We start from the raw sequence: 288,358 nt of genomic DNA, 5'->3' as shown, positions 1-288,358 counted from the left end.
CTTTAACAAACCTTTCATAAAATGTGTGTGTCAGGGAATCCAGCTGGAGGAAGGGGAATACACAATTTGTTGTGCTTAGAGGGGAGATGCTGAAATCAGCAAAATCCTTCTGCTTCAGAAGAGCGTTGTTGCTTTCTCTGCACATTCCTGTTGTAGCAGCTGAGAGAGACGCACGCAGGCAGGCCGCCGTAATTGGTTCTCCTCACCTGCTGATACCTCCACTTCCACCCGTGACAGGTAAACAAAAGTGTCAAGATGACGGGAGGAGCCTGTTTACGCCGTCAGCTGACTCCTGAAGCTGCAGAGCCAAAAATTGGAGCAAGATTCACACACCAGACAGAGCAGTTGAGGGAATATGTATATCCTGTTCTTGTTAGACACATTCACAGCATTCAACACCTGAAGTTCCTCTATGGACTGCTAGGGTCCAGATTCAGACCTGCGGTTCCTCTACCGACCGCTGGGTTACCGACCTGTGGTTCCTTTACTGAGCATTATGGTCCAGATCCATTGACCTCCATGTTCATTTTACAGCAGAAATAAAAAAATGTTAAAGTCTGGTACAAAAAGCTTTTTGGTCTCTGTGTTTAGTTTTCACATCCATGACAACTGGACGGAGGATTCTATGCAGCTTTTCAGGTAAAATCGCAATAAATTACTTATTATAACTGGGGTGTGGTCTTTTGATTGACAGCTGGCACAGTCGATGGCTACCAATCATCCCTTTAGCTGCTTAGCACTGAAGTGTCCTCAGTGAATGAATTTTACCTCAGCACTAAATGATGCAGCATCACATTTATCTGGAAAGGGTTGCAGATTTAAGATACAAAAACAAATTTATATCAACAAATGAAATTAAACTGAAAAGGCAAAACAGGATGTGTTCTTACTGCCTGCACAACCATAACGTTATGAATTTAGGAATGGGTTGGGATTTTGAAGATGAGGAAACTGTGCAAAAACATGTTTAGAGTTAACCTTATTAAAAAGATTAAAGTCTCTGGCATCCCTAAATGAGGAGGTTTTACTCTCTCACAAAATACCTCACAAAGGTTGACATGCAAGAACTCAGAAGTCTGGAGGGGACTGCAGATACAAAGGATCAGAGGACCTAGAGCCAAAACCACAGCAGCCTCATAGGATCCAATAAAAAGCAGGGTGTCCAAAAATATTTAAAACATCCGCTGTTTTTAACTCATCTGTTTGTTGACTTTCCTTATTCCCTAAACATAAATGCACTCCAGCATTTGCAGGAATGGAGGTGTTCCTGATGGCAAAAACAGTTCATTTGCAGTAGTTTATCTTTAAATATATAGTTCCAGAAGTTTTAGTGGATTTTCAGAATCAAAAATAAGTCTCAAACATCTTTCGACAAGATACACACAGTCACCACCATATAACTAAATAACGCTACAAAAACACTGTAAACACTGAGATACAACACTGATGCTGTTTATTAGAAAGGACAAGGCAGACTTTACTTGTTCAGGAAGATTAGGTCAAGTGTTGTGGGGAGTTCAGTCACATCTGCAGACATCTGTTAGGGAGTAGCATCAGAAACAGGGACTTAAAGAAACTGAACAAACTGATAAAGAAGTCTGGTTCTGTTCTGGACCCTCTGGAGATGATTGTGTGATGGAGGATACTTCATAAAATGGAGATCATGGACAACCCTGAACATCCTTTTCACAACACAGTGATTCATCAACAGAATGTCTTCAGGTAGAGGTTTTTCAGATCTGCTGTAACAAAGACCGCTACAGGAGACCCTTCAGACCACTACAAGAGATCCTTCAGACCTCTACTGGAGATCCTACAGACCTCTACAAAAGATCCTTCAGACCCCTACAAGAGATCCTTCAGACTACTACAGGAGATCCTACAGACTGATACAGGAGATTCTTCAGACATCTGCAAACTGCAAATGCTAATTTCCTTTCGGGGATGAAAGTATTTTTGAATTTGAATTTAATTTTGAATAGAAACAATGCTTATAGTCTAAGTTGGCAACAGTAACTAAGGAGGCGGCCGCGGCACTACACACGGTATACTGTAGTATGTGCAGTGTGTAGATCTACACCTGTCCGATTTACAATATAGTTTTCGCAAATATATTATACTACATAAGTAAAGACAAGAAACTCTACATGTAGAATAAGCATTGTACAATGTAAATAATACAATCATTTTTGTGGAGATTCAGACTTCATTCTGGGTTCCTTCTCTCTTTAAACCTGGTGGTTACCAGCCTTCATCCTGATTTTGTCAGTTGTTTTCTTGCAGTTTGCTGCTTTCAGTAAACAAATAAGCGTAGAAATAAACATTACATGCTTGTAAGCAGTTCATGATCGTAGCATCCAAAACATGAAGAACGAGACACTCGCATCTGTGTGGAGGAACCCTCATTATTAGAGCTTAATGTGGGACTCACTGGAGCAATAATAAACCAAGGCTTATATTAACAGACGCTCTGGTGTCTTTTCAGGTTATTAAAAACCTTTTAAGATGTGTTCAGCTTCAACTTGCACTTCCTGTGTTTGCGTTTGTCATCATCATCATCATCAAACATCTGGCCACAGAGGAGCTGACGTGGTACTAATATAAGAACCCCAGTGCTCTCATGGAGAAGGGTTTTTAAGCCAAGGGTTGTGGGTTCAAGTCCCAGTTGAGGTGTATAAGAAAATGGCTCATCAGCCTCAACGCAGCATAAAGTCTCAGAGGACAAGTTCGACATTGATAAAACACTTCATTTAACTCTGATAATTCAAGAGCTCCAAAAAGAATGTCGGACCTGCAGGGAAGGAACATGCTGGAGCCCAGATGGCCTCCCGAAGTGGTCTGAGATAAAGGCAGACATTTGCATTTATGATTAGTTTACTTTGATCAGTGAAATCAGATACAGAGCGTATTTTGTTTCACTTAACTCTGCAAAAAAAAAAAAAAAAAAAAAAAACCTTCAGCACAATTTAGTACAATAAAGTACTGGGACACTATGCAATGCCGCAAAGGGGGTGCTGGTTCAGTTATTAAAGAGTTATTAATACTTGTCTTATGATAGTTATTAATAATTAATAAAGAAGATGACTTATCAAAATGAATGATCAAAATGAATCAATCAAAATGGGGCACCACCTAACTTATCAGGAAAATAATAACTGAACTGCAAAATCAGTCTCAAGGTAACTGTTATTCCCTATGTGCCAACCTGTTGCCAGGGGGGCCGTTTCAGAATAAGAGTCAAGGAAGGAGTCCGAGCAAAGACCTTTGCAACCAGCAGCTGTGACAAATAGGTATAAAATAAACACCAACAACCTCTCTCATTCAAATGAATCAGAATTTATTCATACAAGTGTTAAAAGGAACCCTGGCTATTAAGACATGTAGGTCTTAAAAGATAAACGTTGGTATCAATTATAACAATGTGATATAAAAAACCTTGCTGATGTCTTCGTTTTTATAAAATTTGAAAATATAATTTAACTCGTAGGTCGCCATTGTTGTTTACATTCTGGGTAGTGACGTCAGACGGTGGCTCCTGCTGGCCCCCGTCCACTGTTTTGACACCCAGAAACAGATGAAAACACAGCTAAACAGGTGACGGCGCACCAGAAACACTGATCAAAACACAGCTAAACATTAAGGTGACGGCGCACCTACAAAAAAGTAAAAAAAAAAAAAAAAAAAAAAGTACCGCACCATAAAGCATGAACTATAAAAACACCATAAAACTCAGACAGACTAACAGACCACACGTGTCAACTAGCAGATAGCCGATGCTACAATAAAAACCCCAGCCAGATCTGGCGTCATTAAATTAAATAAAGATGTTCTTGCCTATTTGACGCGAAGTCTGCGCCTCCCGTTTCGTCAAAGTCCCGGGCCAGTCCCCTCAGCCTCTGGTCTGTCATCATCTGGACCCAGCCCCGAGGCCGGTTTTAGGGGGGGAGAGGGGTGGGCTATGCCCACCCAAACGTGCATCCTGCCCCCGGCGTCTCCATCCCGGCGGCGGCGAGAGCGGATGGCGGAGCGCTGCAGGCTCTAGAGCCACGGCTACGCTGTCTACGCCGTAGGCTACGGCGTATCCTACGGCGTATCCTACGGCGTGCATCTGCCGGGGGCAGGATGCACATTTGGGTGGGCATAGCCCACCCCTCTCCCCCCCTAAAACCGGTGTGTGTGTGTGTGTCACAATGGTTGTTCATACATGTGGTGTGGCAAAAGAAAAGATGGCTGACAAAGTCACGTGATGACTGAGTCTCACGTGATTAAAAATGGCGGACGAGATTTCGTCTCATCCAGTGAAAAAAAAACTTGGAGGCTTTATGGCCAAGATAAGAGTGTGCATGTGTGTGTGGGGGTTAGTAGGAGAGGATGAGAGGAGAAAAGTAAAACCCAAGACACTAGAATAACTCACTACTCGAAAACCAAGTTCTCCTGATGTTTCCCACACAGAGACGCACCAGTGTGAAACTGAGCAGTAGACAAATAATAAAATAGACAAACACACTTAAACTAATAAACACAGATGTGACGGGATCAGCAGTCCGGCCCACAACGCAAAACTAAGGTAGTTAAATGTGTTATCTATGTTTCTCTGCCCAGAAACAAAAAAGCCTTTACGTGGATCTTTTTGTTGAAGAAAAAGGTGATTTGGTCTGGCCAGTCAGCGTTCCTTGGTGAACAGCTGGGTGGTTACGCTCCGCAGGTGATCCTGATAAAAAAAGGCTCATTCTCTCTCCTGACTCCTCATCTCAGTGTGGATGAGGGGAATGCATGGGCAATGCAGCTGGGCCTCCTTCAGCTCCAGGTTGGTCCAAAGGCGTTCACGTCGAGGCATGTAAGGGTCCCTCGTTTGGCTCATCTGCGGCTCAGAACGTTTGCAGGTCACTTGTTGCTATGCTATGCTTGTTGCTAATTCAAGGCAACCAGACACTTCTTCAGGCACGATAGAAGGCCGGCCCATCATGTTAAAATAGGAACTGTGGTCTTCTTCATTGCTCACCGAGAACTCCATGGAACCATGGACAGGTCTGAAGTAGAAGAGATCTTGGGAGCAAGAGAGGAGGAAAGAGAGGAGGAAAGAGAAGAGAAAGAGGGGATCCTGCTCTTCATAGCCGGATCCAGGCTGCCGTAAATCAGCAAGCGGCCCCTCCTGCATTTTGGGGTCAATGCCCAATGAGGGTTCTATTCCTTGTCACCGAAGGGCCGTACAGTAAATGCAAAGCCTGCTGGGGCTTTGAGTCATTATGGAGGTTCCTTTGTTTCAAACCATGCGGTTAGCTGTAAGAAATCAAGGCTGGTCTCAGAGTAATGCCTCAGAGTGAGGCCTTAAAGTTGAAATTAAGGCTTCCCATGTTCACATAGGACTGTGGCCCAATGAAAGCTATGGATAGATATTGAGATCTCTCTCTCTCTCTCTCTCTCTCTCTCTCTCTCTCTCTCTCTCTCTCTCTCTCTCTCTCTCTCTCTCTCTCTCTCTGAGTGGATGGTGAGCGTGCGGAGTGAGTGGAGGAGCGTTCGTGGAGTGAGTGAGTTTTCTCTCTCATCTCTTTCTTTCTAAACTTTTTTTTATGTTTGTTTGTTTTGTGTAAGTGTTGTGTGTCTAGTGCATGAGTTGTTAGTCGGGGGGGATTGTTTGTTTGGGAGTCGCCGGTGTTTCGCTGCGGCGTGCCGGCGGCATGGCGGATGATTTTAGGAAACTGAGCAGGAAACACGGCATCAAAGTCAACGCCGGGTTTCCCTGCTCAGTGGAAGATGTCAGTCTGGCCGTGGGGAAGGTTGTGGGGTACCACAGTGTCAAGTCTGCCGCGCGGATGAACAGCGCGGTGGTGATATTTGTGGACGAAGTAGAAAAAGTGAATCAGCTGGTTGAAAGTGGCGTCACCATTAAAGATCTGTACGTGTCTGTCATGCCGCTGTCACAGCCGGCTACGCGGGTCTCTCTCTCCAATGTGCCACCGTTCATCTCCGACTCTTTCCTGGAGAAAGAGTTGTCGAGACATGGGAAGATCGTTTCTCCAATAAAAAAAGTCCTGACGGGCTGTAAGTCTCCTCTCCTCAGGCATGTTGTCTCACACAGGCGAACACTGTTCATGATCCTCAATAATAGACATGAGGAGCTTAACATCAGATTTCATGTAAAAATTGACGATTATGAATATGTGCTTTATGCAACCTCAGCTAACATGAAATGCTTCAGGTGCGGAGAGGAGGGTCACTTGATTAGAGCTTGTCCCAGTAAGAGAGCTCAGGAGGCTGAGGAGGACGCTGGTGAGGGACCCAGTGGACTGAGACAGGCTGGAGGAGACGGAGGGACAGACAACACAGCTGGACAGACAGCTGGAGCACAGAGCACTGAGGTGGGTGAAGCAGGTGAGGGGGGCAGTGTACAGGTGGGTGATGAGGAGGAGGCACACACAGTGACAGGTGAAGCAGGCAGTGGGGGTCACAGGAATGAAGAAGACACACACACAGAGACAGGTGAGGGAATTCAGGTGAATGAGGAAGAGGGGGGAGAGGCAGGTGAAGGCATGCAGGTGAATGAGGAAGAGGAGGAGGGTAAGGCAGCGGGCAGTGTTCAGGTGAATGAGAAGAATGAGGAAGAGGAGGAGAGTGAGGCAGTGGGCAGTGTTCAGGTGAATGAGGAAGAGGAGGGGGGTGAGGCAGGTGAAGGCTTTCAGGTGAATGAGGAAGAGGAGGTGGAAGGTGGTGTGTGTGAGGAGGACATGCAGGTGGAGAGTGTGTGTGCATTGGAGAGGGGGGGTGTGTCCCTGGCTGTGGGAGGGGCTGGCAGCAGTGACAGTGACGACTCTGACATCAGTGAGTTAATGGAGGACAGGCTGACTGTCAGTCAGGAGAGGACGATCTGCTCTGTAAAAAATATTAAAACCTTCCTAAAGGAAACTAAGAATATGAAGGGAGTCAGGGTGGAGAAACACTTCCCAGACATAGGGGACTTCTGCTCTTCAGTCAAGAATCATTTAAGAAACAGAGAGTTCACAACCCAAGAGGGCTACAGACTGAAAAAGCTAGTGGTTAAATTGAGACGTCAAAACAAACATGATGATGACCATGACAGTGATTTTTAACTTATTTATTATCTGTGTTTTAATAGTTTGCTCTCTTCCCTTTCTTATGGAGACTTTTAAAATTGGCACTTTAAATATGAACGGTGCGAGGGAGGTGAGGAAGCGTGCAGCCGTGTTTGAGCTAAGCCGAGTAAAAAACATAGATGTGCTGTTCCTACAGGAGACACACAGCGACACACAAAATCAAACTGACTGGCAGACAGAGTGGGCGGGGCAGGTGGTTTTAAGCCATCATACTACGACCAGCAGTGGAGTAGGGTTTTTATTTTCTAGGCGTTTCACTCCTCTATCCTTTGACATAGAGCATATTGTAGATGGCAGGTTTCTGGTGGTGACAGCTCATTTTGATAAATTCTGTGTGATTTTTATGAACATCTATGCTCCATGTTCAGGGGCCCACAGGAAGCTGTTCTTAAACACTGTCAGTAAGAGACTGGCTGAGGTCAAACCTGAAGAGTTTTTATTTGTGGGGGGGGATTTTAATTGTACAGAGAATGACAGACTGGACCGCAACCATGATGAGCCTCATCCTGCATCCCAGAGTGTGCTGAGGCAGCTGGTCCACTCAAACGACCTGGTGGATGTGTGGAGGAGGCTCCATGGGACAGAGCGGCAGTACACCTGGGCTCACTGTAGGGACAACATTGTCTCTCTGGCCAGATTAGACCGGTTTTATTGTTTTAAGCAACATTGTAATGTAGTCCGGGGTTGTGCAATAATACCTGTGGGTTTTACTGATCATTCGCTGGTTATGTGCACTGTTTTTATAAGGAACATTTTACCCAAGAGCGCCTACTGGCATTTTAACACTGCATTGCTGCTGGATGAACATTTTAAAGAGTCTTTTATTTTTTTTTGGAAAACTTTTAAAGAAACCAAGAGTGATTTTACATCACTGAGGCAGTGGTGGGACTGTGGGAAGGTGGAGGTGAAGCAGCTCTGTCAGCAGTACACTCTCAATGTGTCTCGTGACATCACCAGGTCTATGAAGGAACTGGAGATAGATATAGTGGAGCTGCAGGGTTCTGCAGAGTCCACAGGAGATCGAGGCTGTATTGAGAGCCTCAAGTCAAAAAAAGCCGCTTTGGCAGACCTGCTGGGCTCTAGGGCACAGGGGGCGCTGGTCCGGTCACGTTTTCAGTGCGCAGCACTGATGGACTCACCATCAAAATATTTCTTTAGTCTGGAAAAGAGGAACGGACAGAGCAGGTTCATTCACGCTCTGCACTCCAGCACAGGCCAGCTCCTGACTGAGGCCGGAGACATCAGGCAAAGGGCAGTTGATTTTTATGCCGAGCTGTACAGGAGTGAGTATGTGGAGGATAAGGAAGTGTTTGACTCCTTCTGCAGCGGGCTGCCCAGGGTCTCAGAAGAGGCCAACAGGGAGCTGGAGGGTCCGCTGACTGCGGAGGAGCTGGACAGGGCACTGCAGAGTATGCAGGGGGGCAAGGCCCCCGGGATCGACGGGCTACCAGCAGAGTTTTTTAAGGCGTTCTGGGCTGAACTGAAGGACGACATGCTGGAAGTCTTTCAGGAAAGCTTTGAGGACTTGGCTCTGCCCCGGAGCTGCAGGAGAGCGGTGCTGACTCTCCTGCCAAAAAAAGGGGACCTACAGAATATAAAGAACTGGCGCCCGGTCTCCCTGCTCTGTACCGATTATAAAATCCTCTCCAAGGTGCTGTCAAACAGGCTGAAGAAAGTAATGGACCAGGTTGTGCACCGGACACAGACCTACTGTGTGCCCGGCAGGTCCATAGTTGACAATGTGTCACTAATTCGGGACTTTTTGGAAGTCTCCGGTCCATTGGGTTTTGATGCTGGTCTGGTTTCTTTGGACCAGGAAAAGGCGTTTGACCGAGTTGAGCACTGTTACCTGTGGAAAGTCTTACACAGGTTCGGCCTCAACTCAGGTTTCATTGCCAAGACAATGGTTTTGTACGAGGGCATTGAGAGTGTGCTGAAGATAAACGGGGGTCTGTGTAGACCTTTTGAAGTGGGGAGGGGGGTCAGACAGGGCTGCTCCATGTCCGGCATGTTGTATGCACTCGCTATTGAACCCATGCTGCACAATGTACGCTCTTTTATTGATGGATTGTTTTTACCTGGTTTTAACTCTCGGTTTAACCTGTCAGCATACGCAGATGACATTGTTGTTATTGTCAAACATCAGAAGGATGTGAAGGTGCTGGGGGGTATCGTTGATACTTATGGTAAGATCTCAGCTGCTAGGGTGAACTGGGAAAAAAGTGAGGCCTTAGCAGTAGGGAGGTGGGCTGCAGGTCTTCCCCAGCTGCCAGGAGGCTTAAGTTGGAGAAGGGGTGTTTTGAAGTACCTGGGGGTGTATTTGGGGGACAGCACCACAGAACTGAAAAACTGGGAGGGAGTACTGGAGAAGGTGGAGGGGAGGCTGAGGAAGTGGAGGTGGTTGCTACCACACATGTCATACAGAGGGAGGGTGCTCATTATTAACAACCTGGTGGCATCCTCCCTCTGGCACAAGTTTAAATGTGTGGAGCCTCCGGCTGCCCTCTTAGAGGACATTCAGAGGGTCCTACTGAATTTTTTCTGGGACAACCTACACTGGGTCCCACAGAGTATACTGTACCTACCAAAAGAGGAGGGGGGCCAGGGTTTGATCCACTTGAAGAGCAGAATGGCAGCTTTCAGGCTACTGATGGTACAGAGGTACCTGACTGGTCAGGATGTGGTCTGGAGCCCGGTGATGACCATTATATTGAGGAGAGTGGCAGGTCTAGGGTTAGACATGGGGTTGTTTTTAACTGATTGTGTTTTTAACAGTGCACATAACCTGCCGGGTTTTTATCAGGGACTGTTCAGAGCATGGACTCTTTTTAAATGGACTAGACTGCAGCCTGCGGCCTCTTTGTTCTGGCTGCTGGAGGAGCCTCTGGTCCACGGGGCTCGGTTGGACCTTCAGGGCGGCGGCAGACCAGGTCTCAGCCAGCGGCTGGTTTCAGCCGGAGTGGTGAAGCTGAGACAGGTGGTGGAGGCTGCAGGTCCAGGACTTCATGACACAGAGACGGCAGCTTCACTGCTGGGGCTGAGGTCACAGCGGCACACCAGGGACATTTTAAACTTGTGGATGTGCAGGCTGACCACTGAGGAACAGGATATTCTTCGGGACTATTTCGCAGGCACAGAGACCCCTGATGACGGAGACCCCTTTCCGGAGTTGGGTCTGTCTATTGACTATCAGGGACTGACGGGGCCGTGTTTGGGATATAAAGACGCTGACCCTGTGGACCTGTACATGGTGACAGGGAAGACGCTGTACAGGTACTGTGTTCATGCCATGCACAAGAGACAGCTCAGTGGGAGAGTGGACACTGTGTGGAGGGGCAGGTTGCAAGTAACTGTGGATTGCAAACCTGTGTGGAGGCTGTTGTATAAGCCTCCCCTCAACAAAAGGTCGGGTGACCTGCAGTGGAGGATCTTGCAGGGGGCGCTCGCGGTAAACAACTTCACCTGCAAACTGAACCCCACTGTGTCTATGGGCTGTCCTTTCTGTCAGGAGACGGAGACAGTGTTCCACTGCTTCCTGGACTGTCTGAGGCTGGAGCCTCTTTTTACCTTGTTGCAGGCTGTGTTTCTGGCCTGTGGAGAGGGCTGGAGTGGGACTGCCTTCATCTTTGGTGCTGGTTACACCAGGAAGGACGCACAGAAGTGGCAGCTGCTGAACTTTGTGGTGGGACAGGCTAAGCTGTCCATTTACCTCAGCAGGAAACACCAGATGAACAATGACTCTAACACAGACTTGGTGACTATGTTCAAGGCTCTGGTGAAGGCCAGAGTCAGAGTGGATTTTAAATTCCACTCTCTGATGGGACACATGAGTGATTTTATCCATCAATGGTGTTTTAATGCTGCTGTCTGTTCTGTAGTTGAAGAGAAGCTGTGCTTCAACCCCACTTTTGCATAACTTATTTTAATGTTTTTTATTTTTTAAACTTTGGCTGACTATGTCATGATGATGTGATTGGACTTTATTTATTGAAAAATAAAGGTGCCTTAAAAATCAAAATCTCTCTCTCTCTCTCTCTCTCTCTCTCTCTCTCTCTCTCTCTCTCTCTCTCTCTCTCTCTCTCTCTCTCTCTCTCTCTCTGTGTATATATATATATATATAAATATATATATATATATATATATATATATATATATATTGTTAGAGTAATTGAACATAGAGTATAATGCACCATGACTTACCCACACCCACAAACCTACACACACACACACACACACACACACACACACACACACACACACACACACACACACACTCATGCTTGGACATTGCCTCAGTTCTTGGTTGAGTTTATTCCAAACGTTCACACCACTCACTGAACTGCACATTCTCTTTGTGGTTGTTCGAACAATCCTGGTTCTGAAGTTAAGGCTTTCCCTGTAATCATAACCCCCCTCTCTATCAGTAAAGCGTTTCTGTATATTATCTGGTAGTTGTTTGTTCCTGGCTTTATACATCAGCTGAGGTGTTTGGAATTCTACCAGATCTGGGAGTTTCAGTAGGCAGGAGTTTATAAATAACTCATTAGTGTGGTCCTGGAAACCTGCCTTATGAACTGTTCTGACTGCTCTTTTCTGGAGTGAGCACAACGGTTGGAGTGAGGATTTGTAGGCATTGCCCCAAACTTCCACACAATAATTAAAATATGGCAAAATAAGTAAGAAATTTACAATATGTAATGCTTTGTTATTCATTACATATTTTATTTAACTGAGGAGTGAAATACGTCTGGATATTTTAGCTTGAATCCGAGTTTTCCAGCAGATCTTCACACCCAGAAATGTAAATTCAAAAACTCTATCCATCTAAAATTACAGTTTCCCTTAAGATTTCCAAACAACATTAACTTTGTTTTGTCCAAATTTAATGATAGTTTATTTATATCAAACCACTTTTTTAATTGGTTCAGTTCTGAAATGATTTCCTCCATAAGCTGCGGTTAATTGTCCCCTTCACAGAAAATATTTGTATCATCAGCAAACAGAACATTGTGGTACTTTTGAGACTTTGCATATGTTATTCAGGTCAGTTGTGATCTGATGGTTGAGTTCACCAGCAGACTTTCATATAACTGTGACAGCCCTCTGAAACCACATGAATGTTTATTAGATATCAGCAAACACTTTTATGTCCAAAAACAATCAAAAAAGTGATATTTATGAAACCATGTTTAAGCAGCAGATGAGACTGAGGCAGGATCCAGAAGGAAGTTCAGAGGATGTTGATACTTTGGTCCAGAAATTCGAAAAATCTCCCCAGATTTATTTACGAAGATTCAAAAAGATTGAATTAACTCTTTCTATTTGTATTCCATCACATAGATGGAATACAAATAGAAAGAGTTAAAAAGATAAAATTTCTGGGTGTGATCATAGAAGAAAAAATTAGCTGGAAGCCTCACATCCAACATGTTCAAAACAAACTGTCAAAAAGTATTTCATTATTAGCAAAGGCAAAACATTTCTTGAACTATAAATCACTACTCATTCTCTATAACTCATTGATCCTACCCTATTTAAATTACTGTTCGGAGGTTTGGGGGAACACTTACAGAAGCTCACTTCACTCCTTGTGCATATTACAGAAAAGAGCTGTGAGAATAATATACAATGCAGGTTACCGGGACCACACAAATGAATTATTTTTACAATCTAAATTACTAAAATTTATAGATCTAGTTAATTGCAATACAGCAAAACTAATGTTTAGAGCCAAGAATAACTTATTACCAGGACATATACAGGGGATATTCTTTGAAAGGGAGGGAGGTTATAACCTCAGGGGCCAACTTAATTTCAAAATTATCAATAGACGCACAACACTGAAGAGCTTCTGTCTGTCTACCTATGGTGTAAAACTGTGGAACAGCCTGAGCATAGATCTAAAACAAAGTAAAAACACATCACAATTTAAAAAAAGATATAAAGAAACTTTTTTCTCAAAATACAGGGGCGAATAAAAATGTAGATATATATATATATATATATATATATATATAGTTATTTAATATGTGTAGATATATAGATTAATATTATGGAAACATGTTATATATATGTATATGTATGTATATGGATATATAGTGATATATTATACATACAGTATTTATGTATGGATATATCTCTGTTAATATATATGGATATATAGTTATATGTAGATATGTTGGTAAATGGATGTATAGTTATGTTGATATATAGACTTATATTATGTTTTTTTTTGTGTTCTATAAGTAAGCTCATTGATTCTCTTGCTATTTTGGAAAAATGAATATAAGATTTGGGGGTAGGACCTGATAAGTATATACTTCAATCCTACTCCCTTTCGAATATGCTGGTGGATCTGCGAGGTCTGCCTTGTCTTTTTTTGTTTTTTTTTTACTTTTTAGTATTGTTCTTTCTAATTTGCATATTCGAAATAAAGCTCAATAAAAAAAAAAAAATTTTGCCACAGACAAAGATTGGGCTTCCCGTGGGAATGTGCGCTAAAGAAAATTAAAAGTGCTGGACTATAAAGAGCTTCAGAGCTTCATGGAACCGGCAGCGACGCCTAACGAACGTTCACAGCAGCGCTCAACGCCAACTCTGGTTTCATCCTTCATACATATTCCATCCATCCTCTGCACCCGCCTCTTCCTCTACACCACTTCATCCTCTACACCCATCTCATTCTCTACATCTGCTTCCTCCTTTACACCCGCTTCCTCCTCTACACCCATTTCCCCTACACCCGCTTCCTCCTCTACACCTGCTTCCTCCTTTACACCCGCTTCCTCTACACCGACTTTGTCCTCTACACCCACTTTATCCTCTACACCCGCTTCATCCTATACAATCGCTTCCTCTACACCTTCATCCTCTCTACACTTGCTTGATTTACACCCACTTCATTCTCTACACCTGCTTTCTCCTCTTCACCGGCTTCCTCTACACCTGCTTCATCCTCTACACGTGCTACGTGCTTTCTCCCCTACACCTGCTTCCTCCTCTACACCCGCTTCCTACTCTGCACCTGCTTCCCCCTCTACATCTGCTTCCTCCTCTACACCCGCTTCATCCTCTAGACCTGCTTCCTTTACACCTGCTTCATCCGCTACACCTGCTTCCTCCTTTACACCCACTTTCTCTACACCCACTTCATCCTCTACACCCGCTTTCTCCTTTACACCCTCTTTCTGTACACCAGCTTCATCCTCTACATCTGCTTCCTCCATTACACCCGCTTCCTCTACACCGACTTTGTCCTCTACACCCACTTTATCCTCTACACCCGCTTCATCCTCTTCACCCACTTTCTCTACACCCACTTCATTCTCTACACCTGCTTCCTCCTTTACACCCACTTTCTGTACACCCACTTCATCCTCTACACCTGCTTCCTCCTTTACACCCACTTTCTCTACACCCACTTCATCTTCAACACCCGCTTCCTCTATACCTACTTCCTCCTCTACACCTGTTTCCTGCTCTTCACCTGCCTTATCCTCTACACCCGCTTTCCCTCTACACCTGCTTCTTCTACACCTGCTTCCTCTACACCTACTTCTTCTACATCCGCTTCCTCCTTTACAGGGTCACGGATTCAGATTTATTTCTGCAAAATCATAATATTCTAAAACATAATTCCCAAATGTAACAACAGGTACAGTAAATCAATGAGAGCAAACACAGACCCTGCAAGGACTGAGAAGGCTTTCTTTCTAACAAAATCAGAGGATTTTCATTTGTGACTCTGGCAGAAACAAACACGTGACGTCACATGACATCATGTGACATTACCTCAGGCTTACACAACTTAACATTCCTCTTCTTCTATTGTGCATTACAGGTTAATATTTAATCATCAGAGGACGTCCCGGCTGCTTTCTGAATCTTTTATCACGTCATTCATAATCCATAACCTGATCAATAAACCATAACAGTTTTATATAAATCAAACCGACCGTGTATTCACGGCGGAGCAACCAAATTATGACTGATAGGCTGGAAAATACCGGCACACACTCGCACAGCTGCATAGATGTGTCTGTTTGTGTGTGTGTGTGTGTGTCTGGTTCAGGGGGGGGGGGGGGGGGGCATTAATAATTTAAATCTGGTGTAAAAATTGCAACAAGGTAAAGTTACTTGGAGGTGCGCACACACACACACACACACACACACACACACACACACACACACACACACACACACACACACACACACACACACACACACACACACACACATACACACACACACAAAGACACGTGTTAATGCATTTACATTTGTACACTTTAATGATTTATACAACATTAATCACAAAAATGTGAACAGGCACACACACTTCAGAAAAACACTCATACATAAATGGATGTGGACACACACACACACACACACACACACACACACACACACACACACACACACACACACACACACACACACACACACACTGATGGAGGTTGTGGGAAATATAACACACTTTCTTTGATGTTTGGTGTTTAAGCTGCTGCATTGTTTCTTTTCCTGTAAATCAGACGACTGATGCAGCGCTTGCTTCACGTCTGCACCTCTGCACTCACCGTCCTGCTGATTCCCACGTCCCTCCTCCATCACACCGCATACCTGCAGCTTCCACACAGGGCCTTTTGTCGCTTCAGTCGAGAAATCTGGAAGAATGTCCATGCTCAGGTCCAGACTCAGGTCCACAGGTCTGGATCCTGACCTTGGTGGTCAGTAGAGGAATCGCAGGTCTTCATCCATGGCCTTGTGGCCAGTAGAGGGACTGCAGGTTTTCTCACTTCTTTTTTTATTACAACCAGAAAAAGTTGCTTTTGATGTTGCTTTTTATAAAAAGCACTTTTCATATACAGGATAGTTTGAAACTGTGCTGGCTGTTTTCACTGTTCATTGTTATAAATGTACAACGACAATGAACAATAATCATTTCTATTGAAGATGTGACACAATCTATCCAGAAGGTTTTCTCAATTCAACATGTCTCCAAGAACCAAGAAAAGGATGACAACAGCTGATGAAATCCATCCTCATAGTAAAATACTGCCCCAGTTGTTAATGTTTTCACTGCAAATTAGAAGTGGCATGAATTCCTCTGAACATCGGGGAGAAGATTCCCCTCTCGACTTCATACATTTGCACAATGGCGTGGTATTCTGCTGAAACATTCATGAACGGCTCCTAATTGTCAGCTGTCTTGTTTTTCCTGCGCTTTCACCAGTCCTTAATGCAAGACACGCAACTCCAGCAAATAAGCCACTATCACTGTCCTCATTTATAATTTAAGGTACAAATGATTCCCTCTGCACATGCAAAAAGCCCGCAGTTGGAATGGGACTACAAAGAGTGGCCACAGCGGAAAGGAACCGCCATCTCGTCTGGTAGATATTTTCAGGTGTCCATGAAGAACCAGATGTCACCGGCGTAAATGAAAACAGTTTCAGGCAGAAGCTCTGAACTGGTTCAGAACTGGTCAAATGTTCCATGTTTATTTGGTATTAAATATAGTCTGTGATGAAAATAAATGCCTTTTGTTCCTCTAACGTGTGAAAATGTTGTTGACGACAGCTGGTGGAGCCAACCTGTGGTTCGGTACCGGTGTGAGGAAGTTTAAAGTAGGACAGCTCAAAGGCAGAACAAAGAAACCCTGACCAACCCTTCCTTTAAAAATACATGAAGCAGAAGCCACCACTCCCCACCTATCAAACATTAAGAAGCAGCGGAAAACTCCTTAAACACATTCATGCACACACACACACACACACACATACATGAGCAGCAGAGATGCATTATTGTAAACACAAATGTCTGTCAAACACACTCACACAGACCTGGAAACAGCTTTTATTGTCAAACATACAGCCACAGAAGCTCAACTTAACTTTAAAAGTGTTTTGAACACACAGGAACGTGTGTCAGCACTGGAAGCATTGTCGCCGGCTGTCAGCTGCCTAATCACCCCGAAGCAGGAAAAATGACTTGTGTTACACTTGGGAATCGATGTCATGTCAAGCTCCACTCCGAGGTTAATCCTCCATATCTCTCAGCTGCTGCTGTTTGTCTGTAAAAAGGTACGATTTTCACCCCAAAACATTTACTTCAAAAGCTGCGCATGACGAAGAAGGTTGCTTCTGTGGTTTTTCAGAGCCGACTACACTAGCTGACAAAACCAACTACAAATATAAGGATGGGACAATTTCATACATTATGCACCATTTGCTGCTTGTAAATACACCTTAAAAACAAGATTTTACAATTCAGAGAGTTTATAATTGATCAGTGAGCCCCGCCCCCCCCTTAGTTACTGTTGCTAATGGGGACTTACAGTAAATATGTCCTGGAGGGATATGTGGAAAATCTAAAAATACAGATCTTACAGATCCTCCGGTCAAACCCAATCGATGCAGCATGGCAGGAAAAAATGGGAACTGAGTCACATGTGGAGTAAATGTAGTCCATGTGGAGTTGGGACTTTTGGCAACGTTGGTGCTCAGCTGCAGCGACAGAATCAATGAAGCACAAACCATCCCTTCCCCATGGACCAAAATAATCTCCATCCGGAATTTACTACCTTCAAATGCTATATATTTGTTTGTTTTATTTGTGCAACATCAGTATCCTGTATATACATTAATATGCATTGTCCCGTCTAAATAAACTTTGAAATGAAATACAAAACCTGTTGACACAACCAACTGGGGGAGTAAACTGTGGAGGAAATCCAGAAGATGAGGACTTTTATTAAATGCAAATGTAACTATATCCATAAAAGATTGTTTAGATGAAAAAAAGACAGTGTACCAAAACCCTTTAGAAGACCAACTGTGATAAATGAAATTATGTCAATGAAATAAATGACCAAAGAGAGAAAATAACTGGGGTAAATCTAAAGACAGAAACGTGAAATTATCAAAAACTGTTTAAAAAGAAGATAAAAAGGTCACAAATAATGCAAAGGTGCTCAAAAAGATGCAAAATCTCTTTTGGAGCTCTGATGTCAAACACAGAAGCAAAGAAAAAGATGAACAAGTGACATTAAACGTCACCTTTTTTGCTTTACCATGGAACTGATTTAAGATGAGCCACAGAAAACACAGAAAAAATCATGTAAAATGACTTTAAAGCCACAAAGGGACACCATGTTTCTACTACGACATTACAAAGCCATGCAAAATGACTAAAAATACTGATGTGAGATGTTGACAGAGACATAGAAACCACAGAGAAATTAAGGATCACACAGATGAGCAAAATGAGAACAAAGTCAGTAAACTGATCACCAACGCCACTAGTTATTCCTCATCCCCACAGGGTTGTAAAACATCACTAGTGTCCATGCAACCCACACAATGCAGAATCCCCAGTGAGGTCAAGAAGAACCCATGAGGAAGCAGAAGGTTTGAAGACATCACTGAAGCTAGAAACAAGGCAGGATGTCCATAGAAGAAGACCAGGAAGGAAGCTTAAAACATTAATATTACTGCATGGCTGAAAACCGACAAAGAGCATCTTGGAAATCTCTGATTTTACTGCGAAAATGTTTGGGGAAAAGTGGGATTGGTCAGCAGTATGTAGGTACCAACATCAAAGCATCAACCCAACAACAACACACGGTGAAGAGGGCATCATTATTTGGGCTTACCTGAACCACTGAATTCCCAAGTTTACAAAAATGTCCTCCAGGAGAATGTCAGGGCATGTGTCCAGCAGCAGAAGCTCAGTAGGCGTTGGGTGATGCAGCAGGACAATGAACCAGAACATGGAAGTAAAACCTCCACAGAATGATTTCAGAAAGACAAAAAAAGAATTTTGTCCGTCCATCTGTGGCCCTGCAATGGACTGGTGACCAGGCCAGGTGTTCTTCTGGCTTTAACCCAAAGAGAGCTGGGATAAAATCCAGCAGAGTCCAGACCTCAACCCCGTAGATATGTTGTGAAATGAGCTCCAGAGAGCTGTTTTCACCACAAACGCGTCTGAGCTGAAGCACATCTGGGAAGAGGACCGGTTCAGAGAAGATCCGAGCCTCTGCAGGGCTGTACGCTTACTTTTTTGAATGGTAGCACTGGTGCTAGCAAGTTAAAAATTTTAGTAGCACAAATACAAATTTACTAGCACACCCGGGTGGACAGTTAGTAGGGGTGTAACGATACACTAATCTCACGATACGGTACGATACACGATATTGAGGTCACGATAACGATACGATATTATAGCAGTATTTTTTTAACAACCTTGAATGAGGAACATATGACTGGAAAAAATTGTCTTTTATTTGAAAGACACAAAATACAAAACAATACTGTGCGTTTGCCCTATTGTTACAGTTTGTAATGCTTTATAACTGTTTAAGTTTTAAAGAGAAAGCCAGGCCAACCATTTTCCACAAACTGAACTAAAAGTAAATGTCAGGTTTGCATTATGCATCTTCAGTTTCATACAATAAAAATATTTTGCCACAAACTGAATAGTTTCTCTCATGTATGATTTGACTTTTTTATTTTCCAGAAATTTAACAACTAAAATTAAATAAATAAATAAAAGTAAATAAATACATACAATTTTACATCATAAAAAAGATTGATTTATGCTCACCTTATAAGTGTAAGAGGAAATTTATTTTTCTTAAGGTTATTTTGGTAATTCAGGGTTCATTATTTTATAAATATATTCTTTATATTCTGATGTAAATCAGGGACTATAATGACACTAGTCAGTTTATCTGTAATGGTTAGTATGTTTTAGATTGGGCGGAGTGATACAGCACTAGGTGCTGTGTTGATGTTCTAAAATCCTACACTGTTGAGCGGACAGTAAAGTACTCTCAAACTCAGCAGAAGTTGTCCTCTGTTTATCCTACTCACGACCCGAAAAAGGTTTAATTTAATAAGGTAAGGCATAACTCTACACCAGACTTAAAAGTTCAGAGCTCAAAACCCTGCTAGAGTCCCGTGATCGGGACCGCAAAAAGGTACTACTTTCTTCTGAGCGGAGTAAGATTTTGGTCCGCGTGTCGAGGCGCAGTCGCCACGCGCGGTCGGATCATGGATGTATTAATAGTATTAATAGCCTTTCCACACGGCGCCCCGGCCGTATGGTCGCGAAAATACGGTATTTATATATGAAATGTCAGAATAGGTATTTTTTTTGACGACACCCCGGTTGACAAAGGCTGATGTAGGTCAAGAGACTTTCATATTGATTTTCACACTTTTTTTAACATGACCCCAGCGCAACTCACTCGCACAAATGCGAGTGGATACATATTTCTCTTCGCACCGGATGATTTTTTTTCGCAAATGCGATGAAAACTGTCGCACTGTACAGCCCTGCTCTGAAAGGTCTTGTTGTAGTCACTGCTACCAAAGGAGGTCCAATCGGCTCATCATTTACTTGTCCATCCAGCTTCATGAATGTTTAACGCAGGAATTTTGATAAACACAAGAGATGATAACAGTTTAGTTGTGACTTTGAGCACATGGTATTTCTCTGTTATTTTCACTTAGATCAGGTAATCAACGCAGAAACATGGTTACCTGCAAAACCTGCAAGTTTCTCTAAAAAGACCGGATCTCACTTGAAAAAAAAAGTCTGAACTGACTGCATGTTTGTGATCTACAGTAATCTCATCCAGTCAAAAATGCCCAAATTAGTATTCTGCCAAGAATCTGACCTAAGTTTACCAAGTGTGTGCTGCAGGCTGTAGTTGTGAATTTTGTAGCGATCCAGCTCGTCTCCAGCTGTCTGCAGAAACCCTCTCACACACTTCCGACTCTGGCGTCCCTCCTGTAATTACCGGAGTGCTGCTGCTCTGTGGCAGCCGGCTGACAGGGACATTTGGACACCTGGTTGCACACACACACACACACACACACACACACACACACACACACACACACACACACACACACACACACACACACACACACACACACACACACACACACAAACAGGCACGTGTGTGCCAATTGCAGATGTAAAAGCTAGGTAATTTGTGACATCCACTCTGAATGAGAAACATTGTTCAGCTGTTTTTCCTGATCTACAGGTATCTGGCTCAACAACACACACAAAAACGATAAGTGAATATAATAAATTAACAAGTTTTGTTCCTATTACACTGACAGAGTGCAGGTTTATTTGTAGTTGCTAAAATATCCAACTGTAGATTTGGAGGACGAGACTTTTGAGCGAACGTGAGTTAAGGAGGCTGACACCACCTCCACTTTTAAAACCAAACTTAAAACATTTGTGTTTAGTAAAGCCTCTAGTTAGTGTAAACTCTAGTGTGTTAGACCCAGTAGTCATAGCTAGATATACTACTGCCTTCCATCCCAGATACAGACCGTGCACTACTTGTCCTAGGAGACATGAAGATCCACCTAGACAAACCTTACACTGAGGAGTTTCTGGCCCTCCAGACTTCATTTACCCTTGAATTGACCCCCCCTGGTGTCGGCACCAGTAGTCTTATTCCACTACAACCATGGAAACCTACTTCGCCTCCGTTGTTACCGCCAACTTGCCTCCTCTTAGAACATTCTCCTCCTTTGAGGTCGATGCCGCTACAGAGAACTTCTAAAGAGACCTGCTAAATGTAACATAAAATATGTTCATGTACGCCGTTGGACATTGTAACATGGGGCTTCCTTGTGGTCATTAAAGGAACTGCATTTTCTGCAGTTTTATAACACAGCTTCAATATTTTTTCTTAAATATAGAATTTGTTTCTCTTTGAACTCAACTTAAAATATTAAAACTGCACTTTGGGATAGTTTTTATTTTTTTTATTTTTCACATCCCATCTCTTTCAGTGACCTGTGTAATTATTAACAGAAACCTGAACACTTCATGTTGATTTGATTTTTAATCCTCAGGAAGAAGTCAAGAAGAAATGAAGAAGACTTTCACTGGCAGAAGCAGGAGGGCTGAAAGTAGCTTCTCCACTTTTGCATCTTTGTGGTGAATAATTTCCATCCTGAGAACCCAAACACGAAGAGGGGAAAGTAAATATAGCGCACTAAATTGAGACTGACAACCGCTTAGTGTAGTTTTTCTGTATACTGTATATGTGTGTGTGTGTGTGTGTGTGTGTGTGTGTGTGTGTGTGTGTGTGTGTGTGTGTGTGTGTGTCCATAAATGCCTGCACAGCCACTCCTCGTCATCTTTGATGCTTGTTACCATGGTTACAGCTCTTGCTGGTGTGGTGAAATCCTACATTTTTCTCCTACCTCAACACTTCCTGCGACCTGGTTGTGGCTGGAGAGTGATTAGGATGACCTCGTCCTCTCTAATCGCAGAGAGGATTGAACCCTGCAGATGTGTGAAGCTCTCACGCTGAATGAAAACACGCTGAACAGCTTCCCTGCAGTCAGCATGGACAAGACATGAAAACTCTTGATGACAACACTGAAGAGGAAACGATAATTCCCAGAGTCTAGCTGCAGCTAAGTGTAACAGCAAATAATCACCACTATCAGGAAAAAAGATTGATTTTCACACATTTACCTTAAATGTATAGTTCATAAGACTTGAACAGAGTAAACACTCTTAATAATAAGCATCTTTGGGACTTTGTGGTGGTTAGATCAGAGCTGGCTGATAAAAGAAACGAACAGGACAGCATGCAAGATGTTCAAAGTTATTTATTCCAGAACTTTAATTCCTCTCTGACTTTCACCTGTTTTCTGTTTGCCCAAAACTGGCTCTAATTGTAACACGGGGAAAAGTCACACTTTAACAATACCACCCCAGACCATGTATCCACTGTATCATCGCTGGACAAACGTAAAAGGAACCAACTGGTCTGGAAGCCGATTGGAACATTCCTTCCTCATGTAAATAAAAGTTGGATATTTTAGCTTGGGTTACTTAGAATAGAATAGAATAGAAAGCCTTTATTATCATTATACTTCTACAATGAAATTAGGCAGCAGCTCCGTCAAAGTGCAAAACAAATGCAAGACTATATAAGCAAGTAAACTGTACACAACAAAAATGAACAAAAAAAGTAAACATAAATATATATATATATATATATACAGTACACTATAAGAAAAGAGTGAATGGGAGAATAAAATAAAAATGTACATGAATGGGTGGAAGAATATTGCACTGAAAGGATGGAAGAGTATTGCACATAGATAGGTAAGGAATATTGGGACATTATGGACAGGAAATAGAAATATTGCACAGTGTGAGGTAGCTTATGAGTTCAAAAAGTTCACAGCTTTGGGGAAGAAGCTGTCCCTGAGTCTGTTGGTTCGGGATCGTAAGGACCTGAAGCGCCTCCCAGAGGGCAACAGGTCAAAAAGGTGGAAACCGGGGTGGGTGTTGTCCTTTACAATGTTCCTTGCCCTGTTGAGGCAGCGGGAGCTGTAGATGTCAGACAGGGAGGGCAGAGGTGAGAGCTGATTTCCTGGTAACAGTTCCACTAGTCCTGATTTCAATTCAATTCAGTTTTATTTATACAGCATCTATTACAATACAAGTTGTGTCCAGGATGTTTCCAGAGACCAGAAGATGACCTTCGATCAATTATTACCTAAACGACAGCAAGCAAAAACTCCCCTTTAAGAGGGAAGAAACATGGATCAGGACCTGGATCAGGACCTGGATCATAGGAGGGACCATCCTGCTGAAGACCAGCTGGGTAGAGCAGGAAAAGAGAGATGGAAAGAGAGTATGAAGAACAGAGGAGAGACACAGATATATTGTCAAAAGGAACAAAAGACAATGTATATTACTGTAGTTATAATTATCCGTTAACTGGAGAACTAGGAGTTCTATGTACATATGACTGATACGTGGTTAGATGGTGGGCTACAGAGACCACTATATAATGAGGGGGCAGACCAACACAACAGTTCTTCTGGTTTCAGCTCTGCTTGGGTTTCTTCTGCTCAGTGCGACATCAGGCCGTTCCTTCCTCTGTCATTGGCTCGATGACTATGACAAACTAACAGAGTGGTTTGAATTTTTAATCTGTAAATTATAGACTTTTCAGACACTAAAAATATATGATCTAAATCACAGAAAAATCTGATGATAATTAAAGTGGAAAAATCCTAAAAGATCTTTAAAACATGACCCATTTAAGGTCTTTGTTCCTAATCCCTTATTATACACCCCCAGTTTTTACCAGAAAAAAAATAAATAAAAATGAATGGCTGAACAAACAAATGAGTATGCAATGAATACATGAATAAATACAATATTTGGAAGTGTTTTTGTTCAATAAATGCTTAAGCCAGTGTGCATCAACACATAAAAAAATGAACGTGTCCATGTCTCCATGCTGGTCTTAACGCATGTGTTTCATAATAATGTCAGGAACCATTGCTGCTGTTTGTTTAAATGGTTTAAACACTTTATAATTACTTTGACTGACAGATGGAAAAAGATTAAAACAATAAAGGTTACAATTTATAATATAACTGCTTTCAGCAACCAGTGCCATCATAGGTGGGAGAACAAGTGGACAAGGGGACAATTGAAATAGTGGACTTGTGGAATAATGGACTCGTGGACAAGTGGATAAGTGGACTAGGGGACAAGTGGATAAGTGGACTAGTGGACTAGTGGACAAATGAAACCCAGAACCACTAACTACAAAACAAAGAAAATAAGGAAGTAAAACACATCACAAGATTTTAAATGCAGTTGACATCAGGACAGACGGTAATGAGAACACAAGCATGAACCATCAGCAGAACCCAATGGTCTAAATTATCCAGATCTCTAGCAGATATGAACAAAAGAAAACAAGCATTAACATAAGCATGTCCATAAATCATATTAAAAAAAAGATACTCCAAAATCGGAAACTCAAAGAAACTGTCATAAAATAAACACAAACAAGACTCACAGGAACATTAATAGTCAGTTTCCCTGAACCATTTATAGGACAGTAAATAAAATACCTGAAATATATCTTGAAATTGGAACTCTAGGGTGTAGCGTGGGTGGAGCACTTCAAGATGCAAGATTTTTATATGCCATTTCTACAAAGAGATTTCTTGATGTAAAGCTTTGCAGTAGAGTAGACACCTAACAACATGGGGCACAAACACATAAGACAGACATACATCGTAACCACGACAACCCCGAAGAGTATGTTAAAAAAAAAAAAAAAAAAATGTATATATATATAGATAGATAGATAGATAGATAGATAGATAGATAGATAGATAGATAGATAGATAGATAGATAGATAGATAGATAGATAGATAGATAGATAGATAGATAGATAGATAGATAGATAGATAGATAGATAGATAGATAGACGCAAAGATGTACAAATACTGTATGGTCAGTATTGCACAGTTGGAGGATATTGCACAAACATCACAAATTGAGGTTGGGAGAGGTGATGAGTGGTTCACGTTTTTTTGTTTGTTTTTGTTTTCGTCATCAGTTTCACTGTGGCAGCAAACAAACTATCATGGAAGCGTGTTCTGTGTGTGATAATACTGTCTGCTTGACTGTGTCGAAGGTTGTGGGTGCAGTGTTTGTGTCTGAGCAGACGGTGAGTGAAGTGGAGAGAGTCTCTGATGATGTTCTCTGCTCTTTTTCAGCAGCGGAGAGTAAATGGAGTCCATGAATGGAGGTTCAATCCCAATAGTCCTCTCTACAGTCTTTACGACTCTTTGAAGAGCCTTCCTCTCTGTCTGTGTGGTATTCTCATACGAGACAGTGATCCCACAAGTGAGGATGCTCTCGATCAGTCCTCTGTAAGCCTGGGTGAGCGGGGGGCCTTTCAGGACTACTTTCCTGAAGAGCCTGATGAAGTATAGGAGCTGCTGGGCTTTCTTCACTGTGGCAACAGTGTTTGTAGTCCAGCTCAGGTCAGATCTTACCTGCAGGCCCAGAAGCTTGCAGCTGCCATCTCCACCTCACTCTCTAGGATTGTGAGTGGCTGAAGGGGGAGGGTTCTTCCTGAACTCCGTGATGATTCCCTTTGTCATGTTTACGTTGACAAATTAGGTAATTCTCCTCACCGTAACAAGGACGTTGTTGACCGCTGTCCTGTAGCCCACCCGGTGGGTGTGAGGAAGTTTATTAAACTATATATATATATATATATATATATATATATATATATATATATATATATATATATATAGTAATATTTTGTGTTATGTGCACCTTATAACTTACACTTGCTAATAATGATGATTCTGATTTTATGTTTATGTCTTTTAGATTCTCATTTTAATTTGCATTAATCTACTCTCTTTTCACTGCTACACCATGTTAAATTCCTATATTTTAATCCATTTGGAAATGCATGCTTATTGCTTGGATGCAGTTGGAGCCCTGCTGCTGTCACAGAAAATACACATTGGTGTATAATATATAAAGTCGATTTCTAAATAAATTGATGCATAGCTCAACATTTCTTCCCTTACACAGGTCTACTCGCACAAGTTCAGCTAATAAAGTTAACAGTGCTTTCTCTTACATTTATAATTTTATTCTTCTGTATTGTCCTTCTTGTCTGGGAATGTGAAGACATATTCTTTTTAACATAAAATAAAACTGTATTAATTCCCTGAGGGATAGTCTGTGCGCATGACATGAGGAAAATCAAAACTTTCCCATAGAGCTAAACCAAATAAATCATTGGAAAGGTATTGACTTGGAGAGTAACATTGTTCAATATGAAGATTTTACATGGCTTCTGCTTTGACATACTGACATTTGAACCTTAACCCTAGTGCATGTTTGAAGGCTTCAGCAACAAAAGGGGCTACAGACATGAGACCAAGAGTTATAGAAAGCTCTTGACCTCAGCTATCATATGTCACCTAGAGAGGTGTTCCAGGTATGTCCCACCGACACACACACACACACACACACACACACACACACACACACACACACACACACACACACACACACACACACACACACGCACACACGCACACACGCACACACACACACACACACACACACACACACACACACACACACACACACAGTCTGTAAAGTGTTCAGCAGCATATTGTGTGTTAAATAAAGTGTTGAATCAATAATCTTCTGGCTTCTTTTATGTTGCTTGATTTGGGTTTTCTGGTTGCATATATATATATATATATATATATATATATATATATATATATATATATATATATATATATATATATATATATATATATATATATATATATATATATATATATATATATATATATATATATATATATATATTTCTCTTTCTCTTATATATAGTTCAATGTGTATATCACACATATATATAGTCGGTTTTTCCACAGTGCTACCACAGTTCCCCATAGGCCACTCCGGGGTGGGGGGGGGGGGGGGTCCACCAAGCCCCCGCCGCTATCAGAGCCCCCAGTGTGGAGCGGGAGATGGTACATCAGTCCTCCATTCACACCCCAGACAAAGAACATAGAAACCTGGCTGCCGCGCCCATCTGGGTTTCATTCTGAAACAAGGCATCTACCTGATCTGGGCTACGTCCCGCCTCCCGGGACATGAAGACGTTTGACCCTGCTAAAGACAACAGTCATCACAGCACACAAGTTCTTTCATGTTTCTGCAGTTATGATGAAGAAAAACAGAAAATTGGACTTTGGTATTTCTCATGGTCCCGCCCACCAAAAAAAAAGCAGCAATATTTTATTTTCCAACAAAAATAGAGCAAACAAAGAAAACCCAACAAGCAGAACAGAAAGCTGCAGAGGAATGAACAATGAAATGGAGCCGCTGGAGATGTTGGGGGGGTGGGTTTCCTGTTGGCAAGTTTTAGAGGTTTGCATATACTGTAGCTTATCCAACAATAACCTAATTTACGTGGAGCAGAAACGCTGATAGTGCAGGATCATTAAACTCTGATTGATTACAGTGGCGACAGACAGGGAGCAACATACTGTATCTAGCTTCAGCAGAGCCCAGATGGAGCGACGGACAGGAAAACAGAGATGGAAAACCAGCCTTTTAAAAAAACTGTTTTTCTCTTTACAGGTTTAAAACTGTCATACATCAGGTGCGTCAGGTGCAACCTTCACCTAAAGAGTGACCTGTCATACTGACTCAGTCAACAACATGAACATAAACCTGGAATTATTCACCTGAGGCTGCAAACCCACCAACGCACACGTACCAGCGTTCCTGTTTTCATTTTCAAATCCACTTTTAAAACCCATCTCTTCCACTCGGCGTGATGTGGATTTTAATGGTTTAACTGATGCTTTTAGCTGTGTCTTGTACTTTTTACTCTTTTTATTTTGTTTTAATGAATTTTATCCCTATGTTCAGCACTTCCACAAATATTTAAAGTGCTTCATAAATAAAATTGGCACAGCTTTTATCCACACACAAAAAAGAAAGTAAGAGAGGCGGAGCTAACTTTTGCTCGTGACTATTACCGATTATGTTAAAGGGATTTTTTTTTTGCCAGGTTTTAAAAACAAAGCTGGCAGAAACAAGCTTTAAATGAGTTAATTGAAAAAATAAAAAACAGCAGGAACATGATTGATTGTGTGATTTAATCTTGTGTTTACAGAGAAATGAAAGAAAGTAAAGAAGTTTATGGTGAGCACTGATAAGATCTGGAGCTGCTGGACCACTGAGCTGCATCTGCTCATCCCTCTAACAAGTTTAGCAAAAATTACCTGCCCTTCTCTGAGAAACCAGACACAGTTCAATCATGTCGCAGCGATGAAGCACGCTGGGAAATAATAATGTTTTAACCTGCTTATTAGAAATCCTCCTATTTCTGAGTCACGAAGAAAATAAATGAGAAGCAAAAAGAAGCAGTGGCCGCTTTTCAAAGAGCAGCCTGACATTAGATAACATCCGTCTCAGTAAAACAGAATTTAAAGCAAGTGTTCACGCAAATGACAGTAACACAAAGACACTCTGTAATGACTCATTCTAATATTCAAGTCTTACTCTGTTTTTTCATCTGTTGCATTTTTAGTTTTAAACGTCTTTTCTGCTCTCTTCTGCTCCCAAATTACATTAATGTTAATGTTTATCAGCAGTTAAACCAGTCGCAATGTTATCTTTTACATGATGAATTCAAGTGAAGCATTTTGAGATTTTACCCTGAAGGACAATCCAAGTCCAGAATTGTAACTATCTAGAACAGCACTTTTCCAATCCTTGAGAAGTCCAAGCACAACATCCAAAGCAAGCCTCACAGTCTCCATCTGCATGCAAGCCCTGAATCAGTCCTGGAAGCTACTACATATGCATGGAACTGCACCACAGAGCAACTATGCTCACATTTACATTTAAAGCTACTCAGGGGGGATATTTTAAAGGTGATCTCTCTCTTGGGATGCAGGCGTCTGATTTTAAGCAATTAAGTGGATACACTGGGAGCTACAAGACTGCAGCAGAGCGTTGGTTCCTCTTTGTAGTAAAAAAGTGCAAAATGCACAAGTTTAACTTTCGGCCGCTTCATTAGTGCCATGGATGAGAAAAGCTGTTACTGTCATTCGGAGTGCGGCTGAGGGAGAGGAGGGCGAGGAGGACATGGTGGAGGAAGATGAAGGCTCTGCAATAATGAGGCCAAGTGAGCAAACACAACTTCAGCCAGAATATGTCTGTATCATCATGTCTTATTAAAGCTTGCTGCAGGGAAACAGAGGAAAGTCGAGGTCTGCAAACTACAAAGGAAGGGCAGCAAAAAGGGATGAGATAAAGGAAAGGAAGGGATGAGTGAGGAGGTGAGTGGACAGAGGAGTCTCCAAATGTCTTCCGGCAGCTCAATTTCATCCTCGCCTCCTAACATTTGAAGAGGGACAGCCATAAAAACAGGAAAAAAAGGTTCTGGACACATTTTGTGAGGTCGAGGGAAAACTGGACTCAATTGAACTTTGTGCAAAAAGGTGCAGCACCTGCTTGTTCCTCTGATACTTTACATACAAAAGTAAATCTGTTTGGATTAATCAGTTACTGATCCTCTCTGATCACTGGAGTTCAGAAGTTCAGTTCCTCTAGTTCTGGTTTCCGTTCATCCAGTCCTGCTTCTTTTCCTAGATCTGGTTTCATTACCTAGTTCTGGTTTCAGACAGCATGGTGGCTTAGTGGTTAGCACTGTTGCCTCACAGCAAGAAGGTCCCTGATTCAACTCCCTGTCCTGGTAGGAGTCTTTCTGTGTGAAGCTCTCCCTGTGCTTGCATAGGTTCCAACCAGGTACTCTGGGTTCCTCCCACATACCAAAAACATGCCTGCTAGGTTAATTGATTATTCTAAATTGCCTGTGAGTGTACATGGTTGTGTGTCTATATATGTGGAACTGCGATAGACAAGCGACCTGTGACATTTTAAGACAGATTTCTAAGAGAAATCTAAAATAACTACCTGTCAACCACTTATAAACTACAATATCTAACACTATGTAATTCCTATAATAGAGCCTAAATCAAAACACAAAAGGGAATAAAGCTGCAAGCAGCGATGAATGGGCCCTCGTGCGTGCAATTTGCACCAATTAAGGTCAAGGACTCAAAACCGAGTCCGATGACACCACCCACGACTCTTTATGTCAAACCATTCAAAAGTTATGGCAGAGAAAAGTTTTCTTGGGGGCTCTGTTGAGCCATCTTGCCACACCCATTAATGCAAACCATGAAATATCAAATTTATCACCAGGCCTGGCTTGCGTGCAAAATGTGGTGACTTTTGGGGAACTATCAAATATGGACCAATCAGATGAAGGGGGTGGGCACGCTTTTTGACGTCTAGCATCGCCACGGTAACGCTTTTGAAAGAGAAAAGTAATGCCCGTCGTCGCAGGATCTAGACGCACATTTTGATGTATAACACACCTGGGTGCACGTTACGGTTCGGGCCATATTAACTGCCGAAGGAATGGCATAAATTGCAGCAAAATTACACAATTAATTCAAAATCGCCGACTTCCTGTTCGGTTTCGGCCATGGTGCCAAGAGACTTTTCTTTAAGTTGCGACATGATACAGGTGTGTACCAATTGTCGTGCATGTTCATCAAACCATATTGTGGGGCTTGAGGCACGAAGTTTTCTAGGGGGCGCTGTTAAGCCATTAGGCCACGCCCATTAATGCAAAACATTAAATATCACATTTTTCGCCAGGCCTGGCTTGCGTGCAAAATTTGGTGACTTTTGGGGCATGTTTAGGGGGGCAAAAAGGCCCTCATTTCGTCGGAAGAAGGAGGAAATAAAAAAGTCCTACAGATAGAATAGGGCCTTCGCACTGTCAGCGCTCGGGCCCTAATTAAAGCATATTTATTTATTTTAAATATTTTCAGTTTATATACACATTGATTGTCTTCAAGTGAAATATTTACATTTTCTTTTAATTTGTCATTTTCACTAATGTGGCTCTCTGGCACAGCGCTGGTGAGAGACACTAAAATCGCAGTGTTGTGGAAATTTATAAATTGCACAAAGTAAAGTACAGATCCTTAACAAACTACAACATCGGTGAGCTTGAGATTACCAAAGTTTATTCGAGTCGACGTGCAGCACGCAGCCTGTACAGTCGAGTCTGAGGGCAACATGGGAATGGGTAAGACCTGCAGACCATTGAAACAATGGTCATTCAATGGAAATAGTGGCCCCCTGCATGAAAGACACATAGGTGCTAGTTCTCTTAGAGAAAGGCATACAGTACAAAATAGATAACACCAACACCTTTCATCTGCATCCACATCCTCCATATCCCCCCACTATCAGTTCCCCTCTCGCAGCTGGCCCCCGTTAGTATTTTGCATTAAAAACAGCTGTTGATCTTTTGTTAGAAAGTATATAATGTTTGAATTTTTTCATGACAGCAGTTACACATCTTTCAGAATGTGTAATTGAGCCCCATCCTGCTCCTTGTTAGGAAAGTAAATTTGGTTTCCCATTTTTAGAGATATTTACACAAAGTCTTCGCTTTCTAGCAGCAATGCCTCCTCTCTCTTTACATCCATCCATCTCTGATGTTGTTGCCACTAGCCTCGCGAGAACTGCCACTCAGGCTACAGCAGGTGGTAGTTCTTGGGAGGCTAGTGACAATTCAGCTTGCTGTTTAAAAATTATTATAAAACGGGAAATTTACGGGAAAATAGTAATACGGGAGGACGCGAGAAAGAGGGGTAAAATACGGCAGATTCCTGTTCAAAACGGGAGACATGACAGGTATGCCAGTGTGTAACTCTGCCTCTCACCTGTAATAAGCTGTGATAGGCTCCAGTAGACCGCTGTGACCCTGTACAGGATAAAGCGGGTATAGAAAATGGATGGATAGTTCTGGTTTCAGTTCCTCTGATTCTGGTTTCAGTCCCTCTAGTCCTGGTTTCAGTTACTCTAGTAGGCTACTGGTTTAAGTTCCTAGTCATGTTTCCAGTTCCTAGTTCTGATTTCACTTCTTCTAGTCCTGGTTTTAGTTCCTGTAGTCTGGTTTCAGTTATGGCAGCTGTCATTTCAGATGTTGTTTTATTAGGGACAATTGAAATAGGAACGTTTGCACAGATTTGATCAGACTGAACGGAAAATCATTTATATTAGCATAGGTTAGCATAAGCTAAGGCTGTCAAGCTAATATAGCTAAGTGTGATTGGCAGGTGGCTGTCGTGTTCTGCAGGCATTGAAGTAGTAATAACCTCCAGACCAACTGTGCAGTACGAACTCTCTTTATTCTTCCTCTCGGCCAACCCACATAACATACCGCCTGACACCACAGCGCCCCAACATGGTAACATGAGTCACCAACTCCCATAGCAATAAACCATAGTATGAATCAACATACAATAATACCACAATGGCCATGTTACAGGTGTTTGTTCAAATCATTATCAGTAGCCTATAGCAAATGGACTTGTTCATATTGTTTTGCATCAAATTATAATTTTAAACATGAGCTAAGATCAAAAACACAGATTTATGCAGTTTTGTTATGTTTTACAGTCAAAAAAAATGTTTGACTCTGGTTTGTACAACTTAGTTCTTCTTGTTATCTACGGTACTTCTGGGTGTATGTGGGATCTAATCCAGCTGCAGTCTTAAACACTCGTGATGGTTCTGGAGAACTTTCCATGCAAACAAAAACCCATTTAAGGTTTAGAAAAATATCTTATTGACTCGCATGTATCTGTGAGAACAGGATTGTTGTTGGTGGGGAAATGTTTAAAAACAAAGCTGGAATCCTGCTTCATCAGGAAAACCGGATAATCACTGATCACACTGGAACTTAACCAGTGGACACTCACTGTCAAACTGTGCGACAGGTTCATTGTTTGTCTGCAAAAATCAGTTTATTTCTGTAAATCCCCTCCTCTTTAGCTCTCCCTACCGCCACCTCCTTTATTCCTGACATTGTAAGTTAACAGCGAAGCTGACAGGCGTGTGAGGATTTTCCATGGCCGTGTCTTCGTGGATGACAGGCGTTATTAGGCGTTGAAGTCAGAACGGTGCTTAATATAGCTGCCGTCTCACGTGTCACTGTCACATCTGCAGGAGGACGATGCAAAGGAAGGAGTGAGGGAAGAAGAAGAGGAGATGATGTGACAGGAAACAGAAAAAGTCAGGAGAAAGGAGGAGAGAGAGGAGTTTGAATTTGTTGGTTTCAGTTCACGTCAAAGAGGTCACTTTTAAACTATTGAAACAAAACAAACCCATCTGTGGACATGTCAAATCAACAGTTCAGCGCCTTCGGGAAGTCAACAAGTCAAACTGCAGCAATAACAATAAAAGAACTGGACGTCCTCAGAAGACGTCAGCGGTGGACAAGCTCAGGATTATTTCTGTGGTGAAGAAAACACGACAACATCCAGCTGGAAACTGTTGAAGATGAAGACGTGCAAGTTTATTGTTAAAGGTGCCACATGTAAAAATGACACGTAGAAATGGTTAAAATCAAACAAATATATATGCTGTTACATAAATCTGGTTGATTTAGTGGACACAGTGAATTTATGTGTTAAACATGGCTATATTAAATATAAAACCGTAGTTTTCGGGCACTGCCACTGTTACAAATTAACGTTACAAATTACAAAGAAATAAAAACACTGTCCTTTTCTTTACTTGAACATTTTTGTTCCAAACTATCACTCGACCACTAATTAGTTTATATGACGGGGTTTAATTTTCTGACAATGACATCCAGCGGGTTGATGGCACCACGATGTAGCGAGCAGAATCAGGATGAATTGTGGGACATGTAGTTATGGTCCATGTCCAGCACATTTATAAGACAATATATAATCATATTACACATTAAATATTTCTGGGTTTTGCACATTCTCAGATGAAATGAGAACTTTTGAACAGTTATGTCAGAAGCTGCCGTGGACTTGTGTGATTATGTAAAAAAATGACCGTTCCATTAAAACTCATCTTAAAAACACATATGCTATCACTGCTTGTTGTCCAAGAACGTATATCAACTTGTTGTAAACATTATCAATCTTGAACTTGTATTTGCATGCCTCATCGATCTGAGCTTATAAATAACATGTGCTGCTGTATGAATAGAGGGATGTGCAATAATGATTATGCTGCTATATGTGTAGAGGGAAGTGCAATAATGCTGCTGTAGCAAGGTATTTTCTTGTGTAGAGGTGTTTTTTTCAGGACATTGCGAGGGGGCATGCAAAGAGCGGGGGGATATGACGATGTGTTTTTGCTTATTGTGATTTTATATGTTTTTTGTTATATATGTGGTGCCTGGAGTCTCTAGTTTGTCCAAGACAAATTTCTCTCAAGAGAGACAATAAAGATTATCCTTATCCTTATCCTTATCCTTATACATCTTGAATTTGAGTTAAAAAAAAAATGATTTCAGGATAATTTTGAATTTAGGAAATAATCAGATGACACAGTATTCTGTTTATCACGGACAACTTTGGATCAAATTTATCAAAGTCCCTTGTTTTGAAACCATTTCAAATTTTTATACAGAAAGATGAAGTCGTTAAGGCACTTTTCAACGTCTTTTATGATGACCAGCTGATTCAAAAGCCCAGGTGATACAACAACAAGCTTGTCAATGTCTGCTAGATTTGTTTCAAGATCTGTAACCTGGGTTACCTCCTTCCAGTTGTCTGTAGATCTGTTTCTCCTCCTGGTTGGTCATGTTTATCACCAGGATTTGATGTAATCAGAGCAGGATGTGGCATATTTGGTAAGTCCTGGGGTCATCCTGGTGACATTGAATCACCAGTGGGGATGAAGACCAGGATAACATCTGTGACGTGATTATGACAGAAGTCTCGGCAAGGCCATCCTTCAGCAATAGACTCCTGAACGTTCAAGTATTTAGATCTGGATTATATTTGGTGTTGTATTCAGCTTCTGACACGTCGTCATCTAATCCAACCTCACTGTCCGTTTCCTGTCCTCACTAGTGTGGTGATCAGATGTGTACTCTAAACAATAGCCTAGCTTATGGTACAGGATCTGCCAAGATGCTGCCACACAATGAACTGTGAGCAAGGCCTAAAAACACAATTTTATACCAAAGCTAGGAGAAAATTAATATATAAATACATAGTACATTGAATTTTTGACCGAAAATCTGACCGAAACAGCTCGTTTCCGACCGCTCCATCCAGCCGTGCTTCATTATGACGGCCTAAATTAAAAACTATTGGAATGAAGAAGCTGTAAGTGCTAAACTCTTCCTCATCTTTGGAAATAAAAGCTCAAACTAAACCCAGAATTAAAGCTGAGAGTTTACACGTTACTACAAACATTACTATATAACTGTCTTGAAATGAGAAAGAAATGTTTCAGAGTTTGATCATATGCTGGCCTGATGTTACACACAGTGAACATCCATCCATCCATTTTCTTAATCCTGTGCAGGGTCACAGGGGTCTGCTGGAGCCTAGCCCATCTTATAACAGACAGAGGCTGGGGTACACTCTGGACAGATTGCCAGTCCATCTCAATAAAAATATGAAATAAAAACTCTTATTTAACATCTTAACCATTTTCTCAGAGCTGTTGACGGTTCAAGAATCAACAGATTTGAAGATTTTCCAACCTGATCAGAATTAATTAAAGTTATCTCTCATTAAGAAGTTTTCCCTCACAAACGTGGACCAAATATCCTCAGCTCATTAGAAAAGTCAGGAAATGAGGTGGTGAAAACTCGAGGGTCAGTGAGAGAACAGCCAGGTGAGGAAGAAACCCGAAGAAACAGACGGAGCAGGACAACCTGGATGTTCAGGAGGGAAAAATGCAGACAACAGAGAAGCACAATGGAGAGAGATAAACAAAGGAATAATAGGAGGAATGAAAAATGGAGCAGGAAGAGGATCAATGCAGAGGCCATGAGATAGAAGTGTAAGAAATGAGAATAGAGACAGAAAACACACCAGTATGAATTTGTGTCCAATCCTGGGTCCCAGAAAAGAAAGACAACTGCACTTTCCCTGCGTCTATGATCCATCTGAACTACTGTTGTAATATGTTGTTAGAGTCCAAACATCAACGGAACTCTAACCTTCTCAACTTCTACAAACAAGCAGTGAACCCCTGGTGGAGCCCTGAGTTCCTAGAGACTCTGGAGGCTTTGGGACTGTCGTGGTTTATGCCTTTCTGCAACATCACTAGGACATCGGGGACCGTCAGTCTTGACTGACAGACCGGGGTGTTCCCCCTCTCATGAAAGATCTAGGTAGTTCTGTTGAAAAAGAGAGTTCAGTTGATGATCAGCCTTAGATTCAGGAGAATCCATTTGGGTTCTGTCTTAATCCTGGAAAATTGACCCAGCTTCTATAGCCTCACCGGGGTCCTGAAGGAATTATGGAAGTTTGCCCAACTGCTGTTCAAGGACTCAAAACCGAGTCCGATGACACCACCCACGACTCTTTATATCAAACCATTTAAAAGTTATGGCAGAAAGTAGGAACTATCAAATACGGACCAATCAGATGAAGGGGGGGGGGCGCGGTAATGGTAAACGGTAAACGGTAAACTGTAAACTGTAAACGGTAACGCTTTTGACTGAGAAAAGTAATGCGCGTTATCGCAGGATCAAGACGGACATTTTGATGTATAACCATACCTGCCAACACTCCCGATTTAAGCGGGAGTCTCCCGATTTTCAACCATTTCTCCCGCCCTGCTCCCGATTTGTAATTTCTCCCGCTTATCTCCCGATTTTAAAGTGAAATGAGTCAATGGTGTTTCACGTGTCGGGGTTCCTGCATGGATGTATTATATTAACGGGTTCCTGACAAACCTGGCAACCCAACCCAAAAGCACTGCCTACGTCCAAGCTCCGCCCCATGGAGCTGCTGCGATACGTCAACGTCGCCGCCATATTGGATGTGGCAAGACTGCGCTGTAAACTAATACAAGTAAATGGATTTATTTTCATAAAGCGCCTTTCTACAAAGAAATGTACGTTTTACGTCTCATTTATTCATTCACACACGCACTAATATACTTGGGAAACAGTTAGGCACCAAATATAATATATTTAATTTTATCAGATGGCAAAAATAAGAACTTTATTGATCCCACAGTAATTCATGTTATACCAGCTATAGAGAACAAGGTAGTGCCGAAAAACAATATATATCCCCCCTCACAAAAAATAATAAAAATAGAGAAATATATTCTCTCATCAGCAAAGCATTACATAAACATATTTTAAAAATGTCAAGTTACAAAATAACATATTTGAACCATTTTTCAGATTTTTTCAGTTATTTTATTGTTTGGAAAATGATTAAAATATGTTATTTTGTTATTTGAAAATTTGAAAATTTGTTTTGTTTGAGAAAATGCTTTGAAAAAAAGCTGAGGGAAGAGTTGGTGGAGAATCAAGTCATAGCAAGCAAGGGTCTCCCACAGGAAGAGAGAGTTGAAGGTTCTGGGTTCTTCTAGGGAAAGAGGAGAGCTTTACAAATCTGGCATCACTGATGAAGGCAATGCTCTGCATCCCTCACAGCAATGAAGCTCAGAGAGCTCATTCAGCATGGTGAAAAAGATCCTCACAGAAAACACAATGAGTATGGATAATTCTACTCTTTGCACACTCCTTTCTTGCAAGATAAACCGTACCAGCCCTGGCCACAAGTATGTACCCTCCACGAAAGTGATTGAAGCTGCAAAGTCTGACACCTACAATTACAACAGGTTCTTGGGTGACAAAGGGAACCTGGAAAATTCTACAAATATTGTATTTTATTGTTATTAATACTAAACTTATTTGGCTCCAAGAAGGCTGTAGAATCATTTTGGGAGGTACATTTTAGCACATTTCATTGTAGCTATGGATTTAAAGCTCATTAAAAGTCGCCTTGTTTATATCAGGGCGGGGATGTTGTGAGTGGAGCATTCCAACCGCTACCCCAGAAAATCTCCCTCTTTTTCACAGCCCAATGTTGGCAGGTATGTGTATAACACACCTGGGTGCATGTTCGGGCCGCATTAACTTCCGAAGGAATGGCATAAATTTTGCCAAAATTAGAAAAAAATAAAAATAAAAACGAGGAAAAAAAAAATTCCTACAGATACAATAGGGCCTTCGCACTGTCAGTGCTCGGGCCCTAAAAACAAAACCTTCCATTGTGGATTCAGCTCAGATTACGTGATCAAAAAATCCCTCCACGACCCGCAACCCTGCATTAGTTATGTTTGCACTAGATCTGACCCGCGATTAAGACCGCACTCTGAGGTTAGTTATTGGCGGGGCCAGCTTGACACGTCCACCCCGCGCCGGTCAGTGTAAAAAGGAGAGGCGACACGCTAGATTCATGTGTCAAACGTGGGGCTTTAGATCAGAGGAGAAGTTCAGTCATCCAGGAGAGACTCAGAGTAGAGTCAGTCAGTACGTGCACATGCAGCGATTCAAGCTGGTTGGAGATCATTTGCACACATCGTACTGACTTTTAAACTGCATGTGAACACCTTAAGCCAGTCAAGTCAATCTGATCAAACCGGATTCATCAACCGCTTGCAGCACCTAGATAAGCCAGTCGCAACCGCATTGTTAATGCCATGTGTACGGAGACATGGATATTACAGTCTGCGCATGCTCGAGATTTTCCCCCTGGTGGGGTTTTCCCCCGGGGGAGGGGATTCACCCGGAAGTGAAAGGAGACGACGCGACGCTGCTCAGTATTAGCACCCTGGGGTGTCGTGTGACTGCTTCAGGGGTGTCGTCAAAATATTTCCTATTCTGACATTTCATATATAAATACTGTATTTTCGCGACCATACGGGCGCCGTGTGGAAAGGCATAGCCTCAGTCTTGTGTCATTTCTGTATTTAAAACACACACGGCGCACCGACCGAAAAGGCACACACACAAGAACACACACACACACACACAAGCACAGGAGTGTGCGTATTTAAAAATACAGCGGGAGCAAAACTTTGTTTGATTGTAGGCTACTTTATTTCAGTTTTTACATTAATCAAACCCATTAAGTCCTCATCCTCTGTTTCTGCATTAAAGAGCTCCGCTAAATCAGCTGTGCCAGTCCGGATTCCTCGCTGTCAGAGTCACGTTCCGTGCCGCGCGGCGCCTCGAAATGCACGCTTTTGCAAAAGCTCGCAAAATAATCCCAGCAGACACCTTAGCCCACGCATCAACAATCCATCTGCAAACTGTGGCATAACTGCCTTCCACTCCTGGAGAAACTCTTCTCCCTCTCAGTCATCCGTCGCTCTCACGCCGCTGCAGCCTTAAGTCTGATTTATGGTTCTGCGTTAACCAACGCAGAGATTACGCCGTAGGTTATGCGGCGACGCACACGTACGGTGCGCTTCGCCGCGTACGTTACGGCGTAGGCTCTGCGTCGATTTAACGCGGAGCCATAAATCAGGCTTCACTTTGAACGGCCGGTGTGAAAAGCTGGAAAAGCCGGCTGGAAAAGTCTCTTTAGGCAAAGTCTTTCTTTTAAAAATCACCATAGTTTCTGTCCATCAGCGTGGCAACTAAGCACAACAGTGAACGATGACTTCTACTCTGGTGCAGTTAACGTGTTCAAGTTATTGCTACAAAATAAACCGGACTTATGCATTCACAGTCAAAGCGATGCAGTGCGGTTTTTACTTATATTTTACTCTGGGGTGTCGTGAGATTTTATTCACTTTTGAAAGGTGTCATGACTGAAAAAAGGTTGAGAAAGGCTGTTTTAGACAGATTATTAATAGGAAAGCAGTTAGAATGCACTTTTTCCTTTCCTTGTTGTTAAGCGGAGGTCAACCGGAAGTGGCTCTTTGTTGAAATGGTTACCATGGTTACCTCGGGTACAGCGCCACCTAGCGTCACGGAGTCAGCCATGCTCTGGTTACAGTGGCTTATTCAATCTGATTCAGTCTGATCTCAGAACAGCATGTGTGATCAGACAAGTTGATCCAATCTTCTGCATGTCATTATCTGATTAGATCTGCAACCATGTTGAATCGCTGCATGTGTACGTACTGACTGTTCCTCCAAACCCATAGAAGACAGTTGAGGTGATTCATCTGGTGAGGACGTCTCCTGGACGCCTCTCTGGGGAGGAGTTTCCTTTCAACCAGACAGAGGTCCCAAGGCAGACCCAGGACACATTATATCTCTCAGTTGGTGGTGGTGGAGAGGGAGTTCTGGACTTCTCTGAAGCTGAATCGTTGGACAGATGGTTGGAGGGACTGATGGAGTAAAGCTGTGTTTCGTGTTTCACACACTGTTTCTGCATTTCTCTTCTCCATGTTTTTGTTAAATAAATGATGAAACAGTTTAATCTCTTTCCGTTATTGTTCTTGTTAAACTGAAAAACTGGGACACACAACCCAATTCATGTCATGTTATTAATCATATAAACTGAATTTAATTTCTTTTGAATCAGCCGCTCTCATATTTCAGGCCTACCAACGAAACATTTCCATGAGGGCATCATTGTCCATGTTCATACTGTCTGGCATTTCGCAGTTTGAAGTTACAGTTACTAACATGAAAATGGCCTCTTAACTCTGGAAATTGCTCATTTAATCTGCTCTTTTCTGTCCTTTTAAAAGCTGTCATTGCCAATGAACTCCATTAACGTCTATTTTGGAGTTTGCATTAGTTCACGTGTCAGTTTTGAGGTCTTATTTGAGATTTCCCTGTGTATTTCTCTCTGGTCGGGGGCCAAGACACGGTTAAACCTCGTTAGACTCCGAAACACACTCTTGACAGTCAGTCCAACTGGGTGCCTCTTTAGCCCTATTAACCCTCATTAGCCATTTCTCTCTAATTTTAATGAGATGATCTCATGCCTAGCGCTCCCTGCTGAGCGTGCTCAGTGAGTAATATGGGTCTGTGTGAGAGTAGAGGAAGCAGGGAGGTCGGCGATGAGGAGAGAACAAACAGATGGAAAATCTTGGACTGGACGGGCAGAAAAAATGAAACGGAGCTGAATGTGAGTCAGAGCTCTGAATAAGAACATCACTTCTTACAGTTCACTGACTCTCAAGAGTTTAAAATCTGATTTGGTTCAGAAAATTGTGAAAGTAGTAGTCACAAGGACTTTTCAGATGTTTTTTCTACAATTCAAAATCAGAAAAAAGTTGGAATGACATGGAAATTAACTTTTAACTTTTCTTTTATCTGTGGACTTTTTCATGTTTTTTTTTTCTTAATTTTAGAACAATTTATTAATATACATCGATTTTTACAAACATTCCAAAAAATAAGCTGGGACATCAAAGTGTTATGTAACGTTTCCTCCTGCAATGAGCAGAGCTCATTAACATTTAAAGGGAAATGCACCAAAATGGGTTGATTTACGAGGAGCTGAGGTAAAAAAGTTGTTTTTTTATCACTGTCAGTAGGACTTTTTAATGAAAGGATATTAGTGACTTTTCATTAAGACCCTAAAGGATATTATGGTAAATGGGCATCCGATGACCCCTTGAATTGGCAGTTTAATCTAAAACAGACATTTAACTCTGTTCAGTTTAGATGTAGAAAATGAAATAAAATAAATTCCATCCTCTCTCGATGCCTGTAATCAGTATTACAATAACTAAGCTGGATACAAGGACACACTATTTGAAACCTTTTATCATAAACTCCATAAACAAATGAGAATTCAGTGTTTTTCTGTGGAGCTGAAAACTACAGATGTCTGATACTACAGACACTCAACAACTATTGGTTCATCTGTGTTCGAAGGGCGGGGCTTACGGACAGGTCAATTTATCAAATCAAATTTCATTTATACAGAACTTTTCACACTCAGTAGCACAAAATGCTTAATAATAATAAAATCAACACCAACGTATAAAAACTGACACACTCATGGTTAAAAACACACATCAGGTCATTTAAAAAAAAAAACATCCTCACATCAATACCCACACAAAACTAAATAGAATTCAGCCATAAGCTAAACTAAAAAGAAAGTGCTTGAGCCTCTTTTTAAAAATGTCAACAGTCTCTGTGGCCCTGAGGTTCTCGGGTAGGCTGTTACACAGGTGAGGACCATAGTAGCGGAACAAGGTCTTGCCAAAATGTTTTGTTCTAACTCTAAGGACAATCAAAAGGCCGGTACCAGAGGACCACAGGGTCCGCGAGGCCTCATAATTTAAAAGCAGATCAGATAAATGAGAAGGCCCAAGACCAGTAAGAAATGTATAAACTAATAAAAGAACCTTGAAATCAATCCTGAAATGCACGGGAAGCTAATGCAGCGATTTTAAAACTGGTGTAATGTGGCCCCGCCCTCTGGTCCTCGTCAGCACACGTGTGGCTGAATTCTGTAGCTGTAAACTTGAAATACTCTTTTTAGGAAGACCAGAGAGCAGGGCCTTACACTAGTCTATTCTAAAAAAAAGGAGGACGAAAACCTTCAGTGCTGGTAAGAGAGAGAAATGGGCAGACTCTGTTGATGTTTTTAAGATGATAAAATCTTGTCTTTCTTAAATTTCTAATATGAGGAACCAAGTCTAGCTCAGAGTCAAAAAGGACACCCGGAACATTTTTTAGTTTTGGTAAAATGATCTCTCTCCCGTTTTCAGGACCCATAGTTAAAACTTCAGTTTTGTCCTGGTTAAGCTGTAAGAGGTTATCTGCCATGCATGACTTAATATCTAAAATACTGTTTAAAAGAAGGTTAACTGATTCTATGTCATCAGGAGACACAGCATAGCAGTGAAAACCAAAGTTGTTTCTCCTGATAACATCCCAAGGGTCTTTTCCTGACCCTGCACCCCAACCTGGGACTTGCTGATTGGGCCGGAGCTTCGGGAGCTGTGTGCTGGCCTGCGGTCCCCACCCCCGGTCATCCCGTTGCTGCTTCCACCTGCCTGCTGTGCTGTTGCCGTCCCTGACCCACCAGTCTGGCCCTCGGCAGGAGGGTCCCCCCTGATGAGCCTGGTCCTGCTCAAGGTTTCTTCCCTCCTAAAGGGGAGTTTTTCCTTGCCACTGTTTGGCTTAAGGTTTTTCTCCCACTAGGGGAGTTTTTACCTGCCATTGTTTATGTAATAACTGCTCGGGGGTCATGTTCTGGGTATGGGTCTCTGTAAAGCGTCTAGAGACAACTCTGTTGTATTAGACGCTATATAAATAAAATTGAATTGAATTGAAAATTGAAAAAAAAAAATGTATAAATTAATAGGTAGTGGGCCTAAAATTGATCCTTGGGGAACCCCATAATTAATTTTGTGAAATCTTGAGGAGCATGTATCCATACTTTAATCAGTGATAATAGGAGTAAAACAATTCTAAAACAGTACCAGACACCCACCAGACTCGGATGGATGGATGGATGGATGGATGGATGGATGGATGGATGGATGGATGGATGGATGGATGGATGGATGGATGGATGGATGGATGGATGGATGGATGGATGGATGGATGGATGGATGGATGGATGGATGGATGGATGGATGGATGGATGGTCCAGTTGAGCCAGAGAAGAGCCAATCTGTTCCACCAGGGACCACCACTACTGCTTATCTAGGGCCAGTTGCTCAGTTTCTTCCATGGCGATTTCCAGTATCTCAAGGCTGTGACATTTAACCAGTGGGAGCATGTCTGCCACAAGTTCATCTCCATCTGGTGGCACTGGAGTTGAACAAGAGAATTTCGCTTATCGCTTGGTCAGGCAGAGGATGTGGCCAAACCAGTGGCCAAACATGGCCCTCTCAGAATCATCTTTTTTCTCAATACTTGCTGTGTCACTTGTCGAAACATAACTTTGAAATATGAGCCACATCTGGCTTATATCGGTGGATGTTTTGCCCATACAGCCTTTTTCAGTGCCATAACTGAGCCAAATGTGCCAAAAGTAGTCCGGATCAGGCCCAAATATGTTTGCCGTCTGGGAAGAGTTTTGGTTAGGTTGCAGCAAATTAATGAAGTTCAGTGTAATGTCTTATTAAAAGGTAGCTGAGCCCAGGGCAGTTGCTAGGATTTCTGGGCCCCCTTAAAGAATATTGCCATGGGCCCTTTTTTTTTATTGCTGTAACAACAACAAATCTAACAAAACTTTTTTTGTTGTTTTTGGCTACTCAAATGTCGCACTAACACATCTTTACAAGACCACATTGAACACATCATGATAACGTAACAGACGTTCGTTTGATGCTCATAATTACTGATTAGGCTAAGAAAAAAAAAAAAAAGACTGATTAGGCTTGAATGCGTCATAATACAATCCACTGCAGACAGAGACAGTCACTGTAGTAGCAACGTTATTAGTATCATTCAGTTAGCGACTTTTTTTTATTCATGACTGGTCCAGTCCTGAGTGTAGCCCAGCCGGATGACAGCTAAGCTGCAGCTGCGGCTCATCAAGGTAAGATAATAGTTTCAACTGCATTGCACACTCTAGCCCACTTTTACTCTCACCATTCTTGGAGAAGAACAGTTTTATGTCCTGGGCCCCTGCTCTGCTGCTCTTATTTCGGGCCTCCTTTTCTAACCTTTTCTGGTGCCCGGATTTGTGCGTTTTGGGGGGCATGATAGCTTTCCACCATCTAGTCCAGCTGTGCTCTCATATTCGCGCAGCGCGCTGCTCACTCGCACAGAGCTGGGTGGACCAAACCATTTTTAAGAAGGGAAGGGGCAAAGGGAATTATCGAAGTGATTTAAATTAGAGAATATTGTGTGACTGGTGGCTCTGTTTGAATTTGGATTCATTAGTATGAGTATATATTGTGTATTATGTATGCATAATCATTTTTTCATATGTTACTGGGGGGGCCATGTGTGGGCTTTGGGCCCTTATAATTGTCACCACCTCCCCCCTATACGACGGCGCTGACTGAGCCTAGAACTGAGCCTAGAACTAGAGTGTTGCTAGAGACATAGATTGTTGCGAGGGACATAGATCGTTGCTAGGGACATAGATTGACCATTTACTGGTGGATCTATGTTCCTGCCCTCACCTATGGCCACCAGCTGTGGGTAGTGACTGAAGAACCAGATGGAGAAGGCTGAAATGAACGCCCTCTGCAGGGTTTCTGGACTCTCCTTTAGAGAAAGGAGAAGTTCAGTTGATGAATAGATGTATGGAGGTCGGCATTTCAAAAAACGATTCACCTTTCTGTGGCTGAATTGACTGTTGGAAACAAAGAACAGTTTGAAAAGCAGCTGACAAACAGGAGAGATGCTGGGTTCAACCTCTCTGTGTCTTGCTGCTGCAGCACTCTTCTCTGAAAAACTTTTTTTCTTGTACTGACTAGCTCTTGGCTGTCAGTCAGAAAGTGTTTCCACAGTTCATAACAGCAGAATCTCAGGAAACATTCTGCTGATAGATGACAGACTGAGCAGGAAACCTGCAACGCTGAACAAATGAAATGTGAACCTGACACCTGTCCGACATGATGGCAGGGAGGTAGGAACCAAGACAGACGGATGTGCACTTTTAAGGGTAATCGGGGAGCTGAAGTATTTGCCTGAAGAAGATGAATTTCTCACTGCAGGTTAGTGTGAATCTTGGAGCAGTTCAGCGAATGCTGGTGTCATTAAAGCTTTTTGTAACACTGACTGTCAGATCAAACACAAATTTAGTGTGATAAGGTCCACGAAAATATTCCTGGTCACTGAACTCACTTCACCTCCAATAAAGAGCCTTTAAGAGCAGCAAGTCAACATCCAGCCAAGATACTGAAGGGGCAGATGTGTAAGAAAAACAACTTCAAATGACTAATCTGATCTAATCTGTCTTCAAGCCCCCTCTTGCTTTCGCAGGTCCTCCACCTCCCTCCACCTCCTCAACTCTGGAACATATGTGATAGTGTCGAGTGATAGAGTGTAATGATGCACTAACACTGAACATAAATATTCACAAACCCATACAAACACAATATAACCACAAATCTTCACGGAACTAAACAAAAAGCAAGGAACAATGATACCCATAATGCAACGCAGTCAGCACAACCACAGCACGCTACTCTGTTGTCTTTTACTGCCTGAATCGGAGGAAATGCTGCCAAATAAATTATTTTTCCAGGACTCAACTTCTGACAGGATTGTCTCCTGCTCACAGTCAATGTTTTTTTTTTTTCACTTCTTTTGCAAGTTTGGGTGTACGGTTTTTCATGGATATTTATCCCCATCATCATATTCAAACTGATCCACTTCAGGACGGAGTGTCGTGCTCCCGCATCCACATTCAATTTCACGTTGGTTGTGATGTTCAAATGAAACTTGCTTGTATTTAGGCACAGCTTTGAACATCAGAATTATTTTTGCGTTGGCAAAATTTCTGTGCAAGGATCCCCGATGAAATCCACACACTCTTTGAGGCCCCAGGTGAGGTGCACCACTTTTGGCAAGTGGACAGTAAAATGTGATTGTTGGTTCTCACAGAGACGTGGACTTGAGCGTCTCAACTAAGAATAGAAGGGGACTGTTGCCTCATGACACTTGTGTGAAGTAGTGTTTATTTAATTATGTGCATTAAAACAGAACAAATTATTTTTTTATATTTTCACACAGATGATGAAGATCTTTGCTGTCACGTGTGAAGCTCACCACTAAACTGAGACATCCGGAGTAGAAACAAGTGATGAACACGTGCTTGTGACCGAAGTTCAGAAAGTCACAGAATTTCAAACTGAGGGACTAATCTGACTCCTCCTGGTGCTAAATGTTCTGCTGGGTTCCTCAGCTCATCTCCAACATGCCTGTGGGCCTCAAAGTGCAGGAACTTCACTTTAACACAAAAACAGATGTGTTGCAGCTGAAATGACATTATTACAGCAAATAGAGATCTTTCTGTCCATAAGAGGGTTCCTCACAGCTTTCATGCAAACACTGATTAATTAAAAGTTGGAATAACACACATATGTTGACTTTGGTTAATGAGGCAGCTGTTCCACTTGTAAAGACGCTGGGGAAGACCACCGGCTTTCTGCTGTTAACAAGCCCGTTCAGCGTGGATTTCCCACCAGCAGAACAAGTGCATCCCTGGTGGAGGGGCGCCAGTCCCTGTGGATGCTTGGAGTCTCATAGGGCTCAGAGCTAATGTCTGGGGTGAACAGGAACCGGCCTGAAGGCTGTCAGAGCAGCGGGATGACCAGGCTTGAAGTCCAGGTCAGCGCATCCATCTACAATTGCTGACAACTGTAGCAGTGTGAGTGCCACGGGGGCCCGACCGACAGGATGGAGAGGACACAGAGTTTAGTGCAGACCCTTTTTATTATCGCAAAACACCCAGGACACAGTGCACAAGCACCTCACGCCAGCAGCACCTCCACCGAACCCCTTGCTGCTGTCCAGCTCTGCCTTATAAGGCAGGCAGGGTGGAGGCGCGGCAGCCACTCAGGCGGATGGGACACAGGTGCGTGTGTCCCATCAACCTCTCCACCCTGCCACAACAACGTTCCATAATCTCTTCACATTCCTGTTTTCCTGAGGGAGAACCCTTCAGCTACTTCCTTCACCCCGCAACCCCCGCTGTGAAGAAACTTATCCTGGCAAAAGTCCACCGTGGCTATCATAACCACTGACTGCTAAACTGTAATATTCATGTCAGTTTTTGCAGGTCTGAGTTTTAAATCTCGAGAAAAAAAAAAGGGCAACAGCGACAATAAAGAAGCGAAAGAAGAAAGAAAACAAAGACAAACCGTGGGCACCTTGTATGTCTGAAGAGATGGAGATGAACGAGAGGAGACGACCAATACTGGACATGGCCGGGCCGCATCCGTACGGGACACGTACGGGACACAGCTGGAATGTGTCCAGTATGGGCCCAGTCCGGTCCAGCTGTGTCCCGTACGGACGCGGTCCAGTGTGTTTGTGTGTGATTGTCTGTGTTTTATTGTGTGATTGTGCGTGAGTTAGTGTGTGACTGACTGCCAGATCAGTGTGTGTGTGTGTGTGTGTGTGTGTGTGTGTGTGTGTGTGTGTGTGTGTGTGTGTGTGTGTGTGTGTGTGTGTGTGTGTGTGTGTGTGTGTGTGTGTGTGTGTGTGTGTGTGTGTGTGTGTGTTGGCAAGCAATGCTTGGGTGTAGAGGTGTGTGTGTGTGATGCAGACCAGATGGAGGATTAGACGATCAGATGTTTATTCTGCCGACTCCTCAGTTTTCATAATGACCAGACCTGGAACAGCTTCGCGTTTATTCTCGTTAGTTATGTTTCAATCCATTTTTTTTGCGTGAAACATAAGTTACAACAAACAAAACAATCTTCTGATTTTTGTGGGTGTCAGCGGTAGACAAATACAAGCCCAGACGAGCAGCAACATATAACTTTTAGTCAAAATGGGAAGAAAAAAAGATGCATGTGTAATAAGTACCCCTTACTGCTTACACAGGATTTAAAAGCAGTAAAAGCAGGCACTATGACTGTTCCCTGGCATGGAGCGTTCATGTGTTGGCACAAGAGGGAAAAACAGGACAGCCATTGCTGCACATCAACCTGGAAACGTGTTGAAAACAAAGCCATTTCAAAAGGGTTTGTAATCCAACCTTCTACACTGAGAAAGATTATGGACGAGTAGAAAGCATTTAAAATAGCTGGCAATCTTCCCAGGACCAGACATCCCAGCAGATTTACCCCCAGAATCAACATGTACAAGCTCAATTTTTGCTAAAAAAAACCCAAGAGTTCCATCTCTGAGGCTATGCACCTCACTGAGACGTTAGATGTTAAAGTCTATGACAGAAGACTGAACCAGGACAATTTGTTTTGGAAAAGTCTCCAGGAGAAAACACCTTCTGTACAAACAGATCATGGAAGAACCACTGAGGTTTACAAACCTGCGTCTGAACAAATCAGCACACGTCTGGAACAATGTCCCCTGGACAGATGAGACCAAAGTGGAGATGATTGGTCTTCATGTCCAGAAACATGTTTAGAGAAAACCAGCAGAAACAAGTCAGACGACGAGTGTATCTGTATATATATATATATATATATATATATATATATACACATATATACATACATATAAATATGTATATATATATATATATATATATATATATATATATATATATATATATATATATATATATATATATATATATATATATATATACATACATACATACATACATATGTATGTACTGTATGTATTTTACATTCATGTATAAATATAGCTACCTATACTAGTGTATACTACCCAGATAGCAAAATACCTGAAACCCGCCCACCTGATGTCAATCACAGTTAGCTATTTTATCTTGGCTGACTTAGCTTATACCTACCCTTTGATCCTTATTAATATTATTTTACATTCATTCTGATCAAATCTGTCCAAAAATCCTCATTTCAAGTGTTGCCACTGAAACAACATCTGAAATGAGGACTAGCTGAGCTGCATTGATCAGACTGCAGTGTTAAAGCACACACACCACCTCCCACTGGAGGAGCTGCAGAACTTTACCAGTGGAACCACTTGTTTCAAATATCATTCCAGCAGCAAAATCAGAAATCCCCTCTGTGTTTAGCTGACGAGCAGTTAACACAAGCTGATGACCCACGACCAATAACGGTGGTCCGATGGTAAAATGAAAAAGCTAAAACATAATATTTTTAAAATATGACTGGCTTTGTTCAGTAAGGTAATCGTGACAATTTGGAAATAAAGACAGAACTCTGTACCCACAACGTTCGAGACCCTAGTGGTCAGTAGAGGAACTGCAGGCCTGGATCCACATTGTCACGTTGTCAGAAGAAAACCGTAAGTCTGAATCAAGAACCTAGTGGTCGGTAGAAGACCTACAGGTCTGGATAGAGATCCGAGTGATCAGTAGAGAACCTGCAGATCTAGATCCGGACCCTAGTGGTCAGTAGGGAACCGCAGGTCTGGATCCAAACCCTAGTGGTCACTAGAGGACCTAGAGGTCTTGATATAGACCCTAGTGGTCAGTAGGGACCAGCAGGTCTAGATCCAGACCCTAGTGGCCAGTAGAACAACTGCGAGTCTCGATCCAGACTGTAGTGGTCAGTAGAGAACCGCATGTCTGGATCTAGTGGCGGTAGAAGACCTGCAGGTCTGGATCCAGACCCTAGTGGTCCGTAAAGGAACCATCAGCTGTTCTGTCCATCAGAAGTTTATTTCATGATGAAAAACGGTTGCATGTTTATCATTGGAGGATGTATTTTTGTAATACTAAGACCCAGTAAGATCATATGGTATTAATTCTTCGTTTTTATCCACAAAGAATCATAGCTGTAATGGAGCAGGTATTTATTTTTGCATAGTAAGTGTTCTTGAACTCTCAGATGTATGATGTCGTCAAAGTTTATTTTTTAACTACTCATAAGCTTGTGTCTCCCTCTTCAGGTGTTTTAAATGTCTCCCAAAATAGAATATCCTGATCTATTTTAAGGGAAGCACTTCTCTTCAATGGAGGTGAAAAGGAACCATTAAACAGTCAGCTGTTCTCCAACGGCCGTCTCGTTTCCAGTCCTTCTTTTTCCCTCAGTGTTTGAATCTGGGCTTGATTTAGAAATCTCAAAACGTCCTCCTTGTGAGAGTGTGAAGCAACTGTCTGTCAAAGATGATTTCATCTAAAATAGGAGAATGATGGCGTATCCTGTGTGTGCATGTCCTCCTGTCTGATGAATGCGGTCCCACCAAAGACAACAGAGCCTCCTCAGCAACGTTTGAAGGCTGTTTTGAGACACAAAACTGTCCTGCAGTACACAGCACTCATAATTACCGATGGCAGGATGCTTTTCAACAAGAAGAGAACTGCTGTGGTCTGCATCATCAAACATTGTGCTAGATCACTAAAAAATAACCAGAATACATAATGGTTGGTATGGAAATTGAAGGGGGAATATTATGAATCAAAATCCCCTTTTCTGTGCATAGGATCATGTATGTGTCTGAAGAACGGCCAGTTCAAACACTAACAAGACAAGCCTGTCACTGTGTCTGGCACTGCGTCATGGTTTAATTAAAGCAGTCATAGCAGTTAAACAGTCAGTTAAATAATCTAATATTCTGTAATGATCCAGTATTTTGGTTGGTTTGGGTTTATTTCATTGTTTCCACCCTCTTTTTTTAAGCTCTACATCAAGCTCCAACATTCCAGGTTCTGGGTTGAGTCTAACAAGGAAACAGAAGAAGTTGCAGTTCTTCTACTGACCACTAGAGTCCAGAACCAGACCTGCAGTTCCTCTGCCGGCCATTAGGATCTTGATCCGGACTTGTCTGAAGGATCTCCATAGGGGTCTGAAGGATCTCCTGTAGAGGTCTGTGTTGCAGTGGATCTGAAAAATTTCTGACTGAAGACATTCTGTTGCTGAATCACTGTGTTGTGAAGAGGATGTTCAGGGTTGTCCATGATCTTCGAAGTATCCTTTTTTTACGAAGTATCCACACAATCATATCCAGAGGGTCCAGAACCGAACCAGCCTTCTTTATCAGTTTGTTCAGTTTCTTTAAGTCCCTGGTTCTGATGCTGGTCCTCAACAGATGACTTCAGATGTGACTGAACTCCCCACTACAGACTTATTGTCAGAAGATATTCAACATCTTGCTGCAAACGCTGAAGGACCTAATCTTCAACGGGATGATCAAAGGAGGAGGGGGGGGGGACTGGCTAGGCCACTCCAGGACCTGAAATGTTTCTTACGAAGTCACTCCTTCGTTGATGTGTTCGGGATCATTGTCATGCTGAAAGACCCAGCCATGTTTCACCTTCAATGCCCTTGTTGATGGAAGGAGGTTTTCACTCAAAATCTCATGATATATGGCCCCATTCATTCTTTCCCTTACACGGATCAGTCGTCCTGGTCCCTTTTCAGAAAAACATCCCGAAAGTATGATGTTTCCACCCCCATGCTTCACAGTAGGTTTGGTGTTTTTTGGATGCAACTTTCTGTCTCCTCCAAATACAAAAAGTTGTGTTCCTACCAAAAAGTTCTATTTTGGTTTCATCTGAGCATATAACATTCTCCCAATCCTCTTCTGCATCATCCAAATGTTCTCTAGCAAACTTCAGACGGGCCTGGACATGTACTGGCTTAAGCAAGGGGAACGTCTGGCCCTGCAGGATCTGACTCGCTGGCAGCGTAGTGTGTTACTGATGGTACCTTTGTTACTTTGGTCCCAGCTCTCTGCAGGTCATTCACTAGGTCCCCCGTGTGGTTCTGGGATTTTTACTCACCGTTCTTGTGATCATTTTTACCACGGGGTGAGATCTTGCTTGGAGCCCCAGATCGAGGGAGATTATCAGTGGTCTTGTATATCTTCCATTTTCTAATAATCGCTCCCACAGTTGATATATTCACACCAAGCTGCTTATCTTTTGCTTATTCTCCCCAGCCTGGTGCAGGTCTCCAATTTTGTTTCTCACGTCCTTTGACAGCTCTTTGGTCTTGGCCATAGTGGAGTTTGGAGTGTGACTGTGGTGTCTTTTATACTGATAACCAGTTAAAACAGGTGCCATTAATACAGGTAATGAGTGGAGGACAGAGGAGCCTCTTAAAGAAGAAGTTACAGTTCTGTGAACGCCAGAAATCATGCTTGTTTGTAGGTGATCAAATACTTTTTTTACCGAGGAATTTACCAATTACCTAAGTAAAAATCCTACAATGTGATTTCCTGGATTATTTCCCCCCATTCTATCTCTCATAGTTGAAATGTACCTATGATGAAAATTACAGGCCCCTCACACATTTTCAAGTGGGAGAACTTGCACAATTGTTGGCTGATTAAATACTTTCTTGCCACACTTTATGTGTGAATTCTCTTCCATCATTGATCTGCTCCAACCATGAAATGACCAAGTCAATATTTGATGAACGGAAAACTGCTGTTAATGGCTGTCAGACTGCAGCTCCCACTCAGCGGAGAGAGATGAAGAAGAATCAGAGAAAACAGCTGAAAGAAACAACTAGAACTCAGAACTGTCTGGAAAAACATCACACAGAGGAGCAAGTCAGAAGGACAGAGTGGAAGTTTAAATTGAAACAAAAAGAAGTTGGTATTCAAGAGATTCAAGGACTGTGATAGGAGAAGGATGCAGTCCTCAGAGCTGCACTTTTCTTTCTGATCACAGCCTTTAAACAAAAACAGAAAACAGTCCAAAAATGAGAAACAGAACAAAAAGGAGGTAGACAGATGGGAGGCTGAAGTCCAAACAAAAAACTTTAGGAACAAAGTCAGATAGGAAAGAGAGAGCGAACGAACGGAGAGGAAGGAGACGGCAGCAGGAGGTGTCGGCGAACAGTTTGAAACAGGTTAATGAGCCAACATAAAACAGAATTACAGAGCGAGGACGTAATTAACACCGATACAGGCTGACCTGGGAGCTGCAGGTGGAGACGCATATATATATATATATATATATATATATATATATATATATATATATATATATATATACATACATACATACAGTATAAAACTATCATGCACACAGAGGGTAGTAGTATATTGGAGGTTTAAAGTTTGTCCTCAGCCGTCCTGATGATGACGTCTTTGTAGTCCATAAAAGAAGTTTGCTTCTTGTTTTGTGTTTGTGTGACAGACAACGTTTTATTAAAGATAACGCTGTTTGTGTAACTGAAGTTTAATTTTAGCATCATCATCTGAGTTCAGAGGCATAATTTCTCTCAGCTTTATTTATTACTTGTTAAACTTTCAGGAGCTTCACAAAACAGTGAGAACTCTTTGTAATTGAGCTTAGCATCATATCTTTAACTGAAGAGCAGCATCTATCTTCTTCGTGCTGACATCTCCTTTGCACTGTTGACGCGGCAACTTAAACAGATGTCCTGACAGTATAAATGGATGTTTCCATCTACACTTACTTACTAAGTGCCTGACAGCCTCAGAGGCCAGAGTCATGCCTTTCACCCAGAGAGAGCTGGAGGGCTTTGCAACAACAAGAAAGCGAGTGATTATGTACATTCACTGAGTGAATATTATGAAAGTAAAATATATATTTCTCGCTAGAAATGTAATCAAAACGCATTTTTATGCAGAAACTAACTAAAAATATTGATTTTTTTCACAGCACCGTCCAGCAACCAAAACGTTGCGATTTCACATTATTCAAACGTTGCGGTTTCACATTATTCTGGCGAGATCTGAAACAACTTCGCAAACAACGAGCAAGCGAATGATTATGTACATTCACTGAGTGAATATTATGAAGGTAAAGAATATATATTTCTCGCTAGAAATGTAATCAAAATGCATTTTTATGCAGAAACTAACTCAAAATATTGATTTGTTTCACTCAGTGGTGTAAAGTAACGAACTACAAGTACTTCGTTATTTTACTTAAGTAAGATTTTTGAGAATTTGTACTGTTGTTGATACTTTCATTTTTCTGTACTTTTACTTTTACTTCGTTACATTTTCAAGGAAATAATCGTACTTTTAATCCGCTACATTTAAAATTGGACACGTCGTTACTCGCTACAAATTAAAGAACAGCACAACGGGGGCTGATTTATGGTTCCGCGTTACACCGGCGCAGAGCTACAGCGTAGGGTACGCGGCGACGCACTGTCTACGCCGTAGCCTACGGCGTAAGGTGTGATTCGATTTAACGCGGAACCATGAGGCGGACGGGAAGGAAGGGGGGCGCGTGAATATACCGAGAAGGAGCCGCAGCTCCCGGGAGAGTTGCGCCGCAGAGGCGGGCCGGAAGGCCGGAGGAACCGCCGTCGCGTCGAGTACCGAGGAGGACTGAAGCCTGAATTATGGTCCCGCGTTAAATCGACGCAGAGCCTCGCCGTAGGGTACGTTGGTGTAACGCGGAACCATAAATCAGCCTTGAGCGGCAGCCGACGCCTGTCCATGCGCATCATTCTTTGATTCCACCCCTTCTAAGGTGGTTTTGGCATTTAAAAGTTCAAAAGTCTCATCCTTTATCAGCTGGGGTTGCTTAATGTTGTCACTGCATACTACAGGCTGGGGGTGCACCTGTCAGCGGGGCCAATGGGGTACAGCAGCAGTGATGAGCAAAGGGAGAAATTAAAATGGGGTAATGGAACGCTAAAGGGGTCAGAATAATATCACCATTATTTAGAGTTGTAAGCAAATTCTTGGATTTTTCATTTCTTTGCAATCCTTTTGAAAATAATTTTGTACTTTGAATTTTGTACTTTGTACTTTTTACTTTTGTACTTAAGTACATTTTAACCCATGTACTTTTTGTACTTTATTATATTTAAGTTGAGGTACTTTTATACTTTTACTTAAGTAATTTTCTTAATGGGTACTTTTTACTTTTACTTAAGTAATTTTCAAGCAGAAAATTTGTACTTTTACTTAAGTACAATATTTTTGTACTTTTTCCACCTCTGGTTTCACTAAAAAATGAAACATTTCTGCCATGTTTTTGGTGTCACGGCCAGAATCTTGAAAGTCACGTGACTTGGACACAAAACGAATAGTCAGAAAAATGTAACAGTTGTAACCTCTCTACGTTTTTGCACTTTGGACCAACATAGGCAGGGTCCGTTTTTATGTGAGACTGGGTTGTCACTGAACATCATTACATTTATTTCTAGTCACATATCCTCACAGAAGCCAGACGGCAGCAGGATCATGTTAGCGTCAACATATCCTAGTGACCTAAACTCTCACACTCATCAAAGCACAAAGTCGAGTAGGAACTGCAGCAGTCTGCTAGCCAGCTCTTCACGCAGCCTTAACTATGGCCATTTCAGTTTCTGAAGTACACCTTCTTACTCCCAGAGAATGGATATGGAAATCCCAGAACTCAGGTTTCTTTGTTGTTTTGTGGTGTATGGGTCATACAGTACTTATTCTGAGTTTGTCTGTGAATTCAGATTTTTTTGTTTGCTGGCCATAATAACTCATTATCATGGGAGACATTTAATACATTCAGAAAGTGATTTCTTGAATGTTCCATTTAGTTTTTTTTTACTCTTTTTACTCCTTTTTTACTCTAATGGCTTTTATCAAAATGTGCATCTTATTCCTACATATGGCATAAAAAGTGAACAATGAAATCATTCCCACATCTAACAGTTATCTGATCATCTTTTAATTACCTTTCCACAGACAATAATTGATGACACAGTCATTTTAACGTAGTGGGTGTTTATCAGAGACTACGTTTAAGGAAACAGCTCCCTTGTGTTCTTGTGTCGGTGCACCAGTGCAGTCCAGGTCCTGCATCAGTAAAGCGGCGGAGAACATGACACTTCCACCTCCATGCTTCAGGATGTGATCAAGTTTTCTCCTCAGAACATCAGTTATCTATTTCTGCTTGTATGCATGGAGGAGGTGGAGGGGAGTGAAGCTAGGTAAAGGCAAAAGTGTTTTAAAGAGGAAACTTCTGAAAGATGGTGTTAAATGTAAGTGAGTTTTGTGTCAGTTTGAATCCTGCTTTTGTTTTGGGAATCACATCATCCTCAAAACAACACTGGACACCAAGGGGCCTCATGAGCATGCATAACTGCATAAACTAAACTTCACACAGCTTAATTTCTGCTCTGAAGAGGACAGAAAGTCCCGCTGAAGACTAGTACTGACTTGTGAGTCACCTGTGAGTCACAGCTTCCCAGCATATGTTTAGTTTTGGGATCCTGGAGGAGAATCTCTTCTTATTTCAGCTCAATGTTTCGTGTGAATTTTTGGCTTCTTTCAAGATCAGAGTGATAGTAGCAGAGCCTTTCTCACGCCACAGACCACTAGAGCTGTTTGAAGCAGAAAGAGTGAATCGCTGCTTTGGTTCCTGCTGTGATGCACGCTGTTTTAAAAAAGTGTGAGGCTTCGTGTCCAAAAGGCAGGGAACTGATACATCTTAAAAATCTTGTAACAAGGTGCCCAAATGTGCGAAGATGAACAGAAAAAAAGAGCAGGGGATCAGCTTTATACCTGATACAAGGGATGAAAATGATGAACACCGTAGGGAAAGAAAAAGGAACTGAAAACAATTTCAGATTTCAGAATAAGGAAGAAAAACTGTTTTAAAAGCAGCTCAGGAAGATGAAGACAAAAAGGCTGTAGTGTACAAAGTCAGCTGTGAGAACGACAAAATGACAAAAAGTAGACGAAAAAGAGCAAAGGTTGACTCGTCCGAAGAGCCTGATGAACGTCTCTGCAACTGTACTTTATTTTTGAGCAGCGATAGATCAGAAGACAGTGATGTCCTTCAGTCTGATCGAAGATGATTTGGAAATGTTTTGCTTTGGACATGTACAGAGTCTGAAATCATCCTGGTTCAGAAGAACTTTAATCAGTCTGACAAGCCTTCAGACATAAAACAGCTGCTATCAGATCTCAGAGTACAATGTTGTCAAATAATTAAGATGAAAGGCAAAAACAGGATCCATTTTCTTGGACTTGAGTTAATTTAGATCAAATCTGATCTTAAACTCTGATTACAAACGAGCTCCTCACATCTTCACATCCTACAAACCACCACATATAGCGTCTTCGCTGGAGTTTGTTCCCTGTTTGTCTTCGTTTCATCTCCTTCAGCTCTGGCCGTCGTTCTGTGAGCGGAGGCCTTTTGTCTGACGGTCTCCCATCGTTACAGTGTTGCCTCGTGATTTGCATGATTTTAACCCTCCCCCATGTTAGACTGTAATTCAATCTGTCAAGCTGCAGCGTTTTGTGCAAAGTGCACCCAAAGCCACAATAGCAGATTCCTTCCAGTTTTTCTACTTCTGCAATCCAATTTGATGTCCTAATGATCCCCCCCGTTTCCATGCTGGATGCTGGAGGGGAACGCAGCTCGCCTGCCATGAGCCCAATTTCCAGGTGCTGCCACGCTGTGATGAATCTCCGTGTTGTGAGTCAGATGTATCTGAGTACCAGGCCCTGGCTGGGTTTCTAAACTCATTTCCTTCTTCCAAGCTGTGTGGCGGCGAACCACAAATGCAGAATTACTGCCTTTTGTTGCTCTGTTTGATTGCATTTGCTACGAAATCACACTCGGAGAACCGCCAGAGGGGCAGACCGACTTGGAGCAGTTGAGTATGTTTCTGAGTGGTTTCTCTGATGATGTTTTCACACACTGCGGAAACGAAACGTGTCGGATTTTTCTTGCTGAGACTCAGATGAGTTCTGTAGATTGATACTGCTGGGGTGTTTGAATGCGAGGATGGATGGATGCTGTGGTGTTTGAATGCTAAATGTGAAGCCAGACAGTTAAAAGACTACAGGAAGCGCCGACTGACTCGGTCTAGAGGGAACAATCAAGCTTTTAACCTGCAGTTTCAAAGTTTGTCTCTGAAAAAATGTCACCAAAGAGTGGAGAGCCAGGACTTTGTAAAGGGGGACAGGACTGCCAATGTGGTGGCGCCCTCACAGCACAATTAATTAATGCTTCATTCATGAAAGTAAATCAATTCATGACAACTGTCTCCTGTAGACCTGAATGTGTTGGGTATGTGATGTAAAAATAAGTAAAAGGGTTAAAAAAAAAAAAAAAGGATTCATGGATATCTCACACTTCAGGAAAATTCACACATAGTCGAGTCAACCTTGTTCTATTGATCGGCATGCTTTCAGTTCTGTTTTATTGTACGTAAGTTCTGCAAAAACTGTGACTACATTTACATGCAGTCAATAACCCTTTTCTAACCGGAATATTAGCAATAACCTGGTTGCGCACAGCCATGTAAACACCAATAACCCCTTTGATTAACCGGAATTTGCTCATATTTTTTTTTTTTTTAAAACCCGAATATGACCCCTAGGTTACTCCTTTTCTAACTCGAATATTTGGTCATGTATACGCCTAACGGGATATCCCCATCAAAAGGAACATGAATTTGTTTTCTGCGCATGTTCTTTTCGCAAGGAATCTTGCTCTTTTGAGTCCACGAAGAAACGCAAGACCACGCCACACTTTTGGAGTGAGGAGGAGACTAATCACTTCATAAATGTAATGAAAGATATGAACATTTTGGCATTTGTAGACGGTAAAAAGTACCGGGATAGCGAGATTTACAAAAAGGTGAGCGAAAAGTTGCGCGAAGCAGGATTTGCACGAACGCCAGACCAGATCAAGCACCGCTGGAAGACGCGGAAAAAGGCGTACTACAGGGCAGAGAAACAAAACGCCTTCTACTGGGATGTTCATTATTCGCAGTGCTGCTGTTATTGTTGTTGTTTTGGATTTGGATACATGAAGTGGAAATGACGGGAATTGCATCAGGACGTTCTCCATGCATCGCTGTTTTGATCGAGATATCCCAAATGATTAATTACCATGTATACAGGGATAACCCTGTTTGCTCACGCATGTAAACAGATTATTCCGAATGTTTCAGTAAATGGAATATTGACCTTAACCCGAATTTTGACTGCATGTAAACGTAGACTGTGGCTCCTTCTTTTTGTAAGAACAACCCCAGTTTCCATGGTAACGGCATAAAACAAAGACAAAAACTGAAGAATGAAAAATGAAAAATGAAGGGGCACAGTGGCACAGTTGGTAGTGCATTTGTCTCACAGTTAGACGGTCCTGGGTTCAATTCTGTGGGTGCTGTGTGGAGTTTGCATGTTCTCCCCGTGTCCCCTTGGGTAGCAATGTGAGCTACCCTCACAAAAACATGCACACAGTCCTGGGCTATACACTGCCCCCTCTGGCTAAAAATTAAAAAAAAAAGAAAAGATGTGATAGATCAAAGAGACCATGAAGGTAGTTGGTTTGAGAGAAGAGGAAGAAGAAGATAAAGTTAGATGGATGATTCGCTGTGATGAGCTCTGAAGGGAACAATTGAACAGAGAAGAAACCGGAGGCCAACATCAGCATCTGATTTCCAGATATTTTCTCTGTGAACCAGTTGAACCCGCGGTGGCTGCAATCATGTTCAATTTCAAGTATTCCATCTTGAACTGGTTAGCATGTGGCTAACTTGGCTGCTGTTTAACACAGTACTAACTAAACTGCAGCATTTTGAGTTCAACCCTACTGACTTGAATGTGAGTGCTGTGACACATACATCATGGGTTCTGTTGGATTGCAGCTAAAGCACGAGGAAATACGTCCCCTCTTACATCAGTCTCTGGTTGCCTCTACCATCTATGGGCAGAAATATGTGCCACTAGAAACTGAATTTGAATCATTTATATTTGAATTTGAATTGCTCAACTTGAATAATTTCATCAAAAAACTGAATCTGAATCACATAATTTGAATTTGTATTGTTTAATTTGAATCCTTGCATTGAAAAACTGAATCTACATTCCGAAAAACTGAATCTACATTCAGCTCTCACAATTCAAATTCAGTTCTTGCAATTCAATTTCAATTTCACTGTGCCAGACATCCGGGTCTTCCGCAGGAACAGCAATCGAGTGCAGATACATCGAACTCCTTTTCACGTAGCCTACTAATACAAATTCAAATTATGTGATTCATATTCAGTTTTTTTATGCAATTATTCAAGTTGAGCAATTCAAATTCAAATATAAATGATTCAAATTCAGTTTCTAGTGGCACATATTTCTGCCCATAACCATCATCTCCACTGCACTGAGCTGTAAAGCGGAGTGAGATGAGCTCATGTAAAGGAATTAAACTTTCCCTCAAATGAAACTGAAACAGTTTAACCATGTTGGGTGTTTTGGTTTTCTGCAACTGGGTTTTCCTTAGTCTTGTATTTTTGACTTGTTTCCTGTTTAAGTTTTGGAAGTTAGTTCTCATTTGACTTCTTTGTATCCAGTGTTCACCGATCGTCCACACCTGTCCATTCACTCAACCAGCTGATTCTAATCAGCACAGCTCTTCAGCCAGGTAGATGAGCTAATTAGTGAACTCACCTGGTTTTAGTGAATGGACAGAACAAATATATGGCAGGACTTTTACTTTCTGAAGCCGGATTTGCCACCTCTGCCTGCGCCCCGTTAATGAGAGTTTTGATAATAGTAACTGGGTTTGGACTGGTTTCCAGATAGTCAGTCAGAACTGTCAGGGGATGATAAAGGAGAAGGAGAGCATCACCAATTCTGAATAAAAACCTCTTGAAACGGTGCTGTATGAGGCTAATGAGGCCTGACACGTAAAACAAATGTAGTGTCAATCATGTGACTGGAACTCATTTTTAATTACAGTAAGTTGATGTGGATGAGTGATACTTAGAATGCAGAATATATTTCTTATTGTTATATTGGGTATTTGTACTACAGAAACCACACAATTAAGCTAATACTATTTTGGTAACTCCATTAACAACATTGGCAACACTATTAACTGTCATGGTTTGGGTCTGGGATCTGGATATTGTTTAGTGTTGGTGTTCTTGGCTTTTTTCTTGTGTTTTTGTCTCTGTCCTCCTCTGCCTTTGTTAACCTGCATCTCTTCAGTCCCCTTGCTAGTCAGCCCCTGTATCTCGTCACACCCTTACGAGTGTATTCAGTGTATTCAGCTTTACTTCTTCCCTACGACTCCGATTGTATTCCCGGTTTGTCTCCCTGGCTGTGTTTCCTGAGTCTGTTTTTCCTGAGTTCCAGAAGTGAAGGATTTAAATAAAGGGCTTTGTTTGACATTCCTTCCACCTCCATTGTTCTGCATTTGGTTCCACCTGAACAAGCCAATTGTGACAATCAGCAGGATGTTATAAATACATAACCAAATAACTTTGGGAACAGATGGTCGGAACATTCATCCAACATTGCAACGATTAATAACGTGTGGCTTTTCCAAAACGTTCTCATATTATGCAAATTAACATTTAAACTGGAAATTAGCTAACTTTGCACATCTCACCAGGACCTAACTTGTTTGAAGGCACTTAACTGCAGACCTACCAGAGAGAAAACATACACACACCTCCAACTGTCCACCACTACAGAACCCTGCAGCGCTCATGACGACCGTGAACAACTTGGTGGAAGTGCAGCAATCTGATTGGTAAGTTCACCTGTCACTCACCAGACCTTCTGGCTGTATCTTGTCTCTTGTTTTCCTTCCTCGCTACTTGTGTGTTTCATCCATCTCTCTTTCATTCTACCACCTCATCATTTAGGGTTTTCTTTTTGTTTTCTGTGCAGATCTTGGGGATTTCCTTTTGGATTCTTGCCCATGCAGTGTTTTTTGTTAAATTAAGGACTTTTCAAGGCTTCAGATGATCTCATAGTCTCCCACATTTGGGTTCTCTGTGCTCACCTCAGGACACGTTTGGACATGAATGAAATTACTTTTTCCCGTTTCAAGATGAAGCATTTTCAGTTGTTCAAAGTTGGACCAAGATCAACTTTTTCATAGGCTGCCTTGCCTTCCCAAGATGCTTTGCTTGAGGGTTGACCACGCCTCTTTGGCTTGCATAGAAAATTAATGGTATCCATGTATTGTGATGAATCAGTCATGTATGGGGGATACCAGCTGTTAACTGATGATGATACAAATTTAGAATAGTTCCGTCTGAAAACATTCATTTAAAAACAAAGACACACAGACAGTAAATAAACTGACTGCATTTGTCTTTTGAAACAACGTCAGATGGAACTGCTTTTATCTTCTTTCTTTACAGTTAGAAAGTTTCGTTCAAAGCGGCCAGTCAGGATCGAAGGTCTCCTAAAGATCACCGGATGGCCAGAGTTTGTTAAAGAAATAAAAGTCTTGGCAGCTTTTATGGGTGGATTTTTAAGTTTGATAAAGTGATATTTTTTTAATTTTAATTAGGCACTGTTAGAAGTGGTTGGAATAGGTTGATCAATGGACTGGTGACAGTGGAGTCAAATCTGCAACTTCTCTCTCAGCTGGTGCGTTGTTGTCCTGCAAAGCTCCACCCTCAGCAAGGACAAGCAAGTTTTCCCACTGATCAGTTGATTAAAACCCTCCTCCCTGGTGCTGCCTGCCACTTCTGAGCAACCATCCCAGTCTGAACACCATTCTGTGTGCGCGCAAGTGTGTTTGTGTGTGTGTGCGCATGAGCGTTGATACGCTGCTCTCTGTATTTATCTGTGACCACACAAATCTGTGAATCATCATGGCTACACTTAAGCCGTAAAACATGCAGTCAGTCGCAGAGCCCTGAAGGAGTCTGAAAACCATCAAATTGCTTTAAGAGTGTCGCAGTTTCCATGACAACCATCATCAGAAGCAGTTAGAGGGTGATTTAAAAGCTGATTGGCTGCTAATGGTTTGACAAGAGGGAACAGTTAACAGCTGGTTCAGAGGGATGTAGAAGATAACGAGTGCATAAAGGGGTGTTTCAGCAACTGGCTTTCCTCACATCCAGCTCCCCAGCTCCAGCCAATGTGGAAATGAGGGCTCTTTATATCAGAACTATGAAAAAAATGCTCAAAACCATGGATGCATGCAATAAAATAAAAAAAGACTTAGCTGTTCTCGACGCGGGTCCTGGGAGTTTCCTAGTTACCACTGGCAGAGGTGTTTCCACCATTTTCCACATCTGTTTCCACTCCCACACACTGGTACATTTCCAGCCTCTCAAGTTGTATCTCCTTGATATCATGTCAGTTCACATTTGGACAACCAGACATCTTGGTCTGGAAGTCTCCGACGATGAAGCTCAGCTAGGAGCCGGCAGCCTTTGCTCAACGTGCTAGGTTACCATAAACCAAACCATCCAAGCTAAAATAGTTAACTGTGATTGACAGGTGGGCGTGTTCCAGCAGGCCCTCAGGTCTGTTCGTTCTGTACATCTGCAATATGGCGCCTAGTACGAGGAAAAATAGTCCTCAGAAGCAGTCTTCAGAAACCTGTGGATGACATCACAGGAGGAATTGACCAGTGATCGGTTACAGTGATCAAGCTCCCCAGACCTCCATCTTAAAAATGTTCAACTTTTTTGCACTTTTTAACGCGGAGGAGAATCTTTATGTAGCCTACCACATTAAACCTCACTGGAGATTTTAAAATGGAGGTCAATGGAGATTCACTCACTTTTGGGTCCAAGCTCTAGTGGCGAGTAGAGGAAGTTTGCTGCTCTTCTGCTGCTGTATTTATCCTTTCAGAATGTCACCAGTCCTTGTCTTTACACTGCAACCAGGGCTGAACAAAAACGTGGTTCTCAATCTATTAGGTAATTTACGTGCAGCGCAAGTTCTCATGTAAGACTGATTGATCCAAGACTCAACCTGATCACAAGCTAAAGCATATCTGTGTTTTAACTCTAAACATGTACTAGCTGCTCTTTCTCTCTCTCACACACACACAGAGGACGTTCCCTCATCTAGTAAGAACATGTTCCTTCACACATGATTAAATGCCGCCAAGTAAAGCATGAACATAATACAGAAAAGGATACAAGAGATAAATATACGCATGATGTGTGTTTGTGTGTGTGTGTGTGTGTGTGTGTGTGTGTGTGTGTGTGTGTGTGTGTGTGTGTGTGGCGACCCAGAAGTGTTGGGTGTCTCATGAAGCTGAAATAGTGTCAAAGACATGTTTCTTCCCCTGAATAGCCTAAAGAAGTCGTTCTATGATCCAGCCTCCATCAACCGCCACTTTTTTTTTATTTCGGTCTGAGTATTAGGCAAAAACAACCTCAGGTGAACAACTACACATGACTTTTTTTCATTATAACATGTTTTATTTAACAAAACTGAAATGTATATATTATATATTTATATTTATATTTAAAATGAATTATGTGGGGGGTCCCAAGTACTCTTTTATTTATCTGCTTGCAGATTTTGTGTCAATAAATTGAAGTTACTTCCTGTCTGACTTTTTTGTGTCTTTCATGGTTGTGGAGGAACTTTGGTTTGCTCCTCTTTACAACATTGCTTCAGTTCAATGTTCACGTCTGCTCAGCTCTCTGAAGGTCCACCGCAGCTCCTGAGCCAGGTTCAGGTCTGGACTTCATCATCACCCTGATGTGGATCTGCTTCTGTGTTTGGGATCATTTCCTGTCACATGACCCAGTTTCAGCCAACATTTATCAGTCAGACAGATGTCCTCACATGTGTCTCTAGAAGACTGTCGGTCTACAGAGGAGTTCATGGTCCACTCAATGACTGACAGGTGTCCAGGTCCAGACCATCATCCCTCCATCTGTGATCTCCTAGGATGTCCTCTCCTAAGAAGACTGACAACTGTCTCGAATATTCTCATCTTGTGAACAGTCTCCCTCACTGTGGAACTTCATTTATATTGGAAATGGGTTTATAACTCTTTCATAAACATCTTTTAGCATTGTGTTACCACACACCTGAACGCTCCAGACCAGATCAGTTCATCGATCATTGATGGTTAGTACTACGAATCATCAGTGGTGATGATTAGTAGTACTTGGTTGTTACTCTCTTAAAACTTATAGAAGCAATAATAATATTACTTGGTATTGTGCAGGTTTATGGCATTGTTCTTGTTAAATACATAATGTTACAGTTACATTTTAAAGAAGATTTACAGACTTTATGCACACAGTGCACAACATTTCTGTTCTTTGTTTCTCATCAACAAGGCATCTATTTTCATACAAGCTAGCACACAGGGTCAGCAGTCCGGCAGCTGCAAACGGGTATTTGTTCACAAACCAACACCACAAAGCAGGTGGATTTCCTGTCCACTGACCTACAAACGTTATCGGTGCACATCCTGCAGAGTCAGTCACGCCTCAGTCTCTCGTGTAATCGGTCCTTTCTCAGCCTACCTCAGCGTGCAGTCCTGCCCCTGCATCCTGTTACCATGGAAACACATTAAATTACAGAAGAAAAGAAGCCAAAGCCACATGGCGTTTCAGGATATAAGAAGAGAACAGCGAGTAAACATGGAAAGTGCTTTAAACTCTTTGTCTGATGAAAAACTTCCCATTTCGTCAGACTCCTCTGACCTCTTGGAACTTGAACGTCCTTCCATGACACCCTGCTGAACGTCATGGAAGAGAACGTTTTCCTTTCCTAGTTTCCTGTAGGAAGGAAACAATGAAAGAAATCATGGGGGAGGAAGATGGAAAGATGGAAAATTGATTTTGAAAATGAGGTTAAGTGGCCGCAATCAAAACTGTGCTGTAGGTCTCTGTTCCTGAACTGATCGTAGGTTTAATCTAAGGTTTGATATCAGGTTGAATTCAGCTTTGATCTCAGGTTTTATCACAGGTTTGATCGCGACTAGATCTCAAGTTTGAGTTCAGGTTTGATCTCAGGTTAGATCTAGGGTTCGAATTGAGGTTAGATCTCAGGTTTAATCTCATGTTCGATCTCATGTTAGATCTCAGGTTTGAGTTCAGGTTTGATTTCAGGTTAGATCTCATGTTAGATCTCAGGTTTGGATTCAGGTTTGAGGTCAGGTTTAATCTCAGGTTTGATCTCAGCAGACTCAGCAGAATCTTTTTGTTCCTAGTTGAAGGAAGCTCTGATAATTCTTTTTGGTTTACACTCAAAATTTTTTTTGTGATATGCTTCATTTCATTTGCTAATTAGGGCCCGAGCACTGACAGTGCGAAGGCCCTATTGTATCTGTAGGAATTTTTCTTTCTTTCTTTCTTTCTTTCTTTCTTTCTTTCTTTCTTTCTTTCTTTCTTTCTTTCTTTCTTTCTTTCTTTCTTTCTTTCTTTCTTTCTTTTTCTCGTTTTTCTTCCGACGAAATGAGGGCCTTTTTGTCACGTGCCCCAAAAGTCACCAAATTTTGCACGCAAGCCAGGCCTGGTGAAAAAGCGCGCCCCCGTTTCATCTGATTGTTCCATATTTAAGTAGTCCACTTTCTGCCATAACTTTGATTGGTTTGATATACAGAGTCATGGGTGGTGTCATCGGACTCGGTTTTGAGCCCTTGACTTTTATTGGTGAAAATTGCACACGCGAGGGCCCGTTCATCGCTATTATCACCTAAAGAACATATCGAGAAATAAATGATTGATGTCTCAGCAGGACTTAGAAAAACTTGTCCCCGCTTTTATCATCAGTAGTCTGAACTACTGTAACGCTGGTTTCGCGAGTCTCCCTAAAACATCCATCAGCTGCAATTGGTCCAGAACGCTGCTGCCTGAGTCCTCACCAATACCAAGAGACCCAAGTCTTCACTAAGACCAAAAGACCCAGGACCATATAACTCCAGTTCTTACATATTTACACTGGCTTCCTGTCCGTCATAGATTTTAAAATTATGCTGTGGGTTTATAAATCTCTGAATCGTCTCGAACCAAAACACATCTCTGATCTCATGGCCCAATATGAACCAACCAAAACCCTCAGGTCGTCAGGGTCGCGCCTACTTTCTGTACCCAGAGTTAGAACCAAACACGGTGAGGCAGCGTTCAGCTTTTTTGCACCTCCTGTGGAACAAACTCCCAGAATGCATCAGGGCTGCTGAAACTCTCAGTTGCTTTAAGTCAAGGTTGAAAAACGTTGTATTTACTGTTGCATTTCTGTAATCTCCCACAATGCACTGCAATGTTTATTTTTTGAATCACCTTTGTTTTATTTTATTTTTTTACTTATGTCTGTCTTTCTTTAATTTTTGATTTTAAACTCTTTTATTCTTTAATGCATTTAACATATATATTTTTTGAAAAGCACTTTGAATTGTCTTGTACATGAAATGTGTTTATACAAATAAAGTTGCCTTGCCATGAAGGTGAAGATGTTGCTCTGAAACTGAATTAATGCTTTCATCACAGAATTGGACAAAATGTTTACCAAGGACACTCATAGAATCCCAGACCATCACAGATCCTGGATTCTGGACTGGTTAACGATCTGGATTCTATGTTTCCTCTTTGATCTGGAGCCAGCAGCACACATTTCTTGTGAAAAGAGCTGGGGCCTCATTTATAAAAGATTGCGTAGGATTTATACTAAAAGTGCACGTGGCCCAAAAGCCAAAAATGGCGTGCGCACGAAAAAATCCTGATTTATAGAACCGTGTGCACGCACATCTGCACACAATGCTCCCTTTATAAATCACAGTCCAGCTGGGGCCTGTACTACGAAGCGGGATTTGGGGTTAGCGAGGTAACTTCAGGTTTAACCCTGGGTTTTCAGGACTACGACGGTGGTTCACTTCTTACCGGGGTACATCGCCATGGTAACTTATGCTGAACAGCTAACCTGCTCCGGAGCAGGTTATGTTCGAGATACAGATTGCCGGGTATAAAAGCACCGCCCACTGACCAATCAGCTCTCTTGGAAAATGGCATGCCCTTTCGAAGAGAATCCAGTGGAGCTCGGTGCGCGGATCGTGAGAGGATCCCTCCGAAGAGAACGCGTATTCAGGGACCGCCAAAACCCCTTTGCTTTCCCTGATGAGTACCTGTATGAACGATCCAAAAAAAAAGGAAAAAAAGAAAAAAGAGGTGGAGGAGAAAATAAAAAATAAATCAATCAATGAATAAATAAATAAAACAAATCATCACCCAAAATCCGATGTACAGTCAATCCAAAACTAATACCAATTAAATAAATAAATCAAGAAGAAATCAAAAAGAAGATGCATTTGTAAGGGGATAGCAAAAAAGGGATTTTCAATTTCGTCGCTCGAATATTCTGAGAAGTCACTTTAAAATACTAAATACCCCCCTCCTGAAAAAATAAAAAATTAAATAAAATAAATAAAAAAACCCAATTCTTTGGTACAGCATCAGCACAAGTTATCGGTCAACAACAATAGTTATAGAACCAATATATACAGGACTGTCTCAGAAAATTTGAATATTGTGATTTTCTGTAATGCAAACACAAAAACAAAAAAATGTCATACATTCTGGATTCATTACAAATCAACTGAAATATTGCAAGCCTTTTATTATTTTAATATTGCTGATCATGGTTTACAGTTTAAGATTAAGATTCCCAGAATATTCAAATATATGTTTGTATCCCTATGAACATACGCAGCGATCTTTTGCCAGCTGTCTTTCCTGCATTTTGCAGCTGCAACTGTGTTGCTTTTTGCCTGTATTATATGCCTATACTCATCATATTTCAGTAAAATTATTGTTTGCTCTTCGCTACTGAAATAAGCGGCTCTGACAGCCGACTTCTCCATGCTTGCGATTGGTCATGCGCTGAAAACACTGCCCCTTTTATGTGCACGCGCTCATATCCAGATTGGAGAAACCTGGGTTGATATACCGAGTTGATAACCACCGTCGTGTGACCGCTTAGCGTGATTGCAATTGTCCGGGTTAGTGAATCTGGATAAGGAAAAGATATCCTGGGTATGTTGAACTTGCTTCGTAGTACAGGCCCCTGGAAGGTTGCGCACATGAATTTGCCTCATATCCCGCCCTCTACACGCCCACTTCATACCATTAATGGGCAATGCAAACTACATGATGATTGTATTTGCATTTAAATGAGCCTGCGAGCATGCGCAGCGGCTTCCTGCAGCCTGTTTCTGCTGTGCATCAGGATGAATGAGACGTGTCGAGCCACCGTGCCACTAAATTTCACGGAGACTGAGATCGAGATAGATAATTATAATAATTATAATAATAAAAATTAATTTTATTTAAAGAGCGCTTTTAAAAGATCAGCCGTTCTTACAGAACATAAACATTGCTTTTAGTGCAGCATATCAACTCAGGATATCAATGCCACTAATCAGGTGCAGCTTGACTAATGGTGGATTAACACAACTTTATTTTTACTTTTACTACTTGGTGGAGTGTTTAAGAAAGTGGACACTTGAAGACCAGATGAGCAAGAATGCAGTAATCCTGAGTAATTTTAAATGTACAAGGGGTAAAAAAGTAGGCAAAACGGAATAAAAAAGGAAGAAGGTTGTTGGGATGCATGAGGTAAAATATAAGAAATGGCCAAGAGAACCAATGCAAGGAAGAGAGAGATGATAATTTTTAAGTTTATGTCCTTTCCAGCTCCAGACCCTCCTCTGCAGCGACATCTTCTGTACTCATTTAGCAGTAATGTGTTCTAAGTAAATGCAGCAGGTTATTTCAAGCCCTCAGTGCTCCACAAAGTGCTCCAAACCTTAAGTGCTTTTGTTAAAGCTGCTCTTGTAAACATCTCAGGCAGCAGTGAACAGAAGCAGGTTGGCCCAACTGGGCATGAGTTTGAACATATGACCTGGAAACGAGCAGTGCTACGGCCGACTGATGTTTTCTGACAGCTTTAATCTGTACAAAGCTCATAAATAAAACAGTCTAAGGCTGCCAAGTTCCTGCTTTCCTCAGGTGTTTGGATGTTAGTTAAATGAGAAGCTGACACAAATAGAAACATGTGTCTTCTACATGTGTCTTTAAAGCCTGTGACCGTCTCAACCTTATGTCAGATTTATTTATTTTTTTATTGTTTTCTATTTGTCTGCATATATATTAATGGTTAATACCAACTTTGGTAAAACCTAAATGCCACATAAATATGGATTTTAATCTTGGAACAGAGGGGTTTTTGTTTGCGTGCATGGGTGTGTGGGAGTGTGTTTATTTCACCAGCCCTCTTTACAGTCTACTATATGTTATTGATCCGTAGAAGAAGAAAAAGGATAAAAAATCCTGCCAGAAGGAGACCTGAGCTCAGTGTAGGGCCCTCCCGGGGTTGGTAGAGGGTGGGTAATGCCCATGACTGTCACTTAGGTAGGAGCACTGGGTGATAAAATAGGGAAAAAAATCATGATAAAAACATTAGAAAAAAAAAATCCTGCCAGGATGAAGATCACTGATGGTGGGACGTGAAAGACTAGGAAAGAAAAGACAAGACAGTGATGGATGCAGTTTGGTGACTCTGTGATGTGTTGTAGTGTGTTTGAATGAGTGTCCAACGTGTTGTGTTGGAATAAAACGAGACATTTAAATATATATATATATATATATATATATATATATATATATATATATATATATATATATATATACACATAGAATCATACAAGTGTTAACATTGTTATGCTCTATACAATAGCTTTGACATGTCTAGAATTAATTAATAAACGAATGAATAAATGTAACAATGGTGGTTATTATAATCATTGGTTACTACCACCAACATCCTCATTAAATGAGACTGTCCCAGGTCCTCTGGAGCAACACCACTGCCAAACAGAGACCCAGCAAGACCCAAGAGATAAGGGTGATGGGGCCACCCCACACACAGGCCCCCCAACCCCTCTATCCAAAGCAACCGCACAACCTAGGGCGGCACCACCAATCCTGCGCCCAACTGCCACCATTCAGGCAGAGGGAGAGAAAGGCAGTGAAGAAGGAGTGAGAGAGGATGGAGAGACCAGAGCAATGCGACCCCAGAAGGACCGGGACGGCCACTGCTCCTGGCCTGCCATCTGGACGCAGCTTGACATCAGCGGCACAAGGGGTGGGACAGCCGACACAAGGAGGCGCCACATGGCCATACAGAACCGACAACACATCAAGAGCACGCCCAGCCAGTGATTCACCAGACTACCCCCTTCTCCTTTCTTTTTTATGTTGTCCTAAACGTTGTAGTGGGATGATGTCCTCAACGTTCTGGTGAGAACAACAATCTGTAGCCTCCAAACACCCCTGCAGAGAAAGGAAATTGCTCAAACAGCACAGCATTCAAACCAGAATGAAACAAAAAAAATAGAAAAACAAGATCAATGAAGAGATTTTGTTGAACAGCAAGATGCACCATGAGTGGCGCTATTCTTTAAGAGTCTAGACTGTAACTTAACGTGCAGCTGCTCACCATCTCTACTGCGTTTACTCTAGTTTACTGTGGCTTGATTGCTTCTCCTCAGTTGTAAGATGCTCAGAATAAAAGCTTCTGCTGAATGTAATATCCTTTTCCTGAACAAAATCCAAAATGCTTCCAACTCCCGACAACTGTTCATGGCGTTTAACTCTCTTCTCTCTCCACCACCTGCCCAACCTCCTACCTGGTTGTCTGCAGAAAAGTTTGCGTCCTACTTTACTGAATAGCTTGCTACTATCAGTAACCAATTCTCTGAGCCTGCCCATCTCAGCCCACTCCAACCGGCTACTGTTGCCTCTCTCTGCTCTTTCCCGTCTCTAAATGAGAAGTCTCTAAACTTCTAGTCGGATCAAAACCAACGACCTGTCCTCTTGATCCTGTCCCTACCCCGACATCCTGCAGAGCATTTTACCGACATTCAAACTGGCAATAACCCACATTATTAACTCCTCTCTTAAATCTGGCATCTTTCCCTCTGCCTTCAAACAAGCTCGGGTCACCCCACTGCTGAAAAAACCCACACTCATCAATCTGATTATGGAGAGACTGTACATATAATCATTTCTACTATAAAATTGGACATTTTATCTTGGATCCTATTCCCAAGTTTGATGTTCAGTGGTGGACAGCAATGTCCCCTTGAATGGTTGTTCTAAGCCGTTATTTGGGGTGGGGTGTGCGGGGGTGGGGGCTTTGGCAGCTGTTGTTATGCACAGAAATGTGAAAGTTCCACATATTTTCTTAGCTTGAGCAGCTTTGCAACATGAATGTTCATGTTCAGGGTTGGGTGGGCACACAAAGCTGCAGCATTTATGGGAGCACATACTTTTCTTCCACATCTATGAGTTTACACTCACAGATGGGAAATAAGAGCACTGAGCATTAGCATCCAGCTTTCACACACATTACAGAACGTACACTCTGCATGGCTAAAACACTGCTGGTTGGGCACAATGAACTTATCATTTATTCATCCTTCCATCCTCGTTTTTGGAAAACTGCACGAGTGTCATTCTTTCCTGAGCCTGCTGGCTGTTTCACTTCATTTAATGTATAGAAATGTTCCATGTTGGACCTTCAGGCAACAACTGGCTTTCAAACAGCAGCTGGTTCTTCAGACAGAACAGCTGGCAGTGCAATCGCACAGAATAATAGGAAACGGCATGAAATTTTGATCTGAACATAGATTAAAGTGGATGAGAACAAGTGAGCCGTTTATTCATTTACGAGAAAAACAAGGGTAGCTTTAATTCATACGGAGAAATGCTTGAATCCCCATATGCACGGCAGGTTTTTGTACCTGCATTTATGAACCGTCTACTCTGGTGGACAGTATGAATATAAAAAACATCAATCCATTTTGACATATTCCAGACTTTCTTCAGTTTTCCATTTATTCCAGAAGGGCAGAACATCGGCATAACTCAAATCCAGAAGAGGGACTGCTGGTTCATCTAAAATTGGTGTCCAAAAGTCAACGACAGAAATCTAGATGCTGAGCAAAGTGGTACTGAAGCATCCATCCATGCATTTGTCCCTTCATCCATCCATCTATCCATCCATCCAAAGTTATTTCAGTGATCGTTGTGTTTTTCTGTAATTAAAGAAGAATATCAGCCAATTGGTCCACATTTGTATCACTTTTATCTGTTTCATGAACAGAAATAGAAAATAATTCATAATCAAAATTGCAGAAAGGACTTTATTTGTGTTTCAGTAGAACATCTATCCCGTGACAGACATCTTTTCCTCCTGAGCATCCTGTGGCAGCATCATCTCCAGATGTGATCAGCTAAGCAGCTTATTGACCCGTCACATCACGTGGACTCAGATTAAACTGTTTGATGAAGCTCTTGTGTCACTGCAGATAAACTGCATGAGCGTCATAAACTGCTGTTTCCGCTGATTCCACGTGGAGCGTTTAAAAGTGCAACCATGTGTCACAGTCTGCTCATCTCTTGTCTCTGCTCCACTCTACCTGTTAGCCATGCCTCCTCATCAGGCCAACTCTCCACACCTGTGACAGCCCTGGCTGCATTTAAGCCTGCCTCTGCTCAGTGTTCTTGTGTCATGCCTGAGCGGTTTTCCCCGGACTGATCACCTGTTGCCAACCTATGTATGGAGTAAGATAACTTCCAAAAAGATAAACATTTGTATGTAAATAAAAAAGTTGTACCCCAAATTCTGCTGTCACACACATCAGTCTGATAAATTATTAGGGTTAGGATTGTTTTTATGTGAGTATGAATGTAAAAGCTGTGAGTGCAAAGTCTTGTGAATACAACTCTAATTTCTACGACTACGAGTCTTCACTGTGAACACGAATTCAAGTTTATGGGTACGAGTCGAAAAACTGTTGAAATGACGTCACAGGCAGGTCAAAGCATAGACATAAGAAAAATAGAGAAACATATTTTCTCATCAACAAAACATGTTATTTTATTGTCTGAAAAATGGCAAAAATAAGAACTTTATTGATCCCACATAAAAGTAATTCATCTTATATCTGCTATAGAGAACAAGGTAGTGCCGAAAAACAATATATATCCCCCCTCACAAAAATAAGAAAAATATAGAAAAATATTCAGACAATAAGATAACATTTGAACAATTTTTCAGACAATAAAACAATTGAAAAAATCTGAAAAATAGTTAAAATATGTTATTTTGTTATTTGAAAATTTAATATGTTTTGTTGATGAGAAAATATGTTTCTCTATTTTTGTGAAGAGGGATAAATATTGTTTTTCGGCACTACCTTGTTCTCTATAGCTGATATAACATGAATTACTCCTATGTGGGATCAATAAAGTTCTTATTTTTGCCATCTGAGAAAATTAAATATATTATATTTGGTTCCTAACTGTTTCCCAAGTATATTAGTGCGTGTGTGAATGAATAAATGAGACGTAAAACGTACATTTCTTTTTAGAAAGGCGCTTTATGAAAATAAGTCAGTTTACTTGTATCAGTTTACACCGCAGTCTTGCCACATCCAATATGGCGGCGACTTTGACGCCATATTGGATGTGGCAGTTGGCTCAGCACTCGATGGGGCGTCTACGTATTTATGTCTATGCTGTGACCTGCCTGTGACGTCATTTCAACAGTTTTTCGACTCGTACCCATAAACTTGAATTCGTGTTCACAGTGAAAACTCGTAGTTGTAGAAATTAGAGTAGTATTCACAAGACTTTGCACTCACAGCTTTTACATTCATACTCACATAAAAACAATCCTAACCCTAATAATTTATCAGACTCATGTGTGTGACAGCAGAATTTTGAGTACAACTTTTTTATTTACATACAAATGTTTATCATTACGAATATAAATAGTTATAACATGGACACATCTTTTTGGAAGTTATCTTACTCCATACTTCTGCACCCAACCTGTCTGCCTTGTCTGTGCCCTGGATATTACCTCAGCCTTCTCTCTTCGACCACGAGTTTTGCCTATTCCTTCCTGGTTAGACACCTGCTCGGCTCTGTGGCTCCACAGCTCACCACTGGACCTTTCTGCCAGCTAGATAATCCAGTTGTTGGCTTTGCCTTCAGTTAGCAACACCAGGCTCGCTCCTTTTCTGATCTCGCAGAAGATCACTGTGAGCCAAGACTTTTCACCCTGCCACTGTAATAAACTGTTAAAGATTGCAGTGAATAATAAAGGTCATTACTGACCGATATCCCGTCTGCCTGTTCTGCATTTGGGTCCTTACCATACCAATGACACCACGGGGGGAGGCGTGAGGTAGCACTGCTTTCAGCATCAGGAGGTTTACTGTTGAGATGGAGGTGCTAAGGTGTCAGGTCCCTTAATCTAAAACAGACCTCCTCAGGGTGACACGTTTTTCTGTGCAGAAGTGAAAAGTTAAAATGTTTCTTGGGCTCAGATTTTTAGATTTGTCATTTCTTACGTTACAAACTGATATACAGTAACATATCACCTCAGAGACGGATGACATGAAGATTTCCTTCACCGGGCTTCATGGTCCTCTGAGTTGATTTGTGTCTGATCAAGTTGTCAGAAACATTTCTTCCTGCCAGCTTAAATGAAATTATATGACATCATCAGCATCAACAAATTGTAATCAGCCTATAGCCTGTCATTTTGCCATTTTGTACTCCTGTAAGGAATCCTAGTGACTTTTGTTAAAAGGATTTTCCTATCAAATAATTCTTGAAACAGGTTTTTAGAACGGCCTACTCACATTTGTCCTGTTATCAAAATCAGGAACATCTCGTCTGAGTGAAGCAGAAGAACGGGTCTGTGCTTCTACTTTTGGACTGGACATGTGATTTTACTGAAATTCTGCAATAAAAATGATTCTGAACATCCTCCAGCTGGTGTAAACTGCTGCAGCTGCAGTTCTGCTGAGGATTGGCTCTTCATGGACTTCCTGTGTAACCAGGATAGTTTTTTTTGGTTCCTTTCCCTGATATTTGCAGTCGCCGAGCCAATCTCTGAGCTGTGAGTGTTCTGATACTCAGATCAGAGTCTGTCACTTCAGTGTGCATTTCCAGATGGGAGATAGACGTGGCTTCAAGACACGAGTCAGCGGGGACATCTGAGTCCATGCACTGAGCTTTGCGTAATGGGGATCCGTTTCTTTACAGGCGTGCAGAACTGGACGTAACATCTGCAGCTCGGCATAAATCAATCAAGACGAATGGAGGAAGGTGACAGCCATCAGCAGTGAGATGTCACCAATAACAGCTGTGATCTCTTCCACTCTGATTCCATCAAGTCTCCCGCTTTAATATGGCCTCTGTAATGTGATGTTTGTTTGGAGTTGATAAAAATGACACATGCTGGCAGCTTCCTGGTGCCCATGAGTCATTTGAGATTTAACTTTCACATGAGGGTCATTATTAGCCTGGCCATACCCAGGCACTTCCAGAACATTCTTCCTGGTCCAATGGACCTGATGATCCTCCGTTCACAGCAGCTTCTTCTGGAAAGCAAAGTCCAAGCAGAGGACATAGTCCGCCTCTTTATGTTGAAGAAATGAATCAAGTCTGAGGAGACGTGCTGTGTTGGTGTTGTACGAATTTAAATTAGATTACATGTATAAAAAGAAATTAAGGAGAATACATTGGGTTTATTTGGAAATAATTGGATTCAGTTTGACTGCAGTGATGGTTTTCTGCTTTCTGCATTAAGCGCATTAAGATGTTTTTACACATTTCTGGGCATTAATAACATTGGTGGCTGAAACAAACACAGCCTTCAAAAAAGAAGTGATGTCACCTGTTTTCTGAGAAGTGATGTCATCAGTTTTTTTGAGGAGTGATGTCATCTGTCTTCTGAGGGATGATGTCATCTTTTTTTTTGAGGAGTGATGTCATCAGTTTTTTGAGGAGTGATGTCATCGGTTTTCTGAGGGGTGATGTCATCGTTTTTTTTTTGTTTTTTTTTAATATCTTTTTATTTCACTAGGTTCACATCGGTTTTTTTGACATGTTTGCTGGTACATGTGGGTGAGTCATTGTACTTGAGAAAGTTGTGTGATATGCTTTTAACTCCTCAGAAGTCCGGGTTCTGCAATACCATCACATGATCACTTCCTCAGTCCTCTGGATCAAGCGTTTGTGCTTTCAATAGATCGATTAAACTGATTGAGGAGAGGTGGTATGGTAACACAAGGGGGTTTCACAGAGTAGACCAGGGGTGTCAAACTCATTTTGCTTGGCGGGCCGGATTTGACCAATTTTTTTCTCGCGGGCCGCACGCTGAAAATAACAAAAACGGTGCGAATTTTTTTTTTTCTAATTCTTTTTTTTTTACTATTGTTATCTAATCCAATATCAGTTTAGTTAATTTTAAAGGAAATATGCACTTTGTTTACACTCTAATTATGTATAATATATATCTTCAGGATCTTTTCTTGAAATTTCTCGTTTTTTTTCAAATTATGTAAGATACTTTTAATATCATTTTACAAAGATAAACAGAAACATATGTTTTTTTTATATATTTCGCTTTTTAATAGGACATTTAATTAATTAATTTTTAAAAATTGGCGCGGATATTTACGCCAGTGTGCCGAAAAAGTCAGCACTTCTCTTTCAACTTTCAACTTCTCTTTCAAATTTTGTCACTATCCTTGTATTCAAAACTGAAATTCTCTAAATAAATATCTTCCAATCATCTTTTTTAGCAATGATATTTTTCCTGCGAAAATATATAATAGTAGTCAGTTAATAAAAATAAACAACCGTCTACAAAGAAATAAAATTGGAAAATGCATTCTAGAAAACTAAAAAAATTTTGAAAACTGCTCTCTTTGTGGAATAACGATGGATTTGTAGAAGAAATATATTATCGGATATGCTGCGATTCATGGCAATTATTTATGCCTTCCTTTTTAGTAAATTAACATTTCTTTTTTTTGTCGTTGGAAACTTCTCGCGGGCCGCATGAAAATCTCTCTCGGGCCGCATGCGGCCCGCGGGCCGCACATTTGACTACCCTGGAGTAGACCGATGGATTCAAGGGTAGATCGAAGACGGTATATTTGAGTTTGGGATGAGGAATAAAACCTTGCCCAAGTAATTAAAGAACCACGTATTATTTAAAAGACAGAATTCAACTAGAAAAAGTACAAAGAATTTCAGTTGAAATGTTACAGGTCAGATTTAAAATTTAACAAAGATCTGCCAGCTTTCTGTAACCTTGGATGAAAAGCAACTTAACATAATACAAAGTGTTGAAAAAGTTCCAAAACATTTCCAAATTATTTGGAGTTCAATATTTTATGGTGAGAACGATTATTTACAAGTGGACAATATTCAAGAGAATTTTCAATCTTCCCAGGCGAGGACCTCATAGTCAGGTGTCCAATACTCAAATAAATTCAAAATAATAAAATTTAAAAACAACCAAGTGTTTTTAAATTTTATTATAACAACCAAGTGCTCCTCCTTGAACCGCCACCTTACTGTGGTGGAGGGGTTTGTGTTGCCCGAGTGATCCTAGGAGCTATGTTGTCGGGGGGACCTCGACTGGGGACATCGTTGGACGGTGGAAGGAATACTTCGAGGATCTCCTCAATCCGACTGACATGCCTTCCATTGAGGAAGCAGAGAGTGAGGACTCGGGGACGTGCTCATCCATCACCCAAGCCGAGGTCACCGAGGTGGTTCGTAAGCTCCTCAGTGGCACCGGGGGTGGATGAGATTCGCCCTGAGTACCTCAAGTCTCTGGATGTCGTAGGATTGTCTTGGTTGACACGCCTCTGCGACATTGCATGGAGGAAGGGGACAGTGCCGCTGGAGTGGAAAACCGGGGTGGTGGTCCCTCTGTTTAAAAAGGGGGACCGGAGAATGTGTTCCAACTATAGGGGGTTCACACTTCTCAGCCTCCCTGGGACAGTCTACGCCAGGGTACTGGAGAAGAGAATACGGCCGATAGTTGAACCTCCGATTCAGGAGGAACAATGCGGTTTTCGTCCCGGTCGTGGAACACTGGACCAGCTCTACACCCTCCGCAGGGTGCTTGAGGGTTCATGGGAATTTGCCCAACCAGTCTACACGTGTTTTGTGGATCTGGAGAAGGAATTTGACCGTGTCCCTCGTGTCATTCTGTGCACTCAGTGAGTATGGAGTCCGGGGCCCTCTGTTAAGGGCTGTCCGGTCTCTGTTTGATCGGAGCAGGAGTCATTGCTGGCATCAGACCAGACTTGTTCCCAGTGCATGTTGGACTCTGGCAGGGATGCCCTTTGTCACTGGTCCTGTTCATAATTTTTATGGACAGGATTTCTAGGCGCAGCCAGGGGCCGGAGGGGATCCGGTTTGGGAACCACGGGATTTCGTCACTGCTTTTTGTGGATGACGTTGTCCTGTTGGCTTCATCGGACCGGGACCTTCCAGCATGTGCTGGGGCGGTTTGAGGCCGAGTGCGACGCGGCAGGGATGAGAATCAGCACCTCCAAGACCGAGGCCATGGTTCTCCACCGGGAAAGGGTGGCGTGCCTTCTCCGGGTGGGTGGAGAAGTCCTGCCTCAAGTGGAGGAGTTCAAGTATCTTGGGGTCTTGTTCACGAGTGAGGGAACGATGGAGCGTGAGATTGACAGACGGATCGGCGCAGCGTCCGCAGTTATGCGGTTGATGTACCGGACCGTCGTGGTGAAGAAGGAGCTGAGTCGAAAGGCGAAGCTCTCGATTTACCGGTCAATCTACGAACCTACCCTCACCTGTGGTCACGAACTTTGGGTAGTGACCGAAAGGACGAGATCGCGGATACAAGCGGCCGAGATGAGTTTCCTCCGCAGGGTGGCTGGACGCTCCCTTAGAGATAGGGTGTGGGGGTTCGGTCCCCCGGGAGGAGCTCGTAGTCGAGCCGCTGCTCCTTCACATTGAGAGGAGTCAGCTGAGGTGGCTTGGGCATCTGTACCGGATGCCTCCTGGACACCTCCCTAGGGAGGTTTTCCAGGCATGTCCCACCGGGAGGAGACCCCGGGGAAGACCCAGGACACGCTGGAGAGACTATGTCTCTCGGCTGGCCTGGGAACGCCTCGGACTCCCCTCGGAGGAGCTGGAGGAAGAAGAGCTGGAGGAAGTGTCTGGGGTGAAGGAAGTCTGGGCATCTCTGTTGAGACTGCTGCCCCCACGACCTGGGAACGGATAAGCGGCGGATGATGGATGGATGGATGGATGGAACAACCAAGTGGTTAAAGCAAGGGGTCCATGTACTGAGGCTACAGTCCTCCTGCAGCGGTCACAGGTTCGAGTCCCGGCCCTTTGCTGCATGTCGTCCTCATTCTCTCTTTCTACCACCTTCTTATCTACATCTTGGATAAATGCCACCAGAACCCCAATAAAATCTAAAAAAAAAACAACTAAAAATTAAAGCTGCAAGCTGGGCAGTGGAAGTGCTTGTATGACTTGCATGTAGATTCTTCAGGCCTGGACATTTAGCGGATGACACCAGCACCCAACTCTCTATATCAAACCATTCAAAAGTTATGGCAGAAAGTAGGAAATATCAGATATCGACCAATCAGAAGAAGGGCCGGGGGTAATTCATGCCAATGAAGGTGAAGTACTCAAAACCGAGTCAGATGACACCACCCACGACTCTCTATGTCAAACCATTCAAAATGTATGGCAGAAAATAGGGACTATTAAATATCGACCAATCAGAAGTAGGGGCGGGGCTAATTTGCACCAATTATGTTCAAGGACTCAAAACTGAGTCTGATGACACCACCCATGAGTCTTTATGTCAAACCATTCAAAAGTTATGGCAGAAAGTAGGAACTATCAAATATGGACCAATCAGATGAAGGGGGGACGCGCTTTTTGGCATCTAACGTCGCCACGGTAACGCTTTTGACTGAGAAAAGTAATGTGAGTCGTCGCAGGATGGAGACGCACATTTTGATGTATAACACACCTGGGTGCACGTTACGGTTTGGGCCGCATCAACTGCCGAAGGAATTGCATAAATTGCGCCAAAATTACACGATTAATTCAAAATGGCTGATTTCCTGTTCGGTTTTGGCCATGGCCCCAAGAGACTTTTCTTTAAGTTGCGACATGATACAGGTGTGTACCTATTTTCGTGCATGTACGTCAAACCGTATCGTGGGGCTTGAGGCACAAAGTTTTCAAGGGGGCGCTGTTGAGCCATTTTGCCACGCCCATGACTGCAAACCATTATATATCAAATTTTTCGCCAGGCCTGGCTTGCGTGCAAAATTTGGTGACTTTTGGGGCACGTTTAGGGGGGCAAAAAGGCCCTCATTTCGTTTGAAAAATAAAAACGAGAAAAGAAAATGAGGAAAAAAAAAACAAAACCTACAGATACAACAGGCCCTTCGCACTGTAAGTGCTCGGGCCCTAAACATTAAAAAAGCAAGTCTTCATCACAGGCCTCACTGAGCATGTTAAATATAAAGGTCTATGATATCACAATTAGAAGTCTCATATCCTCTGGACACATGAGACCAAAGTGGAGATGTTTGGTCTTTGTGTCCAGAACCATGTTTGGAAGAAAACCAGCAGAAACAACTTAGAGCCAGGGTCAAGCACGGTGGTGGAGGGGTGAAGCTCTGGACCTGACACCTTTCAGTCATTGGGTGGACCATGGAGTCCTCTGAGTCTTCTAGAGACAAATGTGAAGACATCAGGAAATGATCTCAAACACAGTAGTAGATCCACATTGGATGATGAAAAATAAACGAATTTGGTAAGCAAAGACAGGGTCTCAGGAAATGTCCCATATTTATTTATTTATTTTTTCTTTTCTTTATGTCAAACTCTGTGTGAGCAGGAGAGGGAGTGGGGGTAGTGGGGCTCGCAAACAGCCAACAACCACTCTGAGAGTCAGAGTCGACGCGGCAGCTGAGCTCTGCGCTCCAACTATGGATGTTTGACAGGGGGAGAAGTGAGAGAGCGCTAAAGACAGAGGAGTGAAACAGACAGCCGCTGGCTGTGTGGGAGTCCGTGGCTGGGTTGCGTGGGTCTCGGATGGGATTACGGCGGCTATTCCGCGTCTCCCGTCGGTGCTGCTGCTGGAGGAAACATGCGGCTGCAGAGCTCCCCGATCCCCCCGTTCCTCCCCCCGCTGTTGCTGCTGGTGGTGGTAGCGCTATGTAGCGGGACAAGTTTCCCGAGTAACATCAACATAGGTGAGTGGATGCCCCGGGATCATGTGCAGTTATTGAACTTAAAAATGTTTGTATCCAAGATTGGGACACCTGTGCATGACGATACTGCTAATGCAGACATTAATATGCGCTCCATGTGCGCTCTAACAGTCACCGACTAGTTTTCATATTTGATGGTGCACCGTTTCTACTCTAGGCTACTCTAAAATCTCAATTGTCTTCACATTTTTTCAATTTTTTTTAATCTGTTTTAGATTATTTTGAAATTACCTCAAACACTACTATCAGTGAAAGATGGAAATGTTATTTCTTAAAATAACCTGGTAATATTTCTGGAAAATTCCTGCTGTGACTAAAATCATTATTTAAGCAGCCTCACTCAGCACTCCTGTACCAATACTGGTGGCTGAGCTTCACTCTGTGGCTCAGTTTATATGCATGTGCAATTTACATAATTTGGTGCTTTAATATTCATGCAAGTAAAGAATAATATTCACACAATAGTTGTGGTGCTTCCACAGCTTTTAGTTTGTGATAATTCTGTCAAAGGGAAGTCAGGGCCATGGACAGTGCTTTATTTCTATGAAATTATTTTGAATTATTGTAACACATTATGTTTAAAATGATAAAATAAAATAAGACTTAAAGAATCAGGTGCTTGGACTAAGTCACAGTTACATGAACCAGGACTCTGTGTAGTATAAGACTGAAGAATTCAGTACCAAGGACAGAGCCCAATCAGTTACAAGTACCATGAACAGAGCCACTCAAGAATATTACAGTCAGGTGATGGAGTATTGCATGATTGTGTTTTTCATCATTCATTCATTTCATTGACATTTTGACCAATATTAATTTACCAATACAATCATTTGAACAATTGTGCTTAATGCCGTGACTCAACATCATGGATATATAGGCTCAATTGCCACACTCGTGTGAGTTTGATTTGATCCAGCACGATGGGCCTCCCCTGCTCCGCTCTTATACGGGGTCCCACAGGGCTCAATTTTAGGACCCCTGCTTTTCTCCTTATACATGCTTCCTCTAGGATCTATTTTCAGAATGCATGGTATTGATTTTCATTGCTATGCCAATGACTGCCAGATATATGTCCCAATTAGGAAGAGTGATGCCTTCTCCCTCAAACCCCAGCTGGCATGTCTTGATGACATCAAAGCCTGGATGGCCCCAAACTTTTTAAATTTTAATGAAAAGAAAACAGAGGTGATTGTGTTTAACCCTAGCAGCTCCTGCTCATCCTCCTCTGTTGATCTGGTTCCTTTGGGAGTTCATGCAAAGTCTTCTGTGACTACCGGTAACTTGGGTTTTAAAATGGGCGGTGATTTTAAACTAGAGAACCAAGTTAGCGCAATAGTTAGGTCGGGTTTCTTTCACCTTAGGCAGCTGGCTAAGGTGAAGCCTGTACTTGCACAACAGCACTTGAGACAGTAATCCACGCCTTCATCACGTCTCGGCTGGATTACTGTAACTCTCTGTATCTTGGAGTCAGCCAGTCCTCTCTTGCGCGTCTCCAGTTAGTTCAGAACGCTGCCGCTCGTCTGCTAACTGGAACGCGAAAGAGAGAACCCATTATGCCCATACTGGCCTCCCTCCACTGGCTGCCTGTGCATTTTAGAATCTATTTTAAGATTCTTTTATTTGTTTTTAAATCTTTAAATGGTGTCGCTCCACCCTACCTCTCTGAGCTTCTTCACCCCCACGCCCCCGCCCGGTGCCTCAGGTCAGCTGACCAGCTGCTCCTCGAGGTAACGAGGTAAAAACGAACGCTCAGAGGGGACCGAGCCTTCTCTGTTGCTGCCCCCAAGTTGTGGAACGTTTTACCTCTGCACATCAGACAGGCCTCCTCACTGTCTGCTTTTAAAACCGACCTCAAAACCCACTTTTACTCATTGGCTTTTAACCCAGCATGAGACCTCGCTCTGTTTTTAGTGGTTTTATGTAATTTTATTTGTTATTTTACTTGTTTATTTATTTGTTTTTATTGTCCTTTGCTGTTGATTTTTTTGCCCTCTTATGTACAGCACTTTTTTCAGCTGTGGTTGTTTTAAAGCGCTTTATAAATAAAGTTGAGTTGAGACTGCAGTTAAACACTAACCAAAAACATGGGGGACTTATGATCCAGACTAATGTGCTTGATTAATTATACCACCATGTCAGAGGGTTATTATTGTTGACGAATGGAGGTCATTGTAAATTTGATGTTTTAATGGTGCATGTCTTCATTATTGATCTGTTGCCATGAAAATGTATCTGGTAATCCAGAGGTTATATTGGAAGTTTAAAGATGGTTTAAACAGTTTGAATCATCCTTGAAGGTGTTGCAGGAGGACATTTGAACCAATCAGTCAAATATTTGAAGTTTCAGGAGCAACATCAGTAATACCAACATTTTGCTCAAGAAAAAATAAATTAAAACATTCAACATTTTGCAGCCTGGATACGTCTTGTTCCAGCTTTTTATTTCATACCGGTTTGATCTTTGTTAGACTCGCTCGTTGTCGGTGGTGTGTACAAGGCAGCTGTGGGCCATCAAGTGCGTTGCTCCCTAAAATGACGTTTTTAATGCGTTTTGCTGCCCCTTTGGTCCAGACTCCTTCTGCGATTTACCCTCAGGTTGGATGCAGGTGAGGCATTACATTGAACAACCTGAATCTTTCCTGGTATGAAAGAACTGCTGCAGCCAGAGCCTGAATAACAACCAGAGTTGCAGCAGTGGAAATCAGCAACGCTGGTTTTATCGAATTCTGTCGAAGCAGCTCTACGGCTTCCAGCATTTATAACCCTAATGAATAAACCATTTACTATTCCAATAATATTCCTAAAACACAGAGTTAATGAGGACAGCTTCTTTTACATGACTGGTTAAAAATGTACAGTAAATAACAAACTTTATATTTAAAATGAGACTCGTGGTCATGACTGTATTTAACACAATGAACAAGTTCTTCTCTCAGCACAACCTTTTGGATTAATCTGGTTTCTGCCATTTATATGTCAATTACCAATTTACAAGTACTAGAATATTTCATGCTCCCACTACACTTTAACAAGATTTGTTATGAAGGACTTTATCTTCCAAAGTCCTGGGTCATTTTTCTACATTTTCAATCGCAAAAATGCCGATACAGATGACAGATATAACAGACAACCTGAAGCTCGATGAACAGATGAGATGAGAGTGTTTTCTTACTTCATTTCTCGGCCCAGCTGAGGTCTGAGGAACCTGAATGGTCTTCTTTTTTACAGTCATAATTGGTCTTAGTTTACCAAGTTCCAGCGTTGGAAGGGTTAATGGTTAAAATTTTACGTGAAAACATTGTTATAAAATGATCTAACTCACAGGATTGGCAAATAAACACTTGTGGTGGTTGCATATTAACTCAAGTTTTACCAAATGCAGTTATAAGAACTGACATCCAGGTGCCTACATGTCTGCATGAGAGAACCGTGCACAGGTTACTTATACTTTGATTCTTTATTTAGTAAAATATACTTCTAAAGTTGTGTTGAATGTGGAGGAATTCCATATCTAATTGTCAAACACTATTGTGCATTATTATTATATATCCGGAGAGTTTTAACTTACCAGTATTTTTCATCCTCACAGTTTTGTGTCTTTGCTACTACAAATAGCAGAGCTTTTATTTTGAAAGTAGTAGGCAGGACAAACAAGCATAAATGTCCTGTTTTGTATTTAGCTCTTAAAAAATGAATGCATGATGTTTGTGAATCTGTTTAATCGCGTCTTGAGACGTTTTCAAGTGTTGGACAATAAGATGAACTAACTAACATATATGTGACAAAAAAGTTCAAATGATTAAAGACACTGGTCCTCAAAAAAAGACTGGGAACAGTTTTCTCCTTCTACAATTCATAATATCATTAAACACAAGGAACAAGGCTAAGATCACATCTGTGACTTGATTGCTCAGATGATCAAAAATCATCATTTATCAACAGCTGACAGAGCCGTATGGATGAAAGTTACCATAGTAACCCTTGACACTTTACTGTGAAATAAAAGATAATAAAAAATCTATGTTAATCTTGTGTGGAGGCATTGACATCTCCACAGTCAGAGGTTTCTTCAATCAATCAAAGCACACTGTAAACATGTCATCAGACATCAGAGGATTGATTATACTTTATTTTCTTTTTTGTGGAAGAAGTTGAAGTCTGTGTACTTCAGACCAGTGAAAGAGCATGCAAGTCCAGAAGCCAGACTCGGATGGTAGTCTCAGAAGCGAAAGCTCTTCCTTCGCAGCGAGAACGTTTCAGCGTCTTCTTACCGAGCTCTACTCTCCCCTCACAACAAATAATTTAAATAATAATTAGGGCCCGAGCACTAACAGTGTGAAGGCCCTATTGTATCTGTAGGAATTGTTATTATGGGCATGCCAAGTAGTGACATGACCATATTGCAATCGTCCAGAATGGCCCAAATGGCAATGTTGCTAGCATTTTGCTAACAAGCTAAAGTCACAAAAGTCCCACTGCGCACCAGCGGGTGTAATAGTATACATAAAAAGGTTTCCCTTTTCTTATTCTTATTCCGCACGCTTTTTTCGTCCATTAATGCGGCCCGAACCACAACGTGCACCCATGCACGGCATACATCGTTGGATGCGGCTCCATCATGCCTCAATGAGTATTACTTTTCTCAGTCAAAAGTGTTACCGTGGCAACACTACATGCCAAAAAGCAAAAAAAAAAGGCAAAAATTCGGTCGCTTATTGCTCAGCTGAACTTTTTAGTAGAGAGATCATTCAAATTTACAAACACTCGGCCCGATTGGCTCTAAAGGACCGTACAACCTCATCATGCTAATTATTACGGTTTTTGTGATATTTAACATTCAATTAAAGAAAAAATTCCATTTGACTTTGGACGCTTGTTGCTAGGCAACAGGTTATCGTAGAGACATCGTACAAATGTTCCCCGACTCGGTGCGCGGTACTTCAACATATTCAAATTTCATGAAGCTGTGATTTAAAGCAGCACTTTTCCACCTTAATATAATATTTCCAGAGTCATTGTGATGGTATATCAACTTACAACAGGTTTAATGATACCTCTGTCATGGTCTGAGGGGTCTGTATCTCTTTCACTGGCACTATGTAAATTTGAGGTGCATGGTAGGAACCCTTCCACACTAAAAAACGACAAATTTTTACGGCTTTGACTGCTTTACGGCATACGTCACTTCCCCCCTCCTTCTCGATTCGTAGTCGAGAGCTGGGCGGGGCTTGGAGCGCAATTAGTACAGTTCTTAAGATATTAAACGTTAAAAAAAAAAAAAATGTCCATTTGACTTTGGACGCTTGTTGCTAGGCAACAAGTTATCGTAGGGACATGATTCAAATGTTTCAAAACTCGCCTCGCAGTGGACTACAACATATTCAAATTTCATGAAGCTGTGATTTACATACATTTTAAGTCAAAATGCCTGCCAAATGGCCCCATACCCTAAGGTTTATCAACAACCTTGAACGGTTTATAAAGAAACCTAAACTACTTCTTGGCCATTCTTAATCACCCTAAACCACACAACCCCGAAGCAGAGGGTGTGGTTTATTAACAACCCTAAACCACACCCCCTGCGGGGAGTACAGGAATGAATACAATACAACCATAAACACCTTAAACTGAGATTGAACCAACCCGAACACAAACACTACAGCCCCAAACCAAAGCAGCAAGAGGGGACGAATGGGCAGTAGGGCATGCCCATATCAAAATTTCCTGAAATTTTCTAGTTATTATGAGCACTTACAGTGCGAAGGCCCTATTGTATCTGTAGGATTTTTATTTATTTTTTTATTCTTTATTTTTGGCCCTCTCCCAATACTCGCTCTACCCCTAGTTTTCATCCCTACCCCTACATTTGGCGCGTTCCCGTGAGGGTAGTGGTGTCCCAATTCCTCTTTTCACCTAGGGGTAGTGAAGAAAACTAGTGTAGTGGCTATGAATCTGTCCCTACGGATCGAGGGTTTTCCGATCCTCACTAGCTGATCTAGGGACAGAAAAATTTCCCAGAATGCTTTTCGTTGTCATTTGCGGACTGAATAAAAAAAAAAACATGGCAGACATTTCTTATTTTTTAGTGAATAAATCAATATTTTGAGTTAGTTTCTGCATAAAAATGCGTTTTGATTACATTTCTATCGAGAAATATATATTTTACTTTCATAATATTCACTCAGTGAATGTACATAATCACTCGTTTGCCCGTTTGCCGAAGATCACGCCAGAATAAAGGCTGATTTATGGTTCAGCGTTACACCAACGCAGAGCCTACGGCGTAGGTTACGTAACCTACGGCGTAGGCTACAGTTGTAGCTACGCCTCAATTTGCTCCGAAAATTTCGAGATTTCTGCCTGCCGGCTCCGGAGCTGATTTATGGGTCTGCGTTAAATCGACGCAGAGCCTACTGCGTAGGCTACGCCGTAGGCTCTGCGTCGATGTTACGCGGCGACGCGCACCGTACGCCATACCCTATGCCGTACCCTATGCCGTACCCTACGCCGTACCCTACACCGTAGGCTCTGCGTCGATTTAACGCAGACCCATAAATCAGCTCCGGAGCCGGCAGGCAGAAATCTCGAAATTTTCGGAGCAAATTGAGGCGTAGCTACAACTGTTAGATTTCATCTATTAAACCAACATTTATCTTCCTAAATGATTTATTTCAGCCAGCGGTAATTCTCAACAGAGCTGCAGGTTTCTCCCCCGGGACGACGGCGCAGGGCGTTCACGTCTGTACTCCAGCTGCTGCTGCTCCGGGCCGGCGGCTCTTATCATCTCTGAAAACATCGGGTCAAATTTCTTAACAGGCGTTATTTGGATAAACTGAGCCCAGGTTTGGGATCTTAACGGTTACTTTTACGCCTGGAAAAATATTAAAACTTAATAAAGTGGCATATTAACAGCGCTACAGCTGAAATTAAAACAGCAAGATTTCAAGTGCCCTAAAATCTGTCCCTTCTTTTTTAGGGGTAGTGAAAGAAAGTAGGGGGTGTATTGGGATTGTGCCTTTCTTTCTTCTGACGAAAGGAGGGCCTTTTTGCCCCCTAAACGTGCCCCAAAAGTCACCAAATTTTGCACGCAGGCCAGGCCTGGCGATAAATTTGATATTTCATGGTTTGCATTAATGGCCGTGGGCTAATGGCTCAACAGCGCCCCCTGGAAAACTTTGTGCCTCAAACCCCATAATACGGTTTGACGTACATGCACGAAAATTGGTACACACCTGTATCATGTCACAACTTAAAGAAAAGTCTCTTGGCGCCATGGCCGAAACCAAACAGGAAGCCGGCCATTTTGAATTAATTGTGTAATTTTGGCGAAACGTATGCCATTCCTTCGGCAGTTAATACGTGCAACCAGGTGTGTTTTACATCAAAATGTGCATCTCGATCCTGCGACAATGCGCATGACTTTTTTTTAGTCAAAAGCGTTACCGTGACGACGATAGACGCCAAAAAGCGCACCCCCCCTTCATCTGATTGGTCCATATTTGATAGTTCCTACTTTCTGCCATAACTTTTGAATGGTTTGACATAAAGACTTGTGGGTGGTGTCATCGGACTCGGTATTGAGTACTTGACCTTCATTTGCATTAATTAGCCCCGCCCCTTCTTCTGATTGGTCAATATTTGATAGTTCCTATTTTCTGCGCTAATTTTTGAATGGTTTGACATGAAGAGTCATGGGTGGTGTCATTGGATTTGGTTTAGAGTCCTTAACCTTCATCGGTGCAAATTAGCCCCGCCTCTTCATCTGATTGGTCGATATCTGATAGTTCCTACTTTCTGCCATAACTTTTGAATGGTTTGATATAGAGAGTCGTGGGTGGTGTCATCCGCTAAATGTCCAGGCCTGAAGACATGTACATGCAAGTCATACAAGCGCTTCCACTGCAGCACGCCTGAACGTGCACAGGGGTGCGAGGGCCCGTTCATCGCTGTTTTCAGCTTTAATTTAAATAGGTTTTATGACTTTTTAATATCTAACAACATATGCAGCAGCTCAATTTTTTTATTTTCCTCTTAGAGGTTAAGTGGTGAATTAGAAACGGATATAAACAACTACCGGATATCTGATCCTAATATGAGACCAAGTCCAAAATCAGATACGGGTTTAAATCATTTACGATGCCATCGGACAATTAAATGACTAAAAAGATGGATTCATCATCAAAAATGAAGGAAATAAAAGTCGATTCTAAGATCTCGAGGGAAGTAAAAGGCAACTGGAAAAGTTTTATTGGTTTTGAAAGACATGCCAGCTACTACTTCTGGGACTTTTTCCTTTCTGACCAGTTGGAGGTTTTAGGATCACAAACCATCATCAAAACTCCACGCGGTCAGCTAAGACGGTCCGAAAAGGACGGATAAAAAAGACAGAACAAAAACGTCAGAAGAAGGAACACAAACATTAGAAAACTCCAAACTCAGCTTCTGCTCAGTCAGATAGAAATCTGGGGAAAACGACACGCCAGAGAACAATAGTAGAGGTCAGCCGTGACAACGAGAGCACCTTCGTGGCAGAGATGTTGGCTGCTTTACTGTAACTGCCAGATTTCCACGTTAACTTACGCTGAACTCTGGACTTTGTTCAGTTCCACATTAAATTTCCCGTAAAGTCCTTCATCTATGGTCATGAATTTTGGGTAATGACCGAAAGGACAATCGCGGATACAAGTGGCCGAGATGAGTTTCCTCCGCAGGGTGGCTGGACTCTCCCTTAGAGATAAGGTGAAAGCTCAGTCACTTGGGAGGAGCTCGGAGTCGAGCCACTGCTCCTTCACATTGAGAAGAGTCAGCTGAGATGACTTGGGCATCTGTACCGGATCCTCCTGGACGCCTCCCTAGGGAGGTGTTCCAGGCATGTCCCACCGGGAGGAGACCCCAGGGAAGACCTAGGACACGCTGGAGAGACTATGTCTCTCGGCTGGCCTGGGAATGTCTCGGACTCCCCCCGGAAGAGCTGGAGGAAGTATCTAGGGTGAAGGAAGTCTGGGCACCACTGCTAAGACTGCTGCACCCTCGACCTGGTAACGTATGAGTAAAAGAAAATGGATGCACCTTCACTGGTTTCTTTTTATGAACCTTTCTCTGAACCAGTCACACTAAAAAATACAAACTAAAACCTTTCTGGTTCATGAAATACCTCCAGATCAGACAGGGTGTGATAGAATCAGGAAGAGAATCTCAGTGTTGTAAGCTTCCCTTTAACAAGTTTTCATTGTATGTGTTGTTCTCTTGGGATTGTTGAAATGTGCAATATCAATAAAGGTTGATTGGAACACATATGTGTATGTGTCTCGGCATCTGTAGCTGGCTTGAGATGACTGTTGTCGGATCGTGAGTCCGTCATTTGGGAGTTGTACTTGGAGACAGAAGAACGAGAAGAACTTTCTGGAGTTGTAGTCAGTAGAGATTTACTGCCAACTGTTTTCACAGATGAACATCCAGCTTTGAAAACACCTTTGTTGATAAAGTTTGGTTATCCTGGAGCTGAGTGAGATGCTGCTCGGTTGGTTCTGATGTTTCTGGGAGCTTTTCAGTCTCATGGTGGTTGATTTTTTGGTTATCTTTTTTCTTTTTTTTTTGCTGCTCAGGAAAACTGAAGGTTGCATATCTGAGGAGGATGTGAAATTAAGTTTAAGATTTCAGATGATCAGATGTGCGCGTGTTCTGCCGATTTCTGCTGCTTTGCTTAAAAATGCTACCTACTTGTTTTATACCTTTATAGAGCTATAATTTTACTGTGTTTTACTCCCTAGCCCACTTCCTTCTCTGTCAATTTTTACATTGTGCAGGAAATGATGGCCGTTGCAATCAAACTTTTGACGAAAATCGACTGTGCGCAGTACCACAAAGTAGCATTTCTCGGCAGAGAGCAAGGATCGGCAGAACACCGGCCGGCTGAGTTTTGTTTAAAAATTGAATTTCTGTTGCAAATAAAACCTGTCTTCCAATTCATTGCATTTTTCATTGCATTTTTCGCCTAGTTATTATTGTGGTAGAAGTATCGGATCGGTACTCGGTATCGGCGAGTACACAAATTAAAATACTCGTACTCGTACTCGGTGTGAAAAAAATGGTATCGGGGCATCCCTACAATTTAATAACTTACAAAAATACAAAAGCTATATCGATCTCAAATACTAAGAATCATTGGCTGATTGACACGAAGATGCAGCAGGAGTCTTTCAGCACAGGCGTGCATGACACGAGGCAGGTGACGGATATGGCCAGGGACAAGTCAACAGGAGAAAAGTATAGTCTGTGGAGAATGTAAGGAAATGGAAAATGAAGATGACATTTGTTGGTCGAGCCCCTCCACGGAGTTGTTGCCTTCATCGAATCCCCCCAGGAATAGTGCCTGTTGTAAGACGAGTCTGCTGTTACCACTGCCATTCCCAGCAGACCGAAGGGTCAAGAGATGATCCACTATGGTTCCTCGTGCCTTGGATGATGTGGAGTTACTTGTGAACATTTGCGTTTGTGTTTGATGCAAGTTCTCTGATCCATAGAAAGATTAAACCAAAACTACCCATCTCAGGTTCCTGAAATGGGGTTGGAGTTGGAACAAGAACTACAATATAATTAGAAATGAGAAGTAGTAGTTGTTTAGTTAAAACAATGCCGGGCAGAGGATAATACTGAAGGATAACTCAAAAGATTGGCATGAAAATGTTCATCCCTGATTTTTTTCCCGTTTTCATCACCCAGTGCTCTACCTAAGTGCCAGTCCTGGGCATTGCCATCCTCTACCAACCCCGGGATGGGTTGGTAGAGGAGACCACTGAGCTCAGGTCTCCTCCTTAACCTGAGGAGTGAGCAGGTCGCTTCTTTTCACCAGACAGGGTAGGGCTTCTCTGGCCGGACGTAGCGCGTGGAAGGATCACGTTATACCGGCCAGATCCTCCCCACCCCATCTGGCGCCCCGGTTGGCCAGAGAGGTCATATATAGCCCAGGACTGTGTGCATGTTTTTGTGAGAGTAGCTCACATTGCTACCCAAGGGAACATGGGGAGATCATGCAAACTCCACACAGAAAGGCCCTTTTGCCAACCCCAACCACCAACCTTTCGTGGGCACTGAAGTCATGGGGGAACTAACAGGCACTCCAGCGCAATGTTTGATGTTGAATCAATGTTTGATGTTGAATAGATCTGTATTTTTAAATAATTAATCACAAAACTTAAAAATGCAGATGGGTAATTGTAATGATTCAGCATGACTTGAATCTTGGGAGCAGCAACTCTGTGGATGTTCTCTTTATTATCTTAACATGATCTGATTGGTGTTCCCTCCCAACAAAATGACACCAGAACATGTTCTGCAGTTCCTGCAGCAAATTACAGCAGAGCTTTTTGCAGCTAAACAAGGTTGCATTTCACGAGTGCATCGTTGGAGCCCTTAATCATGTGTTTGGATTTTTGTAGTGATCTCTGTCTTCCTTAGCCTTCACTGCATCTTGTTTGTGTGAAACAGGAGGCCTTTTCCCCACCGGCTCCCATGAGTACGAGGTGTTTCGTTTCGCCCTGGCGCAGCATCAGGACATCCCCAAACTGGTGCCGCAGGTGGACATGGTGGACACTGGGAGCAGCTTCGCCATGACCTATGCCTGTAAGTCAGGAAACGTCGACGTTTGTGTGGTGTTCAGCAGATTTTTCTTTTTCACCTTAAGGATGTTCAGTCTTGGGACAAATGTAGTACCACCTGGTGAAATCTATCATTTTTGTTTTTGGGTGAAAACATAATAAAAGTCATTGGGTGAAAGCAGACCTTAATATTAGGGTACCATGAGCCACAGCATCCGCCGTGAGAGACACAGATGAAGTCAGACCAGAATTACGTCAAGTAGTTGCTGCTAAAGGTGGATCTGCAAGCTCTTATCAGTGTAAACATAGGTTTGTCTTTTGATTTTATTTTTATTCAATAAATAACAATACGGTGTTAAAAAAAAGTAATTTTAATGTTGTCTTGTGGTAATCTTCACCAAAAACTAAGATCACTATGGTAGGAGATGGTAACTTTTGCATGACTGTAAATGTTCAGTAGGTTCTGCTGGAATAACTTATTTAAATAAAGACTTCTTTATACATGTTGTTTTGCAACCAGTGTCATAGTCACATCCTTGTAGGAACATCTGGTCTTTAGTCTCATTTGGTACCTGGATTTGTCTCAGCTGTGTAAACTGGTGTGATCTGTTTTTAAAAAACGATTTAAAAACAAATCAAACAGGCTCTTAATGTCTCTTACAGCTACAGACGGATGCAGGGAGCCACATGTTTTCCTCTGGCGCTTGAAAATCAGGAGAAGAGTGACTCGTGTTTTCTGGCACTATGGCACTCAGTCTGGAACATCAACGGCTCGGGTGTTTCAGTGGTTCTGTTGTTCAGATGCACTTGGTGTTTCAGTGGAGACAGAGAACCTTTTAGCCGTGGTGTGTTGGATCAAACCAAACAGATCTGCTTTTATTTTCAGCAGAAATTCAACACACGTGTTTCGAAACGATGTATGTGATTCGAGCAGCAGCCTCCGAGCAGCTTTTAGATCATGAATGCTCCTCAGATATGTGTTTTCTGGGCTATTATGGACAGTAGTGTTTCTGTATGTGGTTGCACGCTGTCAAGAGACGTTGTGCATGTACAGGCGTAAAGTGCGATCGTTGTGACAGTGGTTGTTGCTGCAGGAGGCTGTTCGATTGTTGTTGTTTTTTTTAGGTCTCAGTCAGAGTGAGACCTAAAGCAAAATCTGTCACCTCTGCAAGTTACACGAGGTACGAAGGTCATGCAGTCAAAAACTATAATGTGCCATTGATTATTTAGTTGATTCTCTTCCTCTTTAGGAGGTTTAAGTTATATTTAAGAGATCAAAAGCCACAAGATCAAACCTGGCAACGGAGAAAACCTCAATTCCCACTCATTTACTCCTGGTTTCAGCTCTGGCAGCACTCGTTTCTGGTGTCCTTTCAGTAGAGACCTCCTTTAAATGAGGACATTTGGACAGATTTCTTCATAATGAATGTTAAGTAATATCAGTTAGAACATAGGTTTGCATAAGTTAAGTCAGAAAAGCTAAGATATCAAATTCTGATTGAAAGGTGGACATGTTCCTTCAACCTTGGTCCTCAGGACCCGCTGTCCTGCATGTTTTACTGTAGATGTTTTGCTGCTTTAACACACCCTGATACAAATGTGGCATCAACAGACTTGTGCAGATCTGGATGACGTGCTGATGACCATCACAAATTAGAATTAGGTGTGTTGATGCAAGGAGACATCAAAACATGCAGGACCAGGGTGTACGCGCAGTAACACCAGAACCCCTTGCTGTTGGACAATGTGGCTCCATCTCATTAATTTCATTCAGTTAGATGAATTAAGCCCAAATGGCTGCAATTTTGCTCCTTGTGTTTGAGTACAGTGGTGTGAAGACGGTCACATTGATTCTCCTCTGATGCTCCTCTGAACCAGACATGGGGCAGTCTTCTGTTATATCTTCTGCCGATTAATACGTGATCGGCTGGTAGATGAGAATGAATGCTTTTAGGCATATAAAGACAAACCTAATCAAGTCATTAAAATGTCATGCAGGAATCCTTAACAGGACTGAATAGATGTCTTGATGAGTGAGTGGTGAGAAAAAGCATGTTAAACTCCATAAAATATTACCTACCATCTAAATCCCAAAGGAAGATAAACACGTTGTGCTAAAGCTGATAACAAACAAGCTGTTTTATTGAACAAGTCTTTGAATATTGGCAGTGCTAGAAATAAAACCCAGTGAACAGAAATACACTGATATTAAACCTCCTTCAGCAGCAGTGACCTTAACAAGATCTTCCAGGACCTCTGGATTAGAGCTGTTCCATATTCAGGAGGAATTCTGGATCATTTGTCTCTACAGAACTGCTTCAGAAACATCTGTAAGACGTCTGGTGTGATCGGCTCTCTGGAGCTCCCACTTCAACATCTTTATGGGGTTTGGGTCTGGACTCTGGACCACTGCTTCTTTTTCTGAAGCTATTCTGTGATGGATTTAGTTTCATTCAGCTTCTGGTGACCTTCAACCGACAACCTGATGTTATCCTGGAGGAGTTTCTAGGAAACCTGGGAATTCATTTTCATCCCCATAAACATCACTTCACAAGTCGTCAGTAAAACGGAATTGCGTTATTTCAGAGCCCTGATGGGGCGTGTGGATTTAGTGGAGAGCAGTGGCGTCAATTCAGTGGAAGCTAAGGTATGGCAAGGTTACGAGTCACAGAACTTAACTAGAGTATCAATCAACACGTCCAGCAAATATTCATCACAGAACTCTGCTGTGTAGCTTATCTGTGTGGTTAAGAAAATTGGAACTTTTTCAAATGCAGTCTCGCTCACTGCAAAAACTCAAAATCTTAGCAGGAATATTAGTCTTATTTCTAGTTAAAATGTCTCATTTTTAGTCTCATTACACTTAAAACAAGAGTCATCGCCAGAAAAATAACTTATTTGACCATTTTCACCTGTTTCAAGTAAATTTTCAATTGAAATAAGTAGAAAAATCTGCCAGTGGGACAAGATTTATCTTCTCATTACAAGCAGAAAAAATGTTCTACTTATTTTAAGTGAAAATCTACTTGAAACAGGTGAAAATTGTTGTTTTTTGAGTTTTTGAGTCTTGTCTTAAATGTAATGAGATTTTTTTTACTAAAAATTAGACATTTTACTAGAAATAAGACAAATATTCTTGTTAAGATTTTGAGGTTTTGGAGTATAATAACTTGTGAAATCGATCATGTTGTTCTGATTTGCATTTGTAGTTATTTTATATGTATTAAATAATAGAATAATCAATACAAATAGACAGAGTAATTCCATAAATGTATTTAAAAAAACAAACATTTACATTTTCCCCTGAAGCCAAGGTGTGGCGGCTGCCATACCTTGCCATACCCAATTGACGCCCCTGGTGGAGAGGAACACAGTTTGGTGTGTTGGTGCAACATCAGACCCTCTGACTGACGCGTGCAAATGTGGATCTGCTCTCTGCTGCTCTCAGCATCACGGGTCAGCGCGCCACTCTTCCATCACCCAGAACCCATTCAGCAGACTTGGGATTCTGTGGAGATGGAGGTAAGTGGAGGCAGCCTTCAAAAGAGCATACAGCGGAAGTAAGTGTAGAGTAGAGGGAGCTCAGTGCTAAATGGACTCTGGCTCCAGGGAACGTTCAAGTCAGTAGGTTTAGAGAACAGTGACTTGTTCTGCCCCAAAACACAGAATCTGGCGGCCGTCCATCTTACACCTGCAAGTGTGAGTCTATTCAGCTGCAGACATGAGCAGCCCAGGCCAGTAATACTAGTCAGGCTTTAATCATCGCCGTAAGATGTCAATAGGCGCTGTTTTAATGAAGTCACAAATTAAAAAGGGCAAGCAATTGTTTGTAAATCTCATAAAGCCACATTATATCCTAAATAGAACATGGGAAATATATCAAATGTTTAATCAATTCATGAAAAATATGTCGTCATTTTGACCGTGATGGCAGCAGCATATCTCCAAAAAGATGAGAAAGGCGTAAAAAAAAAGGAAAGAAAGGGTCGGAGAAATGAGTAGTACTACAGAGAAACACCCAAAGGAACAATTAATCAGATTAATTATCAGCAGTGTTAGGTATATGTAAAGTATAACTTTGTTATCTAACACTAGATCCAAGTACAACTTTGCAGCTTAAAACTAGATCAAAGTACAACTTGGCTAACTAATACTGGATGAAATTAGAACTTTGCTACCGAACACTAAGTCAAAGCACAATTTTGCTACCTAACAGTAGATTAAAGTTATAACTTCACGTCTGGTGTTCAATACATCCTTAATATGAGGTAAACTCACAGCTCTCATCTAAATAAACGTTACCTAATTTATCAGAGTGAGAAAAGGAGAGAGGACCTCTGGGAGGAGAGGAAAGAGCGAAGGCAACAGAAGGTGGCATCAGCACCCACAGAGGCAGGCACACCATACATCTGTGGAAACTGCAGCAGAGACTGCCACTCACGAATCGGACTGTTTAGCCACAGCAGGGCCTGTATCCCACCATCAGACTAATCCCTGGCGCATACCCCATTGTCTTTCGAGACAGAAGGAAGCCAATGAATTTATCAGAGACAAAGTCTTTAGGTTATTTACATAACCCCAGTTCTCTGAGTAATATGAGTGAGATATCTCACTATGGGATGCATGCCCCGCTACAGACCTCAGAAGCATTAATCTCATTATGCCAATCCTGATTGGCTAGTGAAACGTGTCCGTCCGCCGCAGGTAGTACCACCTACCGTAAATATCCCGTGCGGACGACACCGTGTCATTCAAGTTAAGCACCTCTTTCATAAGTTCTCTTTCATAATATTTCACTCGATGTCTCACTATGGGATATGGTTGCTCCCGTATTGTCAGACAAGCTTATCCAGCGTCCACCAACCCACAGGGAAAAAATATTCTGTTCCAATCAGGACAACAAAACCGCACGTGCGACGCACAGAGCGGAGATGTCAAGCATATAGACAATAGTGAGAGGCGAGGACCAACTCACCGCAGCACAGTTGTCCTGAACAGAAACTCCCCTGAATAAGGCCCAGGATGCGACGAGTCAGTTGCGCACGCAAGCCCGCAGGGGGCTGCAAACCCTGACCCTTTTCCAGGCCTCAACTTCTGACAGGAGTGTCTCCAGCTCACCGTCGACATTTGTTTTACTTGTTTTTCCCAGTTCCATTTTAGGATGAGCGGTTTTTAATGGATATTTATCCTCACTGTCATATTCAAATGGATCTAATTGAGGATAGGAGACAGGGCGGAGTGTTGTGCTCCCGCATGTGTGCTCGATTCCACGTTGATTGTGATGTTCAAAGAAATGTGCGTGGATTTGGGCATACGCATGAGGGATTTTTGCTTTATCAATTTAAGGTAGGTGGTACTACCGGACGGTGGACGGACATGTTTCACCAGACAATCAGGGGAGAAAATATTATGAAAGAGAACTGAGGTTCTACATAAAGGTTGTGATTAAATATATACGTTTAGGTAACTTTAGCAGGGTGGAAATCATTGTTTTGATTTATTATAGAACAAATGTAAACATCTTTACTCATCTTCTGGACATTAAATTGGTAGTTTAATCCAAAACAGACATTTAACTCTGTTTAGTTTGGATTTAGGGAATTAAATTAAATAAAAATTTTTATTTCTCGATACCTGAAATCAGTAGTACAAATACTACAGATACATCATTTTAAAATAAACTCCATAAAACAGATAAGAGTTCAGGATCTTTAGATGTTTTTCTGTGGACCTGAAAGTTACAAATGTCTGAGTTCTGGTCCCTGTGGAACTGATACTCAACAGCCATTGGCTCATCTAAGTGTTAGCTTACCAATGGATCAGTTTGTTTTATTTGGACCAGGGATGATTGCCAGCCTAAAAACCTTGTCCCATACTCCTCAAACCCCCCTTATTAATCTTCACTTAAGTCTCAAAGATTTTGTTCATATGTTGCTGTAGAAAAGTAATGCAATCGCAATCTTCTTCCTTGGCGTCACATATTTATCGTTTTGGAAAGATGCACATGCAGAAACTGTCAGGCTTCATATTCAGGAAAGCTGCTGTTAAAACTTCCATTTTTGAATAAAACATGGCAGTGAATGTGTTTCTGTAGATTGATGAGTGTAAATCAAAAGTGACATATAGGTCAGTGTTAAATAATTAAGGCTGTACTTTTTGTGGAGCTTTCCGGTTTAAATCTTCAAAATGTCCTGTTTGTTTCCACTTTCTTATATTTGTAACTGATCTTTGCTGGTGCTTCTCGTGTCCCCTGAAGGGGCTTTCTGAGAACCAGGTAAGATGGAGGTTGATTTGTCAGCTCATTAACTTTTTCCTGTGGTCTCCACAGAGATGCAACATCATCACAGCTGTAGATGTTGGACCCAAAGGGGATGTCTAATCTCCAGGCAAGAAGAATGAAACCATTAACACATGGCAACAGTCAGTACAGATGGTGTTGGTCCCTGAGCCCGTTTAACTTTTCTCCATAAAGACCATCATTTAGTCTGGTGTTTCCCTGAATGTCTGCAGGCTGTTCAACAGCATTCAGAACTCAGCTCCTGTTTTAGGTTTTCTCTCGACTGCATGTGTTATTAAAATGTTAGCTATAAACCAAGAGACAGATGAGAAGATTGACACAAGCTCAAACCTGTGGATATAAAAATGATGCAACGCTGTTCCACTCAGCATTCTTGGAATCAACTGATTTTTCTGCCAAAAATGTGATTGGAAATCCATCAATTGTGTTTTATTGAACATAGCTACTGTAGGTACGTAATAGTAAGTGAATCCTTAGACCCAGGATATATCTGCAGCAAGCGTCCTCGTCCTTCTCGTACTTCAACCAGCTGTGTTTCCAACATTCCTCACGTTCTTCACACTTGGTTCATGTGATACCAGAGGTATCCACTTGTTTCCAGACCAAGAGTCAAAAATACAACCGTATACGAGGAAACATGTTGGGAATTGTTTTTGTCTTAAAAATATAGAGCAAATAAAGAGGTAAAAAAAGTGACAACATATATAACAAAGGAACATCACAGCCTAAAGCTAAACCTAAAGTTTACTCTTTAGCTTGTAGTGACAATGTTAATCTGCAACTTAAAGCAGAACAAAACCTTTCTTCAGAGTGAAATATTGGTTTCAAGCACATTATTCAATCAATTTACTATTTATTGCAAATTAATGAAGGAAATCAGTTAATTCAAAAAAGTTTGCATAAGTTTTCTCAACTCTGTAGGTTTTATAGAATTACTTGTTTGAACAACATGGAGTAGAGGGCTGCATTGGGATTGGGTCCCGCCGGGACCCAACGCAAATCTGGCGGGATCGGGCGGTTTGAACTTTGCTGCGGGCAGGGTAGGGATGGCGGCTAAAAAAAATACTGCAGGATCGGGATGTAGCCTAGCGACAAGATGGAAATCAGTGTCAAGTCAATTATCATGTTAACATTAAATCAGATAGATTTGTCTAGGACAACATTTCTCCTGTAGGATGGGAGAAGACAAAATCAATGCATCTCTATAATTGTGCGCGCATAAATTCTCAAAGTTTTGCGGATGCGGGCAGGAGTGGACATAAACACTGCGGGAGTGTAACACACACGTTGCGGGTGCGGGCGGTAATGGTCAGAAATTCAGCGGAAGCAGGCGGGAACGGGATGAAAAAAACAGTCAGGGCTCTAACATGGAGCTCCGTTATCCCTGGAATTCCATTGTTCCTGGTGGCCGTTGGCCCAAGAATGCTATCAGAATCAGAATCAGAAAGAAGTTTATGGCCAAGTAGTTTAACACACACAAGGAATTTGTTGTGGTGATTGGTGCAATACAAAAGAGCAAATAATATTAAAAGAAAGATTGCAGCCAATCACCTTCTCTGGAGAGCGGATGATACGCTGCAGCTGCTCCTGTCCTTTACAGTGGCAGCAGCGTACCAGACGGTGATGGAGGAGGTGAGGATGGACTCAATGATGGCGGTGTAGAACTGCACCATCATTTTCTTTGGCAGGTTGAACTTCTTCAGCACATCCTCTGCTGTGCTTTTTTGATGAGGGAGGTGATGTTCAGCTCCCACTTGAGGTCCTGGGATATGATGGTCCCCAGGAAGCGGTAGGAGTCCACAGTGTCTGCTGGGGAGTCACACAGGGTGATGGGGGCAGGTGGGGCTGCATTCCTCCTGTAGTCCACAATCATCTCCAATGTCTTTAGAGCGTTGAGCTCTAGGTGGTTCGGACCGCACCAGGGGCCTCATGTACAAAGACTTGCGTGGATTTCCTACTGAAACATGGCTTACGCTTAAATCCAGAAAACGTCCTACGCACAAAAAAATCCAGATGTATGAAACTGTGCGTAGGCATGAATCCAAGCACATTTCCTTTGTACATCCCAATCAACGTGGAATTGAGCGCACATGTAGGAGTACCAGACTCCTCCCTGTCCACGCCTCCATTTAAATATGCAAATTTATTTAAATAGGCCCTCGAGGGGCCGGTTTCCTTGTTTAATTGCACCATGATACAAGGAGCTGTGTCATCAACAGAACTATCCAGACTTTGATGACAAGGTGGTGACGATCATTAATTAGAATCAGGTGTGTTAAAGCAGTGAAACATCTAAAACATGCAGGACACCGGCCCTTCTGGGATTCAGTTTGACACCTGTGACATATTTTTTTATTTTTTTTTTATATTCTTTATTTCATTCAAAAAAAATAACATAATTCAATACAAATACAAATGTTCTTAACTCGTGAATGAAAAGCAAGCAGAAAGAAGAAGAATCTTATCTGATCTGCCCCTTTTTCCAAGAAATAACTTCACAAATAACATAAATTAATCATATAATCTGTACATTAATGGAATGAAAATGCTTCCTGTAAACGTACACATATTCATCCAGTGATGGTGCTTTTATAGCAATGTGTGTGGCAGTCGATAGCTCCGATTACATTAGGAAAACCGGCTAAATATTCTTTCTCTTCTTACTGCGCCATTTGCGATATCTTCTAACACTGCCAAAGCTGCCATTGTTGTTAACGGTATTTCTGCACCACTTTGCGCATGCTTTTATATCCACTCGTGTAATTGCAGACCGTTGAATGTGTTAATTGTTCATCAGTGTGTCTCTGATGTGCACATCACTCTGAGAGGTAATTGTTTTCACATTATTAACAGTTTCCCAGCATCACCACTAAGTGTCGCCAACGGACCAATAGCTGTGGAAACGTGCGTACGCCAGCCATGAAGTTGGCGTCGTGCACCGCACATTTCCACGGTCATTTCACTCTTGATACATCTGAACGTTTGCGTGGAAAACGGCGTACGCCATGTTTTTGTGCGTACGCACCCTTTGTACATGAGGCCCCAGGTCACCAACCGGTCCACCTCCCACCTGTAGGCGGAGTCATCACCATCAGAGATGAGCCTAAAGATCCAATATCTGAGATTAAAATAAGTTATTCCTGTTTTTGTATTCTTAAACATTACACCAAGCTGTTCATACAATACACAATACAATCCATCCATCCGTCCATCCAGCTAATCCAGATTCAGGTTTTGGGGACAGCAGTTTAATTTGAGAGGTCCAGACCTCCACCTACTAAGCCACCTTCTCCAGTTCCTCCAAAAGTAACCAAGGCATTCCCAGGCCAACTGAGAACTTTAATCTGGTCCACTGTTCCACAACTGGGATGGAACCCACATTGTTGTTCCTGAATCTCAGGTTCGAGGATTTATCTGACTCTATTCTCCATCACACCTGCACAGACCACACCAAAGAGATGCTTCAAGGTGGATTTGGGTAAAACTTAACAGAGCCAGGACCATTGTTCTCTCTATTTCAGTGGGTTTTTGACCTAATTTATCTTCCGCATCCAGATTGATACAGTCCACTGGTTTTTCGCGGTGTGATTTCAGGTGAGATCAGGTTGACTGGTGCTGTATCATTGTCAGTCCATCTCCCTGTCATCACTAAGGATGATTCCTGCGAGCTGAAGGTGCGATGTGAGTCTGAGGTGTCAACAGCAGCAGCTCTGAGGGCCGATGTTTGTTTTTCTAGGATGCAGCCATGCTGTCTCACAGGAGGGTCAGCTCCGTCTGCTTTACAATTCACACAACACCCGGTGGGGGAGTCTCGGAAGGAAGATATAAAAGATGGGAAACATGTGAAGACAGGGCAAAGGCCAGAGAAGGAATGTTTTTATTGGAGTTCTGAGTCAAGTTGGTTTTAGATGTCAAAGGGCAGTTCTGTCGGCATTGGTACAAGAGATGTGACAAGTACAAGTTTGTTAATAGCTGTCATTGGTTTACATGGTGAATTCTGACATGGGTGCTCATTATAAATATATTATTTGTCTTCTCCCATCCATCACTTTGTTGAACAGAGTTCAGCCTTTATTGATTTGATGTGATGTTCATCTGACAAAATTACACAATCGTATGAGAAAATTAACTCTGGCAGGACCTGCAGAGGGTGACAGCTACTCTGGTACAGTGCTATTAGTGCTATTAATCCCTCATGAGTATACAGTAACACTGACTTTCGTAAGCTTAAACACGCAGAACCCGGATCTGTCCGGATGCCTGTTTTCAGTCCTAATGTGTTTTCACACAACCACACCGATCCCGTCTCATTAATGAGACATTTTTACGATGTTTTAACGTGATTGTGACACAACAGAAATATCAGTCTTGGTCCAACAAAGGATGAGATGTTCTAGGATGGATTTCTAGAGCATTTAACGTTTTCATTACATGGATCCAGACATATGAGCTCTAAGGCCTGGGACTTACTTGGAGTTTGACCCAGCTTTCACATCAGTTCTCGTCATCTTCGTACTGGATCAGCTCCCTTGTGAATATCTATCATTGTCTAATTTCAGTTCTACACGAGAAGTTCATGTGATGCCAGAGGTCTCCACTAGGTCTGTAATCAACCAAAGAAATTGTTTGTTGACTGAAGTCCTCAAATCAAATTTAGACTAAATTTAAATTAGATTTTTTAGGGGGGGGGGGGGGGGGGGGGGTCGTCGGCTTTTTGCTATATATTAAATAGTTTTTGATCTAATATTTTTCACTGATATTAAATACACACTACAGCTTATTGAAATGAATAGTAAGAATATTATTTATATAAAACAATTGTTTTGTCATGTTTTAATAATTGACCGACACCATCATTTTGAACTGTACACAGTGGTAGCAGTGGAGTTTTTTCTGGTTCAACTACAGTAAGGCTAACCCAAATCTTGGTGACGCTCAAATAAATGCCAGAATATATATTTAATAAAACAACACCCTCCCACCACAGCTAGAAACAGACAGGCGCACACAGACAGAAAGAAGCAAGACGACTACGCTAGTAACGTTAACAGCACACAGGTGGATTGGAGTGAGGGGCTTAACAACCAGGGTGGTCTGGGTGTATCTGAGGGACCAGCGTGGTCGGGGGGGATCTGGGGGATGCCGCCGTTGTTGTGGGCGGGTACGCCTTCAGTTACGAGACAATTATTAGACCAATACATTGAAATATGTAAATTCGGATATGTTCATATCGTCAAAATGGACGGGGCAAGTTGGCTTACCGTTTTCAGGTGAAACATTGTGTTTGATGTGGAGCTGTGATATCCAAACTGTTGCCTACAAAGTTTGCATTCAACTTTTTTTCCATTGTCTATTATTATGAAATTCTGCCACACTGCAGATATCTTTGACATGATATAGTTCCACAAATCACCGGACCATGTCCTTCTACTTTACAATCTATCTCTGTAGTCAGTGGGTTGGGCTAATCCAAAATAACAAAAACAAGGGGATGTCCAAAGATAGATTGATATCTGCAAAAGAGATGTTCTCTGAAAACACCTCCTTTTGAACTTGGTACTTTCTTCCTGATGAAATTAAATTAAATTAACGAATCGACCAATCACAATTTTGGTCGAGCCAGGGTGCATTGACTAATAAATCGACCAGTTGACTGGGAGATTACAGCCCTAGTCTCCATCAGAGGCAGAATACAGACCCGGAGTCCAGAAATACAACGTAGGAAACACAGAAGGTGTGTTAATTCCTCCTTCGACGTGCAATGGCTTGTTCAACACCACGCGTTGATCCGTAACTGCAACAGAGTTAACTGACTGGTTACTGGCTCCTGCACCTATCCCAGTGCCTCTAGATCAGCCATTGATCTGTCGACAAAAACAACAACAAAGATAGTCAAAGTATGGACTGAGCAAACCACCTCAGCCCTACAGGACTGCTTTGAGGACACAGACTGGGGCGTTTTCGCAGAGGACACAGACCTGGACGGTCACACAGCTGCAGTACTGGACTATATACGTTTCTGCACTGACAATGTGACAGAGACTAAAGCGGTTAAAATTTTCCCCAACTAGAAACCATGGCTTAATGGTGAGGTGAAGGCCTTCAGAGCAGGGGACCAACTGAGCTACACAGCGGCACAGAATAACCTTCGCAGGGGCATCAGGAAGGCTAAGCGCATTTACCAGCAGCGCATCGAGGACCACTTTAATACCAACAACTCTAGAGGCATGTGGCAGGGGATTAAGATCCTGACCGGCTACAACACCAGCACTCCAGCAACAATATCATCGGACAGCACCCTCCTCGACACACTGAACCACTTCTTCGCTCGCTTCGACCGCCACAGCAGGGAATACATCGTTCCTGCTCCACCATCAAATAATGACGACCTGCTCCAGCTCCAGCCACAGCCGGTCAGAGCCACGCGAGGAAGGCACCTGGTCCGGATGGCGTCCCAGGGTGGGTACTCAAGGAATGTGCAGACCAGCTGGCTGAGGTCTTCACAACCATCTTCAACCTCTCCCTCCAGCAGTCTGTGGTGCCCACCTGCCTCAAATCAGCCATCATTGTCCCTATACCCAAAAAGAACACAGTGAACTGCCTGAATGACTACCGCCCAGTTGCTCTCACCCCCATCATCGCTAAATGCTTTGAGAGACTCATTCTCCCCTCCATCAAGTGCACCCTCCCTGCCAACCTCGATCAACATCAGTTTGCCTACAGAGCGAACAGGTCGACAGAGGATGCTGTCATGATGGCGCTCCACACAGCCCTCACCCACCTGGACCAAAGAAACACCTATGTGAGGATGCTGTTTGTGGATTTTAGCTCCGCATTTAACACAGTCATTCACCACAGACTGATCCAGAAGCTGGGCAACCTGGGTTTAGGCAGGTCACTGTGTGCATGGATCTACGACTTCCTCAAGAACAGACACCAGTGCGTCAGGATGGGAGACCGCACCTCCTCCACACTCACCCTTAACACTGGAACGCCACATGGGTGTGTTCTCAGCCCTCTACTCTACTCCCTCTTCACCCACGACTGCCCCCCCCATCCATCCCACAAACACCATCATCAAGTTCGCTGACAACACCACCATTGTAGGACTAATTAAGAACAATGATGAGTCAGGGAGGAGGTCAAGCACTTGACTGACTGGTGCTCTCGGAATAACCTGGACCTCAACACATCCAAAACCAAGGAACTGATTGTGGATTACAGAAGATCTAAGTCCGTGCTCCCCACTCTCGCCATCAGAGGAGAGGAGGTTGAGAGAGTGGAGAGCTTCAAGTTCCTTGGAGTCCATATTTCGGCCGACCTCACCTTGACCACCACACATCTGTTCAGCTGAAGAAGGCCCATCAGAGACTCTATTTTCTCAGGAGGCTCAAACAGTCTCACCTCCCCTGCCCCCTGCTGGCGAACTTCTACAGTGCTTCCATCGAGTCCATCCTGACCTACTGCTGCACAGTGTGGTCCACTAGCTGCACTGCTAAGGACATGAAGGACCTGCAGCGTGTGGTGAGGATGGCAGAGAAGATAATTGGGACCACACTGCCCCCCCTCAGAGACATCTACACTGGTCGACTTCTAAAAAAGGCCAGAAACATCAGCACTGACCCCACACATGCCCTGTTTCCCCCACTCCCCTCTGGAAAAAGATATTGCACACTCAAATCCAGAACCACAAGACTGAGTAACACCTTTTTCCATCAGGCCGTCAAAGCCATCACCCCACCCCTAGCCCAGCCCACCTGACATGGACTGACACCAATCCCCTAACCCCTCCCACACACACTCATACACACAACCAAGTGCAATAATTGCCCCAGATAGTATTTATCTCTCGCCCTGCACTACATGTACAGTTCATTTTATCAGAATCAGAATCAGAATCAGAAAAAGCTTTATTGCCGGGTCAGACATAATCAGACGAGAGAACTTGACTCCGGTTTACACCGATGGCACCATTAATACGGACGCCATTTTTAGAGAAAGGATGACACTGGGATGGGGGGAGGAGGGAAAAAAAGGCATCTTCACACATTTTATATTACAATTTTGCACAAGTGATTTTATTTATTTTATTCTGTTGTTTCTGTGTGTGCTGATTCTTGAGTGTTATGCTGTCATGTGGAGCTGCTAAACAGATTTTCACAGCAATGTTGGAAACAATGTTTACAGTGACAATAAAGGATTCTATTCTATTCTAGGGTTCAAGTGCAAACTGCATCTCATGTACGTGTCGTGTATCTTTTCAAGGGCGTGCACGACTGAGATCCTAAGCGAAGGCGGCGTAGGTGTGGCAGCTATGATGTTGTGAAATGATGTTGTGGGTTAAGTTGCGTCCCATCTTCATTTGTTCTGGCTTCGTCATATGTAGATTTAATCTTCCACTTCTGCTAAAAGTACATGCAACAATAACATGCTGATGAACCTGCTCAATTAACTAATTAAAGTCAGAGTTGAAAGGTTCAAGGAGGAAAAATATTTCATACTTTACTTTACTTTTGTTACGCATCTGACGACCAGATGTTGGCAAACCACCAACAAGCCACATGTGAGAGTATTGCAACAGTTGATTGTGTATTTTTAATTAGTGTGCTCGTCTGGCCATCTGTTTCCGCCACGTTGCATTCATTTACCCAGTTACATCATTGCTGCTGGGACGTACTGACAAAAATGTACAGTTTTAATAGTTATTTCTGGTCTAAATCAAAGTCGAGCAGCACTTTGTATCATTCCTCATGGTTCTTTGTGTCAGCTGGATGGTGTTGCCTCTACAGCGACTCGGTGATGTAACGCTGCAGCACACGTAGTGTGTTTGTGCAGGTCGACAGAGGGAGCAGCAGAGCAGAACGCGGTACTTGACAAACGCTGTGGGAAAAGCTGCATCTTCAACACAGACTCTGTGCAGCTACACTGTCGCTGTGGAAAGAGAGGGAGAGCAGCTTCTGATGTGGCTATGGACATCCTCCAGTTTTGTTTCATGATCAACCCTGCAGGTGAAAAGCAGAAGGAACTCAATTTTCCCTCAGCTTTTACGACACAAACAAAAAAAAAGCGCAACAGCAGTCAGTGCTCTGTGATCTGAAGGTACTGCATCTGTCATAAAATCCTCAGTTCTGAAAGTTCAACCATTAGATAAACTGAATTCACCTGTTTGTGTCCATCCGTCCCTGATAAAGTCTGACTCACGGAAACGCTGCAGAGCCAGCTGTCTGTCTGACAGGTCAGACGGACAGGTCGATGCTCAGCGGATGACTAACCTGTGACGAGGCTCGGCCTTAATGTGCCTCACACGTGTCAGTTTTATTCCAGCGCTGACCACTCAGACCGCTCCTTCACTGTCCTCTTGTTGTTCTTCACAAACTGGTCCAGGTCTGGTAACTCTCAAAGGCTTGAAACAGGACGTCTAAACTTACGTTTCTGTTATTCTTGAAGATATTTCACCTATGTCTTCCTGGTGGAAATAGACTGGTGTGGATATTTGAGTTTATAAACTGCAGAAGTCATCTGTATTGATCCTCCATCACCCCTGAGGGTCATTAAAGTCTTCTCTTCGTGGTCAGTTGTTTACCTGGTTTCAGTCACATGAATCCAGGTGTGAATGGTTGTGAAACCACCTGGTAGGAGATTCAAAGCTGCATTGTAGCATTTGGTGTCTCCGGGCAGAGGTCAAGCAGGGTACGGGTCTTGTCCAGTCTCCAGGAGTTCTGGGTGTGGTGTGGAGTGTTTAGTAGCGGAGGTGCTGTAATTTTCATACTTTTGTGTATATTTTGTATTTTTTGTAAACATTTTGAGTATGTTTGCTGCTGCACAAGTGAATTTCTCCTCTGGGGGATCAATAAAGTTTTAATCTATTCTATGGTAGAAGGTGTTTTGGTGTTGTAGTAGGGCTGGGCGATATATCGAGATTTTAATATATATCGATATATTTTCTAACACGATATGGTACGAGACAATATCGTTTATATCGATTTTTAATTTTTTTTTTTTTTTTTTTTTTACATTTTTTTTTTAATGATTTTGATATAGCTTATTTTGTGACAAATTGACTTGAATGTTTTATTTGAGATTTGCACAAATGTTTTGTTATTTGCACAACTGTCAACCTCAGTGGAAAAGTCTGCCTGTTACTGTCTACATTGTATTAATTGCACAGTGTATTTTAATTTAATTGTTATGCAGGAAAGGGATATTTGTTTTATTTTATTCAAGAAGCATTTTAATTATATATATGCAGGCAGTTTATTTTTATTTCATTTGTTTTATACATTTTGATATTGTGCAGACCTCTGTTAATAAAGGTACCTGTGTGACATTTGGCACGAGGCTTTGTATTAAAACTGACTGTTTTTTTAAGGGTTTGCCTCAGAAAAAAATGAAGCTAACAGAGATGCTATGCTATAATGCTTTGGGGGAAACCCCAATTATGGCACAGAAAAAATATCGAGATATATATAGAGTATCGCCATTTAGCTAGAAAATATCGAGATATGACTTTTGGTCCATATCGCCCAGCCCTATGTTGTAGGTGACTGAGTTGATGCTGCTGATGATGGTGATTTGCGTGGAGCTCCTTTCTTGTGTATCTTCGGGTCAGTTCCACCTGTCGTTGCTTTTCTTGATGGAAGCTGAAGCAGCTTTAAGAACAGAAAGAAAGGAGGTCCAGTTGCGGTTGAATGTTCTTTCACCAGTATCAGCACTTCCCGTCCGATTATGTCATCATATCCCGTCAGCTGCACTTATTCCATCACTTGTTATTATATATGTTATTTTCCATTTTATCTCAGAGATCTTCAATATCTGTGAAACTGGAGCAGAAACTTCGAGAGGCTTGTTTTAGGAGAAGCGCTGTAACCGACCCCCTGAGAGACGCATATGTTTGATGTATTGGTGAACAGCTACTTTTACAGATGAAGGTGGTCTGTGTCTTTGGCAAACTGTTCTCCCTTGTTTGAAGTTTGTCCATAGACTAGTAATTGATTTTTAGTGTTTTTTTATCATAAACAAAACCCAAAAACGTAGCTGGAGTTTTAAACAGCATCACCTGCCTGCATGTTTGGACTAAAAACGATGAGCACACAGCGGCGGCCTCGGCTGTCCTTGTGGTTGATTTGGTTAACATACACAGCTGATAACAGATGTGAGACAGGAACATCTGACTCAGCCAAGATGTAAACAGGTAGGTCAGGCCCTCAGGAGCGTCAATCAGAAAATCACAATCCTGTGAATGCAATAAGTCTTTCTTCAATTTGGCTTAAGTTTTGTAAAATACTGTATGTTCATCTGTGGATGTTGTTACCCACTACGATCAGATGTGTGTCTTTTTCAGACACACACACAAACTGATATTACAGAGGGGGTACTAACTTGCGCTGAACTGTACGCGTTGCAGTTTTCAGTCCTGCAGCTGAGGGTAATGAGAACAGTATTAGTCTCATCTTACTTCAGGCTAAACTGTTTCCCCAAATCTTGAACTTTCCCTACAGCAAGCTGACTCCTGCAGCTGAGTGTTGCCATGGATACGAAGGACAGTGGTTGTGATTTTACAGAGACTGCAGAGCAGCAGAGCAGCTGAGCAGCGAAAGCTGGATCTTTCTGAATTTGCTGCTATACGCCGATAAACACTTCCTCTTACATAGGAACCCAAATTAAGTCAGCTGCTATGGCAGAGTAACAGGATGCCACATACATGCCAGCAAATCAGGCTGAACTGAATGGAGGTGGACTGAATAGGAGTGAAATGAATGGAATTAGGAGAGACAGAGAGACAGATACGGTGAGGAAGAGCGGCATGTCAGGCTAATAGAGCATGTAACATGGTTCTGAATGGAGCTTTAAACTGAGTGTGACCTTGTGTTAATGTACGCTCACATTATGTTGATGGCTCCTCGAACCCTGCTGCATGCTCCAAAACCAGGACAGGACATTTCGCGGAAAAATACCCACCTTTTTTTTATGTCTCAGGCTGTAGTAATGGATTTTATCTGAAAATTCATCTGTCAGCAGGAATGAAATGAAATGGAGGGAAGTCCCACTGGTTCCTTTTCTATTCATTAGGGGGGATTTTTCAGGCTGATAAATCGCTCTCTGAGAGTGTTCACCTGCAGGACTGTCACTGTGGGTTTGAAATGTAAGAAACTCATTTTGATTTGAGAGGACATATGAAGCATCCGCAGAGCTGTAAGTGACAGGTGGCGCCAAATGTATTCAAGAGGAGCGGATATTCCACATGATCCTGACAGTCTGTTTGGGGAAAATTTCATTTTTACTAAGAACATCTTTACGTTCAAGAACAACTTGACAGCTCTCTGTGATGTCATCAACAGGTGTCTGAAGCCTCTTTTTCTTTGAACTGTAAGGCCTGGAAACTGTCTGGAACACGGCCACTTCGTGTCAAAGATAGCCATTTCAGCTTGGCTCAATTAGTGAGTCACTGACTGATGGAGATGAAACGAGGACTAGCGGAACTGAAACCAGGACTTGAACCTGAAACCAGGACTAGCAGAATTGAAACCAGGACAATTAAAGATGAGACAAGGACTAGTGGAGCTAAAACCAGGGTTAATGGAACCGAAACCAGGATTAGTAGAGATAAAGCCAGGACTATATTATTATTATTATATTTCTTTATTTGGTATGGACATCACAATAACATAGGACAAACCAAATGCACTGTTTGAGTGTTTTAGCATACATGCTAATTTGCAACACTTGTCCACAGGAGGCTTTTAAAAAATAATATAAATACAATAAGATATACAATAAAATTAGAGGATGACATAACATATAAAGCAAAGACAACATTCAAGAGCAGAACCAGACCTGACCTATTCATGTAGGCACTGTTGTTTAGACTTGAGCCATAGTTCGAGTCCTCTGTTGAAAATATTGCCACACGTTTCTAATTTTAAATTAGTCGGTAAAGAATTCCAGAGTTTTGCACCCTTCACAGAAAAAAACGACTCACCAAAAGAGGTCTTATACTTTGGGATACGACAGTCACCATTGGTGCAGGCCCGTGTGGTTACTCTACCTGAGCTCTGATGCCTAATAACCACTTCAGAGAACAGGGGTGAAACATGATTATATAAACATTTAAAAACCAGTTTAAGACTACTAAAATTCACAAAGTTTTCAAAAGCTAAAAGGTTGTGTTTTCTTAAAATTTCAGTGGTGCCATCTCATAGGTTTCTGATCCATAATTTTTATTGCCTGCTTGTATAATGATGTCCTATAACTGACAGGGGTGTGTAGCGGCCCCAAATGTAGCACAATGGCACAGAGTGTTCAGTAAAAGTCTTTATTAAAGTCGACCTCACAGCAGGCAATAGAGCAAAGTTCAGTCCTCAGGATCATGGTAACGGTCAGAGTGGCAGGAGAGCGAATACCAGAAACAGCTGGTGTGAACGCTGAGTAGATCTGGAAGCCGGAACACAGGCACTGAAACACCAGGCAACTCAGGGAGCAGGCAAACAGAAACCAGAGACGCTCAGGCAGAACTCGTGGTCGGGGACAGAAGGCTGAGGTGATTACCAGGTTGGGGACAGGCAGGGTCAGCAACAGGTGATCAGTGCAGGGAAAAACACCGGAAAGTCAGGCATGACACAAGAACAATCTGGCAGTGACTGGCTGGGAGTGAACTGAATTTGTTTTCCAGAATCCCAGCATAGACTGCATTTTAATGTGTTAAAGAGTAAGAATTTATTCAAGGTAATGAAGTAAAATGGATGTTATCTATTGAAAAGGTTCTTTGTGTCAATGTTTTAAAGGACTATGTAGCTGGCATTTGTAAGACATTAATGCCGCAGATCAAACAGATGATCATGAATGGGCCTCCCTGAAATGTTTATCTTGCATAACCTTTTGTCGCTTTCTGCATCCACAGAAGATGACACGATAGGTATAAACGGTAATTATTAATCAGCAGCTTCAGAAAGCCTGCTAACACATTTAACTCACCACCCTCCCTGAGGGCAAGTTGAAGATGGGAGGAGAAAGAGGATGGAGGGGAAGTTAGACAACGGTTCCTATGTCTCCCTGCCAGGACTTTGCTTATCAGGAGCTGACAGATTGAGAAAAGAAGGAATGAGTGGGACAACCCCTCCGTCTACAGTCAGTGTTGTTTATTGTTTGCGTTGGTGAAAAGACTAAAGAACACATTGTGAAGGACATGTTTAGGCTAGAAGCTCGGTGAGGAGGGCACATCCGCAGAGATGGAGTGCAAAGCAGATTTGGTTTGCTGTTGACGTTTCGTCCTTGAAGACTCACTTGTAGTTACTCACTCAATTGGGTGCCTTGTATGTAAAATGAGGATTAAGTGCAGCCTTAGAAAAAAAGCTCTTCACAAAGTGCCTTTAACGATGACTATCTTCAGCAACACAGTCTGGCAAATAATGACAAAAAGAAAGAGACAGAGCTAAGATATGAGACCTGGCGGCAGAGTGAAAAGGATTATCTTTAATTAATAATCTTAATCCTTAGTTTTATGTCAGACAAACAGAAACAATATCAGATGGGCGAGACGGAGCCAAGAAGAGGATGATTCAGAGTTTATAATGAGACCATACTGAATGTAACAATGAAAAAAGAATCTCCACCGTTTTATACTTCAGGGATGTGACATCTGTGGATGTTGTTGGGTCACTTATGATGTTTAAAACATATGGAGACCAAAAAAGTGTTGATGATGACCCAATGTGGCAGCTCATAGAGATGATTCATAATGCTGAAGTTGTACCCCAGGTCGCCCTCAGGTGTGAAAAATGTAAAGATATGTATTCATTTATAATTTTACTCTGATACTGGTGCTAATTGGATAATATGGTGGGAGAGGATGCTGGACAGACCCCCTTGAGGGGGGGACTGGGTCAGTACCGGACTTATTTGGTTGGAAGGCTGGTTCCCTCCGGCTCCTGACTTCACTGGTTCTTGTGTCAGGCCCAGCAGGGTTCGGTGTGTGTGTGTGTGTGTGTGTGTGTGTGTGTGTGTGTGTGTGTCTCATGTATCTTCCCTGAGGAAGGAGCCATTTAATCTATTATTCAGAGTTGCTGCTAAACACATTAATTAGAGGCTGACGCGGGTGGACGGTGCTGCTCAGCTCTCTGAAGTCCAGCTCCAAACCTCATCTTTCTTTTCTTGAAGCTCCAGCTGGAAACCCTGTAACCCGGTAACCCAGAACTCATCCCAACACTTTTAAGAATGATCTCCTTTGACATGTCAATGTAGACGGAGCAAACAGCACCTTTTTATCAGTATGATATCCACTTATGTCATGTTTCTATTTTTAACTGAACAGCTCTAAATAAAACAATAAACACAATAACTTTTACATCATTTCTCAACCTGCAGGAGATTATTCCGTCTCTGAAACTGGAGATCCACGAAACAAATATCAGCACTTCAATGAATGAGTAACTCACTAGCATTTACAACATTTGTCCTACCTAAGGTGTCTCTGTGCTGGACACATTCACTCCGTTTAGATGGTGGATGGTGGAAAGTGGTGTTGACATCAGACGTGAAAGTTCTGGGTGTTTTTCCATAGTACTATAGAGCCACAACTGGACTGGTTCACTACTCAAAGGCCATAGTTAATCTAAAACAACTGAAGTCACTGTACATCCAGGAAGCCCCATCCACCACGAAGCCTCATCCATCACAGCCACTGACGTGTCCACCAGAGTAGATCTAGCATTAAACTTTTTGTTCTAACCGGTTTCTTGGTGGCATCATCTGACTGCATCCAGTACCACATTTGGTGTTGAGGAGCAGTTACGTCTCTAGACTCCCCTTGGGGGAGAAAGGTATTGAATTCCAGGTACTCGTCATATTGGTGTGGAGGTTAATTCACCTTAGGTAGACTCACTGGTTCCTTGCGCAGTCACTCTCTCTTGCTCTCCTCCATCGTTACTTTGTTGGATTTATTTTTTTTCCCTTGTCTGCATATATATTAATGGGTAACACCAAGTCCAATACATACACACTGACATATATATATATATATATATATATATATATATATATATATATATATATATATATATATATATATATATATATATATATATACACATATGCACATACACACACATACATATGTACATGCAGTTCCACATAAAAATCTGTGTGGATATCTTTTAGACAATACATAATTGTCCTATATTTGTCATTTCTTGAGATATTTTCTTATCACAATTCATGGTGAACACATACATACAGGACTGTCTCAGAAAATTTGAATATTGTGATTTTCTGTAATGCAAAACAAAAATGTCATGCATTCTGGATTCATTACAAATCAACTGAAATATTGCAAGCAAACTGTAAGCCATAATCAGCAATATTAAAATAATAAAAGGCTTGCAATATTTCAGTTGATTTGTAATGAATCCAGAATGTATGACATTTTTTTTTTTTAATTTCATTACAGAAAATAAAGAACTTCATCACAATATTCTAATTTTCTGAGACAGTCCTGTACATATGTTATGAAAGCTTGGAGTCGGACCCGGATGTAGGAGAGCAGGAGGCAGGAGTTCCAAAAAAAGTGATTTATTTAACTTAAACAAAACGCTGCTGAGCAGGATACAAAAACCAGAGCTTAAACAAGAATCAAAAACTACAAAAACCTGAGCTGAAAACACAAAGGGAAAAAAAACAGTATGGACCAGCAGGGAGCAAGGGGAAAACGAGACCAGATATACAGAAGGGTTAAGGAGACACAGGTGCAGACGATTAGGGCAGATGGGAAACAGGAAAGTCAAACCAGAAATGAAACCCCAAGACACGGGCTTCAAAATAAAACAGGAACTATCAAAACCATAACAACATACATACATGCACATATGCATACACACCTATACATACATACCCCCACCTACATGGATACACGCCCATACACACACACTTATAGTTTGTATTTGCATTTATGTGCACACATATAGCAGCACAGTGGCTAAGTGATTGGCACTGTTGCCTCACAGCAAGAAGGTTCCTGGTTTGACTCGTGGGCCCAGTGGGAGTCTTTCTGTGTGGAGTTTGCATGTTCTCCCTGTGCTTGCGTGGGTTCCCTCTGGGTACTCCGTCTTCCTCCCACAGTCTAAAATCATGAATAGTAGTTAAATTGATGATTCAAAATTACCCGTAGGTGTGAGGGTGAGTATGTCTGGTTGTCTGTCTGTATATATGGCCCTGCGATGGACTGGCAACCTGTCTAGGGTGTACCCCTGCCTTTCACCTATAATTAGCTGGGTTGGACCCCCGTATGCTATACCTATATACAAAAAGCCCTATACACATGCATTTATAATGTGTACATGCATACACAAATAAATATACACAAATACATTTATTATTATTATAATAATTAATAATGATAATAATTTCAATGGTTATTTCAGTGGTTCTTATCTTCACTGGTTACCACTACCAGTATCCTTGTTATATCAGGCAGTGCCAAGCCCCCCAGAGCAGCAGCCACGACAGATCCTGCCAGGGGAGGGGGTCAGGAAGGGACACGCGACTACCAGGCCCCACCTCCCCAGGTCCCATCACTTCCAACAAGAGACCCAGTAGGGCCCAGGAGACAAGAGCCGCAAGACGCCAACCCACCCCTAAAATAATCAAATATTCTTTTGACATAAAAAAAGCACCTTGGTATTTCTATTTGTAAATATAAGGCTTCCAAGAGAGTGATTGTTTTTTTTTTTTGTAAACAGATTTCAGGCATCTCTACCTCTGGCTCTATTATGACCAAGATGGTAACAGCCGAATACTAAAGCTTCATGGTGATGTCACGGTGGCCACACCCTTTTAGTCATGTCTGACGTGATGTCCGCTGTAGCTCTAGGATCCAGTTTTTTCCTCATTGCTGTTTTCAATCCCTGAAGGGAAATTAATTAATTATTGAGCATTGTTCTTGACGTGGGATTGCTGATACACGATAGTTGCGATAAAGAACCAGGGCAGGAGACCGAAGTTACCTTGAGCGGGTTTAGCGAGCAGTAGGGGTGCCAGATCACGTGCTCTCAACAATGCTTCCAAAACGTGATCAAATATTTGATCAAAGGAAATTAGCGGTGATATTTTTGCTTTAAGTAGATATGTGTCCTTGAAGATGCATATTTTTTGTCAGAATACCTCCAGGTCCAACTTTGGCTCCATATAGACAATTTTTACGTGCCAAGACCTGGGCGCCGCCATTACCCTACACAAATGCATTTAATTTCCGCCAGAAGTGGTTTGCGCAGCGTCTACCGTTGTAAACACAGCGGCGTGGATGCTAGCCTAAAGCAAAGACTTCCTGCTCGTGAGCTTTTAATGTCGACAACTAAGTCATTGCAATGGGAACACGGTTCTACTACTTTGACTGGAGATGGCGTTACTCTCCCCCACCCGAATTCAGTGCAGAACTGGGAGGATAACATGACGACATGGCCCAGCATAACGTACAGCAAGATTTGCTCCTACTTCGTACAATCCATGGCAATAGATGGAAAAGCAATGGACAATCTGAAAGCCTCTGAGGCATATCAATATCTGCACAGCAAGTTGGTTGTGTCATGTCATACAAACATGATCGTTTTGTTTATTTGAAAGCAAATGTAGAGCCTAGCTAGTGTTTGAACAATGCGTGGCATAAAGCTTGGGTCCTGGTAACTGAAGCTGGATAAGTCAAAACTGCGGGGTGTACGTGTGTTGCTGGACCAGGGAGATTGTGTTCCCATTCAGCTGCGATCCTATGGAAGGTAACAAGATTATTTGACCATTGTAGCCTAGGCCTATATGTCTTTATTTTTGATATCCGAACTACATCATAGTCTACTTGGCTAGAGTGCAAAGTGTGTGTGTGCAATGATGATATTAATAATAACGCATTTTCTTCATAAAGTGGATTTCTGTAAGCCCAATGTTATTAATATTTTCTCTATTATATATATTATATGGTCTATATATTTATTGTAGGCTATGTGTATTATATCATATGACATGTTATGAGGTAAGGGAACTGTCAATTGAATTGGTGCACATAAATCAAATGTGTGCATATTATTCTACAGTTGTGCAAAAATAAAAAATGTGTAAACATTTGTTTAAGTCAAATCATACATACAATAACAAGATTTACAAGATTTTGAATACAGATTGCAGATTTATGGGTGAGTTTTCTTCATTGTGAATACGAATCTGACATTGTGAATACGGATCTGAAACGGCGCTTTCAAAATACCAGTAGCAATGTTAGTGTATGACAACTTCTTCATAATAAACAGTATTGTCAGCTTCATAGCTAAAGTTGCTGAACTTACCCTCAGATTCAAGTCTGCATTTCTTTCTCTGGGGGGAGGCAGCGGTCCGCCGGGTGAGTTTACGCCTCTTTGGCTGGGGAGAGCGATTGTAATCCAACCACAACTCAGGGAAAGGATTATCCTTTGTTTGGGTTTTTGTCAACAAAGTGATGCGAACAGACAAAAATGTTGCGGGGTGGTTTTTTAGATTCAATGCCTTCAGCCAGGTCCTTGATTCCGAGTCGCTATCAGGCTTGCGAAAAAAAGTAAACAACGGAGCGCATGGACATTGAGCTTCGAAGCTGGTTTGTGGTCGTAGCAGTCTCTATCTAACCACTTGCTCAGGTGCTTTCTCGAGTTCTTACAACCAACCACCGCACACATCGTTCCCGAACCACTTTTCTTCTTTGAAATATCCATGCAGTTGCTATATCCTCTTTGTCAGTGCTATGTCGGCACTCGGCACAACGCCAGTGCTAGCTAGCAATACAGAACTAGTCAGCCAGAATGGAAGTGGATTGCATCGACGGGAGGACTTCGGGAAGTAGAGCGGAAACAGCTCAAAAACTTGTCTATTGACCAATATGGTCATGTAGGCCACGCCCACTTCTTCCACAGACAGACATTTGCGGCCACGTTTTATTGCATGTGCTGAACAGTTGTGAAGGTTGGATAAATCCTTCGCTGTTGAGTCCTTTGGACAATTACCGAGAGTTGACTGCGTCTCGTTTTCATTTAAATTAAACTTGCAGAGCTGCTTTAATCGTTTTGCTGTTTTGTCCACATGAACGTCACAGACATTTCATTATGCCTGCAGGGTATGGGCTAATGTGTTAAACCGGGGTGTAACATGTCATCTTTAAATAAATCTTACTGGGGGCTTAAATCCATGACTTACTGTATGTTAATTAGTTTAATTAACGCTTTCTATTCATTGGTTATTTTTTAGTTGTAGTTGATAACAAAGCACTTATTTTGCCACCGTTTCACCACCTTCTTTTACATTTAGACTACTTGTAGTGTCAGAGATCCAGAGTTGAATGTCCCATGGTGCATCACTTCATATGAGACAAACATCAAATATAAATGTCACTGTGAAGTGTTTAGAGCCGGATTTACAGGTCATTTTGTTTGGGACCCCACTGCTTGTCATTCTGGGAAATGTGTTGGCTGAGTGATGGCAACGCAGACCGACGGGCTGAAGCGGTGACCTGGTCATTGCTTGGGTGTCTGCTCAGGAGAGGGATGGAAATACAGGAGCTATGGGTCCACATGAATGGAAGCCGTGGAGGAGGATGAAGACGTGGGTTAATGCACCTCAGCTTACCGGAGTGCCGTTGGTTGCACACATACGGGAGATTGTTGCGTATAAAATCAGGTTACCAGCGTGCAGAGAGGGCGGACTGTTTCAGGAGTCCTCGCTCCGTGGCGAGACGCGGCCACAGCTGCACACCCTGTGGTGCTCGCTGTTGTCGTCTTTGGGCTGTGTTTAAATAAAGCTCTGCCCAGAAGCCTGAGGTGGTGGGGAGCGGGTGTCTGATTGTAGGAGGGAGACAAGTTCAGGTCAGGCTCAGCGTCGACGTGGTTACTGTCCTCGTTTCATCTTAGTTGATTTTAATGACAGCTCGATCCTCTTAAAACATTGGTGGATGTTTTATTGATTATAAAAGTGTGAGTATTGATTCATTGGACGCAGGTGGAACTGGACTTCTAGGGTTGGAAAGATCTGGAAAATATCTGGAAACTTTCCAGGAGAAATTCGAGGATGTTTCTGGAATCAATCATTGATTTATAATTAGATGGCAGGGAGAGTAAACTTTTATTAGAGAATAAAATTATGGAATCAAAGCAAAATTTGGATTTGCACCGGCAAAATAAATGACTATTTTAACCCTACAGAGGTTCTTTTAACACTGTAAATGTACAGAAAGCGTGTTGAAAGGACTGTTTGTTCTGTCATCTCCTGGTCACCACCACCTTGTTATAAGTTTGTAGATGAGTTTCCGATGATGCCAAACTCTCAATCAAAGCAGAAGGAGGAGGACTCGCGGCCTCAACTTCCACTACTTAGATGTGTCACATCCAGAAGTTCTCAGAGGACACAGTGATGGTCAGCTGTATCACATCAAACACCAAGGGGATGGTGCTGGACTTCACAGAACAAGACCACCAACACAGCCTGAACACATATTTAACTAAAAGTTTACTATATACTGTGCATATTAATGCTGCAGTCAAGTCCATGCTTATACCTGTTCAATGTATTCCTCATTCTTGAAATATATGAGAGCAACAAAATGCTATGAAACATTTTGAGATGGTAGAGAATCTTAAAAATACAGAGAAACTCCGACCCTCCAGAGTGGAGAAATTTGAAATGAGGACGTTTGGACAGAAACTTGAAAAAAGCCTTCTTCAGAACCCTGCAGATGACGTCACAGAGGTGTTGTAACTTTTTAAAGTCTGTGGTCACATCGTGGAGCCTGCAATAGTTTGATATAGAGGCGAAGTAATGTCTCCTGTCTTGACGGGAGAAAAACAGCTGCTTGTGTGTTTTTAGTCGGAGATCACTCCATCGGTGCATCTGGACTCCATGTTTTTATCTTTAAATACAAATACCTACAAAGACTCCCAGGATGACGGCATCTGTCAGCTCTCAGCGGCCTGATCGTCTCTGATGAAGGAGCTTTCTGTCATCCCGGCGGGACAGCAGCGTTAATGCCCAGAGACGGATACCTCGTTAGCATTAAAGCGCTCGCCCGCGGACTCGTGGCTATTGTTAGCGTGATACGCAGCCCCAGAGGGAGCAGTTATTCTGGAGCCCGTCTGCTCAGAAGGAGTGTTAGTGTTGGTCACAGGGGTCGGCGGGCGTAGCAAGGACACACACACTCACTTACTCAAGATTATATATGTCATCACTGACTGATCTAATACTGATTTATTGATAAACAGGGTGCCCTGAAGTCAGGAGTTGTATTTTGGGGGTGATGTGTCCAGGAGCGCATAGGTGAGTTTACGTATGATCAACTCATGAAGGAAAGATCTCAAAGCCAGTAGCTGGATTAGGAGGCGCTATTAATGTAACTGCATTATGTGAACAACAAAAGCAGGGTTAAACAATCTCCGCCCACTTCTTTACACCCGATACCTAGAAAAGAAGTGAGCGTGTGTTGTTCCAGAAGCCTTGATGTTGGTTCAGATGCAGTTTCGTGAACCTCAGTCCTGCTTGTCTTCTTTACAGAAAATAAGTTTTCTCCTGGAATGAACTTTAACATCAAACATCCATGAGGCCTGGAGGGTCTAAGACAGGGGTGGGCAATTCCTGGTCCTCTAGGAATTCAGAGGTTCGACAGCGGTCCGTGATCAGCATCAGCTGGCTCAAACTTACCCTCTGGGGAAACAGTGAGGGGGTATTGATTACATTTTCTTCTTTTTGGTTCCAACTTGGTTCAATAATTGATGTACAATGTATAGATTACTTATATAGACAACTCCTAACATCAACAAAGACCTGGCATTCATGAACATGGTGTCCTTTACACTCTGCTCTGGCATTTGTGTTTGTGCATTGTATCATGGGATACAGTATGTGAGGTATACTGGTCAGTTGGATGCTGCATGTGATTATTCTGGTTTTATTTTTTAACATTTATCCATTTTTGTGCCAGCCCTAACTGACAGCTGCCTTGGAGAATTAAAGCGTGTTGATGTTGACATAATTCTGCTTTTGTCCAGATGATGGTTCTACGAGGGACTACACGGATCCCTCAGACACGTTTTCATCAGTCTAAATCCCAGAGGAGCAGAAACGAGCCTGTGATTTACAGAGTGACTTGCTGTGCCTCTGCACCACGACTATTTAGGCTTTTTTAAGACTTAATCCTTGACTGTGAAGGAGCTCTGCACGGAGAGTAATTTGATTAAAGCTTTTGTGAGGATGAGCGTAAACCATGAGGACGGCTTTTGTGTGAGGCGGGAAACAGCGCTTCATCAGCTACACGGCTGCAGATAAGTCAGCAGCAAAATGACGTCTGTTTACCACCAAGATAAGAACACTTCATCAGCTCTCAGCCTATTACTAAACAGAGATTTCGCTGTCTTGCGTAACTCTGGGATTCAAAATCAGAAAAGCAGATAACAGTAAACGAGCTTGACAAATTACAGGGTTTAGCACATTCTGAAATCCCTGTCCTGACAGGCGGTGAACATCTTCATATGAGGACCAAGTTGATTAGAACACAAAATAAACTTTAAGAAACAGCATGGTTAAATCAGAGAGTGTGAAGGTTGTGAAGCAGCTGCTTTTTACTCATCTGGATTAAAAAAAGTGCAGCTTTAAAAGAAGTGTTGGAAAGAGATGATCAGGACGATGGAGAGCTGAGTAAATACACTGGACGGGGGAATTGATTCGGTTGAGCTGGTATGAATTCAGGGTCAACATTCCCTGTTTATCTGAAGAGAATATGAGTTGATGTCACGGGTCTCGCTCTCTTTGGGCCCACGGTCCTGAACCTGCTTAGCTCCTGACAGCTGACTGATGGATGGGAAAACCTCGAACCATGGATTAAAACGTTAAAATAGAGAGGAAGAAGTTAAAACGAGCAGGCTGCAGTGTTTCTGACTCACCAGATCGTCATGTAGGGTTCATCTCTATTTTCTTGTGCTTCTGTCGGTTACAACCAGTAGTCGAGTTGAGGGGGGATGAGGGGGGATGGCATCCCCTCTGAAATAAAAACAGTCAAAATCATCCCCCCTGTAAAACTGCCATCCCCCCTTTCCATCCCTTATGTCATTTCATCAATGAATGTGGTTTTACTGCTATTTCAACATTTAGAGTCATCACCAGAAAAATAACACCAGAAAAATAACACCAGAAAAATAACTTATTTGACAATTTTCACCTGTTTCAGGTAAATTTTCACTTGCAATAAGTAGGAAAATCTGCCAGTGGGACAACATTTATCTTCTTATTACAAGCAAAACAATTTTGTTCTACTGGCAGATTTTTCTACTTATTTCAAGTGAAAATCTACTTGAAACAGGTGAAAATTGTTGTTTTTTCCAGTGATGAGTCTTGTTTTAAGTGTAATGAGATTCTTTTACTATATGAGACATTTTAACTAGAAATAAGACAAATAATCTTGTTAAGATGTTGAGTTTTTGCAGTGATCCATTTTACTTATCCTGTGAAGGACAGAGTCATATTGATAAGTTCAGAAAACTGTTTTTTATTGTTGTGTTTTGATGTATTTGATGTAAGCCCAGTGGATATTTAAAGCTTACAGAAGGCTGCATTTAACTACTAGTCATTCCTGCAGTATTTTGCAGGTGTTTTGTTATTATTTGTAATCAGCACAAATTATCTGTCCCCATACGATAAAATCCACCATCCCCCCTGATTTTTTTTTACAACTCGAGTACTGGTTACAACAGACGTGCATCTTTAGATAATAACAATGTAAAAGAAAGAAGGCGCTGAAGAGTTGAGGGATGAGACGAAGGTGAAGCAGAGTGGGGTTGTAGTCGTGGAGACGGCAGCGAGGATGCAGATCTGACTGTGAGATGGGGAGCTCGCAGCCATATGTAGATCCGAGAAGGCTTCAGAGTTCATGGAGCAGAGCACCGTGATTTCTGGAGGCCTCTCTGATCCTCAAGATCAGAGATCATGGAGCAGAACACCAGAGCCAGGAAAGGCTCATCTGGATTCAGTGGTTTTCAGTGAAATCAGTGGAGGTATTCATGACAATAAAGGACATGAACAAGGTTGTCCAGCTGAATCAAATAATGCAGACAGCATCTCTGCTTGAACTTCAATGAGCTCCGAAATTAACTCACAACTGCCAGACATTCACACGAGGGTATTATTTCACTCATAGACAGCTAAACAAATGTTTATAATGTGTTTCATGATGTTCTGGAGGTGTCCTGGGACTCAAACCTCCTGACAAAAGATTTTCCTGCTCAGGAACGAATCCCCAGGACATTTCCTTTTCTCAGCTGTGGTCTGTGATGTTTGGTTAAAAGCACAAATGCATGATTGTCCTGCCTACCCCTCAGATCTTAAATATAAATATAAGTAACCTTTAACGTCGTTAGACGACAAACTAACAATAATTGATGACTGTAAATCCATTTTGAACCAAAAATTCTTTGGTATGAGATTCTGCTGAATTAGATTTTTTTGTTTTTATGCATTAAGACACATGACGATGACAGTAAAGTCATGTGGCAGAAGTCTGAACTCAGCTGCTCTCAGACGGTATATTCTGTATCTCCGGGAAGTCCAACAAACTAATCAGCGTTCTCCTCTCTTCCAGTCTGCTCCCAGTTCTCGAAGGGCGTGTACGCCATCATGGGCCTGTACGACCGGCGGACGGTGAACATGCTGATGTCCTTCTGTGGGTCTCTGCACGTGTGCTTCGTCACGCCGTCGTTCCCCGTCCACACCAACAACCAGTTCGTGCTGCAGCTGCGGCCGCAGCTGCAGGAGCCCCTCATGGCCCTTCTGGAGCACTTCTACTGGACCCGGTTCGCCTACATGTACAGCTCCGACTCAGGTGAGACCACGGCTGGACCGATGTCATGAGCTACAAGGTCAAAATTATTTCAGTAGCACATCTGAAAACAGCCGAGCCTGACCAAAGTGCTAAAAGCAGTGCAAACGCAGGAAGTTTAAAACCCCGGTGGCGACTGCTTCCATTGTTTTTTGTCCAAGCTGAAGATGAGATGAGGTCTGAGATGTTTGCGCCCCGTTCATCAGAGACTGGTTCCTCGGTTTCGGTTTTTAGTTGACATGTTTCGGCACCACATGTGCAGCAGAGGAGATGATCTTCACAGCACACATTTTATTTTATTTCAATTTCAATGTTTCAGGGCTTTGATACGCTTCAAAAAAGTCTCAGCGATTTAATTTAATTTGCTACAAAAGCAGCATCCAGGACTCGTTGAGTTTTTGAGATATCTTTCTGCAGTTCAGTCATGATGAAACTAGTCCAGGAATCCGGAGGAACATCCGTGTTTAAAGGACAAAGGAGGAAGTCTAAGCTGGATGCCAGAGAGCTCGGATTCCTCAGAAGACACTGGATCAAGACAGTTGATAGAACCACATGGTCAAAGGTTACCATGGAAACTCTGTTTCCACGACAATAAAGAGATACATTCACTGAAGACACTGAAAACTTCCTCTACATTCAATGTTTCAAACACGTGCGTAGTACTAGATGTGCTCCGGTGTCCAAGAGCTCCAGCTGAAGTAAAACCTTCATCCTTCCCTGTTGGACAAATCGCTATGAAATATCACAAGAGAGGTTTAACAAGAATCACTGAAACCAAACCGGCATCAAAACACAATAAGATGTAAAGTTATTGACCCTGACTCATCTCATAATTACTGTCCTGTCTTGTTGCTATGGATACAGTCTTACCACTTTCGTTTGTTATTAGGGCCCGAGCACTTACAGTGCGAAGGTCCTATTGTATCTGTAGGAATTTTGTATTCTTTATAATTTCTTTCTTCTGATGAAAGGAGGGCCTTTTTGCCCCCCTAAACGTGCCCCAAAAGTCACCAAATTTTGCAGGCAAGCCAGACCTGGCGAAAAATTTGATATTTAATGGTTTGCATTAATGGGCGTGGCAAAATGGCTCAACAGCGCCGCCTAGAAAACTTTGTGCCTCAAGCCCCACAATACGGTTTGACGTACATGCACGAAAATCGGTACACACCTGCATCATGTCACAACTTAAAGAAAAGTCTCTTGGCGCCATGCCGAAACCGAACAGGAAGTCGGCCATTTTGAATAAGTAATCGTGCACCCTGGTGTGTTATAATCAAAATGTGCGTCTCCATCCTGCGACGACGCGCATTACTATTCTCTTTCAAAAGCGTTACCGTGGCGACGCTTGACGCCAAAAAGCGCGCCCACCCTTCATCTGATTGGTCCATATTTGATAGTTCCCCAAAAGGCACCAAATTTTGCACGCAAGCCAGGCCTGGCGATAAATTTGATATTTCATGGTTTGCATTAATGGGCGTGGCAAGATGGCTCAACAGCGCCCCCTAGAAAACTTTTCTCTGCCATAACTTTTGAATAGTTTGACATAAAGACTCGTGGGTGGTGTCATGGGACTCGGTATTGAGTACTTGACCTTCATTGGCCTGAATTAGCCCCTTCTTTCCACATCTTTTAACTTTTCCTTTAGTTCTTCTGTGTCCTCTCATCTCCTTGTTTTCTTTTTTTCCTGCTCGTCCTCCATCTATGTCTTCTTCTCCTCCTCCCTCCTTGCTTTCCTCCTCTCTCTACATTAATCAGAAATGTCGTGATTTGTGTTTGTGGAGAGTGGGAGAGCATCAAGGTGTTGGTTTACCAAACTTCTGTCTATATTCATTCATTTATGACTCCGATATGTCGCCTTCATCTCCCTGCTCTCCTTTCCTCCTCCATCCATCATTGTTGTCATCTCTGGGTCTTCTGTGGCATGAGTGACTGACGCACGCTGGTTGTCTCCAACTCAAGGTTGTACTTTATCATTAACACAGAGCCTCGTTTTCCAGACTTTAACGGGATGGGATCAAGTTTTTGTTGTGATTTTATTCTGAGACAGCCGAGTTTGTTGGTAATTTATCTGCTGGCATTCATGCTCCTGTGTTTCCTGCATTGCACCAGGACAACAGAACGACTGATGGAGGACTCATTTCAATGTTTTGATCACGTACAGTGCAGTGAAGGACGTTTGTTCTGTTTTAATCATTTATTAACAGCTGTTGGGAGACTAAAATGTACAGAACTGCAAAGATTTGCAAATATCAATGAGGCTTGTTTTATTGACAATAGATTATTGAAAATATGTCAGATGTTAAAAGTGAGACATTTGACCATTTAATGAAAAATATTATCTTTTTTCGAGTTTGAAAGCTGTGACATCTCAAAAAAGTTAGGACATGGGTGCCAAAGGGCTAGAAAGGTAAGCAGTACCACAAAGAACTCCTGGAGGAACATCAACAACTACTTGGATTCCTCATCAACAGGACAGTGACATGATAGGGTATTTTAAAAAAATCATCTGAGTGGTGGAGGTCATCAGGCGTAAAAATGGACAGAGCTTCACCAAATTGTCTCAAAAAACTTTTAAGCAATTTCATAAAAATGTTAATCGGTGTAAAATTGATCTTTGATCTTTAGAACAAACAAGCATCAAAAGGTTTCAGAGAATTTGAAGGAATCTCAGAGTGGAGCTACTGTTCTCACAGTCAATGAGAGAACAAGGTTCTGGTCTCTGAAATAGAAATCCTTGTCAAATTAACAGCTGGTGTTTTGGTTTGTTGATAAACCCGTCTGGTGACCGAGTTGCTGTGTGGGACCCTCCATCTATGGTCAGTCATGTAGTGTGAACGAGGAAACGACTTCAAGGCTCGCAAATACAAAACAGTGAGTCCTGTAATATGAACAGAGAAACAGTCTAACTCTGAAGGTGACTTAGTTTGTTACAAAATGATACATACTCTACATGTATCTATGTTTATTTATATATATTTACTAAATATTCAATATATTGTGCAGCACCATAGATGCTACATTGACAATACTGTAATAGTGTTTAAATGGCAAATCTTTGTGTGTACGTGTTATATGTGGATATAGATTATTTTCCTTGTTTAAAATATTATCTACTGATTGCGTACTGTTAAATGTGTTAAATGTGTCTTATATGCCTTAATTAGCCAGGATGCAACCCCAATTTTGCAGGGTTGTGTGTCGGAAGGTCACCCGGCGTAAAATCGGGCCAAATCGATGTTCTATGATCCGCTGTGGCGACTACTCTGCAAGAGGGATTTAGGCTGCAATGGTTGATGGTGACTGTTTCAACAAACAACAATACCAAAGTTTCAGTTTCCACTTTGATTCAGGAGTTTAGTTTCTTGTTTTTGGTCTTCATTTTTTTCAGAAGGGGTCTTTTATTGTTACTGTTAAGCAATTTGATTTAAAATTCATCTTTTTCCATTTTTCTTCTCCAGTTTTGGAACATTTTTTGACAAAAACATAAATATATCTTGCGGTATGGACATGTAATTGAACAACAAGGTTTCACCTGGAAATAAGCGGTTGTTTATTTTTTTTTGCTAGTTTATTTATTTATTTATTTTTTGCAGTATACAACATTTCTTCTTCTTCTTCTTCCGGCTCTCGACGAAGGCGGACGCTTTTCTGCTCCCTCTCCCTTATCTGTCTGCCCCGCTACTCCTTGCTTTTCTCGTCTTCAGAGTTCTCTTCTTTTCACTCCTCAGAAATTACAATTATGGAATTGATTAACTGGTCTCTCAGCACAATTGACCAAATTTTTGCAACAAGAAGACAGGGGGTAAGGGAGCCCTCTTGCCCGGATGGGACATTTTTTGCTGGATATACAATGGATTCCTACAAATGTTGGAAGCCTTTGTGCATGGCGACCATGTCCATCGAGGACGTAGAAGATGCCTACATATTTGGATTTATGATAGCAGGATTTCTCCTGATTATCCTCATGATCGGAGGTGGGGGTTTCCTGATGTATCGACAAATGCGTTAGTCGTCGGCAGCCTCGGCTCTTTCAAAGCTGCCGGACGTGGCAGAAGGATCAAGCAAAACGATCAGCGCTCTGACTTTTACGTTTGGGGAGCAGGCCCATAAGCTGGATGCGATTCTTGAACAGAACCGCAGGCTGGCGGGGGTCTTTGAGCTCATTAACATGATTGATAACAACCTGGAGAAGTTGGGAGCTCAGCTTGGCCGGAATTGATCACAATTCGCCTGATTGGAGTCGCCGCTGATGAACCAGAGACTGAAAGGCAGACGGAAAATTACTGAGGCTGCCTGTTTTCAAAATAATTGCTGATTCTATCATTTGCCCTTGACAGAGCGGCCCTGGACCGACCGCTCCTGGTCACAATCTTCCTGGTGGAATGTAAACAAGATGACTCTGCCTCCCACTAACCCTCCCCTCTCCCACGAACACCTGCGGATCCCTGTTGCAGAACTGTACCGAGCCGCCTGATAACATCAAGGACATTGGCTGGGAGCAGATCTGGACGGAGGTTCACGGACGGACTCATCGCTTCACAGAGACACTTACTGAGCACACACAATTCCCTCAATTCAAACGCCTTCCTCGGCTCCCCCCTCTTATCAGCCCCCCCCCAACAGTCTCCGGGTTCGAGCGCCAGACGGCGATCACTTGGATGTACTGTGCAGGGACCCCCCCCCCCCCACATGCAAGTCTTGTGATGTCTGTTGTTCTGTGTGCTGCTGAGGTGTTTTTTTGCAACTTGATACTGTGTATTGTATGATATTCAGTGTGAAGATGTATCCCCCCCCCCCCCTATCCCAGTGTTACCCTTTGGAAAACAGGCACACAATACCATCGTGTCGCCGCCGGTGTATCCAAAGTCAAAAACTGTTTTCTAAGCTGACCTAATAAACCTGATTCTGATTCTGATTCTGATTTCTAACATATTCAGATCAATATTCCAATAACAGCTGATCAGTGTTTGGTTGACGTCTGGTGATCTTGTGTGGTCATCATAGCTCTAAGACTCATGTCAGGGTCCATCCAGTCACCGGTGGAACTTTGGCATCTATCAAATGAGGATCAATTCCCAATTTAACTGGGAATTTGAAACCCACTTTGGTGTAAAGTTGAAACTTGAAAAATAAAAATAACATTTTCTCTTTCAAACCTAAGAAACTCATCTTACTGTGAGATCTCAGTATGAGAGGACGCTGGAGCAGTGTGAAAGAGACTGCTGTGTGTGTGTGTGTGTGTGTGTGTGTGTGTGTGTGTGTGTGTGTGTGTGTGTGTGTGTGTGTGTGTGTGTGTGTGTGTGTGTGTGTGTGTGTGTGTGTGTGTGTGTGTGTGTGTGTGTGTGTGTGTGTGCTAATAGTGTCTTTGAAGTCGGTTTGTCAGTGTGTGTTCACACTTTGAAGTCTGTGAACTGCTGAGCTGTCTTCTGTGTGTGTGTGTGTGTGTGTGTGTGTGTGTGTGTGTGTGTGTGTGTGTGTGTGTGTGTGTGTGTGTGTGTGTGTGTGTGTGTGTGTGTGTGTGTGTGTGTGTGTGTGTGTGTGTGTGTGTGTGTGTGTGTGTGTGTGTGTGTGTGTTTAGATACTGTAAAGTGCTGATGTGATGACTCTGCTTTAAGATCCAGTTTCAAACAGCAGAAAACTGCCCGTTCAGTCGTGGAAACAGTGAGAAACATTGCACTAATTGATCGTTTTCTTTTGTCTACTTGGAGGCAGAGGAAGCAGATATAATTAAATAAAATCACTTATCAGTCTAATGATTAACTAAAGAATAATTACTCATACAATCAGTTTGGTAACCATAATAACTAGGGGTGTCACGACCGCATGATCAGAAATCGGGCCCGATCACGTTGTTTCAGACTTGATCGAAATCGAACATTGCATCCCAATCAGGGATCGGATATGTATTTTATTCTTATTATTTTGATAAGCGCATCAAATAGATGATGGAAAAAATGCTAAACAACTGGTGAATCAACAAGCAACGGGTCCACGTAATTTTGCGCAACAACGCTGCTAATATGAAGAACCCTATGGTGAGGTGGGGGTGCAGAGTTTGGGCTGTGTCACTTAAGTGAGTTCAATAAAGTAAGGTTTGTTTTTGATGATCTGCACATGCGTACAGCAGTGTTACAGCGGAGGGCTTGCTTTCTCCACGCAGCATGATAGACACCCTTGCTACCGTGAGGAAGATTGTAGGTCACTTCAAACACAAACATTTTATTCTTTAAGCCAGGAAAGGACAGTAAGAAGTAAGAGTACAGTCTAAAAAGCACATTACTGGCCCTACTTTATGATGCTGTTTCACATTTGCTTATTTGTTTACATGCCTGCTGGGTATTTTAACTTAAGCTGCTGTTTTTATTTAATTCAAATGTATCTATAAATATGTACTATTTTTACTAGTTAATAATTGCACTATTATTACTTGACTGTTCAAGCTACCTCAAAGAGAATGGCTCAGTTTAAGTGCAAAATGATAAAATAAAAACAACCTGGATCTGTTTATTTTGCATTGCATTTTTTCTTTTTTTTATGTGTTACAAAAGTATTGGATCAGGACTCAGTATCGCCAGATACTCAAAATCAAATGAATCGGATCGGGGCCAAAAAAACCTGATCGGGACATCACTAATATTAATATAATATTAGTCACCAATAGGCCCAGAAAAACTCCAAGGTGACCTTCAAGGTCCATCAGTGTCAGACTACACCATCCATCACTGCTGGAACCAAAATGGACCACCGAGGAGGACTCCACTGTTGGAAGAACATCAAAAAAATAATACTGACAAGCCCCAGAGCTTCTGGGAGAATGTCCTTTGGACAGATGAGACAAAACTCAAGCTTTTGGTCATCATTTCTATGTTCACAGACCAAAAAACGAGTCATTCAAAGAAAAGGAGACTGAATCCTCTGTGAAACATGGAGGAGGCTCTGTTCTGGGGCTGCTTTACAGCGTCTGGCACAGGCTGTTTTGAATTTTTGCAGGTCCAATGAAATCTCAAGACAATCTAGACATTCTGGAGACAAATCTGCTGCCCAGTCTCAGACAGCTTGGTTTCAGTCACAGGTCATGGGTCCTCCAACATGATCATGACCCAACTTACTAAAATCAGCAAATAACCACTCAGAACCAAACAATGGACTATTCTGAGGTGTCCTTCTATTAATCTGCGTCCTGTTGAACATCTGTGGAAACATCTGTAACATGCAGTCTGGAGAAGGAAACCTTCAAACCTGAGACATCTGGAGACTTCTGTTTATGAGGACCAGAACACCTGTCTATAGGTGGACACGACTCCCTGAGAGGACAAAGATCACTGGACTGAAGTCATCAACTCTAAAGGTTGTAAAACTAATTAAAGCTGCAAGCAGCGATGAACGGGCCCTCGCACCCTTGTGCACGTTCAGGCGTGCTGCTATGAGGTGCCGTGCGGGACATAATTCTGAATTAGTGTTCATAAACACATATGAAATCCAAAACCTTTTATACACACAGGTGAAATGCTCTTACACATACAACTGGAAATGTTCATAAACACATATGAAATCCAAAACCTTTTACACACTATACTGAAAACTTCTCACACTCACTTGTGAAATCTCTCAGACACACAGGTGAAATGCTCTTATACATACAACTGGAAATGTTCATAAACACAACTGAAAATCTTCTCACACACAGTGGTGAAATTGTCTCACAGACACAACTGAAAATTTCAGTAGAAACGGAAGTCATTTCAGTAGAAACGGAAGTCATTTCAGTAGAAACGGACGTCATTTCAGTAGAAACGGAAGTGAGTTGTTTAGCGCGATTTTTTTTTTTCTGGCAGTTATTTTGACTGATTGATATAGCAATATCTTTTCAGCAGCATACAACAACTCTGACTGAAGCAACACCTTTACTGAATAATATATTAGCTTCAGCAGAGACTATAAGGACCCTGTTAGGTGTTACAACTGCGGGGCTACAGCCCCGCCCCCCCGGTGACTGCGAGTGCAGATCGGTGCAGGTGTGCTGGATGAGCCGCACATCACTTTTTCCATCACGGCAGCTGCGCCATAGCATAGCATCCCGCAACGGCAACAACTACAGTTTTGAGAGGATGCACACCACGTTATCAAACCCAAAAGTGCTTTCGCACATGGAATACTGGCAGAAAGCTGCCGCTGCCGCTGTTCTGTCGATTTCTGCTGCTTCGTCGAAAAATGCTACCACCGCATAAACCGATAGCGTCTGTCTATCGATTCTTGCTACCATATCAAAAAATGCTACCTAATGGTTTTCTACCTTTGTAGAGCTACAATTTTACTGTTTTACTCCCTAGCCCACGTCCTTTTTCCCCAAGTGGTCCTTGTCTCTTGCCAGGCCGTCATTGTAAATAAAAATGTGTTCTTAATGACCTGCCTGGTTAAATAAAGGCCAATAACGGAATGAATATCAAATAAAGCGATAACATAGTTTTTTATTTTTCCATTTATCATATAATTTTCACAAAGTGTAATGCAATTCATGTCATGGGTAGTGTATTTTGAAGGATCAAATACTCAACATCCCATATCATCCATGTTAAATCTATTTAATGGTAGCATAATTTGATAGTCCAGTAACATCCTATCAAATAATGCTCCCGTCACTTAATGCATTCAGGTAAGATACTAATCACCTCACTGCCACTGCAGGATGAATGTCAGCATACTTACACCCCCCAATTTATCAATTTTGTGATCACTATTTTTGGATTGATAATAGGCTAAGTATAAAATAATAAGAAATAAAAGTAAAGGCACACAAACAAACAAATTGTCTCAATTTGTCGTTTCAAAAGAAGAGTGCTAAGTTCAGAAAATTACATTTAATAACATAATAACAATAACAATAATAAATAAAAGTTAACGAACACAAACAACAACAAAATGCCAAACAGAGTAGTTAGCCACTTTTCTGGCACTTATAATGTGGGACTTTGTCATAGTGGATACACTCAAAATGTGCCCACCTACTGCAGGACTCGCACTCGCACAAACAAATTAAAGATATACATTCATTTAAATTAATAATACAATAAAAGCACTATGGCTGGGCAATTAATATAAAAATAATGGAAACCGACATTTAGGAACTTTATTAGACTTAATATTGCTCATGTGAATCAATCATGGCGCAGAACCACAAAGTAGCATTTCTCGACGGGTAGCATCAGACAGAACACTGTGATGGGAAAAGTGACGTGAGGCTCATCCAGCAGTCTCTGCTGAAGCTAATATTATTGAGTAAAGTTCTTTCTTCAGTCAGAGTTGTTGTATGCTGCTGAGAAGATATTGCTATATCAATCAGTCAAAATAACTGCCAGGAAAAAAAAAAAATCACGCTAAACAACCCACTTCCGTTTCTACTGAAATGACTTCCGTTTCTACTGAAATGACTTCCGTTTCTACTGAAATTTTCAGTTGTGTCTGTGAGAAGATTTCACCACTGTGTGTGAGAAGATTTTCAGTTGTGTTTGTGAGAAGATTTCACCACTGTGTGTGAGAAGATTTTCAGTTGTGTCTGTGAGAAGATTTCACCACTGTGTGTGAGAAGATTTTCAGTTGTGTTTGTGAGAAAATTTTCAGTTGTGTTTGTGAGAAGATTTTCACCACTGTGTGTGAGAGGAAAAATTTTCAACTGTATATATGAGTAGATTTCATTAGTTTGTGTAAAAGCGTTTCAGTAGTATCTGTGAGCACATTTCAGTTGTATATGTGAGTGGATACATTTCCAGTTGTATGTATAAGAGCATTTCACCTGTGTGTATGAGAGATTTCACAAGTGAGTGTGAGAAGTTTTCAGTATAGTGTGTAAAAGAGTTGGATTTCATATGTGTTTATGAACATTTCCAGTTGTATGTGTAAGAGCATTTCACCTGTGTGTATAAAAGGTTTTGGATTTCATATGTGTTTATGAACACTAATTCAGAATTATGTCCCTCACGGCACCTCATATGCTGCAGTGGAAGCGCTTGTATTACTTGCATGTAGATTCTTCAGGCCTTGACATTTAGCGGATGACACCACCCACGACTCTCTCTATTAAACCATTCAAAAGTTATTGCAGAAAGTAGGAACTATCAGATATCGACCAATCAGATGAAGGGGCGGGGATGATTTGCAGCAATTATGTTCAAGGACTCAAAACCATGTCCGATGACACCACCCACGAGTCTTTATGTCAAACCATTCAAAGTTATTGCAGAAAATCGGAACTATCACATATCGAACAATCAGAAGAAGGGGCGGGGCTAATTTGCACCAATTAAGGTGAAGGAGTCAAAACCGAGACCGATGACAGCACTCACAACTTTGTATGTCATACCATTCAAAAGTTATGGCAGAAAATAGGATCTATCAAATATCAAACAATCAGAAAAAGGGGCGGGGCTAATTCATGCTAATGAAGGTAAAGTACTCAAAACCGAGTCACATGACACCACCCACGACTCTCTATGTCAAACCATTCAAAAGTTATAGCAGAAAATAGGATCTATCAAATATCAACCAATCAGAAGAAGGGGCAGTGCTAATTTGCACCAATTATGTTCAAGGACTCAAAACTGAGTCCAATGACACCACCCACGACTCTTTATACCAAACCATTGAAAAGTGATGGCAGAAAGTAGGACCTATCAAATATGGACCAATCAGATGAAGCGGGGGCGCGTTTTTTGGCGTCTAGCGTCGCCACTGTAACACTTTTGAATGAGAAAAGTAATGCGCGTCGTCGCAGGATGGAGACGCACATTTTGATTTATAACACACCTGGGTGCACGTTACGGTTCGGGCCGTAATAACTGCTGAAGGAATGGCATAAATTGCACCAAAATTACACGATTAAGTCAAATTGGCTGACTTCCTGTTCGGTTGCGGCCATGGTGCCAAGAGACTTTTCTTTAAGTTGCGACATGATACAGGTGTGTACCGATTTTCGTGCATGTACGTAAAACTGTATTGTGGGGCTTGAGGCACAAAGTTTTCTAGGGGGCGCTGTTGAGCCATTTTCCCACGCCCATTCGTGCAAACCATTAAATATCAAATTTTTCACCAGGCCTGGCTTGCGTGCAAAATTTGGTGAATTGGGCACGTTCAGGGAGGCTTCATTTTGTCGGAAAAAAAAAAAATCCTACAGATACAATAGGGCCTTCGCACTGTAAGTGCTCGGGCCCTAAAAAGGAATGAAATCAAGACACATAAGAAACCAGAAGTAAAAGCATAAAAGCACAGAGACAATAAAGACATCTATGAAAGACCAGGGAAAGCCTTCCTGAACAAAAAAGTTTTAAGCCCCTTTTTAAAATGTCCACAGACTGGGGTCGACGTAGTATTTGCAAGTTTTCATCAGAGTTCGGGCAGCACAGCTCTGAATGAATTTAAGTTTCTGGAGGTGTTTGTTCGGGATACCGATGAGCAGGCTGTTACAGTAGTTGAGCCTGGATGAGATGAGACAAGTTTTTCTGCATCGGAGAAAGTGAGGAAGGGGCGGAGTTTAGATATGTTCTTTATGTGGAAAAAGCAAGTTTTGTACAGATGTTTGATGTGGTTTACATGGATGGATGGATGGCTGGATGGATGGATGGATGGACTGAAATCTGCAGGAGGAAAGGCAGTATAAGAGCAGCAACCAGCAACGCAGGTTGTTTTCATGAGAGGAAGGATGGTCATGTGACGTGCATTTGTGGTGAAATAGTGTGGATGGAGATCTTTTCCAACAAAAGCTGAAGTAGACGTGGATCAGTTTAGTTTTCAAAACGCCCGTTTTAAACACAACTGTAAACTGTGGATATAGAATCCGTGTCCAGAATTCACTGTCAGAAACACAGCATGCTGCAGAGGACAGTCACCTTTTCCACTGGATCCTGGATCGAGAAGTACAGATCCTTGATCCTTGACTGTGATGAGAGGAATGCGTCGAGCCACGGCGGAATGCAGCAGAAAAGTCACCCATCCTGTTCCACGTTGAGCGATCTCATTTTCAGGACTCTAGTTTTTCACTCTGGGATGTGTAGTTGCAAAGCAGAAGGAGCTTATCGGTCATGTGACCAGTCATGGCTTTCTTTGTTATGTCAGATATGAGACCCGTCAGGCATTTCCATCTGCTCAGCTCCCCTGGGAATGGCAAACGGCTGATGAGCCAACTGAGGTGTCATGTAAGAACAGGGAAATGGAGAAATTCAAATGCAAAATGGTTTTATATGCTCAGTGGAGGTGAAGAAGTGGTGTCTGTCATGAGAGTCCCATGATCCCCTGGAGTTTCTGCACTCTCTTTCACGTGTGTAGTGCTCTTAAATTTTAACTTTCCCTTTGATGCAGTTATGACTCAGCAAACGTTTCATGAATTTCTCATCTGATACAAGAGACATATCCTCACTCACTACATTCCCTTTGCTGTTGCCTGGCAACCAGCATCACATTACCTCTTATTTAGATGCTTTTTGGCTTCATTATTTTTAATGATTTTGTATTATTACCTGTTAAACCTGAAAATGTTTAGTCTGACTCATGATTGTTGTGGAAAGCTTTGGTTTACAATGAAGACAGCAGAGACCATGTCGTTCTCAAATATCAGCTAGATATGTTTGTGGAACCTGTTGATTACCAGAGCTCCCAGCACAGGAGGCTCGCGTTATTGTTAGGGCAGAAGCCTGAGAACTGGCTGGCACATGTAAGTAAAGGCTTGGAATCAAATAACTCCAACTCTCCACAGCTCTGTGAAGGTCCCACCCCAGCATTTCAGTCAGGTTGAGGAGCCTCATTTAAAATGGAGTGCGTAGGATTCATACTAAAAGTGCACGTACACCCAAAAGCCGAAAATGGCGGGCACAAAAAAAAAATCCGGATCTATAAAACCATGTGCACGTACACCTGAACGCAATGTTCGCTTTATAAATCACAGTACAGCTGGAAGGTTGCGCAGCTGAATCCGCCTCATATCCCGCCCTCTACACGCCCACTTTTTTCATCCATTCCCATATATGCACGTGCCCCAGTTTCAGCCAATCCTCAGCTGTCAGACAGATATCCTCACATGTCCAGGTCCAGACCATCACCCCTCCTCCACTGTGCTTGACAGTGGGTCTGAGGTGTTTCTGCTGAAATGCAGATAACCAAACATGGTTCTGGACATGAAGACCAAACGTCTACTTGTCTACTGGTCCTGGTAGAACTGTTCTGGATCTGTTGGCTCTGCCCATTTACACTATGACTGCATAAGGAACAAAGAGGTTACTCAGACAACTCTGGATGACTGGTTTGTCCAGGTCTTCTTATGAAGATCAGCTTGAAAAACATGTAAATTTCATGAAATCGTTTTATTGGACGCAAAAACAGATTTTTTTGTTTTGTTTTTGTCTTTTGTTGTTATTGTTGTTTCCAGCTCCTCTACATCCTGCAGGTCTGATTCAGAGGCAAAGCGGCATCGTGTTTGTGCAGTCAAACTGAGTGTGTATGGTGAGGTTTCTCTGCCTAAATTATGGATCACAGCTCAGAAGAGTTTGCAGTGTGAAAGATGAATGAGATCACCCTCAGATGAATCCCATCTGAGACAGTTTGTCGCAGATATTTATTTTTCTTAGCCAGATCAGAATCCTTAAACATAAATAAAACCATCACACATCTGTGGCATCTCAGTTTGAAGCTGCTCTCTGAAAATTTCACTTAGGTCAAGTGTAGCCCGAGGCAGACGGCAAACATCACAAGAGCCTGATTCCTCTTGGAAACAGCTTGACATTCAGATGGAGAAGTTGCCGCGTCCTCTGGCATGAACTATGTCTGTTATGTGCTTACCACCTCAGAGTTTCTGAGGGAAACTGTTACGCAGGCTCAAAGCTGACACTGACAAACCCATGACCCAACAACCACCGATTATCTGCTGATCGTTGCAGTTCAGCCTCGAGTATTTGTGTGTCAGGTAATCTTGACTTAAATGTATTAAGTTAAGCTTCACAGTCAAGGATAGTTAATTATTCTTTGGTGAAGTTCAGGCATCATAAATGCTCGCTTAGTCAAGTTAAACTTTATAACACGTTTAAAACACTGTACAAATTACACAAAACAAAACAAACAAACAAAGAACAACAAACATGGCATCACAAAAACGCATGTAAAAAGTGGTAAAAAATAAACATGAACAAAAACAATGTCAAAATAAATATTATGAGGAGATTTTTAAAATGATGGGGGGTGGTAGCAGCTCTGATGGAAAATAAACTGTTCTGGAGTCTGACGACACCAAAAAATGCTCCAACACCTCTGGCTGGGAACATCCTAGATGCTTGTCTGGATCTGGGAACATCTTTCTTCGGGTTTTGAAGGGAACAGGGCCAAATATACAGCCTTAAGTAAACCCATAACTAAATGGGGACACGGCTGAAGCATACATCAGTTTAATTCAACAGATAAATCTGCAACCATTTCATACCAACACACAATTCAAGGTGTGGTGGAGTAATGTTGTGGTGTACTGAGTGAACAGCAGGAGTCCGACAGCAGCAGGACCGCAAGGCTACATCAATCAACAGTTAAAACCTGTTGATCACCAGAGCCCCCTGTACAGGGGGCTCACGTTATTTGAGAGCAGAAGCCTGAGCACAAGATGGTAAGTAATGGTAAGAAGAGTTCAAAGCAGGTTATTTAAAACTCTTCCTAGATCTGCTTCTGTGCTGCATGGCAGCTTAAAGTCTGACTGGAACTTCTCAAACCGTTAAAGTCAAGGTATGAGTGTAATTGATTAAAAACTAGCTTTTCTAAGAGTTTAGAAGGAAAAAGGAGCTTAAAAATCAGATTGAAGTCAGAAAGGTTCAACATTATTTGATGAGTTGCTGAACCACAGATGTTTGAAAACAGCTGGAATACAACCAAATATCAGCAAAGAATCTATCAGATTAACAATACACAAGTAATACCCAACGGTATTACACACATTCGATTATGTCTAAGGGACAGGCGGCTGCATCTGCAGGACAATTTCAGATAAGCTGGAAAAAGACAGCAGCACAGAATTGTCCAAACCTGCTGCACATACAGGTGATGCAGCAGGATTTAGGAAAGACTGTAGCCGATTCATCATTCTCATCCTCCGTAACCGATGCTGGCACACCGAATATGTTTCAGATCAAAACTGAAACTAAAACTGGAAAACATTTCCAGAGGACGGCAGTTTCTCTGTCTGGAGTCAACACGACATTGATCCATGATTTTATTACATGTAGACGGGATTATCTTAGTGCTCCCCTCTCTGGACTGAGAAAAACATCTCACGATAACCGGAGTCCTGGATGCACGAATGTGCATGACTGACATTTCTCCAGCCAATCACAGCTGGGGGAGGGTTCATTCTTGTGCTGACACAATCAAAATAGGAGAGTTGCGGGGAGGCGTGGAAGAGTTTGTTTCATAGGGAGGGGGAGGAGCTTGGTATTATCCAGAAATCAGAATGTCATTGTCCATATGCAAACATCTCTACAGCCATTAACCATAATGCAAAAAAGAGCAATAAGAATAATCCACAATGCTGACTACAAGGAACACACAAACCCATTATTCCTGAAGTCCAAAATACTAAAATTTATGGATATTGTGGGCTATCAAACAGCGCAAATAATGTTCAAAGCAAAAAATGATCTGTTACCAACAAATATACAGAAATTATTTAGTATTCATGAGGGAAGATATGGTTTAAGGGGCAAAAGTAATTTTAATGTCACATTAATACGCACAAACAGGAAAGGTTTTTGTGTTTCAGTCAGCGGGGTGAGGCTATGGAACAAGTTTTCAATGGAATTAAAGCAATGTCCAAATATTAAACCGTTTAAAATAAAATACAAAGATATTATTTTTCAGAGGTACAGGGATGAGCAAAATGCTTGGGTGCAATGATACAGTGTTTATTTTGTATTTATCTATTTTTATCCTTATTTTCTTACACTAGTCAGTAGCTTATGTTGCTACAATGTTTTTATTGTCTTGTTTTGATTTTAGTTTTTTTATTTTTATTTATTTTTATTTATATATATTTTTTTTTATTATGTTTGCATAATGTTATGTTTCGCATGTGTTAGCTAGTCATATTTAAGGAGAGGGGGTGAGAGTTTATAAGTTTTACTTCTTCTCACTCCCTTTCAAATATGTACTTTGTTATGTCTCATGTTAAGACGATTGTCTTATTTTCTTTCTTTTTTTATGATTCATATTCGAAATAAACTCTACTACTACTACTACTACTACTACTACTACTACTACATAAGCGAAGTTACTGAAAACTTGAACCTACACTAATAACTGATAATTAACCACTTCTGCATAGCTGATAGCGATCCCCATGATAGATTTGATATGATCCTTGTTTGAAATGGCAAGTCTGGATCAGCTGAAGGAGCCAGCAGCAAAAGTTCACTGAAACCTGCAGTTAATCAGTCTGTGACAGCATCTTTGCAATATAATAACTGACTTTAGTTTTGCACCTGTTTGGTCGAACATGTCAGCTTATTGTATCGTAGGGATCCTAGCTGCAGCTCAAAGTCTCTGCAGCAGGAATGAAATCTTCTGAATCACGTTTCCTTTGAAAGTGGTGACGTGGTTGATATTTGGTGTGCCTCAGGTCTGACGGTTCTCCAGAGGATCCTGGACACGGCAGCGGAGCGGAGCTGGTACGTCACCTCCGTGAACCTGGACAGCCTGACAGAGGCGGCCTTCGTCAAGCTGCTGGCAGACCTCGACTACAAGAAAGACTTCCAGATCATCATCGACTGCGAGCTGGAACGTCTGAACTTCATCCTCAACCTGGTAAGGTGCCCGCTGAGTTCATCTCACTTTGCAGTGGAATAAAATTTGAAAAACAAAAACCGTGGTTGCATGCAGCCTCTGGCACCCTCTGGTTTTGGTTCCTGTCCTCTGTGAAGGTTTGTTGCAGGATTCTTTGAACTTTCAGATGTGCAGAAATGTAATCAAATCAAGCACCTCTTATGAAACTGTTTCTTGAATCTTTGACTAATTAATTTGGAGGCCGGTAAAACCAGATTTTGTTCACGTCTCTGTTTTTGTGTAAAAAGTCCATATTGAATGTTTCCAAACAGATTTGACTGAAAACAGCTGTGTGAACTAAATGCTTTATAAGAAATAATAATGATACGTTTATGACAACCTATAAAATAAATTAATAATTTTAAGCTGCTACCTTTTCATATAAACTGGTTTTATGCAGCTAGACTGGATTTAATAAAACTATAAATGTCAGCATGTTCAGGAGTAAATATGTACCTAAGGCTTTCTTTTCACTCATATATGTGATCATGTTGGTGTTTGTGGACGGAAAGGTTCTGAAAACTGGGGTTTAGAACAGATTAGTCAACATTAATGCGCCCTTAATTAGGCTTTTTTGTTTTAAAGTCTTTAATCAATGTATGAACCATCACCGTTTCCAGATAGCTCCCACACCCAGAGGAGACCAGCCAGGAAGTATCTAGTTGTCCTAACTAGTAGGCTTGGATTTTAAGGCTCTCTTATGGCCCTTTTCCACTAGTATCTACTCAGCTCGGTTCTACCCGCCACGCCCCCGTCTTGCGCTTTTCCACTACGGGCTGAGGCGGGTGGAGCCGTGCCAAGCAGATACTTTTTCTGTAACCATTCTGCCGAGGTTCTAAGCGTGCCGAGTCAGCCCTGGATCTGACGTCACCACCCTCCACGCCACTGATTGGTCGGGGGCCGGGGCCGTCAGACGTTTGAATCAGGAAGCGGGAGTCAGCGCGAGAACGACTGGCAGCGATTTTATTATACAGCGCAAACGTCTGTTTGGTGATCCAACTCTGAGGTGCAGATGTTCATAAACCTGGTGGCTGAGGAGAGAATTAAAAAAGGGATGTAGACGGGCGATAAGGAACGATCAGATCCACAGGCGCCCTGTTTTACTCTAAGCCACTCGCGGCTCCAGCTGATTCTCTCATCAGCGCCGACACAAACAAAGGGGTTGCGCAATCGAGTACGTCACAGCAGCTTCACCCCAACCCGCCCACTTCTCACCTGGCTGTGGAAAAACAAACGAGGACAAAGCGGGGAGAGGCGAGACGAGGCGAGACGAGCCGTCCCGAGGCGAGTCGGGCTGAGTAGGTGCTAGTGGAAAAGCGCCATTAGAGCCTTGTAATATCAACACAAGGATGTGATTGAATTGATATGCAAAAGAACACAAGCAGGACTTCAACCGGACCGCTCTGTTGGTATTCCCATCCTAACAACATGCACTGAAACTAAAGAAGAACAGAGAGACCAGCAACCACGCCAGTAACATTCAAGCTTCCTCAAAGTTGCCCATGACAAGTTGTTAAAATGTGAAATTAAACATTATTTTCCAGCAAAATTACTTGTCTGACAATCACTTCAAACAATCATAAACTCTAATAACATAAAGGAGTTCTCTATTTGATATGTTAGGTGAAATGATTTTATTATATTTATATATTTAATATATTTTATTAAGTCCTGGTACACATTTTTCTGTACCTCTGTTGTAATTCCTTGAGTCTCCTGACGAGCGTGACCAGAATGACGCGGCCCTGATCAGCTGAGAGTATCACAAGAATAGAGTTAAATATGCAGCAGATAAGGCAGCGCATGATGTGATAACCAGATGGCAGACAGAGATTAATTAGGCGCTGTGCAATACATGAGATGAGTTTCTTCTGAGAATGATTAAGGTGTAAAAAATGCTGCAGCATCCTGATTGGAGGTTTCTGTACAATATGCAGCTTTTTCCAACTTGATTTTAGCCTCAGCGGGAGTGTGCAAAGGCTTCTGGGAAGCTGTTGGTGGCAGCTGTAAAGAGACCGTTAAAGCCAGTTTGACAGAAGCATCTTAACAAACGGCCACGCTCTCAAACTGCTTCTGAAAGGAACACTGTCTCCTGTCAGGTGTCCGCACATGACAACAGCAGAGATGTTTGTCTCAAGTCTCTTCACTTCTGGGAAGCTGCTTGAGAGCTCAGCGAGAACATCTGTGCTGCTCTCAACAGGAAGGGGTTTCTGTTACGCGTCGGTGAAATTTTCCTGAGGTGACTTTAAGAAGCCTGCTCTGGGTTGATTGTCAGGTTTCGTTGTGGATCTTTTTTTTCTCAACAAAGTGAGAATAGAGCAAGAAAACATTTAAAAGGAGTCCCGCTGGAAGGAGCGGTGTGTTTCTTTCTAACCCTCGGTGCCTATAATGTTATGTCTGTTGATTAACAGCTGGTTTTCAGCAAAGGCGATTACAGAGCGTTAACATGATACTGCACTAAGATTGGTACCCGCGTGTATGAAACAGTCCTCATAAAAGGTCCTGTCCGGGCCATCAATGCATGTGGAAGTGCTCAATAGATACTAATCAGGTTGACTTTAGAGGTTTGCTTTCCAGACGGTGTCTGATGTCTCTGATTGATTTTGGTGATTAATACAAGCGTTATAACCAGGGCTGCACATAATTGTTTTGGTCTGGTGCTCAGATGAGCCCCTGGATATGTGACTTGGGCCTCCAAAAACGCGGTGAAGAGGGATGCAGGAATAAGTTATAGGCAAAACAATATTTATTCACTTATAAAGATGAATTAACAAATTATGGTGCGTGTTAGTCTGTAGAGTCAGTATAAAAGTTACAGTTTTTATCGGCCAGATTGGGATGCTCACGGCATATTTTGCACCTAGGGTTGCCAACTTTCAGAAATTGAAATAAAGGACGCCCTGATTTCAGCAGTGCAGGAGCCAAAAAAAAGCCCCAAAACTTCTAAACTGCATAAAAATGTGTTTATTTTATAAGAAAAAATTTGTTCTTTAATAGCATTGAACTTGCATGACTGTACAGACAGCCAACCATATAGCAGCTGAAATATCCTCCTATGCTATGTATGTCCACATCAGCCAAGGTGTAGAATATTGCTTCAGGTGAAGAATATGGTGTAAAAGATTTCATAAACTTTGAGCCATAATCAGAGAGCAGCGTCTTGCTGGTGCAGGTAACTGCTGGACGCAGTGACGGACACTGGCTGATTTATGGTCTCGCGTTGCACCAACGCAGAGCTTACGGGGTAGGATACGCGGGAACGCGAACGTACGGTGCGCGTCGCCGCGTAACATCATGCAGCCACTTCTCGGCGAACACACGTTTTCTGTTCGATTCGGGTAGTGGTTCAGTTTGGCGTCTCTTTGTAGTTGGTGGTGGTGGAACGCCAAAATAATTACTTAATGGCGCTTGCTTCTTGGACATTTTGACGAGACGTGTCAGGGTTTGTTCAGTAAAGCCGCTCCAAACCACCGCCGCAGCGAGCATGGAGGGGGAGTAAGGACGCGCTGTGATTGGCCAGTACCAACTTTGAGTGGCAGTTCTGGGGAAAAGCTCTTGCAATAGATTTTTTAATATTAGTATTCTGGTCTGGCCACAACCAATAATATGAGCCCCAGCTAGTACGCAAAAGCGCTTCGCAGCACTAGATTGACAGCGCACTGTGGATTTTGACGGCGCATGTGCTCTGGCGGCCCACTTATGTGCAGCCCTGGTTATAACAGTCAAAACAAATAGGCTTCTGGGACCTGAGTGCTGTTTTGGACCACAGATATCACATAGGAATATCCAATCTGGTGATGTTGACACATATCTTATTCACATTTCCAAATACTTGAAATGATCCTGATGCAGAGCTGATGTTTGTCACATGGGTGAAAAATAATGGGAACTATGTCTCTTATCAGGCTTTATGCCTTATCAGTTTTTGTCAAAAAATTGCCACAATATCTTGAGGTCTGAACTGTTGAGGAGCTATTGTGGTATTCGGGTCATGACCTTCTCTTTCTCCTGAGGACAGCGGGGCGATGCTCCAGCAGACCTGTCCTGTGATGATGAACAGGAAGAAGCATGATGAGTGGATGCTTCTGACTATTTAGCACAGATATACTGTAAAGTGCAAAAGCGTCTTCAACAACAGCTGGATGTGAGGGGAGGAGTTTGTCTGTTTGTCTGATGCTCCATCAGCAGGAGGGGCCTCTTTATAAATCTGTCACACTGCTTTGTACTTGCTTTCGAAGTGAAGCAGAAATGGAACATTATTTAAAGTCGTATGGAGATGGAATGATCTAAGAAGGATACTCTAACCTGGGTCTGTGATGTCACAGTACTGCAGAGGTTGGTAGAGTAGCCAAAAATTGTACTCAAGTAAAAGTACTGTTACTTCAGAATAATATGACTCAAGTAGAAGTAAAAAGTAGTCCTCCAAATAATGACTTGAGTAAAAGTAAAAAAGTACTTGGTGAAAAAACTACTCAAGTACTGAGTAACTGTTGAGTAACGTCTGATTTATTTTTTTAACACAACCATTCAAACAGACAAAAGTACAAAATAATCATCTTCAGGCAAATTAAATCAATAAGATAATAAAATAAATTAGAATTAATAAAAAATAGCTTAAATTAAAATAAGCTTAAAGTAAATTCAAGTACTTTAATAAATAGTAAAATAATAACAGAATAAAAAAATAAATTAAGCACAAGTAGCGTAAAATTTCAAGCCTTTGTACTTTTCTTTTTTAACCAGGCAGAACTAGAACAAACATGAACTCATAGAAACTCTGTGTGTGTTTGAGTCTGTGTAAATGTGACAAAACATGCAAAAACAAACATTTTCCCCAAAGAATCACCCAGTGATGTCATGAGATTGACGCGTACGAGGATAAAAGGGATAAAAGAAAAGTAACAGCTCAACGTAGCCTAATGTAGCGGAGTAAGAGTAACAGTCAGTACGTGCACATGCAGCGATTCAAGGTGGTTGGAGATCTGATCAGATAATGACATGCAGAAGATTGGATCAACTTGTCTGATTACACATGCTGTTCTGAGATCAGACTGAATCAGATTGAATAAACCACTGTAACCAGAGCATGGCTGACTCCGTGACGCTAGGTGGCGCTGTACCCGAGGTAACCATGGTAACCATTTCAACAAAGAGCCACTTCCGGTTGACCTCCGCTTAACAACAAGAAAAAGTGCATTCTAAGGGCCAATCCCAATTCTCCTTCACTCGCCCTTCTTTTCTCCACTCGCACTTTTCCTCCCTAACCCCTAAATAAGAAGGGGGAGATTTTAGGGCACTTGAGATCTAGGGCACTTGGCCCAGGTGCCTGTCCCATTTCTCCTACTCCCCCTCGTTTTCATCCCTAACCTGATCAGGAAGCAGAGAGCCAAAAGCTGTTTTAATTTCAGCTGTAGCGCTGTTAATATGGCACTTTATTAAGTTTTAATATTTTTTCAGGTATAAAGGTAACCTTAAGATCCGCAACCGGGGCTCAGTTTATCCAAATAACGCCTGTTAAGAAATTTGACCCGATGTTTTCGGAGATGAGAAGAGCCGCCGCCCCCGGGGAGCAACAAGCTGCTGCGTCAGCCCCGGGAGAGAAACTCTCTCTGGGACGCTGCTCTGTTGAGAATCACGCCGGCTGAAATAAATCATTTAGGAAGATGTTGGTTTAATAGATGAAATCAAACAGTTGTAGCTACGCCTGTTAAGAAATTTGCTCCGAAATTTAGAGATTTCTGTCTGCCGGCCTCGGAGTTTATGCCGCGTTCCATTTACCTCGGAAATCGGAAGTGGGAACTGGGAATGGCAGCCATCTTGGAATGGTAACTCGGAGGTGGTGAAGACTCTCCCACTTTCCCAGTGGGAAACCCCACTTCGAGGGGCGTTCCAGTTGAAAATTCCGACTGGGGACTGGGAAATCCCCACTTCCGAGGATAAATGGAACGCGGCATTAGGTCCGCGTTAAATAGACGCAGCCTACGGCGTAGGGTACGGCATATTTTGTTTTTTTTATGCCACAGTTTGCAGATTGATTGTTGATGCGTGGGCTAACGTGTCTGCTGGGATTATTTTGCGAGCTTTTGCAAAAGCGTGCATTTCCGAGGCACCGCACGGCACGGAACGTGACTCTGACAGCGAGGAATTCGGACTGGCACAGCTGATTTAGCGGAGCTCTTTAATGCAGAAACAGAGGATGAGACTTAATGGGTTTGATTAATGTAAAAACTGAAATAAAGTAGCCTACAATCAAACAAAGTTTTGCTCCCGCTGTATTTTTAAATACGCACACTCCTGTGCTTGTGTGTGTGTTCTTGTGTGTGTGCCGTTTCGGTCGGTGCGCCGTGTGTGTTTTAAATACAGAAATATGACACAAGGCTGAGGCTATGCCTTTTCACACGGCGCCCGTATGGTCGCGAAAATACAGTATTTATATATGAAATGTCAGAATAGGAAATATTTTGACGACACCCCTGAAGCAGTCACACGACACCCCAGGGAGCTACTACTGAGCAGCGTTACGTCGTCTCCTTTCACTTCCGGGGGAAAACCCCACCCGGGGGAAAACCCCACCCGGGGGAAATTCTCGAGCATGCGCAGACTGTAATATCCATGTCTCCGTACACATGGCATTAACAAGGCGGTTGCGACTGGCTTATCTAGGTGCTGCAAGCGGGTTGATGAATCCAGTCTGATCAGATTACTTGACTGACTTAAGGTGTTCACATGCAGTTTAAAAGTCAGTACGATGTGTGCAAATGATCTCCAACCAGTTTGAATCGCTGCATGTGCACGTACTGAGTTTCTCCTTCACAAATCTACTCAAGTAAAAGTAAAAAGTATAGTCATTCAAAACTACTCCTAAAAGTATAAAATTTCCCAAAACTTACTCAAGTAAATGTAACAGAGTAAATGTAACTCGTTACTACCCACCTCTGCAGTACTGTGTAAGATTTCTGTGGCTCTCGTGGTCTAGTGGCCTTTATTCTGAAAGTGGCTCATCAGCATTCCAGCACATCTCAGCGCATCTCTCACGTGTTATTGTTTCAGCTGCACCCTGTAAACAGCTGAAACTGTGGAGCGAACGAGTTCAGCATTTTCAAATTCACTGATCATCTTCTGGCATCAGAAGAAACAGAGAGCGTGAGCGCATGCAAAGATTAAATGGATTAAATGGATCGTGAGATGATTTTACAGTGAAACAGATGATTTGGACTATTATAAGAGTGAGCAGGAAGAACCAGAGAGGTGAGAGACAAGGTGGCAGCAGGAGACACGAGAGACGGGACACATTTATTTTAAAGGGAGGGCCAGAAGCGGCTCTGCGTGATCTCTGTTCAGAAACCAGCTGTCTTTTGGGAAACTTTGCACTGAACTCCATCTGGCTGGCGGCGAGCAGAGTATCAGGTGTTGTGATCTGTGAAACTGTGAAGCTGTTTCAGCTGCTCACTTTTGTTCTGGTGAAATGATCAGGTGGTGTTCCCCTCAACTCTTCTGCTTCATTTAGTTGCGTTTTGGCTAAAGAAGGTCTCAGGTGGCCCTCGGGCTGACCTGCATGACGATGAACCGAGGCGATGGGTTAATGAATCGTGTAGTTACACTCTGGATATATACAGTCACATTAAACTTTTACTGCATCAGTAAAAAAAATGAACCCTCCAAATTCCTGTTACATAACACTAAACAAGTGAAGGGCAGTAAAATATAGAAGTGTAATTAAACCTTACATCCCCCCTCGTCTTTTACAGATTAGCAAGGAACTTTCTAAACCGACGATAGAAATCAATTCATCGATATCATGTGACGTCACACAGTACTCGCAGCGCCATCTTGAGGACCGACTTCCAACATGCCGTCTATCTGTTGTGCCGTGGGATGCAACAACAATATGTCTAAAAAAACGGGGATTGAACTTTTATAATGTCCCCAAAAACACTGAGCGTCGAGAGAAATGGTTTGCTGCTATCAGGAGGGACCACTGGACTCCTACAGAGCACTCCAGACTTTGCAGTGAGCACTTTGTTTCGGGTAAATAACCAGGCTCGCCACCCATCCCTTGAAATACAGAATTGTTACGGGAATTAAAAGTTGCATTCCGTATTGAACCAAAACGGAACGCAGTTTATTCTGTATTTCACAATTGTCCCATGCACGTCTGTCACACACAGGAACAACGAACTAACAGTAATAAACAAAATAAAGGAGAGGATATATTAAAGACAGCAACATGTGTTGGTTCGCTCTGTTATTTATTAATGTCATGTCATTTCATTCGTTTCAGTAAATTCAACTAAGGTGAAAACAAATATATTAGATATATTATTTCCCACTGCATGCAAAGTGATATATTCCAAGCCTTTATTTATTATATTTTTGATGATTATGGCTCACAGTTTATGAAAAGCCCAAATAAAAAATCTCAAAAAATTTGAATATTTTATAAAATCATTAAACAATTCAATCATCAAAATGATAACAGATAAAGGCTTAATATATCTTGCTTTGCATGTAATGAGACTATGTAATATATTAGTTTCACCTTGTAAGTCTAATTATTGAAATAAATTAACTTTTACACCATATTCTAATTTTTCTAATTTCACAGCCTGATGTGAAGTAGCGGTAAGCTTCGGTACTTTTAAAAGCTTTGAGAGCTTTGCCGGTGTATGGAGAAGGATTGTGGACCAGGTAGATATGTATGTCCGCAAACGACAAATCTGGCAGGTTTTTGGCAGACTGGAGTGGAGTCAGTAATTGATTAGATATTATATACGGATCGAAACCTAAAGTGTCAGTTTTCTGTAGATACCGTTGCTGTTCTTCGGGAGTTAAGTGAGTTATTAGGTGAGACGTCATATTGGCGGCGCGACGTGAAGGTCCCCGGTCGGTCCTCAAGATGGCGCTGACAACAAAAAATGTCACGTGACTGATACCCATGAATAAAAGTGAAGCGGACGGTCCTAGAGACGTGTTCTCCAGCTGGGACAGTGACCCGACACGTGGCAGTGAGCATCATGCAGAAAGATAGTATATGATGCCAAACGGCGAATCAAAAAAAAAAAAAAAACAACCTTAGAACTCGTCCTTGAAGTCTGAATTCAGTTGATGTACAAGTCACAAGTCCTTAAAATAGGAGCTCAATTCAGACTTGGACTGGAGTTGCAAGTCTGCCGCCAGGACAGAGTCGCCACGTAAACTACCCTCATCTACTCTCACTCCCGTTCTAAGACGCTGCAGTCCTGACTGCATGAGACGTTTGCTCAACGTTGTCGTCAGATGATGAACCCTTTTCAGATATCTGCAACCGTCCGCTCGGGCACTTGGAGCAACCGTTTAATCAGCTCTGTGACAGCAGGGACACGTTGGCAGGGTGAGCGTGAAGATCTGTGTCCCTCCGGCTGAAGTTTGAGTCTGCAGTGGAGATCCGGTCCGAGTTTGAACCCCTCGGCCTCTTCTCTGAGCCTCTGCAGCATGTTTCCAATCGGCATGACAGCATCGGTTAAAACAAAAGGATGTTGGAAGTTCATCTTCCGGTTTGAATGTGCGTCCCCCACACCTACCTCCTGCTGTCGGTGTGGACGTCAGGTCACGATCCCCTTCTGGGACCACATGAGGTGTTGCTGCTCCTTGTTTTGGCCTCTGCAAAGTTACAATGGACGGAAGCTGTTTGCATGAATCAGAGACAAATCATTGTTGCATTGAAGTTTTGGTCTGATGAAATCCAGACTGCAGGCAGCGGTGGAGAAAGAAATGTTGCATGGAGGAGGAGAAGAAGAGGAGGGACATTCTAACAGCTTCCTCTTCCAGATGCGATCAGCGTTACAGAGCCGCTGTGTTAGTGAACATTCACCGACTGATGCTCATTACGAGCTGGACCTGAGAGGGAAACGGCAGCCAACACCTGCTTCCTCCTCCTCCCCTTCCCCCTTTCTCCTTTCCTCCGCCTCCTCTTCCTCCTCTAAATAAGGGTTATCTCCTTCTTTTCTCTCAATCATGTCCTTCTCCTCTCCTGTTCTCTTGCTCTGTTTCCGTTTCCCTTCTTGTCAGTTGACTCATAAATGTGAGGACACCCTCTTTTCATCTCTTACTGATGGCGATGACGAGCAATTAAATCCTCAAAGAGGAACTGAATCTTCCAATTAGTAACTGTTTGAGAGGACACACACACACACACACACACACACACACACACACACACACACACACACACACACACACACACACACACACACACACACACACACACACACACACACACACACACACACACACAGATGAGTGTGCGATGGATGTTTTTTATCTCGGTTAAAAACATCTGAAAATGTAATTAGCATATCATTTATTCTGACTGTCTCGTGCAGATTGCTGCTCAGAAGAGAAACTTGAAGAACTACCACTACATCCTGGCCAATCTGGTGAGTAAAACTCACTTTCCTGGTGTCGTCCTCACAGATGTTTGACACACTCACCAAACTGGAAGACTTGAGTTGAACACGATCTCTTTACTGACGCTTCCAAAAACCTGGGATACATCCTTTATGATTTATTCATGACAGAACGTGTGAAACGTAGTAATTAAATGAGGTAATTATGACCATGATGGAAGCAGCATGTCTCCAACACAACAATGGTAACTGTGTAACATCTACGTGGACAAAAACTTCAGGGTTTGGGTTTTCATGGCCAAGCAGCTGCCTGAAGGCCTCACATCACCATGTACAGTACAAGTGTCAGATGGAATAAAGACACTGTGGAGCAGTGCACAGATCTTCTGCGGAGTGATGAATCAGTCAGATGTTGAGTCTGGGTTTGGAAGACGCTGGAAGAGCGTTACCGGTCTGACTGCATTGTTCCAGGAATGGAGGAGGGATCATGGTATGGGCTGGTTTTCAGGGTTTAGTTTAGAACTCTTATCTCAAGTGAAGGACAGTCTTCATGCTTCAGCAGACCGGGACATTAAGGACAATGCTCCGCTTCCAGCTTTGCATCAGCAGGTCGGTGAAGGTCCTTTTCTATTCCAACATGACTGAGTTTCATCACACAAAGCAGCGACTAGAACCATCTGGTTTGAGAAGTTTGGTGTGAAAGGACTGGCCTGCACAATTTGGTTCAATTCAATTGAGCTTCATTTGTATAGCGCCAAATTACGACAAATGTCATCTCAAAGGTGATAGATTTTGGTCAGAAATACTGGTACTAAAAGCCAAGGTAGTACCATAAAGTAACTACATGGCTGGACAACATATCCCTGAAGTACTCAGGTCCAAATACAACAACTTCAATTTGATCAGAATTTATCTGGAGAACCTTTAGAGCAGGGGTCGGCAAGTAAGTTTGGCCTCGGGCCAAATTTTTTCGGAGCAACTGAATGGTGGGCCAGAACATCACATCAATCAGGCGAAACATGTTTTTTTTTCTACTAAACAAAACTTTTTTCCCTTTATCTATAGGCTACTAGTATTATTATACTATTATATCTTGTACAAAAAAGTAATTTAAGAAAGTCATTAGTTTAAATAAAGTAACTTGAATTTGCTACAGACTGTTATTAGTGTGTTATTACTGCTTTAGCGCTACTCTGTGGCTGCGTTATGAAACCGCTTATAAGTAACTTGGTGATAATAATATTATTTTCTGCCAAGCTACTAACAAATGCAGTCCTTCTTTAAAATACACAGAACGACATTAAACACATGAAAAACCCATGACGCACCTATGAACAGTAGCACAGGGGACGGAGCAGCAGCTCTCTGTGTCTCTTGAAGCGAGTGAGAGGATATGCAAATCAGGCAGATTTTCCGACATATTTTTACCCATATAATGGACGTTTTACCATTTAAAAGACCAACAGCAAAACTCAAGGTAAGTTATCAGTTGTATTTTTCACAGTTTAAACCACAACAAATACATCTTACCATTTCAACAGCTTCAGGAGTTTTGTCGGGAGTCTGTGCCTACGTTACTCCTGAATATTTGTGTGCACCTCTAATTAAGGCCCCCCTATGCTACAGGTGACAGGGAACCATACACAATTGTGTGCGTCCGGAATCATGAAGATTCTACTTTTATTTTATTTTATCTTTTCTATATAAAGGCTTTGAATTCTCAATGAAATTGTCGTTTTTGTGATAGTAAATAATAATTTAAAAAAAAAATGATTTATCATATTTTCAATGTCATCTGGCGGGGCAGATATTATTGGAGACGGGCCAATTTTGGCCCGCGGGCCACCAGTTGCCGACCACTGCTTTAGAGTCATCCAGGTCTGTGTGTTTTTAAGACATGCTTGTAGCGTGTCCAACTGGTTAGTGTTCATGGACAGGTATAACTGAGTATCATCAGAACTGGTCCAAATACTGACTCCTGCAGAACTCCGTGGGTAAGTCTGGTACTTGAGGAAAACTCTTTATTTACGTTAAACTAGAATCTATCAGTCTGTCCAGGGTGTATCTCTGCCTCTCGCCTGAAAGTAGCTGGGATAGGCTTCACCAGACCCCTGTGACCCTGCAAAGGATAAAGCGGGTATAGATAATGGATAAATGGATGAATGAATGGAATCTATCAGATAAAAAGGACTAAAACCAGTCTAATGCAGTGTCTGTAATCCCAGTAGAGCCATGACCTCAACCTTACGCAGCACAATTTTGATTAACTGGAATGGAGATTGTGAGCCAGACCTTCTGGTCCAACATTTGCACAGAAACACACAACAATCTGGTGGAAAGTCTTTCTTGAAGACTGGAAGCTGTTATAGCTGCATATTAAAGTGGATGCTTTTAAAACGAGCCTCATTACAGTCCTTGTTGGTGTAAAGGTCAAGCATCCCACTTCTTGTATCCATGAAGTGCATATCTGGGAGTTGAGGAGACGAGCTGCTGGAGGTTTGGGAAAAGAATATAGTTCTGTTATTGTCAGATGTAGGACTGGAGCAGCCCTGATTCTTCCTTTTCATGTTTTCCTGACGTCTGGACTGCAGGCAGGCCGTTCAGGACATGGACTCTTCTGTTACAAAGCCAGTATCCAGTAATGGATGCGGTACTCACTTCCAGATGTTTATTGGATGGGAGTCCATGTGGCTTTAAAGCTTGTATATATCTTTCAGGATTAGCAGACGTGTCAGCTGTCCATCCCATAGACACTTAGATTCAGCTGGGCTCTAAACCCAGATGGTTCCTCTCCTCTGATGCCCAGAGGATGCAGTCTTAATGGTTTCCAAAAACAAATTGCAATTTCAGTTTGTCTGCCAGTTTTCCACTTTGTCCATTTTCAATAAGCTTTGGCCCAGAGAAGATGTTGATTTCCCTGGATCATGTCCAAACAAGTCTTCCTCATTGTGTGACAAAGCTTTAACCTGCAATTCATGGACAACTGTGTTGAGAGTGGTTCTGGACGCATCCCTGAGTCATTTCTACTCCACAATCATGACTTTGATTAAGGAGCTTATATTTTTCATAAAATGTCTAAAGTTTGATGTGCTTTTTGCACATTCTACTGTGACTAAAATACGGGTTTATGACAAATGGAAATCATTGCTTCCTGTTTTACACAGCAGCCCAACAACCTCAGGATGGGTATACGTGCAGAAATGAACTCATGGAAAACACAGAAATAAGCTGAATTAAGCCTGGCACATGGAAATATGAAATGAGTTCAAGACATTAATTTCATTCTGTCCAGTTTCATTCCCAAACTAGATTAAGTTTTTATTTAAACCTGCATATTTTTTCTTGCTCTCCGTGGTGGACTCTAATTTATTCAGCGGGTGCAGGTCTATCTACTGAAGGAACCAGTGAGTTGTGACACTCAGTGTGTGTGTGTGTGCGTGCATGTGTATCTCAGGGCTTCATGGACCTGAATGTCACAGAGTTTCAGAAGCTGGGACCGAACGTGACAGGCTTCCAGCTGGTGAACCGGTCTGAGCCAGCTGTGGAGAAGATCAACCAGGACTGGATGGACTTTGACAGCAAAGACCTCAAACTGGCCCGCAAGAGGCTCAAGGTACACACACACACACACACACACACACACACACACACACACACACACACACACACACACACACACACACACACACACCCTGCTGAGAGAACCAGGCCCTGTCCAGCATTCAAGTGTCTGAAGGATAGCTTGACATCTGACTGCTGCACATTTCCAATTTAACCGGTTAGAACTGGTTGCTTGGTTACATTAACAGTTAAAATGCAAGATTTAAAATGAGTTGATTGGTAATGTTCTCAAACTCTGATCCAGCTGTGGGACTGCAATGTCAGTAACATTAGTTAAGCTTAGTTTGATCATGAAAGAGTTGGAATTTGCTCACTTGGAGCCGACTGAACGCTCCTCGGATCCTCCACAAAACCCTCTGCTCTGTTTGATAAATCATTTGCAGAGTTTTAGGGTGTAAAACTCCCCCAAAGCGCCACTGCAGTGACTTACGTAAGAGTAAATGAAGGAGTAAATGTAAAACACTGAGCTGAAGCAGGATTCATGCCCTCCATCCCTGTCTGCTCTGCTGTTTTACAACCATGATAACTCCACGAGTTCAGATGTTCCCAACTGGAATATGTAAAGTCCCTGAAGGGATGGACCAAAGTCCAGGCCTGAACCTGATTGAGATGCTGTGATGGACATTTTCAGAGAAAAACCCCTCAACAGTCAACTAAAACAAGAAATGGATCAGAACTCCTCCACGACCACATGGGTTGAGGGTTGATGTGCAAGCTGGTGAATCATGGGATGCTTTTCCACTTTGCTCCTGTCGTCTGAGGGTGTTTCCCATTCATATGAAGACCCAGTAGGATCAGAGAGGTTTATGATGTTTTACAGATAAACACGAGGATGTATTCATTCTTTGTCCTCAGAAGTCCTCAGGTGTCTTTAGTCCATCATTTCAAACTGGAACCCAGGTGAAATCTTCACCAGTTGCTGTCCTGACACAGACAGCCGATTATCTATTACGTCATAACTACGAGCGCCAGTCTCGTCTGACGCAACCTGGAAGAATTACCACTGATTTTGGTCACGTGTGATGTTAACTGTCGCTTCCTCTCTGAACACTTGGATGTCAAACACCTGCATTTTGTTCTCCAGGGTTCCTTTTTAGGTATTGTGCTTTTATTGCCGTCCGACTGATTTTAATCTTCCTGTCTCGTCTCAGTACACAGGAGCTCTGACCTACGACGGCGTCAACGTCATGGCGACAGCTTTCCAGAACCTGCGACAGCAGCGCATTGACATCTCTCGCCGTGGCAACGCAGGGGAGTGTCTGGCCAACCCTCCCGCCCCCTGGGGACAAGGCATCGACATACAGAGAGCCCTGCAGCAGGTTCGTGCACACTAACTGGATAACACACCTGTGTACACACTGACAGTTCACGACAAAAATAAACCAACACTAACACGCGCCATCAGGCAAAAAACAGGCCCCGCCTCTACTGTTCTGTTTAACTTTGATAACAGGACTCATGATCTGACAGTGATGATGACGTTGAGTAAAGTCTTCTGCAGTGGTGGACAGTAACGGAGTAAATTTACTTGAGTATTAGATTTCTTTGGTACTTATTACTCTTACTTGAGTAAAAAAAGTAAAAACAAATATTTTTACTTTTACTCGAGTAAATTTCTAGGAAGGCTGAAAAGTACTCGTTACTTTCAGGTCTGCTCTTTTTTCTTCTTCCCTAAAATCCTATTGGACACAAGCTGTTTTTGTCAAAGGAGGAGACCTATCACAGTGCACGCTCTCCACTGGGATGTACGTAAAGCGGAAATACGTCAAGCCTCCTCAAAACGATACCGCCAAAGTAGCCTGCGTTTGTCAAGACATAGCTGCAACAATGGCTACGCCTGCGTCAGGAGAAGAAAGACAATCCGCTGAGTCGTCTGAGTCTGATAATGAGCCGGACTCGGAGCAGGGACTTTCACAAAATCCTTGGCCGTATCTTAACTCAATGTTTGAGTTCGACCGAGTAAAAAACGAGGGCACTGACAAACCACAGACATTTATTTTCAAATGTTTATTGTGTCTGCCAAAGCAGAACTACCTCTCTGCTTTCAACAACTCAACATCGAATTCTCCGAAACAAGAGTTAAAAGATCCTTAAATTAATTTAGAAAAAATATAGTAATTTACTGATGTGGAAAATAAGAAATTTACTCTTACTCTTACTTTTACTTAAGTACCTTTAAAAGCAAGTACTTTTCTACTCTTACTCAAGTAATATTTTGACTGAGCTACTTTTACTTGTAACGGAGTAAATTTTGACCAGTAGTATTTGTACTCTTACTCAAGTACTGGGGTCGAGTACTCTGTCCACCTCTGGTCTTCTGCAGCTCAAACCAAAGATCCTCAGTGAGGTGAAGCTGTGGACCTGTGTGTCTCTTTGTGTGTGTGTCTGCAGGTGCGTCTGGAGGGGCTGACGGGCCACGTCCAATTTGATGAGCGAGGACATCGCACCAACTACACTCTGACTGTGATGGAGCTCAGCCACATCGGCCCCAGGAAGGTGCAGCCGCTCTTTACTTTTGCTTAAATGATGTGAATTCCAGCAGAAGTTTGGTTTCGAGTGTCATTCTTCAAAGTCAGCAGTTTTTCTGCATCAGCTCCTTCCAGTAATTAGCTCCCTGTCCTCCGATTAAAGTTGAGATAATCAGTGAAATCAGCACTTGCTTGCTATGAAAACCTGCCGACTGCACAGCACAACAGAATGAGCTGGCACCATAAGAAAGAAGACAATTACACTGGCGCTGTAGTTTCAGAGGCTTCCCACGCAGGTCTGGACCCCAACCAGGACTGAGGATGAAACCAGAAAAGCCAGAGAAGGAGTCCTGAAGTCATCATCGTTATATTTGGATTGGAAAGATAAGCTGCCGTAGACACGCAGGTGAAGAAGGAGAGCAAACCTGAGCAGATTGACCAGAGACACACAAACCCTGAAAAAAAAATCAGAGGAAAGATGAGAACGGAGAGCATATTTGGGAAAAAAAATAAACAGACTTTTCTTTTTTTTACAGAAAGTATGAACTCAAAAATATGTCATAGTTTTTGTTGTCAGCTTCAAATCATTTCAGGTTCTGGGTGTGCTCTCTGTAGGTCAGGACCTCAGGGAAGGCCTGAACCTCACGTTAGAACGTGTAAATCAGTTCCATCACGGTCAACGTGAACCTGAACGAGGATGCTTCAGCACGACGTTCCTCCCTCTCTCCTCCTTCAAGTAGATCAATCTCAATCTGATAATGAGCATAAATATTCACGAAAAAACCCTTCATCCGAAGAAGGAAACATCATCATCGACTGTGAGCTACAGTAACTTGTTTTGGTGCATAAAAGTGAGTTTCACTACTTAATAGTGTGGGAGTTTATGTGGCGGTACCAGTACTCAAGTTGTAAAAAAAAATCAGGGGGGATGGTGGATTTTATCATATGGGGACAGATAATTTGTACTTATTACAAATAATATTACACCAAAACACCTGCAGAAATACTGCAGGAATGACATAGCAGCAGTTAAATGCAGCCTTCTGTAAGCTTTAAATATCCACTGGGATTACATCAAATACATCAAAACACAACAATAAAAAACAGTTTTCTGAACTTATCAATATGACTCTGTCCTTCACAGGATAAGTAAATGGATCACTGCAAAAACTCAAAATCTTAACAAGAATATTTGTCTTGTTTCTAGTTAAAATGTCTCATTTTAGTTAAAAAAAATCTCATTACACTTAAAACAAGACTCATCACTGGAAAAAACAACAATTTCCACCTGTTTCAAGTAGATTTTCACTTAAAATAAGTAGAAAAATCTGCCAGTGGGACAAGATTTTTTTGCTTGTAATGAGAAGATAAATCTTGTCCCACTGGCAGATTTTCCTACTTATTTCAAGTGAAAATTTACTTGAAACAGGTGAAAATTGTCAAAAGTAATTTTTCTGGTGATGAATCTAAATGTTGAAATAGCAGTAAAACCACATTCATTGATGAAATTACATAAGGGATGGAAAGGGGAGATGGCAGTTTTACAGGGGGGATGATTTTGACCGTTTTTATTTCAGGAGGGATGCCATCCCCCCTCATCCCCCCTCAATTCGAGTACTGGGCGGTACGCACAAATCCATGCAAAGATGATGGTTGAACATTCGACCGTGAGCATGGAAAATGGCATACGCACGGTTTTTGTACATGAGGCCCCTGGTCCCCCTTTTTCCTCATCCAGGTTTTTGTAATGTGAGCTGAATGTGAAGGTATCTCCTCCTCTGAAATGGTTAAGTTGATGAGTTCATGGACGTTCCTTAAGCAGATGTGGTCTTGAAGGCAGCAGATGTTGTTCTTCAACCTCAGTGAACTTTTCTGCATCACAGACTTTACTGAGACACTTGGAAATGATATCCTGCACTATGGAAGAAGAAAGCACATATACCTTCCAATCTGTCTTTAAGTAACCCAGGCTTTAAACATCTCAATTATTTTTTTCCGTTTTTGTTGATAAAGCGGCATGTCTCCGCCCACCTTTGCTCCTTTAAACAGTGACACAGCTCTGAGATGAGCTGATCCAAACAGCACATGTCATGTGGAGACAGGAAATTACAGGCTGGAAGATAACAGCTGACTCAGTGAACAGAGGCTCTGATTAAGATCAGATAGACTTTATTATTCTCATGTGCTGAAGTCATATTCTCATTCTGGAGAGAACACAACTCTGGTGAAACGTTGCTATTTTTGGCAAATCTGTCTCCTAAAAGATGCTCAATTTTTCTTTGAAATAACTTGTGACTGAGCCTGACAGTTTTATGTCAAATCGTATCAAAGTTCTTGAATCTCTGATGGCTGAAGTTGGACATAAATGTGTCTCAACGCGTAACACACTCTGCCGTGTGTCCAGATCGGCTTCTGGAACGAGAAGAGAGGCTACGTGAACACGGCCGTCTACAAGCCGGTGCAGGAGGAGTTCTTCGGTCTGCAGAATAGAACCTACGTCATCACCACCATCCTGGTAAGACAGGCGCGTCGCTCTTCAACACACGGGTTTGTCTGCTCTTGTGTACTTGTTAAACAACATCAGCCGAACTTTTGTCCCGGTTCAAAATCCTGAGAAAATGAGCTCAAAATCCTCACATGTTCTTGCACCGGCCATTTTATCCAGGATGCATCAGTAGAGTTACAGACTTTATTGGTTATGTTCAAGGCAAAAAGCAGAATATTGCCTGAAAATATACAAGATTTTTTTGTGTTTAGTTCAGAAGATAAGGACCATAGGAGGAAATTTGATTTTAAACATCCGTTTGCACGCACCACTTTAAAACAAATGTGTATTTCAGTATGTGGTGTAAAATTATGGAACTCCTTAACAACTGATTTAAAGGATTGTAAAAATATTCACCAGTTCAAGAAATTGTATAAAGACCACACAATTAGACAATATGAATTTAACGGGTAAAATATATTTTGTTGTTTTTGTTTTTATATTGTTGGTGAGTTAGTGTGTATGTTTTTTTATTTTTTTGTTTTGTTTTTTCATTATTTCTTTTTTTTGGTATTATATAAGTAGTGATTGTTGAACAGACGGACAGACCATTTTCATATGAATTGTTTTATTTTTTTTGAGAAAGGGGCTTGTAATATAAGGCTTTCTTCTTCTTGCCCCTTTTCAATCATGGAATAGAACATATGTGAACTATTTCCATGATATGGAATAAATAAAAATGAAATGAAATGAAATAAAATGAAAGAGTAAAACAGGAAGTTACAACATAGTTTTTGTGTAACAGAATGCATACAGTTCTTCTTTCTCACCTCCATCAAACTTTATTTCTAACACAGCAGAAATATAAAAGTATACAAATCAAGCTACATAGAGTAACAGTGGAATTCATGGTATATCCTGAGTTGTTTTAATGTTCTGAGTTTATTTTATATTCCATTAAATTGCAGATGTTTCTTAATAAATGTTAGCCTGCTATCTGCGCTGTGATGTCATCAGTTCAACAGCAGGAAGGCTGAACTGTGTCCTCCTGGACTCCGAAGAACGTTCTCCCGAGCCCTACTTGTATGAACTACCAAGTACACACATCCAAATTTGGAGAACTTAGAACTGAGAAGCGACCACAGTGTTTCACATCCTCAGTCCACATTTCCCCAGCGGGGTTTACATGATCCAGCTCCGATTTATTTTCTTTCTCTGTGGCTCAGAGCGGATATGACCAGGTGGATTCTGTCAGCCTCCTGCTGCACGCTTCCCTCACGCATGAACAAGTGATACTCCCCCAGGTGAAGCAGCACCTCATCCCAAACCCAGAGAGAATATTCCTTCCTTTTACTGACTGACCGGTCTCAGATTCCCGCTGATTTCACACTCAGCCTTGAACTGCTCCAGTGAGAGCTGACAGTGGTGACCTGATGGTGCCTACAGGACCACATCATCTGCATAAAGCTGTGGAATCCCGACACCAACAAACTGCACTCCCTCGGCTAGCTCCACCCAGGAATTCTGTCCATAAAAGTGGTTGGTCGTGATGGAGTCCAACTCTGACCATCTCACTGCCACCAATCTGAACTAAACTCTCACTTCATTTGTACAGGGACTGGGTTGCCTGTAGCAACGGACCCAGTACCACATATCCCTGAGGACATGGCTTCTCCAAGCCCAAAAATAACATGTGGGCTAAATGGGCCATCCACCCTGACTCCATAACCATAGTGAGGATACAGAACCGGTTCAGTGTTCGACAACCACAATTATTCTTATTTTCACCTGATTCCCCCACAAATTACAACATAGTTATTCATTTTTGTGTGCCATTCATGCCAATGGCCTTTTATCAGTGTTACACAGCTGTACTTTTAAAAGTACCAAAGTTTTTATGTCCCTACATGCAGATGTTTACCCCATTCACTTAAAGGAGCTGTATGTAAGAGCAATAATAAAACAAATCATAAAATGACCCCGATATGTCAACAGACATTTAAAAATCCTGTTCATTTCAAATACTTATGTCACTGACAACAGCACTCAAGCCAGGATATTCCAGTTTAAAAAGAGGAGTTGCAGCCCTCAACTGATGTTTATGTTGTCATTTTTTGTTTTGGCCTGAAGCTCCACCCTCCACCTATCTCCCAATCACCAAGTCAGTATTGTTTCTGAAGCTCCACCCTCCTCCTATCTCCCAATCACCAAGTCAGTATTGTTTCTGAAGCTCCACCCTCCTCCTATCTCCCAATCACCAAGTCAGTATTGTTTCGGCATCCGGGTTGCCAGCTCGGCTTTAATTATCGCAGCCATGGCAGCCTACGTTCCTGCTGCATTCTGCAGCCTACCTGGCAACCTCTGGTCGGGGGGAGGAGGGGGAGGGTACACGCCGCTCAACAATATTTTGAAAGTGACTGCAGTACCAGTTTTGGACATTTCTTACAGACGGCTCCTTTAAAAATACCCAAATCAGTACTAAATGCCCATCATACAAAGAAAAGCTGTTTACTTGAGAGTTTGTTAGTGAAAAAATTATGAAGATACCAGATTTCCATGGTGCTCCAGGACAAAAAAGAAAGAGAAAAGGAAAATGCAGCACAATGTCGAATAAAACGTAGCAACTTTAGTTAACGTGCCCCCTCTTCCTCCTCACAGGAAGCTCCTTACATGATGCTGAAGAAGAACCACGAGCAGTTTGTGGGAAACGAGAGGTACGAAGGTTACTGCGCTGAATTGGCCGCCGAGATCGCCAAACACGTGGGCTTCGTGTACCGCCTGGAACTGGTGGGCGACGGCAAGTACGGCTCCAGAGAGGCCGAAACCAAGATGTGGAACGGCATGGTGGGAGAACTGGTGTACGGGGTGAGGGTCACCGCAACGCCAAATTTGATCTTTATGAGGTTTAGTGGGCAGATACTGAAACGCTCCCTATTTTTCTATCGTCCTTGTGAATCAGGCTGATTTCATCACGCTTTGGCAGGAATCTGAAAATGCCTGAAAAGTTTACATCTGAAGCTTTTTACGCACTAAAAGAGTGAATATGCATTTCAAAATAATACCTCTTCTCTCCATCGTCCTGCAGAAGGCCGACATGGCGGTTGCCCCGCTCACCATCACTCTGGTGCGGGAGCAGGTGATCGACTTCACCAAACCCTTCATGTCCCTGGGAATCTCTATCATGATCAAGAAACCCACCAAGTCCAAGCCGGGCGTCTTCTCCTTCCTCGACCCGCTGGCCTACGAGATCTGGATGTGCATTGTTTTCGCTTACATCGGCGTCAGCGTGGTGCTCTTCCTGGTGAGGGACTGGGGTTGCCATGTCTGTCTTCAGCGGGCAACTGTAGGTTTTGAAGTGAATGTGAGTTTTTGGCAAAAGTCAGACTTACAGAGATCAGCTGACAGGTTTAAACAGGTTTTACAGTTACATCTGCTCCCATCCAGATGACATCTTTTCCAGGAAAGGTCATTGCATCTTTCAGCTAAACCACATAAAGCATCCGTTCCTGCAGCACGGTTCTTCATCAAACCAGAACTCGACTGCCTCACAGACGACTTTCCCCAACTGTCAACATTTTGGGCAACCGTGGGGTGTTAAAACTTTGTGGCAGCGTCAGTGATGCTTATTTTTACAGATTCCTTCTGTTACTATTAAGACCTTTACAGTCACCCCAAGCAATGTCCTTGACTTCAGTGTTAAAATGTCCAGCTTTGCAAATAAACATCTTTACAGCTGGTCTTCCTCGCCGTAATTGGATTTCACATTCATGACAAAGGCACAGTGATGATTTTTTAAATGCACTTTATCAGTTGAATATTTTAATCCATAGTTATGTATAATTAGGGAGGATTTTCGAGTGAAGATTACAACTGTAATCACTTTAGTTACTTTACACTCTCCGTGTAATTGACTAGTGAACCATGGATGAAGACGCATTGGCCACGCTTACATGATGTTTTTTCATTCGGAATTAATTATTCCAAGTTAAATAATTAAGAATTAAACTATTTTCCTTCGAGTTTATATGAAAATAGTCATTCCGAATTGAGGTTTACATGGAAAACACATTTGATCGGCTTTATCCAATTCCGCTTAAGGTCTAGGGTTGGGAAGGGCTCTGATTGGATAGGGGGGTGGACGTCTTTACGTATTTATGTCTACCGTAAGAAAACAAACTTACTCGATTAGCAACAACATGGAGGACCACATTATTAGCATCCTTTTTGGATTTGTTTTGATTTTATTTTTGAAGCAGCAGCACGACTGATTAATAACATTTTAAATAAATCGTCTCTGCTCTTGACCACCGTTTCCTGCGTGCTGCCATCTTGAAACTTTGTTTCGAAAACAAGCCCAGCGCGGAATATAAGCGTCATCGCGAAAGACGGGCAAGGGAACGAGCATGCGCAAAAAGACCGGAATTAATTTAAAGCGGAATGAATGTATACATGATTGCGGAATTATTCTACTCGGAATAAACCAGCCACTTACTTCAGACTTAAGTTTAATTCGGAATGGCTATTTTCATTCAGGAATAGGTGTTTACATGGTCGTTTTTAATCATTTTAAATCAGATTTAATTTTGATTCTGAATTAAAGAGGAATTAAACTTCCCATGTAAACGCACTGATTGTCATTTTAAGGATAATACTTAGTCCGCTGTGGATCTGGTGGTCCTCGTTTCAGTTTCATCAGCTTTGTTTCAGCCGTCGCTTCTGAAATATTTGTGTCATAGCTAAGCATCTGTTCATGCAGAGAACAAGAGCTAGCTTGTTGCATGTGACGGTCGGACAGACGTGGCCCCACCACCTGTTTTTTAGGCAGTGAGCTCAGTTTCCCCCCCTCTTGGACACCACTGTCAGCAGCTTTTGCAGGTTTATATTTGAGTCTGAGAAGAAGACAGTAAATCCCAGATGTTTGCTGCTGAGCCTCAAACTGCATGAAGCTGATGGTTTTGACCATTTTACAGGTGAGTCGTTTCAGTCCCTATGAGTGGCAGACTGAGGACTCGGATGATGAAGATGAAACTATGCCACCCTCTGCCTCGCGACGAGCTCCGCCATCTTCATCCTGCGAACCTCCTCATACTGCAGGTATCTGTCCATCATCTATCATCATTGTCATGGAAACCTGAAAAGTCATTATCTTGTGATTTCCGTGACATCCGGACCACTATCATTTAGTTGTTTTATTTCAGGGTTCTCTCAGTCTCAGAACCAGAACCAGCAGAAAGACAAGGAGACTCCAGAACCCAGCAATGACTTTGGGATCTTTAATTCTCTCTGGTTCTCGCTGGGGGCCTTCATGCAGCAGGGCTGTGACATCTCTCCCAGGTAAGAGCACCTGCACGAACCTCGGTCTGGACTTAGGTCCACATCCCCGCTCACCCGGTAATATACAATCATGTGTGACGCCAGTTCGTAGCTTGTTGCCGATGCGTTCAGGTGTGAGGTTGTCCTTCTTCTGCTCTCTCACTTTCATTATGTACATGTGTGTACGTGCCTGCATGTGTCACTGTGAGTGTGTGTTTGTGGTTTTCAGGAACTGACCTCATTAAGGAAATGTTGTCCAGATCTCTTGATATCTTAAACATGTACTGTGGGCTTAATAGTGGGGTGTGGATATGACCTCCAAACAGCAGTCGACTGAGGAGCTGCCAAACGTGTGTTTGAGGGAGAAGTGGTAGAAGAAGACTGTTGACCTGTTCAGGTGAACCCCTGCCTCCCACCTGGAGAGAGCAGGGATAGACTCTGGCAGATGATGGATGGATGGATGGATGGATGGATGGATGGATGGATGGATGGATGGATGGATGGATGGATGGATGGATGGATGGATGGATGGATGGAATACCAATACAAAAAGTGTCATCAACGGGAATATGTCTTTCTTTCAGGCTCATTTCTTTCTTTCTTTCTTTCAGGCTCATTTCTTTCTTCTTTCTTTCTTTCTTTCTTTCTTTCTTTCTTTCTTTCTTTCTTTCTTTCTTTCTTTCTTTCTTTCTTTCTTTCAGGCTCATTTCTTTCTTCTTTCTTTCTTCTTTCTTTCAGGCTCATTTCTTTCTTTCTTTCTTTCTTTCTTTCTTTCTTTCTTTCTTTCTTTCTTTCTTTCAGGCTCATTTCTTTCTTTCTTTCATGCTCATTTCTTTCTTCTTTCTTTCTTTCTTTCTTTCTTTCTTTCTTTCTTTCTTTCTTTCTTTCTTTCAGGCTCATTTCTTTCTTTCTTCTTTCTTCTTTCTTTCTTTCTTTCTTTCTTTCTTTCAGGCTCATTTCTTTCTTTCTTTCTTTCAGGCTCATTTCCTCAATTTATCGTTTTTACCGTGAGATGACAAATTCTTACCGTGGGGAATTTTTTTGACGGTTTATCGTGAATGGTAAAATATCGCCCATTCCTAATGGAAGCGTTAGAATATTTCCCCATTATTAGGGTCTTCCTATTGCCAACATGGAAAGACCATCTTTGCTGTCGAAACCTTTTAGACAGTTTGGAGTCCATGATTCTACAGTTAGAAAGATTATTCACAGGTGGACAACAAAGCAGTCACTAGTCTCCCCAGGAGTGGACGTCCCTGGAAGTTCTTCTCAAAGTCCAGAACAGCCCAGAGCTCCACCTCAGGCTCCACGGGCCTCAGTCAGGATGTTACATGTTAAACTCATAAAACTGTACAAGCATGAAAGGGGTACCAGGGGGAGAAGCCTTTCCTGTCCACAGTGAACATGGCACCACTGTTTATGTTGGCAAAGTTGACTTCTGAAATAATTGAAATAGATGAAAGAAGCATCTACACCCCTGCATAAACACGTTTAAACTTCTAGGTGACTGCAGTATCTGAGTAAGACTGAAACAATATAAGAACTCTTGGTAGTACAGCTTGACCTGGTGAATTTTTACTATTCTTTTACTTGCAAAAGGGTCAAAACATCCATCTGATGGTTGATGCAACCGTGACACAGAACAACTGACAGCATGACAATTTCAACAGAACCAGAATGCTTCAGACTCAATATCAAACACTGTCTTTGCAGCTGTTTAAGAGAGCGGAACCAAAACTCCTTACAGACAAAATATGAGTCTGAACTGAGGGGACTCGTTAAGAGCTTGTAGTGGCTGAAAATACATTTTCCATCACAACTCCTCAGAGTGTTGTCTGAGTTGAGCACACACTGCTCTCCAGCCTCCTTCCCCAGGCGGGACCAGCAATGTTTCTAAAGAAAATTCCTCCAGGACCGCCGAACAGTCTGGTGTCGGTTTCAGCGCTTCCTTCATCACAAAGGGTTACCTTGTGGTGAGCCGTTCAGGGCTGCGGGGCTGAACACCATCAGTGGGCCTTTCTGCAGGTTTGATGCGATTTGTGTGAATATGTTGACATTTTTGAATATGCTCATGTGAGCTACGGTCAGCCTGCAGGCGCCGTGTTTCAGCTTTAATCACAGCAGCTGAGCCGTGGTCCTCACACGTACTGTACTGAAGGAAATGAAAATAACGCGTGTGGTGATTGTGAAGAGAGCACGTGAACAGACACACTTGTGACCGAGTTCTCTGGAGGTCAGGTTGGGCTGCAGACACCGTTCCCTGATACTGAAGACGTCATAATCTGTTACAGTGAGGTGAAAGAATGACCCGAACACAGGAGTTACCGGTAAAAAGCCTTTAATCTAAAAAAAAAGAAAGAAACAAAAATGAAAACGAAGCACGGAATTCCCCAAAACTAATCTGCTGATGATTTCATGTCTTGAGTATTGGGGTGCTATGTCACATTTAGATAAAACAAATTACAATAGCAGGAAACTCTAATTTCCATGATTCTCCAGATGCCTTCAGGGGTGCTGGACTTTGTGATGCTTTTTTTTTTTTTTTTTTTTTTTTTTAACTTGTCTGCACACATATTAATGGTTAATACCATGCTGGTAAGAAGCTAAGGCATATATATGTGCATTGTTAATATATTTATCTTATTAATATATATACATATATATACGAATACATACGCATACACATACATATATACAGGGTGCGATTTGTGAAAAAACCAGAGGGGGGGATAATTTTGAGAAATATTTTTATTCAGAAAAATTACCACACAACAGCGGTCCAACAGTATAGGCTATATTAAAACTTGTTTCTCGTATTACACTTAAGCTATATAACGTAGGCGGTAGGCCTATTTTGAACATGAACTGAACCACTGCATTTGCAGAAATAGTTTCTCCTAATATTGTTTTTAAATGTGCCAAATAAAAATAAATAAACAAAATTAATTTTTTTAAATTCTTTCTCGATATCAGTTTAACAGAAGACATGGGAGCTCTCCTCAGCCGGGGAGATGCTGCTGTCCACCATCCCATCAGCAATGTCAGATCTTGTTTAATCTTCTGTCGCATTTTTTCTCTGGATTTTTGGTTGTGATCCTGTAAAATATGAGGATATGCTGCTCTGGATTCTTTTAATTTTTTCATTCATTTGACTGACTGTATCTTTTATTTTGGCTGGCCGGAAGTCGGACTTTTGGAATGCTAGAAAATCCGGTTGGTTTTCAAAATAAAACTGATTTCTGTAGGCGCGATGCCTCTGACTCGCTCCCGGAATCAAAATCACAGCACAAGCAGAATGAACACGGACTCTGTGTATTTTGGTTGTTATTATTTGTTAATAATTACGATGTAATGGTGAAAATACTTTGGGTGGGGGGGATACATTTTGTCCCCACCGAGGATAAAAATAATTCAATCCTATTGAACCTAAGCACCCTAAAATTGCTATCGAAACTTTACAGGTTAGTGTCCAAAATAGATAACTCAGTCTCTCTTCCGATTTCAAAATGGGAAGCGGACCTCTCTCTTAACACCGACCAGATCTCTTGGTCACAAATATGTTTAAATACTTTCACTATGACTAAGAACCCAAACTTACAACTTATACAGTACAAAGTTCTTCATAGAATACATTATACAGGACAAAGGATGTTCCAGATGGGTTTTGTCACCTCTAATATCTGCTCACAGTGCACAGAGAACACCCCTGATAATTACATGCATGCTTTATGGTTTTGTACACTGGTACGGAAGTTCTGGACAGAGATTTGTGAGGATTTATCCACATGGATCAACTACAGAATTCCAGTGTGCCCCACGATATGCATACTAGGTCACTTGGGAGACATTCACATGGAGTCTAACTCGGTACACTTGGTTCTCACTGCCTTATGTATCGCAAAGAAAACCATTCTAATGAATTGGAAACAAAAGTCCAGCTTATGTGTTAACCACTTTAGGAATCTTCTGTCAGATCATATTAGTAGTGAGATAATGTCTGCCTCCACTGAACAACATTCGACCGAACTGTATTCTCTCTGGTCCCCGATTATAGGCTTCATTACCTAGTGGGGGCGGTGATACCGTAGCCCTTGGGGTTGGGGGCCGGCTTGGGGGGCTGGGGTGCGGGCCTCTGGTGGCCCCTGGGGGTGGGGAGTGGGGGGGTGGGCGTCATCACCGCAGGGCCCTGTCTCTGCCCGGGGGGGCCTTGGGGGTCTATGGGGGGGTTACCTTATGGCTGTGGGGGGCCGTGGCCTGGGCGTCTCCGGTCCATTCCGGGGCCGGGCTGTGGGCGTGGGGGTCCCGCTCGGAAGGCCCGGCCCTGCCTGGGTGGGGGGTGGCTGTCTGTGCTGGGGGGGCATTGCTGCCTTGGTCCGTCGTTGCTGGGCGTCTGCGGGGACTCCGGGGCCTTTGGGGTGTCCGCCGGGCAGGCGCCGGGGGGGGGGGGGTCCGGGGGGCGGGCCGCCCCTGGGCGGGGGTGCGCAGGGGGTGCGCAGGGGGTGCGCAGGGGGTGCGCAGGGGGTGCGCAGGGGGTGCGCGGGCAGGTGCGGCAGCAGGGTGGAGTCATTCTCAGGTGTCTTATGTCGTCAGTATGTATGGAGGGATGTTGGGCCATTTCCCCCTCCACCTGGCGGCTCGGGCGGCACCGGGGGCACTCATGGAGGTGCGGTGGGGCCCTGGCCCGGCGGGCCGGCCCCCATCGACCTGGATGGCAGGCGGGGGAGCGTGGGCGCCTACCGGCGCCGGCTCTGCTGGCCCTGCCTCCTGGCTTCGGCCTCCGCTCCCCCTCCTGCCCCCCCTACACGATTCATACACACATAGGTCTGAGGGGGCAGGGGGGTCCAGGGCGTGGAGGACACTGTCCTGTGTGCCCCGGTACTCGCCCCACGGTTTTAATAACACCTTAGACATCGCACACTCAACATTTAATAAATACATTTAACAAGGATACTTAGCGTCTTGGAGGTGGAGGTCATTATTCATCATCATCATTTTATTGCATTAGCCACATGCACTCAACACCACCCGCGTTCCCTCGTCGGCCTGGGACAGGCGGGGCTAGCCGCGCAGCCTGGGGTGCCTCCTGGCAGTGCTGGTGGTTTGTGATGCTTAAATGGACTGGATCTTTCCTGGAACGGTTCAGAGTGGGAGCGTACAGATGTGCAGGTTAAACTAAGTTTAACTGCATCGGTGATCGTCTGGATGGTTCTCTCCAGTCCAGGATGAAGTGTCCGTGATTTCAAACACAATCGACAGCGTTTCTGGATCTTGTTTCTATGTTTTATGTGCATAGGAACGTTTTGATGTCATGTGTGGATGCAACGATGAACGCATCAGGAACCAGAGGTTTGTACAACCACATTTAGCAGCGATAACTTCAGGTAATGGATGTCCATTCCTGGGAAGATCTGTCTTGAATGTTTTCCACTTGTGAATCATCTCTCACTCAGAAAAATGGACTCCAGATAGTTTGGACAACTTTTTGCAGCACTTCTCTAACTGCTGGCCAGCCACAGTAGCTCATCTAAGACCTGGATCCAGCTTGCTCTCTCGGTTCCTGCAGAGCAGTAGGAGGGAACTGATAATGAGTGTCAGATTTTTCATGTGTTTTATCTCAGGTGGTTTTTAAGATCTGGGAAGGAGCGAAATGTTTACTTGTTTTATTTAAATTATGTATCGACTTGTAGGACCTCGGAGCTGAGGAGGGTACGTCTTCTACTTACTTCATTGTTTTTATGTTTCCTTTTTTGGTTTTTCTTTTGTCGTGTTTATTTTGCATCTGGGCCGAGGAGCTGAAATGTTCTCCTGCGTCAGTGAAACTTTCAAAGATCATGTTGACTTCCAGCTGCATCCTGCTCCTCTTCCTCCTCTTTCATGTTTGTTTACTGTGAGAAGATGCTCACCTTAGTGATGGAGAGGGGAACCATCTGAGCTGCGTTCTTTTCCTGCTCACTCCTATCTCTTTTATCAGAGTTGGAGCGTGTGTGTGTGTGTGTGTGTGTGTGTGTGTGTGTGTGTGTGTGTGTGTGTGTGTGTGTGTATTTAAACTCATGCAGAAGACTATTTGTGACCTTAAATGCTCATTATTCCCAACTAAGAAACGCAGCTAGTACATTAAGTTACATAATTACTGACATGTGCAGAGGTACGTAGGTAGACGGCTGTTGTTATTTTCTGAAACATAAAAAACCATGACGACCATCAGCTGATCATGGTTCCGACACTCGTTTAAACAAAGTCCAGAGCAGTGAGGAGTTCAGACCTTTACGTCGGTGAAACTCACAAACGCAGCAGAGCAGCTCACCACGCCAGGACTACGCGGTCCACCTGCATCTCTGTCTTCTCTGTCCCTTTTGGACAGAGAAGACAGGTGGTTTGAAAGATGCCATCTTCATCAGGTGGTTTCATCAGGTGGTTTCACAACCTTCACACCTGGACATTTGTGACCAAACATGTCCACTGTGGTCTCATCTGTCCATGGGACATGCCTCCAGAAGTCTGCTGGTTTGTTCAGATGCAGTTTTGTGAAGCTCGGCCATGTTTCTGTTGTTTTCTTTGCCAGGAGAGGTTTCCTCCTGATACTCTTCATGTAGCAGTCATGTCATGACCTGCTGTTCAAAATGAGCTGATATTTTCATATCTCGCTGTCAACATGAATCAAATATGGTTTTACGTGATTTGCAAATCATTCTTTAAGCATTCTGTTTTTATTGACATACGTAACATCCCACACTCTTTGGTGTCTGGGGTTTAGCCTTTAGCCTCAATTCAGCCGAGGTTGCTTTGACTACAGCCAACGTCTCTCAACTGCTTCATTTCCTCTTCCTCCAGGTCTCTCTCCGGTCGAATTGTTGGTGGAGTTTGGTGGTTTTTCACCCTCATCATCATCTCCTCCTACACGGCCAACCTGGCAGCCTTCCTCACGGTGGAGAGGATGGTCTCCCCCATCGAGAGCGCTGAAGATCTGGCCAAGCAGACAGAGATCGCCTACGGGACGCTGGATGGAGGCTCCACCAAAGAGTTCTTCAGAGTGAGGACACAACCTCTTTTAGCTATATGACATCTGTTTCTGACGTTCCTCATCTGTGATTATCCAACCTGTTTGTAAGGTGTTGGATCTTTGAAGGGGCGTGTGGTCATTTTTATTCTGAGGTCTTTAAACGTCGGCAGTCCATGAAGGCTGTCTATGATCAGTTAAATCATAAGGATGTGTGCTCAGGCTGAACATAAGTGGAGAAGTTTGAGTGTGGCATGTAAATTCTGTTGGGTTGAATAAAAGGGTAACTGATCACAGAGTCGATCAGGGCAGATATTTAATGCTGTGTAATGATCATTCTGACCCATTTTAAGGTTTTAAGGGTTCTTAACCACGATTGTTTAGGTCAACATTGGAATTGCAGGTGTTTAAAACACTTCTGAGGCATGCTGCATTTAAAGGACTCAACATATAAAATGCTGAAATTTCCACTATAAACTTAAATTCTGGACCAAATAAAAGATCAGAACGAATAAAACCACTGAAAAACCGGTGGGACGTCTGTCCCTCACCCCTGCCCTGAAGTCTGATGCTCTGAAGATGGTGATGCTTGAAGACCACTTTCTATATTACTTTATTATTCAATTGTCTACTAGTAGATAATTGTGGATTAATGAACAAATGTTCCTGATACTGATCCATATGTAACGTTTGATCTCCGTCGTGTATGAGCGTGTTGTGTCTATTCTGCTGCATTGGTTTTAGTCTGCAGACATTGGCCCATGTTCAGTGTGTATTTTCTTATTTTTTGCTCTGTACCCTCACTTCAGCGCTCAAAGATTGCCGTGTTTGAGAAGATGTGGTCGTACATGCGCAGTGCCGATCCATCAGTGTTTGTAAAGAGCACCAGCGAGGGAGTGGTGCGAGTCAGAAAGTCGAAGGGGAAGTACGCCTACCTGCTGGAGTCCTCCATGAATGAGTACATCGAGCAGAGGAAGCCCTGTGACACCATGAAAGTAGGCGGGAACCTGGACTCTAAAGGCTACGGTGTGGCCACACCCAAAGGATCGCCCCTCAGGTACACCCCTGTCCAGACCACAGCTGCGGGTTCATGTCGTCATTGTGTTTTCATCTCTTCTTTGTGCTTAAATGTTCCACATGTTACCGGAGTGTTCTGTTAAAGAGGGATCCACAGTATATATGATTCTATGATTGGCTGGTAAAACGTCTTTGTTATTATAGTTCTGCCAATATTAGCCGGTAATTAAAGCAGCTCTGCAGCGCTCTCCTGTGTCTGGAAACCAGTTCTACAATTGATCACAGCTAGTGAGGAACTTCCCAAAAATCCTGTAGCTAGAAATGTGAACGCATGCCCTTCCCAACGTCTCCATTGGACTCCAGAATAATATACGGTCAGAGCTACAAGATAAATCTATTAACTATTCCATGACAATAACCATAACCTGACAACGACATTCACGAAATCAGTACTCTTATTACTTTAATCAGTTTCAGGTTATTGAAGCAGCGAGTGCCAAACAAAAGCACTCCATTAACAAAAGCGCTGATAGGCAAGAAGCTAAAGCTAAAGTCCTTCACTTGAAAACTCAAAAAGCAGCCGGGCGGAGAACCGAACAGAGACCAGGGCAAGACACAGCCATTAAGAAAACAGCACGGATCAGCAGGGAGGAAGGGAAGACATGACAAGACGTACTCACAGGACTTGAGAAGACACAGGTGCAAACAATCAGGGCAGATGGGAATAGGGAAGTCAAACGTATCACTAAACACAAGGACACAGACTTTCAAAATAAAACAGGAACAAAAGAAACCCCTAAACCATGACAATTCTACGGAGCCCCTAAAGGGACATGGATTTTTATTTTTTTATATAATGAGTTTTACGTGCGCACGTGAAACCTTTAAGTGAGCATGTAAAGTTGTTTACGTGAGCACGTAAAACGTTTATGCACTCACTAAAAAGTTTCACGCGCTCTCGCAAAACTTATAAGTGAGCGCCTAAAAGTTGTTCTACGTGAGTGTGTAAAAACAAGTACATGGGAGTATTGCTGGAACAGGAGACCCTCCAGTTGCGCCCTGCTCTGTTTATGAATGGAAATGACATTACAGGATTTAGCTGACATATATTTTAACCTGGGACTCCATTATAAGGACATTACCACTTTGCTTGCAAGTAAACAACTTTACGTGCTCACTAAAGGTTTTACGTGCGCGCGTAAAACTCATTATAAAAAAAAAAAAAATCTGTGTCCCTTTAGGGGCTCCGTACAATTCCAGTAACAGTGTGGGTTTTTCTTTTTTTAATGAAATAGTACCAACAATTATGTCCAAATATGAGGAATTTCATCCCGTTTGTTCAGATTACTTGAAATGTTTAACAGAAAATCACAACAAGCTTTGTTTTGTTTCTGGTGGAGGGGTCGAGGTGACAGGAGGCAGGTACGATCACAGAAGGATGCGCTGAACAAGTGTGACCCAGCAGCGTGAAAGAGGATTTAATGAGTGCAACACGCTTTAAAAAGTCTTTATTAGCAATAATTAGCTCTTTGTTTGTGATCAAACATCGGTGCTGCAGTAGGACTTGTCGCCAACGATCTGAGACTTTATAAACGGTCTTGGACACACAGAGCGCTGCTGCAAAATAATAAACACAAACTTTATATGACTGGGAAATAAAACCGTACCCTCACAGAGCAGTCTGTCAGTTTAAGGTGCTGGATTTACTCTCTGTCCGTCTTTGTGTCTGTCTTTACGTGACTGTCAGTCTGTTAATCTGTCTCTCTGTGTGTCTTGTCTCTTTCTCTTTTGTCCTTGTCCATATGTCTGTCCTGTTGGCCCGTTGACCTGTCTGTTGTAATATTATGCCTGTTTCTCTCCTAAAAACACCAGAACACCAACTGATGCTTGTATCCTGATCAGTCTCTCCATCTCTGTGTTCTGAGCTTTGCTGCTGTCAGGTAAAACTAAACTCACGTCTCAGAGCAAGTGTTCACTCCGTACGGAACGAGTTCAAGTGCTCACTACATAAATAAATAATTTCTATACAAATGGTCACATAACTGGCCGACTGTTGAAATGAAACATGAACATGGACGTAACATGTTTTTCCATGAAATGTTGCAGTAATCAATTGACCTATCAGTAAGCACCCCTCAAACACAGGTGAACTAATGGCTGTTGAGTATCAGTTCCAGAGGGACCAGAAATGAGACATCTGTAGTTTTCAGCAGAAAAACACTCAAGATCTTGAACTCTGATCTCTTTTATGCAGTTCATTTTAAATCGATGTATCTGTAGTACTTGTACCACTGAGTCCACGGACAGTGACGTCTACATTTGTTCTAAGATAAATCAAAACCACAATGATTTTAATTTGTAACGTTACCTAAACTTATTTAATCATAATTGTCATGTCATGAAACAAAGACTTTGTCTCTGATGAATTAGTCAACGTTAATCTCCACTAGTGTTCAGTTCATCTCAGATTAAGGATCTATCAGACGCGAAACTTTAACATTAAATCTCGCATTAAGTAGATAAGAGTAGATCTAAAGTTATGTCTCTCCAGATTAAACTATTAAAGTAAGTAAATTTAACCCGTTACAATCCAGCCTCTATCGTAGTCAAGTTAATCTTCCCCTGCAGCGCATGAACAGTGTTGATCCTGGATGTTGTTAACGGCTACCATGACGACAGTAAGATGATGTTTCTGTAAACCCCTCATCTCCAGTTTAACCTCATTACCAACCAGATATATTTTTAGATTTTCCACATATCCCACCATGAGACATTTAAGTCAATTTCAACGTTCCTCCATGAAAGGCGGTCCTCTCATAGACTAAAGGAGCATCATGATGTCACCAGCCCAGCCGGTGGGAAACAGAGCTGTAGGTGTATGGACATCCTATTTATTTTAAAAAACCAAACTTTTTGACGGCGCACGGAGGAAAGAGGGATCAGCTTCCAGAGGTGGGTAGAGTAGCCAAAAATTGTACTCAAGTAAAAGTACTGTTACTTCAGAATAATATGACTCAAGTAGAAGTAAAAAGTAGTCATCCAAATAATTACTTGAGTAAAAGTAAAAAAATACTTGGTGAAAAAACTACTCAAGTACTGAGTAACTGTTGAATAACGTCTGATTTATTTTTTTAACACAACCATTCAAACAGACAAAAGTACAAAATAATCATCTTCAGGAAAATTAAATCAATAAAATAATAAAATAAATAAAAAATAGCTTAAATCAAAATAAAGTAAATTCAAGTACTTTAATAAATAATAAAATAACAGAATAAAAAAATAAATTAAGCACAAGTATCACAAAATTTCAAGCCTTTGTACTTTTCTTTTTTAACCAGACAGAACTAGAACAAGCCCATTAACTCATAGAAACTGTGTGTGTTTGAGTCTGTGTAAATGTGACAAAACATGCAAAAACAAACATTTTTCCCAAAGAATCACTCAGTGATGTCATGAGATTGACGGGTACGCGGATAAAAGGGATAAAAGAAAAGTAACGAGCTCAATTTAGCCTAATGTAGCGGAGTAAGAGGAACAGTTTCTTCTTCACAAATCTACTCAAGTAAAAGTAAAAAGTATAGTGATTCAAAACTACTCCTTAAAGTAGAAAATTTGCCAAAACTTACTCAAGTAAGTGTAACGGAGTAAATGTAACTCGTTACTACCCACCTCTGTCAGCTTCTGATTCCAACAAACTTGTCTTTGCTTCTAAAATGTCCTGAAAGAACCTTGTATTTGATTGTAGCTTCAGTGTTGCAGCTGAGTCTCACTGCTCCTCCAGCTGACGACCTTCATGCTTAAACCAAGAGAAGTAAAAAAAAAAAAAGAGAAGTAGACAGTTTTTCTTGATGGGACAAACATAAGTGGACATCTGAGGTGCACTTTTAGCTGTATTCCTCATGAAGAACAATCTATCCATAGTGAGTCTCGACATATTGAATTTACGTTTGTTTCTGAGTTGGTTCCACTGGACAGTCAAAAAGTAGAGTCGGTATTTTTGCCTGACAGCAGCATTTGACAGTCATGTATTTTTCTTTTCGTCTCCTTTGTGTCTGACATCATACAAGTCTGCTCATAATTTTATCAGATGTTCTGTGGCAGAACACGTCGCTTTCATTCTTCCCGCTTCACATCAGCCTTCTCCAGCCAACCCAGAGTCCCGGCAGTGATCTGAGTAGAAGGAGGCTCCTTTTCCATCAATATAGGAAGAGGAGTTCAGGAAGTTCAGGAACTCTTCTGAGACATCTTTGTGTGTAAACCATCAAAGTCTCGATTCCACATGAATTCTCCTTTACTCTTCTCCTGCTTTTGTCTTTTGAGCTGCAAATGCAGGAAACAAAGATGTGTTCCCGACTTTGGAAAAAAAACAACTAAACTACACGAACGATTCAAATTTTGTGAACAGTTGCTTAGCAACAGAGTTGTGTTAAAGCATTTGAATACTGAGTGATTTGTAAAAAATCAGTTCTATTCAATAAAAGCTTGGTCTCTGAGGGAAGACGGACGCTAAGTCTGTTTCTGGGTTGACAGGAAGATTTCAATTTAGCTCATCTGCTCGCTGCTCGTGTCGCTGCTGTTTCTGCCATTTTTCTTTCCAGAGAATCAGTCGGAGAGTCTTTTGTTCCAAAGTGTGTGATCTAATCAAAGACGAGTAAAGATTAATTGAAATGGGCCAGTGTTCCTGGAAGCTTGTTTGACATTGACATTATCTCAAATGTAAATCTTCCATGTTGTAAAAGAGCTTTAGAACAAAACTCTTCTTTCACTGTTAATCACCATCTTTTAAACTCATTTGTGGGTTTGCTGTCAGCCGCTCTGCAGCTGTAATTATCACTGGGACGTGACGAGGAGTAACACCAGCTTTCATGTGTCCTGCATGTGGAATCAGGAATCACACCCATCTCTCACTTGTAGCCTGACTCACGCTCCATGGTGCCATGGTGCCATGGTGCCATGGTTCCTCCTCTGTTTATCTGGTTATGAATGGAAGATGAAATAAGTCAAAGTTGGCGGTACGGAGAGATTTAAAGTGTGCACGTCCCAGACAGCTTTAGCTTCCAGAAACAAACTCTGGGAATAAAGTGGGGGAATGGGAAAAAACCACAAGGGAACCTGGCAGGAACCAACGAGAGTGTGTATCTGTTCTGGAGGAACTGGACCTGAAGTGCTGAAGCTGAGGGTCCAGATGCTGCTCGTTCCTGACACGATGACTATCACATCTGGAGCTAGATGCTGACCGTTGAAGTTTTTTTCCAACGGCAAATGAAAATTTTTAAAAATCAGCGCAGCTGATGACCGATTCAGAGTTCAAGTTTACTTATTTATTTCTTGACAGATTTGTCAAGATGATGTTAATAGGAATAATTTCAAAATAACAAAGGAGGTTCACCTTTGGTTTACCTTAATATACAGTTAATCAATGTTAAAACTAAATCCTGTGACTAAAACGAGAAGTGGCGTCATGAGCATATTTACAGAGTTCTGCCCCCAGACGTCCCCTAAATCCTAAATCGGGTCGATTAATCAGATAAATCGGCCAACTATTAGCTGGAATTTATTCATATATTTTCAAAATAATCTCCTGAGCCAAGTCACCAGATCAGCCTGGTCACATGGTCTCAGGCCTGCATGTCATGAAGGTCCTCTGACACCAAAATGAAGACAAATTAATACTCAGACCATTAGGCTGAAGAAGTTGCTTTGCCTTCTCTGAAAAACACCCCATCCATATGTGAACGTCGGGTCATGAGAGCAGCGATCTAAGCAAAGAAATCCAGACCTCCTTCTCAACCCACCTCTGCGAAATCTTCCAGGAAGACATCAAGGCGTTCCCAGAATATGTACGGTAATCTGGGTCTGGTTGAGGCCTCCTCCTGGTTGGACACGCCCACAACAGCTCCCCTGGGAGGCATCCAGGAGAGCTCCCGACCATCTCAGCTGGCTCCTGTGGATGTGGAGGAGCGGCCGCATCCGAACCTCTCCATGTTTATAATGGCTCCTCTGCAGTAGTAATGCATTGACTATGTTTGCATGCAGTCAAAATTAGGGTTAAGGTCAATATTCTGGTTACTAAAACATTTGGAATAATCTGTTTACATGCGTGAGCAAACAGGGTTATCCCTGTATACATAGTAGTTAATCATTTTGGATATCTCGATCAAACCAGCGACGCACGGAGAACGTCCTGACGCAATTCCCGTCATTTCCGCTTCTTCCTGTATCCAAATCCAAAACAACAACAATAACAGCAGCACGGCGGATAATGAACAGCCCAGTAGAAGGCGTTTTGTTTCTCGGCCCTGTAGTTCGCTTTTTTCAGCATCTTCCAGCGGTGCTTGATCTGGTCTGGCGTTCGTACAAATCCTGCTTTGCGCAACTTTTCGCTCACCCTTTTGTAAATCTCGGTATCCCGGTACTTTCTACCGTCTACAAATGCCAAAATGTTCATATCTTTCATTACATTTATGAATTGATTAGTCTCCTCCTCACTCCAAAAGTGTGGCGGGGTCTTGCATTTCGCCAGGCCATGTACTTCCTGGACTCAAAAGAGCAAGATTCCTTGCGAAAAGAACATGCACAGAAAACAAATTCATGTTCCATTTGATGGGGATATCCCGTTAGGCGTATACATGACCAAATATTCAGGTTAGAAAAGGAGAAACCCAGAATATGAGCAAATTCCAGTTATTCAAAGGGGTTATTGGTGTTTACATGGCCGTGTGCAACCGGGTTATTGCTGATATTCCGGTGGGAAAAGGGTTATTGACTGCATGTAAACGTAGTCATTGTTGCATCTCACACCGTACCACTCGGACCTGCTTGATGTTTGGTGAGACGTCAGAGACAAACAAACATTACGATGATGAGCCATCTCGGGTCGTAGGCTACGACCTGACGTGGATGGATGCAGGACACACTAACATAGTGTATGAGTTCCTGACAGACTTTGACTTGAGTCTGTAAAAATGAAACTGCCTGAACGTGACGTGCACAACTTTAAATGTTGGACACGTTCTAGGAAGAACAGTGACCATGCCCTCTGATGCACCATTCATTTAACTTTGATACTGATATCATGTCTTCATAAGCACACACATGTTACGATGTTCACTGTCTTCATTAACACCCAGTTCCCTCTTTATCCTTTGTTGTTACTATCGTCCCCGTAGAAACCCCGTTAACTTGGCAGTGTTAAAACTGAACGAGCAGGGCCTGTTGGACAAATTGAAAAACAGATGGTGGTATGACAAGGGAGAGTGCGGCACCGGGGGAGGGGACTCCAAGGTCAGATCACCGTGACCCCGACGGGTAACAACAGGCAATGGCACACTGGGGTAACTGGTGGCAACCAGCCTCAGTATCGGGAGCGAACCCTCCGGAGAGCAAAAAGCAGATCACAATAAATCAGAGATCTTGCGTCTGATCATCAGAGTGTTCTACTACTTAAAAGTCCAGGCTTCATTAGAAAATACTCGTTTTAATGTCAGCACAAAAACCTACTACGAGAACCGAAGCAGCGAGTTGTTTTCTATCCAGGTTTAGTGAGTCATTAAATGAACCTACAATGTGGTTAAAAGAAGGGGATTAGCAGCAGAAACATCTAATACGTTGTTCAAAGGTTAAGATCCAAAATGACCTTCAACTAGGTGTTGTTGTAATGTACCATTATGGTTAAAAAGATAGTACACCCTGTACTCAGTTGATGCCTTTATGTGCAAAAGGAAAAACTGAGAAACCATCGGGTTCAAAGCAACGTCAGATAAACAACTACCAGAGACTGCAAAGGAAAGACTGGACAAACACTCACTAACATCATCCACAGGTTTCTGAAACTTCTTTGTACTGCAAAAGGGGCTGACACACCAAGCCGAAAATCGGCCGTCGGGCCGTCGGTGAGCGTCGGTGCGCGTCTGTCGGGCTAGTTTCCCCGGTGTGTCCCGCACGTCGCCACAGGTCGGGCGCCCATCGGGAGCTTTTCAGCCGATTCGACATGTTGAATCGGCGTCGGCCGTCGGTCAAACAACTCACTCTGTGATTGGCTGTTCCCGGAATTTCCCAGAATGCTTTTCGTCGTCATTTGCGTAAATAAATATTTTGCATAAATATTTTACTTTCATAATATTCACTCAGTGAATGTACATAATCACTCGCTTGTCTTTTTCAAACCGCACCAGAATAAAGGCTGATTTATGGTTCTGCGTTACACCAACGCAGAACCTACGGCGTAGGTTACGCGGCGACGCGCACTGTACGCCATACCCTACGCCGTAGGCTCTGCGTCGATTTAACGTGGAATCATAAATCAGCTCCGGAGCCGGCAGGCAGAAAATCCCGAAATTTTCGGAGCAAATTACTTAACAGGCGTAGCTACAACTGTTAGATTTCATCTATTAAACCAACATTTATCTTCCTAAATGATTTATTTCAGCCAGCAGTAATTCTACACAGAGTTTTGTTTGTCTGTTTTGATCAGATCTGTTCTGGTCAGAGTTTTGTTTGTCTGCACTTGTGTTTTCTCAATAAAGCGTTGAAAAAAAAAGCGCTGTCCCCCTCCTTGAGCCCCTTTATACAGACTACCGCTGCCTGCTGGTATGTAGGGGAATTACGTCTCACGCATGCGCAGAACGTACGTGCTAGTTCGCCGTCGGGTGTCGTATTTGCGGTGTGTCTAGTGAGCCCGACCCAGCCCGACAGAGCCCAACACAGCCGACGCGAGCCGACACAGCAGTTGGCAGAGAGCGGGGGAAGTCGGCTTGGTGTGTCAGCCCCTAAAGAGCCATGTGGTAAATGAAGCTCAGGTCTTCATTCACAACTTAAAAGGGCAACATTTAACAGTCATAAAGATTATTCACAAGTGGAAAACATTTAAAACAGTTGTGTCTCCTCCCAGGAGTGAACCGCCAAACTATTTTACTACAGTATGCTTTTGTGTGATACTCAGAGAAACGGTAAGACACCCAAGATCTCCATATCAGAGCCTCCAGGCCTAACTGAAGATGTTAGACATTAAAGTCCATGAATGAACCGTTAGAAGATAATTTAACATGTCCAGTTTCTTTGTAAGGGTTTGCAGAAGAACCAGTGTATCACTGAACTTTCCTTGTAAAACACTCCTTTGATCAGTCCATCCTCGTTCATGGATGGTTTTGATAAAAAAAAAGAAAATCTTGGAAAAAATCCTGGTTTTCGGACTTTTTGGGCTTGATTGGACCTGCTCAGTTCAAGTAAAGATCCCGGAGGGTTTTCAACGGTTGCCGGTTACCCAAAGTGATATAGTAATACACATCTCGCACGTAGGGAGTCAGGCCAGAGCAAGCTAGATGGAGTATTAACGCATATCACTTTAATGCTGACTTTTGCAGTAGTTTTCTGTGTGATTGTGCCTGTTTTTGTTTGTTTTTGTTTCTGTTGTTGTCGAGGTCTTCTCTGTAGCAGCATCTGTACTGCTAATGCCACTTTTGCAGAAAATGTTGCTTTTATCAGCGCTGCTGCTGCAGCCATGCAAAATAACATAAGATAACATGGAGGTGCATAATGTTATTTATGTTATTCCCATCCCCCTACCCTTCTTGGTTCTTTGAAGAATCCCTGTAAACCTAGCAGTACTGAAGCTCAATGAACAAGCCGTCTTAGACAAGTTGAAAAACAAGTGGTGGTATGACAAGGGGGAGTGTGGACACAAGGACTCCGGCAGAAAGGTCAGTTTTGAAGGTCATGTGGTTCCACGGTCATGTGTTGGTTTCCCCCCCTATCCCCCCATCCCCCTTCCCACTGACTCCAAGCCTCAACCTCAGCAGGTACACTCTGAAAAGAAAAAGTTATTTACTTCTGACAGATGATGCTTGTTTATCAGTGCTTTCCTTTTTCAACAACTGATTTACCCTTAAAGACGTTTAAGGTTAGTTGCTACTAAGTTACTTCACAGAACCAGAAACCTGGCGAGTTTTCTCAGATGCCAATTTGGAACAAATGAGTAAGAAGTCAGTTTGATCCGGTTTTAAACGATGGTTTGACATCTTTGGGACTGGAAGCGTGTTTATGTGACACTAGCTTCCCGCTAACAGCTGGTTAGTTTGGTACCATGAGTGGATTCAGAGGTGTGTTGTTTCTCTACGGCTCTACGCTCACGGATGAACAAATGTTTCACCTAAACAAAGCCAGCTGGATTCTGGATCACCTGTAAAAGCTCCAGAGTCAGCAAGGGCGGTCTCAGCCGGGTGCTTTCACACTTTATCAGTTTCTTGGTGGTTTGGCTTCTTTTGATACATAAAAAAAGAATACAATGCCTAAGCGCTGGTTTTATGAAATGGTGAACACGCATGGTCTGGTTGTTGCTGAAGTCGCTGAAGGGGAGGAGTAAAACAGTACATGAGAGGACTGCGTCATTCATGCAGACCTGCGAGCTGGGATTCATCCCACAGAAACAAAAGTCCACGCCTGATCCAATCTCCTACATCACTGTGTGAATCTTGCGAGCGGGTGTAAGGCATGTCCAACACCAACCACCCGACGGAAGCACCCTGCTCTCCTCCACAGACCAGCTGAGGAACACGTTGACATCTTTTGAAGGGGAGGCAGTGACGCTAGGCATGAATGTCGTGTTGTCCTCTCAACTTACTCGGTAGGACCTAAATTAAGGCCTTGACTCAGGATCACATGTCATCAGGTTTACTCTTAGTCTGCCGATCGCAGAACCAGGAGCAGAAATACAGGACGAGACCTTGTGACAAACCGACGTGTGTGTTTTTTAAACATTAAGGGCCCGATTTACTAAGATCCTAAATAAAGAGTACTAAATTGCGTGTGCACTGAAAAAGTTTGCGCGTGCTGTTTGCGTGTGGTTTGCGGGTGATCAACTAAGATTGCGTGCGCAATTGATAACAGGTGCAAACAGCAGTATTTAAATGAGGTGTTGCGTGTCTTAAGGTTTGCGAGCGCAAACTCTGCGCCATGGAGAGTGGATGGAAAGCACAGTCACAAGTCACAAGCGGAAAATGAAATTTGACGAGTTGGAGTTAGAGATATTAGTGGAAGAGGCAAATAAACACATTCATGAACTACAGCAAAGAAATTTAAACATTACCAAAAGAAACGCAATATCGGAGAAAACCTGCGATAGAATAAATGCAGTTGGTAACACAAAAAACGGAAAAACATCTGGTTTTTCATATTTCAATTTTAGGCACAGATCAAAAATACGAAATAGAAAAACGGGCCTCAGGACTGAATTTGATTTTAATATTGAATTGGTCGGGTTTGCGTGACCCGGCGGTGCTCGGCATGATCTGAGGAGAAAAAGACATCAGACACAGAGCTGGAGAGCGCTTTGATTCATCTATTTATGAGTTAAGTTTTTATTCAGATGTCCACAGTATATTGCAAATATTATATATTATATAGCAAACACTGACAGTAAATGTGTGACAGACGGGACCATCATATGGCCGTCGATTTAACGCGGAACCATAATTCAGGCGAAGCTGCAGTCTGCCTGCGCTGATCCTGACACAGCGGGTCGGAGCGGATTTGGTCATGATGTTTAACCTGTGTTTTGTGATTAATAAGCACGGGTTTTAATTAAATGTAATTTACGAAGGATGATTTCACGTTCAATAAGATAAATAATCAATAAAATACAAAGTTTTGGCACAAAGGCTTGGCCTGCTTGTGGGCGAGTGGAGGGGGGCACAATAAGAGAAGGTGGCAAGATATAAGGCGGAGAATTAAAGAAAAAGTGGCCTTTAATAAAACTTGTGCAACCATTTTTAAAATAGCATGCAGCAGAATAAACACTCTCTCTCTGCGTATTCTTTGATTTTGGATGTCGCCTCCTTGCCACAATAACAGCAGCAGCAGATTAGCACCTTCCTTTCGAACGTATTAAATACAGACGCAATCACAATACGCGCAATTACTTTCAGGCTTGGTAAATCTCATTGCGCGTGGTAAATGGACATATTTGCATTTTCCCCTCCCAGTATTTAGGATTTCTGCCGGGTACGCCCCATACTGATTATTCATCAGGGCAAAAGTACTAAATAAACAGCGTGTGCAATTTTGCGCATTTCAGAGACGCAGTCGTCTTTGCACGCTGTTAGTACATCAGCTCGCACTTTGGTTTGCGGGTGCTGTCAAGTTTGCACACGTTTTAACACACGCAAACCTTTAGTAAATCGGGCCCTAAGAGTTTGATGCTACACAATGTAGGAACCAAGGATGCAGAAACACCTTGTTGATGGCTAACATGGACTCGTAGCTGTGCGACATTTGATGTTCTGTCAGGCTAGGGAGGCCGGCGATCTGAAGAGTACGTCGTAAAGACCCAAAAGTGAACCATTCAGTTATTTTACTCTCAACGACCAAGCTTCTACAAGTAGGACACGCATCTTGTTTTAACTCAAACAAAAGTAGGCAGTCGGTTGACACTCAGGGTGGGTATTTGTTGGATTTGGTTACATTTGAGCAGATCCGGCCAAGTCTGTTTTCTCTTTTTCTTGTCGTGATCTTTGCGCTGAGCTAACCAGCTGCTAGCAGTAGCCTCTTATTTACCGAAAGAAAGTCCCAAAGAGACAATTTTTCATTTGTTATTGTTTGAATTTCCAGTAAACTCCCTGAATTTCGATTATTGAGGAACTTTTTGTTTGTGGAGTGTATCACTGCAGCACCTCTGAAGAACAGGAGGATAAACCGATTTAACACGTTTATTCAATCTGGTGACATGTGAAAACCCACTAACTTCTCTCCTAATGTGTTTTTTTATGAACTAATTTCTCTCTAAACGTGCTTCAAAGTCAAATAAATGGAAATGGCTGAGGAAATGAGGCGAGCTCGGGCTCATGGCGGCAAAGCCGGCTGTTTCTGCAGATAAGGGTTTTTCATGTCTTCAGATCAGCAGAAAGCCATCAGATTTCTTCAGAGGCTTTTCAGAGCTCCTTCTGTTCTCCAGAATGTTCTGCGGTCAGCGCAGTTCGCTGGAAGCAGCCGCAGACAGATGGACGAGCGACTCTGCTGGAAAATGTGACTTTTTACATCCTTCCACATAAACCGAGTCTGCCTGTGGGAGCCACGGCAACTTGGACATTTCGGAGCGCTGATGCTGCTGTTGGCCAAGAACTTGCCGGAGGATTTAAAAACACATTTTCTCTGAGATGTTTGTTTCCCCCTTTAAGCTTTATATAAATCAAATCTGACCTGGAAGACAAGCTCCAGGCTGAAGCCAGATTTGTTTTTTTTTTATCAGATATAAAAAGTCAGATTTTCAAAAGTGCCAGCAGTTTTCCTCTCAGGATCACGCTCTCCAGCTCTCCCTCTGTTTACGGCCGCTGACCAGCTTTGATGGAATTAAAGTTTCTGACCCTCCTCCTCCTCCTCCTCCTCTTCCTCATCCCGCACACACGCACGCACACATGCACACACAGACACTGATGTTTTTGTCTCCAATCTGTCATGTACCTTCTGTTTCCTCTGATCTCGCTGAGCGACGAAGCGTGACTAACAGGAAAATGTTCATCAGTCTGTTTAGACGCCGTCTTAATGTCAAACTGAAGCAGTAACCAGACTGTCGCTCCCATTTGCACCGTCGCCTCCCGTCAGTCCAAAGTTGTGACAAATAACGTGACCAGAGCAGCAGGACATGTCCACATCTGCACTTTGTGTTGTTTCTACATTGAGGATCAGCCTTCATGTGGACAACGATAAGTACCCCTGTACTACTTCAGGAGGATTTGAAGCTGGCCCCAAGAGCACACAGTAGTGTACAGTTCTCAAAGAAATACAGCAAATCCCAGCAGCTGCAGCTCAGAACCTACAGGCATCACTGAACGAATGTCAAATGTTAAAGTCCATGACAGAAGAAAACTGGTTTCCAGGAAACAACGTCTTCTGTCTAACGAGAACATGGAAGTACGACTGAGATTCACAAACCTGCATCTGAACAAACCAGCAGACTTCTCTGGAAGTCTGGACAGATGAGTCTTCATGGTCTTCATGTCCAGAACCATGTTTGGAGACAACCAGCAGATCCACTGTCAAGTACGGTGGAGGAGGGATGAAGCTCTGGGCTTGTTCTGCACCTACGGTATCTAATAAATGCCATAATTAACCTAGTTTATGAGTTTCCCGTTGAGGATTCATAAAGTATCTTTGAATGTGAATGGATTTCGGACCTGGTGTTGTAGAAGCACATGCGAGGCCGTCCCTCCGATAGCTAAAGCTTAGTCATACTGACGGAAATGATCCCAAACGCAGGTAGGGTAGGTAGGAACTCCCCTCACTGACCCGCCACATCACCTCCTGCAGAAGAGACAACAAGACACATTTACGGTACGTCATGTGACCGTAGATGTCATAAAGCGGTAAAAGGGGTAAACTGGATAGTTTTACAAAATATTTATCTTTTGAATCACCAGAAAATCCTTCCATGTCAGAGAAACCTTCTTTCCATGAAATATAATTTCTTCTTTACCCATTTTCAAAGTGAAAGAAAACACCCACAGTTCTCCATCTACGACCCTTGAAGGTTTTACATCGGTTCTTATTTCAACCCGGCTTCAGTCTGACGTTAAGTCGTCTTTAAATGTGGCTCTTCAGAAGCTGATTGGCTGAGGTGAACATGACGGTTTGGAGAGGAAAGCCTGCTGATAGGCTCACAGCACTTCCTGTGAAGGAGAGGCCAGCAACCGCCATGAGAGCTGTCTGCTGTCATGTTTGAACGTGCTGCATGCTCCTGGATGATGAAGCCAAGCCTCCGAAATGAAGTGATGCATGCAACCGAAGATGCAGCTCCTGAAGAGAAACAAGAACCCACCGGCCAATTAAATGCTCCATTTGTTTAACGAAACGTCGGAGCGGCACAGGGATCAGTGATTAGTCTGAATAAAACTGGTGTAGAAGACCTGTGAAACAGCAAATCAGAAATGTGAACAAGGTAGATGAAGAGTTTAAAGACTAAGTTTCTTATTTGTTTTCCCTCATGCTGAATGCTTTATTTTGTGCATGGATTTGCATGTGACAGATACACAAATATGGATCATCAAAGGCTGTGATCTGAGGTGATGGAGAGGATCATTTCACCCTCCGTCAGAGATGAGGATGTGAAAGAACAGTCAGAAGAAGGAGAAAAACCTCCATCTTCTCTCTGAAACCTCAGTGTGACCGAAACGTGTCAATCAAGCTTCAGGATGTCTTCAAAGTCCCGGTCATGTAGAAGAAAATTATGCAAAAGAGGAAAAACATAAAAGAGTTAAGGAAAACGCAAACTATATTATTTCTCTGCAGCAGTGCTGCCACTAATGGCTAATATTTTGACACATTTTTCGATTAGTTGACTAATCTAAACGACTAAAAAAAAATCAAATGATTGCCATTTAATTGCGTTCATTTTAGTTTGACCACAACTGAAGGTCAAAACATAAAAAGTCACCTGCACCATGTCAAAAGTAAAATAAATCAATAGAATAAAGTGCAATTACAAAATCTGAGAACGTCTTTCACTTTACAAAAACCGTCTCTGCCAATCTTTTCTCTGAAAAACGTGGTTTTCAAACATTTTGATCATTTTCTTACATATTTAATAATAAACAGGAGGTCTTCTGTCCATCTTTGCTCCTCAAAGACGTAAGTGTTAAATTTTTTTTGTAATTTTTTTCCCGCATTGCAAAGTGATTTTTGTTTTTTCTTAAATGTGTTGCAGGATTGAAGCTTTTTCTTTTCATCATTCTGCGTCATAATTCGGATGCTTCCAAGTGGAAGTCCAGCAGATGGTCCAGGAATCCTTTAATTATGTCACAAGGGGAAATTATCTAATTAATATTGTCTTCTGTGAAATTAAAGTAAAGCTGATCGCTGAGTTTTCTTCTTTTTTTATTTTTTATTTTTACATCTGCAATACCATCCAAGCATTTTCCATATCAGAGATTGTAGAATACAATTATTGTATTTATGTGAGACAGTTGATGAAGAAGTTGTCAAATTCTTTGATACGTAATACATTGTTAAATTAGCAGATAATATAGATGCAAAATAAAGGATGATTTGCTGAAATGAATACTCAAAGTAAAGAAAATGCTCTCTATTAAAAGTTAAATAGAATATTGGAAAATGTTTGATCACGTCCGGTGTTGGTGATTTCCAGAGGATCATGATCCGGTTCTTAGGAAGTTACGAGATCATAAATGTTGGCAGTATTAGAGCTTTAAAAGGTCACAGATGGAAAATTTGTACTTTAGTTGTGAAGCTGATTTCAGTCATCCTGAAGCTCAGACAGCAGTTATTTCATCACTGCAGACTTTGTGCTCCCTGAATGCGTTTACATTTTTAAGTCTAAGTCTGTTATTTGTGGGGAAACATTAACTCCACATCACAGCCTTTGAATGTTAGTATCTGCTCAGTTAGAAAGGTAGTTGTTAAAGTTCTGTAGAGGTAACTGTGACGTCATGAGTGTCAGCATCATCATTGGTTGCCCATAACTCCGCCTCTCTGCGCTGACAGGACAAGACGAGCGCGCTCAGTCTGAGCAACGTGGCGGGAGTCTTCTACATTCTGATTGGTGGGCTGGGGCTGGCTATGCTGGTGGCTCTGGTTGAGTTCTGCTACAAGTCTCGAATCGAGTCGAAGAGGATGAAGGTGAGTCCAGAACATTGTGGACTGTATCCAGGACCTGGTGCTCTGTGGAAATGGTGGCATCAGACAAGTCCAGGTTCAAATCAGGTCACTTCTGAGTCCTCTGATGGCCGAATGCTGAACTCCAGCCGTGGAAACAGCAGCTTCCAAACAAACAGACGCCATCACAGTAGTCCCGCCCACACACATTAATCCATCAAGGGTTTCAAGCCAACCAGGTGACTTCTTCCTGGACTTAAACAAGTGTTTTTGTCAAATAAACAGTGATTAAATGTGACAGAAAATGAATAGTAAAAAAGTTTAAATTAAATCAGTAAGTTTAAATTCAGAGGATTGAGATGACACTTAAAGAAAGCGTTTGGATCCAAAATTTCACCGCTAGCCTAGCAACCATCTTAGTTCTTTTTCTCATTATTATAAGGAATTAGTCTGCTTCCCTCTGGATTGGATTTTGAATTCCAGTGGGCGGTACCAACAGATCTGATGTCATTGGACGGATATATAACCAATCAGGGACAGGAAATGTGATGCAGGCCTGGGAATGATGTTGGTCGTGGCCTGTAATTCATCCACCCACCAGGGGGTGCTGCAGGGTTTGAAGCGCTACAGAACACTGGTGAATGATGATGTTGGGTATTCAGCAAAAACCCGTTGACCCAGTGTGTCATGAACAAGGCTGTCATCTTGGCTATGAGTAGTGGCTCTCAGACCGCTGGTATAAGTCAGTACATAAGGCCCGCCCCTGCGCCATTGTGATTGGTTTGGTATGTTCTGTACTGGTGCAAAAGAGTTTGAGTGGGAGGGAACCAGAAAGGATCCTCACGGAAACTCATCTCGGCCGCTTGTATCCGCGATCTTATCATTTCTGTCACTAACCAAAGTTCATGACCATAGGTGAGGGTAGGTGCGTAGATTGACCGGTAAATCGAGCGCTTCGCCTTTCAACTCAGAACTTTCTTCACCACGATGGTCTGGTACACCGACCGCATAACTGTGAACACTGCACCGATTCATCTGAAATCTCACGCTCCATCTTTCCCTCACTTGTGAACAAGACCCCGATACTTGAACTCCTCCACCTGAGGCAGGACTTCTCCACCCACCTGGAGAAAGCACGCCACCCTTTCCCGGTGGAGAACTATAGCCTCGGTTTTGGAGGTGCTGATTCTCATCCCTGCTGCGTTTCACTCGGCCTCAAAACGCCCCAACACATGCTGAAGGTCCCGGTCCGATGAAGCCAACAGGACAACATCATCCGCAAAAAGCAAAGATGAAATTGTGTGGTTCCCAAACCGGGTGCCCTCCGGCCACTGGCTACGCCTAGAAATCCTGTCCATAAAAATTATGAACAGAACCAGTGACAAAGGGCAGTCCTGCCGAAGTCCAACATCCACTGGGAACAAGTCTGACCAAGCTCCGGATAGCCCTTAATAGAGGGCCCCGGACTCCATATTCACTGAGCACCCCCAACAGAATGGCACGAGGGACACGGTCAAATGCCTTCTCCAGATCCTCAAAACACATGTGGACTGGTTGGGCAAATTCCCATGAACCCTCAAGCACCCTGCGGAGGGTATAGAGTTGGTCCAGTGTTCCACGACCGGGACGAAAACCGCATTGTTCCTCCTGAATCCGAGGTTCAACTATCGGCCATATTCTCCTCTCCAGTAACCTGGCGTAGACTTTCCCGGGGAGGTTGAGATGTGTGATCCCCCTATAGTTGGAACACACTCTCTGGTCCCCCTTTTTAAAAAGAGGGACCACCACCACGGTTTGCCACCCCAGTGGCACTATCCCCTTCCTCCATGCAATGTCGCAGAGGCATGTCAACCAAGACAGCCTTACGACATCCAGAGACTTGAGGAACTCAGAGCGAATCTCATCCACCCCCGGTGCCCTGCCACTGAGGAGCTTACGAACCACCTCAGTGACCTTGGCTTGAGTGATGGATGAGCACATCCCCGTGTCCACACTCTCTGCTTCCTCAATGGAAGGCAAGTCAGTCGATTGAGGAGATCCTCGAAGTATTCCTTCCACCGTCCGACGATGTCCACAGTCAAGGTCAACAGCTCCCCACCTGCACCGTATTGGCAGAGTACTGCTTCCCCTTTCTGAGGCGCCGAATGGTCCACCAGAATTTCCTCGAGGTCGACCGGAAGTCTCCTTCCATGGCCTCACCGAACTCCTCCCAGACCTGAGTTTCTGAGTTTTTTTACCAGGGGCATAATGTCCCAGACAACATAGCTCCTAGGATCATTCGGGCAACACAAAACCCTCCACCACAGTAAGGTGGCAGTTCAAGGAGGGGTCCATTGTTCTTGTCATTTGTTGTACTGGTCTGCCCCCTCTTTTTCTCCTCTGTGCATGTTTGCAGGCCAGAGCCTCAGGAGCTGCATCCTGACCTGCAGTCCCAACCTCTGATTATCCTAGTGTCTGCTGTCTACATCTGTTTATATAGTGGTCTCTGTAGTCCCCCAACCTACCATTGCCCACGGTTACATGATGTTTTTGAATTCAGAATTAATTATTCAGAATTAAATAATTTCGAATTAAACTATTTTCCTTGGAGTTTACATGGAAATAATAATTCCGAATTGAGGTTTACATGGAAAACACGTTTGATCGGCTTTATCCAATTCCACTTAAGGTCTGGGGGTTGGGAAGGGCTCTGATTGGATTGGGGAAGTTATGTCTATTGGAAATTACGTCTACCGGAAGAAAAACAAACTTAGCTGCTTAGCAGCTACAACTTTGAAAAGCTCACAATTTTTATTAGGGCCCGAGCACTTGCAGTGCGAAGGCCCTATTGTATTTGCAGGAATTATTCTTTTTCTTCTTCTTCTTATTGTTCTGACAAAAGGAAGGCCTTTTTGCCCCCCTAAACGTGCCCAAAAAGTCACCAAATTTGGCATGCAAGCCAGGCCTGGCGAAAAATTTGATATTTAATGGTTTGCATTCATGAGCGTGGCAAAATGGCTCAACAGCGCCCCCTTGAAAACTTTGTGCCTCAAGCCCCACGATACGGTTTGACGTACATGCACGAAAATCGGTACACACCTGTATCATGGCACAACTTAAAGAAAAGTCTCTTGGCCTCATGCCCGAAACCGAACAGGAAGTCGGCCATTTTGAATTAATTGTGTAATTTTGGCGCAATTTATGCCATTCCTTCGGCAGTTAATACGGCCCGAACCGTAACGTGCACCCAGGTGTGTTATACATCAAAATGTGCGTCTCCATCCTCCGACACCACGCATTACTTTTCTCTTTCAAAAGCGTTACCTTGGCGACGCTAGACGCCAAAAAGTGCGCCCACCCTTCATCTGATTGGTTCAGACAGAAAAAACTTTGCGCCTCAAGCCCCATAATACGGTTTGACGTACATGGACGAATATTGGTACACAACTGTATCATGGCCCAACTTAAAGAAAAGTCTCTTGGCGCCATGGCCGAAACCGAACAGGAAGTCGGCCATTTTGAACATTCTGAATTAATCGCGTCATTTTGGAGCAATATATGCCATTCCTTCGAGAATTAATACGGCCCTAACCGTATCGTGAACCCAGATGTGTTATACATCAAAATGTGCGTCTCCATCCTGCGACTACACGCATTACTTTTCTCTTTCAAAAGTGTTACCGTGGCGACGCTAGACGCCAACAAGCGCACCCCCCCTTCATCTGATTGGTCCATATTTGATAGTTCCCCAAAAGGCACCAAATTTGGCATGCAAGCCAGGCCTGGCGATAAATTTGATATTTCATGGTTTGCATTAATGGGCGTGGCAAAATGGCTCAACAGTGCCCCCCGGAAAACTTTGTGCCTCAAGCCCCACGATACGGTTTGACGTACATACACGAAAATCGGTACACACCTGTATCATGGCCCAACTTAAAGAAAAGTCTCTTGGAGCCATGGCCGAAACCGAACAGGATGTCGGCCATTTTTAATTAATCGTGTCATTTTGGCGAAATTTATGCCATTCCTTCGGCAGTTAATACGGCCCGAACCGTAACGTGCCCCCAGGTGTGTTATAGATCAAAATGTGCGTCTCCATCCTCCGACACCACGCATTACTTTTCTCTTTCAAAAGCGTTACCTTGGCGACGCTAGACGCCAAAAAGTGCGCCCACCCTTCATCTGATTGGTTCAGACAGAAAAAACTTTGCGCCTCAAGCCCCATAATACGGTTTGACGTACATGGACGAAAATCGGTACACACCTGTATCATGTCGCTACTTAAAGAAAAGTCTCTTGGCGCCTTGGCCGAAACCGAACAGGAAGTCGGCCATTTTGAACATTCTGAATTAATCGCGTCATTTTGGAGCAATATATGCCATTCCTTCGAGAATTAATACGGCCCTAACCGTATCGTGAACCCAGATGTGTTATACATCAAAATGTGCGTTTCCATCCTGCGACTACATGCATTACTTTTCTCTTTCAAAAGTGTTACCGTGGCGACGCTAGACGCCAACAAGCCCACCCCCCCTTCATCTGATTGGTCCATATTTGATAGTTCCCCAAAAGGCACCAAATTTGGCATGCAAGCCAGGCCTGGCGATACATTTGATATTTCATGGTTTGCATTAATGGGCGTGGCCTAACGGCTCAACAGCGCCCCCTAGAATACTTTTCTGTGCCATAACTTTTGAATGGTTTGACATAGAGAGTTGTGGGTGGTGTCATGGGTCTCGATATTGAGTCGTTGACCATAATTGGTGAAAATTAGCTCCGCCCCTTCTTCTGATTGGTTGTCCATATTTCCTGCCATAAATTTTCAATGTTTTGACATAGAGAGTCGTGGGTGATGTCACCTGAATCGATATTGAGTCCTTGAGCTTCATTGGCCTGAATTAGCCCCGCCCCTTCTTCTGATTGGTTTTCCCGATTTTCTACTATAACTTTTGAATGGTTTGACATAGAGAGTCGTGGGTGGTGTCATTGGACGCTGTATTGAGCCCTTGACCTTCTTTGGCCTGAATTAGCCCCGCCCATTCTTCTGATTGGTTGTCCCGATTTTCTACTATAACTTTTGAATGGTTTAACATAGAGAGTCGTGGGTGGTGTCATCAGATTCTGTATGGAGTCCTTGACTTTCATTGGCCTGAATTAGCCCCGCCCCTTCTTCTGATTGCCGTGTACCTTTTTTCTGCTATAACTTTTGAATGATTTAACATAGAAAGTCGTGGGTGGTGTCATTTCTGATATGCTTATGGGGGGCGGTGGCCGTGAGTGCGAGGGCCCGTTCATCGCTGCTTGCAGCTTTAATTTATTTTTATTATTGTTTCTTGCCATCTGTTCTTTTAATTATTTCCAGGTCCTCCAAGCTATTTATTATTTAAATCGTCTCTGCTCTTGACCACCGTTTACTGCGTGCTGCCATATTGAAACTTTTGTTTTGAAAACAAGCCCAGCGCGGAATATATGCGTCATCGCGACGGGCAAGGGAATGAGCATACGCAGAAAGACCGGAATTAATTTAAAGCGGAATGGGTGTATACATGATCGTGGAATTATTCTATTCTGATTTAAAATCGGAATAAACCAGCCACTTACTTCAGACTTAAGTTTAATTCGGAATGGCCATTTTCATTCAGGAATAGGTGTTTAGATGGTCGTTTTTAATCATTTTAAATCAGATTTAATTTTAATTCTGAATTAAAGAGGAATTAAACTTCACATGTCAGGGCTCCAGACTGCGACCAAATGCTCGCATTTTGCAACCAAAATTTGAGTATGTGCGACTGAATTTCATGTCCACTCGCACACGTGCGACCAGTAAATTTGCCAGTGTTTTTTTTTTTTTTACACGTTAAACGTGGAAGGAGTGCCTCAATGAACCCCCATATTTGCAGGCCAATGAGTGTGAAAGGGAATGAGTTGGGGGATCTATTTATTTATTTATTTTTTTTTTTTTTTTCGTTTAATTTCACCAGCTCAAAGCAGGTATTACGCCCGGACGACATTTAATGCGACACAACTCGCTGCCGCCGCAGCGCGCACATAAAGTTAGAAGAAGAGGCGGCGGGTATGTTTGGTTTTAGTAACATCATGCTCAGGCCATGAGTCTGCAATGGCCCAGACGGGAGACACATGTAGCTCAGTGCTTAACTTTTATTTTTAATCCACTCTATATTCTTCTGGTGGTTCTCCGATATGTCCCCCCTCTAAAGCCTGATTTATGGTTCCGCCTTAATTAGTTCTTAATTCAGAATGGCCATTTTCATTTGGAATTATAGTAATGGAATTATAGTAATAGTAATTTTTACTCATTTAAAATCGGATTTAATTTGAATTCTGAATTAAAGAGGAATTCAACTTCCCATGTAAATGCACTCATTGTGTCTGTGTCTCTCCTCACTCTGTTCTTCATTCTCTGTCTGATCCCTCTTTTCCTGCACTGCCTAGCTGGCTAACATGGTTTCCCCCTTATAATCTAGGTTCTACTCAAGGTTTCTTCCCTCCTAAAGGGGAGTTTTTCCTTGGCACTGTTTGGCTTAAGGTTTTTATCCGACTATGGGAGTTTAAACCTGTGTTTATGTAATAATTGCTCGGGGGTCATGTTCTGGGTCTCTGGAAAGCGCCCTGAGACAACTGCGTTGTAATAGACACTACATAAATAAAATTGAATTGATAGTCACTGAAAAATTTTCATCCTATTCAGTCTGGTTAAAAACAGCCAAATATTTTTTTCTAAAACATTCAAATGTGCCGTCGTAAATGTTCTGATGCACCAGAGAACTTGATGTTACATCATTTATGGATACTTTCAGCATGTGCAGCAGCTGCTGATGTTCTGAGTACGCAGCCACAGGCCATTGATGTCTCCGAGCATCAGCTGAGCTATCCTCATCTGGTGCTCTGAACTGCAGCTCCTCTTCCTCATCTGGTGCACTGAACTGCAGCTCCTCTTCCTCATCTGGTGCTCTGAACTGCAGCTCCTCTTCCTCATCTGGTGCTCTGAACTGCAGCTCCTCTTCCTCATCTGGTGCTCTGAACTGCAGCTCCTCTTCCTCATCTGGTGCACTGAACTGCAGCTCCTCTTCCTCATCTGGTGCTCTGAACTGCAGCTCCTCTTCCTCATCTGGTGCTCTGATCTGCAGCTCCTCTTCCTCGCCTGGTGCTCTGATCTGCAGCTCTCCTTCATCGCCGCCGTCGGTGGCTGATGAAATTGTGCTCATAACAGAGTGTATTTGTACTGAGACTTTGATGGGCTGCTCAGAAGGAACAAACAAGTCATTAGAGCCCTGTTTGCAGCTCTCTTCTATGCTGGACTTTTGTTATTCCCTCCACATGCACGTCTTGAGCACAAAGGGAGGATTTAAAGCGCCCACTGAAGGCGGCGCTGACACAACCTCTGTGGAGGATTTCATCAGTCAGAGCAGACGGGGGAGCATGCAGAGAAGGTCCATGCCGCAGTCATCTGCCACAGAGGTGTTCACACGGAGGATCTTTTCATTTCAGGAGATACTTTATTTATCCTCTACCATAAATCCTGTCGCTCTGAAGAAAAGCTTTGTCTTCACATGAGTGCAAACATTTGAGAACAAATCTGTTACGAAAGCGTTCTCAACATTTCAGCAGTTCATCATTTATAGCAGAATTATCGCCACTGACTGCCGAGGTTTTACTGCAGATTTGACGATTTGATACAATTATCATTTAGGGGTTAAAAGGTTTTCTTAGTTGATCCGCTGAAAACACAACCTGCTTCTACATTCCTGCAAAAGTTATTTCTCTCTCAATCAATTCATTAATGATGGTGATCAGTTCATTAGTTGCGATGATCCGTTCATCAATGATGGTGATCAGCAGCTCTGGGTACTACTTAAGATTGAACACATGATTTTTATTTTTATTTTCATTTCTGTTAAATCAAAAACTGCATTGGTGAAGACTGTTATATGTTCTTGTCTGTCCTAGATCTTATTCACCATATACTGAGACCCACTAAATCTAGATGATTTTTATTATGTTTATAGACAAAAACAAAAACAAAAACATGGGATTAAAAGAGGTGGTACTTTTGGTAATGGTAGTACTCAGATAGTACTCAAACCTGCAGTCGGGAGAGGACCAGCCGTCATCTGGAGACCTGGATGTGTGTTTGAATCCCTACAAGAGCCTGTTGTTTCAATATCAACGTTTGCTGGATAACCATTGTCACCATTTCTTCCTCAGAATACTTATGTAGTATTGTAGTTTTCTTTAACTTTTATTGGTGCATCTTTAAGTGTCCTGGTATTTTTGTTGTTGATTTGTCCAGCAGCAGAGGGGATGATGGGAGTGCACATGATGCTGCTCTGTGTTTAGAGCCATGGCGGTAAAAGTTAAAACCTGACAGCAGAGGTGAGGTGTGCAGCGTTTCCAGGCGGATGGTGGACCATTACCATCCTGCTGTGGCGCTGAGAGCAGGTTTGTTCAGATGTGAACGCCGCCTCAGTAAGTCTATAAACCTGGGATTCATTTGGACCAATCTGCATGATGACACGTTGGAAACAGCAGGGCTGCGTGGGAGCTCGGAGGCTCGATTCAGGATATTAACTCTGGATCCACATCATTAGTTTCACTGAGCGGTGACAGTCGTTTCAGTGCAGCTCAAGCAAGAGAAACGCGTTAGTAAAACCTGGTTTGTAGATGATTCAACCAAAATGAAATCAGTTATGATTTGAAAAACTCTTAGTGTGTTACATGTGATCAATGAGCCCATTATTAGTTATTTTAGCAAATAAATACACCTAAAAGCAAAGCAAAACACTTTTAACTGCAGACAATCAGACTTCTGATCACCACAACACAGTGGTTTTGTTCATGACATTTAAACTACATTTAAATAAGTGAATAATCACACAAAAGAAAAACTGCGGTTGCTGACAGAAGTGGCTGGAAATATTTGGATCACACCATTAACGGGTGTTTTTCTGAAATGCTCAAAAATAAGAAGCTTAAGAGGTGTTGATGAATTGCTATTCAAAATAAATCCAGCTGATCCAGATCTGGCAAACTTTGGTTTGGTCTGATTGGATGACAGATTGGACCACCTCCATTTGTGATGTCATCAGTTACTGCTGGTCCATTGGGAGCATATACAGTATGAGTACTGCGTTCACTTCAGAAGTTTAAGCTGCTGCTTCGTACAAACCACTTTGAGCAGAGATGTCCAGTAGCTTGTGAAGACACAGCGATTACTGTTCCAGACGCTTCAACCAGAAACGTCAGCGTGGGATCGTTCATGATCCAGTTCTTCTGACTGTTGGTTTAGCTACTGTTGCTAACTCAGTCTATCAGTAAACCTTGCCTCCTTAGTTACTGTTGCTAATGCAATTTAACAGTAAGCCCTGCCCCCTTAGTTTTGAGATTCAATTAATTTGTTTTAATTTGTTTCATTAGTGAAGACAGAACTTCAGATCTACTATTAATTACCGAACACTAGATTAAAGTACAACTTTATGTCTGGTACTCCGTAGCTCCTTAATCCGAGATAAACTCACAGTGTGATCAACAGAAGTGCTGGAGAACTAACATATCAAAGACAAAGTCTGTTTCTACGTAGCAATTGTGATAAAATAAGTTTACGATTGGAGAGTTAATTGATTTTCCTCAGAAAAAAATGTAAACGTCCTTGTTGATCTTCTAGACATTAACAGTTTAAACCAAACTTACTTAATCAGACTTAGGATACCTGGAATCAGTATTACAAGTTCTTTGACACTTCAGTTTAATTGTTGTTGGGAAACATCTTTCAGTGTTTTTCTGAGGGGCTGAAAGCTACAGATGTCGGAAACAATACTCAACAGCCATTGGCTCATCTATGTTTGATGGGTGGGGCTTACTCATAGGTATTTCTGGTTTGTTAATGTATGATTCCAGTTCCAGACTTTTCATTGTCAAAAATGTACGTATTTGCTCAAATATTCATTCACCATGATTGGTTCCTGACCAACACCAGGAGTTGTGTTTGTTCAGACAGAAAACCAATCAGAAGACACCTAAAGGAATATTCCAGGTGTATTACAGGCTGGTAATGTGTAAACTTTCCTCTGAGAGCAGAACAACATGCATCCATGATCCAAGATCCTCAGTACATTTGTGGCTGTTTCCTCATCTGCCTTTCGATGTAGTGAAATAACATAAAAAAAATGAATGTTGATGTTTTTAAGGTGATTAAAAGATGGACCTGTGACCAAACATGGACCTTCTTGATGCCGTTTCAGGAGCTCATCGATGCGGCCATGATGAGCACCAGCCTCGGCGGGATGGCGGTCGGGGGAGGAGTCGTCATGGCAGGCGGTTTGGGCGGAAGGCCGCCCGGACTCGGACTCGGAGGCGAGAACGGCCGCGTTGTGGCGCATGATTTCCCAAAAGCCGGAGCTCAGGGTTTACCTTGCATGAGCAAGACGCCCGGTCTGGGACTGTCCTCCACCGGCATGTGACCCCCACTAAAACTGCCAATTGGACAGAACGCTGGGGTCTGTTCACCTGTCTGTTGGTGAGGAAAGGGGGATGATAAAATGGAGGGAAGATGATGGAGAAATATTCATCAGGCAGGAAGATGAGGGATGCTCCTGAATCCTGAGCAGCTGAACTCAAGAACAAAAACTGGAACTACTTTTCTATGAGCAGTCTGAACCCGAAACAGCTGCAGCAACAGCACCTGAGGGCAGAGGATTTTTAAGCCTCTTCATGACTGAACGAATGCACCGTCTCTTCACTTTTTTCTTCCTCGTGGATCAGTTCAAACACTGAGTTTCATCACTTTGCACTTAAGGCCTCTTCCACGGGGGGCTGAGACGCTGGAGCATGTGAACTTCTGACCTCTACACTCGTGTTGGTGACAAAAGCCTGGAGACATGATTGCCATTCAGCTCAGAGCCACCTCCAGATGTCACGGGCTAAACCGATGTGAGCAAATGTTACAAGTGTGTGCATGTGTAATCATCGTTTACTGAAAGCGGCACATTAAACCGGGTTCTTCTGCATCTGAGAAGCAGCAGAAGTGCAGACAGGACCACGGACCTTCAACCGCTCACAACAACGGGTCACATAACACAGATACTCCTTCAGGTCTTCTTGTCTGAACATCACAGAGAGAGATGACGTTCAGAGTTTCACACACAGGGTCAACAACGGCCAGCTGAAACTACAAGTGTGGACAAATGAGTTGGTTCCATCCTTTAAAGGAGACAAAACAACAATGTTCCCTGAAATAAATGATAATTTACTGAATAATGAAAATCAGACAGCATTTTTGAATTGTGATCCAATAGAATCAGTTCAAACACTAACTAAAATACTGTTTCCATGGTGACGTTTTAAGCTAAAGTGTGCTCTAAAGAGCATTTCAAGGGTTAAAAATGTCCCTCTGCTGTCTGGTATCATGGTGTCCACCACACTGAACATGAACCAGAGACACCAAAGGAGACAGTTGTCTGAAGACACCAGGAAGGGCTTTCTAGACCAGCATGTTGGAAGCTAGAAGACCGTCTCCAAGCAGCTGGATGTTCCCATGACAACAGTTGGACATTTCATTCAGACTATTAGGCTCCACAGGACTGTAGACAACTTCCCTGGACGTGGACACAAGAGGACAACTGATGACAACCCGAAGAGACGGATAATACGAACAGAAACCAACGACACCAGAAGAACACCCAAAGAGATTCAGGGTGACCTCCAAGGTCCTTGTCCATTAGCGTCAGATCTTACCATCCATCTCTGTTGGAACCAGAGTGGACCACCGAGGAGGACGTGATCGACTGTAAAGGTTCTGAAATTAAACATGAAGTTCAAGGTCCATCATTGTTGTCCGGAACAGTTTCATAAGTTTGTTTTTTAATAATCCTGTTGAACCACAATTAAAAAATGTTTGATTCTTATTAGTAAAGATCAGTAAATTATTCTTAGTTATTCTTGTCAGTTTGAACTCTATTTGGTGATTGTTGTGGTTTTTTCTTCTCTAACAAAAGCATATCGGCTTATTTGTCTTCATCTGTCAAAAACAAGATGATGATATAAGAATTTAGTTGTAATATGAGAAAAAAAAGGTAAAGATTAATGAGAAGAAAGCTCTGATGGGAGAATAAATATATAATTTTACAATAGATAGAAGTATAAAACAAAACAAAGCTGACTTAAGACAGAAGTAGTTTTATGAGAAAACAGTGATTTTTTTTGGTCTGGTCTTGTAGCCTGCGTGCCCTAGGGCAGGACACTGAACAAAGCCATGATGATGTCACACCTGGATTAAAAGGGAAGGTGAAGTTCAGCCTAAGAGGCTTTAAAAAGTATATCAGTTTCACGTTACAAGTTGAAAAGCACATTTGATTAAACATCACTCTTTAATATGTATAATTCCCAGATTTGCAGCATTGTAAATGATTCTCACGGGATCTTGGAACCTTTGGCTTCATTAAGGCCCTGACACACCAAGCCGATTGTCGGCCGTCGGGCCGTCGATGAGCGTCGGTGCGCGTCTGTCGGCCTAGTTTTCCCGGTGTGTCCCGCACGTCGCCACAGGTCGGCAGCCATTCGGCAGCTTTTCAGCCGATTTGACATGTCGAATCGGCGTCGGCGGTCGGTCAAACAGCTCACTCTGTGATTGGCTGTTCCCAGAATTTCCCAGAATGCTTTTCGTTTGCGGACTGAATCAAAAAAAAAACATGGCGGACATTTCTTATTTTTTAGTGAATAAAATCAATACTTTGAGTACTAAAAATGCATTTTGATTACATTTCTAGCGAGAAATATATATTTTACTTTCATAATATTCACTCAGTGAATGTATATAATCACTCGCTTGCCCGTATTTGCGAAGTCTTTTTCAAACCTTGCCAGAATAAAGGCTGATTTATGGTTCTGCGTTACACCAACGCAGAGCCTACGGCGTAGGTTACGCGGCGACGCGCGCCGTACGCCGTACCCTACGCCGTAGGTTCTGCGTCGATTTAACGCGGAACCATAAATCAGCTCCCGAGCCGGCAGCCAGGCAGAAATCCCGAAATTTTCGGAGCAAATTTCTTAACAGGCGTAGCTACAACTGTTAGATTTCATCTATTAAACCAACATTTATCTTCCTAAATGATTTATTTCAGCCAGCGGTAATTCTCCACAGAGCTGCAGGTGGTTGTGCCGTCTGGTCGCCGCTGTTTTGTATTGCACTTGTGTTTTCTCAATAAAGCTTTGAAAAAAAAAAAAAGTGCTGTCCTCCTCCTTGAGCCCCTGAATACAGACTACCGCTGCCTCTGGTATGGAGGGGAATTACCTCTCACGCATGCGCAGAACATACGTGCTAGTTCGCCGTTGGGTGTCGTCTTCGCGGTGTGTCTAGTGCTTCTTTTTGAGCCCGACCCAGCCCGACACAGGCGATGCGAGGCGACACAGCAGTCGGCCGACAGCGGGCAACGTCGGGTTGGTGTGTCCTGGGCTTTAGTAATTTCACGCTCGGCGGTGTGGGCGGGGCTAATGGCCCATCAACACAGACACAGCTCTTGATGCCAGGCGGTGGAACAGAGGGAGAGCTAACCAACCTGGCGAGGCGGAACGCGGCCAGAGCCAACTGAAGGACTGAACGGTGCTACAGACACAAAGGGAGCAAAAGTACCGCCGTCAAATATATCGGCTTGACCGCTGACTTTTATGAAATTGATTTATTTCATTTACTATAAAAATGTTATCTGCAGACTCACATTAATGTTGAATTAAAAATCACAACTGCAGCCCGTGTTTTCTTTTACTCAGGATGTCCTCTTTGGCCTCTGTGTCTTTTATTCTTTGGTCGCAGCAAAAGTGCTGATTTTAATCTTAAATCAGAGTAAAGTTTCTCACTGAAATCATCTGCAGCTCTTCTGATCAAACTAAAATGATGACGAAGCTTGTTGCCTGGACGGTGTTTTGGATTTCCTGTGCACACACACACACACACACACAACGCTGCAGCACAGCAGCAGAACTTTTCTATCTGGAATAAAATGCTCATACGTGTTTGATATGAATAATTGTGCTGAGCTCCGCCTGTTTGTCTGCATAATGTTTTTTTTAAATCTGTTTATTATCTTTAGATTTTGTCAATTATCCTGTTTAATAAAAACTTACATCATCACGTCTGCCTTTGCAGTTTCAATGAATCATTTAAAAAAAACAATAATTTCCTCGCTGAAGCTGCTGGTCTGTCCAACCACGTTCCAGCGCCGTAGATCAGGTCCTGGACTGCTAAGTCGTCGTCACACAGGACGGGGCGTGGCTTGATGGGTCAAAGTCATGGTCATGGCTCGGCTGTGTCACAAACGCAAACAAAAATGCATTGAAACAACTGATTCTGACATTTGACTTTCACTATAAAAAGGTGAAAATGTAACGACATGAAAACAGTGAAGCCTGCCAGAAATGAGGGAAGCTACATATACAGACGTTTGTGGAGGTTTGCAGAAAAGGACAAAGGAAAAAGAAAATCAGTCAATTTCCCAAAAATTGTTGACATTCTACACTGAGGTTATACGCAAGTGGAAAACATTCAAAAGGGTTGTTAATCTTCCCAAATTTGTTGGGAGTTAAAATCTTTATCCCACATTAAGCCCAAGATCAGAGTAGGGAATGTTCCGAAAAATAAAATAAAAAGGAACTACAGCCTTCAGGCCTCACTGAGAATGTTAAACGTTAAGTCCATGACACAAGAATCAGAAGAAGACTGAACCAGTATGGTTACATTTCCAGGAGAAGCCTCTGTTTGAGTAAAAAGAAGCCTGGAATTATGACTGAGGTTCACAAACGTCGGTTAATGTGCTATGTGGGTATTAAAGTGAGGATGTGTGTGACCAGATGTGTGTTTTTAACCATGAGTGCGTGCATTTTTCTATGTAAATTGTTGATTTTAGTATGTAAAGCACTTTTTGTTACTCATATATGAAAAGTGCTATATAAATAAAGTTTGATTTGATTTGATTGATTAGAAGAGATTTTGAGGGGGTGCTGATGTGACTGTTCATCACTGAATGTACCCTGCTGTTTTCTCAAAACTACCACCTGACAAAAGTGCCAGGAAGAGACTCAGGAAGAATATGGGGAATAGTATTAATTAGGGCTCAATGACTTCAGATCTGCACTCCTTAATAAAAGAATCCAGGTTCTGGAATGACCTGGTCAAAGTCCATACCTGAATCTGGTTGAGATGCTGTGGTGAGACCTTCAGAAAGCTGTGTAGACCTGAACGTCAAAAACTTCAATGACCTGAAGCAACAATGGAAGGAAGAACAGACCATAACTCCTCCAAAACCATGAGAGACACTGAAGTCAGACAAGAAAATATCTCCTGAGAGTTATTGCAGATGAAGTTAATAATAGTCATCAACAGAACTAGCTATGCATATCACAGGTTGCTGGTTAGACTTGAACATACAGCTTCTCACTTCCCTTTCCAACCAATCAGCTTCATCGGGGATAAAAGCACCAGTGGCATCTGCATTACCCTTAATCATGTCCCTTTTAATTCAGATGTATATTCTGGGGCAGCCTTTCCCTTACAAGTCAGATGCAGTTCATTCAGGTATGACAAATGTTTCAGTTTCAGTGGGACTCTACCATTTAAACTACCATTACCAGTTAACACAAGGTTCTCTATAGGGCAGCGTATCCGTCTGATGAAGAGCTGTGATGTCCAACTTATGTCCACTTTAATTATCTGCCATAACTAAGCAGTAGAGATGACAAAATCAGAGAAATGTAGTCCACAGAGATGTCCTCAGGCGGCGTCTAAGTAAGACCCCGTCCACACGTAGCCGGATATCTGCGGATATCTGCTAAACCGGAGATATTTTCCTACGTTTGGACCTGTCATCCACATGAAAACGCAAATAAACGAAGGTTTATGCTTACTGCGTTACACCGACACAGAGCCTACGCCGTAGGGTACGCGGCGACGCGCACCCTACGCCGTACCCTACGGCGTAGGCTACGGCGTAGGGCTGCGTCGATAACGCGGCAGCTCCGTGGCGGGACACGGGGGGGAGAAGGAGACGCGCCTGCCGGGGAAGCGGAGCCGCGGAGGTGCAGCTTCCCCGGGAGCCGCAGATGATCTACAGGTTTGAAATGCTTATGAATGTGGTCGAAAACGCAGATCTTCGGTTACGTGTGGAAGGGTTTTTTTTTTTTAAACGATGTAATGTGGATGCAAATTTTTTTATAAACGGAGGGGGGAAATATTCGGTTTTAAAAATACCCGGCTACGTGTGGACGGGGTCTAAGAGTAGAGGCTGCAGTTGATAAAATCCTGAAACCTTTGACACCACAGGAGCGTTTCTGAGCAGCATATGGAGTGTTATTATGCTACTGAGATACTACCTAATTAATAACTGAATATTGATCTCAAGAAAGGAAAGAGAAGAAGAGGGTCTGACAAAAACCTGCAAATACGACCATATTCTCCAGAACCTACACTGACTTCCCATAACCTCAAGAATCCAATTCAAGATCGCCCTCATCACCCACCTCTACATCTACAGCACTGCCCCTCAATACCTCAAAGACCTCCTGACCCCTCACTCATCCACCCGGAACCTCTGCTCACAAAAGACCAACCTCCTCTATCAGCCCCGCACATGACTCCGCTCCATGGGAGACCAAGCTTTCTGCTCCGCTGCCCGACACATCTGGAACTCCCTCCCTGAACAGCTACTCCAGTCTGTGGACACCTTTAAAAAGGGACTTAAAACGTTCCTGTTCAGGAAGGCTTTCCCTGGTATTTTTTAGATGTTTTTATTATTTTTATCCTTTTTTACTTCTAGTCTTTTATGTGTCTTGATTTTTTTTCCCTTTTTATGTAAGCACTTTGAGATTATTCATGAAAAGTGCTCTACAAATAAAATGTATTATTATTATTATTATTATTATTATTATTATTATTATTATTATTAGGGTCACCGCTCAGTGGATCATGTTGGTGTCCCCCCACAGCGTAGGTCTACAACAGGATATCTAGGATGAAGCTCTGTTTAAGAGGAGCTGCTCTAGTCCTGTCCTGCAGCTGCAGCTATGAATACTGGCTCTAACACACTAGAAGTTTACTAAACAATAACTATAGGCTTTACTAAACACAAACGTTTGAAGTTTGCTTTCAAAGGTAGAGGTGGTGTCAGCCTCCTTAACACAGATTGGAAGTTCGTTCCATAGTAACGGTGCCTGATAGCAGAAAACCCGTCCTCCAGATCTACATTTGGATACTCTAGGAACCACGACTAAACCTGAACTCTGAGAACAAAGAACTCTGTTAGGAACATAAGGAAATATCGGGTCTTGGAGAAACCAGGAGTTTGGATGTTTAGGACTTTTACAAGTAAGAGAACTATGAATTGGATTGTGAGTTTTACGGGGAACCAGTGGAAGGAGGCTAACACAGGAGAGACGTGGTCTCTCTTGCTGATTCATGTCAGCAGACATTTCTAACCCAAAAGGTTTCACAACTTCTGAAAAACTAACTTTTGCTCAAATCTCTGACTTTCTGGACCCATTGATCCTGTTTGGGTCCATTCAAGCCGGGATATTTTAAGTATTTGACAGCACTCTAGGAATAAAAGACAAATAAAAAAATCACCTCTATGGCATTTTTGATGGTTTGCAATTGACCAATTGGTAAGCCCCACCCCCAATAGTTACTGTTGCTAACTCAATTTATCATTGTTGTTTCCACTTTCACACTGGTGACTGTGAGACAATCCTCTCCCAAAATGTTTTAAATTACTTTTAGACTCCAAATTTCAAAATGCATTGTTAATCCCTGAAGGCAAATTAATTATTTATTCAATTAACATCCTGGATGTTGTCGTCTCGGTTCACCTCATCTCCAGTTTAACCTTATTACAGGCCCAAGCTATTTTTAGATTTTCTGCATAACCCTCCATGAGGTGGGATAGGTGGTGCTTTAGTGCCCAAAATGAGTCTAAAAGATCTGTGGGCAAAGTTTTCCCAGTAAGGGGGGCTGGGCTTTGCCGATAGATTTTGTCAGATTCCTCATCTGTTAGAATTGATAGAACAATTGAAATTAGTGTAGGGTTGCCACCTTTCAGAGATGAAAATAAAGGACGCCCACCACAGCTCCTCTGGGCCATGACCGTCATGTGCCTGACTCCCGAGGGATGGAGTGATATATTTGTGCTATATTTGTGCCATATTTGTTTGTGCTAGTGGTCAGTAAAGGGGTGGTCAAGAAAGCATTTAGTCATTGTAGCACTGTGAGTTGCTACGGGGGTCACTAAGACAGCAGATACCGGGATTTCGTTTAGAAATATCTTTATTTATTTTTAGTTTGTTTCTTCCGAGTTTTGTGCTTCTGCACCGTCCGCAGAGCTGCACCTCTGCTCCGCTCTGCGTCCGTCCTCTCCCGTCTCCAGGGCCCGCACACCTACTGAAATACACAGAGAATGATTAGATTCACCTGTGTACCGTCAGCTGTTCCAGCCGCGTCACCTGTGCGCCACTCCCCCGCACTCCCTCTCTCCCCTGCAGACCACGCCCCAATCCTGCACCCTGCCACAGTCATAATTAAAGCTTTTAAGTGCTTTATTAACAATGAATATTGCTGTAAATGTTTAAACAAATAGGCTGAAGAAATTGAACTAGCCTGTGCTTTTGTAAAACTGAAAAACATGCATACATTATATGCATATAAAGTGCTGTTGATTACAAACAATGAGGAAATACGCACACAACTTAGTTATTGCACAATCAAATAAGAATGAAATCTATGTGTGCAACATTGAACATTTCAGATATAAACTGACTTACTTTGACTTAAACCCTTTGGCTCTTTGGGGAGCATCATGAACTTCTTCCAGCTGGTTCGGTGTTGCGCGATCTTCTCTGCTTCCTTCCAAGATGTTCCTTTCTCCTTGAGTTCTGCCTCGACAGACCTTTTCCAGCTGTTTTTGGGTCTTCCTGGTTTTCTTTTCCCCTGAGGGTTCCAGGTTAAGGCCTGCCTGGTTGTGTTGGATGCTGGTTTTCTCAAGGTATGCCCGATCCAGCCCCATTTCCTACGTCTTATCTGGGTTACTATTTGTTTTCTTGTTGTGTGGTTTGCCAGAGCTCTGTGTTTGTGATGGTGTTAGGCCAGTAAATTCCTAAGATATGTCGTAGGCATTTGTTTATGAATGTTTGCAGTTTGTTTGTTGTTGCTTTTGTGGTTCTCCATGTTTCCGCTCCATACAGTAAAACTGACTTGACGTTGGAATTGAAGATGCGGAGTTTGACTTGAGTGGAGATGAGTTTGGAGTTCCATACTTGCCGTAGTATTAGAAAAGCTGTTCTGGCTTTCCCTATTCTAGCTTGTATGTCTTTGTCGCTGCCTCCATCCCTCCCTACGATGCTTCCCAGATACGTGTATGTGTCCACCTTTTCCATTGCCTCTCCATCCAAGTTTATGATATTGTTTGTTTTGTGGTCTATATTTATCACCTTTGTTTTGCTTTTGTTGATGTGAAGTCCTGTAGTGGCTGCTGTTTTGGCAAGTTTTGTGAGTTTGGTTTGCATTTGTGCTTGGGTGGTAGACAGGAGGACTATGTCATCTGCAAAATCTAGGTCTTCTAATTGAGACCACATTGTCCACTGAATGCCCAGATTTTGCTCAGCTGTTGTTGTCTTCATAAACCAATCGACTGCCAAGAGGAAGAGGAAAGGAGACAGTAAACAGCCCTGCCTGACTCCTGTCTCTATCGTGAAACTGTCTGTGAGGTAACCATTATGTATAACTCTGCAGAGTTCAGATATAAACTAAATACATTTAACACTTAATGGAACTTGTGCATAACTTTTCTAGTTGTTGGAGTTCTCTTTGTGAACCCTGAGGACATTTTTATTTTAAGAGGGGGAAAAATACACTTGTAAACTTGTTTCTCTGCTTATTCATGTGTCCCAAATGAAAAAAAAATAATTAAAAAAGAAGAAGAAAATAAAGTGCAAAGCATTCCTCTTTCCATCAGTCTTAACCAGACAGTCATGGCCTCATCAGTAACTGAGTGTTTCTTTTATCTGTATGTAGACCAGATTTGAACAGTCTCCAGCTTTCTCTCTCTTTCTCACTGTTTTACTTTTTTTCCAAGTGTACTTCTGGTTGCTCCTTGCAGCACTGAGTAACTCTTTGTCTGTCAAGGCACTGTTGTAAAACTCTGAACAGGACAGCTCAAAGTTGAGAGTGATGAGGAGCTCACTTCTCATGAGCTCCACGGAGCACCTGTTCCTGCTGTCACTCCATTTGTTGGCCATTCTGGAAAAGATCCTTTCCACATATCCAGTGGATGCTGGGATGCTCAGGATGTGGCTGATGATAGACAGCATGTTAGGCAGGTTAGCTACTTTAAAGAGAGCCACCCACCTGGCAGCCACACCTTTGGACTTCCATTCATCTTCAGCATCTTCTTTGAGCCTCTTCAGAATGGGGTTTGCTGTTGAGCATTCATCATAAAGTTCATCCATGCTGACTTTATGAATGAGGTTGAGCTTACTAATCACCCTCTCAATATCATTAAAGGTCAAGGTGCCATGGTGCAGAGAGAGAGGTTGCAGTAAGAACAGCCAGTTGTCCTCTGAAGAGTCGAACCATTTCTCAACATATGAGAGTGCCGTGTTAAAAAATGCAGTGAAATCTGCCCGTGCCGTGTTTGCATCATGTGGGAGGAGGTGCTTCAGCTTCACTTTAGTTAAGTAGCCATAGTACTGGTCATCTCGTCTCTGGGTGAGTTTTTGCTTGAAATTATCCATGATGGAATACAATTCAATACAGGTGGTTGCATTACTCTCCAGCTTCTTTACAACTTCCTCAAAGAGAGAGAGGATGTTATTGCAGAACAGAAGGTAAACCTCCACAATGTCTCCATCTTCCTCATTTGAGTCTTCACTGAGCTTCAATAATGCTCGAAGCTGTTTGGGACACTCATCTCCCAGGCTCATGAAGTAAGACTTTAGGGCAGTCCAGGTTTGCAGTAGGCGAGTGATGGCTGGATTAAGGGACAGCCACCTGGTTGTGACATGTCGGAGAATTTCCTGGAACTCAACATCACAAAATGTACAAAAATCTTTGAGTGATTATCTTCGTTTGGCAGATGTAGAGAAGAAGCCATAGACCTTCAGCACAACATTTTCCACATCAACAGTGAGCTGGTATAGAGCGTGCTTCACTGTGTTGTGCATGATGTGAGCATGGCAGTTTCCCTGCAGCAGATCTTTTTGCTTCTTCTTCAGGTTGGTGAAGACAGAGTTGTGAATTCCGTAATTTACATTTGTATTGTCTGCACTAAATGCTGTCACGTGATCCAATGATAGGCCAAATTTATCAAGGGATTGTTCTATTACAGCTACAATCCCAGCAGCTGACTCATCTGCATTTTCCATGAAATCCAGCATTTTGTTGGTGACTCCACATTCTGGACTGAAGAACTGGACAGCAAGGGGAAACATCTTCCTGTTACCTTTATTTGACGCATCTGTCTGTATGGAGAATGGGAGGGGTTTATCTGATGTTAAGGCCTTGAGAACATCACCCACTGCCTTAGGAGCAAGGACCTCTTTAACCAGTGCCTCTGACTTTGTTCTCCCTAAAGTCATTTTCTTTACTAGTTTGGAATCAGTTAAAATCTTCTGATTGAGTTTGTGTGCACAGTCAGCACTATTGTAACTGAGGTTGTGTTTGACTGTGTGGTACACCTGTGTCACCTCAGCTGCAGTAACCTAGAGGGGAGGAGTAGGATTGAAAATTGTTAATTAAATTGAACAGTATGCATTGTATATTGTTTGTCTAAAATATCTGTTAGCTGTCTATCTTATATATTGAAAGGAAATCAGGGGACTCAAACAGTGAACCACACTAATAAAAAAAAAAAATTATCAATTAACATGAAGCACTGTATTCCTCAAAAATATAAACAATTTGACATAGAGAGCTCTACAAAAAATGTAATCTAAAAAGGATATATTAGATAACAAATGTGTTTATTATTATTCATTCATTTATTAACTGTCTATCCGTTAGTATGAAGAATGCCGTTTTCCAGATTAATGATTTCCCACACATAGCACAGCCTACCATGTCTGTCTCAGGAGATGATTGGGGAATGAAGAACTGGGCCACTTGGCCCTGGGTCGACTGTACTCTGGCGTTTCTGCGATGTTGTTCCCCCGCAGCATGTTGTCTGATGTCAGCCAGTCCACCATGCGCCACAGAAAACACCCTCCGACAGACTTTACAGTTTCCTTTATATTCGTTCCCACTGACGCTGTCCAGCCAAGAGTGCTGCTCTTCCCACTCACGCCTGTACCTCTGCATTCGCTTTTGTCTTTTCTGAGGACGCGGTGGTGTATCTGGGGTAGACATTTTTAAAATGCGCGGACTGTGGTAACTAGGCAACCGTCCGTGACAGCGTGCGGCGGAGGCAGGCAGTGACAAGATGCACACACATATAAAGATCTGGGCACAGGTCCTGTTGTCCCGCCACTAAGATTTTGCTGGCCTTAATGTTTCCTTTGTTTTATTTTGTTCATTATTGTTAAATTTAGTGTTGATGTGTATGTGACAGACGTGTGTATGGGGCGTTCATGAAAATACGGGACAAATTGCGTCCCGTATTGGTTCAATACGGGACGCAACATTTTTTTCTCAAATAAAGGACAATTCCGTATTTTACGGGACGGGTGGCAACCCTAAATTAGTGTTCACAAACGATGGTAACAATAATCATACTACATAGTTTAATAAGGTTCTTACCTCCGTCGTTCCAACAATGGTTTCAACACTTGCATCGTTCTTGTGTGGGTCTAACTATGTTAGCTAATGTATTAGCGACAGCGGTTTTGGGAAGCACATCCCTGACCGGCCCACCAGGCCGTCTCGCGCCGTTCCCCTGGCCATACTTGCTATCCTCTGTGGAGTTTGCAGCCTCATTTGTCAGTTCAGGCCACCGTCGTTCACCCCGGTGCTCCTGTTGCTACCTAAGAGCCTCTTTGCTGCGCGGAGCGGAGTAAAGATAGCTGAGAGGAGGGAGAAACAGGCTGCCGACATTTAAGACCTCAAGAAACACTGACAATGTTTGAAAAAATGTCCTAAGTTTCCTTCAACACAAGTTTGAAAGACTGGTTTCAACCGGAGCTTTTAGAAATTCATTTTTGAAATAAAACTATCCTTGTTTTAACGATAATTAAAATTAGATTTTTTTTGTATTATTGTTCAGTGGTACAAATTGTCATTAATTCTAATGAACTTCTCACCGTTGATATGTGAGAGCATCATTGAACATCATGAACATCATTGTTGGTTAAATCCACTGAATCGATGTCACAGATAAGCTACGTTACTGCATCACATTGGATTTAGGTCTTTTTATATTAAGCAATTTCCAAAAGGAGGAGCAACTACAGCTTTTTAGCATTAAAATGTTTTATCAGAAACTTGTCTTTGCCTCTGGACGTCTTGTTCTCTTCCTCTGTTCGTCCATGTGGGTCTTTGACCTTTTCTTTTTCATCCTTTATTCTGTTGATCCATCTCTTGCTCCCATTTTCCATGTCTCTCTGTAACTTTACTTCCACTTTTCTGCACAAACTCCATCTGCTCTTCCCAACCCCTCATGTTTCCACCCAGTCCTTCTCCTTATGATTTTATCCTCTTGGCCTCGTTTCTCTCCATTAGCGTCAGCTCTTCTCTGAGCTCTCAGGACCTTTCATCGAAGGCTTTGGTGTCCTGAGGGGGATCTCGTATCTAGAAACACCTCATTACTCCCCCGTCTGTGAGGGAGAACAGAGACAGACGGACAGACAATTAGCCCCAGAAAGGCCCCGTTTAGGGGTTTGTGGCCCATTACCTTCCCCTGCTCGCCCTCGTATAAGATTTGAGCAGAGCAGAGCAGAGGAGGACGACTCCATCCCTGAAGGGCATCTTTCATTGAAGATACAGGGAAGTTTAGAACTTAACAAGTGAAAATGAGTTGAAATAGAGGAATGAGAATCCGTAGAAAGTCTCTTAAGTCTTCTGAATCAAAGTGAGACAATATGAGAGAAAAAAAAATAGGATTGACTTTATGTTTGGAACAATTTAAGAGATGTTTATAACAGACCAGCTCAAAACCCCAAACTATTAACCCTAAAACCCACACACATTATAAGATTGAATAAGTGCCATTATAATTAATCTGTATTCATAGATTTATAGCACTCAAACATTAAAACAAACGACAGTTCAAGGAAGGCTTCATAGATTATTATGAAGCAGGATGAGAATCAGCTCCTCAAGATCTGAGACTGTGGTCAGAAAAAGTGGGATGTCCTCTCACATCACATCAGGAGTGAGGTTTTACCTCAAGTGGAGGAGTTTAAGTATCTCAGGTATTGTTCATAACTGTGAAGAATGGAGCAGGAGATCAAAAGGTAGATCAGTGCAGCTTTCAATGAGTACCAGTCTGTTGTGGTGAAGAGAGAACTAAGACTATGGCCGCGTTCAGACTGCAGGCAAATCTGATTCATATCTGATTCCTTCTCATATCCGATTTTCAGGGCTGACTGTCCACACTGTTTTTAGCAAGTGTCCATATCGGATCTGGCTCTGTTCAGACTGGGCCACATCATTGACTGATCTGACGGGTTGCCGTAGCAATGACGTCGGAGCGGAGGCGTCACCCAGCGCGTGAATTGTGTGAAGTCATGTATTTTTTTTTATATATAAAAAAATCCCAAAATATCTGTACCGTTTCTGATTGGGTCGGCACTGCGCATCATTTTTAGACATAAAAATGAACGCATACCGCAAAAGTTGTCTCGGCGGAGGGACCTGGTGTCCCAGCAAAATGAGAAACAGAGAAAAGTGTTCAGAACAAAACCACCAGCAAACTAACAAACCAACCAACAAAGATCAGAGTTAACAAAACGAACCAGCAATGAATAACTGGCAGCCCCGCTCCATAACCTCTCCTCCTAGGAGGAGAGGGGCTGACGGGCTGCAGGTTCAGGCTCACAGCGCGACTGAAGGCTGATTTATGGTTCCGCGTTACACCGACGCAGAGCCTACGGCGTAGGGTACGCGGCGACCCGCACCTACGTGGAAATGCGGTCTTTTTTTCTGCTATTAAAACATGATTTGTAATGTGAATTTGCAAACACTTAAACTACAAATAATAGTTTTTGACGTAACATCAGAGATTGTACATGCTCTCTGTGAAAGGATGAGTAGCTCCACAACTGGAAATGGGCGGGTGGTTTGGAGCGTCTGGGACAGTCATATCCGATCTGAGTGTTTGGACTGTTCAGACTGAGACGCATCTGCCCAAATGCGATATGGATCGGATATGAAACTACCTCCTGGAGGATATTTGCCTGCAGTCTGAACGCGGCCTATGTTTACTGGTGGATCTACGTTCCTCCCTTCACCTATGGAACTGTGCATAGTGACTGAAAGAACCAGATGGAGGATACAAGCAGCTAAAATGGGTTTTGTCGGCAGGGTGGCCGGACTCTCTCTCTGAGATATAGAGAAGTTCAGTCATCCAGGAGAGAATAGTCATGGCTCCTCCGCATCTAGATTCCAGATTCCAACAGGTTGAGGTAGTTCATCTGGTGAGGATGCCTCTGGCACACCTCCCTAGGGAGCTGTTTCATCCATGTCCAATTGGGTTTAGGCATGGTGGTAGATCCAAGACACACTGGAAGGACTGCATTTCTTGGATGGCTTGGGAACATCTCATTGGATGGATGGATGGATGGACGGATGGATGGATGGATGGATGGATGGATGGACGGACGGACGGACGGATGGACGGTGTTTAGCTTTGATAATGATTTGTTAATAACAGGAGCTTTTATTTTCAGAATGAGGTTTTATTAAAAAAAATATTAATTGTTAATGCATTTTTAAAAATCTGAACCTGATGATCTTTCCCATGGGGCTCTATCTGCATTCCAGCTGGAAGTTTATGGAAGCTTATCGACATGTCACACTCTCAGTCCAGGATCTTTGTCAATGCCTCAGAGCTCCTGTAACAGTCTGCCTGCTGGGAAATAACAGTAGCACTCTAATTTATACAACCCCTGGTTCCCGGTGGTTTTTCAATGAGGGGATTTGCTGCTATAATGGATCCGAACGGGCCGTCTTTACCTTTCCTTCACAGCTGCTGAGAAATCCCAGCAGAAATGAGAACAAAAGTGGTTCTGATCCATCAACAAAAGGACTTAAAATAAGTCTCTTGGTACATCACAGACAGACAAAAGCAAGGTGAATAAAAGATGACTTTAAAATAAAATGAATAAAATTACCTAGTTGTAGAAAGCAGACAAGTTCATCTGCAGCAGGGTCTTTTAAAGGGACATACTGTAGTTTCTGACAGCTCCTGTTTTCAGATCTATACATCAGGACTGCAGAGTCCTGATCCAGTTCAGTACTTGCTTCTTCCTGGGTCACGTCTTTGTAATGGGTCTAGAATGTGGTTTCTCATTGTCTCCTTGAAAACTGCATGAAGGTTCCTGGAACAGATGTGGTCCTGAAGGCAGAAGATGTTGCTTTAATATCTCAGAGCCCATTTCTGCATCAATTTCAAAGATGCGGAAATGAAGTTTGATCCTGATGCAATCCTGGACTTTCACAGACTCTGGATACTGGACCGGTACCTGATAACAGTCTGGATGGTCTTTTGTTTGCAGGAAACAGCGACATTATCTTCCAAACAATCTTTAATATTAATTTATCTGACCAGAATACACATTTCCTCTGTGCGATATTTCGTCCCAGATGCATCCGAGTCCAGAGATGTCGAGGTTGCCTCTGGATGAGCTACATAGTTACATTTGAAATGGGAAAAGAAAGGAAGGAAAGTTGGAAGGAAGGATAAGTAAAGGAAGGAAGGAAGGAAGGAAGGAAGGAAGGAAGGAAGGAAGGAAGGAAGGAAGGAAGGAAGGAAGGAAGGAAGGAAGGAAGGAAGGAAGGAAGGAAGGAAGGAAGGAAGGAAGGAAGGAAGGAAGGAAGGAAGGAAGGATAAGTAAAGTAAGTAAATATAGGTTACTTACTACGGACGTGTGGAGATTCCAGGAGTCATGTGAGTGATTTACCTCGTTTTGCTCGATTCACTGACCGCCGTACCCAGCACACGCACCCCTGACCACCTCTTTTCTCCCTGGCCACCAACCTTGGTAACCTGTCCCTCACGTACTTCACCTCGGTCGGTATTAAAGGCGATTTATGCTTCTGCGTCGAACAGACGGTGAATGCCCGACGGCACTGCGAGCTCATCGCGATCGCCATTGATGGATGGGAACCTCCCTAGAAACATGCGTCTGGTGGAGACAGACCCAGTCCCAAACCTCCTCCATGTGGACCAGTCCTGTGTAGAACTTTGAACCCAGCTTGTCTGCAGAGACGCTTGCCAGGCTGCAGCGGCGGCCAAAGAGCCGAGTCTGTGGATAGGACATACAGCATATGGACCAACGTAGTCGGGAGACCATCACACCAGCAATGAGGACATATTCACACACATGCACTCTGACATATGGCTGGCCTCTTTTCTGCAGCTGGAACAGTTTCTAGTCTTTTTGGAGCATTTATGAGGTCAGACACTGATGTTGAACCAGAAGGTCTGGATGACAGTCTCCATTCCTTTTCATAAGAGGTTCTGGACGGGGTTCAGGTCAGGACTTTGTGTGGACCAGTCCAGTTCTTCATCAAACCAGGTGTTTCTAGTCGCTGCTTTGTGTTCTGGAGCTCAGTCATGTTGGAATAGAAAAGGACCGAACTGCTGATGCAAAGCTGGAAGCGGGGCATTGTCCTTAATGTCCCAGTCTGCTGAAGCATGAAGACTGTCCTTCAATGGAGATAAGACTTCTAAACCAAACCCTGAAAACCAGCCCATACCATGATCCCACCACAGTTTTAGTGCTGATATTAAACCCATGGAAGTTCAGAGCTCTATGGTTGGAGACTTTTACCCAGCATGCTCCTCAGCAGTCGCTTCTGTCTTCTGTCCAGCAGGAGGAAACTTCACAAACGTCTCACCCAACCCAGTACCAAGCTGGACGTCAACAAGCTCATATTTACTGTCACAGATGTTTGGAGATGGAGGCCGCATGGCTGGCTGCTAGCTTGTATTCACCTGTGGCTCTGATGAAAAATGTGAGATCAATATTTAGCAACTGTGAACGTAATTACTTTTTTTCATATAGTTTATGTTGATTTAACTTAGCAGGGCCGTCCAAGATAGACATGACTCCTAGGTTATTGTAACAAGTAAACAGTAGAAACGCCGCTGTTCTCAGAGTTTGGGGGATTACATCACTGCCGCACGCATGCACACACACACACAAGCACACACAAACACACACACAGAAGCGGCAGACTGAAACAAGTTGAAGTTGAGTGACAGCAAAGCTGCTGAGGAAAACAAGCTTTTATCAGGCAGCTGGTTCAACCTCTCAGAGAGGATTATGGGGGTTTAAAATGACCATCAAACATGGACAAGAGAAGAACCAAGCTCACTGGCTGCCAAGGAATTGACTAAAGACAATCAAAACGTGCACATTATGAATATTGTATACAATTTCTCAGTTTGATGCCTGTAAACCAGCTGTGGATGTCTGCACAGCAACTCCTAATGTCGGCGCGTCAACCAGCCAGCTGTGCTTTCATCCCTGAAGGACAGATGCGTTAAAAGTCCGCTGTTTTACTTTCTAACGTCATCTGTGGTGGATTTTAGAGAACGACTGCAGTGTGTCAGGAAGTTTAGTGAAAATCTGCATCTAGCCAGCTGGTGTTCAAGTGAAATGTTTCATTCTGACTGTAAGAATATGAGTTTCGTTTTTTAGTGTCAGCGGCAGCAAGCTCACGGCGCTTTTATGATGCAGGCAGCTAAAGAGTTGTAAGTGTGAAGGAATATTAGCTCAGCGGCGGCGAGCTCTCGTGGCCTTGCGTCCCTGCAGTGTCTTCACAGCACATTTGTCACCAATCAAGGCAAGGGAAGGTACGTTTATTTGTATAGCACAATTCAACACAAGGTAATTCCAAGTGCAATGAAATCAGCAATGAAGAAACTGGCTCACAGAGCTGCTGTTGACATTGTGGTGCAAAAGGGACAAAGAAAGTAATAAAGTAAGGACAGGAGAGCGACAGATGAAGTGGATGAGTGAGAGACCTAACAAGTCAAGCATCGTGAGGTGACTAAACCTAAACACCAATGAGAGGACATAGTCAGCTAAACATGTTCCTTTATGTTCATTTGTGCTGCTTTACAGCTGTTTTTTAGGCCGCTGGATCATTTGTCTCATCACCAGTTAACTTCAACTCTGCCTGATCTCAGGCTCATTTGCCCCCTGTACTGGGGACTCCAGGGCTTAAAGGGTTTAACAAACCTGGAAACAGTTTGAAAGAGTCAACTCGTGGACACGTTTCATCCCTTCCTTCGGCAGGAAAAGAAGCAGATCCACTGAATCAGATCATTTAAATCAAAACTGGAGCGTAAAAATGCCAAATGGTGAACATACGTCCCATTTGAGCCTCAAGACAAGTGAGAGCCATCGACTAGTTTGATGAAGTTCCCTCAGCTGCCTCCAACTGCTGCTGTGGACGAACAAACGCTCTGCCAGGTCTCATCTGCAGCTTGTGAAACCATATCATCTCACAGACTTCCTGGAAAACATCCGTCTGCTGTTGCCATGGCTGCAGAAAAGACGAACAGGAGCCATAACTACCAGATGTTGATGTAGGAAGTAGTTGTTTTTTTTCAGAATCAGAACCACTTTAGCTGGAAAAACTCATCCATGAAGGCCTGCAGAGTGGTGCAGCTTATAACGAAATTAAACTGGACTGACGCAGAACAACCTGGCGAGGACTCGAATTTTTAGGACATGAAAGAAAAAGTAAGGATGTAAAGATTCTGGGTCTGGTGTTTGTATGAACACTGGTCGGAACCCGTGAAGGAACATGTCACTGAGGCGTTTTCAGATCTTTCTGGGAAGAAACCATCACAACCAGTGGAGAGCAGCTCACCACAAACACGTTCATGGGTCAATGACGAATAAGGATTTTCAACAGGTCAATTTTAAAATAATAAAAAAAAGAATATCTATTGCAGTAGTTCAAACATTAAGAATTTTGTGTACACATAAATTCATATTAAAATTTTAAATTAAGTGATTTCAGAGTTTTTTCTCAAGATGAAGTGGCACTAGCCTTAAAAAAAGTCTTGTGGTGATTCATATTAAAATAAATGAATTCCTTAACATCTTGACATCTTTTTTTTTACAAGTTTTCAGTATTATAAAGTGTTTGGAAACAAAGTATTAACATTATTTTTAGTTTTTGTAAATAATTATCTCATATGTATGTCCTATTAGGTCACAGACACCTTATTATATGTAGTTGACAGACTTATTTTTCCTGTAAATTGCATAAAACTGATACAAATGTTAGTAGTTAGTTAGTAAAGATACCATAGAGTTAAACATACTATATCAGTGATTAATATTACAGCCACAGAATGTGGTGTTTCACTATGAATTGAATACAGTTAATGGTGTGATTGGTCGCACCACATGATGAGTGGTCGCACCAAATGACACGAAAGACCTCATAGAATATCTATTGAAAGAGTTAAAAAAAAACAATGAATTCCATACACAGTTTTAAAATTTCGGTACATCGACCGCATAACTGCGGACGCTGCACCGATCCGTCTGTCACTCTCCCGCTCCATCGTTCTCTCACTCGTGAACAGAGCCGTCTGGGAGTTTTGCGAGGCCCTGTGCGAAATGGCCGGGGGGGGCCCTCGCGCGCGCAAAGTTTTTGGGTTTTTCGGGTCGGATCGGGTGTCTATATGCGCAATTTTAACTCTCCAATTATCAAAATACTGGATACCTTCCCCTGCCTCATCATCATCTCTTGCCTCGACGCGGGGCCCCGCGGCTGCTTGAGACCCGGTCGGATCGGTGATTTTTGTAACAAATTTATCAAACGAGCCTTTCACAGAGGCATTAAACTCTTCCATTTTCTTTAGTTTTTTCTTTTTTCATTCCCTGATGGAAATTTCCTGAATCTGTCTCGTTCTCTCGACATTGTGTGACAGTTTGTTCCAACTCCACCCGTCTGCGCTTGGTCTCACGCAGTTGTATTGAACAACAGACACGCGCATCATTGCACATATATTTATTGATATGCACAGACTAGTACACATTTAGGTCTGTAATGGAACGTGACTGTTGATATTTATAAGGGAAAAAAAAATTTAAAAAAAGGGAAAAAAAAGAAAAAAAAAAATTCAATTTTTTTTTTTTTTTTTTTTTCAAAAACGGCCCATAGCGCGAGGCCCCTTGGGGCGCGAGGCCCCTTGGGGCGCGAGGCCCCTTGGGGCGCGAGGCCCGTGCGGTCGCACGGTTCGCACACCCCTTGCGGCGGCCCTGCTCGTGAACAAGACCCCAAGATACTTGAACTCCTCCACCTGAGGCAGGACTTCTCCACCCACCCGGAGTATGGAAGCATATGAGGGACTATATTCAAATTAAAATGCATTTGCGGAAATGCTTTTTCATTTTAAGAATGTGCCCGCATTATTTGAGTCAAAAATGAAATTGATAATATATAATCCGATTTGCATTTTAATTTTCGTATTCAACACTGCTTATTCTTGTACTTAATTCAAATTAAAAAGAAAAAGACGTTTGAGATTTAATTTTCAAATCATGCCTCAGCAAATAGTTCACAATATTCAATTTTAAATCTAAAATTTGAAAATTAAAATGCATTTTCAGAAATGCTTTTTCATTTTAAGAATGTAGCTGCATTATTTGAGTCAAAAATAAAATTGATAATATATAATCCGAATTGCATTTTAATTTTCGTATTCAACACTGCTCATTCTTGTACTTAATTCAAATTAAAAAGAAAAAGACGTTTGAGATTTAATTTTCAAATCATGCCTCAGCAAATAGTTCACAATATTCAATTTTAAATCTAAAATTTGAAAATTAGAATGCATTTGCAGAAATGCTTTTTCATTTTAAGAATGTAGCTGCATTATTTGAGTCAAAACTAAAATTGATAATATATAATCCGAATTGCATTTTAATTTTCGTATTCAACACTGCTTATTCTTGTACTTAATTCAAATTAAAAAGAAAAAGACGTTTGAGATTTAATTTTCAAATCATGCCTCAGCAAATAGTTCACAATATTCAGTTTTAAATCTAAAATTTGAAAATTAAAATGCATTTGCAGAAATGCTTTTTCATTTTAAGAATGTAGCTGCATTATTTGAGTCAAAAATAAAATTGATAATATATAATCCGAATTGCATTTTAATTTTATTCTTTACGCTGCACATTTTATGTCATAATCAAAAAGAAAACAAAGAAGACATTGCTTTTTCTTTTTCATGCTCTGCCCGCAAAAAAGTGTACAATATTCAAAATGAATTCGCAATCCCAGCGGCGCAGGAGAGTGACGTCACGGCTTCTCCTGTTCTCCAGCTGCAGCCCAGAAACCCTGGAAAATGCTCACGTTTTTTAAGGTGACATCGTATTTTGCCGATTTCCCAAAGTCTGTTAGAAAAGGTCTGATTTCCTACAACTCTAACAGAGTTCTAGATGTCAACATGAGACACAGACAGCAGCGTTTCTCTACACGGAGCGCTGGTGCCGGGCTGACTCCTCCTATTCAGACACGTGTGTTTGTTTACAACCTATGGAGCACGAAATGCAAAGAGGAGCAACGTCGACCGACAAGGTACAGTAATATTACCGGATTTTGCCACAAAAATGACTTTACTAGCATTTTCGCTTGTTTTTAGCATAATGTTTGCATGTTGAGCATGTTATTTTATAAAGAAATGTTGGCTTGATGTGTGCAGATCACATCTAACTTACATCACTGCATTTACAATCGAGAGGGTAATTTATTACTCGCAGGTAGACGTGTTTCTAAGGTTCAAAAAATAAGGTTTGGCTGTGGAAAGACAATTACAAAGGCAACTCTCTGGCGTAACATTTATTTATTTGTTAGCTGGGTTAGATAACTCATGTCATCCAGGAAGTCTCGTAATGCAATCTCGTACAATAACATAAAATATCAAATAAATGCTTTATGTGTAGGATAACCTCACAGCCCTGACTCCACCACAGATGAAAACCTTTCTGGGGCAGGTCGTGACCAGACTGCCAGGCCTGGTGTTTGATGTGATGGCGTTACTTGAGCGTCCAAGTCCAGGTGGTCCAGATGAACCCCAGCTGCACAAACTGCAGGGACATGCCCACAGACCTGGAGAAGCTCTGCATAAGTAATCATATGGCACACATGCAGTATTTTATATTAGAAGAGGGGGTTTTGTGGCCGGCCCGGGCTGCCTGGAACAACATCTTCACCACGATGACCACCAGAAGCCTGGAGTGGAGCTGAGAGTTGCGGCATGCGGAAAGAAATCAGGTCGTCATCCCAAGCTGTGTAGTTTGGGTCAGGAAACCTATCTGTAATCTTCCAAACAACCAGTACACCGGATTTCTTTTGCACTGGCTGGTGTGAATAGTGTTTAGCTGGGTTACACTTTCAATGTAAATCGTTTTTATTTTTATACATTTTATTATGAACAAGTCAGAAATGTTGAGTTCTGTCCTTGTTTACAGAATAAAAAATATATATATCTTTCCGATTCCGAATTATATTCATTGTGAAAAACACCAAATGCAGAGAATCTCCCAGAGATTTTGATTCAAGTGAGAAGTTATGAGAAAATAGGTTATGATAATCAGATCATTTGCAATTACAGCAACATTTATTTAGGGATTGTGACAAGACATGAACAAGAAATTATGTCAGTGAATTATTTTACTCTGTCCTGAAATCCTGGAGCTTTGCTCCCGAGTATTGAGACAGATATAACAACAGGCAATCAAAGTTTTAGCTGTCATCACGAGGACCTGCATCTCCACGTGACACCTTCGTTTTTACCAGTCCATGTGTGGTTGTGGTTGTGATGTGGCAGCAGCAGCAGACCCAGGGGCCTTGGATCTCCAGGCCTCAGACTGTCTCCTGGGAAGACCCTTTCCACTCTGAAGCCTCTTTGAAAGAGTGGCCTTCTGTAGTTCAGGGATGTACAGTAGCCATAGTCCTTGTTCTCTTTCAGGGTATACACACTCCCGCTCTTCATGTTTTTATTGTAGAACCATCGGTAACTTGGGAAAAAACAACAACATAATTTAAAACAATTTCATAACGAGATATGGTAACAGTGCTAAGAATCTATTTGGGTGTCAGACAACTATGATATAAAAAACCCCAACAACTTACATCTTGTGTCCCATCACGGTTTCGTGCAGGAAGGCGGCGGTTGTAACCAAGTGTTGCAAGCAACGTCTGAGCTGTGTATACAGGTGGCCTAAAGCCAAAATGCTTTCCTGCAAACATCAGGATGTGATTTTGGAAGTTCTCGAAGTCTGAAGTTGTCCTGTTAGTTGAGAAAAAAACAACAGCTCTGTTACTGTCACATTACTCACTTTTATATCATATAGTGTTAATAGTATTTTATCATTTCAAATAAAATCTGTACTATACATATTACAGTATATGTATATGATATGTATATATCATAATACATATGTACTTTTATACATTTTCTAAATACTTGATATACAACCAATAAGTAAAGCATACCATAAACAAAGGTGAGGAATATATACAGCCCCAACTTAGGATAAGAAAGTAATGACATTAAGTGTTTCCTACTTTTTTTTTTTTTTTTTTTTTTTTTTTTTATAAGTCCCCTTCATCAAGAAGTAGGTAGGAATATTATTTAACTATTTAATTATTATTTCAGAGTCATTGATAGAACAGATAGGGTAGTACTATCTGGTATTCTCAATTAGTGCAGTGAGTAGAATTTTTGGTTAGTATATTTGGCATGATTATAGCACTATGAAATATGTTTTGGTATGTATGGACTTTGACTCTTTTTTTTTGGAAATTGAGTTGTGGGGGTTTGTGTTCTATGTATTTAAGGTATACCCCTCTTTTTGTGGCTGAAAATATAAAAATACAATAAAAAAATTAAAAAAAAGAAAAAAAAAAAATATATATATATATATATATTTATCGTCACACGTTTTCGTATCCCCCTTCTTCAGTGTGTTTCTGGCAAACAATTCAAGGCATTCGCAGGTACATTTAATTTTGAATCAACCACAAAATGAAGCATACCTGAAATCTAGGCTCAAAACTAGAGGTGACCGAGCTTTTGCGGTGGCCGGCCCTAAGCTGTGGAATAGTTTGCCACTAAATGTTAGATCTGCCCAGACCCTAGTGGTTTTTAAGTCTTCTTTGAAAACTTATTTATTTTCTTTGGCTTTTAGTGTGTGACAACTTAGTTCCCCACATCTGTGTGAAGTGATTGTGCACTGTATGTGTACTGTTATGTTTTTTATTACTATTTTATTGATCATTTTAGTATGTTAGTGATTTTATTGTTTCTACACTGTGTACTGTGTTTTTCTTTTGGTATTGTTTTATTTTCTTGTATGCTGTACAGCACTTTGGTCGACCTCGGTCGTTTTTAAATGTGCTTTATAAATAAAATTGACATTGACATTGACATTGACATTGCAAGTGCCTTGAATACTTTGCCAATTACACACGAGTAAAACAAAACAAGACAAAAAGACTCACAAACATTCACTTACATTGTTTTTCTCAAATAATTGATCTCCTCCTCATCTGGAGACTCATGCTGCTCCTCAGCAGTCATTTTCAGGAAATGCATGCTATAACCAGGACCAAAACATACAATTTAGATTAGAGTAAATATTTAGCCATAAAAATTTACCTGGACTCTAAAACATTTTCTGGCTCCTCAGTCAGTGGTATGCCTGTATGCCAAACTCTGCTCTCCAAATTCAGAAAACAATAATAATCACATCTGACCATGCAATGAAGTGTACTTTTGAGAAGTGACAACTTTACTGTATGAAAAAATACCGTTGACGGTCAGACTGTCACGCTGGACAACGACAGGGGTAGAATTTCTGCGTGTCCCTTGCCTGGACTTGATGCAACTCGTCTATGTACAAAGCTGGAATAAATAAATAACATGCTCAACATGCAAACATTATGCTAAAAACAAGCGAAAATGCTAGTAAAGTCATTTTTGTGGCAAAATCCGGTAATATTACTGTACCTTGTCGGTCGACGTTGCTCCTCTTTGCATTTCGTGCTCCATAGGTTGTAAACAAACACACGTGTCTGAATAGGAGGAGTCAGCCCGGCACCAGCGCTCCGTGTAGAGAAACGCTGCTGTCTGTGTCTCATGTTGACATCTAGAACTCTGTTAGAGTTGTAGGAAATCAGACCTTTTCTAACAGACTTTGGGAAATCGGCAAAATACGATGTCACCTTAAAAAACGTGAGCATTTTCCAGGGTTTCTGGGCTGCAGCTGGAGAACAGGAGAAGCCGTGACGTCACTCTCCTGCGCCGCTGGGATTGCGAATTCATTTTGAATATTGTACACTTTTTTGCGGGCAGAGCATGAAAAAGAAAAAGCAATGTCTTCTTTGTTTTCTTTTTGATTATGACATAAAATGTGCAGCGTAAAGAATAAAATTAAAATGCAATTCGGATTATATATTATCAATTTTATTTTTGACTCAAATAATGCAGCTACATTCTTAAAATGAAAAAGCATTTCTGCAAATGCATTTTAATTTTCAAATTTTAGATTTAAAACTGAATATTGTGAACTATTTGCTGAGGCATGATTTGAAAATTAAATCTCAAACGTCTTTTTCTTTTTAATTTGAATTAAGTACAAGAATAAGCAGTGTTGAATACGAAAATTAAAATGCAATTCGGATTATATATTATCAATTTTAGTTTTGACTCAAATAATGCAGCTACATTCTTAAAATGAAAAAGCATTTCTGCAAATGCATTCTAATTTTCAAATTTTAGATTTAAAATTGAATATTGTGAACTATTTGCTGAGGCATGATTTGAAAATTAAATCTCAAACGTCTTTTTCTTTTTAATTTGAATTAAGTACAAGAATGAGCAGTGTTGAATACGAAAATTAAAATGCAATTCGGATTATATATTATCAATTTTATTTTTGACTCAAATAATGCAGCTACATTCTTAAAATGAAAAAGCATTTCTGCAAATGCATTTTAATTTTCAAATTTTAGATTTAAAATTGAATATTGTGAACTATTTGCTGAGGCATGATTTGAAAATTAAATCTCAAACGTCTTTTTCTTTTTAATTTGAATTAAGTACAAGAATAAGCAGTGTTGAATACGAAAATTAAAATGCAAATCGGATTATATATTATCAATTTCATTTTTGACTCAAATAATGCGGGCACATTCTTAAAATGAAAAAGCATTTCCGCAAATGCATTTTAATTTGAATATAGTCCCTCATATGCTTCCATACCGGAGAAGGCACGCCACCCTTTCCCGATGGAGAACCATGGCCTCGGTTTTGGAGGTGCTGATTCTCATCCCTGCTGCGTCTCACTCGGCCGCAAACCACCCCAGCACATGCTGAAGGTCCCGGTCCCATGAAGCCAACAGGACAACTTCATCCACAAAAAGCAGAGACGAAATCCTGTGGTTCCCAAACCGGATCCCCTCCGGCCCCTGGCTGCGCCTAGAAATCCTGTCCATAAAAATTATGAACAGGACCAGTGTCAAAGGGCAGCCCTGCCGGAGTCCAACATGCACCTGGAGAGGCGTGACATCGGCTGCTAATCCAGGACGCGAGAACACACATGGAGGCGCACGTCGAGCACTGGAAATCTGCAAAAAAAGAAAACTGAACAGACATTAAACTGGCACGGAACCGGCCGAAACACGAGCAGCAACCGTCCCAGGTCACGAGAACCAATCACAACCTGACCTAAGCTACCATTTGTTTGTTTGTTTGTTTGTACTGTTTATTCCAAATATGCCAGGAAGCAAAATAATAAAGCATAGAAAAACCGAAAATTAATGACATATTCGAAAAGGAGTGAGAAGAAGCATAGCTTATTAGCTCTCACCCCTTTGTCTAAAATAAAAAATAAAAATATATATATATATATATATATTATATATACATATACACTGTATATATATATATACACACATACATATACACATACATAGTCTAGATACTGTATCCATATATACACATACACACATACCTAAACATACCTACACATACATGCACACATATACATATACACATACCCACACATACACACACACACAGGCTTCTCTGCCTCTCATCACCATGCCATATCAAATGAATAATAAACAATAATCATACATGAACTTTATCCTTCGTACCCTTTAAACAACATATTTTTGTACATTTTTTGAACTGTTGGATATTTGGACTTTGTTTGAGTTCCTCACTTAGGTTGTTCCATAGCTTGACACCGGTAATAGATATACAGAAACCTTTCAAGGTTGTTCGTATGTTTAAGATTTTGAAGTTATGTTTCCCTCTTAACTGATACCCTCCCTCCCGATTCCTAAATAAATTTTTGATATTTTCTGGTAATTGTCTGTTTTTTGCTTTATACATGATGATTGCTGTTTGGTAAGATATGATGTCAGTGAATTTCAGTAGTTTTGATTGTGTTGTAATGTGATTAACTATCCCCAAAAACTACAGTGCAAGCATGCAGGTGAACAAGCCGGTGTAATATAACAACAACAACAACAACAACAACAACAACAACAATAATAATAATAACCATCCTTGTATAATAATAATACTAATAAATTATAAAATGTTGTTGTCCTGCCGATGGAGGCCCAAATCCTCCATAGCAGGACCCTTTCACACCGCATGAAAAGGACGCACATTCACGCACCGTTTCCCCCTCACCGGGGGGGTCCAGCACTGCCAGAGGGCACCCCAGGTTGCGCAGCAAGCCCCGCAAGGCCCGCAAGGCTGTGGGCCCCACGAGTGGTGTGGAAAACACTCTTAAATGGTGGTCGCACCACATATTTGGTCGCACCACATGACATTTTCAAGTTCAATCATAATTTACAGGCACATAATTGGATACCTAAACAAAACAAGCTAGCTTACCACAAAAGGTCAAAGTTCAAATTTATAATCAAAATATATTTTTGTAGCAATAACTTCATATTTATTGTTTTTTTTATGTCATACCACATGATATCCAAATATGGCAACTACAAAAGCCATTAGAAATGTCAATTTTTCCAAAAATGAGAGATTTACAAACCTGCTTTCTCATTCCAGGGGTCCTGGACAAAATGGTGGATGATGTAACTTCCTGTCTTTGAATGGATTTCAAAATAAATTCCAAAAATTGTTGTTTTTTAATGGTCGCGCCACATGATATTTCATAAAATGGACATCATCAGTCAAACTTTGTTTGTATATTATGATGGAAATATAAATACAAATGTGTTGCAATCTTATACAGGACTACAAGACACTTCGGAAATCATGCCAGATAGGGCAGAAGATTGATTTAAATACATTTAGAGTGATATCAAATAATTTTTTAAAACAAGAGTCATGGTCGGACGGTCGCACCACATGACATTTTGAAGCTTAAAACAACAAAATCCCAAATAACTAGCATTTTTTGTAAAATTCAAGTGAGTCCATATGTGGTACAGGTAGGTCATATATATGGTATTTTTTTATCCATTTAAACCTTTTTTGAATTGAAAAGAAATCTGTTTTTCAGAAAATATAGGCGTCACGTCATTGACCCTTGAATGTGATCAACGCAGCTCACAGCTGCAGCCTGAATTGATAATAACTGGTAATGATCGTTTCTTCCCAGAAACATCCAAAAACGCCTCATTTTCAAACACATTCAACGTTTACCGTTGAACTGTGGGAGTCCTGGTGAACAGTCTGCTGAATATTCAGGTCACTCTTCAGCAACGAGGTGAATCGAGGGGAAACACACTCCCACAACTAAGCGCTAATTAACACACGGGAGATAAAAACGTGCAGACGGCAGCAGACAAGAGGAGGGTTTTAAGCTCTCACTTATCAACTGTGTGTGTGGGTTTAAAGATGCTGCAGCTCGGACGTGTGTGATCGAGACTCATTTGCATGCTCTCGCAGCTGCGCAGCTGCTGTCTTGTGTCACAGTGACACCTGGTGGCGAAAACAACACGAGCATCTGCTCATATTCATGGCAACTGCAACAGCTATGTCCCCTCCTGGGATTAATAAAGTATTTTTAATTGATTTTAATTAATACAATTAGATGGATGGAGTGAAAATATATCAGCTACAAGGGCATTTGCTGCTTATAAACACCTGATCTTTGCTCAACAGTTGCCTGATTCACTGCAGCAGCAGTTTGTACAGACAATGTGGAAATTACACGCTGTTACATAAATTTAATGTCCATGTCCTTTTTTTTTTTTTAAATACATAGCTCTTCTGACAGATCCTTTGCAGTGTGGTACATGAGCTGGATGTCACTGTAATTTAAATTCCTCTGTAGCTTCAACGTGAAAGTGGAGGTGAAAGTGGCTGAGGATCCTCCCCGACAGTGATGTCGGTGGTTCCCACCTCTCCTTTTCGCCTCCTGATGGTTCAGCTGCTGGCTAACGAGTCCACTGAGGTTCCTGATGGAACAGCTTTGCTCCTGGGAGAGCGTTCCCAGACAGTTGGGGCAGCCGGAGCAGCAAGAGCACAATAAGCATCGACAAGATAACTCTTTACACTGCGTAGCAATAACAAAGACTTACTCAGACATCAGATAAAAGCCTCTTATTGGAAAATAACATTTGTTGTCACTGCTTCTACAAGTTTTATAGCCGCCGCGGTAAAAAGCCTCTCAAAACAACCACGTGATTGTGGAAGAGACGCCTCAAACAAGGAAATCAAAAAGTGTTTGATGAAAAAAATATGGATTAAAAAAAGTCTGTCCTCCGTTTTTAATGCTGAAAAAGTCAAGCGGTTCTGTGATATAGTTTCCACGTCCAATATTTCTCTCTAAAACTGCATTAAAAAAAAAAAGTACAAAATGTATTTTACTGCTACGAAACAGTGCCCCACATTCAGGGCAGATGAAGCAGACCTCCATCTATCCATCCATCCTCTTCTTCTAGGGAGTCTGCTTGAGCTCAACAAAGATGTCTCCAGACGAAATACTGAAGCAGAAATTATTCAAGCAGGTTTTAATCACACAAACATACTACAAAACATATGTGTGATATACCAAGCAAATGCTTTAATCTTATAAAATATTTCCACAAAAAAAACACTCCAACACTGAGGTGCTACATGGACATCACAAGAAGACAAGACAGCCTCGTCATAGTAAACGTTGCTGGTGACCAGCTGCTACAAGCTCCCAACACTTTTGTTTGTAGCCGTTCGTCATGAAGAAGCGTTCAGCTGACAAACTTAAAACTGTCCCAAAGTTTCCAGAAATAAACAACTCATATTTCCTTGACTCATCACTTTCTTTTCATAGCGTTTTTTTTCTTGGTGATACACTGGCAGCGGCAAGGGTTCGAAAGCACTGTCTCATTCATGTCTCCGACTCTTTCAGCCCAACATCTGGAAAGTGCGTTGGTGTGCAATGTGCTGAAATGAAGTTCAACGCATTTTAAGTTGAGGTTTTAAAGGAATCAACACTTTATTCATCATCAGGAGCTCTAGTAAAATACATTCAACAGGTTGAATAATGCATGATAAAACATACAAAGCGAAACTAAACAGTCTGGTAAGTCGAACATCATTCAACTCATTCACAATACAGTAACTCAGAATATCGTTCAGTTGTAACAGATACAGAAAAATACTCACATTTTAAATCATTCGTCTTCCACGAATCCACAAATAAAAAGTGGCGGAGGTAACCTTCGTACTACGTCCTGTTCTCTAATTGGTTCATCGTTGTCAGCAATAGCGGACACCTTAAGTCAGTATAAGGTTGGAACAACGTTGTATTCCAACATTCGATTATTTCATAGATTTGAAAATTGGTTTACGCTAAAAACGTTGGCTTGATGTCTAATTATAGTAAGGTAACACTGACTAAATGTTGGATGATGGTTGCTTGCCAGCGCTACATAATTAGTTATCTAACGTTGTCTAATGGTGCAACCCGTATCCAACCAAGGACCGACTTTAATGTGTCAGCACAATGGTCTGACAATCAATCAAGCGGAGCGGCTTCGTTGCTACCAGAGTCGCACTAAAACATTGACAGATTTTTGAGCGCAGTGTTCCACATAAAACTGGTCCGAGGTCAGTAAGCACAACAAAATTCATACATAAGGAGCCCCGGATTATAGGACGCACTGCTGATTTTTGAGAAAAATTAAGGATTTTAAGTGCGCCTTAAAGTGCGGAAAATACGTTAAAACAAGAAAAACAACTTCACTGAAATAATCTGACTGAAATGATCTCAGACTTTAAACTGTGATAAAAGGAGGGAGAAAACAGAAAGCACGTCTATGAGATTAGAAATTTGACTCATTCATCTCTTTTGTTCGTCTGAGTTTCATGAACTGAATCGTTTTCAGCAGCAAACTCACCAAATGCCATCAGATCAACGCCGACCAGTCTGCGTTTACACAACCCAACTGTGAACATCCGAATCCCTGATCCGTGTCTGTTTAACCAAACTCGCGGGGCCTCTAGTTTAATGGCAGCAACGGCTCCAGCTTCATGTTAACAAACTTTTTTTTTTTTATCCCCGATTTTTTTTCCCATTATATCACCCAGTGCTCCTACCTAAGCTACAGTCCTGGGCATTGCTCCCTCTACCAACCCAGGGAGGGCCCTGCACTGAGCTCAGGTCTCCTCCTTAACCTGAGGAGTGAGCAGACCGCATCTTTTCACCAGACAGGATGGGGCTTCTCCGGCCGGACGTAGCGCGTGGAAGGATCACGTTATTCCGGCCGGATTCTTCCCACCCCATCTGGCGCCCCGGTTGGCCAGAGGGGGCATGTGTAGCCCAGGACTGTGTGCATGTTTTTGTGAGGGTAGCTCACATTAGCTACCCCATGTTAACAAACTTAACGTATAAGAATAGCTCAAAACATCAAATACTGCAACATCTTTGACAGGCCTGAGTGTGGGGTGTTTTTAATCGCTGTATCGGCATTGAGATCATGGTTCAGGCTCCGATACAGACATCCGTCCTGCGTTCCCGGGGAGCGCCCCATGCTGACGACACACATGCAGCAGAGGGCTGACGAAGCAGGAAGTTCAGACCGTGGAAGCGTACAGACGGACAGAACTTCAACACAGTTGTGTTGGTAACCAGTTCTTTGGTCCTTTGGAGGTGCGTCTCATCTAAACTTGCATCTGTTGCAGATCTGAAGGCCGCTTCTTGACATTTGACGTCCCTTCTGACATTTGTGCATCTTCGTTGGGAACAAAAACAAACAAACCTTCTCCTGTACAACAGACGAATCAAACGTGCAGCGAGATGCAGATGAGTTTGGACTCGCTGCTTTAGTTTTGTTGCTCCGTTGGTTTCAGTCTGGACTGTTTTGGACACGCGACAGCTTTCTTGGACGGGTCTCACCTCGGTTTGACTTGAAACCCGTCAGATATACGGGGGAAAGCGCCAACAAACTAGAGGCTTCAAACCTAAAAAAAATAAAAAAGTGCTGGAGATTCCAGTAACAGCCCAGACGAGGCCAACCTGCATCTCCTCCTGTCTCAGCTGATGATGAAGACTCTCGGTCCTTCCTCTCTCATAGGAGGCAAACTCTCTATCACCATGTTGTCCATCAGTCCGTATTTATCTTCCTTCTTATTCGTCCCTGCCGTCGCCTCCTCCGAAAGCCCCTCCCTCTCCACTGGCTGAGAGAGCTGATTGGTCAGCTGCTTGAACGTGATCTACATCATGGGGACATCAGAGGGGTCAGTTTTACCTTCGATTACAGCAACGAACGAACAGCTGGCGTGGACGGGGAGGGACAACCCACCTGCAAGTCTCTGAAGAGGTGCAGCATGGCCACGCCCACCACGATGACCAGAAAGCCGCCCAGCGCGGTGACGACATCCACGACCGACATGCTCCTCCACTCCTGGAAGAGGATGATGGAGGTGCACAGAACCACGGAGGTGAAGAGGACGTAGTAGATGGGGTAGACCAGCAGGGTGTTGAACGTGTCCAGAGACTTGTTCAGGTAGTTCACCTGCAGAGACACAAACTTTTACCTGGACAGTCTTGTAGTCGGTACAGCTGCTGACAGATGCAGACGTTGTGTATTGTTGTTCTTTGTGGTCCCCGTGTCTCCATCTATCGTCACATGTCCATTTGTTGCATTCCTCTGGCTTTAAAACTTACTTGTGTTACTATGGAAACCACGAGTGTGACGAGCAGGATCCAGGTGAGAGGATGTGCCAGCACTGACAGGTCACGACTCACTGAGCAGAGAGAAAACAGTCATCAACTTAATGTCTGAGATTCTCACAGGACTTTTGCAGGACCTCTTCATGATTTGGTTTATGAGTTAGGAGAAGGTGGGATCGTCTCATAACTCCGCCTAACTCGGCTCTTGACCACGTTAACATCATGGAGTCAGCTGTCGTAGTAACAAACTAAGGGCCCGATTTACTAAGATCCTAAATAAAGAGTACTAAATTACGTGTGCACTGAAAAAGTTTGCGCGTGCTGTTGTTGTGTGTTTTGCGGGTGATCAACTAAGATTGCGTGCGCAATTGATAACAGGTGCAAACAGCAGTATTTAAATGAGGTGTGGCGCGTCTTACGGTTTGCGGCGCAAACTTTGCACCATGGAGAGTGAAAATGAAATTTGACGAGTTGGAGTTAGAGATATTAGTGGAAGAGGCAAATTGTTGTGCCGTATTCAGCACCCCTGCCGTGAAAAGCACCCCCTCGTATATTCAATGATAAGTAGACCAAGAAAAAAAACAACACACTGACACTTCAATATATTTATATATACACACTCACACAAACACATACTTAGGAGTTTATATTATATATATTTACAAATATTATGGAAGACAACACAGTAAGCAGGCTATTAATTAATGACATCAATAACCATTTACCCGATTTTTGTTATCTGTGACTGTGATTGTGGGAAAGTATGACTATTGTGGAATCCATGAGCGCATTTAAACATGAATCATTAACACAAAACTGGACGCTAAACAGAACGTGACACAGAATGAGAATATCATTTTTGTCAGACGAGGGGGTGCTTTTCACGGCAGGGGTGCTGAATACAGCACAACACCGGGGTATGACAACTGCAGAACAAGTATAGGCGCACAATAAGAAACACTTTTTTCTACATGAAAACACGTGATTTATTTATTATCACAAATACAAAAATGAATGTGCCTCCTGTGGCAACCTTTTGCTGAATAATACTCGATTTAACATTCAAATAAAATATTTCTCCTTTTGCATGTGGAGATTAGCACCTTCCTTTCGAACGTATTAAATACAGACGCAATCACAATCCCCGCAAAAACTTTCAGGCTTGGTAAATCTCATTGCGCGTGGTAAATGGACCTATTTGCATTTTCCCCTCCCAGTATTTTGCGCTTTCTGGCGGGTACGCCCCATATTGATTATTCATCAGGGCAAAAGTACTAAATGGATTGCGTGTGCTATTTTGCTCATTTGAGAGGCGCAGTCCTCTTTGCACGCTGTTAGTAGATCAGCTTGCACTTTGGTTTGCTGGTGATGTCAAGTTTGCACACGTTTTTACGCATGCAAACCTTTAGTAAATCAGGCCCTATGAGTATGAGTTACCTCGCTTTGTGACACGGACTCCTGCTGGAAGATGGAGCCGCTCTCGTGGGATTTTGAACAAAATGCATCACAGATGTTCCATTAAGACCTCAGACGACGTGCCAACGATGAAAAAAACAAACAAAAACCTGACGCGCCCTCGTCCTCCAAAGCAGACACGATGGTCTGATGAGCAGCTGTTTGTGGAGTCTCACCCGTGTTGATGGCGATGGCGAGGCCTTTCACGGAAGACACGGTGAACGCACCGAGCAGCGAGCAGATGCTGATGTAGACCAGGATGTTGGACTGGCCAGAGCGGGGACAGAAATACAGAACCAGCACCGCACAGAGAACTGACACCAGTGACACGTACACCAGAAAACCTGGAACACAAGAGGACTGAGTTACAACGTGAATCCGAGCTCTAAACGCCACAAAGCCTCGGCGGTGCTGTTAAAAGCTTTACACTCCAAATATTCTCTTGCTTTCAGGGACCTAGATCTGCCTGCAGGCTCATGTCAGCTGCCAGCCTCGCTTAAATCAGGTTAACACCTGTAACTCAGGATTATATGATGGTTTATGGTCCATTTATGGTCAAGCCATTTATGGTCAAACCGAGTCCACAAAATAAACCGAAACAACATGAATTACATTTTTATGAGGCCGAAATCTTGTGTTCAGAAGAAATAAAAGAAGAAACAGTACGAATGCTCAAGTTTTATGACGGAAAGAATTCTGACTTCATAAACTTAATAAATATGATGAATATCTCATTTATCCAGACTTCACCAGTCGTCTTGGATGTAAAATCTTAGCTTACAAACCAAAACTGTCTGACTGTTGAACGAACCACCGGTCTTAGTCTGGCCCCGAGTGGTCGGCTGAGGAACTGCAGGCCCGAACAAGGAACTTCAGGTCCAGGTCAGTACCGTAGTGGTCGACTGGGTAACCGCCGGTCTGGGTCCGGACCCTAGTGGTCGGTAGAGGAACCACAGGTCGCAACCACAGATCCGGGCCCAGACCGTAGTGGGCGTAGAGGATCTGACCCAGTTTGGGATGACGACGGATGACGGAACACGCAGGACGCAGCTGCCGTTACGGCTCAGTGAAGGAGCAGACTAGGTGGCTGTTAAGTGTGTGGTCTCACCGGGCTCCAGCAGCTTGCTGGTCATTTCCTGTAGTGATGTCACTTCCTGTTCCTGTGGCGCATGAATTACCAACAAAATGCTGCCCAGGACACACAGCAGACAACCAAGCTTCCCCACAGCATTCAGCACCTCCCCCAGTAGGTAGGAGGACAGAACCGCACTGAAACACACGTCACATCTCTTTAATCGCGGATCACTCTTTTAAACACACGTGCAAGACGTCCACCTACCTGATGAGGACACTCAGGGCGCCGAGCGGTGTCACCAGCGTGGCCGGGGCGAACATGTAGGCAGCGAAGTTACAGACCTCTCCTGCTCCCACTGCAGAGACAGACGCACGTCTGAGACGACGAGCTCACCATACGACCGATTCTGGACGCTGGACGTCAGTTTCCTCAAATACCAACACTTTAACTCTTCTTCTAACTCCACACAAACAAAAACAGTTAAGCAACATTTTAAGATTTAATACATCTGGACCAGAAACATGAACAACACGGTCACATGACCTGGTTTCTGTGGTTTACTCAAGTAATCTGCTGGTCTAACATGAAGAAACTCCTGACTCTTCATGACAAACATGTTGGTCTGGATGTTGATTTCAGCCATAAAAAAGATTTCAAGATAAAAGAAGGAAAAAAATAAGTTCCTAAGAAACTCTTACTGGTCAGCAAACCGCCCCACCAGAGCCAGTCCTTCAGGTAGCCGTGGCCTCCATCTCCTGGACAAACACAAAGGAGGTCACATTTTACCTCAGACCTGCGGTTCCTCTACCGACCACTAGGGTCTGGATCTGGACCTTAGTTCATCTCTATGGACCTCAATGTTAAAATGTCCAACGTTGCAGCAGAATTAAACATTATTCAACTCTTGCTAATGTTCTAGTAAAGTTATATTTAGCATTAGGGGTTAGCATAAACTCAAGCTAAAGGACGAGTGGTTGATCCAGTTCTTCTGACGCCGTCTTTGTTCTAAAGTGCTGCTCATTCAAATTTGTCTCCAGGGGTGAATCTAATCCGGCGACGATATCCTGACCTTGCTTCAGAAATGTCCTTCTCACCTGCTCTGGTCTGTCCATTACTGGCCAATCGCAGGAGCGCTTTCTTCTTGAGGATGACGCTACCACCGATCAGGAAGGCCGACAGCAGCGCCAGAATCAAACCCAGCCACATGTTGTAGGTGCTGAACACCTGCACACCTGGAGACGACATTCAGCTGTGAGTGAGAAGCATCCAGAGAATTTCCAGAGTGAATTTTCAGACTACTAAGACTTCCATCCATCAGCTTGTGCATACAAGTCACTCCCATGAACCACATCTGTGGATGTGGAACCTTTCCACATGTGCATGCAGGGCCGCCGCAAGGGGTGTGCAAACCGTGCGACCGCACGGGGCCTCGCGCTATGGGCCTTTTTTAAAAAAAATTTTTTTTAATTTTTTCCCTTATAGCCTACATATCAACAGTCACGTTCCATTACAGACCTAAATGTGTACTAGTCTGTGCATATCAATAAATATATGTGCAATGATGCGCGTGTCTGTTGTTCAATGAAACTGATCAGACCAAGCGCAGACACAAGCTGCTCTGATCCAGACAGGGGGAGTTGGAACAAACTGTCACAATGTCGAGAGAACGAGACAGATTCAGGAAATTTCCATCAGGGGATGAAAAAAGAAAAAAACTAAAGTAAATGGAAGAGTTTAATGCCTCTCTGAAAGGCTCGTTTGATAAATTTGTTACAAAAATCACCGATCCGACCGGGTCTCAAGCAGCCGTAGGGCCCCGCGTCGAGGCAAGCCCAATGATGATGAGGCAGGGGAAGGTATCCAGTATTTTGCTAATTGGAGAGTTAAAATTGCGCATATAGACACCCGATACGACCCAAAAAAACAGAAATTTCAGGCTGGAGGGCATATCCCCCAGCCATTTCGCACAGGGCCTCGCAAATCTCCCAGACGGCTCTGCTTGCATGAAGTCCAGTATGAAAAACCTGCAGGTTCAGGTGGTTTCAGATGGAAAGAAAACCAAGCAAGCCCTCTGGGAAGAAGCCCAGCACAGGTCACAGTTGATTTTACTTAAGTTACCACAAAACTAGGTGACCCTGAACAGGTACACAGTCACCATGACGACTTAAATCATAAAAGAACACAAAAGGTACACACACAAAAAAAAGACAGAACAACCGCAGAAGGAGGAGTTGCACCACAAAGAAGGATAGAAGGACAGGTTTGTCAAGTCTAAAGCCAGTATTTACACAAATGTGACCAACCAGCTAGATCACCATGGTAACGGAAAATCGAGCTGAATGTCAGTGGATCATGTTGATGTCGGCGTAGGTCTATAGCAGCATAACTAGGATGAAGCTCTGTTTAACCAGCTGCTCTAGTCTTGTCCTGCAGCTGCAGCTACGACTACTGGCCCTACTGGTTTGGTTTTAAAGGTGGAGGTGGTGTCAGCCTCCTTAACCCCAACTGGGAGTTGGTTCCATAGTAATGGTTCCTGAGAGCGGAACTGTCCTCCAGATCTACATTTGGATAATCTAGGAACTACAAGTAAACATGCACTCTGAAAACGGAGAGCTCTGTTAGAAGCATAAGGAAATATCAGGTCTTGGAGATAACAAGGTGTTTGGACGTTTTGGACTTTATATGCAAGTAATAAAATTTTGAATTGTATGAGTTTTACGGCAGCCAATGGAGGGAGGCTAACACACACTTTATTCCTGTCAGCATTCACACTGCAGCATTTTAGATCAGCTGGAGGATATTCAGATAATTACTTGGACATCCTGCTAATAATACATTACAGTAATCTAACCTAGAAGATACAAACGCATGAATTAGTTTTTCCGCATCACTCTGGGAGATAATGTTCCTAATCTGTGGGATATTACAGATTAATATGCTGTTAAAAACTGAAAGGTCAAACTAAAGTTGTTGCATTTGGACCTGAGTCCTTCAGGGACATATTATCCACTTTTTTGTTACTCTACATGGTACTACCTTAGTACTAGTACTACAGTTAGGAACCTGGGAGTTGTTTTTGAAGAATCTGTCCCTCAATTCACATATTAAACAGGTTTCTAGCCCGCCTTCTTCCACCTTGGTAATGTTGTTAAAATCAGGAACATTGTGTCTGAGACTGACAGAAAAACTGATTCATGTATTTGTTACTGCAGGATTGTCCTGTTGTAATTATTTATTATTGGGTTGTCCAAAAAACCTCCAAAAACCTCCAGCTCATCCATCATGCTGCAACTCCTCAAACGTTGCTTCATTTCCTGCACGAGCAGATGGCTGATCTAACCGCGAGAGCGTCAGACACATTTTATCAAACCTGACCCGTTATTTAATTGTGTTTAAACTGCTCCAGATCCTTTTTCTGTTGTCATGGCTACGCTGTATTACTATAAGTAAATGTTTAGACACAACTTGCACCATCAGGATGTTGTTTTTTTTTTTTTTTATTCCTATTTGCTAGTTTTTCTGGGCATTGCAGCAGTACTATACCATGTTTTCATGTTTCACTCTCGCTGCTGTACAACCTCTGATCTCCCCTGAAACCAAGTTCCAGGAAAACATTCCCAAGTGTATGAATAAATGAAGCAGACAGGGATTAGGGTACGGGTCGCTGGCTTCCTGTGGTTGATATGTCTGATTATCTCGTCTATCTGGATACAGAACAGCTAAAAAGGCAGAAAACACGACAAACGACGGCCGAGAGTAAAAAATACTACAGCTCTTTTCATACATGAGATTCACAAACGTGACATTTTAAATCCACGCGTTTGAGATACTTATGATACTGATTCTTCTGCTTGGAAAGGTCCTGAGATGATGCGGTGTAGCTCCCAGCTGCTTCAGCTGATTCATGCTGGAGAACCTCGCAGTTAGCACTGGTGTCCTACTATTAGCTAAGCTTCGTCCTCAGACCCTTCAGACCAACGCCCAAACCAGCCACAGTGATCCGTTAGTACAATTAAAAGACTGCGTCCTTAATTATACACATTATATTATACATACTATTTCACCTGAGAAAGATTAAAATTCCTTGATACAGTTGTCATGCACGTGAAATCTAACGATGGAGACCAAAACCAAAAAGACATTTTTACGTGAAGGCCAGTAGGGATTTACTAACTGGTGGATTCAGACCGTGGTGGTCAGGGGTGGAACCGCAGGTCCGGATCCAGACCTTGGCGGCCGGTAGGAATGGGCGATATTTTACCGTTCACGACATACCGTCAAAAAAATTCCACACGGTAAGAATTTGTCATCTCACGGTAAAAACGATAAATTCCCGTTGATGACGTTTTTGTGTAAAGCCGGATTTATGGTTCTGCGTTAAATCCACGCACAACGTACGTGAGTGAAGGAAGGAAATGAGTCTGAAAGAAAGAAAGAAAGAAAGAAAGAAAGAAAGAAAGAAAGAAAGAAAGAAAGAAAGAAAGAAAGAAAGAAAGAAAGAAAGAAAGAAAGAAAGAAAGAAAGAAAGAAAGAAAGAAAGAAAGAAAGAAAGAAAGAAAGAAAGAAAGAAAGAAAGAAAGAAAGAAAGAAAGATTTATAGTTAAAAAGGTGGAGTTGAATTGGTATTCTTTTTATCGTCATTTTTATCCTTATCGGGATAAATGCCAGAAATTATTGTGATAAAGTTTGTAGTCCATACCGCCCATCCCTAGCGGCCGGTAGAGGAACCGCAGGTTTTTAACTTACTGCTATGACTAGTTCTAGGTGTCTCCAGGCCGGAAACTGAACCCACCGTCACTCATAATCCCGGCCTTGAGCCTGAATTAACGAGGTAGGTCCTATGTAAAACCCTAACCAAATCAGTATGAGGTACATGAATCACTGCAGTGAACCCTGGAGAGGGAAAAGCCTCCAAAATTGTTACCATATGTGCTGCTAAAGCAGCTAGGACGTCCGCCTGGAGGACAATGGTCAAAGAGGAGCTGTCCCGTCCACAGCTCAGGGCGGGCCTTCTCAACATCTCCGCTATCATTCAGCTGTTGTGCAGGAAACCTGATCCGGACTAGAGTCGTCTTTGCTTACAACACTGAGAAGCGTGACAAACGATCTGATGCAAGTGGTGTTTCCACAAAGGCAGAGACCCTTCATGAAACCACAAGCTCAGAGATACTCAGCAGGGGTTAGTGACGTCGTACCCGGTGTTGGGAGGCTGCTGTTCAGCTGGGTGAAGATCTGAGTTTCATCCGTGGTGACCAAACACACTGCATGCTGGGAGCCACACCACAACCTCACCGCGGAGCCTGCAGAGACAAATGAGAAGAAAAAACAACTAGTCACATGACTTGTAGAGGAGACAATAATATAGTGTTCTGATTGGGTGCTTGTCCAGTCTTTTACTACTGGATTTGGCCAGAACACCACTGAAAGACGTTTTCAGAGTATGGAGCAAGGACGGAGGTGTCACATACAGAGTTCACAACTATCTGTTGACGGGTGATGGATGGTGTAGGTGTAGGTATGGGTGTTCTCCACGAACCACCCCCGTCTTGTGTAGGTTCACTAGGAATGGGCGATATTTTACCGTTCACAACATACCGTCAAAAAAATTCCACACGGTAAGAATTTGTCATCTCACGGTAAAAACGATAAATTCCCGTTGATGACGTTTTTGTGTAAAGCCGGATTTATGGTTCTGCGTTAAATCCACGCACAACGTACGTGAGTGAAGGAAGGAAGGAAGGAAGGAAGGAAGGAAGGAAGGAAGGAAGGAAGGAAGGAAGGAAGGAAGGAAATGAGTCTGAAAGAAAGAAAGAAAGAAAGAAAGAAAGAAAGAAAGAAAGAAAGAAAGAAAGAAAGAAAGAAAGAAAGAAAGAAAGAAAGAAAGAAAGAAAGAAAGAAAGAAAGAAAGAAAGAAAGAAAGAAAGAAAGAAAGAAAGATTTATAGTTAAAAAGGTGGAGTTGAATTGGTATTCTTTTTATCGTCATTTTTATCCTTATCGGGATAAATGCCATAAATTATTGTGATAAAGTTTTTAGTCCATACCGCACCCATCCCTAAGGTTCACATCTCAAAATCTAAAACCTCTACAACAAAGGTCATCTTCCTGCTCGATGTTGATCTAAACACATCCGATGAGACCAAAACCTGCTCAGCGTGAAGCATGGCGGCGGCTGCGTCATGGTCTGGGAAGTTGAAATGTCGGTGCGTCATTTTACAAAACTGATCAGTAGTAAAAGTATCAGGAGACCTGTGGAGGACTTGTGAAGCCTCTTAGGTTACAGATATACTTAACGATCCAGTAAGAGATCACCTACTGATCAATAGTTATTTCCAAGTTTGATTAAAAAGACACCAAAGCCCCCTAACGTTAAACAAGAAGATGCTAAACCCGTTCCTGGAGCAGCTCTTTTAGAGGACACAAACAAGTTGAAGTTTCCTCTACGAGAGTCAGAAACTTTCCATTCCCTTTGACCCCAGTTCAATATTTGTTTTTGTGCGACTGTTTGAGGGTTGTGTCATACTGGTTTGACCACTTCTCCGCGGGTCAGAGGACGTCAATGTTTACACCGTCAACAGCAAAGCTTCGGTTTGCGGATGTCAACACAGTTCACCTTCTCTAAAACCTGACCCGGTGTGGACTCTGAACGGGCCGCTCCATAAGGTGGATTTACCTCCACGTTTCAGCTCATTGTCCTGCTGCATCGCCCCGTTTCTGCTGAGCTTCAGAAACCCAGATGTGACCCTGGAGGACACCATGAAAACATGTGACCTCCGGAGTGACTGGATCCTGGATCCTGGATCCTGAACCCACCACCACCATGCTGCAACATTTGGACATCTTGAGATTGTGATCAAATCAACGTTTGTAAATACTGTAAATACTTCTGGTTATTCTACACATTATATACATTTTTTTATTTAGCCTACTTATTATATTTTTTCTATTTCTAATTTGTTATTTTATTATTTTGAGAAATAAAGCGATTTCTGATTGCTTCAGCGATCCACAAGTTCTTCCCAGAACTGGTTTCGCTTCCCAAGATTTTAAGTTTTCTTCCATCTTTTCCTGATCATTTATTTCATTTCATTTCGTTTTTATTTATTCTATATCATGGAAATAGTTCACATATGTTCCATTCCATGATGGAAAAGGGGCAAGAAGAAGAAAGCCTTATATTACAAGCCCCTTTCTCAAAAAAAATAAAACAATTCATATGAAGATTGTCTGTCCCTCTGTTCAACAATCACTACTTATATAATACCAAAAAAAAGAAATAATGAAAAAACAGAACAAAAAAATAAGAAAACATACACACTAACTCACCAACAATATAAAAACAAAAACAACAAAATATATTTTACCTGTTAAATTCATATTGTCTAATTGTGTGGTCTTTATACAATTTCTTGAACTGGTGAATATTTTTACAATCATTTAAATCAGTTGTTAAGGAGTTCCATAATTTTACACCACATACTGAAATACAAATTTGTTTTAAAGTAGTTTGTGCAAACGGATGTTTAAAATCAAATTTCCTCCTATGGTTCTTATCTTCTGAACTAAACACAAAAAAACGCTGTATATTTTCAGGCAATATTCTGCTTTTTGCCTTGAACATAACCAATAAAGTCTGTAACTCAACAATATCTTTAAGTTTAATTAATCCTGCATTGATAAAAAGTCCATTGGTGTGTTCTCTTGCCTCCTTTTTGTGTATGATCCGTACTGCTCTCTTCTGTAAAATAAACAAAGGCTTGATATTTGTTGTGTATGTATTCCCCCAAACCTCGACACAATAACTAAAATAAGGCAAAATAAGTGAGCAATACAACATTCGCATTGTCTTGTAATCTAAAACATGTTTCACTTTGTTTATTTACAAAACAACATCCCAGCCGTAGGCTACTAGAATGATTCCGTCGTCTGAGTTTCATTTAAAAGGAGCAACTGACACATAAAACACGTGGATTATAAAATAGTAAAGAAGAACTCGGTCTTCCTGTGAACCGCGGGATGAAACGGAGCTTTGATGAAGGAAATGCGCGTGATTCGTGTTTCTTTGTTTTCCCTCTTCCAGGAAACGCCTGCAGGAGTTCAGACAGGTAACATAACAGGTAACAGGTGTGCGGACGCGGCTCATCCTCACCGTTCGTGCACGTCTCGTTGTTCAGGTGAACATCTTGCATCGTTCAGTTTTTGTTGGTCGACCAGATCCACGGAAACACACGGGGCCCACCGGGAACTCCGTCTTTCTACAGCGAAGACAAATAAATCCTTGAATAAAAATCCTTTAAAAACATAATGGGTAAAAAATAAATAAAGGCGCTTCAAGACGCAAAACTCTCATTCACAACACGTTTGGTTTCGTGGGATCATCCACAGACTGAAATCCCTGCAGGACCGTGGACCAGGTAAACGGGGGCCACCCACTAACCCCGCCCCTCCGCACAGGACAGGTGCTGCGTTCCATTTACCTCTGAAGTCGGAACTCGGAACTGGGAATTACGTCACAGCCGAGTTATCAGCGTTCCAGTTACAAAGTAGGTAAACAAGTTTGTAGTTCGCATATACCACATGAAAAATGTAAATTACACTATAGCAGCATATATATGCCGAACAATACTTGTATACGACTGATTTAGTGTGACCAAAACTAGAATGAAGTGCTACGAATTTTTACAGAGCTCTCTTCTACTGTCTACAACCGGGGCAGCCATCTTGGAATGGTAACTCGGGGGTGGTGAAGACTCTCCCACTTTCCCAGTGGGAAATCCCACTTCGAGGGGCGTTCCAGTTGAAAATTCCGACTGGGAACTAGGAAATCCCCACTTCCGAGGACAAATGGAACGCGGCATTAACCCCCTGATGTTCACCAGCTCTGTCCGCATTTGGGTTTTACTTCCCACTCAGATCCAGACCAAGAACCCTCACGATGAAGATCGTAGAGGTGACTGGGAGATTGGACTCTTGAATTTATGATATTGTAGGAGACCGGTTCAATTATGATTATAATTACTGATATTGCTTATTGGTTGTTGTGGTTGTGTTGTATTTATTTTTTTGTTGTTTTTCTCATCTTTTCTTTTCTTTTCTTTTCTTTTCTTTTCTTTTCTTCTCTTTCTTTTCTTTTCTTTTCTTTTCTTTTAATTTTATTTAATTTTTATAGGTTATATATGATATGATATTGTGAGGAAGGGACAGGACTAAATAAGCTTTCTGCTTCCTCTTGTTCCCTCTCGAACACATTGTTTTGCTGTGTGTTTTATTTTTGAATGAGACTGTTAAATTGTTTTGCTTTTTTTTATATTTTGATACTTTTAATTTGATTGGGTTTTGTTGTGTTCGAGACAAAGCCAATAAAAAATAAATAAAAAATAAAAATACAAAATAAAAAAAGATAGATAGATAGATAGATAGATAGATAGATAGATAGATAGATAGATAGATAGATAGATAGATAGATAGATAGATGATAGATAGATAGATAGATAGATAGATAGATAGATAGATAGATAGATAGATAGATAGATAGATATTCTGTCTTAGATGACAGAATATACACGCAAAAACAAAGGTCGTCATTGTAAATGAAAAACTGTTCTCAATTGACTTACCTGGTTAAATAAAGGTTAAATAAATAAAATAAAAGAAAGGTGCTGCTGTAACCTGTAACGAGGGACCACGTGATCTCCCCACACGGAGCGTGCAGCTGCAGTGGAGCATCTTCACCAGCAGGTGGTGCTAAACTCAAACGAAGACGTCAGCTGGAGCAGCAGCGTCTCCTTTTTTGACTATTCATTTTAACTTGATTTATTTTTCTAACAATTAAGTTAAAATATTAAACAAAGGGACCAGTAACAACGATGATGCAACAAATTATTTTATCATTCGATAGATAACGTGCACTTATGCACTTTATTAAATATTAGTGAACAATAAGACTTAATTTGATATTACTTTAATTGTAAGAGGAAACATATATGTTTGTCATTTTTTTGCTTCAACAGGAACATTTTGCAAAATAACACAATATTTGTTCATTAGTTTAAATGTTTTAAGGTGCAGTTTTATTAGCTGACAAACACAATCACTGGTTGAGAGTTATGCATCATGTTTTGATAAATGACAGATTCACCATAGACTTCATCAGCAGCAAGCAACATATATCCTCCATGAACAGACAAGTGCAGAAGAGCGACAAAGATGTGTGTGTCTGCAGCTTTTAAATTGCCTTCGGCTTCACTGAGACACCTGCAGCTGCTCTACAAGTCCTCCCGACGCCGTCTCTGGTGCTCAGCTGTTTTATCTTCATATAAGGGTCTCTGAATGTTGCAGCTGCAAGGCATTGTGGGATGGAAGTATTCCATCACCATGAGCCAGCGTTTCCTAAAAAAGATGAAGACACATTCGCGCTTCATTCCTTGGCTTTTGTTTAAATATTAATGAACCCAGATGAGTCCTGACGTCGCAGCGGGGTGTCGCAGCAAGTGTTGAAAATACACCCCCCTTGTTCCTAGGCAACCGTTTAAGTGAAACTGAATACTGTATTCATCCTCACAGGGAAATTACATTTTTGCAGTGTAAATTACTTAGAAAGTCAAAGTTGAATTAAGCCCGACCTGAAACTTTTGGACTGTGTGCTTGTTGCCTGGCGACTATGTCACATGCAGCATGTCCTGGTAACTCAGGTGAGGTCTCTCATCAGACATCATGGTTGGAAGCTTCAACCCAGCAGCTGAACATCTGGATCCAGAGGTGCTCCTTGACAGTCACATGACCAGGATTCCACCGTATGTTCCTCCTGCCGCCTCCTGTCAGCTACGAGCTCACCCGCCCTCCTCCCAGAGAGCCCACATGATGCTTCAGGGTTCCAACGTCCTCCTTTCTGCTCTCTGTTTATCTCGAGTTTATATCAAGAAGGAAAAGTCTTTAAAAAAATCAAAGTTTAGAAGAAAACCGCTCCGTAAAAACATCTCAGGAAGAAATGACGAAAGATACAAACGTGAGGCCTTTTGTGGTTCAGAGCATATATTTGGGTGTCTGAAGGTCTTGCGCTCAAACCTGTGGTGTGGTTTTCAGTCCATTTATGCCAGCTCACTACAGGTGAAGGGACATCCTGGACAAGGTGCCAGTCCATCGCAGGGTAGAAGAACAATCATATTGAAACTAGAAAGATATTATCGTTTAACTATTACTTTTCCCCAGTGGCGGTTCTGACTAGATTTACGCCCAGGGCGATACTTTTTTGTTACCTTCCAACACTGTCCATTCACCCGTCATTCAACCGGAATTACTTGAATCACGTAGATGACTGCACAGATTTCTTTTTTCATTTTTCACCTTACCCAATTAATTACATTTGGTCTAGACCAGGGGTCGGCAACACGAAATGTTGAAAGAGCCATATTGGACCAAAAACACAAAAAACAAATATGTCTGGAGCCGCAAAAAACTAAATATCTTGTACAGGACTGTCTCAGAAAATTAGAATATTGTGATAAAGTCCTTTATTTTCTGTAATGCAAAAATGTCATACATTCTGGATTCATTACAAATCAACTGAAATATTGCAAGTCTTTTATTATTTTAATATTGCTGGTCATGGCTTACAGCTTAAGAAAACTCAAATATCCTGTCTCAAAAAATTTGAATATTCTGGGAATCTTAATCTTAAACTGTAAGTAATAATCAGCAATATTAAAATAATAAAAGGCTTGCAATATTTCAGTTGATTTGTAATGAATACAGAATGTATGACATTTAGTTTTTTTAATTGCATAACAGAAAATAAATAACTTTATCACAATATTCAAATTTTCTGAGACAGTCCTGTATAAGCCTTAGAATGAAGGCAAACGGCGAAAGGCGAAATGTCGAGAAAAAAGTCTAAATGTTGAGAAAAAAGTCGAAATGTTGAGAAAAAAGTCGAAATGTCGAGGAAATAGTTAAAATGTCTAGAAAAAAGTTGAAACGTCGATATTAAAAAAGAAAAGGAAAAAGGAAGAAAAAAAGATAAAAAAGGGAAAAAAGAAAAAGAAGAAAAAAAGAAAAAAAGAGGAAAAAAGAGAAAATAAAGAGAAAAAAATGAAGAAAAAAATGAAAAAAAAGGTCAACATTTTTTTAAAAGCTCCAGGAGCCACTAGGGCGGCGCTAAAGAGCCGCATGCGGCTCTAGAGCTGCGGGTTGCCGACCCCCGGTCTAGACATATGGTCTATTTTAATTTTAGGATGAAACGCAATTTATTTGGGAAGAGGTTGTGTTGTGCGGCCTCACCAGCCTGGAATCAGTCGACTCAGCCAATGGCCAGCCGTTTGTATCAACCCGACGCTGGCTAAACGCAACGATCATTTTTGAAGTCAATTTATTAAACGGTTTATTCCGCTGGAAACGTCTGTCGGCAGCTCTGCTGAGACGAAGAAAAATGGGCTTCAAAACCGCTCTTCAGAAACCAATGGGTCACGTGACCGAGTGCTTCGTCCATTTACTGTATGTTTACAGTTCAAACCGTTTTCTGTCCGCTTTCATGGACGCTGAGCTTGTTAGCACATTAGTGCCTCTAATAGTTTGATTCACCTATAATCTGATAATTCGCTCGTGAATGAAAGACAGGACAGAGACACGTCAGGAGGTAGAGAACAGATTTCAGCTGAGGCCAAAGACTGTAGAAGAACAACTGACTAACCCCTCCATGATGTCATCCACAGGTTTCTGAAGGTTTCTGTTTTCGAAGCGTCTTTTTTTTAAGCTGTGTTGTAAATGAGCCAACAAACCTTAAAGCCGTCTAGAACACGCCCACCTGATGTCCATTACAGAGATCACAAGATATTTTAGCCAAACCGACTTAGCTTACACCAGTGGTTCCCAAATTTTTAAGGAACACCCCCCCCCCCCTTTGGTTTATAAGGAAATATTTGCAACAAAACATAAACATCCTCCGTCAAAGAAGCCACGTCAAACACCTGTTCATTATGTTCAGAGGCGTTTTTAGAGTCTCTTGGGGCCCTGAGCAAAGATTCACAGGGGGGGCCCTCAAACTACTTAACCAACCTTATATAGTAAATAATGTAAAACTAATGAAAATTTTGAAATTTCTTTTTGTTTTAAACCGTTCATATTTGTATTGTTTCAAAATAAGGTATAAACACCACTGGCACACAATTATTTCCATTCGCGCACCTTAGTAGCACAATCTGTAGATTTCTTGCCAGTGCATCCTATAACTTAGCATTCTTACCTTGATAGTTACGTTTAACTGGACACAGCTTTGATTTCACAGCTGAAGAACAAGTATATTTATTTTCAGCTGCTAGATGAGTGAACAAGTTGATTGCAGGTATCTTTACTGTGACGCTCAACATTAGCAGGACAGACTGAGCTGCGATCGGCTAAATTAGCCTCTGTATTTTCTGCACTACTTATTACTTTCTTGATGCCTTTTTTCCTCCTGTTTTTTTTCTGATCATGTGTAACTATTACAGTCGTGTTAAAATAATGCTTAAATCGTGTCACACACTCATCCAAGAACAACATCTGACATAGTCTCAGTTCACAAAACTTTATTTTCTAGGAAGAAAAACTTCACCGATCTCTCAGCACTTCATTGGCTGCAGGTGGTGTTGGGGAGAGTTCAGCACCGCTCTTCACAAACGAGGGCGGCATTGGTTGCGGGGACAGGCCGTGTTAGCCTTGAAGCTAAGCTCTGCTAGCGTCGCTGGGCTAACCGAGGCCTGGATCAGCGCTCTTCAGTTGCAGTAATTCTCCAGAACTGAGATGCTGCAAGGGTTGTGGCAGCACTGCTCGACGATGCCTCGCTTCACCATCATCTCCATCTGGTCCTTGAAGGCGAACTCGGCTACCTCGTTTGCACCGCCAGATGCTGCAGCTGGTCCCGTCTTCGAAGGGAAAAAACCTGTCAAGAAGAACAAGTGAAGGTTCAGAGGGTTGCTTTATCTTGAAATGAGCTCATCTGAAACAGGTGAACTCTAAAAAAGGACATATATTCTATATATATATATACTCTTGGACATATATTTGGGTGTCTTGGCGATAGGGTTGCCACCTTTCAGAAATAGAAATAAGGGACGCCCTGATTTCAGCAGCGCAGGAGCCAAAAGAAAAAAGCCCCCAAACTTCTAAACTGAATAAAAATGTGTTTATTTTTCTATAAAATTTTTATATAAAAAAACAAAATGCTTTGATTTCAAGTTTAAAGTGCTTTAATAGCATTGAACTTGCATGACTGTACAGACAGCCAACCATAGGCTACTAGCAACTGAAATAGCCTCCTATGCTACATATGTCCACATCAGCCCAAATGTATAATATAGCCTACAGGTGAAGAATATGGTGTAAAAGTTAATTTATTTCAATAATCCAACTAGAATATGGTGTAAAAGTTAATTTATAACAATAATTCAACTAGAATATGGTGTAAAAGTTAACTTATTTCAATAATTCAACTAGACTATGGTGTAAAAGTTAACTTATTTCAATAATTCAACTAGAATATGGTGTAAAAGTTAATTTATTTCAATAATTCAACTAGAATATGGTGTAAAAGTTAATTTATTTCAATAATTCAACTAGAATATGGTGTAAGGGTTAATTTATTTCAATAATTCAACTAGAATATGGTGTAAAAGTTAATGAAAATACGGTACAAATCGCGTCCCGTATTAGTTCAATACGGAACGCAAAATTTTTTTCTCAAATAAAGGACAATTCCGTATTTTAAGGGACGGGTGGCAACCCTACTTGGCGACCAACTCAAAAACCTGCATTCGGTGACATCACACACCAGGTCAGATCTGAATTAGCCAAGTGCTTCACCTTCGAGAGTCACGTATTCAGAGGAAAAGGGAGGAGCCAGGTTCAGTATCTGACTCCGGCCCGATACCAACTCTGACAACCAGAGCTGAAAATTCATCGCTTTTGACCAAAAAAAGTCGCAGACTTTTAATTGAGAAATCAGAAATCTGTAAATTGATGTCAATGAGCATAGATATGAAATCAGTTCTAAATAACACTAAAGTCATTCAAAAAATATCTCAACGAAAAAATGCAGAGAATAAAATTATTTTAAAAAGACTAAAGTTTGGGATCCAAAAAGACTGTTTAAAAAAACTGTCCTCTAATTGAACAGTTGATACTAATTCTCCATATTTAAATGACGTATTTAGTAACTTGTCTGATAAAACCAGTTAAAAGCGGGAAGTCGGTGCCGGTGTTGATGATTCTAGCGGACCTCCGACACTTTACACGGCTGTAAAACATCAGGATCTTTCAGCGTCAGCGTGTTCGGCTGGAGGTCTCACCCAGAAGAGGGTTGACGTCTCTCTTGGGGTTGTAGAAGAAGCCGTTGTCTCCGCAGACCAGGTAGAGGGCGTCAACCAGGTGGGAGCCACACAGGTGCTGTGGGGGGGTGAGGGCCTGGGTCCCTGGCCACGACACGACCAGCACGACCAGTAGGGAGACGGTCTGGAGCCACAACGCTGCCATGCTGGAGGAGAGCTGAACACACACAAACATCCATCCATACCAGAGTCTTCATCCACAGGAAGAGGAAGAGGACGAGAGCCACTCACCTGCAGAGCTGGAGAAGGAGGTATGAGGAAGAGGAAGAGATGACCCTGTGGTGAAGAGGAAGATCAGGGGTTGGTTTGAGGCAGATCGGAGGGGCTCGCCTCCATTTATACCCCACCGCCTCGTCAAGGCCACGCCCCCCGTCTACGTCTGCCCCTGTCGAGAGCAGAACATCTGGCCTTCAACGCAGGGGCTCCTCTTCCTCCATCACTCCATCTCCAAACGCTCCACCAGCTTTGGATCATGGAGAATCGAACGCGGTCACCTGGAAGGATGGAGCCATTAACGTGTTTGAACGTGAGGTCACGGACGAGCTGGCACTCGTGAAAGCACCCGTTTCTGATCCACTCCTTCCAGCACTTAGCAAAGCAAACACGAGCTAATGAGCCGACATGATCCGATCACCTCGTACTAACAAATATTGATCGGCTAATAACCTTCTGCTGAGCTCAGACGTTTCGAGAAACTGCTGACAAATTTGTTGGTAGCTTTACTTCATTTTCCCCTGAAAAGTGATTAAAAAGAAAGTTTATCTGCTGTAAAACCAACACAAGTACGACGATAAAACGACCTCCCGGTTGATATAGAACTGTTTAACGTCAGCTGGCACCAGCATCGTCTTTAATCGCCACTTGGGCCGATTCACTGATGCCTGCCTACTGTTTAAAATTTTAAATGGTAAGGCCCCTCCACCTCTCACTACTAGGGTTGCCACCTTTCAGAAATAGAAATAAGGGACGTCCTGATTTCAGCAGCGCAGGAGCCAAAAAAAAAGCCCCAAAACCTCTAAACTGAATAGAAATGTGTTTATTTTATATGAAAAAACAAAATGCTTTGATTTAAAGTTTAAAGTGCTTTAATAGCTTTGAACTTGCATGACTGTACAGACAGACAACCATACTAGCAACTGAAATATCCTCCTATGCTACTGTATGTCCACATCAGCCCAGATGTAATATATTGCCTACAGGTGAAGAATATGGTGTAAAAGTTAATTTATTTCAATAATTCAACTAGAATATGGTGTAAAAGTTAATTTATTTCAATAATTCAACTAGAATATGGTGTAAAAGTTAATTTATTTCAATAATTCAACTAGAATTTGGTGTAAAGGTTAATTTATTTCAATAATTCAACTAGAATATGGTGTAAAAGTTAATGAAAATACGGTACAAATCGTGTCCCGTATTAGTTCAATACGGGACGCAACATTTTTTTCTCAAATAAAGGACAATTCCGTATTTTACGGGACGGGTGGCAACCCTACTCACTACTTTTGTCAAACAAAAAACATCTCATAATAGGCCCACAAGATCTTCCCAGAGGGGGGACTGTACTGTGACATTTAGGTCCAGCTCCTTCAGTCAATCCTGTTTTTCAGTCAGAGCCACTCAGTTTTGGAACATCATACCAACTGATATAAGATACTCTGTTACCTACCACACCTTTACAAAAAAACTCAAGACCTGGCTATTAACAAATCAAACATGTGACCACATGTAATCAGTTAATTGTGTACTGTTTTATTGTTTATACTATTATTTTGGATTGTGTTGTAAATAATGTGTTTTACTTTTAATGCTTCTGTTTTAGGTGTAATGGTTTATAACATCTTGCCAAAAGGACTACAGTTGCGAATTAGCCAGTTGGCTAAAACTAGCGCATTTACAGTAATGTTGATTAATGTGTACTGTCCTTTTTTAAATAAACTGAAACTGAAACTGATTAAACAGGGAAAACACGGCTGTGTAGTTTGGTGTCACCATGATGAGCGCACCGGACATGCTCCTGAGTCTTTTGGGCTCAAGGAGAACTTTCTGGACCAGCAGGTCAAAGGTGAAGGCTGTCAGACGGATGTCCAGCACAAGCAGCAGGACCGTGGGTCCAGATCAGTGGCGTCCCTAGGCTAAAACATTCGGGGCTAAAGCCCCGGATGTTTTTTAATTAGCCCCGAATATGAATTTAAAAAAAAAAAAAAAAAAAAAAAAAAAAAAAAAGAATTTGTGTTTAGGTTAATCTACGGTCCTCTTATGTTGATGCTTAGATAAAACAGTGGACAGATTTGAGTAACAATTCAATTAACAATTATTATTATTATTATTTATTTATTTTTCAAGCCACTTCTTTGGCTTTGGCGCACAAGTGGTTAACACCTCCAGGTCGCACGACGCACCTCGTGAGTCAAAACAGCAGGCAGCAGGCAGAAAGCTGTTCAGATGACTTGTATTCGGGATGTCACAGAAAAAGATTTCCATGTTTTAAAGATATAGCACCAACACTTTTCCTGAAAAAGCTGCACACATTTTGATATATATAAGTAAATGAGAAAGGCAAGTGTGGAGTGAAAGTAAAAAGTTACAAACAAGAAATGAACAAAGACAGTAGGTGTAGAGTCAGAATTAATGCAGAGACCTAATTGTACGTGATAAATCAATGTCTCTATGTCCAAAATTTTCGGGCGCGCGCTCTAAGCGCGCACATCATAAACTTTTCAGGGCTAAGCCCCAGATGTGTCACAATCCTAGAGACGCCCCTGGTCCAGATCCCACCACAGGTTAAAGCAACGAAGAATCGCTGGTTGTCTAAAACAGTTTTAGAGGAATACATTTCATATTCAGACTTTTTAGTGTGACGGTGGTTAAAACTGACGACTGGCCGTGCACGAGGCACAAAACCTCGTTTTCAACAGAAAATGTCCCATCTGTCCCCCCTCACACACACACACACACACACACACACACACACACACACACACACACACACACACACACACACACACACACACACATACAGGTGTTTGGTGGGTGCTGACGGAGCTGTTGTCAAAGCTCATTTGTCGCTCGGAGGAGAAACTCAACCAAGCGTGATGAACTGTTCGCGAAGGAGGACACGACAAAACAAAACAAGCGACGCAGAAATTCTCCAGACGAAAGTGTTTCTTCGCACCTGTTGCCAGACAATAATCAAGTGGGTGTGAATGCATGAACGTAGATGAGAGAGGTTGTCGTCGTGGCCCGGAGCTCCACTGGGTCGGAGCAGGACTCGTGTGACGTAGTCGGAGCTACGACTAGAGACCTCCAGAACGACTGCTGTTGATTTCACCGTAAAAGCTAGTTGATCAAAGCTGTTTTTTATTGATTTTGCAGCATCTCAGTTGTCATTGACGATGGCTCTTGGATGCGCCTCTATAAGCCATTACAGAAGTCTATCCTCACGCTGCTGTGATTGGTTCTGGTACGTTCTGTACTGGCGGACATGGCCTTGAACGGAGTGGTACCAGGCGCATTTCACAAGAGCGAACCGTGATTGGTTATGTTTCGTCAGGCTCTTCTGAGCAACAAAGACTTGATTTCCGACTCAAACATTTGTTATTGGATTTCAACGCTACTAAAGGCTTCGTATCCACCCCATCAGAGACGCAGAGAAAGCAAAAGAAAAGTATTGTTCAAGCCTCCTGCTGTTCAGTCGGGACTTCACCAAGAGAAAGGCCACGTTTCAAATATTATTTCCAGTGAAATCAGTTCTTTAACGCTTCATTTATGACTGAAGTCCAAAGCAAAACAACAAATATATGCAAAAGTTCTCAATCTTTCTTTCAATCATTTTAATTTTGATCTTATATTTATTTAAACTTTTATTTCATATTTTTCATTTTGATACTTATTTCCTTATTAATTTCCCTTCCGGGATCAATAAAGTATTTTTGAATTGGAATTTATTTAACATAAATTAGGCCGTAATGTAAAAAAAGTGTGGGCAATACTAAGTACCCCCCCATCACCACCACACACACACACACACACACACACACACACACACACACACACACACACACACACACACACACACACACACACACACACACACACACACACACACACTGCTTCCACAGGATTGAGGAGGGTTCATTGCAGCCAGTTGCTGCCGATCACAATCATTGATGAACCGATCATCTTCGCTGATGAACCGACCGTCACCGGGTGTCAGGACGTCTAGAAATGCCAGTTTGCTGGTCTGGAGCATTCAGGTGTGTGTCAACACAATGCCAAGCGAGAACAACATCAGCAATCTTCTCTGAGAAGCCGAACAACCAGGATCTGGCAACCTCTGGGAACCTGCTCTGGACTCAAGTGACACGTCAGGGAGTCCGTTCATCAGAACCAGCAGCTCCACAATCTCCAGTGTGTTTACCAAGCTCCTCGCTGGGGTGTTTGTCTGAGCATTATTTGAATTGAGTGCATTAAAAAATATGTTGCACTGAATGTATGTGCTTTACCAGCTAATTCTAATAATAATATAAATTATAACAATAACTAGCAGGATTTTGAAAAAGGTAAAAGAACTGTAAAAGCTGTTTTAAAAATGTGTTTCTCTACCATGAAACAACAGGTTCATGATAGCATTGCTAGCATTTTTAGCATCAGCATTGAGCCAAACTTTTTATAAAGAAATCTGATTTCTTGGACTGAACAGCAAGGGACAAGCTCTATTTTCACTCTTCCGAGTTCTCACACTTCTCATAATTCTTTCATCGACCAGAGCTCCAGCGAGGTGGATAGCGAGGCGTGAGCCATGAACAGGAGGATGGTTAGTGACTTTTCAACTAGCACAACTGCAAAACATGCAACAGCCACGAGGCTGGAGATAGACGTGTGCTGCAATATCACCCTGGAAAAGCTCCAACAGAAGTGGCAGCTCTGGATTCACTCAGGACAGACCCGACGCCTCTGATCAACTGAAACCCGGCTCCTCTGACAGCAACATGAAAGCAGAGGAGAATAAGACTTTATAATCCCAACTGTTGCATTGGTTTATTGCTCAGTAGTTGCAGAAGGGAACATGAAACTCATCTGTCAGCGGGGAAGAGTTTCAGCATCAAAGCTAACCCTTAACCAACATCCATCCAACAGATATTTAAAAAAAGAAGTAATTAACTTTGGTACCAGAAGAACCTGGAGGGCACAGGTGTGTTATAGGTTTTCACTGCAATTAAAACATATGAACTCCAAAAACAGCTTTCTTTCTATACAGATGGCTACAGGATGTATTCAGTTTTCCAAAAATCTTTATTTCAAACACGTATAAAGTAACAGACATGCTTTAACATACTTTATTTTTTTGTAGTAGCAGCAGTCTTATGAAAAGAAGTAAAAAACATATAAACTCAATACTGTTTTCGTTATTAGATAAAGATCTTGACGTATTTAGAAGTTACACAAATTATAAGCAAGAATTTTACACAGTACAAATGTATATATTGTGGTATACCAGAGTATAAATTAGCAGATGTCCGAGTTATTCCCATGTGCAGTTATAAGCCACTGTTAGGGTTGCCAACCGTCCCTTGAAAAACAGAATCGTCCCGTATTCATCAACTAAAGTCTGCGTCCCGCATTGAGCTGAAATCCCATATTACTGTCCATATTACTGTCCCATGTTACTGTGAGAGTCAGAAAATAGTCAGAAAAGGCCAATGGAAAATGGCATTGAACTGTTGAGGACATAAGTTTTTTTCTGTTTTACTACAACTGTAGCCTACTGTCATGGCCTTTGAGGCACAAATATGTTTACAAGTTTTCTACAGACTTTCTGTTTGCACTTTTGTTATTGCACTAAAAATGTGCACTATTACAGAATAGATGTTCTGCTTGCTTTCTATTGTTTATATTAATTTATACAATTTTAAATTAAGCAGGACAGCTTTCTGTTTAAGAAATACTTTTTTATTCAGTTGTTTTTGTTATTTTGTATTAAAGTGAATTGCTGAATAATAATTTGTTTTCCATGTGTTCATGGCATTCAACAATATGCATCTAATTCAATTCAGGTTCACGGCAGGAAGGGTGAAGGCCATCGGGTTGGCGATGAGGTGTCCCTTATTTATTTTTCAGGGAGTTGGCAACCCTATCCGATCTCTAAGATGTAGCTGTGTGCATGCTCGGGAGTATGCGTATGCGCACACACCCACACATGCACATTGCAATCATTTATTTGTAAATTTGATGGTGTATTTGTATGTATTTAGCTATTTATTTACATTTTTTTTTTTTTCTTCGTGTGTTTCTTTTGTAAAGTTTGATTACCTTGTTTACTTATTTGTATTTATCACTGGTGAGAATCCTTCATAAGCCCACCTTGGGTTTCTTTTTTCTCACCTGCACTGCACTAATTATTGTATTGTCACTTTTTTTTTGTATTGTTTTTAATATGTGAGAACAAATAAACTAAACTGAACTATCCACTGTATAGACGAATCCGGCGAAACCCGGAAGTCGAGCGGGCCGCCATTACTGCGGTGGCGGCTCCGCTCCTCCGCTCCAGCCCATAGACATATATATATATATGTCTATGGGAGTAATAGATCCATACGTATACGTATGGATCTATTACTCCGCTCCCTGCCAGGCTCTCTTAATGTATTTGTATCATCGGAAAACTCCTGTCCCGTCACGTGCATTTGTTTTGATAGTGAATGAAGACGGGACGGACTGTCAAAACCACTTTTCTGTTTCACCAAGTGAACAGACGGAACGCAAAAAAAAGATGTTAAACTGCTGGAAAGGAACTGGAATTTACCTGGATACCTTAAACAAGGAAGCCAGGGAGCGGTATATGGAGAAAATAATGATTATTAACGGTTTGGGTTCATATGAAATCACTAGTGGAGCTCCGATGAGGATTTACTGCCGCAGTTCTGCAGAACCACCGTCTTACTACCTTGTTTAGTGTTTGACAGCTGCTTTGGTAGATGTTTGACTCGCCATGTGTTTCAATAAATTAGTATAATAGTACAACATACAGTACATCTTTTTTATTACTCTTACTTCTCTTTTCTTTTTTTTTATGCTGAAGAGGCTCCGAGACATGAGCAATATTTTTGTTTTCCTCGTGAGATTATTTTTTTCTTCTGCAGCTACAAATAGAGTTAATATTTTTTCCTCAACAAACTAGTTTTATCTGCAGATTGGGGTTATGTATGTATGTATTCTGTATCATCCGGAGCTGAGATAGTTCTGCCCTTCAATTAGAGACCTGTAATTGCGTTTTTTTTCGTCATCGGACGCCAGGCGATCAATAAAATATTCTTGGATACCTAAAATTAAACAAAACATACACAGGTAATATTTAATTGTGCAGACATGCCTCGTAAGGAGAGGAGGTGGAGAGAGCTATATTACAGTGTTTAATCATACACTCCCTTATCTCCCTATTCCTCTATTCTTTCCTGCTTATCGCTCAAACAAATCATTATTTATAAATTAACATCAGCATTAATTTAAGATACCTTCATTATTTATGGAAGGCCACTGTCTAACATCATCAATCCAGCTATAATGATGCTGTAGAGCGTCAGGTTACAATGACAGCGCTGCGGTGGCAGATTGACACCTGCCACCGCAGCAATGGCGCCGCCGCAAGATGGCGGCGCACACAAACCGGTCGCCGGATTCGTCTATATAAACACTATTTCCCCTGAGTCCCAGTATTCATCTATACATAATTTATGGTGTGAATTTATATCCATCCTAGTAAAATGTTATTTCTCAGATATTTCTAAATGCATGATTAAAGCATACATATAGTTATTGTCCATAGGAGTTACAGGCATTTCCACTTACACACATGTAATGGCGGCTGTGGGACCTTAGAGACGCTAAGGATTGTGGGATACCGGTTTCCTGCAAATGGTGCTTTATTTCAGCATTTTTTTTTTGCATAATGTTATGTTCGCATGTGTTAGCTAGTCATATTTAAGGAGAGGGGGTGAGAGTTTATAAGTTTTACTTCTTCTCACTCCCTTTCGAATATGTACTTTGTTATGTCTCATGTTAAGACGATTGTCTTATTTTCTTTTTTTTTATATGATTCATATTCGAAATAAACACTACTACTAAAGTATTAAACGCTTTACCAGCGCTATAATATACACCCACAAGTCCAGTAACAGCACATAAAGACCCCAGTACGGAATAGGATACTAAAATCATCCCCCAAATGTTGTGTATTTGTGAACGAATTTAATATGTATTTGAAATCTCTTAAACGTATAACAACAATTAAGGCACGAAATTTATATGATCTCTTAAAGAATTTTCCCTACTGAATTGAATAAAATCAGTCTGAATTCCCTCTTATAAAAGCTGCTTTTTTATCCTCACTAGTTTTTGTACTTTACTAATTTAATTACCTATTTATATAAGTTCCTTTTATTTCATTATGCCTGTTTATTATTTATTTTATTCAGTCTGTTGCACTTTATGTTAAAGCATTTTAAAATATGTCACATTAGGGTCAGTTTTATGTTCCCTTGTTACTCTTTCTGGATTTCTAATGCTGTATTATTCGTCATGCTCAATTCACTCAGCTGTTGTAGTCTTTTCTATTAATAACGTCATGCCATTATATATACACTACATTTGTTTAATTGTTGTTTATTATTACTGTTGTAATTGGTCATGTACATTACTACCTGCCTTGGGAAAACCTGGATGCGTTTTCACAAATTGTAACGTCTGACCTTTCAATAAAGTTTTAAAAAAAAAAAAAAGACGGGACAGTGAGATGGATGGTGTTTCTAGTGCAGTTCTAGTGTTTTCTAGTGTTTCTAGTGCAGTGATGTCGGACGTCTCTGCTCTGACTCGGATGTTGGCGGCTCTTAAAAGAGCCTTTGGTTTCGTCGGGATACAGCTGATCTACTTGGCTTTCGCGGCCTTCTCGGTCTTCTTGGGCAGCAGCACGGCCTGGATGTTGGGCAGCACTCCTCCCTGGGCGATGGTGACGCCTCCCAGCAGCTTGTTCAGCTCCTCGTCGTTGCGGACAGCCAGCTGCAGGTGTCGGGGGATGATGCGGGTCTTCTTGTTGTCGCGGGCGGCGTTTCCAGCCAGCTCCAGGATCTCAGCGGTCAGATACTCCAGCACGGCGGCCAGATACACCGGAGCTCCGGCCCCGACTCGCTGGGCGTAGTTTCCTTTCCTCAGCAGCCTGTGGACGCGGCCCACGGGGAACTGCAGGCCGGCCCGGGAGGAGCGGGTCTTGGCCTTCGCTCTGGCTTTGCCGCCGGTCTTTCCTCGTCCAGACATGTTGTGATGATTCTTCTTCTAGATCACTAAAAGGATAAACATGCTCACCCTGTTCATCTGAATTTATAGAGCAGAGAGCTGCTCACTGATTGGTCTGCACGAACTTACATGTAACCGTCCAATCACAGAAGAGCTTCCTCTTCGTCACTTCCTGCAGCAGATTTTTATTTTTTTTTTATTGAACATAATTTTTTAAACAAGAAAAACACACTTTATACAAAACTACTAGTAGAGGAAATATAAGAAAAAAGAACATCCAGGACGTCTTATGAACAAGAGACATATAAACAAAAATAAGAGACAAGTAAAGTCAATACAAAGGAACTGTAAGGCATTTCAAAGCAAATAGCATCAACATTTCGGAAAGAGACTTAAAATAAAAGATACTTTGATATATCGGTTGCTAATTTTTTTGCAGAGTTATTTGACTTAATATTTTTTAAAGAAAGAAAAAAACTTTTGAAATCATTTATAAAATATTATATAGTACCCTTGGGTAAATTTGGTTCACAGTGAGTGCCTCCTCATACAATATAAAACCATACACTCAACAACACAGGATAATATAAAGTGACAAAGGAAAGAGGGCTTCATTTTTCTCCACTTACAACAATGTATGTGGTATTTAGCCAGTAAGAGAATTACATTAACTAAGGACAGTGATTTGTCAATAGTATCTATATAAAAAATAATGTTAACGATTTCTAAATTTGGAATGTCATTCATTTTTAAAGATTTCCTGCAGCAGATGGAGCGTATAAACTGTTTTGTTATATCCTTCAATTAAAAACAAATCACTTCACACTAGGGATGGGCGGTGTGGACTAAAAACTTTATCACAATAATTTCTGGCATTTATCCCGATAAGGATAAAAATGACGATAAAAAGAATACCAATTCAACTCCACCTTTTTAACTATAAATCTATCTTTCTTTCTTTCTTTCTTTCTTTCTTTCTTTCTTTCTTTCTTTCTTTCTTTCTTTCTTTCTTTCTTTCTTTCTTTCTTTCTTTCTTTCTTTCTTTCTTTCTTTCTTTCAGACTCATTTCCTTCCTTCCTTCCTTCCTTCACATACATTGTGTGTGGATTTAACACAGAACCATAAATCAGCTTTACACAAAAACGTCATCAACGGGAATTTATCGTTTTTACCGTGAGATAACAAATTCTACACAAACAAAACTTTACTTGTCACTGTTCTCAATGACAACGAATTCAATTCAATTCAAATGTTATTTATATAGCGTCTAATACAACAAAAGTTGTCTCTTGGCGCTTTCCAGAGACCCAGAACATGACCCCTGAGCAATTATTACATAAACAATGGCATTGGTGAATGTATATGTATATATATATATATATATGTATGTGTGTGAATACGTGTGTAAGTAGATATCAGAGGAGGGTAGAGTAGCCAAAGATTGTACTCAAGTAAAAGTACTGTTACTTCAGAATAATATGACTCAAGTAGAAGTAAAAAAGTATTCATCCAAATAATTACTTGAGTAAAAGTAAAAAAGTACTTGGTGAAAAAACTACTCAAGTACTGAGTAACTGTTGAGTAACGTCTGATTTATTTTTTTAACACAACCATTCAAACAGACAAAAGTACAAAATAATCATCTTCAAGCAAATTAAATCAATAAAATAATAAAATAGATTAAAATTAATAAAAAATAAAAAATAGCTTAAATTAAAATAATCTTAAAGTAAATTCAAGTACTTTAATAAATAATAAAATAAATAAAATAACTTAAGAAATTAAGCACAAGTAGCACAAAATGTCATGCCTTTATACTTTTCTTTTTTAACCAGGCAGAACTAGAACAAGCCCATGAACTCATAGAAACTCTGTGTGTGTTTGAGTCTGTGTAAATGTGACAAAACATGCAAAAACAAACATTTTTCCCAAAGAATCACCCAGTGATGTCATGAGATTGACGCGTACGCGGATAAAAGGGATAAAAGAAAAGTAACAGCTCAACGTAGCCTAATGTAGCGGAGTAAGAGGAACAGTTTCTCCTTCACAAATCTACTCAAGTAAAAGTAAAAAGTATAGTGATTCAAAACTACTCATAACAGTACATAATTTCCCAAAACTTACTCTAGAATAGAAATAGAAAGCCTTTATTATCATTATACTTCTACAATGAAATTAGGCAGCAGCTCCATCAAAGTGCAAAACAAATGCAGACTGTAAACAACAAAAATAGTCAACATAAATATATATATACACACTATAAGAAAAGAGTGAATGGGAGAATAAAAATGTACATGAATGGGTGGAGGAATATTGCACTTGGATGGGTGGAAGAATATTGCACTGAAAGGATGGAAGAGTATTGCACATAGATAGGTAAGGAATATTGGGACATTATGGACAGGAAATAGAAATATTGCACAGTGTGAGGTAGCTTATGAGTTCAGAAAGTTCACAGCTTTGGGTAAATGTAACTCGTTACTACCCACCTCTGGTAGATATATACTTAGATATAGAGCAGATGGAGTTAATATAGAGATAGTATGGTGTAAATAATTATATTTATATGGGCATGTGTGTACAAAATACTCAACTATGTGTATAGGTAAGAAACAAAACCACATCTGTAATTTAATAGTTAACCAGAACACCCAGCTCTCCAGGAACATGTGGTGGCTCTTAAAAGAGCCGTTGTGTGTGTTTCCACGGGTCGGGTGTCTAAGCCCTCTCTCCGCGGATGCGGCGGGCCAGCTGGATGTCTTTGGGCATGATGGTGACTCTCTTGGCGTGGATGGCGCACAGGTTGGTGTCCTCGAACAGGCCGACCAGGTAAGCCTCGCTGGCCTCCTGCAGCGCCATGACGGCGGAGCTCTGGAAGCGCAGGTCGGTCTTGAAGTCCTGAGCGATCTCTCGGACCAGCCGCTGGAAGGGCAGCTTGCGGATCAGCAGCTCGGTGGATTTCTGGTAGCGGCGGATCTCCCTCAGAGCCACGGTACCGGGCCTGTAGCGGTGAGGCTTCTTCACTCCGCCGGTGGCCGGCGCGCTCTTGCGGGCAGCCTTGGTGGCCAGCTGCTTCCTGGGAGCCTTTCCTCCGGTGGACTTGCGGGCGGTCTGCTTGGTTCTGGCCATGTTTGATATCGATGTTCGCTCTGACTCTCGGGTTGAGGATCTGATTCAAGGTAACGGTCGGTCACGCGTATTTATAGAGCGCGACGGAGCTGATTGGTCCACACTGCACCACGTGATCAGTAACCGCCCAGCTATTGGCTGCAAAAGATTCAAACGTTCAAAGCTCTCCGGGACAAAAAGACTTATTGCTCAAGTACTCGTTTATTTCAAAATAAAAACATTACATGAAGTTATCTTTGTCTCCATTAAAGGTTAAAAACTCATTTTTTTACAGCTGAATTTGAATTATTTAAACCATCTGAATTAAAATGTAAACATTGTTAATTTTAGTACTTAACTGTTATTCTAGCTTAAGTCTAATTATTTTCATCATATAAAGCACCTTACATGGCTGAAATGTGATGTACAAATACACTTTATTCTGACAACTGTTTTGCTGTACTATTACAACAAAATAGACAAGACAACTGCAACGTGCAATTATGTAAATATCCATCTGTAAATATCCGTCTGTTATTTTTTTTATATACTAGTATTTCTTATTATTTATTTTTCTTCTTATTATTATTATTATTGTATATACCAGTTTACTGTTTATAGTGTGTTATTATTACTGTGTTATTACTATTCCTATTGATGCCTCTTGTTTTTGCACTATCCCCTTTGCTGCTGTAAACTGCAAATTTCCCCTCTGTGGGACTATTAAAGGATTATCTTATCTTATCTTATCTTTTTCCTTGTCGTGTCTTTATTTGCAATTAGTCTAGACATAAGCAGTAATTCAGGGAAGTTTAACTATTTAAGGCAGTTTTTGTTACACCACTCACTGGGACGACTTGGTGCAAAGACGTGGACTTTATTTCACCGGCAGACAGGGTAAAACCATACGGCTGCTGGGATGCATTCAGTACACACTTCTACTCTTTTTCTCACAACTCCAGGGGCTTTACATAGAGGGCGCACAGGGCACTCTTTCACTATAGATTTTAATTTACATTGGGAAAATGTTGTTTTTGGTTTCCATTGTTTCCCTAAAAAAGAAGGAAAATGTTACTTTTTGATAAATCTGTTTTTATTTCTTGCCACATTTCATGAATTCATAAGAGTACATTTTCAAAGAAAACCCTTTGCTTTTATGTTTTCCAGAAAGAAATGGAACTTTACTTAAAACTAATCACTAAATCAACAAATGAAAAGGCTATTAAAACCGTAAACTTGTGTAATATGTATAATCTTCTTGAATAACGAACATCACCCCTGGCACATGTTCCCTTCCTCTTCTGTGATAATTCTTTTAAATAAAGATTTTTTTATAAAAAAAAAAAAAAGAATAAGGGCTTCTTCTCCGGTACTAACCAGCACTATCATGTTACTCACACAGCCCCCTACTGCCCCCTACTGGCGTTATTTATTAACAGGCGCTACAATCCTCCCCTGCAAAATAAATGTTGTCCTCAATATTAGCATTTATAGTACAACAATGGCAAAAGGATATGGTGCCTAAAACTTAATTTATAGGTGCTTATGAAGGTAACAATTTCACTTTAAGATGCTTCATACTGGCAGCATCTTTCTGTAGAAAGCTATAAAGAAAGAAATGGGTTTAAAGTGCATATCATTGGATTATACCATAAGTACTTTACAATTGAATTCTATGTGATGTCATCACACTCTACTCTTGAAAAACACAACAGTGTCTTGACTCATCAATAGTCTACTCCTGAGTAGTTGTAACAATAGTACAGTACGAACATTAATGCTCAGTAACAAAATGATTTCTGTCACCTCACTTTTTCACTATTGGCGCTTATCCACTAGTACCTACTCAACTCGGCACGCCTCGTCCTCGTTTGTTTGATACCCAGGTGAGAAGTGGTTGGGTTGGGGTGAAGCTGCTGTGACATATTTGATTGTGTGATCTAAACAAAGAAGACAACAACACTAAAGATGTAGAACCTGGAGGAGATGATAGATGCTGCTGGGTCTGTGGCTTGTTTTCAATATAAAGTTAAAAAATGAGTGAAAGAAGCTTCAAGCGGCGACGCTTTTTTTAAAATTTTGTTCATCGGCGCTGATGAAAAATCAGCTGAGAGCCACAAGCGGCTGGGAAGTGACCGAGCGCCTAGATCTGATCGTTCCTTATTGCCCGTCTACATCCTTTTTTAATTCTCTCCTCAGCCACCAGGTTTATGAACATCTGCACCTCAGAGTTGGATCATGAAACAGACGTTTGCGCTGTATAATAAAATCACTGCGAGCCGCGAGTCGCTCTCGCGCCGACTCCCCGCTTCCTGATTCAAACATCTGACGGCCCCGCCCCCCAACCAATCAGTGACGTGTATTGTGGTGACGTCAGATACAGGGCCGACTCAACACGCTTAGAACCTCGGCAGAATAGATACATAAAAAGTACCTACTCTGCACGCCTCTACCCGCCTCGGCCCGTAGTGGAAAAGCGCAAGACGGGGGCGAGTAGAGGCGCGCTGAGTAGGTACTAGTGGAAAAGCGTCATGTATCTCACTCCATGGAGACCTTTTGTTTGCTTAAACTTATTCTTATACTTAAACCATTCCATTTACATTCTTTCAGTGCCATAACTTAACCCTAACTATTTGGATTAATAGTAGAACTTTTACTCAATTACGCCAACCATGTATTACTAACGTTTTACTGACCGTTATCAAAAAAAAAATGTTCCCACTACATCTCAATCTGTACTGTCCTGTGGCAGATATTATGGACAGTAACAAATCAGTTCAAGTCAAGATCATAAATATAGACAAAAGGTGTAAAGGGCATTGATGTTTTCCAGCTTGAGTTTAGTGAACAATATTGATGCTTCTGTAACTGTAGATCAGGGGTGTCCAAAGTCGGTCCTCGAGGGCCGGTGTCCTGCATGTTTTAGATGTGTCCCTTTTTTTATCAAACCGTAATACAAGGAGCTTGGTCTCATCAACAGAACTATCCAGACTTTGATGACAAGGTGGTGACGACCGTTAATTAGAATCAGGTGTGTTGATGCAGGGAAACAACTAAAACATGCAGGACTGCGGCCCTCGAGGACCGACTTTGGACACCCCTGCTGTAGATGGTGTTTAACTTCACTACATTTCACTAAACTTCTAATTAGTCCAGAAACAGGAAACAACCAAGAATATAGTGTAATGAACTATTAATGTTGAATGTAAAACTGTTGTTTAGTAAGTGTCCTTGATTACTGAGTGGTTGTGGTGAGGGAACAGACTTTTCCAGCCAGAGTGAAATGAAAAGGGCTGGTGGCTGAGACAGGTTTATGTGCGGCGACCCGGTGGTTTTTTTTTAATTCTTTAATGCAGAAACAGAATATGAACCTTTGAAGGGTTTGATTGATGTGAAAAGTGAAATAAAATATCAAACTAAGTTTTGCTTCCGCTCTATTTTTAGCGCGTGTGTGTTTTGCAGCGTGTGTGTGTGCAGCTCCGTCTCTGTAGACGGCGCCTTTTGGGTCGGTGCGCCGTATGTGTGTTTTAAAACCAAAAATGACACACAAAACTGAGGGTGCGCCTTTCCACACGGTGCACCGTATGGTCGTGAAAATACGGTAGTTAAATTATATTTTCAAATTTTATAAAAACGAAGACATCAAAAAGGTTTTTTATATCACATTGTTATAATTGATACCAACATTTATCTTTTAAGACCTACATGTCTTAATAGCCAGGGTTCCTTTTAAGAAGTCCAGCAGAGGTTGAGCGGAGGGTGCGGGAGGGGGTGTATTCTTTCAGTAGGTCACAGAGGTAAGTGGGGGCTAGGTTGTGAAGGGCTTTGTGGGTGAGGAGGAGGTTTTTATAAATGATACGGTATTGGACTGGGAGCCAGTGGAGTTGGATAAGAACGGGGGTGATGTGGTCAGATGACTTGGTGCGGGTGATGATCCGGGCGGCCGAGTTCTGAATGAGTTGTAGTTTGTCGGTGAGTTTGGTTGGGAGGCCAGTGAGGAGGGCGTTGCAGTAATCAATACGGGATGTGATGAATGAGTGGACCAGGATTTCGGTGCTGGATTGGGACAGTGCTGGACGGAGTCTGGAGATGTTGCGGAGGTGGAAGAATGCAGTCCGGGTGATGTTGTGGATGTGAGGTGCAAATGAGTGTGCATATTCAACACACTTCATAATAGTCGACAAATAAAAAAGCACAACGGGGTTTAAATTGAGGACTCAAACTCTCATGTGCAGATGTGTGGCCCTGAAAAGGGCCGTTGTTTTGGAACAACCAGCCACTACTTGGAGCTGGTGTACTTGGTGACGGCCTTGGTTCCCTCGGACACGGCGTGCTTGGCCAGCTCCCCGGGCAGCAGCAGCCTCACGGCGGTCTGGATCTCCCTGGAGGTGATGGTGGAGCGCTTGTTGTAGTGAGCCAGACGAGACGCCTCGGAGGCGATGCGCTCGAAGATGTCGTTGACGAAGGAGTTCATGATGCTCATGGCCTTGGAGGAGATGCCGGTGTCGGGGTGGACCTGCTTCAGCACCTTGTACACGTAGATGGCGTAGCTCTCCTTCCTGGTCTTTCTCCTCTTCTTCCCTCCCTTCCCGGCGGTCTTGGTCACCGCTTTCTTGGAGCCTTTCTTGGGCGCGGACTTCGCCGGTTCGGGCATTTTCCTCTCCTTTCAATGACGGTCGGAGATGAACTCCTCCCTCCGAGGGACTAGCTTTATAAAGACTCCATGTAAATGAAGTGTGCCGTCCCCCCCCTGTGATTGGCTCAGCTGGTCACGTGGCTGGAGCTCTTGTTTCCAGCTGAAGTGTCTTTGTGTAAAATGGCGGCGGTTTGTTATCAGGGCGGACTGAAAACAACGACGTTATGCTGCGTTCCATTTACCTCGGAAGTCGGAACTCGGAACTGGGAATGACGTCACAGCCGAGTTATCAGAGTTCCAGTTACAAAGTAGGAAAACAAGTTTGTAGTTCGCATATACCACTTGAAAAATGTAAATTACACTATAGCAGCATATATATGCCGAACAATACTTGTATACGACTGATTTAGTGTGACCAAAACTAGAATGAAGTGCTACGAATTTTTACAGAGCTCTCTTCTACTGTTTACAACCGGGGCAGCCATCTTGGAATGTGAACTCGGGGGTGGTGAAGACTCTCCCACTTTCCCAGTGGGAAATCCCACTTCGAGGGGCGTTCCAGTTGAAAATTCCTACTGGGAACTGGGAAATCCCCACTTCCGAGGACAAATGGAACGCGGCATTACAACACGAATGAAATCACAACGTTTAAATTAACCGTAGCTCCACATGGTCCCCCGGTGGGGGTTTCACCGGTGAAATGTGCCACTACGTTTCCTCTGTTAGGATTTAATGACACTGTTTAAAGGTTTGAAGGGTTGTGTTAGGATTTTATGAAATTGAGTATGAGTGTTTTTTTCTATAAGATTGTACACTGGTGGTTGCTCTCAGCACAGAACCTCCTCCTGTTTTTATGACCAGACTGATTAGCTCTAGTTCTTCTTTAGGTGAGGACGGTGAAGAGGAACAGATGTTTAAGATTGATGGGTCCCCTCCTGTTTTTCTCTGGGTTTTGGTTGTCGTGGATCTTTGCTGGGTTGACATGTCGGATTATTAGAGATAGACAACAGAAAATATATGGCTGAAAGTGTGACATGTTTAAGTTTCTTCCACTGCAGTTGCCTCCCAGATAAGGTTCAATATCTGCTCCTATAACGTACAAAACACCTCCCTTTTCAGTATAAATATGTAAATATATTTGGTTTGAGAAAAGTTTACCTCCGGCTGGAAAACATTGTGCATGATATAATAAAAGCTTGTATTAACATTTGAATTCTGTTCACTGGTTTTCTTATGGTGCACCAGACAAACGAACACGAGTATCTTTCAGCTCCAACCTCAAACATGCACCTGGCTGGATTCTGATGGCCTCTGCTCTTCCCTCAGCCCTGCATACGCCCTCCTCTGGAGGAAAACAAGGCCACAAAGACAGTGGCGTCAATTCAGTGGAAGCTAAGGTATGGCAAGGTTACGAGTCACAGAACTTAACTAGAGTATCAATCAACACGTCCAGCAAATACTCATCACAGAAGTCTGCTATGTAGCTTATCTGTGTGGTCAAGAAAATTGGAACTTTTTCAAATGCAGTCTCACTCACTGAAAAAACTCAAAATCTTACCAGGAATATTTGTCTTATTTCTAGTTAAAATGTATCATTTTTAGTCAAAAAATCTCATTACACTTAAGACAAGAGTCATCACCAGAAAAATAACTTGTTATTTGACCATTCTCACCTGTTTCAAGTAAATTTTCACTTGAAATAAGTAGAAAAATCTGCCAGTGGAACAAGATTTATCTTCTCATTACAAGCAAAAAAATATTGTTCCACTGGCAGATTTTTCCACTTATTTTAAGTGAAAATCTACTTGAAACAGGTGAAAATGGTTGTTTTTGAGTCTTGTCTAAAATGTAATGAGATTTTTTTTTACTAAAATTTAGACATTTTCACTAGTAATAAGACAAATATTCTTGTTAAGATTTTGAGTTTTTGCAGTGTATAATGACTAGTGAAATCGATCATGTTCTGATTTGCATTTGTAGTTATTCTATATGTATTAAGTAATAGAATAATCAATACAAATAGACACAGAGTAATCCCATAAATGTATTTAAAAAACAAACATTTACATTTTCCCTTGAAGCCAAGGTGTGGCAGCTGCCGTACCTTGCCATACGCCCCTGCACAAAGACAATAAAAACATGGCCTGAAGGAGCTCTCCCTCAGCTGCAGGACTAGTTTTGCACCATTTGGGCCTTATTTGAACACCAGGACTTACATGTGCATACAGACCCTGGACATCGTCACAGTGACAAAGTGACAAAGTGACAAAGGCCTCTGGGTTTCCCCTGATCAAAAGCCCTGGACGACATTCAGGAGCAACATCTCCTGCAGGTCTGGCAGGACCCGGTACAGCGAGGCCAGGGCAGTTTGCATACATAGCAAACCGATCCACTGGGGAAGTACGTGGGGGAACAAAAACCTGTCACTGAACACAAAAACAGAAGAACTCATACTGGACTTCTGCAAACCTGGCGGTGAAAGGCTCCGCTCATTCGGTCTTCTGAGGCGTTCACATCTCATACAGGACTGTCTCAGAAAATTAGAATATTGTGATAAAGTCCTTTATTTTCTGTAATGCAAAAATGTCATACATTCTGCATTCATTACAAATCAACTGAAATATTGCAAGCCTTTTATTATTTTAATATTGCTGATCATGGTTTACAGCTTAAGAAAACTCAAATATCCTATCTCAAAAAATTAGAATATTCTGGGAATCTTAATCTTAAACTGTAAGCCATAATCAGCGATATTAAAATAATAAAAGGCTTGCAATATTTCAGTTGATTCGTAATGAATCCAGAATGTATGATATTTTTGTTTTTTTAATTGCATTACAGAAAATAAAGAACTTTATCAAAATATTCTAATTTTCTGAGATAGTCTGTCAAAAGCACAGCGGGGGCGAGAAGGGCCCAGCAGCAAGTCCACTTCCTGAGAGGAAAACCACCTGGAGGAGAAGCTGCTCGGGCCGCCTACAGAGCCGTCAGAGCGTTAAACCACATCCTGCATCACCGTGTGGTACACCGGATTCTCTGCAGCGAGAGCTCAACACCACCAAAACAAACATGCTCAGATGTTTGTTTTGATATCTTTATTTTGCAATAAAATACTACATTTTGCTTAAACAATTAATGGGCTCAAATCACAAGTTACTGTGTTTTTTATCTTGATAGATGCTTTATAGATGTTGAACATACAGGACTATCTCAGAAAATTAGAATATTGTGATAAAATTCTTTATTTTCTGTAATGCAATTAAATAAACAAAAATGTCATACATTCTGGATTCATTACAAATCAAATCAAATATTGCAAGCCTTTTATTATTTTAATATTGCTGATTATGGCTTACAGTTTAAGATTAAGATTCCCAGAATATTGTAATTTTTTGAGATAGGATATTTGAGTTTTCTTAAGCTGTAAGCCATGATCAGCAATATTAAAATAATAAAAGGCTTGCAATATTTCAGTTGATTTGTAATGAATCCAGAATGTATGACATTTTTGTTTTTGTAATTGCATTACAGAAAAAAAAGAACTTTATCACAATATTCTAATTTTCTGAGACAGTCCTGTAATGCTTATGTGATTTTGACTTATTTCATGAGACAGCAGTTGGTATGAGATGTTTAACATCGGAGGCTACTGGTCTACCCTGACGATCAAGACCCAACACCAGACAAAACCATAATTTATTTTAAAAAAAAAATACAAAAAATTTGTATTCAACATTTGCGTGTTATTTTTAAAGCTGTATGTATGACCATACAACAGTGTCATATTCACCCATCCCCTAGATGGAGTAACATGGCTGCAGTATTTCATTTGCAGGACAGTAACTTGCTCACCAGGTTTTAGTTATATGCTTTTTATAAGTGGGATCAAATTAATTTGAAAATTAAAAATAATCTTTTAGGTACACCACTTTTATAGACATCTCACCATGAACATTTTGCTCAGCAAGGTCTATTATGTGATTTTCATTTCAAGTAAAGCGAGTTCAACTGGAATTGTAGCTCTGCAGGATGAGTGGGTGGCTCTTAAAAGAGCCGTTTTGTTCAGGTCTGATCAGATGTTTAACCTCCGAATCCGTACAGGGTGCGTCCCTGTCTCTTCAGCGCGTACACCACGTCCATGGCGGTCACCGTCTTCCTCTTGGCGTGCTCGGTGTAGGTGACGGCGTCCCGGATCACGTTCTCCAGGAAGACCTTCAGCACCCCGCGGGTCTCCTCGTAGATCAGGCCGGAGATACGCTTCACTCCGCCGCGCCGAGCCAGACGGCGGATGGCGGGTTTGGTGATTCCCTGGATGTTGTCGCGGAGCACCTTCCGGTGGCGCTTGGCGCCTCCTTTCCCGAGTCCCTTGCCGCCTTTTCCTCTGCCGCTCATTTTCGATGTTTTCTCTTCCTCTCGAACAAAGACGAATGAGCTGCTGCCGCTGGTGGGCAGGATTTAAACCTGAGCTGCGGACGTAAGAGAGAACAGAGGCGGAGCCAAAAGGCGGGGTCACAGAGTTCACAGAGTTCCTGGAGCTCTCAACGACTCAACCGTCTCCAAGTAAACACTGCTTATCCACTTTCTCCTTATTTCGTCGGCACTTTTATCTTGTGCGCTTTATTATTAATTTGATCAGGCACTGATGTGATTTATGTAGCTTTTTCTCCCGTTTTTGGCAAGGTCACCCTTAAAAACACAGATTTTAAATCAATAGTTTCTTCCCCTGGTTTAATAAAGCTTGATAATAAATACAAAATAGTATGAAGACTAAAAATGTATAAGTGCAAATGTATAATACTAAATATGTATATGTGTTCGTATTCATTTTTTTCCAAATCAATTGTATTTATAGCTTCTATTACAGCAGTTGTCTCCAGGATCTTTCCAGAGACCCAGAAAATTACCCCCAATCAATTATTACATAAACAGCAGGTACAAACTCCCCTTTAAGAGGGAAGAAACCTGGATCAGGACATGGATCATAAGGGGGGAGGCTCCTGCTGAAGACTAGCCGCCACAGAGGAAGCTGTCTTTAAAATGGACCTGGCTGTCGCCTAGCAACAACATCTTCTGGGTCTCATCCCTGTTCCTTCGGCAGGGATGACCCTGGTCCTGCTCAAGGTTTCTTCCCTCCTAAAGGGGAGTTTTTCCTTGCCACTGTTTGGCTTAAGGCTTTTTCTCCCACTAGGGGAGTTTTTACATGCCATTGTTTATGTAATAATTGCTCGGGGGTTTATGTTCTGGGTCTCTGGAAAGCGTCTGGAGACATCTGTTGTATTAGACGCTACACAAATAAAATTGAATTGAATTGAATTGTTCCACACATCTTTCATGCTTATCCAGAACTTTGGTTAGATTATCAAAACATTGTAAAACATTATGTGTTAAACTCGTGGCTCTAGTCTAGACAAACTTGTGGGTTGTGGACGCTGCAGATAAATAGACTGCTGCCTTTCCACAAACGCCCAAAAACCGACTCTAGCTGGCGGTGCAGGTCTGATCCCAGGTTTCAGGATGATCGCACCAATAATAAGCATCTGATTGGTCGGCAAATCCCCGAACCTGAGAGACAGATGGAATAAAAATAAAGTTAAAAAAAATTGTTCTTCATTGTTCTGAGTCTAATTATTTAATTTCACTTTACTTCCTACGATCTTATTCCCTAAGTGTCCCATCTACCGTTTTACTGTACAGGCGATACACACTTGTTTTTATACCGTCCTCCTGCTGCTCTTTGGTGCTCAGACACCACAGGCAGGCCTCACTTGCCTTAATTGAGGCAAGGGAGGCCTGCAGTTCTTTGGATGTTGTTCTGGGGTCTTTTCTGACTCTTGGATGAGCCGTCGCTGCTCTTGGGGTCATTTTGGTCGGCCGGCCTCCTGGGAAGGTTCACCACTGTTCCATGTTTTGGCCATTTGTGGATAATGGCTCTCACTGTGGTTCACTAGTCCCAAAGCTTTAGAAATGGCTTTGTAACCTTTCCCAGACTGACAGATCTCAATTACTTTGTTTCTCATTTGTTCCTGAATGTCTTTGGATCACAGCATGTGTAGCTTTTAAAGGATCTTTTGTTCTACTTCACTTTGACAGGCAGGTCCTATTTAAGTGATTTCTTGATTGAAAACAGGTGTAGCAGTAATCTTGCCTGAGTGTGGCTGGAGAAATTGAACTCAGCTTTCCAAAGATGTGATAAACCACAGATAATTTAGGCTTTAAAAGGGGGATGGGGGGTCACTTTTTCACACAGGGTTATGTAGGCTTGGATTTTTTTTCCCTCCCTTTTTTTCCCCCTAATAAAAACCTTCATTTAAAAACTGCATTTTGTTTTAACTTGTTATCTTTGTTTAAATTTGTTTGATGACCTGAAACATTTAAGTGTGACAAACGTGCGATGCATCATATTAAATATTAGCTCAATTCATTCAATAAACCATTTAATCAAACCTGACGTCTCTTCCTGCTGCTTCACACTTAACTGCAAACCGTGAATCCGATTATTTATTTTAATGCAAACTCATTCATGGAAACACCAACCGCAAGTTCAAAGTACAAGCAGCCCAATTTTTATTTTAACACCATTTATTGTGAAGGATGTCAGCAGGTTTCACGGGTCGACTCGCGGGACGAGTCTTCTTCTCTGGGTCGACAAGCGTTCTACCAAACACTAACTAACACGAGGAGTTCTTAACCAGCCCGAGACGGGCTTTAGTCCGTTTTTTTTTTCCTGTCATTTTGAAGCGATGTAAGAAAGATGATTAAAAAATAAAAATAAACTCCAGCATCGTCGTCATAAAGCGTCGTAGTCGTCGTCGTCTTCGTGCTTCCTCTTCAGCGACTCTCCGCCGGCGTTTTGAGACCCGAGGTTGGTGGTGATGAGGATGTTCTTGGAGCCGATCAGAGACGGGTTGATGAGGACGTTGGACACGGCGGGTGTGGACGGCGTCGCTGTCGGGACAAAGAGGACGAGTTAGCAACACCTTCTTCAACACTGCAAACATCCGGCCGCCGATGTTCCCCGGCCGCTACGACTAATCATCTTTCACTCGATTCTTGAGGTCACTATTTTCATCTCGAGGATTTTGGTTCATTTAAAGAAAGTGTTAGAAAGTGTGTTTGTAGATTATGTATTTATACGCTGGAAAAGGACATCTAAATTAAAGCTATTCTTAGAAAAACAACAACAAATAAAAGACAGATTTATGTCGTCTGTTGACATCTGATGGCTTCTTACAAAAGTTGAAAAAAAATATGATAAAATTGTTAGTTTTAAGCTTTGTTAGGTGTTTAATAGCCTTATAATTTAACTAAATATGTAAACCGATTGAGTAAAGTTCTTCAATGTGCTGTCGCCACCTCCCCTGCAGTAGAAAATACTTTTCCTCTACTGCACTACTAGTTTAGCTACTCTCTGGAGTTGTAGAGGTGAACGTAGTGCTGGGCGGTATGACCAAAAATTTATATCACGGTATTTTTCAAAATTATATCGGTTTCACGGTATATCACGGTATTTTTTTTTTCATGCACAACTGGGTGTTAACCACATTTTCTAATGATTTGGAAGATAGTAAATTGACTTAGAATGGCCTATTTTACTGTAATGAGAAAGAAATATTGTAGAAAAACATTAATGTCCACAGTAGTATAAATACAGATTTGCAGGGCCTCACAAAATGATGCCGTTTACAATGAGATTATTTTTTTCAAGGTCCTGTTCTCATGTATTTTTTCAACTACACAAGCAATAAATCAGTCTGTTTTCAAGTAGATTTTCACTTAAAATAAGTAGGAAAATCTGCCAGTGGAACAAGATTTTTTTGCTTGTAATAAGAAGATAAATCTTGTCCCACTGGCAGATTTTCCTACTTATTTCAAGTGAAATTTCAAGGTGAAAATGGTCAAATAAGTTATTTTTCTGGTGATTACTCTAAATGTTGAAATAGCAGTAATACCACATTCATTGATGAAATGATGGAAAGGAGGGATGGCAGTTTTACAGGGGGATGATTTGGACCGTTTTTATTTCAGGGGGGGATGATTTGGACCGTTTTTATTTCTGGGGGGAGGATGCCATCACATCACCCCTCACCCCCCCTCAACTCGAGTACTGCTCAGAGGGAACTCAGAACTTCTTCATAAATAACTCAAAAATCCCAGCGGCGAAAGCTCCGCGTCGATTTAACGCGGAACCATAAATCAGGCTTCACAGCGCGACTCACTGTGCGCCCGGCTCGTGCTCGGCGCCGCGCTCATATATTTAATAAATTTATAAAGCCCATATATTTATAAAACCTCACTTGGCGGAGCCCTAACGCTGGGGCCATGGTAGATTTAAGTTACACGCGGACACGCAGCACTGTTGACTTTTCCCTGCCGGCTCTGCTCACTGTTCAGTCGCTAAACTGTCCCCACACAAACAGTGATCAGCGGCGCTACGTTCCGCCGCGCTGCGCGGCGTTCCCAACGTTGTGTGCGCTACTCACCGGTATTACGGTATATGAAAAATTCATATCATAAGAAAAATAAACACCGGTATTCGGTATGAACCGGTATACCGCCCAGCACTAGGAACAACCGCAGCTTTCTTGTTAGTCTCCAAAACTCTTCAAAAAGGCCTGAAAGTCGCAAGATTTTGCGCTAGTTGTTTATTTTAAAGTTGCCAGATGGATCTGACAGCCGTTAAACTCTCCTGACGTGGTACAAAAACCTCCGCCCCCTTCAGAGTCGTCACGGAAGTGAAATCAAACGATTGAGACCAAAACGTTTTTTTGAACCAGACTGTAAATATGTGTTTTTCTACTCTAAAGTTGGACATTTTAAGTTAAAGCGGAGGTGAGCTTCTGCGGCCTCTAGCGGCCGGCCGAGGAACTGTAATGAAACCAAGGTCCGCGTGAGTGCGACCCTGGAGGTCGGCTGGTCGGCTGTGCAGAAGCCGCGGTGCGATTCAGCTCACGGCAGCAGCGGCGACGGTCGAGTTATCGCCACTTTAAAAATCGACCCTTGAACATTTCAAATCGCAATGAATTGATGCGTTTTGACTCCTTTGATCGTGATCGGAGGCCAATATTGATGTAATCTCCTGATCAGAAACCAACACACGACTGAGATCTAAATAATTAAATACATTCTTACTTCATCCTTCACGGTTGCAACTGCCCTACCTGATTTATTGTGTTCAGATAATGAATTGTTGTTTTTAACTTTATGTTCAAGTTTATTATTTTAATTGCACTTTTATTGAAAATATTCGATCTGAAAACAAAAAAAAATCACCTTCGATATCAGAATCATTCATCAGAACATTTGCACTGAACTGGATCTCCAGACTTTTATTCATCAGAACTGAGTCAAAAGTCTTGGGTTGATTGGATTATAATCGACAGGACTTCATCTATTGATTAAAACCCGATCCAGTTATTCCCAGGGGTGATAGTAAAAAAAAATCCTGAGCCTGAACTTTTTTTCCCTGGGAGGTAAGCGAGCCCCTAAACCAAGATATATGCCCCGATCAACACAATTGTCATTTTTTGTCCTCTTAAAGTGTAAGTCTGGTGTAAATTGACCCATGGTCCTGTTCAAGCTCACCACATGCAGCCCATAGAAAACAGAATGAGTAAATTGAACAACATAGGCCAGGGGTGTGATTCCCTGGGACATTTTGATAAATAGTTCATTAAATTGAATATTCTGATGACTTTTGTAGATTTTCCATATTTTTGTAGATATGCCTCCACGCTGCCAAACACACACAAACACAACCGCATGTGAAGCAGTAAATTGGCTTAGAATGGCCTATTTTACTGTCATGAGGAGGAAATATTGTAGAAAAACATTAATGTCCACACTAGTATAAATACAGGTTTACATGGCCTCAAAAAATGATGCCGTTTACAATGAGGTGGCAGCACTTATGATTCTAATGTAGGGCTGAACGATTTTTGAAAATAATCTAATTGCGATTTTTTTCCTCAATATTACGATTGCGATTTAATATGTGATTATTTTTTTTCAAGGTCCTGTTCTCATGTATTTTTCAACTACACAAGCAATAAATCAGTCTGTTTCAAGTAGATTTTCACTTGAAATAAGTACAAAAATCTGCCAGTGGAACAAGATTTTTTTGCTTGTAATGAGAAGATAAATCTTGTCCCACGGGCAGATTTTCCTACTTATTTCAAGTGAAAATTTACTTGAAACAGGTGAAAATGGTCAAATTAGTTATTTTTCTGGTGTTATTTTTCTGGTGATGACTCTAAATGTTGAAATAGCAGTAAAACCACATTCATTGATGAAATGACATAAGGGATGGAAAGGAGGGATGGCAGTTTTACAGGGGGGATGATTTGGACCGTTTTTATTTCAGGGGGGATGATTTGGACCGTTTTTATTTCAGGGGGGATGATTTGGACCGTTTTTATTTCAGGGGGGTGTGATTTGGACCGTTTTTATTTCAGGGGGGGGGTGTGCCATCACATCACCCCTCATCCCCCCTCAACTCGAGTAGGCTACTGTTCACACGGAGCTCAGAACTTCTTCATAAATAACTCAAAAATCCCAGAGAAAAAAAACACCAGCAAGCTAAAAAACAAACCAATAAAGCTCTCAGAGTTAACACAACGAACCGCCGGAAATCCGGCGTGACGCCGGAGCGCTATCACCCCTGTATTCCAGAAAGCAGAATTAATCTGTTTCTGAGTAAACAGTAATCCTGCATTTCCAGCTCTAAAAGTACTGGTGATATAAAGATAAGATGCAGTAGAAGTACTCCTGATGAGACAAGTTTAAAACACTGCCACATCTGGGCAGGAGGCCTCACTACAGCATGCTGGGACATTTCTTTCCTGACCGCAGATCTTCTCAGCGACAGCAGCTGATAATGAGCAGGTTCTTACTGATTTTGGTGGTGGCCGTCTGTGAAGCTGGTGGGATCTGAACGGTGAACCGCTGACCCGTCAAAGACACCGGAGTCCCGACTTTGGTGGTGACTGACTGAACAGACGACGTTCCTGCGGGGGAAAAACACCGGTCAAGGCCTCATAGTGGTCCAGTCCAACTGTCTGAGGCATCTGGATCAACATCTGGATCAACATCTGGATCAACATCTGGATCAACATCTGCATCAGCTCAGCGACTCACCGAGGGTGGGCGTGGACGGTCTGCTGGAGACGGCGCCGACGCTGAGGCGAGGCACGGTTATCCTCCCGGCAGACGAGGTCACCTGAAGGGAGACAGCGGCAGCGTTAAACTGCAGCAGAGAAAGCGGGCCGACAATTCAAGATCACGCGTCTCCACCTTTTTCTGGGTGGACTTGAGCCGGTAGTTGGGGGCAGTGAGACAGTAGCGGTCCGGGGGAAGCCGAGGACCCGTGTAGGGTTTGATGAGCGGGAGCGGGGTCTGGTTCTTCTGCCTCGCAACCTCCAACAGGAACTGAAAACATCAGAGCAGACGTTGAAGCGCGAGACTGAGACGAGAAACGGTTAAAACTAGTGATGCACCGATTGTTCGGTAACCGAAATTATTCGGCAAAAAAACACTTTCGGTGGAATAAGTAGGAAAAAAAAAACGAACAATTAATAACGGCGTTGTAATATAAGGAAATAGAGTGGCCACTCCATAATACATCCATGGGCCGCTCCCGTAACGGTTGCGCACCACAAAAATAAATCGTTGGCCAACCAAAAGGTAACCACATAAGAATTTTACCTAACATTCACCAGGAGGTGGAACCAAAACAACATAATGCTGGGAAATTAAAAAATGTTGAGTTTTTTATGTTCAATAAATATTTTCTACCTTGTAATTTTGTAAAAGATTTTTTTCTTTGAAAAGCATGCCTAAATCAAATTTATTTGATTTATGCAATGGTGAAAAAATTGGCAAAATAAATGAAAAACTGCGAAGAACCATGTTCGGTATTGTTCGGTATTCGGCCAAGTGTTTATTATTATTTTCGGTTTCGGCCACAAATTTTTATTTCGGTGCATCATTAGTTAAAACATTGTACACTGTTAACAAAATAATAGTTTCGTGATGAGACACGACCTTCAGCCCTTTAATGAAGGTAAAAGTACAAACAGACTAAACGAAACTAACTTCTCCTGGCGTTTCAAAGCTGCTCCAAGAACTCATGACGACACATCCGCTGTAATTTATTCACTTATTCGTCTAAATTATCCAATAAATATCACTTTGCCTGTTACAAATAATCAATTGCTGTGATCAATCAGTGATTTAAGATGACTGTGATTGTGAATGCGCAACGGTCATGAATGTTTCATGTGTTGAGAAGAGCCGAAAGGAAACGGAAAAGCCATGTTTCTAAGTCGTTTTCCTCTATTGAACAATGAATGATTGACAGGCGGGACGCCATTTTAACGATCATCTGTTTTCATCCATCAACTTCCAAAAACAGATGTCCTTCCAGGTAGCGGAGGACAATAATACTCAGAGCAGTGGGGGACAGCAGCTCCTTCCTGAAGAATTCATTGTCAAGATTTGAAGCTTTTCAGAAGCCGCTCTTGATCTTTGGTAAGTTAACGTCACAAAATCAACCAATCCCCTTAAAATTGGACAGAAACATGTCGGACAGGTAGAACATGTGAAGGACGAATTGGGAAAGACGAGGATGATGCAGTCTTACGTCACGTGGTGGTGGCGAGGTGAACGACTGGTCCATGCGGCACTGGATGGCTAGTTTGATGTCGTCTGCGTCCACGTTGGACTTCTTTGCATGTGTGGCGTAGATTTTTGCATCTTCGATGATGGTTGTCACGTACCCTGAAGACAAACGACAGCAGAGACTTTAGATCACATGAGGACTTTCCAGACCATCGTGTCCCATCAGTGACACACTTCTGCATCCTCCAGGGTTTATCTTCTGACAAGTTGTCAGTGAACAAACCTGCAGATCTGTTTATCTGGAATCTGCTTCCCCAAAACTAGGGATGGTTACCAAGTAATGTTTGGTACCAGTTCCTAACTGGGAGAGAACCCACAGGAGGCAGCAGTAGTTGTGGGTGACAGAGCTGTTGACAAATGTAAAACCTTTACAGGCCATCACGCCGCAGGAATCTAGTTGGTTTAAGTTTAGTAGGAAACATTCAGGGACATTTATTCACTTATCGTCTGTGTTTCTCTAAAGTTGGCGCAGATGTATAAACTCTCTAGACACAGTTACTTCCTGCACACAAGACAATTTGACCGATTCATCAACTAGATTAGATTGTCCTTTACTATTCCCTTTACACTCGACACACACATGCAGCGAAAGGTTAAAGTAAAAAAAATAAATAATTACAAAATATAAACAGTATACAGGACTGTCTCAGAAAATTAGAATATTTTGATAAAGTCCTTTATTTTCTGTAATGCAGAAATGTCTGGATTCATTAAAAATCAACTGAAATATTGCAAGCCTTTTATTATTTTAATATAATAATAATATATATATAGATCATGGCTTACAGCTTAAGAAAACTCAAATATCCTATCTCAAAAAATTGGAAATATTTCAGTTGATTTGTAATGAATCCAGAATGTATGACATTATTTTTTTTTTTTTTTTTTTTTTTTTTTTTTTTTTAAATTGCATTACAGAAAATAAAGAACTTTATCACAATATTCTAATTTTCTGAGACAGTACTGTATACATTGGAATGAAAATAAAAGTAATGCAGTACGGGGAAAAAAAAGAGAAAGTGCAAAAAAAAAAAAAAAAAAAAAAAAAGCATGTAGGATGTTTATGAGGTAGACACATATTGCACATCTTGTTGTTATTGTCCGTTACTACTGTGAGCAGGCCTGGTTGTGGTTGTAATTCACTCTGTAAAGAGAATTCACATGTTGGTTTCCATCATTAAAATCTAAAAGTTTGGTTATTTTTGATTGAAACAGAAAAGACCAGTGGCGTCTTTGCATTAGGGGCCGGTGGGGCACGGCCCCACCAGAGTGCGCTGCTGCGCAGGGGAAGATTATGTGTCATTAAACATAAGTTCATAATAAATTTGTCTCCAATGAAATGTCCGCAGTTTTCATTTGATGCAACTTAATTTGATCTGCTGACACTTTTTGTAGTGTAACTGTGTGTAAATAGTTCGCCCTGCCTGATCCAGCCCCTCTGTTTCCGCTCGGTGGGGCACGGCGGAGATGTCCCCTCTGCCTGTAATGTTGTTAACTGGTGAACTGCTGCGCGCGCCTGCGCGTGTACAGCGCACACATTAGCTTCGACAGTGGGGCCGCGAGCTCAGGGCCCCAGAGCGCCTCTCATTGGCTGCTCTGAACTGAAGCAGACGGCGGTCAAACAGCTCACTCTGTGATTGGCTGTTCCCAGAATTTCCCAGAATGCTTTTCGCCGTCATTTGCGGACTGAATAAAAAAAAACTATTTCTAGCGAGAAATAAATATTTTACTTCCCTAATATTCACTCAGTGAATGTACATAATCACTCGCTTGTCTTTTTCAAACCGCGCCAGAATAAAGGCTGGTTTATGGTTCTGCGTTACACCAACGCAGAACCTACGGCGTAGGTCGCGGCGACGCGCGCCGTACGCCGGCTACGTACTTTGATTGATAGGTGACGTTTCATTCTTTCAAAATGAATGAAGTTGACTATTTGGTGAGTGTGCGATTTAGCACTTTATCAATTGAGCAGAAGTTGGAAATAAAACGTTTGGGACCACATCGACCGGATGATTTAACCATTTGTCAAGCCGGAAAAGACAAAACGAGGACATTTAATAAGGAATGGTTCAAAAGGAAACTCTGGTTAACCGGGAGCGTCAACGGTGAGTCTAACAGATTTTTATAGTGGAACTGACCATGTACTTATATTCTTTGAATTATAGTGGACTTTGTGTAATGCGCAACTGGTGATACATGTGTGGGTGTGGGTGTGGGGGGGACACAACCTCACGTGGGCTCCCCGACGCTGATGGAGCTGTTTACCTGTCTGTGGTGCTGAAATGGCTGTTTGGCTGTGGTAAACTCTGTGTGGTGGCTTTATTAATTGCTGTGTATTGCATGTGCGCCGTACACGCCATGCTCGTGCACGGTCGTGCTTGTGCATTGTGTTTTTATTGCTGTCACGTTGCTGTTTCGATCTTGAGTATTTGATATGAGCTCTTGAACACTGCCCATTTGGTAGCGCTATTGATATGATAATATATGTCGTTAGATGGGCACTGTTTGTGTGATGATGGCATTATTCAGCTGCAATTTTGTGGTCAAAGGTGCTGTGGTCCCTTCTCTCACTTGATACTGATTGCATAAGATTTTCCAGCATGGCCCCACCAAAATTTACAGACCAAAATCGCCACTGGAAAAGACTAAAGAATTCTCAATTACATTTTGATCACAGATCACCACTGGACTGGGCAGACAACACTGATGAATGAACCATATACAAAAAGGGACAAAGTCGGCTACACCTGCTAAGAAGACTGAGGGCGTTTGGGGTCTGTAGACCACTTTTAAACACCTTTTATGATAGTATTGTTGCATCAGTTGTTCTTTATTCTGTTGTCTGTTGGAGAGGGGGGAGCTCAGGAAGGGACAAGAAAAAAAAATGAATAAACTGATCAAAAAAGCTAGTTCTGTCCTGGCAGGCCCTCGAGTCTGTAGAGCAGGTGGGTGAGAGGAGAATGTTGCAGAAACTGACATCTATAATGGACAACTCCTCGCACCCCTGCGTGTGACGGTGAGCGCCCTGATAGGAGCTTATCAGGCAGTCGCAGACTGAAACACCCCCAGTGCAAGACAGAGATTTTCTGGAAGTCTTTTATCCCTATGTCAGTCAGACTTTTTAACAGTTCCATATAGTTTTTAATGGTGTTGTTGTAGTTGTTGCTGTCATTATCTAGTCACAGTCGCATGACATTACTGCAAAAAAAAGCACTTTAAACCACTGCACTTTTACTGTTTTTATATTTTTTTCAATTCAGCAAGCAGAGTACAGTCTTTCTCTGTTTTTTTTATATAATTTATTTATTATTCGCAGAGGTGTCAAGTAACAAAGTACAAATACTTTGTTACCTTACTTAAGTAGAAATTTTGGTTATCTATACTTCACTGGAGTAATTATTTTTTCAGACGACTTTTTACTTTTACTCCTTACATTTTCACGCAATTATCTGTACTTTTTACTCCTTACATTTTAAAAACAGCCTCGTTACTCTATTTCATTTCGGCCTTTAAAAAAAAAACTATGAGTTGATACTTCAACAGGAGTATTTTTAAACTCTAGTATCTATACTTCTACCTGAGTAATGAATGTGAATACTTTTGACACCTCTGATGAGATTATTAGTGTTCGTTTCTCACTCACTGTAGGTGAACTCCAGCATCTGGTTGATGACCCGCGGCTCGTACTCGCTGATGCCCATGTCCTTCAGGATCTGCATCATCACCTGCACACAAACACAAACCGCTGCTGTAAAGTCCTGTAGTAAAGTGAACCCAAACAGCGCGGAGCTACATGCTACATGCTAAGCTAACCGGTTTAGTCTACGTGCTAGTTAGCTCACAGGCTAAACGAGCAGTTCGTGCACCGATTACACAACTCTGACGGCATCTTGTTTCTGACATGGATTTGACATTTCTGATGTCGTTAAAGGTTGTACCTGAGCATCTTTGGGGATGGTTTTCGGAGCAGACATGTTTATTTCCCTCCCGCAGCTTCTTCTTCTTTTTCTTCAGTTCTCTCAGACCAAACAAAAAAGAGCGACAGCGGCGACTGGAGCTCGGCGCTGCCCTCTACAGGCAGACAGGTGTAACTACAGGACTGGCCGCGGCGGCAGACGCTGTAGTGACGTGCGCTCATGTTTTATTTGGACAGAAATTCGACAATAAATAATGGTAATTTAACATTTTTCGTTTATATTTCTATTCAAATGAAATGCATTGCCTGACGTTAGCATGCATAATGAATTGAAAGGAAGCTGTATTGTGGAGTCCCGAGGCAGCAAAAGCTTTTTACCTATATTGGCTGGGTGGTCGCACTTTTGTT

The 288,358-nt window shown here is 42.1% G+C and overlaps 8 protein-coding genes and 1 long non-coding RNA gene across 12 annotated transcripts; 1 reads left to right on the top strand and 8 right to left on the bottom strand.

The window, feature by feature from the left end:
- The first annotated feature begins 82,378 nt into the window (after positions 1-82,378).
- Positions 82,379-206,221, top strand: LOC133459986 (glutamate receptor 1-like). 3 transcript variants are annotated; one of them, XM_061740442.1, is made up of 18 exons: positions 82,379-82,640; positions 94,149-94,283; positions 126,172-126,411; positions 143,042-143,226; positions 153,606-153,659; positions 157,084-157,242; positions 158,402-158,569; positions 159,642-159,746; positions 162,123-162,233; positions 164,862-165,068; positions 165,289-165,504; positions 167,174-167,297; positions 167,402-167,537; positions 174,348-174,546; positions 175,323-175,570; positions 185,117-185,231; positions 192,022-192,156; positions 202,371-206,221. In XM_061740442.1, the coding sequence occupies exons 1-18, from the start codon at positions 82,535-82,537 to the stop codon at positions 202,587-202,589; spliced, it is 2,862 nt and encodes a 953-aa protein (XP_061596426.1). In that variant the 5' UTR covers positions 82,379-82,534; the 3' UTR covers positions 202,590-206,221. The 3 variants fall into 3 exon arrangements, 2 of the variants coding, with proteins under 2 accessions (XP_061596426.1, XP_061596425.1); XM_061740441.1 differs by lacking the exon at positions 185,117-185,231 and adding an exon at positions 182,703-182,817; XR_009784080.1 differs by lacking the exon at positions 185,117-185,231 and having other exon boundaries at positions 202,371-202,503.
- Positions 206,222-227,380: 21,159 nt separating this feature from the next.
- On the bottom strand, positions 227,381-228,793 carry LOC133460001 (uncharacterized). The gene is made up of 3 exons (XR_009784081.1): positions 228,306-228,793; positions 228,107-228,200; positions 227,381-227,892 (listed from the first exon to the last, which is right to left on the bottom strand). It is a non-coding gene; the product is annotated as an uncharacterized LOC133460001 (long non-coding RNA).
- A 4,533-nt stretch (positions 228,794-233,326) lies between these two features.
- On the bottom strand, positions 233,327-247,340 carry nipal4 (NIPA like domain containing 4). 2 transcript variants are annotated; one of them, XM_061740443.1, is made up of 10 exons: positions 247,121-247,340; positions 244,168-244,272; positions 240,067-240,204; positions 239,671-239,727; positions 239,237-239,327; positions 239,006-239,166; positions 238,074-238,241; positions 236,437-236,516; positions 236,072-236,284; positions 233,327-235,982 (listed from the first exon to the last, which is right to left on the bottom strand). In XM_061740443.1, exons 1-10 carry the CDS (start codon positions 247,158-247,160, stop codon positions 235,803-235,805), a joined length of 1,233 nt encoding a protein of 410 aa, XP_061596427.1. In that variant the 5' UTR covers positions 247,161-247,340; the 3' UTR covers positions 233,327-235,802. The 2 variants fall into 2 exon arrangements, with proteins under 2 accessions (XP_061596427.1, XP_061596429.1); XM_061740445.1 differs by lacking the exons at positions 244,168-244,272; positions 247,121-247,340 and adding an exon at positions 244,055-244,149.
- Positions 247,341-252,519: 5,179 nt separating this feature from the next.
- On the bottom strand, positions 252,520-254,649 carry ins (preproinsulin). Its single transcript, XM_061740454.1, has 3 exons — positions 254,559-254,649; positions 254,289-254,484; positions 252,520-252,883 (listed from the first exon to the last, which is right to left on the bottom strand). The coding sequence occupies exons 2-3, from the start codon at positions 254,470-254,472 to the stop codon at positions 252,717-252,719; spliced, it is 351 nt and encodes a 116-aa protein (XP_061596438.1). The 5' UTR covers positions 254,473-254,484; positions 254,559-254,649; the 3' UTR covers positions 252,520-252,716.
- Positions 254,650-260,800: 6,151 nt separating this feature from the next.
- On the bottom strand, positions 260,801-263,656 carry LOC133459993 (histone H2A-like). Its single transcript, XM_061740449.1, has one exon. The coding sequence runs from the start codon at positions 263,634-263,636 to the stop codon at positions 263,250-263,252; it is 387 nt and encodes a 128-aa protein (XP_061596433.1). The 5' UTR covers positions 263,637-263,656; the 3' UTR covers positions 260,801-263,249.
- Positions 263,657-266,189: 2,533 nt separating this feature from the next.
- LOC133459991 (histone H3) lies at positions 266,190-266,744 on the bottom strand. The gene has a single exon (XM_061740448.1). It carries the CDS (start codon positions 266,742-266,744, stop codon positions 266,334-266,336), a length of 411 nt encoding a protein of 136 aa, XP_061596432.1. The 3' UTR covers positions 266,190-266,333.
- A 4,254-nt stretch (positions 266,745-270,998) lies between these two features.
- Positions 270,999-271,391, bottom strand: LOC133459995 (histone H2B 1/2-like). Its single transcript, XM_061740451.1, has one exon. The coding sequence runs from the start codon at positions 271,375-271,377 to the stop codon at positions 271,003-271,005; it is 375 nt and encodes a 124-aa protein (XP_061596435.1). The 5' UTR covers positions 271,378-271,391; the 3' UTR covers positions 270,999-271,002.
- A 3,558-nt stretch (positions 271,392-274,949) lies between these two features.
- On the bottom strand, positions 274,950-275,768 carry LOC133459999 (histone H4). Its single transcript, XM_061740456.1, has one exon. The coding sequence runs from the start codon at positions 275,749-275,751 to the stop codon at positions 275,440-275,442; it is 312 nt and encodes a 103-aa protein (XP_061596440.1). The 5' UTR covers positions 275,752-275,768; the 3' UTR covers positions 274,950-275,439.
- A 2,138-nt stretch (positions 275,769-277,906) lies between these two features.
- On the bottom strand, positions 277,907-288,058 carry taf9 (TAF9 RNA polymerase II, TATA box binding protein (TBP)-associated factor). The gene is made up of 7 exons (XM_061740446.1): positions 287,973-288,058; positions 287,678-287,759; positions 283,997-284,133; positions 282,649-282,783; positions 282,493-282,574; positions 282,249-282,362; positions 277,907-278,304 (listed from the first exon to the last, which is right to left on the bottom strand). The coding sequence occupies exons 1-7, from the start codon at positions 288,006-288,008 to the stop codon at positions 278,147-278,149; spliced, it is 744 nt and encodes a 247-aa protein (XP_061596430.1). The 5' UTR covers positions 288,009-288,058; the 3' UTR covers positions 277,907-278,146.
- Between the last annotated feature and the right edge of the window lie 300 nt (positions 288,059-288,358).

This window comes from Cololabis saira, chromosome 14, assembly GCF_033807715.1.
Source record: "Cololabis saira isolate AMF1-May2022 chromosome 14, fColSai1.1, whole genome shotgun sequence".
NCBI classification, from domain to species: Eukaryota; Metazoa; Chordata; class Actinopteri; order Beloniformes; family Belonidae; genus Cololabis; species Cololabis saira.
The sequence above is the reverse complement of the archived record's forward strand: the minus strand, read 5'-3'. Positions and strand labels throughout refer to the sequence as shown.

Excerpts from the sequence above, each read along its gene's own strand:
- LOC133459986 (XM_061740442.1), top strand. The coding sequence starts at position 82,535 with ATGCGGCTGCAGAGCTCCCCGATCCCCCCGTTCCTCCCCCCGCTGTTG. Across the intron at positions 165,505-167,173 it reads TCAGCGTGGTGCTCTTCCTG|GTGAGTCGTTTCAGTCCCTA; the intron begins GTGAGGGACTGG and ends ACCATTTTACAG. Across the intron at positions 167,298-167,401 it reads CGAACCTCCTCATACTGCAG|GGTTCTCTCAGTCTCAGAAC; the intron begins GTATCTGTCCAT and ends GTTTTATTTCAG.
- nipal4 (XM_061740443.1), bottom strand. The coding sequence starts at position 247,160 with ATGCAAGATGTTCACCTGAACAACGAGACGTGCACGAACG. Across the intron at positions 240,205-244,167 it reads CAGCAGCCTCCCAACACCGG|GTGTGCAGGTGTTCAGCACC; the intron begins GTACGACGTCAC and ends TGTCGTCTCCAG. Across the intron at positions 239,728-240,066 it reads TAATGGACAGACCAGAGCAG|GAGATGGAGGCCACGGCTAC; the intron begins GTGAGAAGGACA and ends GTGTTTGTCCAG.
- ins (XM_061740454.1), bottom strand. The coding sequence starts at position 254,472 with ATGGCAGCGTTGTGGCTCCAGACCGTCTCCCTACTGGTCGTGCTGGTC. Across the intron at positions 252,884-254,288 it reads AGACGTCAACCCTCTTCTGG|GTTTTTTCCCTTCGAAGACG; the intron begins GTGAGACCTCCA and ends TCTTCTTGACAG.
- LOC133459993 (XM_061740449.1), bottom strand. The coding sequence starts at position 263,636 with ATGTCTGGACGAGGAAAGACCGGCGGCAAAGCCAGAGCGAAGGCCAAG.
- LOC133459991 (XM_061740448.1), bottom strand. The coding sequence starts at position 266,744 with ATGGCCAGAACCAAGCAGACCGCCCGCAAGTCCACCGGAGGAAAGGCT.
- LOC133459995 (XM_061740451.1), bottom strand. The coding sequence starts at position 271,377 with ATGCCCGAACCGGCGAAGTCCGCGCCCAAGAAAGGCTCCAAGAAAGCG.
- LOC133459999 (XM_061740456.1), bottom strand. The coding sequence starts at position 275,751 with ATGAGCGGCAGAGGAAAAGGCGGCAAGGGACTCGGGAAAGGAGGCGCC.
- taf9 (XM_061740446.1), bottom strand. The coding sequence starts at position 288,008 with ATGTCTGCTCCGAAAACCATCCCCAAAGATGCTCAG. Across the intron at positions 284,134-287,677 it reads GATGCTGGAGTTCACCTACA|GGTACGTGACAACCATCATC; the intron begins GTGAGTGAGAAA and ends GTTTGTCTTCAG. Across the intron at positions 282,575-282,648 it reads TCAAGTCCACCCAGAAAAAG|GTGACCTCGTCTGCCGGGAG; the intron begins GTGGAGACGCGT and ends GTCTCCCTTCAG.